The 288,358-nt window shown below is 44.6% G+C and overlaps 3 protein-coding genes and 1 long non-coding RNA gene across 4 annotated transcripts; 3 read left to right on the top strand and 1 right to left on the bottom strand.

The window, feature by feature from the left end:
• The first annotated feature begins 39,407 nt into the window (after positions 1 to 39,407).
• LOC144722633 (uncharacterized) lies at positions 39,408 to 139,430 on the top strand. Its single transcript, XM_078600889.1, has 8 exons — positions 39,408 to 39,577; positions 40,022 to 40,336; positions 40,686 to 40,759; positions 42,329 to 42,401; positions 94,601 to 94,741; positions 95,053 to 95,166; positions 98,507 to 98,577; positions 133,588 to 139,430. The coding sequence occupies exons 1-7, from the start codon at positions 39,547 to 39,549 to the stop codon at positions 98,539 to 98,541; spliced, it is 783 nt and encodes a 260-aa protein (XP_078457015.1). The 5' UTR covers positions 39,408 to 39,546; the 3' UTR covers positions 98,542 to 98,577; positions 133,588 to 139,430.
• A 1,394-nt stretch (positions 139,431 to 140,824) lies between these two features.
• On the top strand, positions 140,825 to 145,296 carry LOC144722634 (uncharacterized). The gene is made up of 2 exons (XR_013586074.1): positions 140,825 to 141,958; positions 142,378 to 145,296. It is a non-coding gene; the product is annotated as an uncharacterized LOC144722634 (long non-coding RNA).
• Positions 145,297 to 158,420: 13,124 nt separating this feature from the next.
• LOC144722635 (FRAS1-related extracellular matrix protein 2-like) lies at positions 158,421 to 222,605 on the top strand. Its single transcript, XM_078600891.1, has 24 exons — positions 158,421 to 163,612; positions 171,324 to 171,413; positions 183,487 to 183,633; positions 184,559 to 184,789; positions 185,609 to 185,734; positions 189,676 to 189,927; positions 196,369 to 196,518; positions 196,892 to 197,101; positions 198,195 to 198,392; positions 199,451 to 199,615; positions 200,084 to 200,266; positions 201,167 to 201,297; positions 202,656 to 202,814; positions 203,858 to 204,161; positions 204,951 to 205,082; positions 205,979 to 206,310; positions 208,625 to 208,817; positions 209,692 to 209,796; positions 210,765 to 210,892; positions 211,959 to 212,093; positions 213,810 to 213,936; positions 214,691 to 214,878; positions 215,743 to 215,889; positions 216,486 to 222,605. Exons 1-24 carry the CDS (start codon positions 158,533 to 158,535, stop codon positions 217,173 to 217,175), a joined length of 9,603 nt encoding a protein of 3,200 aa, XP_078457017.1. The 5' UTR covers positions 158,421 to 158,532; the 3' UTR covers positions 217,176 to 222,605.
• A 63,470-nt stretch (positions 222,606 to 286,075) lies between these two features.
• Positions 286,076 to 288,234, bottom strand: LOC144722841 (uncharacterized). Its single transcript, XM_078601288.1, has one exon. It carries the CDS (start codon positions 288,142 to 288,144, stop codon positions 286,942 to 286,944), a length of 1,203 nt encoding a protein of 400 aa, XP_078457414.1. The 5' UTR covers positions 288,145 to 288,234; the 3' UTR covers positions 286,076 to 286,941.
• Positions 288,235 to 288,358: the final 124 nt, after the last annotated feature.

Consider the following 288,358-nt stretch of genomic DNA (forward strand, 5'->3'; position numbering starts at 1 on the left):
TTTTTATTTTTACGTTTTTGATCGTGGTCAACTTTACACAATTGCCCCAGATATAGCTATGCTCTTGTGTTTTCCAAAATAAGCAAGCGTGTTTTTGCGAACTTGACTAAATGCAAAAGTCAGCGATTACATAGAATATTCACCACATTTAATGATTAATTTATCGGGCTGTAAATCAAATACATATTAATTCCGGTGAATATATGCAGCGGCAGGCGTTAATAAGGACATTAATTTGGGCACTGCAATTACATTCGAGACTCCGCACCCTTACAGTCATAAATACCAGGATTTATTTGTGCATTTACAATTACATTGTCAACAAACAGCAGCTAACTTATTGAGCGTGACCGGGAGACGAAGCCTCTTATTGACAAACGGCGTGGCAGTGGCATCCCGCAGTGAGTGCTGAACAATATTTTATACCGACGAGCAAGGAGGAGGCGTGGGGAGCGAGGGATGGGTGTTTGTTTACGGACAGCGCTCTCTCCCGACACGCCATCCAACTGTGGCGGCAACGTCCATGACAAGTCAGACTCCAAGGGAAGCAAGCAAAGCACCTCCTCCTCTCCCAGCCCCGAGGACACGAAGAGCACAACCCACGCACACGCACACATCGCCGTGCACACCAACTAACTAAATAAAAATGCTCTCCCTTCCCCAGTGGTGACAGGTGGCAGGTGGACATTGCTGGTGGGTGTGGCGGGTAAAGAGAGAAGGGGGGGGAGAGACATTCGCTTGGCATGAGAGGCCAGGATTGTGAACGGCTCCAATCGAGTCCCAACCAGCTTTGTTATCCCCGCCTCTCCCTCCCACCGCACCCTGGAATGTGATTTGGGAAGCTCCTCTGCATCCCCGTGGGCAGCTGCCGCAGGGGAGTTCCACACCTGTAACCTGCGTTAACCCCTCGCCCCAGAACGCGTGACCCCCAAACAGCATTAATGTCCATTTCCACACCAGCGGGGAGAAAGCTGCCTGGGGGGAGGGTTGGGGGGGGATAGAAGAGAGGAGGGGGGTGAGCGAGCGAACAGTGGGTGGAGTGCCACGATTGGGTGACTACGCTGGGCAGCAGTGGGCAGAGTGTGTTGCTATCCACACATTGCTAGGTGGGCTACGTGGTGCTTGAGGGCAACGCTCTCCTGACGATGATTAACAGAGATCTCCTTAAATTTCGATTTAAAGCTTTCGTGACTGCAGGGATCTTTCGGTAAAGTCACGTAGAAGGGAAATAATAAAAGAATAAAAATAAAACATAATAAAATAATTCTCACGACGTTTCGGCCACAACGCAAGCAGCCGTCCTCAGGTGAAGCACGAATGCACAAACAGGCACACAAATATATTTCCGACAGACCTGTTCTTCACCTGAGGACGGCTGCTTTCGTTGTGGCCGAGACGTCGTGAAAATTATTTTATTATGTTTTATTGTTATTATTTTATTATTTCCCTTCTACGTGACTTTACCGAAAGAACCAAGAAGAGAGATTTCTTCTTGGTTCTTTCGGTATGCAAATTCTTTTGTCAAGGCGCTCTTCCTCCTCCCTTCCAGCTTAAATAGACGCTCCAAGCCTGGGGTGTGTCATTCAGACTCTGTCTTCTCGACAGACCTGTTCTTCACCTGAGGACGGCTGCTTGCGTTGTGGCCGAAACGTCGTGAGAACTATTTTATTATGTTTATTTTTATTATTTTACTATTTCCATTCTACGTGACTTTACCGAAAGAACCAAGAAGATGAATCCCTGCAGTCACGAAAGCTTTAAATCGAAAGAATTAACCCGTAAAAACAAAGTTTTTCACTTTAAATCCTTTATATGGGTGGCATCGGGGCGGCTAGAGTCCTTTCGTCCTCTGGCTTGAGATGGCTGCCACCTATGGGTCAGATGATTGTCTGGCAGCATTAAACAATTGGTAATTAAATATTTATTTATTTTTCCCTAACCAGTGTAAAATTTTGGAAAAAATTTTTTCACGAAAATGCATTGTCACGCACAACGAGTCTGTGTGCAAAATGTCAGCTCGATTGGATCACGGGAAGTGGGTTAAAAAACGACCGAAAGATTTGCACGGTCGTAAGCGCGCAACGAACTTAATATAAAGGATTTAAAAAGAGAGATCTCTCCTTCTTCCACCCCCACCGCGCCCGCACCACAATGCCCCGCACGTGTTGTGCCGAACCCTTAAAACTCGCCCTGCGCACTGAACGGCTTCCTTGCCGCTCTTGATCAACGCCTCCGCGTCGCCAAGCCTCGCTCCGTCACTGCTTTGGCGCGACACGCAACGAACGCCACGTTCGTCGATCCTGTCGCTGGATGAACGCATCCCGTTCGCCGCGCGGGTCGTGGGTGTTTGCTGAACAATACTTCGCTATATTCTTAGGTTTTTACGGTAAAGTCACGTAGGTAAAAAAATAAAATTAATAAAAGTAATTTATTTTTTTATTTAACTTTTATTATTTTTAATTTTTTACCTTCGTGACTTTACCGAAAAAAACTAAGAATATGAATCTTTGCAGTCACGAAAGCTTCAAATCTAATACTTCGCTAGCAGTGGGCAAGAATCGAACCATGGTGTGGTCACCACTCTGGGCAGCCTCCCCGTGTCACCCAACGTTGCGCAATGTCGGCAATTTTAAGCCGCGTTTGGTTGTTTGCAAACAATGGGAAATAAACACACAGTTATTGCAGGGCCTCTATCTGCGCAAGTTAAATCGCGCGTGCAATTTCGCATTTTACGTGGTCTAATGCAAGGCATGTCTGTGTTTGCTTGTTTGTGCATTAGTGTTTCGACGCATGCATTTTCATGGGCGCATTAGCGTTGGTTTGTTTGGGTGCAGAATTGATGTAATTAGTTCTCGTAACTGCGATTTTAGTGGCTCTGCATCAATTGCATGCAACTGAAAAAAAGGAACACAAATTATTGGATTTCATCTTCACGCAGCTGATTGTTTCGCGCAATCAACTCGCGCTTCCGTCGATTTCCACGCGATGAAGCAGACAGAAAGTGACGGGCAATGGGCATCACCTGTGTGTTTCGCTGCGGTGAGCAGACACCGCCAATGTTTAATAAATATATATTTTAACATTTATGATCATACTTTCTCAGAAAGTGAAAATTCTATTTATACCCCATATGGGATTTGAACTCGTAGCTTCCAGCTGAGTTGAACATTTTTTCCATAGGACTACCTGGCTTGCGTTATTACCTTTGATACTCATGAATAAGGGGCCGTCCATAAATGACGTGACGCACCTGGGGGGGGGGGGCGGTCAGACAATTGTGACGATGTGTGACGAGGGGGGGGGGGTTTGAGAAATGTGACGTCACATCAAAATGCGCAACTTTAAATAAATATAGACAACACGTTCTACTTAATTAAATAGACTTTTTAATAAATGTTTTCTCCTACAACATCAAAGAGCAGCGCCACATTAAATACGCACTACAATGACAATAGTTTAAAGCGATTTGAAGCATGTCTTATTTTGGGAGGGGGGGGGCAGAGCTTTGTGACGTCATTTTTTTAGGGGGATCTGACGTTTCGTGACGACGTGTGACGATGGGGGGTCAAAAATCGTCCAAAATCGCGTGACGTCATTTATGGACGCCCCCTAACCTACAGCCCTTTTGTCATTCCTCTGTTGGATTAAGAACTTCCCTTGGCCATGTCGGTCATGGGAGTTGTTCGGCCATCGACATTCTGGTCAACGTGGAATGGTGAAGTTGGGACCGTTTGAGATTTTGCTCACCACTGATGGTAGCCGTGGCCATAAATCAGAGGTCGCAACCGGGTACCCGATACCCGTACCCTACCCGATACCCGGCTACCCGTACCCGGCCGGGTACCCGTTTGCGACCCTGGTGCGGCCGGGTACGGGTAGACCGTGAGTCACTGGTGAGTAACTGTTTGTCACTCATTTCCCAACGTCTTGTCTCTTCTCACAAATCAAGTTCCTAGAATCAACCCACCCGCGCCTGCAACATGGCTTCATCCCAGAGGTCGCAACCGGGTACCCGATACCCGTACCCTACCCGATACCCGGCTACCCGTACCCGGCCGGGTACCCGTTTGCGACCCTGGTGCGGCCGGGTACGGGTAGACCGTGAGTCACTGGTGAGTAACTGTTTGTCACTCATTTCCCAACGTCTTGTCTCTTCTCACAAATCAAGTTCCTAGAATCAACCCACCCGCGCCTGCAACATGGCTTCATCCCAGAGGTCGCAATCAGGTACCCGATACCCGTACCCTACCCGTACCCGGCCGGGTACCCGGCCGGGTACGGGTAGGGTACGGGTACGGCCGGGTACGGGTACCCGTTTGCGACCCTGGTGCGGCCGGGTACGGGTACGGGTAAGGAATCAAAACCCGTTTGCGACCTCTGCCATAAATCGAAAGCAGGTTACTGGCCTCATAGCGCAGTGCACTTTCTACCACTGCGCCACCCAATCCACGCCAATGCCCTTGATGTCACTTAATGCATATATTTTGCCCAATGAAAATCTCGTAAAATATGTACAACTTGTGAAATACATTTAAACATAATAAATAGCCATGCGATAATGCATATTAAAGTATCATTAATAATGCATTCAATCTTATTATTATTATATTTGATAATGCGGTATATATGATGGGCTATTTGCTTAAACATAACGTTACATTAATGGCTGTTCCTCCTATCTCTTAATTATAAATAAAACAATATACTTAAATATTTATCGGGGGTTGTTTGTTCATACTTCACTGCACTCGCCGATGTGGGTTGGTGCAGGGGGTAAGATCGACAACCGATTTATTTATCAGTCCATTGATGATATCACTCCAAATTATGGTAACCACTATTAAATTAATCGGATGAAATGACTCAAATTGTAAATGTTGTGGATTTACTCTCCAACACACCGGTGGGCTGAAGTGGTAACTAATTGGCGTTTTGTTTACGTGACAAATCCCTTACTAATTGGCTGTGTCGGGTGGTGGAGGGTTACGACACATTCCTACGTACGCGATCTCACCCAAAACCCTTTATTATGAATAATATTGGTCGCGAAAGCCTACGTGTTAAACTGAAATTAAAACGTTGATGATCTGTACTTAGCCAAAGCATTTATAACATTATATTTTAGAGGCCGCATCAAACCTACACGCGAACGGTGTTCTGCAGTTGAGGAACAGCTAATGCACACGTCCAAAACGAAATAATGTCAACACTAAAGGCTACATCAGAGACGTACAATTTAATGCCCCATGAAGAGGCAATGTATAGACACCGCGTTTCATTTACAGACTAAACAAGCCACAGGTTTAACATGTTATGTGTAGTTAGTGCTATTAACCATATACACTCTGTCATATTCTTCCGGTGAAAACAGTAAACATTGGTAATGTGAGCATGCAGCAACACTTGCATCTCAAGCCCATGGACACTTGCTTACATATTTCACCAATGACTTGTGCTTGGTGTCATTGTAAGCGTACCAACTGCTCAGCACACTGGGGAGAGAGAGAGAGACAGATCAAGAACAAGAGAACGGTGGAGAGCAGCGTGGAATATTTTCCCCACTTGCTCTTGGGCTCTTCGATGCGTCGTTTTATAGTTTGGTTGCTGGAGACTTCGCACTGAATTGTACGATCCACCGTTCTTAAATGCAATGGTTCTGCAGGAACACAAGTGTCAATGTTCGTGTGTGTGGGTCGTGGCGTGGCATGTGCATGTGCCCGTTCTCTGTTCGAATCGCTTTCCTTGGCGTGTCGATGTCACCGAGCAGATTCATCCATTTTGTTTTATTAATGATATTTGTAGATAACATGTCGATTAACAAGATCAGGGTACATGTACATGCGCTAGTTATTTTGTTTATCCAGATAGCCTCATATGCAAGAGCGGCATGGGGGCATTTGTCTGCCCGTAGGGGTCAATAATAGTGTCCCAATTCGGTAACTTTCAAAGTTGTAATTACCGAAAGCAAATTTGAACCCTGACCACCGGGACGCAATGGCCTACTCTTGCAATCGACGTCAGGGGGAATCCTTAACATCCACCTTGAAGTATACGGTGCGTATCATTATGCATTATTACAGTAATTAGCACCTCCGATTTGCACGATTGGCTACGTAAGATGAGAAACGAGTTCCACATACGTAACAGACAATACCCGGATTTACGTCTCCCCCTTTTCACGTCGTTTCGCAAGTACGTCCTCACTTTATTATGACCACCGCCACCTGATTTGCGTCGCCTCCACCCCACACTTACGTCGCTGACAGCATCATCCATCCTCCCTCGTATCCGTCGCCACGACCTCCACCTACCCTGTACAGGAACTATTTTGCATCCCGCATACAGAAATGTGCTGCGCTATTGAGTACAACATACTATTATGGACAGTATATTTGGGTGATTTGGAAAAAAATGCTTTCATTGACGTCATTTCGATATTCGTTGCGCATTTCTGGAACGCTTTTCCCGACGTAAATCGGCGTATCACTGTATTATGGTTATTACATCGGCAGTAATAATCAGGGCGGACGCCCGATTCGAACCGTGAATCTCTGCAGCAAGCGGCGAATTGCGCTAATGCTGGGCCATGAGATCCCTGACTGAGTGCTGTAAATAGTGTCCCCTTGCAGGAGAAACTAAAAATATGTCCGTATATTTGTTTACTCGGAAGTTAGTAGATGCGAGTGTGTGATTGAGATAATCTGTGATTGCTCTCCATATTTTGAGGTACTTCCACATTTGGGCAAATTCCACCGACTTCACAAACGCAGAGAGAGAGAGAGGGAGAGCTCTTTTTTCTATGCGCTTTCAAAATCCAGTTCTGTACGTACGTTGGCCAAATGTTTACTGCGATGTGCTTCGCAATTAAGTCAGGAGGGACAGGAATAAACAGAAGCTGACCACAACGTTGCCAGGCCCAACATAGCTTGCACAAACAAACACAGCCACTAGGCATGCTCCGTTAACCATCCTTTACTTTAAGCCACGTGACTCCAGAGTCGTACGTCACTTTACTAGGGATACCTTTGGAAATGATGATGCGCATAGATGATGTGACCTTTGCCCATGACACATGCAAGGGGTTATTGAGGTCAGACGTCTTCCTTTTAGCTGCGGGAAAATGTCACGTTTGGAATTAGGCCTGGGATGTTCGCACATGAAGGCGGACTCTTGCGAATTATGTCACTGGATCTTTGACGTCCACTTCAGAGCGGATGGTGTGTGCTTTGCAGAGAGATCTACTGCAAAGAGGTGTAAAATAACTTCGACTGAAGACTACAACAAGCTCGATCACCGCATCTTGGGTGATATGTGAAACGCGTCACATTTGATCATCCTTGAGCTCATTGGCTTTCTAAATGAATCTAAAAGCCCCCCCCCCACCCCGCCAAATCAATAAGTGGCAATGGTTCTCCATTACGGAGTGTTTCATTGGGTTTCTTAAATGTCCGCGTGATCGCGATTGCCATTGTACGGTTCACTACTCTGACCAGATACGTTAGCAGTTCAGGCTTCATTGAAACTGACAAGAGTGAAGTCAGGGTGAACAAGGCCAGAGAAGATGTTGTGAGCGCCACCTTGTGCACACAATGTGACATCGATTTAAAGCTTTCGTGACTGCAGGGATTCATCTTCTTGGTTCTTTCGGTAAAGTCACGTAGAATGGAAATAAAAAAATAATAAAAATAAAACATAATAAAATAATTATCAGACCTGTTCTTCACCTTAGGACGGCTGCTTGCGTTGTGGCCGAAACGTCGTGAGAATTATTTTATTATGTTTTATTTTTATTATTTTATTATTTCCATTCTACGTGACTTTACCGAAAGAACCAAGAAAATGTGACATCGCTTGAGGTTGCTCACGGCAGCTCCATGCCATTTCGAGTGCGTTTGTGGAGAGATTTTGAGAGGGCTTTAAGGCATTGGTTTTGTTGCTGCAATTGCTCGAGTGGACACCAACAGGGGGAGTAATTGTATAAATTATAGCGCACGATCGATGAGTGTAGATTAGGTGAACCAATAGTGGGGTAAAGTGTTGGGTTAAGGGAGCCCGGGTCTAGAGGGTAGTTTGAGCTGCTCTTTCGCTCTGTCCAGACGTGCAGAACTATCTGGGTGCAATTTTTCGATTCAAAGCTTTCGTGACTGCAGGGATTCATATTCTTGGTTCTTTCGGTAAAGTCACGTAGAAGAGATGTAATAAAATTATAATAATAAAAATGATATCTGGGTGCACCCACAATTGACGAGCGCTCCTTCTCGTGTAGGCCCTTCTGCCAGCACGTGCTGTAAGCGAGGCATTGCAGGGGCTGCACCTTAACCTTTAGTCGAACCGTAATGCGCAGCACTTTTCTCGGCAACTTCAACGATTTAAAAATGCACAGTGGTAGTGCTAATGTGAACACCTAATAGGTGCCATTGTTTTTTAATATTACGTTACACACCCATATGATTAATTAGTGACATCTCTAATGATTTATAATAATGTAGAGAACTTTGTCCGGCTGCTGCTTTACGATGGCCCCGCTAATGCTTCGCTGGTAATGGGAGTTGTTTTAGTCATACCTCGCCATGCCTGCTAGAGAGTGCAGGTGAAGGTGGTGGATGCAGATGGGTTCAGATATCACGCACCACTAACAGCAGCAGTGACCAATAATCAAACGCAGGTCTCTAGATCCGTAGTGTGCCACCACCGTAGCTAATTAATACTACAATAGGTGAGGGTCAAAATATTTCATTGTTTTTCTGTCGCTGGAAGAAAAATAAGAGCTCAGTATTTTGTCTGAGTGGAGTTTTTCTTTTTTTTTCGTTTCATAATGAGAAAGAAGAGTTATATATTGTTTAAATAGTTAAGATATTATTCATTCTACAATATTACTGAACAAGCAGCAAGTTCATTCACTGGCAAATGAGGATCCAATGGTGTAAATGCTTACCCCGAGCTCTCATACTCTGATGGTGCATTGTCTTTGAGTTGTGCGCCTTTTGGCGTCATCTGGTCCAACCCATGTGAGACTAGGCTCTAAGGAAAGCTGTCTCGGGTGTGGACCAATCAACTTCAAGGACAGTGCACATACATGATCAGAGTTATGTTTTTTGTTTGCATTATGACTGCAGGTATTGTGGTCTATGCAAACATGACTCCTTGTAAAAAAAGGTGTCAGTTTGTTGCCAGATAGAAGGGTAAAAAAACAATTATCAAGTTCATTCATGTACAATAACACACACACATATCACATGTGAAATTGCATTCTTGACTCAAGTAACGTAAAAAAATTTGAAGAATGAGGATTTGTATTTATGGGGTCTTGCATAAAAGCCTCAAACTCAAAGCACCTCAACCAATCCAATGCCCTGCTGCAGTTTAGCCAAGGGGTACCCCCAGCGGCAGCAATCCCATTGCAGCACAAGTTGCACGCAGCACCCGCCTGCAAATAGGTGTCAATCTGCCAGTAAACTCTGATTACAATTCCATAATTTTTTAATGTGCAGGTAATTCTACGGAGAATTTTTAAAATGTGCATAAACATAGCTAAAGGTCACATCCCAGCAGTTGTTAACCTTTATTTAATCAATGACCGTACATAAGCAGCTGCACGTGCTCTGGGGTGCGGGAATTTGTGCGAGGTACGATAACAGGAGCGCGGTTCTGCGGTTACTTGCGAGAAAATTGACCCACGTGTGCACGGTGCACCTTCACGGCTCCACCACAAAGACAAAGGCATAAGAGGTGAACAAAAGTCGTGAATGGAAAAGATCAGTGGTCACAGATGCTCGGAACACGCTCGCCAACGTACCGCACTCCAATGCCGTTGTTGAAAACGACAAAATTGCGTTTCCCGACGTGTTCATATTTTCACGCACTATTAGGCATTTCACACTTTGTCCACCCCACCGCCACATCCAGTGATATTATGAATTGTCTCGCATTTTTATGTGTGTGGTGTTGTTGTGTTTTTGAGCCAGGCTGGGCCAGGATTAGGCAAGGATATAGCGCACTTGTCACCCAGGCAACCAGAGAGCCCAGACTTAGATATGTATTGACTTATCCATATAGCAACAAATAATTACTGTACTAATTTTTTAGAATGGACAATGTAATAAATATATAAACTGTTAAGAAGAATATTCTAATTAAAATTATATTATTTGAAAACTTTAAATCTTACCAATGATTTGCAAACTGTCTGGGACACTAATTATATTTATTTAATCTTGATTTAAAAGCTTTCGTGACTGCAGGAATCCATACTCTTTAGTTCTTTCGGTAAAGTCACGTAGGCATAAAATAAAATAAGAAATATGATGATGGACGCTTGTGTTGCGCCAGAAACGTGATTTATTTTATTTTATACCTACGTGACTTTACCGAAAGAACCAAAGAGTATGATAATTGGTTCTTTACCCTTCTATCTGGCAACAAAACTGACACCTTTTTACAAGGAGTCATGTTTGCATAGACCGCAATACCTGCAGTCATAATACAAACAAAAGAACATAACTCTGATAATGTGCACTGTCCTTAAAGTTGATTGATCCACACCCGAGACAGCTTTCCTTAGAGCCTAGTCTCACATGGGTTGGACCAGATGACGCCAAAAGGCGTGTCGATCAATCAACTTTAAGGACAGTGCACATTATCAGAGTTATGTTCTTTTGTTTGTATTATGACTGCAGGTATTGCGGTCTATGCAAACATGACTCCTTGTAAAAAGGTGTCAGTTTTGTTGCCAGATAGAAGGGTAAAGAACCAATTATCATATTTTTTACTGGCAAATGAGGTTCCCATAGTGTAGAAACCAAAGAGTATATATCTATTTATTTCACCAGGTAAGGCCCACTGAGCTATGTAGCTCTTTTTCAGAATCGATCTGGCCGCAAATGACGGAAAAACGAAGTGGCTTATCACGTGGAAATGCATAGCAGCCAAATACTCTGAACCAGTGGTTCTTAACATGGGGTGCACGCACGCCTTGGGGGTGCGAGACATGGCAAGATTTATTTAGAAGGTAAATAATCGAAAACACAAATTAAGCACGGGCACATAAGTACAAACTGCTTTGCTTCATCAAACCTATGTTTCTATTAACACACATTTTTTTGCAAGCTGCAGTGAAGCTTAAGAACCACTGCTCTGAACGCACGTGGAGAGAGAAACCGGAGGGGTCAGAAACAAATCCACGTGACCGCGGGGAGAGAGACATTCAAACTCCAAATATACAGGCGTCAGGGTCGGGATCGAACCCGTGACCTCCTTTATACCAAGCCAGTAAAACCGCCCGATATCACACCAGGCTATTTTAAACACCAGTAGGACCAACCCATCTCTGAGAGAGAAAACGTTGCAATTTAAGTGCAGAGCTTCTGAACATGATGATTTATTATAATCGATGAATGCCTGCTACATGTATACACTCGGCCTGTAACTATTTGCCCCCTCCCCCCCCCCTTGTAATTTAATGAATAGTTACGTTTCAAGGTTGTGGGAAGGTGGCCAGACTTCTCAGGGGTCAGATTGCTGAACTGGCACCACGGAGACGCTGGAGTTTGAATCTTGGCAGCCACCCGTGACGAAATGGGCTTCTCAAATCTCGTGAGTTGATCGTCTCAGGCTGACGCAATAACTTTATTGTTTCATCTAATGACGGGAAGTCAATTTCAACAATTGTGATAAAATTGTGGAGAAAGGCAAAAGTATATCCATACAAAAAAATTGTAAATGTAGGATTGCTATTTGATCCAAGAATCGATTCATTATTCTCTCGCGATGGATGTACTGGCCTCTTGTGACTGCAGGAGTTGTGTGCCCCCATTACGTACAGGGTATACGAATCACGAATAATTCATTCTCAAACGCACAATGTGGGGTGTGGGTGGGAGTTGTGCGCAAGTATTACACGCAATTGATGATTACAGCCCTCGTCCGTTCCTTAATTATGACGGTGAAATTGTCACGCGTTGTGTGTTCCCGCTGTATTCTTAGCTCTTGAAAAACAATAAAACAAATTCTAGATTTGAAGCTTTCGTGACTGCAAGGATTCATATTCTTAGGTTTTTTCGGTAAAGTCACATAGGTAAAAAAAATAAAAATAAAAATCACGACGTTGCCTCCGAAACGTCGTGATTTTTATTTTATTTTACTTTTATTAATTTTAATGTTTTACCTACGTGACTTTACCGATAAAACCTAAGAATACAAAAAATGCTTATGCATTAAAAAATATATGTGATGCACAGTTACATCCCTACTATACGGCGTGTAGTGTAGTGCTATCCTGCCGCATCCTATACCCCCCTCCCTCTTCCCTCTGAATATAACAACAAGTATAACCCGTAAAAACTAAGTTTTTCACTATAAATCCTTTATATGCGTGGCGGCTAGAGTCCTCTCGTTCTCTGGCTTGAGATGGCTGCCACCTATGGGTCAGACGATTGCATGGCACCATTAAGCAATTGGTAATTAAATATAATATTTTTGTCCTAAAAAGTGTAAAATTTTGGAAAAAAATTTCACGAATATTAATTGTCACGCACAACGAGTCTGTGTGGAAATTGTCAGCTCGATTGGATCACGGGAAGTGGGTTAAAAAACGACCGAAAGATTTGCACGGTCGTAAGCAAGCAAGCAAACAAGCACGCAAGTGAACTTAATATGAAGGATTTAAAAATCAGCCCTCATCCTTCCTTTGCTCCCAATACAAGCGTGTGCCCTTCCTCTATGTGCAGTGTTTTGAGATGGCATCGCACTTAGATACCGTAATGTACAAATCCAAATTAAAATGTACTGCACATTTGTTGGCAACGCATTGAAATTGTTTGGCATAGCGTGATGTAGAAGTTGTTCACACGCGCACACATATAACATGCAGAATGCATGCACGCACTAGCTACAAGAATTTACCTGTTATTTTTCAAAGCGATACCAAAGCAACGTCTTTTAACGCAATCGAACGTGCACTGGGTGGTATTGTAAATGCAACACAATCTATACAGAGATGAGTAACCGGTAGCAGACTTTGTTCACTTTCTAATACCTTTACCATCACATTTTTAAAATGTTTTGACAATATAGTTATATTCTTGCATATCGCATTTTGTTCAGGAGCCACATGCCAATTTTGAGGTCTGCTAGCCGCGAGAAGGCTTCATCAAAGAGTTTGTGTTGTGATAATTCGATGACAAAGGTATTAGAAACATTGAAAATATAAAGTTATATTAGGATTCAGAACCATTTAAAACCTCCACGGGCTAACTTTTGCGGACCTACTTTCAAAAAAGAAAATCTTGTGTTTGTCCACAAATGTTTGAGGGCCCAAAGTCTACATTTTGGTCTTTGGAATTAAAAATGATGGCATGTTCGTATTGAGCACCCTACAAAGCCTTGTGATGCAAACATTCAGAGGCCTAATTGTTGAAAATATTATTTAACAAAAAATATAATTCCACTTTTAAGCATGTATTTATACCAAAGATAATCTTTATATGCATTATAAAACAACATTACAGTATAGCTTACATTAGTCCCCAACTCATGACTGGCTTTAGAGTAGATACTGAATATGTATTCATGCCCAAGACCGGTCAGTTAAAATCTCAAAGCTCTATTAATTTGTCATTGTGAAAAAATATTCTATTGACTATTTGTTCTGCTTAATAATTGTTGTGTGTTCACAGTGACAGAAACAAGTTTGGTTACTGTGTTGTCTCTGTGGACCAGATTCACATCTTGACTAAACGGTCACAGTGCATTGCTTTGGTGATTTGCATCATCGTTTCTAGTGGAAACGCTGGCAAGTGTTTTGCCAATAATTAGACCCAAAAAAGCGTTGATAATTGACCTGAATCATACTTTGTATGCTTTTATTCACATATTTCATAAACCATATATACACAATCAGGTCACAAACGGACTGTGATCGGACCTACACCAGCCCATAATAACGGCTCAGTCGTCCGTGATTTTATTTGCAGTGATGTTTGTGATTCGGAGACAATGGCAGCTTTAAAAACCCTCCTCGAGACCCATTGATTCTCTCTTGCTTTCGCTTCTCTGAATGAGCTTCAATTGTCTTCTTGGGTTTTTCTCCCATTTCTCTATGCTATTATTTGTGATGTACAGCACATTGAGCACCTACAACAAAGTTGCTTAATAAAAACAAATTAGAAATTATAAATAGCATTTTATGTAACACTCTTACGGAAGAATTTGTAATAAATGAAAATGTAATTTTAGATTTGAAGCTTTCGTGACTGCAAGGATTCATACTCTTAGGTTTTTTCGGTAAAGTCACGTAGGTAAAATAAAATAATAAAAATAAAAGAAATAATAATAGAAATAAAATTAGAAATCACGACGTTTCGGAGGCAAGTACCTGTTTGTATGCAAAATATATTGACAAAATAATATTGTTAAAATGTGCATTGTTACATGCGTCCCATCAATATCAACATGACCTAACCTTAATTGTGATTAACGTACTGCTGTGCCAACATTTTTAAATTAATAATTACATCGGTTGTAGTGGGATTGCAAGCTTCGCTGCATTAACTTGGTGATCAGTAATTCATCGTCATCACATTTACAATTTTTCAAAATAAAACGTTGAACGATTGAGTCTTTATATATTCGAGGATGCTGAGAAAATGCACAAGTAAAAATTAACTTTTTTTTTACAATGTTCTTTGATGAAGATTTTTTTTAATGTAATTGTTTTTAATTAACGTGCATATACTGATTATAGATCATGTTAATCACCAAATCATCTCTTAAAATATAATGCATCTATAACCCTGAAGTTGTGTTTTTCCTTAATTTAAGTACGTGAATGAGATAAACAATTCCCAGCCACACATTATACCATGAATGACAATGTACTTTTACCATTAAATTATGTTCTAAAATTAAAAATAAAATGTAATCATTAAAACATTATTTTAAACGTTGCCGTTTACAATTTATTTCACAAATGAAAACATAATACTGAAGAATGTGCCAATAAATTAAATAATACAATTATAAGACAGTGTTTGTTATATTTCAACAGTAAAAACATTTACCGATCCCAATTATTATACATTTTTATAGAATTTATGTTTTCATGAAATGTGTACTCATGTAACTTTTACGTAAAATACTCAAATCAGTTCCTGTTAGGAATATGTTCAGTTTACAAAGTCAATACATTGTATGTGAAACAATACTTACGATGAACTATAGAACTAATATTTAACATAATTTGTATGCAAATATTTAGTACATGCGATGATAGATCCTCGTATATATTTTAGTGAATTATGAAAATATGCTAAAGATGATATACCAATATTTAATGCTTATTTATTATTTCAATTACAAAACTCATATTTTAGTTTGATTCCAATATTAATTGTAATTTGAAATAGATACATTACCTACATGTATTCATTCTCTCCACATTCTTTGGCACGTAATGTTTTAGAAGTTCTCACTGACACATACGTTAAGATGTGTGAATGATAAAAAAATAAGGAAAAATAAGTTGCGTTTATAATTGCACTGACTGTATAAAAATGTCATTTTAAAATATATAAAGCAAGTAGAAATAAATGTTCTGGTCTTAATCAGAAACGTATTTGTAAAATGAGGCAAGTGTTTTGTTGTTGTTACTCAATCTTATTGAATTTACAAGCCATTTTAATATACCAATTACAAAATATACCACTTATTCGATGAACAAATATATCTGTAACCACGATGAATGACGTTGTCCCACATTGAGCTGTGCTCTCGGGGGCTCTGTTAGCCCGTGGTTCTATATTGCCCACAAGTGAATGGTGGCACGTGGTTACACAGCATCACAGATGACAGTCTGGAACATCCATGTCCCCAAATGTCCCATTACGCGCAACGATGTGGCAGCGAGTACAACCGGTGGCGAGGTTTGGCCGCTGTTGCATCTCTGATTTTCCCGATTTGGAGAATTGCATCATATTTTTGGGCAGCGTTTAAATAGCTTCTCGCCATTGACGCAGAAATGCAAAATCTACCGATGTCCACGTGGGGAAAATGAACAATGGCCCTACGTGATGATTAAGAGTTGCAATCAAATAGGCTTTGTTTTAGCTGGTAGCGTAAATATAGACTCCTGGATTCTATTTAAATTCCAACTTCCTTCCACCACACACGTACATGGAAAAATAAAGTAGACACTGATCACATGCACCTTCCTGTGCATTTATAAAAGGACTTATCGGATCTGAGTGACGACAGGAAGCATTGGAACCTCTTAATTTCCATTGCACGCTGACTTTCTCCGTGCTAATAAAAGCTCTGGCTTGCTAACTTTTCGAAGACTTCTTTTTTTCTGGCTTCTCGGGCCAATAGATGGAAAAGGAGATTCAAACACAGGGACCTTGGTAGTAGTGTGTGTGTGTGGCAGAGTTTGGGAAGGGATGCCAAAAATATGCTGCACCCTGCAAACCGCCTGCTATTCTCTGTAACTATTTTAAGGATGCTAAAAGGCAACCGGGTGTGGTTTTGGCTACACCACATCCTCCTGTGCCTTAATAGGTGCTCGCTGGCTAATAGCACTTGTCCCTACCGCATATATGATGTCTAATTAGGGCTGTTTGCATGTGTCTGTATGTGGGAAGCGGTGGCGTCGGGCTTAGAGTGCTACGCTACGAACCCGGTGACCCGAGTTCGGTTCCCGCTCACGGCCAACACCAGTGACGATTTTCTGTACCGGCCCTGGGCCTCCCCTTGGTCGACTCGTCCTCAAATGAGTACCTGGTGCGGTGTGTAATCATCGCCACAGGGGAGACAAAGGCAGCCGGGCGTGGTGCTGGCCACCCACCCCCACGTAGGTGCTCGCTAGTGGAACTTGCCCCAACAGTCTGTTAAGGCTATATGAGGAACCTTTGTCTTGTTTGTATGTATGAGAGGAGCAGTGGCACAGGAGTTTGCACGCAGAGCTATGAACCTGGCGACGCGAGTTTGATTTATAACCATAGCTTGTATCAGGAGCAAGCGATATGTTGAATCAGTCCTGAGCCACTCTTCGCTAACCCGCATGGTTAAGTATGGTCAAATAACTCCAGTGGATTCACATCGTGTGTGGCGGCCTTCGTAGCGCGATGTGTACGTATTGCCAGTAGGGAGACAAAGACGGTCAGGCGTGGTGTTGGCCACCCCACCCCCTCGTGTGCCGTGCCAGCCTTCATAAGTGCTCACTAACAGCACTGTTCCCAAAAGCTTGTTAAGGCTATACGGACGATCTTTGTCTTTGTTTTGCGATCGATATACATACAATATCTTCTTGGTTCTTTCGGTAAAGTCACGTAGAAGGGAAGTAATAAAATAATAAAAATAAAGCATATTTTTATTATTTTATTATAAATAAAGCATATTTTTATTATTTTATTATTTCCCTTCTACGTGACTTTACCGAAAGAACCAAGAAGATGAATTCCTGCAGTCATGAAAGCTTTAAATCGAAATTTAGACATACAATAGTTATAGCTGGAAATGAAGCTTATTGCAGGAGTGACATCACTTCAAAATGTTACCTTACAACTATTCTGCATTTTGTTTTTCACGCGTGTATTTTTCATCAGCAGATCATATCAAGATAAAGGCTGCAAATCTACCTCCTCAGCAGATTGTCGTGCCGATTATAATCGCTTTTCCCCCCTCGTGCTTGGTAAAATTAGCCCGAGGGTACACTTGTCTGACCGCACCGCTGCATTTGGGCGATCAATGTTACTTGGAAATGTCAGAGGACGTCGTAGCTACTGGCCTGGCTTGATAATGGTCGCAGGGAGTGAATAGGGGTGGTGTAAGGAAACAGACGAGATCTGGGAGAAGGTGTGGTAGACTTGAAATTGGGAGTGGTAGCTTTTATGGCTGTGACAAAAAGCAATGTGCTAACAACAACAAAAAACCAACAGGACGCAACATATTCTTAGGTTTTTTCGGTAAAGTCACGTAGGTAAAAAAATTAAAATTAAAATTAATAAAAGTAAAATTAAATAAAAATTAAATAAAAATCACCGATGTCCAGGTTGGAACTTTGGACATCGGTGATTTCTATTTTATTTTTATTTTATTTTACTTTTATTAATTTTAATTTTTTACCTACGTGACTTTACCGAAAAAACCCAAAAATATGAATCCTTGCAGTCACGAAAGCTTCAAATCTAGGACACAATATGTAATTTAAACTCTTTGGTTTTTTCGGTAAAGTCACGTAGGTAAGAAATTAAAATAAATTAAATCACGACGTTTCGGGCGCAACACAAGCTTCCTTCTTCAGGTGGGGACAACTTAGCGAAAGCACAACCGCTTAAGTGGGTCTCAGGGGTGACTGTGACGAGTAATTATCTAGTCGTGGGGGGATGGGGGGGAGGGGGCATGGTGAGTGTGGGGGGGCGGGGTGTGGGCTGCGTACCCTGAGCAACGATTGGAGTTCAAACTGAGGCTTTGTAATGTAGATGGTGGAAAATACAACTGCATCTCAAGACACTGGAGAGAAAGAGTTTGGCGTGCGCATGAAGCAAGAAGGTAAAATGCGTAGGGTAGAGTTTAAAACGTAGGCTTTCGCGGCCAATGCTATTCATAATAAAGGTTTGTAGGGTTGCGAATCGTGTAAATATAAATGTGTCATTAACCCACCACCACCCGACACAGCCAATTAGTAAGGTTTGCCACGTAAACAAAACGTGTAAATTAATGGCTGGCAAATCGCCTGATGAAAATGGTTGTAATCACCAGCGAAACGTGGTAATCAAATTGTAAATGTTGTGGCTATACTCTCCAACACTCAGGTGTGCTGAAGTAGTAACGAATTGGCACGTTCTATTTCGGTGACAAACCTTACTAATTGGCTGTGCCCAGTGGTGGTAGGTTAATGACACATTTATATTTACGCGATCTAACCCGAAAAACCTTTATTATGGACATAGGTGAAACTATGTACATTCTAGAGAAGAGCGAGTCAGTCACAGGGCACCGAGACGAGAGAGATCTTGAACCAGCACTTGAACATGGGCAGGGAATTTTAGGTTTGACCCGGACAGATGGGGAATTGGAATAAAGTTTTTTGGTGGCAGGACTTGTTTTGTACTGGGATTTAGTGGTACTGTGTTTAACTTTATCACAGTATACAGAACAGTTCTGGTAGGCTTAGGCTGGGAGACGTGTCCTGGTTTGTTCTGTGGAAAAGGTAGCAATCCTCGTTGAGAGGGAGTTTAGACTTACAACTTTCGTGACTCCAGGAAATCATATTCTTGGTTATTTCGGTAAAGTCACGTAAATAGAAAACAAAAAATCTAAATTTTTAAATACATTTCAAATAATAAGATGAAATTAAAATAGATAAATTAAATTAAAGTAATAAATTAAAAATAATGAAAGCAATAAATGTTTAAATTTCATATTTTTATTTTATCTTATTATTTTTATTTTTTATTTTTGTTATGTTTTCTATTTACGTGACTTTACCGAAAAAACCACGAATTTGAGAGATAGTCTCATTGTCAGGGAAGCAGAAGAGGAGTGACCCCCCCCCCAAACTGTTTTTAAAATAATCCATCCTAAATTTATTACAATGATAGTTTTACACAAATCAGCATAGTGTTGATTTTTTAATAATACATTTTTTTTCTATCTCTCAACTGCAGTGTATAGTAGAATATTAAAATAGACAGTTTTTAGCCCTTTGTCAATCCACTGCTCTATAGCGACCCCCCCCCCCCCCATACCTTTTGCTCATGGGAATTGTTGACTATACTTCACCACATTGGTCAGTGCATCGTGGTGAAGAGGGTGGATCCAGTACTCGTTCACATATCACTGTTAGCTGCGGCTGGGAATGTAACTCTGGTTTACCGGGTTCATGGCGTCGTACGCTATTCATTGCTGGTGTATCTCATGTTCATGGTAGGAGAGGTGCGTAATGAACTCAGCGACCTGCGTTCCAATGTCTGAGCTTGTCGTAAATCCCTCTTCACCAAACAATACTGACCAAGGTGGTGAAGTATGGTCAAGCAGCATCCGTGATCAACACAGAGTCAGAAGGCCTTTATTCAGTAGTGTATTGTGAAAGGGCTCTACATTAATATTATTATTATTTAATACCGACAATCGAAATCCATTGTGGCCATGCATTTTGTAGACAATTTGACTTGCAATATCATTCTAATTTTGTATTTTACAAAAATTGTAATACTGTACTCGTAAGAACTGTTGAAGGTCTCATCACGTGGAGAGAAACGTCGGACATCATGCTGAACAACGTGCGGTACATCCTAAATAAGCATCGTAGAACTGAACAGCACTGCCGTGAAAATCTACGCAGCAGTAAGGCAATTTAATGATCAGATTTGAAATGAACAAAACACATTAGGACAAATATAGTACTGTATACTATTAATTAGTATTATTGTACTGATGAGCAAAAAAGATTTTAAATAAAGTTAATTGATTATGTATTTTTACATTTAGCAATCTGTGGTCGCTTTTAAAGTACACATTCATCTATACAGCAAAGTGGAGCTTTAATCAGAATTCTTTATTTGCATGTATATGACACAGGGCTCATTATTCACAATTCCTTGTGGAAATTATCATAAAAAATACATATTTCACTGAGATATACTGTCACAAGAAATTGGCTGATGAATTAAAATTCTCCACTCACCAAAATACAATTTGAAAAAAACCAGGCGTGTATAATTTATCGGCACATTACGTTGCAAGAATCATCAGCAATGATCTGTGCACTGCTGGATGAGGGACTCTCGAAGCCATCACCATCTCTCACGGAATCGCGATACAACAATCCATCTGGCTCCTGCGCAGGAGCGTATTTCATCGCTCCATGTCTGCAGTGTACGGGAGCATGCATTGAATACATGTGATCTGATTCGTTCGCATTTTGGCATTCAATATTGCATTACACCAATTCACCTACACAGGAGGTGAGTGCATCTCTTAATATTACGTTATTAAGCTAGGGAGGTTATTCAGTAATGTGGGTTATTAGGTGATGGAGGTTAGGTGCTTGTACAATTATAGTCGTATTACATATGCGTTTAACTATTGTGAATAAAAAAAATCGTGCTCAAATGTTAATTACAATTTGAGACACACCAAATTTTGTGAAAGCAGTTTTTTTTCTTGCTGTGCGTGTCCCACCTGATGACGATTGCTGAAGTAGTTTTTCCTTGCTGTGGTTGTCCCACCTGATGACGATTGCTTGTGTTGCGATCGAAACGTCGTGATCTATTATTTTTCTACCTACGTGACTTTACCGAAAGAACCAAAGAGTATACATTCGGCTGCTTTCAAACATTTACATTTTTTACTTTCAGTTAAAATGTTTATTTTACGGATATGTAATTTATACATATCAAAAAAACAATGCTATAATTCATATTATAAACACTGGAGCCATACCTTTTGTGTCTTGACTAATGTGAAGATGACATTTTGTAGTGTATCTTTCTCTAAATGTGCCACATTCTTTCTCAAATTGGTCGGTGATCATGGCCTTCAATTTAGCTCTACCCATGATGCTGCGCAATAACTTTGCTTCAGATACTCCAAGTTGAATCCAATTTCTGAAATTGCTTACGTACTCTAATTCACTGCCTTCCCTGGTTTCTTGTGGTACCTTCTCATTTTCCCAGTCAACTCACTTTTAAATCTCGATCGAAAACTCATTTCTTTAGAAGTGATTTTTTTGTTTGTTTTTTCGTCCATTCTTCCGCACCTCCGATTAGCACGGTTGGTTCTGTATGGTGCGAAATAAGTTCAGAGCACACACATTACTTTCGGTCTATTGTTTTCTCAATACATGTGCAAGAAAAATCTAAATTGCTTTTTCTCAAATTATTTATACTTAATTGTAGTAGTGTGCACCTTCAAATAATGCAAAACCGAAGAGGCTTGTTTGCTAGCGATGTACAAGTAAACACCAATATGTCATCACTATCATCATTAATGATGCCTCATGAAGATAAATCCAGGTGGTATTACCCAAACCATTCTTCGGTGATTGCATGTTCTGTTATATAACAGGATTCAATTATGAAAGTTTTGACATGCTTATACTTTAGAGTTATTAAAATATATCAAGTATTGCAAAGATGTAAATACTGAAATATTTAACTTAAATAAATATTTAGGTTTTCTGCTTTTTCCCCAATTGTAATTATAATAAATGCATGAGGTATTGTATTTATTAAAATATGTATTCACAGCTTAAAGGCGTTATTGGCGGGTAGTGTTTAAATTGTACTTGATGCACATTCATGTTTAATGAAACCTGTATTTTATTTGTAAAAAATGAACACAAATATGTCCCAAGCATCGCGTGAATAATCGTTATTTTTCACCATACATTTGGGTCATTATGCTATGGGTTCTGTCAATGAAATGTTGTATTTAATGTAATAAAACGTTATCAATACAATATTTTGAATATTATTATTACAAATCTAAATTATGGCGGATCGTTCGATTTATTGGTTTTCCCAATTATTTAACATTCAAGACAAAATATCATCACTGTGACTATAACCATTACGATACCAGTATTATTTCACAAATGACAGTTATTACCCTGACAATATTTTTTTCTGCTATTCTCTACAATGTTAGTTTAATGCACATTTTTTTAAGGAGTGCAAAAATATTATTGTGATTACAATCAACGTCTTTATTTGTCATTTATCCAGATCGTGTTTGTAAAATAGATATTTTGTATCAATTCAGCTCTGCTTACGCTATAAATGATTGACTCGATTTAAGTATTCATTGGTAAAAAAAAATACCTTGAAGACGTTAATGATGTTACATTTTAATTCAAACAGATCAATATTGTAATATTTACATTGGTTAAATTGATGTAATTAATATATGTTTATAGTATTTCTTTGAATGGAAATAAATAATTGTATCATGTCTTCTGTTACGAGAATCAACCAATAGCGTAGCTTCCCATTTATTTATTTATTTATCCCCACTGTGGTCCTCACCTCAATGTTTTTCTTATTACATGAACATTTGAGGAATAAATAATGGTATAATTATCGTATTGCTGGTCTCGGTGGAGCCACAAAGCCACAGTGCCAATAATCTCCAGCCTCACCATCTCTAAACAACACGCTGGTCTCTGCGGGTGGTTCTTGGATTATCAGCAATTTGGTCAATTTCCCACACGGAACAAACACCGGCAAATTAGTTAATGAGGACTTTCAATTCTTTTTGAATGGCTCTGAATGCACAGACGGAGGTGGTGGTGGGGTGGGGGGGGGCAGGCAGACATTGATGAAGAATGCAGACCTCTTGTTGGGCTGGAAATCATACGTAAATGATTCTGTGAATGTGCCATCGCTCACTGCTGGAATTTTCCTGCTATTATTAATGTCTGGTGATACAGCCCTGCCTCTCTTGCCCTTGAACTAAAAAAAAGAGTGTTGCGCCGAAATACAGGGACCTCATTATTCCCATTCCTTTAATTTTCCTGCTTCCTGTTATACCACACGCGGCCCTAACAGTTTAGCCAGGCGTTTTTCCATTCCGTCACGTCCACTCGGGTGAGATTTTATCGCATCCCTCCGCATTTTTTTGAGAGATTTATCCCACCCGCCCTTCTTGCGCTGAATTCCCGAATTACACGACTCATGCACGCCTCAGCTTCACCTTTCAGCCGTGCGCGTCACCGGCAGGTCCACTTGCCAGTCACAGTCCGTGAAATACGACTGAAATGGTGTTCGGCAAATATCCTGATATCCTTGCAATCCATAGTAATAAAACAAGTGATGATTTACGGCGCTTTATCAAGCCACTTCTCGATGAATGTCTCTCCCCCCCACACCATGCCCATCATGAGGGTTGTTTGACCATACTTCACCACCTTGGTCAGTGTAGGTCGATGAAGAGGGGTGACTCGAACTAATTAACATTGAGCTTGCCACTCATGTTAGACCTTTGCCGGGAATCGAACTTAGGTTGCCGGGTTCATAGCACAGTGCGCTAACCATGGTACCACTCCTCCCGCACCCTCCACCCCCCCATAGACGTCGCCCTTTTGGAATATCAATAGCATGCACCTCAACTTGTACGTGTGTCCCTGAACACACTGTGAATGCCGGAGTGGTAGTTCACAGACTTTACTACTGCAGGTTCCATTCCAGGTCTACCCAAGTGGAACTTTTTATTTGTATTTTACCAGGTAAGGCCCATTGAGCTATATAGCTCTTTTTCAGAAGCGACCTGGCCACAAATGATGGCTTATCACGAATGTATCGCAGCCAAATACAGTACTCTAAACGCACGTGGATTTCAAATGTGAAGGGAAAAAACGGAAAACCTGGAGACAAATCCACTGCGACTACGGGGAGAGAGACATGTACACTTCAAATATACAGCAGCAGGCGTCAGGGTCGGGATCGAACCCACGACCCTCCTGTATACCAGGCGAGGTAGTTAACATCTCCTAGCCATCGTGATGATGATGATGAGAGAGACACGCAAACTCCAAATATACAGCAGCAGGCGTCAGGGTCGGGATCGAACCCACGACCTCCTGTAGACCAGGCGAGGTAGTTAACATCTCCTAGTCACCGTGGCACCGTTGGTATTCGGTTTCTGAACCTGATTGGGTCCTCTCCTAGGTCGACTCAGTCTTAAATGAGTCGCGATGCAGTGTGTCAGTATGAAGAATAGCATACGATGTGCTACCAACTTGAGTGTGATGCTGGCCTCTTTGTCCAGCCTAAGGCGGTGGTTCTTAACCTTGACTGCAGCCTTGCACCCCTTTGGTTCTCAATCGGGAAAACGATCTATAATGTTAATCAATACATAGAGGGTTTAATGAAACAAAGTAGTTGTATTTTTCGATTTAAAGCTTTCGTGACTGCAGGGATTCATCTTCTTGGTTCGTTCGGTAAAGTCACGTAGAAGGGAAATAATAAAGTAGTTGTACTTACATGCCAGTGCTTAGTTTGTGTTTCGATGATTTACCTTCTAAAAAATTCTGGCCACGTCTCGAACCCCTAGAAAGGGCATCTCGCACCTCCAGGGGATGCGTGCACCCCAGGTTAAGAATCACTCACCTAAGAGATACAATCTTGATTTGATGCTTTCGTGTAACTGCACGAATCCATCCTCTTATTTTATACCTACGTGACTTTACCGAAAGCACCAAAGACTAAGAGATACATTTGAGACGGTTTGTGTTTGTGTGTGAGCAGTGGTGCAGTGGTTAGCGCAACTGCGCTACGAACCCGGCAACGTGAGTTTGATTCCTGGCCACAGCTACCATCAGTGGCGAGTGATACGGGCTTCAGCTTGGTTGACTGAGCCTTGACTGAAGCTCAAACGAGCACCCGGTGCAGCATGTCAGGACGCAGCATCGGGGAACTAACGACATCTGGGCGTGGTTCTGGACACGTGACTCCCTCGGGACCATGCAGGCCTCGATAGGTGCTCACTAACAGCACACGCAGTGACTATTTATATCGAGTATGTGTATGCATTTGCAGAGTAATGTGTAATAACAGCTTGATGTGCATTGGTTTCACCAGGTTAAAAAAAACATTCGGTTGTTAACATGGTGTGTCGAGCGCGTGTTTATGATTACTATATAACACGATTTTTGTTGCTGGGTAGTAAGTGTTATTTTCTAATTGCTTATGCCGCAGAAGTATAGAAAATGTCTATTATTCCCTACAAACGTTGCTTCTGTCACCATGGCTTTATGTGAAGGAATGGCACAAATGCACACGTTTTCTCATTGAAAATAGGCAAATTTCAAAAAATCCCTTTCCTGGTCACAAATGCAAAGATTGTGGTGCATAATAGCCACTTCTATACTTTTGAGGCGTAAGCAATTAGGAAATAACATTTACTACCCAGGAACAAACATAAATTGTTACACAGTGTTATTAATGGTGTTTATTATTAACTTTGCTTTTGTGTCCTGCTCACAAAAGCAAAGTTTGTGGGGAATAATAGCCACTTTCTATACTTTTGAGGCATACGCAATTGGAAAATAACACTTACTACCCAGGAACAAAATATTATTTTGTTACAACAGTGAATTATTGTTTCACGTTTTTAGCAAAACATTTTGTAAAAATATAAAATTCACCTTGATTTTTTTGTTGTTACAAATATGATCTTTATCAGATACATATAATAAACGACTCGTGGATGTGTGTTTGACCCCAGTTTGGGTAGATAAAATCAAACAGTCATTCTCCCCCTGGGTTATTTCATATTTCAATCCTTTAAAAAAATCCAACGGGAATTGAGACGAATCATCTTTTTGATCCTCAACTTTAAGTGAAGCAATGTTTATAGTTTTAAAACCTGTTACTCATCGACAGAAAATTATTTTGTCTGCGTATGCTCATGCGGCATATTTGTACTCTCAATTACGATGTAAAGGGCATTGTGGATGGACGAGAAAGGAGTGTTGTGCAGCCTGTATGTTCGGCGTTGTGAGAATTATACTTCTCCCTGTTCAGTGTATAGAATGGCAACGATTCTCTTTCTGCAAATATCAGATAATCCTATCAGCGGTGTGCACATATTTCAAGCATGGTCGTGACTGTATAAATGTTTGTTTTTTGAAGAGTGTGGTGTGAATTTCGAATCATGTTGGGTAAGCTATAACTGAAATAAATACATAATGTGCAGTCACTTTGTCAATCCACTGCTGAATGAAGGTCACGGAGGTTACTAAGCCATACTTCACCACGCTGGTGTGTGTGGATTGGTGACGGTGGGGGGGGGGGGGGGTCCAGGACTAGTTCAGAAATCGTTCTCCCCTCATGTTTGCCAGAGCCGGGAATCAAATTCAGAAAACCCGGGATCGTAGCGCATCGCACAAACCACTGCTCCACTGTTCCACCTACGCAAACAGAATGCAACTGAATTCATAATAAACTGTCGGTTTTAATTCATGCCGATATAAAACGCTAGATTTGAAGCTTTCGTGACTGCAAGGATTCATATTCTTAGGTTTTTTCGGTAAAGTCACGTAGGTAAAAAAAATAAAATTAATAAAAGTAAAATAAAAATAAAATAAAAATCACGACGTTTCGGGGGCAACACAAGCTTCCGTCTTCAGGTGGAACCGTCACAGCACGATAGCTGTATCAAAGTCACCTACGTGACTTTACCGAAAAAACCCAAGGATATAAAACGCCTTAAAACAAATGCCCTATATTGACTCTTACACGAGTGTGTACACGCATTACCTCACAATACATATATTCGGCCCCATGCTGGATTTTGAAAGCATCTGTCTATATTTAAACAGTCGTAAGACCTAAGGCACTATTGTTCAAAGTCTAGGTGCTTGCAAAGGTCCGAGCGGCAATTATCTCCTTTGCTTAATGATGCCGTGCATAACAATGACACGCACTCAATCAGGCCCTTGGTTTGCGGGAAAGCATTGCCTGCTATTTGAGTTTCACGGAAGAAAAAAAACATCTCTGCAGTTTAACTTTCGATTTAAAGCTTTCGTGACTGCAGGGATTCATCTTCTTGGTTCTTTCGGTAAAGTCACGTAGAAGGGAAGTAATAAAATAATACAAATAAAACATAATAAAATAATTCTCACGACGTTTCGGCCACAACGCAAGCAGCCGTCCTCAGGACGGCTGCTTACGTGACTTTAACGAAAGAACCAAGAAGATCTCTGCAGTTTCTTACGAAAATTCAAAATCCGGCTCTCAGAGAACTCCTGGCCCGTGCGGGAGTTATCCGGGCCCGAATCCAGAACTCCCACGCTGTCGTGAAAGAAAAAAAAACGGTGGTCTAACCGTAGCGAGACAGCTGCCAAATGCCAAGCTACAAATAAATCGGCATTGTTTTGGCAGCTAAAGGTGGCACGGTGCCGTCGGGCCGGCGGGCGGGCAGGCGCGCGGGCGGGCTGCCCTTTCACACCCCTCGATCCTGGCCGGTTTGTGTGTGTGTGTTTTTCACGGGTTCGGTTTAACGGACGAAGAAGCACTCTCCGCACCGACCACACGCGCGCTGCTTGCTGGCTACAAATGGGCTCGGAAAAAAAACGGCGCACCACATGTGGCGACTAATTGTTTTAGTGACAAATCTATGTGAAGTGTGCGCCTGCGTGTGACAGTACACACGTGTGCGCGCGTGTGTATATATCAAGGTGCACGCTAACAGCACTTGCCCCAGCTGTTTGTTAAGGCTATATGGGGTATCTTTGTCTTTGTTGTCATAACTATAGATGATTTTTGGGTGGACTAAACAAATGAGATATTCAAAGTGTGTAAAAACCAGAGATATATTTCATTACCAACCCTACTGTCCATGGATAAATGGACAGTAGGTGTGTTGTAGAAGTGTATTCTTTTTTATTCTGGTTATTATATATTATGGTTGATAAAAAAATATATAAGAAAAAATTCATTGGTCAGATTTGAGAGTTTTTTTTTGTATTTGCTCTTACAACAGTTAGACCCCTTCTTAGTAATGTTTAAAATAACATAGTGAAAGTTAGTATTCATTAGCGATAATATACTCTACATATTGCGATGCGCTAAGTATTTGTGCAGTATAAGATTGTAACAAAATGTTAAGATTTGAAAATTAGATACATGAATGCATTTTGCTGTTGGCTTTCTCGTGCAATTTTCACCAAACAACGATCTGAAATAAGTATAACATTCAAGCCTATATTTGCTTTTGAAAAAAAATCAGGCATTCTTTTTTATAGCCAAAGTTGTTTTAGTCTCTGAAATATTTGCATCAAAGCGTATTTTGTTATTCTTTTGGATGATTAATACATTTACGTAGCCGAGGCTTCAATACTCAATGATCTTTGAGTAGTATTTTTTTCTATCTAATATTCTCAAATATATTTTTCGTCGTATCTGCGTAAATTTAAAACTTCATATATTCAATTAAGAGCTTACAATCTACGTAAGATATGTTAATGATTGATAATTGAAATTATATAATTGGATTTTCAATTCTCCGTTATGCTTGAATACTGTGTGTGTGATTTATTGAAATCAAAAGAGTTTGAAAATTCCATAGAAAAAAAAATTAAATGATACCCCCATCGAAAGTGCATTCTACTGGACACCATGACAAATATTTACATTTTATTACTTTCATATAAATACCTTTATAGCCTAGTGAATAAGAAGTTTTTTTTTGTAATCTGCATAAGTGGAGAAGTAATTTATTCATACTCTTTGTTTTTTTCGGTAATTTATTCATCTTCTAATTCGAAATTGCTAAACGATGCATACGAGCACATGAAATGTCCTTATGTTGATTTAACATCATCAGCCATATAATCATTCCACTGCTGAACGAAGGCCTGCCAAAGCCGTAACCATCTGTCACATTTCTGCGATGTAACGATGGACTAAGCACCTGCACACGGGCTCATTGCATTGCTCCATTTTCGTGTTGGACGTCCTCTCTGTCGATATGTTAACTACCTCGCCTGGTATACAGGAGGTCGTGGGTTCGATCCCGATCCTGATGCCTGCTGCTGTATATTTGGAGTTTGAATGTTCTCCCTGTGGTCACGTGGATTCCTCGCCCCCCCCCCCCCCTCATTTAGAAACATGCGTTTAGAGTTCTTGGCTGCTATACATTTACACATGATAAGCCACTTCGTTGAGTTATCATTTGTGGCCAGGCCGCTTCTGAAAAATAGCTGTATAATTCTAGATTGGAAGCTTTCGTGACTGCAAGGATTCATATTCTTAGGTTTTTTCGGTAAAGTCACGTAGGTAAAAAAATGTAATTAAAAAGTAAAATAAAGACGGAAGCTGGTGTTGCCTCCGAAAGGTCGTGATTTTTCTTTTCTTTTTATTTTTCTTTTATTAATTTTTATTTAAATGTTTTACCTACGTGACTTTACCGATAAAACCTAAGAGCTGTATAACTCAGTGGGCCTTACATGCTAAAATAAAAAATAGTTTATCCATAGTAGTTGTAGCTGCCACTCCATCATTGCCCTTGTTCATTATCCTTTGTAGTGACATGTCCTGCTCAAGCCCCACTAACTTGGATAAACAGTAAACAATATGTATTTTACCTGGGTATATTCTCTCATCCATGTGTTCACTTTTCTGTCTTCCAATGTTGTTCCTTCATGCTTCTTTGCTCACTTGTCAGGTTTTTTTTGTTCGATTTTCTTCATCAGCGTCCATGTTTATCATCCATTTGTCACGGCGGATTTGTTATGTTGCCTTTCATGATCAGGTTCAGTTTTCATACTCTTAGGTTTTTTCGGTAAAGTCACGTAGGTAAAAAAATTCAAATTAATAAAAGTAAAATAAAAATACAATTAAAATCACGACGTTTCGGAGGCAACACAAGCCTCCGTCTTACCTACGTGACTTTACCGAAAAAACCTAAGAGTGTGAATCCTTGCAGTCACGAAAGCTTCAAATCTAGAAAGGTTCAGTTTTCCTTGGAGTACTCCAACCCACTCATGTCCGAATCATTATTTCATCAATTTGATTCCAGTTCGCCTTCAATAACAGTCCTAGGTATGCATATTCTGCTCTGTTTTTCAATTGTGTCCCTCTGACAGATATTTCCAATCACTATGCCAACTTCTTGTACATTATCCCGAGCCCAACTTTGCATCCTTCTTGATGAACAACTTAGAGAATTTTTGTTGCAGTTCATTCAAATGACCGTGTCGTCAGAAAATCCGAGGTGGTGCATGTTTTCTCCATGAACATTCATGGCTTTGTTTTTCCATTCCCAGTTTTCAGAAAGTGTCCTGGATTGTCGCTGTGAATAGCTTTGGTGAAAGCGTGTCACCTTGTCTGACTGCGCGATTAATCTGTACATTGGAACCTTTTCAATGTGACTTGGTGTGGCTGTTCCATTGTTGAAAATTGCTATTTTATTATTATTTCTAAATATTGTCTTTGTTTGGGTCTTGGTTTATGAGAGTTTGAATGACTGTATCCATCTCGACACAAAAAGTTAATGGCACGTGCTATTTATATTACGTGTAATTAATGCTGCATGCGGAAAACATGATTTTCCGCTCACAATCATCAGCAGTGCATACAAAAATAAACCTTCGCAGTTTGTTTCAGCAAAGTTAATTTTCACCATGGAAATATCTCCCTTCGCATTCTTGAATTATCTTGTACAGGCAAATGCTGAACCCGTCACGCGGTCGGGCATGACCATACAGACGGAGGTGCAGACAGGGATTGCGGAAACATTTATCGATGTAAAAAGATTTCACTTTCAAATGTTGAAGAAACTACGATGACCGCATCTCCACCCAGGTGGCACATTTACAACATGCCAGTTAACATTATGGAACGTCTTGACGACCAGAAGCATTGTCTTGAAGGTCACGAGTGCGCACACTTCTGCCGATAATTAAAATGTGCTAAATCCATTCTAGATTTGAAGTTTTTGTGACTGCAAGGATCCATAATCTTTGTTTTTTTCGGTAAAGTCACGTGGGTGAAAATAAAATAAAAATGAAAACAACTAAATTGAATCACGACGTTTCGGAGGCAACACAAGCTTCTGTCTTCAGGTGGAACTGCTACAGCAAAATTAGTGTAGTGAGTAGATAGAGCTATTAGAGACACACGATTATATAGGGTTAGAGGCTAGATCCATGAAGCGCATTCAATAATTTACAAAAAATAACATTTCAATTTTTATTTTGTATCATATTCATGTCATAATATGCCAAAAATTTCCATCTCTTCTATTGAATGTAAATGCATGAAAAAATAGCATAGAATGATGTTCCCAGAAGCTACAAACACACTCCAAATGTGCCTCATCTCTACTCATTGTCATTCATATTGGGAGAGCCATATTCTGGGTGATCAGGGCTGACATGGACACCGTAGATGGATGATGTATATTAATCCCAGTCGCCTACACATAGGTAGATCTTAACCAGAGTGGATGAGCAGTGGTGGTATGATCACTGCCCTACGTACTGATCCAGTGTTCTCAGTTGAATTCTTGGCCATGACGAGCATCAGTGGCGATAAAAATCAGGAACCAGTTTCAGTCCTTCTCAAGGTTGACTCAGCGTTATGTAAGTACCTGCTGCAGTGTGTAAAGCAATCAGCACCAGGGAGACAAAGGCGGTCGAGCGTGGTGCTAGCCACACCGTCCCTCTTGCACCGTCCAACCTTACTAGGTGCTCGCTGACAGCCCCAACATCTTATGCAAGGCAATACGCGGGATCTTTGTCATCATCATTATTATTATACTCACTTTAGCTCACGTAGTTTATGGCAGCTTCGCATTGCAAGCATTAACCCCTTTGTTTAGCATCTGCACATACGCACAAAAAAAACTAATAAGCTGAGCATGCCGAGTGCGATACACAAACATGCACATCGTTGGCAATTTTTCTTAACATCTGGACTGTCAAAAAAAGAATTGTGAAAAGTGCATGCATGGCCAATGGTGCATACCTGCCAACAGCAGCAATGGGGAGACACATGCGGCGTGCCACTGTCACTCACAAAATGACATCTTCCCCCGACAGTTGGAGAGTTGGTTGCCGATGCCACATGACAGTTGACGCTCGCATAGACGCATGACCTTATGAGAATGTGGGTTCACTTTGGTTTTTGTAATCTGCCAATTGTGTTTTTTTGTTCTCGAGTTATTAAAAGCGCTCTGTGGTGGTTTCAAAAACGGCAGCGGCAATTTGGCACGCACTCAAGTTTCCACGAACGGCACCCAGTGTTCACAGTTGTAGAGCCTCAATATTCGACAGCATAATGCACGTGCAAATACGGAGTCAGTTTTACTTTTAAGGGGGGGAGAAGGTGGAGGATGGAGGCATTATTGATTAGTTCTTTGAGGCTTCACGGATGCGCGTCTGCTGGATTGGCGTGCACAGTTTGTTTCTGTTGTTGTGCTTGAACCGAAGGTACGACTCTACGTCAGTAAACTGAATGTCAGATGCTTGTGAAGTAACTGAAGTGCCTATCTGTACGGCTACTTATCTTCTCGTGCTATGGGGCGTAAATATTTCCGTTGTGGACAATAGTCTATTTGTATAATTGCGCAAAATGGTAATATTATTTATAAATCAAGCATCGATATAGCTTATATGTGGTCCAAGTTATAATGTTGCCTTACTTTCCAAACGGAAGTGTACATGTTAACGCGCAGGCTTACGCGAGCAACGTTACGATTCATAATAGATTTTTGGAATCAAATCGCCGCGAGGGTAAAATGCCCATATGTGTCATACACCCCTCCACCACCCGACATAGCCGAATAATCGCCTGATTAGACAATGGGTAAATCTGTGTGTGTATTGCTCTCCATCACACCTGTGTGCTGAAGCAATACTAAATCGCCACGTTTGTTCACGTGGCAACTCTATTTGTTAGCCTGTGTCGGGCAGAGGGCAGTGTATGACACACATTGGCATTTTTACGCGTTCCGACCCAAAAATATATGATGAAAGTGTCCGTGTAATTTCGCTACAAGTGTCATGTTACTGCGGGATTGATTCAAACTTGATTAGAAGATTTCGTGACTGCGGGAATTACTCTTTGGTTCTTTCGGTAAAGTCACGTAGAAATAAAATAAAATAAATCATATAATACGACGTTTCGATTGCAACACAAGCAACCGTCATCAGGTATGAATGAAAGATAAAAACAAACCTTGTAAACTTAGAAATGTAATGCAATGCAACACAGAGAGTCGGCTAACACAACAGTCAACACCCTACCTGGTTGATTACGTTCTTCCAAAGAATGCTAAATTTGAGAGAGACAAACACAGACACGGAGATACATAGAGAGACACACAAGCAGAGAGAGAAACACACACAGAGACACACAGAGACTCAACGATTCTGTCTCGTGGCATTATATAGAAAGAGAGGGGTGGGGCAAAGAAATTAGCATGTCAATGAGAGCGGCCGAAGGAGAGAAATTTGACCTATTGATGAACCTGATCAAATTTAGCGGCCAGAGGAGAGAAATTGGACCTATTGATGAACCTGGTCAAATTTAGCGGCCAGAGGAGAGAAATTGGACCTATTGATGAACCTGGTCAAATTTAGCGGCCAGAGGAGAGAAATTGGACCTATTGATGAACCTGGTCAAATTTAGCGGCCGGAGGAGAGAAATTGGACCTATTGATGAACCTGGTCAAATTTAGAGAGAGAAATAGGAAGTTTGAGAAAACAAACCAGGTGAAATCTTGATTTGAAGCTTTCGTGACTGCAGGAATCCATACTCTATGGTTCTTTCGGTAAAGTCACGTAGGTAGAACAAAATATCACGACGTTTTGATCGCAACACAAGCGGCCGTCCTCAGGCGGAAAAAAATATATATGTAATGCAATTCAACACAGAGAGTCGGTTAACACAACAGTTAACACTTTACCTGGTTGATTACGTTCTTTCAAACATTGCTCAATTAAAAGTTAAGTGTGAGTTTTGTGGAAATCCTCCCCGTACAGGATTGGTGTTCATTAAGAGTACAGTCATATATTACAGCCCTTCATAAAGTCGCCAAAAGCAATCCTAATTGACACCATGACAATGTTTCCAGATTTGACATTTTCCCACATCTAACATTCAATTAATCCGGAAGAAGGACTGCCGCAACATGCGAGCATGCGGCCATGTGTAAATAGTCTGGTGGTTGAAGGCTCCCCCACTCCATTCTGCTTGAAATGGTTAAACATTTATTGTGCTTCATCTTTTTGGTTCTTTCGGTAAAGTCACGTAGAAGGGAAATAATAAAATTATAAAAAATAAAACATAATAAAATACAATTCTCACGACGTCTCGGCCACAACGCAAGCAATCATCAGATACGTCCTCTGAGGACGGTTGCTTCGCCGAAACGTCGTGAGAATTGTATTTGATTATGTTTTATTTTTTTATTTTATTATTTCCCTTCTACGTGACTTTACCGAAAGAACCAAGAAGATGAATCCCTGCAGTCACGAAAGCAGCTTTAAATCGAACAGATTAATATTTTATTTACATTTGTATTTTTTTATGTTTTATTTTTATTATTTTATTATTTCCCTTCTACGTGACTTTACCGAAAGAACCAAGAAGATGAATCCCTGCAGTCACGAAAGCTTTAAATCGAAATTTATTGTGCTGTTGCGGGGTATTCCGGGTCATAAATCGTTATAAAACATCGTCTAGTTGTTTTTGTGCTGACAGGGCCTCGTCATTTGTTGAGGGAGCGCGTCCGACAATGCGTGTAGCACAAAGCCAGCAAGCAGCACGTGGCTAGCGAGCGTGACGCTTCTGATCAGCCCCAGAAAGGCTGAGACCTTCAAAATAAACACACGGCTGGTTGACATAATCTTCTTGGTTCTTTCGGTAAAGTCACGTAGAAGGGAAATAATAACAATACAACATAATAAAAGAATAATATAATATAATAATATAATAAAATATTATTTTAATAAATATATTATTTCATTATATTATAATAAGCTATTATATTATATTATTGTATCATGTTTTATTTCTATTATTTTATTATTTCCCTTCTACGTGACTTTACCGAAAGAACCAAGAAGAAGAATCCCTGCAGTCACGAAAGCTTTAAATCGAAATGGTTGACATAAGTTTCGGAATGGCCGATAGCCTGCCAGACTAAAATTATACTCGATTCATATTTCCCCCATGATTGACATTGCAGGTTTGTGAAGGTGGGAGCCCAAGGCCAGGTCAGATATCCCTCGCCACTGATGCTAGCTGTGGCCTGGATTCGAACTCGGGCCGCGAGGTTCATCGCGAAGTGCCGCAAACCGACTGCTCCTTAGTCGTGATTTATTGTAAGGCGTAGTTGTGCATCATCTGATCAGCGTGTAATATATTGGACAATGCAATCGGTGTAAATGCATTTCTGATATTGATAACACTATGTAGAATGAGTGTCTATACAAGCATTTAAAAGTCAATCAATATCAATCAAACATTTGCAAACTGTCATTTGGTACTTTATTGAGGACGGCTGCTTGCGTTGTGGCCGAAACGTCGTGAGAATTGTTTCATTTTATTATGTTTTATTTTTATTATTTTATTACTTCCCTTCTACGTGACTTTACCGAAAAACCCAAGAGGGTGAATTTGTAAACGTTCAAAAAATTTACGTATTTATGCATTATTTGCAATAGTTACCACCCCTTGCATGGTTTATGCAAAATGTGCATTTGTATGCAATTATCAATATTAACTGCGCAATGCAGGATATACTACATAATCCAGTGAGGTAATGCACATTATATACATAAACAATTATATATAAGTAGAAGACATTATTTCCAACATTCTGGATATTCTTTACGTGCAATCATGTACAATGTGTCCCGTAATGATGCACCGATTCAATAAGCACACATCTGCATTAGAAAATGCGTTGTGTGCGTAACATTACCGGTGAATCATCAACACAAGCAAGTTACGCGTGAATTTGGAAAACTCAGACATTACATGAAATAAACGTGTCTCCTGACGTGTACCCCTCCTTTGAATTGATGGCTACCCTGGGGAGGCAGAGTAATGCAGGATGGATTCGTAATTGTCGGACGCATTATGTTCTAATTGTTGTATTTTAAGTTAAAACGATCGAAATTGATTGAATAAACACCGGGGTTGGAACTGAACGAAAGCAGGAGTACTGAATACAGAACTAGAAACATAGCGGAAGTGTGTTCAGCCCCATCGTCGCCACTCACGAGCTGATGGAAGGGACACAGGGTGATGATACTTGAGTTGAATGTCCACGGAATGTTTGTATTCTGAGCCCAAGAACTCTGAATTCAAGTTGCTTTCGCAAAACACTGCGCAGCTCCTGCATCAGCAGTCAAACAACGCGGCCGATACGGAGTGTGGACCGACAAACAACAGACTTTTTGGATTTGTGGAAGGTGGCGTTGTACGTTTTCATTGTTGCCGCTGGAAAATGTTCGGTGAAACACGATACAAGGAGAGAAATGAGTGGACGGGGTCGGGATTTATGGGGTCGAAGGAACATTGGGCTCTGGCTGTGAGGTTTTCAGGCAAACCATGGAGCTTGTGAATCTGCACATCGCATTGCTGGGAAATGATCAATTACTTCACTTTGCTCATACGTGCCTGTACAATGGTTTTGTTATATTTAGGTGTATTGATCTTATTTTGTTTCAAGTGACAAGTTTGTTTATTCCACTGTCGTAATAAAAGTAATATTGCTATGCATGTTTATTTTTAGTCTATACGCGTTGCGCGAGTTGGTTTAAGTGATGTCAACTTTACAGATGATTTGTATGTGTTACTTTTGATTTGTGAACCATATTAGCTGTCATTTCATAGAAAGATATGAATACCGTTTGTTTGCACAGAGATCACAAAACTTCCACCATTAATATCATTATAATTATTTACAATCATCATACATGTACTAATATGGTACATACTATTTTTCACAGATTGCCTTTGATCTAAGAAAAACGTATATAAAAATGTGTACTAAATAAAATGTTGTAACAAAGCAATATATGGCTGTTGACAGCTGCTGTGTTTGCATGCTTATGTTTCAAGGCATGAATAAAATACTGCAAACAATAGTTTGTGTGTGTACAAGTGGAGCATTCATCAGGTTAGACCATAATATCTATCTCAAGCACATTCCATGGTTTCTTGACATCAATGTAATTTATTTACGTGGCATATATTAACGCCGTTGTACTCTCATTCATTTTGCGTCCAACAGCCCAACTTGACCAGATAAACGATGACCGCTTGTGGGTACATGCCCGCGCCTGGTTGCTGTTGTACATAAAACATTTATTTTGCAGACCAATTTGACATTAAAGTACAGAATCTCAGAGTCACGGTCATTTATATCTGTGAAATATTGTGCTTGTTATAAATTGCATTATTATTACTTAATTGGCACAATTATAAAAAAATATATATTCCAAAATGTGTTTTTAATAGTCCCACAAAAGCATGTATTTTATAAAGCTTCGATTTAAAGCTTTCGTGACTGCAGGGATTCATCTTCTTGGTTCTTTCGGTAAAGGCGCTCTTCTTCCACCTCCAACCCAGCTTATATATAAGCTCCTAGCTTGGCAGTGTCTCATTCTTCACCTGAAGACGGCTGCTTGCGTTGTAGCCGAAACGTCGTGAGAATTATTTTATTTTATTATGTTTTATTTTATTATTTTATTACTTCCCTTCTACGTGACTTTACCGAAAGAACCAAGAAGAAGGTTTAATAAAGCTCTTTGTGAATCCACTGCTGGATGAAGGCCCCCTCCATGGCCTGACCCACGGGGGTTGTTTGACCATATTTCGGTTGTTACGGACCAGTTCAGATATCCCTCGTGACTGACGGTAGCAGTGGCCAGGGATATAATTTGTCTCGCTCGGTTCCTAACGTACGCAGTACGCTAAGCACTGCACCAACACCCCCCACCTGATGCACATTTACTATTTATTAAATTATTTCTGTCAAACGAACAAAATCTACCTCGGCGTTTAGTTCCACGGATTTTGTTTAAATTTGAACAAATTATTTTGGCGATACTCCAGCGACAGTGGTGCCCAAGCACAAATAACAACACATTAGTCAACAACACTGCCTGAAAAATATATATAATATATATACAATGGCCCTTCCTCTCGATGTACTGTCAAAAAGGGACATTGTCTGAAACGTCAGCTATTATGATAGACGAATGTGTTCAATTTGGAGACGTAACTTCAGATGACACAAATAACTATTGAACATTTTTTGGCAGAAAATTGCTTCATTTGAATTATTTTTCAACAAACCACAGTAAAGCGACCTATAACATGAGTACTTTGTGAATACCCTGCGATATGATGCAAAATAATATAAAATAAACAATATTACAATAAAGTACAGGTCAGAGGAGTTAAAAAAAACTTCGCAATTTCGTTTTTTTTTTTATGTCAAACTGATTCACAATAAATGTTTACAATATGGCTGCTTTATACAATCGAATACATACATCTGCAATGTATCTAACAGGTGGTTCGCAATGCCTCGACAATAAATTAAAAATACCGTTCACAACGATACCCTCGACAGCTCAATGAATGGGAATATCAGTGCCGATTTTTTACATTTCACGAAAGCACATACGAACTTTCACGCGATCCTTGTGACCATATAAAAAAAAAATTACCGCTCCATGCACGTACAAAAAAATGACCACTCCATGCACGTTCCCAAATGTAACTTTCTAAGCTTAATTTTTTTTTCTCCCAACATTAAAATTTCGTCATGCGTTCATTTCTGGCACCACAATCATTTTATAAGGGGCCGAGGGCGGGGGCAGTGTGGTGTGGGCAGCGATTGGCCGTTTTTGAAAGTTTAAAGGAAAACCTGCACAGTGAGATAAGGAGAGCTTGGGGCCCAGTTCGACTGCCTTCTTCGGATATAGTCAGTGGGAGCCAAGTTACTCCCCGTGGCTGCGTCTCTATCACTGTTCCTCAAGCGTTCGGAAACACACCGAATCAACGTTGTCAACACTTTCCACTCAGTATGGCTTGGACGCACCTTCTCTTCATCTGCAGTAAGTGCTGTACCGTTCTCCGTGTTGCGTTCAAACATAAAATTCGCCGCTGGAAATCGTCGCGTGCGAAAGGAAATGCTCAAAATGTAATGGTTTGCTTGAGTGCAGCTCACCGGTAAATAGAAAAAAAACACTTTGGTGGGCATCTCGGTGCATCTTCCACAAGTTAACTTAAAGCAAGCAACAAAGAATAACGATGCTGGGCTGTTTTGTTAAGAATTGCTCTCTGAGGCTGTAGGAAGTGCTAAATGTTTCTGTCACACTCTCGCGTGAGAATGACATGTTAAAGGGCAATCCTGCACCACATTTGTTCGAATGCCAAAGAGCCAGCTCTATCGGCGAGATTGTTTCTAAGTTAAAGCCCAGTGCGCGAAGCTAATACGAGACGAAAACAAGTTTTAAGGCTTGCCTCTCATTCTGCTTTTTGTTTCGTTGTCATTGCAGTTGTGCAGTTCGCCGCTGTCTCAGCCTCAGCCGCCAAGGCGAATGACACCGCGGGCATCAGCGTCGAGCTCAATGAGACGACAACACAAACGTCGTCTTCGAAAGCTGCGCCGAGTTCGATCCCGACAGCGATCCGCACTCTGAGCGCGACGCAAAACGCGACGAATTTAAGTGGCAACGCGTCCGCCATCGCCACCACCACCACGTCCACCACCGCCGCGTCTTCGATCTCAACGTCAACGATCAATTGTCCAACGACTATCGCGATCATCAGAACGGCGACGATCGCAGCGTCGTCTCTGCCGAAAACGCACGGTGAGCAATGTCTGTCGCCTAAAAAAACACAAGCACTGTGAAGTGTCGTGGTACCGTTTCGAAACGTCGTTTAAAGGGAGGCCTTGATTGTGGGATGATAATCACTGTTCGAATGTCCAAAGCGGGTTAATGGTGTTTGGAAATAGGAGCATGATTTAATTTTCAAAAATAAGCTTACATTTTTTCGCAGGTGTTTTTTTTTGTTCATTTTATTTCGCGAGCTCATTTCACATCCGTTCAAAATTATAATAAATCGGCGATGTGCTCTTATAATAATAATAATACTCAAGCGTTACATTTTGCTTTGTGTTTGGTCACCTGTTGCGATCGTGCGAATGGAAAAACAAAGTTATTGCTGGGTCCGCGGCCGCGGTCGTTGTGCTGGTGCTCGTGACCGGGATGTACGTGTGCTACAGGAGCAGGGTAAGTAAGGGGCGTCTTCTCGGCGAAGCACACGATTAACACATAGACCAGGACAATTGTGCAGTATTAATGGCAATTTTATGTTTAAATTTTTCGTACATTTTCACTATTGAGATGGGGTTTTTTTGCGAGTCGAGGGTGGTGTATAATGCGCATTTGTGATACGAACATGATATGTAATATTGTGTAAGGTATACTGCATGAATCTATAAATGACACTGCATATAAAATTATTTGATGGTTGGTGATATGTCAATTTCTATTTTGCTCACATTAGACACATCATTACAAATAGCACTTACGATTTTAAGAAGAGGCTATGATAATTAGTATGTCTTTATCGTGTGTTGCAAACACATCATTTGTGTAGGCCTTCGTGACAAATTGACCCACTTTCCCATCAGTTAAATGCAAATTAATATGAACGGCGGTGTTTATTGAGACGACAAGCAATTTAATATCCGAAACTAAATATTATTTAATTGGTTTCAATGTTCAATGCTAAACAGCATGACGATTACTGCTCAGTCACTTTGGATTCAAATATATCTATAAAGTTAGTTGTTCAAGCCCAATAACTAAAAGCATTTAAACATTCTTACATTATACACGTTGTAAAGCATGCAACACGGTGTCATACGCATAACTGAAAATAATTTATATTTTCTATATGTAACATTTCAACTTGGCTTCGGAGATTGGGTTAGGTTTTCAAACCCACTTACATTCACACATGTGGAGGGTGTGACGCTTAACCCATCCGTGTGTTTGAAGTGTAAATAGTCTGCTGTTTGCCGATTGGTAAAAATTGATGGGTGAAGCAAGCTGGAGAATCCTGTTGCCAAAAAAACGCGCCACTCAGCCAATGCTCCCGTTGGGGAATAACGCAGAGGCATACGATCTGTGTCGGCTCAGCGAGAGGTCTCGTGGCTGCATCGCGTAAGGATGTCGTTCATGGGAACATTTGTAATATACTCGTACATTTAGATTTAAAGCTTTCGTGACTGCAGGGATTCATCTTCTTGGTTCTTTCGGTAAAGTCACGTGTTCTTCACCTGAGGACGGCTGCTTGCGTTGTGGCCGAAACGTCGTGAGAATTATTTTATTATGTTTTATTTTTTATTATTATTTCCCTTCTACGTGACTTTACCGAATGAACCAAGAAGATACTCGTACATGTATATACGCATTCACATACACTGGATTTACACGGAGATAGCGATGCAGTGTTTATAATTTATGTAGATATACTCTTGTTCACGTCGAGTTATCCTAATTTAGTGAGTTATCCAACACCTCCGATTAACACGGTTGGCTACGTACGGTGCCAAAGAAGTTCAACATACATACATTTGACCGAAATGTCCGTTGACTCTCCTGGATGCAAAGACGACATTCGCATTCAGAAAGGAATTGGATAACACTCTGCAACCACGAAGCATTTTCATGTACTTTATCGTAATGGAGCTTTCAAATTGAAAAACATATTGCGCGTTACTTCACGATAGCATAGTATATTTTTATAACGTGTTTGTGTCTGTGTGTGTTGATTGTCTACGTAAATTACAGAGGTACAACTCCTTTTGGTTTCCCCGTGGAATGGATTCAGAACTGGGCATGAATGAAATGAATAGAAAAAACGGTAAGTCGCTTGAAGCGCGGATGTGTCCCTGATAAATGAATAATTTGTGTCGACGAAAGTTTATTTATGTTGATGATTAAAATACCCCTCCCCCCACTCACCTTATGAATTCGCACGTTTCAAACTTGGCAACACGTGGTCCCCCTCTCTCGGTTCTTGAAGGGAGGAAAAAAGTCAGCGCATAAATTGCGGCGATGTCTGTAGGAACAACAAGACCCCGATTTCCTTCGAGCCATAAACCAGGAACTTTCAAACTAACAACTCGCCCTTTTTTTTGTTGTCAAAATCACCAGTTAACTGTTGCGTCCACCAGACTGGCAGCAGAGTGAGCATTCTCTTACAAGGAGATGCTGTCTATTTCGGATACCACCAGTCCAATTATAATCGTTATACACACATATTAACACAAAATATTCCATTTATAAAGCACATTTAAACATCGAGCTCAAAGCAGGCTGTACAAGACACAGCAGCAGACACTGAACATTGAAGTAATTCATGAAAACCCCCCAAAATAAACTCAAAATAATTAATGAATGCTGGAAGCCATTTGCTGAATCCCATAGCAGTCGAATTAATGGAGGTGTATATGTATAATGTGATCATGTACAGCCTCTACATCAAGCAACTGCTGAACGAGGGTCGCAGAGTTCCATTGACCCTATCTGACCATGCTCTTGCGTGCCAGATGGTGAGGGCGAGGACCATAGAAGCACATTACAACACTGAATTTAGCAGCAATGCCCCACTACCCGCCACCACATAACCCCACAACCTACAGCAAACTTCTCGGCTATCCACGTCTTTCCATGGTCAAGCCTGCAGGCTCAAGTCTGCTTACCGCCTAAGATCTAATGAGATTGGGAATATTTCCAGCTTTTATTTGATCATAGGCATTAACACATATATATACTCAAACATCACCTGATAAGCAACAATATTTTTATATACCACATATTATATTCTTGGTTCTTTCGGTAAAGTCACGTAGAAGGTAAATAATAAAAATATAAAACAATAAACAATTATCACGACGTTTCGACTGCAACACAAGCAATCATCATCAGGTGTGAAATCCACAGCAAGAAAATTTGTTAGATATTTTTTATTATTTTATTATTTCCCTTCTACATGACTTTACCAAAAGAACCAAGAATACGAATCCCTGCAGTCACGAAAGCTTTAAATAAAAAAATATAACACATATTATAAATACTACGTATTTCCATCAATGTTTTGACTTTAAACAAAAACTTCATAGAATTGTTTTATTATGTTTTGTGATTACAGCTGTTAGTGTTCCTTTTTTAAAGTCAGAGTTCATTTTTATCTCACGACTGAACAGTGAAATATAACATTCCCACATTCAACAATTACCTTCGTTTCACAGCTTTCCTGCCACACAGTTGATTGAGCATAGTTATGTTTAATTTGATATATCGATTTTAAACAACGAAACGAATATACGAATGATGAGAAAAATACTATACCGCCAATCATTCAGGACAATTATGTGCGTATTACATTATCGTAAATGTCTTGGCATTTGCACTTTCCAGTATTTACATAAGTAATAATTTCTACGTATGGATTTTTTTTATTGTCTCCCTGAAATATTGAGCTAGCCTCTTTACCTCCATGAATATTTGATGGTGTTTAATCGTTGGGAGGCCTACGTTTGGGAAGCACGCTTGGGTTTTCATCGGAAATGCAATCGGCTCTCCTTACCACTTGCTTTTTTTGCAGACAACAGACCACACAGATGTGTCCATCCGCGAAAGAGGCTTACGTACAATGTTCTTACAATAACAGATCGAGTATGAACGCACGTAATTACAAATTACATCTGTATTACTTATTTGTAATTAGACTGCTTTTGCTTGAAATGTGTTCAAACACTGCCCCCACCCCCCAGAGCATCGGGGAGGCTGGGTGAGGATGTTCAAGATACAGCCCCTTTCTAAATGGGTATAGCCAAGCCAATAATTCCATTTGTTTAACAATAACCGTGTCTTGTTATTGCATGACCCCCCCCAACACATTTACAAAAGATCATACTGCAGGGTTGAGTCCAAATACAAAATGCTGCTTTCCCAATCTAGCTTCCACACGTAATCAAATGTATCCGCTCAGAGCGAGGAGCGTGGCATGGCAAAGCAGATAGTTGTATTCCGGAGTAAACCTATTGACAGCTGTAAAAAAAAAAAGCTTAAAATATCCGACACAAAGCGAGATGTTTCGCCTGCAATCGAAAATAATTTATTTTTCTTAACTGCGGGAGCCAAAAAAGATCGAGGGAGTCGCCATCTTGCCCAAGTGGTTTACAAAGTTTCCATGTTCTGCAGCGCTAGCACGGGGCTTTGGCGGCCCCGATTAGTTTCCGCTGCTAAAACATCGCACGAGTTAGCGGGGTTCCATTGCAGTGACTGCCTTGTTTTGCACCTGAGTTTTACAATGCATCGCTGCGGAGTACAAATGTATTGTGATGGGTTTGGAATTGTTGTTGTAATTGTGACTTCATGTGCATCCTTGTTCGGCTTGCTCCACGGGCAAAGGGAGGAGTTTGTTCATTGCATTCACTTATTTGCTATGGCTGATGTTGATGTAGAGCGGCGACTATAGTTTTACATTGAGGTGGTTCATGAGCCAGGTAATTGTGTCAGGAGTAAGCGGAGTGCTGTATCGATGTTTATATGATGCCTCCTTCGTATTTGGGAATCGGGCATTTAATTGCTATGTGTTCCATGCTTCTGTTTTGGGTGATCACAGTCTTCTATAGAGTAAATATGCATCTGCGCCTAAGACCAAATCACCGAAAATATGCTCGATCTAGTCACATGTTAGAATACAATAAGGGTTGATTCTGCTTAGTACTTGGATGGGTGACCGTCATGCCCAAACAGGTTGTTATAGGTTGCGCATGCAACCTACAACAACATAATACATATTGATGAGTATGCATATGATTAAGCAACGTATGCATGCGTTAAAATATATATTGAGCCCCCAAACTCATACAAGCATATGGTGCCATTCATCTGAATTCAAAGCCCTGAGTTAGTGGTGGAAATTCCACATTTCTGTGACAAACTCGTCAGTAAGTTGCATTACCACTTAATGTGCATACTGCCCACATATACAATGCATCACAGCATCACGCAGACTCTATCATTCGTTACATGATGGAGCATTTAAGAAAATCTAATTTCTTTGTGCCAGAAATGTTCATAGAATTACAACTACAACTGAGAAGGAGCAATACGTCTACACGCTCAAGCGAGCATTGAGTCGTGCTCGTCGCCATTGTCATTCGTGAGCTCTTTGTGGATATTCCACATTCCTATTACGAGGACCAGGTTGTCAATTGGACAACTGCATTCGAATCCTATTAAGATGGTACTAATTTTATTGGCCCTATAGTGATTATGGGATTAGAGACAGCATGTGATATAATGATTAAGCCCTGTGGAAAAGGCTTAGTATTGAAGTTTCTGCAGCCATTTTCCTCATGCGTAGCTTCTGCAAACAACATTCAATTCAATTTGAATGTCATTGTCCAGTTCTGTTTATACGTGGGAGTATTATGTGGGTTGTGGATTAACCGTGCTTGAAAAAAAATTAACCCGTAAAAACAAAGTTTTTCACTATAAATCTTTTATATGCGTGTTCGATGGGCCACAACCCAGCCCACATTGGTCTTTGAAACGGGCGGCTAGAGTCCTCTCGTCCACTGGCTTGAGATGGCTGCCACCTATGGGTCAGATGATTGCCTGCCACCATTAAGCAATTGGTAATTAAATATAAAAAAAAAATTACCTAAAAAGTGTTAAATTTTGGGAAATTTTTTTTCACGAAAATAAATTGTCACGCACAACGAGTCTGTGTGCAAAATGTCAGCTCGATTGGATCACCGGAAGTGGGTTAAAAAACGACCGAAAGATTTGCACGGTCGTAAGCGCGTAAGCAAGCAAGTGAACTTAATATAAAGGTTCATACTCTTAGTTCTTTCGGTAAAGTCACGTAGGTAAAAAATGAAATTAAAATTAATAAAAATAAAACGATAAAAATCACGACGTTTCGAGGGCAACACAAGCTTCCGTCTTCGGGTGAAACCGTCACAGCAAAATATCTGTACCTTCACCTGAAGACGGAAGCTTGTGTTGCCTCCGAAACGTCGTGATTTTTATTGTTTTATTTTTATTAATTTTTATTAAATTTTTTCCTTACGTGACTTTACCGAAAGAACTAAGAGTATGAATCCTTGCAGTCACGAAAGCTTCAAATCTAGAATTAATATAAAGGATTTAAAGATATCACCACTTTATTCGCACGACGGTTTCATTATTAGCTGATCCTCGACCTTCGCCAGTGACTCCAGTGTCCACGTGACCACAAACGAGCAGGCGCGTAAACATTTTGCATGAAGAGCCAATAAACACAGACAACGCATTCTCCGACCTCACGTCCCATTAAACAATCAATACGTTGTGGCGTAACACAATTCACTTTTGTTTTACATTGCCGAAGACTCGTTTGCGGTCACGTGGGCACGTACTCACCGGCCCTCGACAAAGAGCAGCTTTTAATGAAACCGCCGCTACGCGCATACAGATATTTTATTTACTTATTTATTTTTCAAGCACGGTTAATCTGCAACCCATGCCACCCCCCCCCATTATCCTGGATAATCAAGAAATAGATTTACGTATATATCTTCAAAGAACCTAAGTTCATCGTCGATACCTCTAGACAAATCTATCAATGTGAATTTTTCATTTAAATAAATAAGAAACTGTTTTATTTTTAAGTAACGTCATGGTCGAAACGAGGCTAGTGTTTCACTGCCACTGCTCGTAGTTGCACCCCTCTGTATTAGCAATACGACTGCCTTGAGCCGATTGCTATTTTCATATCGTTGGGAATTCTTTACGAGCCGTGCCCATCTGCTGTTAAGAGAATCCTCTGGTTCTTTAGGATTCTCAGCTGCAACGATTTATGGTTTATCAGGCACCGTATACTTTATTTATGTATTGGGAGGGTGAGTTATTAAGTAATTCTGGAAATGACTAAAGCTTGACTGTGGATACATGTGTTATTGATTGGTCACTAACAGTGGTATGTCCGGTGATATTTTACTTGACATTTTGTCCGGTGATATTTTACTTGATTTTTTTGGGGGGATCATATGATGCAGCACTATCGGTGAACACTTTTCGAGTCTCGCAACAAGTATCGTTATGAGACGAGGGTTGTGGATCGCATGTGTCACTACAAGAGCGCATGTAGCATGGCTGGCCGTTTTCAGCGCCATTTCCACTGTTAAATATTTTCTTGACTGCATCATTCCAAGAGTGTTATATTTTCGTTATTAATTTTCACGTGGCTGAATAATGAATAGCTATGCAAAATTATTATTTAAAAATTGATTACGTGGTGTCTATGAAACGCAAGAATGCCATTAACCCCCCCGTGCATGACACGAGGCCACTGGGATAATTGAATCCGCTGTTTTTAATAAACTAATGAGACCTCCCGCTAGTTTTATTTACAATCATACGGTTCGCCTGTCTGTTGTTTGGGAATACTGCTACTTTGCAGACGTTGTTTTTTACGCAAACAGATGTTTGGAGGGAGGGCATGCCCCTCTAGAAATTCTCGATGCAGTATTAACATTCAATGACCACCTCCTAATGAGTGGGTCCCTTGATATAAGCCTAATTAATAAGACCCAAATCGTCATAATAATTTACGGGCTTTTATCAATCCACTAGTTTGATGAAGGCCAAATGCCTTCTCTTGCCATGTCAACCGTGGGGGCCAGGTGTTTGACCATACTTCTCCACGATGATGGGTGTGTGAATAAGGAGTGGGGGGGGCATGAGCTGTTCAGATATTATCACCCGTCAATTGTGTTAGCGGCGGTCGCCAATCGAAGCCAAATAGCCTCCTTCAGAGCGCAGTGTGCGCTAACCACTACCCGACCACCACGCCGTGCATTTTAATAGACAAATCACGAAGCTATGAATACATTGTTATTCTCGTGTACTTTCACTGGGGGTCGAGAAGCACGTTCGTGCGTGTCGTGCGTGTCGTGCCTAGCGACGTTACGACGACGGAAGGATTTGTGTGTGCGCGTGCGAGGAAGCCAAATAGTTAGGAGCAATAACCCAGGGTGCACGAGCAGCTACCGCGCGGACCGTGCACAAATTGGCCAACGACCGACGTGCCTTACCGCCTCGTGTGGGGACATTGTTACCCGTTCAGTAACAGCGGCATCGTGTAAAGCTGCATCTTTGCACGATCCACCAAGCCCACCAAACGAGTGGATAAATTTGAAGCGCGCATTGGCCCCGCTTTGGGCAATGGCATTTGCCGATGGCCGTGAGCTCCCAATCTCACTGGGCCCTTACGTAGCGGTGACTTGCCCTTCCAGCCCTTATTGTTCCTATTTATAGACAAAATACAGTAGGGCAGCGTGTGTCTGTGTCCCGTCTCATCCTCTCTGTGCATGTGGGGTGTCTCTTGCCCTCAACCGAGGCTGGTTGAGGACACCTGCTGGCCAGAATAGATCGCTTTGAGTGCCGTTGCGTTGGCATTGTCTCATAACGGTTGCAATTCCTCTAAGGCATTTGTTTCCCATAGACTGCATTTTGAAGGTAAGTGTACTTTGTAAATGTTCATATTTATTTTAAATGAATGCGCGTTGTAATAGTGTTTTATTCGCAAAACACATAAAATCCACAAGTGCTGTGTGTAAATTCAATATTGATTTCAAAAGTAATTTTGATTCTCATACCTGTTCATCGGTGACTTTTGTGGTATCTCTTTCGACGTGGAAGTGTAACGCAGTAATAATGATCGCAAACAGAATGACAAATGGAATGTTTGAGAATTCCATGTCACTTCTTAATTTCCAGTCCATAAATAATTTGGTGGGTGGAGCGGCGATGGAGCAGCGTTCTGCGCCACTGCGCAGCGAATCGTGGCAAGTTCAATCCCTGGCTATGGCTAACGGCAGTCGTGAGTCTCTCGCCCCTATTCTCACAAACCCATCATCGTGAAGTATGGTCAAACAACCCCCATGGCTGACACTGCATGTGGGAGGCCTTCATTCCGTAAGCACTGTAGGTTATTATAATTACTCATTCAGATCAGGGTTTACATTTCTCAAAAATATTAATAATTATTTTTTCAGTGTCCGTTTTTTGGCTTACGTATTACCTAAGTTGTTGTTAAAATTTAACATCAATAAATAATAAAAGGAAATATATTCAGAAAACCAGCCCATCTTACGTAACCCTTTTGCTGTGTTATTATGTAACTCCATACAACGTGCATATTATTGAACTATTTAAGTATTAAAACAAAACAAATATTCATCATGCACAAATCATGCTATCATTTGCAGCAAATATTTACGTATATTAATACAATTATATAAAATTATTTCTCATTATTGACCCGGCACAAATCATAATGCATAACCAACAGGTATTTTGGTTTTTAATAGTTCATTATTATTTGTGTATTTTCTACAATAATGCAGGAATAAGACTTTGATTTTTCGATTTAAAGCTTTCGTGACTGCAGGGATTCATCTTATTGGTTCTTTCGGTAAAGTCACGTAGAATGGAAATAATAAAATAATAAAAATAAAACATAATAAAATAATTCTCACGACGTTTCGGCCACAACGCAAGCAGTCGTCCTCAGGTGGAGAGCAGGTCTGTCGAGTAGACAGACCTGCTGCTTGCGTTGTGGCCGAAACGTCGTGAGAATTATTTTATTATGTTTTAATTTTATTATTTTATTATTTCCATTCTACGTGACTTTACCGAAAGAACCAAGAAGAAGACTTTGATTTTCACATTGAGGGTTTCACAAGTGGATGCTCGATGTTATTCGAGATTGCGGCATGAAACCCCAGTGTCATTTGTCGCTTATTAACTCCGCGAAATGGCGGCGATGAGGAACACCTATCGAGCGCTGGTATTGGTTGCTTGACATCGCTGCCCTCACATGTAGGGTCCACACTTCAGCTCTCGGGGTAATGAGGGGAAGGCATGGCTCGGATCAAATAAAACGCGCATTTTAGGCTACCGTGAAGGCATAGAGTGGGGGTGAAGACGCAACATGTGTCGTCTGTGTTTTTTAGTTTAAGTGTTCGGTTTCGTTCAGAATCAGACACTTCATTTATCCTGGAGGAGAAATCCGTTGAGCCATGAAGCTCTTTTTCACAGATGTCCATGTTTGTGGTCACATGGGCACCGAGTTTACTGAACGTCGAAGATTGAGGAGCGGTTCATCATTAAAATATCGCGCGTGAAAAGATATATATATATATTTTGCAAGCACAGTTAATCTACGACGTGAAAAAATCTACCTCCGGATAATTCAACGGCGAAGCACATTTTGTAAACGGGGGGGGGGGGGGGGGGGGGCTGTTTCGTGAAATGGCCGCGCTACTGCCCGGCTCAAATCCATGGAAACTGCGTCGAGCATGATGTTCCGACAAATTTCCCACAGCATACAAATTCCCACAGGCGCGGCATCTTCCCATCTCACGGCAATTTGTTTAGCACGTGAGATCTTTTATTTGTTGTTGAGTTTTATTGATTTCGTTATGGCATTCAGACTCGCGGCGGCAGAGGCAGTAGCGGTGATTCCGATGGACTTTTCCAGCGCAATTATGGAAATCTCATCGTTGGGAATTAATAAGTCGTGTCTCGTACCGCTGGTCTGGGTGAGGTTCGTATTCTGTCAGGTTTTCCACTCCCACCCAACACATGCAGGTGGTACAGTCAATTCATTTATGTGATGCCAATGTAAATTGTCACGCGTGTCTATAGTATGGGCATGCACACTAACCGTGGCTATATGAGCATGCGCTTGGTATAACACAATTCTGCACTCCCAACACATTTCTTCAAGTTGAACGAGCACAAGGCAATGGTATTGCAATGCTACTGCCTGGTGCTGGTGCACGTGTAATACTATTTAATTACAATTGACAGCTCTTTGTCAATCCAATTCTGGTTGACGGCTTCCCCAATAGTCAGTCAAGGTGAGTACGCGTTGGTGAAAGTTGGTGAATTGGGGCTAGGGAAGGTGCGAGAACCGGTTAATATCTCATTCACCACTGATCTTAGCCACTGATAGGCACCCAACTCAGCTGCTAAGTGTTCATAGCGCAGTTCACTATCCACATCACTTATTTTATGCTTTTTTCTCAATATCCATGAGCATTATAGAATACGTACTGTGGCAAGTGTTGTTAATCTGTATGCGTTCATGCGTGTTCATAATACAAATACACAGATGACCAGTTTAGCCATGAGAGACTGTTGAGCAAGTGTTTTTAGTGAACATGGCATATAAGGGCGTAGTTTGGCCAATGCCACACCTGGCCACCTTTGTCTCCCCAGTCCTGATGGTTTCGTTAATCAAGGGAGGCCAAAGCTGGTTCAGATATTACTAACTCCTGATGTTCGGCATAGCCGGCAATCATACTCAGGTCACCGGGTTCGTAGTGCGGTGTGCTAACCACTACAACACCGCTTCCCACGTACACGCACGATAGTTGATCATCAAAACAACATCTTTGATCGCAACATTCTAAAAGTTTTATTTTCCTTTAATAATAGTAATTAAAAAAACTTACGATAATTTTTGAATAGGTTATAGATTTGACTGCCATTACTGTTTTAATATCTTCTTTGCAAGTTTTAAAAATTGTTTCACCCAGCTTTGCGCATGTAGATACAAACATATGTTTAGCGTGCAGTGGCTAAGAGTTTAGCTCACTGCGTAATGATCCTGGCCATCCAGGTTCAATTCCTGGTCCCTGTATACCAAGTAACAATTCTCATCCTCGTGTGGGCCTCCATTAGGTCGACTCAGCCCAATGTAGTGCATCAACATTAGGGATGTAACGATGCATAAATTATTATTGATTCTTAAGATCACGGTATGTGCGTGTAAGAATAGATGTTTTTTTCTTCCTATTTGCATATGTAATCGGGTTCATATGACCCCCACTACCAATCGTGGCAGCTACATTGGCCACAACGTTAAAGTAGTTTGTTTCTAGATACAAAATAACGATTCGTGGCATTGCCGGCGATGAGGATTGGGCTGTAAAATGATTACACCACGATGCAAATGCAACACAAGTAATAGGGGAGACAAATGTGGCTGTGCATGTGCGCTCTTAGCAGAGGTCGCAATCGGGTACCTGATACCCGTACCCTACCCGATACCCGGCTACCCGTACCTGGCCGGGTACGGGTACCCGTTTGCGACCCTGGTGCGGCCGGGTACGGGTACGGGTAAGGAATCAAAACCCGTTTGCGACCTCTGGCTCTTAGCCACACCACCCGATTGCGAGTCTTACTAGTCTTCGTAGGTTCTCGCTAACAGCGCGAGCCTTCAAAGTACCTGTAGGAATTCTCAAGGGAGATCGCTATCTTTTATGTTTAAAAAAAAAAATGCAAAATTTTTTGCATCACACGCAGTGCTCGCGCTACTGCGAAATAAGGGCCTCCCCGTTTCACTGGGCTTTTTTTTTGTTTAAATATAAATATACATACGAGACTTACATCCTCGTTCGCGCGCTCCTGCCTTAAAAAAATATATATAAAGTTCACTGCCAATCACGCGTTCGCGCGCGCGTTTCTCTGGCCTTCAACGCCCGTGCGTGTTCGACTCTGATATGGCCCTTGCTGTCACTCGATTGCCAGCCTGTGCGCCCACTCCGCCGCACTCTGGCAAGGCGCTGGTCAAGTAGCCCGCAGCACTTTCCATCCACATTAAAGGCTCTGGGGGCGTTGTGTATTGGACCAGCTGCGCGGCTTTGGATATTAATCTTCGTTAAACTGCGAGCGTTGCCGTACCCGGGCTCCATACAGCACTGCGGTATCTGCGGTCTTGAAGATCGCTTGTAATGCCACAGTTGTATGCACGTTTTTCTTTCCATAAACAATCGACCCTGCTTATCACTGAGATATGCTTAATGGAAAATTTAGGGGTTTTTTTATGGGTGAGATGGAGCGGCCACTCAGTGGTTTAGCTCACTGCGATATGAGCCCTTGCGACCTGAGTTTGATTCCTGGCCATGGCTAACATCATCGCCGAGTTATATCTGAACTTGTCCTGGGCAAGAGGGCAGTCACACTGTGGCGATTAAGGGTGTTCTGCTAGGGAATGGTTCCCGGTGATGCTATCCAATAATAACTGTTGCCACATTAATTCTAGATTTGAAGCTTTCGTGACTGCAATGATTCATATTCTTAGGTTTTTTTCGGTAAAGTCACGTAGGTAAAAACATTAAATGTAGACCTAACAAATGTTATTGAGCATGCGTGTGACTTTGTACTTGTGAAAATACTGCAGTGTAAGCTTGTGAAAATGTCACATTTAAAGAAATGTAATGAGAACAAAAGCAGCAGAAGTTGCTCGATAAATTAAATTCCCCAAATCTCCCCTTTTCATTTCCATTCACGAAAGTCGCTAATGGTCTGAGAGATATATAAACGAGCTCCCCTTCCTACATGAGGGTTGGACTTTCCTGATCCAATTATCCATGTGCTATGAATAAGGACCATTGGCCAAAACATTGCCGATTATATATGTGTTTCATTTAAGGCAGCGATATCAACGAGTGTGTTGAGTTTTCTGTTACCCGCATTTTTCACTCCACTGAAAAAAAATTGCGGTAAAATAGGATGAATTTCTTGTTGTGTGCCTCTTAGCCATGAGAAATGTGCGCGTGATAGGAAAAAGCTGAGATGTTGTCTTGCCTCATATAGTAATGCATTCATTCATCAATGCATTTTTTTCAGAAAAAAACTCGCCCCCACTAAAGAGGCCATCGCAATAATTTACAGCGTACATTTAAACGAAGATAGTCCTACCTACAAAATCAAATAACATATCAAGATGATATCCAATTGAGGGGACGGGCGAGAGGGATTAGTGCAGGGCTGGCCAAGTGCGCAGGGCAGCGGATGACCTGCAGGTCTACGAGGTTTGTGGGTGCCTCTCAGACAAATGTCCACCTCTGGGTGGTGTCCAAACACCCACAGCACCCCCCTGATCCCGAGCTCCCGCTTCACCAAGCCGCAATTGACCAGCGTAGTGACGTACGGTCAAACAACTTTAATTTATATATAAGAATAGGTTGTACCCTTTCTGGCAATAAAACTGGTGTTAAGATGTTAAAACACCAAACTGAAACATTTTGCAAGGAATCATGTCTGCATTAACCACATATACTTGTCGTGAACATGCAATAAAAAACACATGCTCTGGTAGAATATGATGATGCATTGTCTTTGAAACCGATTGGTCCACACCAGAGACAGCTTTCTTGAGAGCCTAGTCTCAAACAGTGTTAGACCAGAGGACACCAAAAGGCGAACAGCACAAATACTTTAATTCAACAGCAGATTGATGTTCCTACACTCGCAGGGATTAACAAAGCGCCGTACGTTACAGGAGATTTAATTTAAATCTGATATTTTAATTATATGTTGCGTATGCACACGTGCACTGTTAGACCTTGCTGGATGCATTACTTTTGTGATTGACGTGTTTCACACATTTGATTAAAGCTTATTAATTAGTTCATGGCTGCCCTTTGTCAATCCAATTCTGTGCCATGGGGGTTGTTTATCCATACTTCACCATGCTGGTCAGTAAAGATTGATGAAGTGGGGAGTTTTAGGATCGGTTCACATATAACTCAAGACAAATGTCAGCCGTGGCCATGAACCAAACTCAGGTTGCCAGGATCATAGTGCAATACATTAATCACTGCGCCACCACTCACCCTTCTAATTCGTGACACAATTTAGCAGGTATTCATTATTATGCAGGCAATTACACGTAATATGTTGCGTGGCTTCAGGTATCAATTAGCGAGGATTTCACTTATCTGAAAAAGCACTTGCTAAGAACCCCGATGATCAGTCTGGCTTGTGTTGCATGCAGATTAGAAAAAACAGCGGCATTTTGATAAACAGCCTCGATGGGTGAATGTAAGCGGAACTCAGTGTGATGCAATTTTAATAAGCCAATAGACTGATATAAGGGTGCATCCTTGATGTAATACATTTCGGCTCCCGTGATTAATTTCCCTGCCCTTTTGGCGCAAGCGTAATTAGCGTGAAACATGCTGTGCGCCGGGGGTATAAATAAAACTCCACTCTTGAACAAAAACCCATTTAATTTATCTTTAACCTTTACTGCATAAAGGTTTCTACTGAAGAATAAGAAGAAAATATCACCGTTTTTCATGTTTACCCACAAAATATATTGAGACAGATTTTGTCGGCTTTTGGCTGAAACACGTGGCCTCGGCGATTTACCCCCATCACCAGTAATGGTTCAAATAACGTTGACAAAAGCCTTTGCAAATGTGACAAAAGGGATTTTTGGCATTGTGTGAATTGGGTGCCATGTGATTTGGAACCTAATGAATTAAGTCAGTAATTAAAAAGTAACAATCTTTTTAGAACGACTTCCAATTGTTGTGGTACCGGTAGAAGGGTATTGCAAATTATTAATTCAATGTGATATTTTAAATTAAGGACGGAGATTGCAAATTCATACAAGCAACATCTTATGGAAACCTTAAAATCATACGAGGAATAAAAAAAGGGTTCAATGTAAATATGTATTGAGATAATTGTGCATACAATAATCCGTATCTTTACCATGAACTCCAGTTTATTTGAATCTCGTGTGCAATTAAAGTTGTGCTTTGCATGATAACTTCACAATCCAAGGCTCACTTAGTCACACAAATGTACTATTTCAGTCAGTGCTGGCTGGTGAAAATGACAGGGTGATGGAATATCAAATCCTATTTTTTCCCCCAGCTCAGTAAACATTTCTTCCAATATCCTTTTTCCCCTGATTCAAACGAGTAACATGAATTTCACGTACAGAAGGGTGACAATGAGTTTCTGTCTGCAGGGTCAAAAATAGCAAGGAAAATACTAAAAATAGCTGAAATGACGCTGGCAGATCGCCATCATCCAGAATTTCTCACTGGTGCGTACATTTGTTCCACTTTTCAACATCACTGTCATTGTATTGTAAACGTGTCAACTATTATGACAAGGACAGTCTTGAATTCACTTTCCCATTGGCGGTTGTTTCTGTTTGCGCATAAAAACGCCTAGGATTCATCTTCTTGGTTCTTTCGGTAAAGTCACGTAGAATGTTAATAATTAAATAATAAAACATTATAAAATAATTCTCACGACGTTTCGGCCACAACACAAGCAGCCGTCCTCTGCGTTGTGGCCGAAACGTCGTGAAAATTATTTTATTATGTTTCATTTTTATTATTTTATTATTTCCCTTCTACGTTACTTTACCGAAAGAACCAAGAAGATGAATCCCTGCAGTCACGAAAGCTTTAAATCGAAATTTAAACGCCTATGATATTCAGCACAGGTGCAATAAATACATAAATGTGTACAGTTTTAATTATTTTATCTTTTTGTTCAAAAGATATGAAACTACTATAAACTGCACCATTCATATAATGTACATTATAATGTTTATCAAAAACATATTGTAAACAAAGAATGTGAATGTGCGTGTGTATAGCAATATAAAGGGGAGAGGCAGTGTAGCAGTCAGCGTGCTGCGCTATGAACCCGGCAATCTGAATAAAATTCCTCGCTCATGGCCACCATCGGTGACGATTATCTGAACCGGTCCTAGACCACCCCTAGGTCGACTCAGCCGTAAATGAGTACCTGGTGCAGCGTGTAAACATCGCCACTGGCGCTGTGCTGGCCTTCATTGGTGCTCGCTCATGGCACATGCCCCAAAAGTTTTCTATGTCGAAACAGGAGCTCTTTCGAGCAATATGCAGTGACCAGTAGCGGATTTTGCCTTCGTTTGTCAGCTTTCAGTCCGCACTCTATGAAAAGTGAAGTTTTTGCTTCACTGAATATGGGGTTTGTATATTTTTTAATGTTCATCACAGGACGTATAAGCAACTTAGAGTTTTAGGCTGACCTATCCCTATGACTGAAATCGATCAACTTCTGAGCTGTAATTTATGAAGACCTAAACTCTAAAATGCTCTGTTTTACATTTTCAATTAGTCTCTTAACCATAAATAATCCAAACAGTTTACATCAATCAGTGTCATGATCGTATGTGTGTTAAATTTGTGTCATCAGTGTCTTAACGGTCAATGCAATAATTGTGATGCCAAACCATAGAAATCCGAATACGTGTATGCCCATCATAAATTATTTACTCATGAAATATTTTTTAAAACTGCAATACATTTTTAAAAATCTAGAAATGCAGTTTTAACAGTTTTCTATAAAATAGCATGATGAACATTTGAATCTTATGGCGGGACCCCGGGGTCCCATAAGTCCCCGTCTCTCACATAAACTGCGTTGCAACGTCATGTTATGTCTGGTACGGCAATCTATCCCTCTCGACGAGCTCTGCACGTTGCGCTAATCAAAGTTTCAAAGTTTCGTTTCTTCTGCGCATTCGTCCTCGCCGCTCCGCTTGGACGACACGACAGCAGAATGATCCGCGCCAGGTGGGTCACGGCGTTTATGTGCGCGGTGGGACGGAGTCGGCAAAAGTAAATTATTGAATTACGATTTTGAATTCCGTTTTTTCGGGACCCTGGGATCCCGCCATAAGGTTCAATTTTGCTTGTTGCAGAATTTATGTTACATGTATAGATTAGTTTTTCCATCAGAGACAGAAACATCTCGTTTATCGTAAAGCACCTGGGTATAGATATTTGACAATACGCGTGGTATAAATGTGCATTTTCCTGCGATGTGTGTTCGAGTTGTACCACGTGTTGATCAGCATGATGTGCGGCGGCGTTTCGCTCCCAGATGTACAGCGTGATCGCAAAGAGCTATACAGCGCAACAGCGAAAATCTATGCAATAGCACACACACACGTATCGTTATTCCATATGATGCGTAAATAATTTCCCAAATTAATTTCCACAAGACAACAATTGGCCATCGGCAACATGGAAATAACTAGAATACGATGGAAAACAATTGGACTTTGCAGTCCCACGTTCCTTTCGCTGCATCGATCTCATCGCTCGTCACTGATGAGTGTTACTTCAATTCTAAATTGGATTCTTGTGTGAGAAACTATACGAACGTGGCATTAATTATTAATTTGGTACATGTCCAATCGTGTAATTTTATTGATTATGCCGTGTTTGTCATGTATTTTCATAAAAGGTGTAATTCACTATTTTTGATTATGTAATATTGATATCAGAATTTTTTCGAACTGTGAAAAAAATCCACTGGTATGAAAGAATACACAATATGTTTCTCTTTTGATTTAAAGCTTTCGTGACTGCAGGGATTCATATTCTTGGTTCTTTCGGTAAAGTCACGTAGAAGGGAAATAATAAAATAATAAAAATATGAAACAATAAAATTCTCACGACGTTTCGATTGCAACACAAGCAATCATCATCAGATGTGAAAACGTCGTGAGAATTTTATAATTTTATTGTTATTATTTTATTATTTCCCTTCTACGTGACTTTACCGAAAGAACCAAGAATGTAATATGTGTCTCCTTAATGTGTAAAAAAATATTATTTAGTGCAAAATTTATTCGGATTCTTCATCAAACACTTGGTAAACCATACGAATACATTATGTTAATTGCTAAATCTATTTAAAAGTGCTTCACTTCGCAGGTCTTGAAAATAAGATGCTAAATTAGTGAAGTATATAACTTGTATTTCAAATGCTTTTTTTATTTTCTCATCTTATGCACGGTTGGTTACGTACGGTGCAAAAGAAGTTCAATATGTATGTATGTTGAACTTATTTCACACCGTATGTAGCCAACCATGCTAATTGGAGGTGCGGGGCGAATAAAAACAAACTAAACACAACAACTAAACACGTACAAAAGGTAAATACATACATTGTTTGGGGTTGCGTGTTGCAAAATCTGAACGAGCTCTGCCCCCCTTTCCCATCATCAGCCACCCGCACTGACCAGCACGGTGACGTATGGTGGCAGCCTTCATGCAGTATTACATTGGCAAAAGGATGTAAAATTAAACCTGTGAAATGTACGTGTTTTGTATATCAAATACATAGACATGATCCTGACTGAGTGATCGACGTAGCTTCTAATCGTGTTTCTACAAGGAATAGAAAGCTTACATTTGGCTAAAATAATGCTCAGGTCTACTCTTTTTCGTATTTTGGGCCACGAAAAGTGATGCCCTACAAGTCGATTGGTTAGACTTATTGGGCAGGATCAGCATAAAGACGGAAATTGTATCAAGGCTCGTGCTCAGCACAACGGCGTTAATGCTGATAGAAAGAGGGCAAAGCCCATTTCCAGTACAATTTGTTTACATATATGCACACAATTAACAAAAAAACTGTTGAAGATACAATGTTTTCTTTCACTAACATGAAAATGAAATCATAACGCGTTTTGCTGGTTTTCCTGAAAAAACCAAGCGGCCATTCTCAGCATTGATTTTTCTTTTCCTGTCAGCGACATTATGAAACTTCTGTTTCATTTGACCTAAATCAATACGGCTCCTACTTATTGTATGAGTTCTACTTATTGTATGAAGTGCATTCATATACTCCTTGTTTTGTTTTATATGGCACTCTATCCATTATCTATACGCACACACACCCACACCGCTAGTTTAAAACTAAATGGAAATCATATCACTATTTGTAGCCTAATGCACTTGGTAATATTGCTACTTTTAACGTTATAAAAGTGATTTGGTGTACGTGACAGAGCAAGCGGGTCGAGCGGTGACAACGTGGTTAGCGCGCTATGAATCCAGAAGCCTCAATTCGATTCCCGGCCACGATTAACATCAGTGGTGAATTATATCGAATTATATCGAATGATATCCAAATAGGTCCAGTCCCCTCACCCCCCGTAACCAACCCGCACTGACCCTCTTAGTGGTGAAGTATGATTCTTGATTTGAAGCTTTCGTGACTGCAAGGATTCATATTCTTAGGTTTTTTCGGTAAAGTCACGTAGGTAAAAAATGTAAATTTAAATTAATAAAAGTAAAATAAAAATATTTTTTTATTTTTTACCTACGTGACTTTACCGAGAAAACCTAAGAATATGGTGAAGTATGGTCAAACAGCCCCGAGAAGTCTCCATCCAGTAGTTCATCGACAATAGGCCGTAACAAGTATATCATTTAACACGTAGTAGGCTTTCGCGAACAATATCATCCATAAAAGAGTTTTTTTGGGTTAGATCGAGTAAATATATAAATGTGTCAGATTGTAAATGTTGTGGCTTGGCTCTCCAACACACCGGTTAGTGCTGTACTCGTGACGAATTGGCCACGTTCTGTTTACGTGACAACCCTTACTAGTTGGCCGTGTCGGGTGGTGGCGGGTTTCAACGACACATTTATATATTTACGCGATCTAACCCCTCCAAAAAAACTCCCCCCTCTATTATGGAAAATATATCGTCGATATATAAAGCAGAAAAAAACAACAAGCTCTTATTTCTTGTCCACGTCGCTGCAATTCATTTCACTGTGGTGCAATGAGCGCCGTGAGTCACGTGATGCAAGAGGTCACGTCGTACTGCGAGGCAGTGACCGTGAGGCTCGGTGAGTCACGTGACCTCGGCGGCTTCTGTTGTGATGACGCCACAGGGGTGACGAATCAGACATTCGTCGTGAGTGGTGCGCGGGACACGTCACCGTTGATGTGAAACGCAACTCGGGAATTTTTTTTTTTCGTTTGTTCCCGGGAATACTGCCTCGTCGAGGAAGGGGGGCGTGTGTCTGGTGTCGTGAGTCAATTTGAAACCACAATCACTGACATGTGTAATGGGTTTTTCGAAGAAACATTAAAGGTTGCAGCCCTGAGTGAAAAATATGACTTGTATATACTGTACTTGATTGTATATTTGAATATTTTACTTGAAATATATATATATTTTTTAAAACGTGTGTGTGTATATAGCTGCTACACATTGGAATGTTCTGTTAATCTGCAGGTGTCCTTTAATACGGACAGACCTCTGGTCTCTTAGTGGTTAAACATAAAGGGAACCTTTATACTTATGACTAAATCAACAAACGTGCCCTATCTCATTTGATTTTTAAAGCTAAGCAGGTTTGAGCCTGGACCATTCTTGGATGGGTGACTACTGTGCGTATAACAGGAGTTGTAGACTTTAGGGCTTTTTTGGTGCGCAACAGATGGTAGTGCAGCAAAATAAGTTGGATTGTACTTCTATGCTCTTACATCTATGCTCCCGATATTCATAAACGTACACTGACCAGCGTAGTCAAGTACCGTCAAATAATTCCCCAAAACCCACACAGTGTGGCGAGACCCTCGCTCAGCAGTGAATTGACAAAAGGCTGTACATGTACATCCATCTATTGTGTGTGTATATATACACAGTACAGCAAAAATATTCATCCTTTAGGAATGTTATAAATTAATTAGCGCAGGGAAACTTTCTTTTCGGATGTATGCAATCGCTAACTTCAAGTCATTACGCTTGTTGTCTTTGTAGAAATGTAAATAAGAACGACTAATTGATGTTGTTTATGTTCATTTATGCGATTCCCATGTGCACACAACTGCCACGTGCATTTTGTCTCGCTCTAAGATTTCTCTAAGTGCGCACTGCTAATGCTCGCTCGCAAATCCCCAAGTACGGACTCGTTGATGCAAATGTTGCTCATCTTTGCCTTCCTCTTCAAAGCCCCCGTTTGACAGTTTGATGAATTCCGATGCAGATCTCTTGATGGCACCGGTTCTCCCTGCATCAACGCACATTACGACGGCGATGTTTACATATCCCTTTGAACGATTCACCTCCGGGGAGAGGACGTTCGGAGGAAATCTATTATCTAAGCAGTTTGGCTTTACATATGTGTCATCTAAATATGCCTGCCTTGAGATTCGATAGTCAAGGCAGGGTGAAGTTATTTAAGGAAAGGCAACGCAAGTGAAGGTGGTATGAGATAAAGCGGTCAGAGTGGCGTAAGGCAATGCATATTTTCTGGAAAAAATATGCAGAGATGTATACACCTATACACTGTATGTACTGATAATGCTATACATGAAGGGAAAATAAATATTCACCCCCCTTGCAATTCAATTATTGGTCACGTTTCACAGTTGTGATTCGATTCAATCAGATGAAAGTAGCTGCCTTTAGTGTCACACAAACCCATTTCATACTGCATGTATCAATCTAAAACACCCTTGATTGTTACGTGATTCAATGCACACATTGATTGATTAATAGGAATGAGCATTCATTGATTGCATTGATGCGTGGTTGCATGCCTCCTGTACACGATAAAATGCAAAGTTTGGTACCAACGCGTGATATATTCCAATTAAGTATCACGGAGCTAAATAAATGCATGCATTTCAATATTTAATGCCAGCAGAGGCTCGCACCCACCCAACCATTCACTTGTTTGTTGCTTCCTGACACGGACAACGAATGCACATTATTTATGAAATCGACACAAATGTTGAATTTGCTGCTCTGTGTCAAACCATTGCTTGATGAAGGCATCTCCATGCTATCTGTCACGTGAGTTGTTCGACCATACTTCACCACGATGGTCAATGCGGGTTGATGATGGGCGGGTGGGGTGGGATCATTCCCAGCTCAGAAAACACTCGCTCACTCATATTTGCAGAAGCAACATCTTTATTTATGCTGGAGGGAGGAATCCGATGAGCTATGAAGCTATTTTTCACAGATGTCAAGTTGGGGCGGGTCAGACGGTTACAACAATAAAAAAAAATATCAAAAACACGATAGGAGTGCCAAGTACAGGAAAGGTAATCAAATAACCAGTAAAGCCCACTGAGCTATTATCTTATTTTTCGGAAGAGGCCTGGCGGCAAATGACATCTCGACGAAGTGGCTTATCGTATTAGCCGTGGCTGGGGCTCAAACTCGGGTCAGCGGGCTCGTAGCGCATTACGCCGACTCAAACTCGGTCCGCTTGAAGCGACATCAGCGGCGGCAGCAGCAGCAGCAGTCGTTAGAGGTGGAGCTGAATGGACGAATTCTCGGCTGTTGGCGATGCTGATGATGATGATAGGGTGTGTGCAGACCGGGAGGGGAGAGAGTCGCTATCTCGGCTGACAGATCTTGCAACGCGGGCACTTTATCTGTGCCGGCACGCGGAGAGAATCGCATATCGCGTGGCGCGCTTATCGTCCTCGCACGAGGAAAGGAGGGGGCGGGTTACACACTTCTGTGAGTATCATGTATCATGATCCCGGTCAGATATGTCAGCATCCCGACACAATTTACAGGATGTACACGACTCTACTGTATGCGTAATGGCAATGCTTGTGCGTGTGTGTGTAGAGCGGTAGTGGGGAGCGGTGGTGTAACGGTTAGCGCGCTGCGCTATGAACCCGGCGACACGAGTTCGATTCCCGCTCACGGCCAACACCAGTGACGATTATCTGAACCGGTCCCGGGCCTCCCCTAGGTCGACTCAGCCTCAAATGAGTACCTGGTGCGGTGTGTAAAAACTATCGCCACTGGGGAGACAAAGGCGGCCGGGCGTGGTGCTTGCACCCACCCCTTCGTGTACCACAGTGCCGGCCTTCATAGGTGCTCGCTAATAGCACTTGCCCCGATAGTTTGTTAAAGCTATACGGGGTATTATTTATCTTTGTAGAAGGCGCGCGTAATGTATACAGCCCCACATGTGTAATGTGCTGTATAAGTGTGTAGACCAACATGTATACCACTTGTAATATTGTATTTATAAATGATATGTGGGGTAGAGTGGTGGCACAGTGGTTAGCGTACTGCACTGTTAAGCCAGCACCGTGAGTTCGACTCCCGGCCATGGCTAGCTTGCAATCAGTGGCGAGCGATATCTGAACGAGTGCAAGGCTCTGCTTCCACCAACTGGCTCTGACCAGCATGGTGAAGTATGGTCAAACAACCCCCATTAATTATCACCACGTTATGGGGAAGCCTACATCCAGCCGCTGATTGACAAAGAGATGTAAACTCGTATTATGTTATCTATTGCCACGTTCACTAATGCAACTAAGAATGCTGTGGATTTTTAAACACGATAACGATTCTTTTTTTCCTACCGCCTGCTGTGTTGTTTCACCTGACGACGATGGCTTGTGTTGCTATCGAAACGTCGTGATCTATTAGTTATTTTTCTAACTACGTGACTTTACCGAAAGAACCAAAGAGTATGAATTCCTGCAGTCACGAAAGCTTCAAATCAAGAATACCGGTATTCTAATAATGTTTAACATGTAGGCTTTCGCGACCAATATTATACATAATAGAGGTATTTTTTTGCGTTAGATCGCGTAAATATAAATGTCGGCATGCTGTACTAGTAACGAATTACCACGTTCTGTTTACGTAACAAACCTAACTAATTGGCTGTGTCGGTTGGTGGCGGGTTTAACGACACACAAAAAACCCTCTATTATATTCTAGGAATGAATCAGTAGTTTAAACACGTTTTCTAAGATATATCTTTATTTTTAATCGCAAATCACCATATTCCCCCTCTTTTTTCTTCCTGATGACAAACGCTTGTATTGCGATCGAAACGTCGTAGTTTTTATTATTATTTTATTATTTTCTTTGAACCTATCTACGTGACTTTACCGAAAGACCCAAAGAAGATGAATTCCTGCAGTCACGAAAGCTTTAAGTCCAGAAATAAATCACCCGTTCTTGCAAAAGTTAATGATTCGAGAGCAATAAATTGACATCAACCTGTTGGCCCATGGGCCTCCGTCAGTATCGATACGGATGAAATGAGATGCCAGCCAGCAACGACGAGTGCCGATGTGGTGGTGGTGGTGCGCCGAGACTGAGCGCGCCACAGGCTGCCCGACACGAGTCTGAAGTGACTTTAATGGGAACACTCAATTGACAAAATGTACACGGAGTATCGCAGTGATGTCCGTCGCTTCTTTGGCTCGAATCACCGCGTGGATTGCCGCGTTTTGTCCATGGGGTTCAGCAACTAAGGCAACAAGAGGGGCTATTTTTGCGAATTCGGTCAAACAAACAAACAACAACAACGACAAAAAAACAACCTCGAGATTTCAAGAGCCGCAATGAATACGAGACGGTGATGTCCTTGATCAATAACGTCACGACACAGTCCTGAACGAGCCGCACGCGAACCCGGCTCGGGACATCACGCGGAACGACAGCAGCACGCGGCGCAAACCAAAAACGCATCGGAGGAGAGCTTTTGCATCGACTTGTTAAGAGATGATCGGAGTGATGCCGCTGTAAAGTAACCAGAGCGCTCCTGGCCGTTACTTGAAATGTTTAATAAATATATCAAATAGATTATTGTAACTACAAACAGAGTTATGCTCTTAGGCTCTTTCGGTAAAATCACGTAGGTAAAAAATGATAATAATAATAATAAAATAACGCTGGTCAACAAAAAAAACGTTTTTTTCTGGCCTGGACTTTTGCAGCTGTTTTAGACTAATTTCAGGGTGCTGATTCCAAATCTGATCTCAGATTTGCTCTATCACATAATTTTTATGCTATCGGCATACCCCATTTTCATTGATTTTACCCGAAATTAACTCTGACACTTATGATTGCAAGTTGTTGCGAGTCAGTGACTGCTTTAGTGTTAAAATGTGGTGCTGCATTTTTAGGATAGTGTGTTTATAATATCATTGTATGTAGATATCCACATTTATTTAATATTTTTCTTCTGCAGTTTTTATTGAAAATGCAATATTTGATTTCTCAAAAAGCTGATGTGATAGACAAAAACTAATGCCGTTGGAATACCTTATGCCAGAAAAAGTGTGTTGACCAGTGTAATAATAAATGAAACTAACTAAATTAAATCACGACGTTTCGGAAGCAACACAAGCCTCCGTCATCAGGTGTAACTGCTCCAGTAAAATTACTGTAGCGTGTGTAGCTTAAAATCTAGAATACAAACAGAGTTTTTGTTTACGCTGCTTCTTCCTTCGACGAAAGGAACTGTTTGCGTGTAAACAAAATTAGAACATCTATACTGGAGGAATCCGATGAGCTATGAAGCTCTTTTTCACAGATGTCCAGTTGGGGCGGTTCAGAATGTTACAAAAAACTAAAAAGCACATAGGAGTGCAACGTATAGGAATGGTAACCTATTTTTCAGAAGCGACCTGGCCACAAATGTCGTCCGCATGCCTCCGATTTGTGTTGACAACCCGCGCCTCATGATTCATGCGCGCGTTATAATTCGGACTTACTTATTTAACTGGTTTTCCGTACTTCTCTCAATGTTATTCCGATTTAGTTTTGTTTTATGTTATGAGACAAGAATATTCAAATTCCTTTGTCAAGGCGCCCTTCCTCCCCTAACCCAGCTTAAATATACGCCGCCAAGCTTGGTGGTGTTCATTCAGACGCTGTCTTTCCGACAGACCTGTTCTTCACCTGAGGACGGCTGCTTGCGTTGTGGCCGAAACGTCGTGAGAATTGTATTTTATTATGTTTAATTTTTATTATTTTATTATTTCCCTTCTACGTGACTTTACCGAAAGAACCAAGAAGAAGAATGTTCACCTTGCACTCTCGCAGAGCGGTGCCCCCCCCCTTCTCCCACCCACGTGTTAAAAGAATAACCCCCAGAGGGAGACATCACGCAACTCCTGGACTACACTTCCGTGACACTAGAGGGCGCGCATTCTACACGTGGCAGTCAAACCACCGAAAGTCAAGATACGTTAAAAACATCCTCGTGATGGGAGTTTTCTTTTGCAGTCATTAGTGACCGATATGAGAGCATTACTCCACTACGTTTGAGAACGCAGTTTATCGTAAGTGGATGCATCCTGGATATGGAATCAAGGTTCACAGAAGTACCAACTATCCTCTTGCAACATCTTCTTGTCTCGAGTTAGTCCCTAAAACGATTGTAATTATAAGTACAGTACCAGGAATCACATTTTGTCAATATATTTGACACTTTTTTAGTGTCCATAAGGACAGCTCATGATTTTCCCCAAATATTCTGTGACGTTTGTGATGCTTGCATGGATTGTGGAGAGGTGGCAATTGTTCCTGTGCACAGTTGTGCCCACATTGGAAACAACCGGCAAAGGACTGAGTGTAAACAGTTGCTGGGTCCTCTGCAGGTTACTACAGCCACTCGTTTTCCAGTTGGATTGAAGCACTTTAATAAAAAGTAAAATCTTGTGTTTATAAATGGGTTGTGGGATGACACGTGTTATTTTTCCCCCATTTATATTTCACCACATTTTTTTCCAATTGTGTTGTGGACGTCATGTGATGAGGTCAATAATCCATGTATAACTCACACAGAGCAGCGAATCACCCCGTATGTTATAGCACGACCTGCAGATTACAATATCAGACTTTCCCGAGATCCCTTCCAGTGGCTTAAATATGAGCGGAAATTACAAATAAATTAGACTCACCACATCCATCAATAATTATCCTACCTTAAATAGACAACGTATAAAATGGGTGACGTTTTAGGCAATGGTCCTCTTCACAGTAGATTAGGCAGCACACTTTCCATAAAGATATTTTCATCACATGCCAGTCAAACTAAGATATTTTTTACCAGCACTATAGTTTAGCTAAGTTAAGCGAAAGCCCACATTTAATAAGATGAGCAGTCTGAGATCTTCAACTCACTACAAAGTTTAGAAATTGGCTTAATCAAATGTGGTTGAAACCTGGATTCTAAACCCAGGTTCTCAGCAGCACAGGTTCAGTGGCCTGATAGCTGAGCCAGCCAGCCACCAAGAGTAATGTGCAAACTCTGGGGAAAAACACACGTCAATGCTTTCAAAATATATATATATATTTTCATAGTTTCACCATAAGAAAAATAAATAAATGGTAAAATATCAAAAACATTGTGGAATATTAACTGAAGTACGGTTATTTAATTATTATCATGGTATTTGATCTGTGAGCATTACACCAACTGCGTGTCCAGTTATTTCTGTTGAAAAAGTTTGCATGAAATACCAATATGTGTGTCGGGTTATGGATAGAGTATATGTATGCAATTCAAATATTTCAATTAAATCCCATCACACACATGGGTTTCCAGTACCAGAAACAACTCTTAGTTGAATAAAAATTTGTTGTGCATAAGTGGAGTAACTTGCCGGTCTCAAATGCTGAATTGTTTTTACGTAGCCGCCACGACTGGCATCGTGTCGTTGCCTTTATAGTGGCTTCCTTATTATAAACGTCTCTGATTGGATATTATATTATCGACGTGCGATTTCAAATGCGCTTCTGTGGCCGTCTGGAATTCTCTTCCTATGTTAGGAAGCCACTGGAGCTATGCACTTTTAAATCCTCTAAATTGAAAACTCATTTGTTTAAAACTGCTTGTTGTGTTTAGTTTCTTGTCCTTCCCCCGCACCCCCATTTTTTAAAATCTACGTAACTTTACCAAAAGACACAAAGAATATGAATTCCTCTAGGCACGAAAGCTTTACATCTGGTGATAGATGTTATCGGTTAAGATTGTATTGAATCAACAAGTCTCTTTAAAACGCGGGGTAGGTATGATCTCAATTTTTACAAAGCATATTCGTCAATAAATGTTAGTTTCATTTTCATGCGCAGATAATTTAACAACTACAGTATATGCAAATGTTGGCACACTTCCAAAATATGCGTACCGGTTCACCTCGCTGGCATTTCGATGCAGGTTTGTGGTTTCATTTGACGTTGGGTTTTTTGTTTGTTGACATTGTGGTAAATATAGCGGCCTCTAGTGTCTGCAACGGTCACGTGAATTCCTTACATATATCAAATCAATCACACAACATTCTCACGTGAGTTCAATGCATCGATCGTGTGTGTCAGAGTACATGCGGAATGAATAAATGCGCCGATGCATACATAGGTACAATGCGATACAGACATTAGCTTTCCAATGAATGCAATGGCATTGCATCAGCTGTAGGTGTCACTTCTTGATAAGCCCATAGTCACAGTCACACCAGACACATTTACCAAACGGCTACTTTTTTATTCTGAGACAAAACTTGCGTCTTGCACTCTGCTGATGGACTGGAGACTGTGAACTCCTATGAATCCACCTCAGCAGAGTTGTATCCACACAAGTGACAATCGTATATTCCAATGGATTATTCCTTTATTGGCGATGTATTGACCTTTATAGAACAAATTATGCATTGTGTGAGGATATTGTAAAATACATTACTCACATATTCCTATAACCAAAGAGCATTTTGAAATTATTGCCTTGAAAATGTTACTTTGCATAATTCTAATGCATACAAATGTTACAGTATTATATATTGTATCAAGGCTACGATTATTTGATATTCTGACGAAAACTTTGCCACTATTTAAAAAAAAATATCTACAACTTAAAATGTTTCCATGAACCATAAATCACAAAGTGCATTCTTTCTGTTTCAGTAACTATACTGACAGTATTGTACGCATGTTGGATCTTTGCTTGCTTTTTAAGGACGTTTTTAAACTTAACATTTCCGTTGGAAGACACATGCGTCAACTATCGAGACCCCATTGCTCTGCACTGCAAAGCACTTTATTTTTCAAAGCGATATTAATTGTTCCATAGCATACACTACTATATCTCCATGAATTTGTCAAATAATATCAGATTTATTTATTCTTTCAAATGTAGAGATCTTAATTGTTATTGTAGCGATAAGAAATACCTAAGTCTTTGCCCTCCGGTTGAGGGGGTGAATAGTGGTGGAGAGATGTCTTTGCTCAATCCTGGCCAGCGTGGCTCAACATCTCAATAAACAAAGCGAGATGTCGGAAGATAAGTACATTTGAGCCTGGTTAGTATTTGCACCAAAAGACTTCCCAGGTGTTCTAGGCTTAGGCTACGAGACAGCCAGAAGATGGAACTACAGGAATAGATTTCTCGAACCTGTATGTATACTCTTAGTTTTTTCGGTAAAGTCACGTAGGTAAAAAAAAATGAAATTAAAATTAATAAAAATAAAATAATAAAAATCACGACGTTTCGGAGGCAACACAAGTCTCCGTCATCAGGTGGGACCGTCACAGCCAGATTTGCTGTATCAAGTGATTTTTATTATTTTATTTTTAATAATTTTTATTTCATTTTTTTTTACCTACGTGACTTTACCGAAAAAAACTAAGAGTATGAATCCTTGCAGTCACGAAAGCTTCAAATCTCGAACCTGTATGTGTTGTGCTTTGAGTGAGTACCCGCCTCGTATTTGTGGGATTTCTCTGAGTACTCCACGCTTCCCCCACATGCTACACACTCGTTGGAATTGTGTTGAACATCCCAATGCAGGACCCACCTGATACAACAAGAGTCTTGAGATGCAGACTGCTTTTCCTGGATTAGAAAACGGTATTTCATTTTTTTTTTATAATAATTATTGGAACACATTGTGCTCAAGTGGTGGGCTTGCATGATCATTCATCGTCAGATCTGTTTACGAATGCAGCTGGACGCATCACAAGGGGGGTGCTTAGACAAAGCCGACAAGTTCAATCCACGCAGCCTCATACATTGTGTGAAGCTCACCTCCCCCCCCCCCGTGCCATCTGCAGCCTCTACAGCACAGTGGGTGATCCGCACCGCTGTGCAAAGGTCTGCAGTCGCTAAAGCTGGACAAGTGACACTTTCTTGTGCTGGGTGGTTGCGTGCGATAAGGCTGAGGTTGGGCTTGAGGTGGGGTTATGGGGGTGCGGCAAGAGCAGTGTTTTTTTTTTATCGGGAAGGGGTTGTGAGGTCAGGGGAGCAGTGGGACAGGGTGGGGGGAGGTAGGTTATAGTTTCCCTCCCACCATCACCATCAAAGTAAACCGATAGAATCAGATGCTGAAATTCATTTACCTCTCTCGTTGTCGATAAATGCTGCTTTGAAGCCTAAAATACGAATACCACGTGTTGCCCCGTATAATCAGCTAGCGTTATTATATAATTATGATTGCATTATTTATTATATTGTTTGGGGCGACGATTCTTGTTAGGAGCAGAAAAAAATTGGCGCTGCAGTTTTTATTTTATTTGATCAAATGAAAGACTGGCTCATTGGGTCGCATGCCACCTTATTAAAAAGCCCACCAGTTTCAAACCGATAAAGTGTTATTACTTAAATTTCGATTTAAAGATTTCGTGACTGCAGGGATTCATCTTCTTGGTTCTTTCGCTAAAGTCACGTAGAAGGGAAATAATAAAATAATAAAAATAAAACATAATAAATTATTTTATTATGTTATTATTTCTGTATCATTATGATTCTGTTGTGTTGCTGTTTTTTGAGGATTGCTATTTGAAATACTTGATACTTTTTGTCGTTAAGAGTACGACAAAATAGTTTTCCTTTTCCCGTATTGTTATATTTAGATTTAAGTAACCGCCGCATTGCATTGTTATGGGAATATTGCTATTAAAGGCAATATCATCATCTTCTCCAACACCATCACAGCAATTTTTATTAAAAAACGTATTTTAGTGCCAGTATTACCTGTTTTAAAGATGAACTGTTCTCTGTTTAGATGAAGGCCTCAGTTACAAACGTCAGCTCCCACATACGTACCGTGTTGTAAATGTGCTGTGCTTGCAGGTGTAATTCATGGCATGTGTTTTGGCAGCGATAGCATTTATTCCATTGGAGTTTCCGACCATGAGTGGTTTTCTAAGGACTTCCCCTGCCAAAGGGAGCATATTATTGTTTGACAAATAATCTTACTCTACAAGGACACGATGACCGTTATTTTGCCAAACGGGTTCACGTTTGTCAGACAGCGTCCGCGTGTTTGGCGACGCGAGACAGCAAGCGAAAGCAACATCGTAGAAATCATTGTTTGTAATCCACTTCGGATTAACGACGTTCCATTTTTCGCCCAAATGGTGACGGCGTCGGTTGCGTTTAAGGTAACGCGAAGACGCGTTGCAGGTGGAGCCACCACGAGAAGCGGGAGACGAACGCCTCCCGCCCGACCATCCGTCTGAAGCTCACCCGTGGCTGGCAGACCTCGACATCGGCAATTGGATTCTTGAACATATTTGCCACGCGCAGGAATAGAGTAGAATTCGTCCAATAGCATTGCTCAAATAATTACGTGAAGTGAAGAGAAACATTGCCTCCGACATTAACGTAAATGCTAAATAATGCAAGTCACGCGTAAAGTATTTAATGTATGACTGTTCAAAATAGGCCCCAGTACAGATACAGAGCAATGTTTAATGATTATTTAGGAATGGTAAAAAAAATAACTCAATGTCCTGTGAAACGTTGAAGATTTTTGCAAAAAAGATATCTGTTGAAACAATAAAACAATCCCCAGGTTAATGCATCTGGGACTTCAAGTATCCAGCTGGTGGATTCTAAAACGCAGCTCCCGTTTCCAGAGTTTCCCAAGAAGATTAAAAATGCAAAATCCCCTTCTCGTTGTCTGAGCCTAAATGCCTCTTAGAGACGAGAGGTCTCCCTGCAAACAGAGGAGGCTTTGATCAGCAGCAGCTTTTTAACTTTCTCATCTGTCTTTGCTTCCTTCCCTTTTTTGGAGGAAATTCTGTCCCTCTCTGTGTCTTATTGTTTAAACTCAGTGAACCCACAATGGACTAAAGTGCCCCATTGTGAAAGCTGAAAATTCACAGTATCCCTGGCTTACTTATTGATATTAATTACCATATTACACATGAGGAATTTTACATCGTTTTAAGGCTATGTACCTACCAGCCAACTGAAGGTGTAACGGTGCATCAATTGAGCGATTCATATTGATTATTAAGCTCACCGAAGCGCATGTGCAAGAACAAGGGTTCTAAACTTACATATTGAAATGGGTCCACGTGACTCCCGCAGCTACTGGAGGCATTGCCATTAATCGCGCTGTGAAGCAATTCAATTCTTGAATAAAATGTTGATCTGAATCGCCTCCCCCCACCCCCCCAACTCCTCCGGGGCTGAATCATTGCACCCCGACCTAGTTACCTGTCATGATTAATGTGCCTTTGGTCAGTTACTCATATCAAGAAACACTCTTTTCCTGTTGGGAAATTACGGCATCTGTTTATAAGAGAACAACATCGCTGAGAGAACGCTATGCAACCAAAGTTCAGCAATTTTTCAATGCTCATGCGGTTTTTTGTGTCCTCTGGAACAACACAAATTAATTATGTCCCACTTCTGTCGGTTCCTTGTTTTGTTTGTAAAAGGCCCACGTTCCCTTTGGACGACTTTGCTTTACAGTTGTGGAAAAAATGCACTGACAGATGAGATTTAAAAGCTGTATGATCATTAGCATCATGAGCCATGATATATCCATTGTTGGATCATTGTCTCCCCATGCTGCCTACATCTCTCAAAGCCTTGCGAATGGCATCCTGTATTCATAACCAGTGAGAGCCCCTTGAGACATGAGGCATGTTATTCAAGGGAGACCTGTTAAGTCATTCGAGGACTCTTCTGTGCATAAACTGCTCTGGGAGGACAAAACATTGTGTCTTGTGGCATCTTCTCAAAGAATGCATGAAACAATGAATACATTCCACCCGTAAGTTGCAGGAGAAAAGCATCTGCATGGCTCGGTACACAGACCGTCGTCAAGGTGTCCACTGCTGCATCTCGGTGTGCTCGCTCACACCTGGGTAAAAATAGGGACGTCAAATTTTCCGACCGAATGATTCCGTGAATCCAGCCTGACCGAGGAAGCAGGTGATGGACTGTGAGCGTGCATATCCTCCTGCGCCGTTTGTGTGCGCGCGCGCGCCCCTCTGCGTGCCCGCATTGTGCTCAAGTCAAAGTTCGAAAGTCCTCGAGGACAATGCCGCACACGGCCGCTGCTCAATCGTGGGAGAAAGGGGGACGGCGAATTCCAGTCGGACGTGACACCTGGCGTACCACGGTCGTGCAGAGGTCAACCAAGGGTGAAGGTGTTCCTTAGACGAGGAGGCTAAATTCTCGGGCACCTAATACCCCGAAAGGAGTCTGCAGACCAATCGCGTAGCGTGAAACGCACCTCTCTCTTATCTCGTACGGCAATTTAATGACGTTTTGACAGGCTAAGTGCCCCTATGTTACAGCCAGGTGCCCGAATCAAAACACAAGGCTGGGGCGATTTCAACTCGGTGAATGTGTACCGAAGCAGAGGTTCGTTGCTAACGTTAGGTGAAGGGGGTCGGATCGAGAGGGAATGGGACGGCGCATGGAAGTGTACAACAATGCGTTTCATGTAGAGCACGGCATCGCACAACTGTGTGCGTAAACGACTGGCACGACGGTCGTGCTTGTAAATATACTAGTTTCCGATTTATTTGGCCAGACTATAAGAATTTAGAAGCAAACATTCTCTCTCTAGCGCACCCCCATCCCGTGTAGATCCATGATAGATCACTGACCACGACCACTATCCCGCTCACACAAATAATAATCGAATGTGGATTTCATAGAACGCTTATGTATTTACAAGATTGAACACATGTCGATCCAGTAGATATGTAGCTAGAGCAATTTCGTAAGTATTGTACGGTTTGTCCTGTGTAGACACGTGTAGAGGGTCTTGGTCAATCCACTGCTGGATGAAGGCCTCCCCCACCCCTCATTGACTGTGGGGGTTATTCAGCCAGACCTCATCACGCTGGCGAGCACATCCGTGGGAGCATAGGGCTACAGTACAACAGTGGAGTTTGCTTCGATGCCATCTGCTGCTGACCACCACGTGGCACGACCCAACGTCGCTTAGTTTGTGAGATCTGATGAGAGACAGGGCCCATTGCGGGTGGCGATTCGGTCATTAGGCGCAGATAGACGACCCTACGTTATTCTACGAAGCCATTTCAATTGCTGGCAAACGTGTTTGAAATTCTAAGCTCCGTTTTTTTTTAATTAACACTTACTTTTTGTCGGAAGCGATCGATTGTTTCAAAGGGGACGTTGAAATGCGACGGGAGTGGCGGTGGCTATGGCTCCAGTGGCATAACCACCCAACTCACCCACCCTCCTCCAGGCCTCCTGCGAGAGAGAAAAGAAAGCGGAGGTTCGTAGCGAACTCACCGTGGCCTTCACGCCTGCTGGGTGGAGGGGGGGCTACACTGGGCGCGGGTGTTTTGCCCAGTGCTAGGGCTGAACGATTTGGGGAAAATATCACATTGCGATTTTTCTGACAGATATGGCGATTGCGATTAGATTTTTAAAGTCAAGCTTCAGTTCAATATTCACTGTGTAATAGATTTAAAACGTGTGATGGTGCATTTACCACATGATGCCATCAAAATGTGAACTGCTCTTTATATTATGATGCAAGGATGATAACTTAAAAGATATGAATTTGCTTCCAACATGTATTTATTAAAATGCTCTAATTGAAATAGAACAAAACATAGATCAATTGTTAAGTTAAATAAATAAAGTTATAATAATAAAAAAATAAAAAAATTCCAATACGAAAGCAATAGGACTTTTCAAAGCGCAAAAAATCGCAGCCTTTGCGATTTGCTAATCGCATTGTTTCAAATTGCGATTTCGATTTAAAATCGATTAACCGTTCAGCCCTACCCAGTGCCAGGGCCCACGTGTGGTTCCCGTGAGCTGTCAAGACCGCCCAGGGATTGGGGAATTTCTCTCTCTCTCTCAAAGCAGAGCGAAGGATATAAGGGGGGCATCGTGGACACGGCTGGCGGACACACCGAGGTGTGTGCGCGAAAAGTGTGACCGGAACCAGATACGATTGGTGTGTTGAACGGTATTTGTAGCCATCGCGAGCCCACTGAGACGTAGGGAGGGCCTGGCCGACAAAGCAATCCATCGCATATGTAAACCAACAGTCAAAACGACTTCGCAAAACTCATCATTGAAAGTCAACAATTACCGATGAATACGCAATGAATAGTGCCGCAATGAATATTGTAAAAATTTACTTATAAGATCAATACAAGTAGATAGGTTCAAAGAAAATAAAGAATAACAAAAACTACGACGTTTCGATCGCAACACAAGCAATCGTCATCAGGTTAAAAAATACAGATACATTTTAACACTTACATTTAACACGAGAAGCCCCGTTTCACCTGTATAGCGTATAGTAAGAAAAATAACAATATATTTTACCCTTTGTGGCAATGAAACAGGTGTTAAGATGTTCAAACACCAAATAGAAACCTTTCGCAAGGAATCATGTACTGCATTAAGCACGCATGGTACTGATGGTGAACATGCAAACAAACATGCTCTAATAATTATTTACTCACTGTCTTTGAAACTGATTGGCCTACACCAGAGAAAGCCTTTTCATGGCCTAGTCTCATACTTTGATACTGGCAAAAAAGGTCCCATGATAGGGTATAATAAGTAAGCGCATTTACATACATTGAAATACATTATATCTTTATCGCCTTTACTGCACCTAGCTGTAATGAGACATTTTCAACATTAATTTAGACAGTAACATTAATTTGAGCCATATGAGGTATGTTATGTACAATAGGATACCGATAGGCTGTGGTATGGACTATTGCGAGCATTCAAAGTGGCCATATAACAAATCGGACTGCACATAAAACAAAACAACTCACCATATAGGAATAGTTTTTTCAAGTGTAATAAAGTTGCAGTGTCACGCCATGTGTGAGGAGGATTCATGACGACCATAAAACAAGTACGTTAATGAAAAAGTACCATTGGATTCATATGAATTTTTCATTCCATTCTTTGTGAAATTCGTGAATAATGCAATCAACCGTTATTATTAAACTGGCCTTGGTGTGAACTATTTTATAAGCATTGGTCTATGAATGAGTTGACTTTCAATTATATATAATTACCCTTGTTTTTTTACGATTAAATATTTAAATACAATACATGGCAGTGAATGCTCAGCAGGTGAGAATGATGACTGTCACAAGGTGCTAAAATCGTATGTTTTTGCCATAAACACACTGTATTATTGTCGTCACACAATCAATAATATATTTGCGGTGTAAATACAATGCGCGAGAAACGATCAAACACACGTCGTTGAAAACGGATAATGGAACGATTCAGCACCGAGGCTTTACACGAAAGCCTAAAGTTCAAATGTTTAATTCCCGACCGCGTGCTCGCGTAATCAGCACACATTAATCGTCGGGGTCACGTGAAAGGGCACAGATGGGGGGGGGGGTCCTACTTGACCCTGGGTGCGCACACGGCCCTCTGCGGAGCTTGGAGACAGACGACAGCTCGTGTCGTCTCGGGCTCAAATCCGCCCATCGAGAATGAAGATGTACAGGGGGAGATAAGGATAATGACAGAGAGGTTCCAGAGAACGCGAGTCTCAGCCACACGCATGATTGCTGTTGGGCCAAATAGAGGCTCTCAGGAATTCGGCCATCGCTCAGCTCGAATGTGTTTATTTATTTATCTTAATTTAACGGAATTGACGGCCACGTCCGATTGTTATAAGAAGAAGGCTTTTGGTTGAATTTGTAGAAATACAACTTTATTTCGTAAAAAAAATGTACTCAGGGGCATTGGCACGGAGAGGCCTGCTCTTGCAAATTTAATTTACGTTTTTGTTTTTAAACTGGTGTTTTAAAACTGGTGTTTCTGTCCGTCACTCTATTCCGGTGAGGTCACGGTGAGGTCACCGGAATAGAAAATACAACTTGGTTATAGCACCTCCTTTCACTGCATTAGGTTGTCGAGGAACAAGCAAGGTTACAAACATCTCTCAACAATTGAATATCAGCGTCATGATTTTTCATAATGAAAAAGACGCCTATGACAAAATCACATGGAATGCAATCTATCTCGTCAGATCTTGCAATCTCGGCAGAATTGAGACTGGTGAGTGCTTTGATGGGCAATCACTGGGCACTAAACAAGTACCTGATGATGATTGCTTGTGTTGCAATCAAAACGTCGTATTCTATTATTTAATTTATTTTATTTCTACGTGACTTTACCGAAAGAACTAAAGAGTAATTCCTGCAGTAACGAAAGCTCCAAATCAAGTTTAAGTATCGTAAGCTGTTTGGGAACTGCATTATGGGCAGCAGAGGTCTCCCTCCCTTCACCAAGCCACACTGACCAGCGTGGTGAAGTATGGTCTAATAACCCTCGTGACTCGCACAATGTGGGGAGGTCCTGATCCTAGCGGTGGATGGACACAGTCGCTGAACGCATACAATAATACAGACGATGTATTTTGGGGGGGGGAGCAATAGTGAACGTATGAGTTGACAAAGGATGCGGCAGGATAATTGGGTGGTGGCGGGTTTAACGACACATTCATTTTTCGATTTAAAGCTTTCGTGACTGCAGGGATTCATCTTCTTGGTTCTTTCGGTAAAGTCACGTAGAAGGGAAGTAATACAATAATAAAAATAAAACATAATGAAATAATTCTCACAATTATTTTAATTCTCACAATTATTTTATTATGTTTTACTTGTATTATTTTATTACTTCCCTTCTACGTGACTTTACCGAAAGAACCAAGAAGACACATTCATATTTACGTGATCTAACCCCCCCCCCCCCCCAAAAAAAACCTATATTATGGATGATATTGGTCGCGAAAGCCTCTGCGTTAAACTGAAAACATTCTGTTTGCTTAAGGAAGAAACCTCCGTTTCACGTGACATCACAGGCTCCCTCCCCCCCCCACAACCTCCCAAATGGTCAGCGCACCTCTCAGCCCAGCAAAGCGTCTCGTGACGTTGGCGCTGCGGATAGGGCCTTCTTGAAAAGTGAAGCAGTTATGGCAGCGAATCAGTTCGTTCGGTCTCTATGAGAAGTGCACCGAGGGCCACAATTCAAGCGATCGTGGCAAGCTATACATAGCAAAGTTGTTTGAAGACCGGAGGATTGCTCTTGAAATTTTTCGAATGGCCTGTAAATCAAGGACAGGGCCTCCATTTTTTTGGCATATCGTCCCAGACTAGTGTGGAGTTTACAAACCCAGAGCTTTGTTCTTTTACGAAAACAACCTCTCTCGCGCGTCTATCTTTCCCGCCGCTTCTTAAATCCGTTTTTTTTTCTCCTTTGTTATCACCCGCAAGGGTCGGGACACGCCCCCGTTCCCATCAGGTTGAGAAGGCAGCCGAAGGAGCAACTTGTCTTTTTAGTCGGCTCGAGACCACCTCAAGAGCAACTTTGTCTTTGAGGGGACATATCACGTGACAGTGTAATGAGGCGTAATTAGTGTTTGATATCCGCGGTTGTGTAATTTAACTCTCACGGACTTGTGAAAATGGGTTTCTTTGAGGCAATTTTCACGTTACGAAATGTAACTTATCATCAGAATTGGTTAGACGTACAAAATGTATAATTGTAACGTTTGTATAAATACTTTATGTACCAGGACGAGTATTAAACGATGTTGAGAAAAGGCGGTAAAATCAGGTCACATTGGCCCTACTTTGAGTCATATATATTTATATATATAATAATAACAAAGTATGTGACTTTACCAGCGAAGAGCACATTGAGAAATATAAGAGAAAATGCAGCAATACATTATAATTAGGAATACAGGTTGTCAAAGTACTGGAAACATACCACTCACTTAGCAATCATATACTAGTGCGAATGTGTTAATGGCAGTGGGCTAAGGTATTTATCATAAATAACACAATATGTGCATACTTTATCCGATTCACAAATTCACATCCGATTTTTTTTTTTCAAAATTTGTGGAAAGCCCCATCGAAACGAGTGTGTCAACATACAACATGTTGGACTCCTGTTTGCAGTTCTGTGACTCATTGCCTACAGAATTGCCCCGGTTGAAAGGCTCATTTGAAATGCCAAAGGAACGATATCATTTTAATGGGCAACGAAAATAAATTTGCCGCCATCGCAAAGGGTGACAATGAAAGTGTTTAATGTTTGGAATAATTCCACTCCGAGCATAGCATAAGTGCGGCACAAAGAGCCAAATACCAGGATCCGCGTATCAATGCCTTTTTAATGAACGTATTCATTCATCAAGAACACGAATTGGCACTAACGCAGAGGGTAACACTTCACATTTCTATTCTCCGACTCAAGGAAAAGGGGTGAGAGATATCAAGTTCATCTTTGCAGCACAGCACATCACAGACAGACAGACGGCAGGATCGTTGTTCACCCCGACCCAGTCGAACACGCAATAAATGACTCGCGGATGACCGGCACCGTGGGGTCCCTGTGAGCTGCTGACGTTCCCCGCACCCCCACGCCACCCCCTCCGAAACAACTTGACCCACGGCCGCTTTGACCCGAGCACCGCAGCAGGAGTCGAGAAAAACTCGGCTAATATCCGCGCGCGTGTAACGCAAACAACATCGAATTCGGTAGTTATTTTGTTACTGTAAATCTGCTTGGGGTATCCAGTTGGTTCCTTGACAAGATAATGCGGGGTTAAGTGCCTATTTTGATTCACTCGCGCTCCCATTCTTTAAAGCTCTATTGCCATTCCTAAAGCGAAGCCAAGCTGCAAATCAGCCGACTTCAATAACACAACCCCGTCGCAACGATTCAAATACATATTTGTACGAGCCATATTTTGCGGGTGTAATTAATTACCGCGAGTTCACCGCGTATTCCTTGTGAGCGTCAACACTATACGTTGTTTAGTATTCACCGATGAAACAGGCACATGCAGAATATTAAACCTTATGGTATAAGGTGTGTAGCTATTTAATTAATGTTGGCACATTGGACGGGCACCAACCCTTCAAGAATAATAATAGTGTTACAGTTCTTACGACATTTTATAGGATATCCTTGAAATACTGTGTTTATTGGAAATGTTCATTTCCTATACGTGTAAATACAGTGTGCTTCAAAAAAATGTTAACACTTTAGAGAATTTGCAACAATACCACGAGAAATCTGCCTCCGGGCTCTGGAGACCACCTGGAGAAGATTCCAGGCACGTGTTGACAACGTTTGCGAATTGGTGGAGAATCATTGACTTTATGAAACTATTAACATACATTTGTTATCATGTCACAGAGTATTATCCGTTCTTTTTCCATTAAAAGATATTCCCATATAAGTGTAAAAACAATTTCGAAGCACCCTATATAATTTGTGAATTGCATGGTGGGAGCAATGTGTTTTCAACATGTTTACATCTGATACGCCATTCAGTAGCACATGCACAACCTTGAGCTCTTCAACGAATGTTAATGGTGCATGCGCTCATTCGCACAGTTACTGCTAGTGTGTGTTTGCGCGTGTGTTTTTGGTGCACCTGGCCTGACACTATCGCCGTGGTGAAGCCACCGTCACTAAGTGGCAAACGACAGTCGTCGTTGTTGTTGTCTGTGAGTATTTCGGGCGTAGTTCTGGCCACACCAACCCCCGTCGTTCGCTGTGGCGGCCTTCGTAGTTCTAGCTAACAGTACTCTCGCCCGAACAGTCGATGTGTCCTTTCTGTGGAGATGAAGAATCTTTTGTTCGGACCCCCCCGCCCTCCCTCGTTTCAGGTTTGGTTTCTCTTTTCTAGAAAGGCGACCGAGTAGTGAGTGTCTGAAACCAGATAAGTTGGGTCAAATACCTCTCTGCCCATACTTGGATACAGAGCTACACTTTTTTTTAGTTTTACCTCTGGACAGGAGTATAACAAACAGCTCTCCCAGAAGAAAGGCAAATATGCACCTCATCTTGTCAGAGTTGAGATCCCAAAAGCAGTGATGATTGCTCGCATTTACCTGCCTCTACAAAAACACGGGTTCCGAACTTTAAAGCGCACCATGGGAGCATGTAGGAATGTAAAATTCCAATGTTGTCCTTGAGAGTTTCTTTCAAGGCTGAAGTTTATTTTGGAATAGCAAAAAAATTGCTCCATCGGTTATTTTAAGCTGTTGCTCAAGCTCCATGACCAATAGAGGGCAGTGCAAGGTACGCGGGCTTTCTCCTGCTTAATAATCATCGCCGTTTTGTAAAATAAAAATATGCGGTCATTTTAATTTATTTTAAAGAAGCATAATATTCAACATGCGACTACTGTCAATAAGAAAGGGTGATGTAATGTTGTATTCCTGGGTTTAATTAATTTAACTTCCACCTGATATTAGCTATACTTTTCTTGCATGTGCACATAGCAATTGGTATGAGGTGACAACTTAATACATGAACCCAACGAATAACAAAAGTATAATTTATTGCGGTGCATGATCGAGCAACACCATGACTGACAAAGTGTGGGAAGGGTTTCATCTAACAGTAGGTTAAGAAGGGCTAATATTTATTAAATAAAATCGTAATATTTTGCCGCACAAGCATATGTTTATGTTTTTTTAACATTAATTGGAGTGCTCTTTGAAAAAGGCGAACTTTTTTTCTGCTACCACTCACGATGACAGAGAGATAACAAAAAAGTATGTAAAATTTTGTTACAAAAATAACATTCTTAGTTTTTTTAAGCCAGCATATGCGAGTTGTAGTTTTGTAATTCAAGAATGTAATAGAACCCATAATTGCGACTGGCTGGATGCATCATAACACCGCAAGTGTTGTCCTAAAGGCAGACTGCAAGCTCATGGGCAGTCTCTCCCATGTTAATAACAAACGCTGACTTAGGACCGGGTTTGTTGGCCGTTTTGTTGACTTCAGGGCGTCAGAATGATGGCCAAACATCAGTGTTTCGCCATGGTGGCAATAGATCAGTCCGCCTGCATGCCTTCAGTAGGAAGCGTACCTGAAACCGGCCTCACACGGAACACTGATCCCCTATGCTTATTGCTATTCCTGTCCTCCATCCGTCCGTCTGTGCATCTGTGCGTATGTCTCTTTTTAACCCCGTCTGTCTCTCCATTCATCCTTCTGTCCGCCTCATCACCTATTTTTTTTACCGATATTAATTATTGGTTTCATCTACCCACCCACCTCTCCACATACCCATCCACCCATTCACCTACCTATTCAAGTAGCTATCGACCTACTTACCTACCCGAATATGTACCTACTTACCCATCCATCCGCCCAACCACCTACCTATCTATCCATGCACACACTCAATTACCTACTTACCGACCGACCTAACCACTCTTACCCTTATGTATGTATGCATGCTGAACGTCTTTCGCACCGTACGTAGCCAACCGTGCAAATTGGAGGTGCGTGGGAAGGACAACAAACTAAACACAAACATCAGTTCTTAACCACCTACCCACCTGGCCACTCACCTAACTACCTGCCCATCCACCTGGTCACCTCCCCGTGTATTCCCTACGAATGTCCTTGGCGCTTGTCAGAGGTCACAACCGGGTACCCGATACCCGTACCCTACCCGATACCCAGCTACCCGTACCCAGCCGGGTACGGGTACCCGTTTGCGACCCTGGTGTGGCCGGTTACGGGTACGGGTAGGCCGTGAGTCACCGGTGAGTCACCGTTTGTCACTCATTTCCCAACGTCTTGTCTCTTCTCACAATTCAAGTTCCTAGAATCAACCCACCTGCGCCTGTAACAACATGGCTTCATCCCAGAGGTCGCAATCAGGTACCCGATACCCGTACCCTACACGATACCCGGCCGGGTACGGGTAGGGTACGGGTACGGCCGGGTACGGGTACCCGTTTGCGACCCTGGTGCGGCCGGGTACGGGTACGGGTAAGGAATCAAAACCCGTGTGCAACCTCTGGCGCTTGTTGGGGAATCGCCTGCCACTCGGCGGCAGTCACCCCGATGCCCCTATGCTTCCGTAGGCAGACGTTACCCCCATGTTTTCCTTGTTTGGGTTTTATTTTTCCCAGGGGGAGCAAAGCCACCGATGGCTGCCTCAGGAATGCCCATAAATGTTGCGGGCGTCGTGCTGCCACTGTTTTGAGTTTCCGTCGACGTTGCCGGGCTAGAGGTGAGGCACGGCGTAGGCTTAGGGGAGGGGGATGCCACAGGTGAGCAGGCTGGCAGCCTGGGGAAGGGGACGCCTATTATATACTACTATTATATACAACTATTATATACAAGTATATACAACCTATAGTGATAGGTTTTTACCCTTTAAACTGGTATAAAAACTGACACCTTTATACAAGGCATCATGTTTGCTATAACCACAACACAAGCAGTCAAAATGCAAACAAAAAGAAACAACTCTGATGATGATAATGATATGTACTGTCCTTGAAGTTGATTGGTCCACACCCGAGACAGCTTTTCTTAGAGCCTAGTCTCCATTGGTGTTGGACCAGATGACGCAAAAAGGCGTACAACTCAGCATTTTGACTGCTTGTGTTGTGGTTATTGCAAACATGATGCCTTGAATAGAGGTGTCAGTTTTTGTACCAGTTGAAAAGGTAAAAGCCTATCACTATATTTTGCCACTGGTAAAGGAGGTCTCATAGTGTATATACAACCTATTATATACAACTCGGTGTGTGACGACTCAGTAAACCCCTGCCCACCCACCGACCCACCCAGGGGGTTTGATGAATTGTCACAATTCAGGAGTGGCCATTCGATTCGAGCGACGATTCATTTCAGTCTTAAATATGCTTTCGTTCTTTCGATGAAGTCACGTAGATAGAAAATAATATAATGAAAAAAAAATGTATTTCTTATTTTTTATAGAATTGATTCTTTTATTTTAGTTAATTATTTTTATTTTATTATTTCCTATCTACGTGACTCTACCGAAAGAAAATCATTTCAGTCTTGTTTCCGCCATCTCGTTCGTATTGTTTCTTGATCTTCATGTATATCGCTTGTGGCCTTTTGTGTTGTTCGTACATGCATATGTACTACGCACAGCACTTTAGCGTGCACGGTACAATTATTGCGACAGCTCATAGCAAACGGCACATTTAAAAATGCCCACACACATTGCATGTATAATGCACACACAACTTACACTTACACTATGAGATCTCTTTTACCAGTGGCAAAATATAGTAGTAGGTTTATATCATTTTAAACTGGTACAAAACTGACACCTTTATTCAAGGCATCATGTTTGCAATAACCACAACACAAGTAGTCAAAAAAGCAAAAAAAAAAGAAGCAACTCTGATAATGATAATAATATGCACTGTCCGTGGACCAATCAACTTCAAGGACAGTGCATATTATTACCATTATCAGAGTTGCTGTTTTTTTTTGTTTGCTTTTTTGACTACTTGTGTTGTGGTTATTGCAAACATGATGCCTTGAATAAAGGTGTCAGTTTTGTACCAGTTTAAAAGGGTAAAAACCTACTACTATAACTTACACTTACTTTAGATACTCATGGAACAAAGTGGAGGCCCACATCCGTGCCTGCTGTACACGTGTCACTGCCTTAGCAATTACTCAAGTCGCGCTCTCGCGTTGTACGCATGTCCAAACAAAATCTTATTACTTTCAATCATCGCCGTTGTTTGATTCCACGGCAGCGTAATTGTGACATTGACAAATCATCTGCTTCGACGTGGAGTTTCGCGGTTTGGAGTAAGTGACGGTAGAATTTGTTTACGTGTCTTGAAAGTAAACAAAATGTGTATTCGTGTTCATGTGTTTGGCATTATCTGCCGTGTGTTATGTCCGATGGAGGCTCACATCTTCACATCACCCACTCAAGTTGCTCCCTGATTGAAAACTCATTACGCTTTTGGATACATCATTTTCAGACACTGCTGGGATGAAGCCCTCCGTATGCTGCGTTGGTCATGGGAGCGGGTTGTCCGTACCTCGCTTTGTTAAAAAATAATCATCGCAGTCATTGTAGAGAATGCAGTGAACAAAATATGTAAGCAGGCAATGTCTCCTTCCATAATCAGCCTACGCGTCAACACGAAAGCCTATGTGTTCAACAGAATGTCGCCTTCATATAATACCTCGTTACAGAGGCGTTGTTTCTCTGTGTGTCTCTCTGTGTGTCTCTCTCTGTGTCTTTCTGTGTGTTTGTCTCTCTCTCTGTCTGTCTCTCTCTGTGTCTCTCTATGTGTGTGTCTCTCTCTCTGTATATGTGTCTCTCTCTCTCTGTGTCTCTCTCTGTGTCTCTCTCTCTGTGTTTGCCTCTCTCTCTCTGTGTCTCTCTCTGTCTCTCTCCGTGTCTGTGTTTGTCTTTCTCTCTCTCTGTATATGTGTCTCTCTCTCTGTATATGTATCTCTCTCTGTGTCTCTCTCTGTGTCTCTCTCTCTGTGTGTCTCTCTCTCTCTGTGTCTCTCTCCGTGTCTGTGTTTGTCTCTCTCTCTCTCTATGGGTGTCTCTCTCCGAGCTTGCATTCACACCTGATGACGGTTGCTTGTGTTGCAATCGAAAAGTCGTGTTATATTATTTATCTTATTTTCTTTCTACGTGACCTTACCGAAATAACCAAAGAGTAAGAGCATTTCCTTCACAACCCATCGGCCGCGTGGTCTTGATGGGTGTGTATTATTTCAGTAGCGTTGTCTCGGTGCAAGTAAACTCCGGACGGCTTTCGATATCTGGTGTCACCATGCTGGGTGAGTGCGGGTTGGTGATGTGGGGAGTGGAGAGGAACCCTCACCTCCGATTAGCACGGTTGGCTACGTACGGTGCGAAAGAAGTTCATTGTGTGTACAAATGTACGAGCCGTTGTGGCAATGCTAGCTTCTCCCGAAACATCTGATCATTGAGTGGCCTATTGGACTACAGGGACGCTTCCACACTGAGCATTGCTCGTCAAATATGGCTCACTTGCCAGAATACCGTGGTCTATTCTTACAAAGAGTGCTACAGACTCCTTAATATGTGCCAACAGACCAGGATTTCTACGTATTATACATTCCAAAAGCACAAAAGAACAAAAACTCAACACATATCAATAACTCTGCTACCTCAAAGAGAAACACACATATAATAAGCAACATATCAAGAAATAGTCTTTACTATGGAGAAGGAAGGCCCATAGGAAGGCCCATATCCCTAAATGTGACTTTTTTCCTTTCATGGCAATTGACAAATGTGACGAGTCTTCGTTCTTTGTCCTTGTGCACCACTTTCAGCGGACAATTAAAATATTTCAGTTGTATCTCATCAAAATTAGATTACCTTTGCTCGCTTAACGTCTCACGTGACACATTCACAAGCACCGAGGCGTTTGTTCCTTGAGAAGCTGTCCATTCGAATGGCACTGCATTGCAGTGTCCAGGCTTAACGGTTGCATCACCGCGAACAGGTGTGCCCTCCGCGTTCTTTTTGACGGAAAAATCAAGAGTCGGACGAAACGCGCAAGGCGCGAGCCCCGAGGAACGCGGGCGGGCTCAGTCGAGCGTTGCCGAAAAAAATGCCGTGGCTCATTCATCACCGCCGTGAGCGGTGGCTCCTCGCGGGGCCTGTCTAAGCTGCCCCTCGTGCTGAGAAAGGGAGGCAGAGTGGAAGCCACCTGTCATGACCCAGCGACCAGGCGCAGGTAGGCACATCGTCGTACGCTATGTTGAACGAGATGTATGTCAATAGTTTTTTTCGACGTGGGATCCGCTCCAAAGCAGGCATGACATGGGTGCTTTGTCAGCTGATGACGAGTGTGAAAATGAACAAATTTCTGACTATATTCTAGATTATGAAGCTTCCTATACTATGAGACACCTCCTTTACCAGTGGCAAAATATAGTAGTAGGTTTTTACCCTTTCAACTGGTACAAAACTGACACCTTTATACAAGGCATCATGTTTGCAATAACCACAACACAAGTAGTCAAAATGCAAACAAAAAGAAACAACTCTGATAATGATAATGATATGCACTGTCCTTGAAGGTGATTGGTCCACACCCGAGACAGCTTTCCTTAGAGCCTAGTCTCCATTTGTGTTGGACCAGATGACACCAAAAGGCGTACAACCAGTTTAAAGGGTAAAAACCTACTACTAAGCTTCCTATAGTTGAGGCAAATGCAGCGATATACTGACTTTTAATGGTTATTTGGACAAAGAGCCACTGTTAAAAGCACATGTAGTTAACATACATTATGCACGTACTGGATATACCAATATCACTGAAGCAGCATGAACATGCAAATAAGCGGTAGTCTGTTCTACTCGTAATGTTTTGTGCACATAACATTTATAATAACATAAATGCAGCATAACTGTCGTTGAGGGGTCCATATTGTGGCTGGTTGATGCTTTGTATATTGGGGAGCAGTGACACAGTGGTTTGCACACTGAACTACAAACGCATTGACAAGAGATGCATTCTCATCCATGGCAAATGTCAGTGGCACATGGTATCAGAACGTGTCCTGGGCTTCCCCTATTTTGACTCAGCCTTAAATGGGTACTCAGTGTCAAGTGTAGACATCAGCACTGGGATTTAAATGCCTAAATAAGTTCTGCTAACAGCACTTGCCTCAACAGTCTGCATTATCATATACCCGTGACCAACATGGCACAGGGAGGCATTCATCCAGCAGTGTATTGAATATGGCTGAAATATATTAATATTATTTAATATTTCATTCTCAGCCATGGTCAATTCACTGCTGGATGAAGGCACACCAAAGTCACCACCATCAAATAAAATCCTGCGGTGCAATAATCCACCTAGCGCTGGCACACAAGCTGATTTTATCATTCCACCTCCCCAGTGGATGCCCTCTTGGATGCGTTACATTCCTTGGCTGACACTGTCATTATCTTTGACCATCAGCCATCATCCCTTTTACCAGCGTGTCTTGGCCAAGCCCACTGACTTTTTTGAACTTGCATATGTTCTCTCATCCACGTGTCCCTCTTTCTGTCGCTCAACATGATTATAAACGTGAATATCCCCTTGCTTACGAGCACACCTTTGAGTTTTTGTTCCATTTTCATCTTTCACGACCGTGAGTGCGCAAATTCTGTGCATTCATTCTGCACCAGAGGAAGATTGCTTAATGCACCAGCCAGCTCGTGCCCCTTGCTTCTGTCACCTACGATCTCCACTCTCCCCTGAACTTCACTCTCCCCTGAACCCCATTCACCTCGGAGTGGCAAGTGGTTGGCTAAACCCCTGGCTGACCTTGTTAGGCCAAGGAAGATAGTATCTCCACGAGACAAATTCCTGTCCCGTCTGTCTACAATAATATGTTAACAATCCTTCCAGCTGCCCCTATTACCTTGTGTCACGCCTCTGACACCTGCTATGACCATCTCACCTTTTGCCTCACCGTCACACACACACGCTGCTTTTGAGACTTTAGGTGTTTGACATTCTGTGGATACTTTATTAAACACTGCGAGACAAACACAAAAAATGCTGACCTAAACACTTTTGGCGGGAGTGAGTGATAGAGTGTGTGTTGCTTAAATTTCGATTTAAAGCTTTCGTGACTGTAGGGATCCATCTTCTTGGTTCTTTCGGTAAAGTCACGTAGAAGGGAAGTAATAAAATAATAAAAATAAAGCAAAATAAAATAATTCTCACGACGTTTCGGCCACAACGGCTGCTTGCGTTGTGGCCGAAACGTCGTGAGAATTATTTTATTATGTTTTATTTTTATTATTTTATTACTTCCCTTCTACGTGACTTTACCGAAAGAACCAAGAAGATGTGTGTTGCTTGTTCAACAAGTCCTGTTCAAATTTGAGGTATGTCTTTCGAGTAGTCTGTAAATATCTTGTATGATAATAGTTTTAAAATCTACAGGTTGTTTATGTCAGATATCTCTATTTGGGTATACATAATCCATCTGTATACTCTCTTACACAGCACCGACAGTCACTTGTGAGATTTGGCCGTGCAAATATCAAAACTGGGTGGCGAAAGCTCAGTGAGAATGCGTTTTCTTTTTTACACGGAAGAATTGGAATGCATTCTTCGGTTAAAATACTAGAACACAGTACGCAAGGGTCAAGGATGGATATAAATGTGCAGAGGAATACACCAAAAATATTGAGAAAAATATGTTGTAATCACGAAAAACAACAAGATAATTAACAGTTAAGAAACTTATGAAAGGTGCATTCTTTGGGTCTTTCGGTAAAGTCACGTAGATAAAGTCACGTAGGTAAAAATATAAAATTAATAAAAGTAAAATTACTTTTATTAATTTAGTAAAATTACTTTTATTAATTTTAATGTTTTACCTACGTGACTTTACCGAAAAAACCCAAGAATATGAATCCTTGCAGTCACGAAAGCTTCAAATCTAGAATCACGTAGATAGGTTCAAATAAAATAACCTATCCACGTGACTTTACCGAAAGACCCAAAGAATATGAATTCCTGCAGTCACGAAAGCTTTAAGTCAAAGTTTATATGAAAGGTGGTCTGTGGCTTAGTGAAATGCACCATGAATCCGACTACTCGAGTTTAATTCCCAGCAATGGCCAACATTGGTGGTAGGTGATATCCGAACTGGTCTTGGGAATCCCCATTTAGCGCCCCACACGAACTCGTGTGGTGAAGTAAGGGCAAACAATCTCCATTGCTACTGACATGGCATGGACTGACTTTCATCCAACAGTAAAATACAAATCTACATGCCATTTTACCTCAGCATTTTCACACGGGTTGTTTATTTATGTTTCCATTCCGCAGACTTTTAGCAAGGAGAGTGAAATTAGGGTGCTCCGCATCATATTTTGGAAATGTTACCTGCCCGGTTATTGTTCTTGTGCCCGAACGACTATTACAGAGATAAGGGCAGCACAAGGGCTTTGTCGAACAAATTAACCAACTTTTGCGAATGCTGCGAATGAATGAGCGCATTCATGGATGTGGTTTAATAAACGGTGTCCCGAGCGATATGGCAGAACCCCGAGACACGGTGTCTCCAAGCCAACACTTTAATTACATTTTTTTTTTTAAACAAGGGCGGCAAACTGAACCTCAAATCACAAATGACTAGTGTTCGAATCGCTGACATCTTATCCAGATAAATCACCCAAATGGGTCTTTTAAAACCGTTTTGAACTTTTAAAGCTTTTTAATGTAGGTGAGCGTAAGGATAAGGGTTTTTGCATTTATTGGGTCCTTAAATGCCGTGGCATCTCAAAGTGCCTCACAACACACAAAGCCACAAAAATTCAAAACATGACCGTGGTAAAAAATAATATAAGAGTGGAACGAACGAAGCATGAAAGATAATTCAACGATGAACGAGAGACTATCACAGACATGAGCGGCAATCAACATCCCAAGCACACACAGAGGGTCAACGTTAAATAATTACGATGCTCAATATATTTGAACATAATTACGTACCGATATAAAATCATCAAGTCGGCAAAGTTTACAAAGGCTGGGGTGACAAGTGCTGGCGCAGTGGCTTGTTTCCTGCACGGTGAACTTGCCCTCCTGGGTTCGATTCCTACTCGTGGCCGGTCATCATTGGCTAGTGATGTCTTCATTGATTTCTGGTCCACCTCTTCACCAACCCCCCCCTGACCACTATGGTTAAACAACTCCCCCATGTCTTCTTGGTTCTTTTGGTAAAGTCACGTAGAATGGAAATAATAAAATAATAAAAATAAAACATAATAAAATAATTCTCACGACGTTTCGGCCACAACGCAAGCAGCCGCCCTCAGGTGAAGAACAGACCTGTTCTTCACCTGAGGACGGCTGCTTGCGTTGTAGAACAGACCTGTTCTTCACCTGAGGACGGCTGCTTGCGTTGTGGCCGAAACGTCGTGAGAATTATTTTATTATGTTTTATTTTTATTATTTTATTATTTCCATTCTACGTGACTTTACCGAAAAAAACAAGAAGATGAATCTCTGCAGTCACGAAAGCTTTAAATCGAAACTCCCCCATGGTTGACGCGGGGCATGGGGAGGCCTTCATCCGGCAGTGGATTGTCAAAGAGCTGTCCACATTGCAGAGGCGACCCATCACGTGTCCTAGGAGAAGGCGCTGTAAATATCATTGTTGTGTACACGTGGCAATTTCCCGGTGAGGTTCAAAATGCAGCATGACCTTCGAAACTGGGACGGAACGCATGAAAGTGACATCCATTTCCTGCTCTACGACTGTTCACCCCTTCTTAAGTCACAGTCTCCCACATCAGCATAGCCAGCCGCTGAAAAAGCCATCCTTGGTGGCTGCGTGTGGGCCTGCTAGTGTGACACATTGAACTTGTGTGAAGCAATTCGGAGGTTGCCGGGTTTCCCATTAAGCGATTCCCACTACGGGACCCGCAAGCAACTCTCTTTGCTGCCCCCCCTGCTCTCTTACAACATAACGCTTGACCTCCGGTATCCCATATGTCCTATCGTTTAATTAACAATCCCATGACGCCACAGACTGGATTGACCCCCCTCCCCGAGCCGGGTCGAGCGCGTTGACAATTTGTTTAACCTGCGGCCCACAACGAGGTGCCCTCGACGGAGGGTACCCAACCGCCACGCTCGTCAAACCTGGATCCGGTGGCACCGCGAGACGGTGTCTCGTGTCGTGTACCCCCCCACCACCACCACCACCCACCACTAGCGACGTGTCTTTGTCGCCGAGGTCATTAATCACATTAGAGTAGAGCGGGCAGCCTCGCCGGAGAACCCCCCTGTTGGCATTCGCCGCACAATCGCCGAGTGCCCCCACCCACCCACCACACCTCACCACCCACCCACCACACCACCCCACCCACCACACCTCCCCACCCACCACACCACCCCACCCACCACACCAGCCACCACACCTCCCCACCCACCTACCACACCTCTCCACCCACCAACCCACCACACCCCCCCCACCCACCACACCTCCCCACCCACCTACCACACCACCCCACCCACCACACCACCCCACCACCCCACCCACCACACCACTCACCACACCACCCACCACACCACCCCACCCACCCACCCACCACACCTCCCCACCCACCCACCTACCACACCACCCCACCCACCACACCCACCACACCACCCACCACACCTCCCCACCCCATCCCACCCACCACCCCTCTCCACCCACCACACCACCCCACCCACCTACCACACCTCCCCACCCACCTACCACACCCCCCCCCCACCTACCACACCACCCCATCCCACCCACCACACCTCCCCACCCACCCACCACACCTCTCCACCCACCACACCTCCCCACCCACCCACCACACCTCTCCACCCACGGCAAGGCACGCGCGGTATGAGCCGTAATGGGGTCGGCCGGCACGGCGGACCGTGAGGGGTTCTGTCCGTCTGTCAGCGAGGCCATTGGCTGGGCGCGTGGGACAGGGAGACGGACTTAGTGGATGGGGAGGGGGGGGGACAGGGACACGGACTTAGTGGATGGGGGGGGGGACACGGACTTAGTGGATGGGGAGGGGGGGCAGCGTGGAGGCTGAATTAATGCCGCGCGATAAGAAGCAGACGACGGAAATGCCCCTATTGGCGGTCTTCGATAAACACACGAAAATAACAAAAACACCGCCCATCACACCTGCTCTGCTCGGCAGCACGTCTCCCTGCTGCTGCTGGGGGCAGGTGTGAGAGTCTGGGGGGGGTGGGTGTTTACGTTGTGTGTGGCCACTCTCACTGCCTGCATAGCACCCATCTCTCCCCGAGTACCTCCACTCTGCGTGGGTGCCGCTCTCTAAATGCCGACCCTGTTTGTACATTTCGTTTCTGCGCCACCATTAGGGACTAATTTGGCTATCAGTAGACCTTCATGTGGGGTGTGTTTAAAACTCTTATCTGACTGTGATGACTGTGAATGCAAGACATAGGGGTTGTGTGTTATCATGGAGGCTGTCGGTTACACAATTGCACGTGCTTGGGCCAATAGGTTCGAGCAAGCAACAGATGAGAGTAAATGGGTCTTACTCACAAGGGCGCAGATGGAGAAGATTGTGTCAAAGCATTGGAAAGCCATCTACAGTGTTAAACAACTTAGATAACTAGTGTTAACTCACCGAGTTATAGCAGGTTATTGAAAGTACACATTTGTAATTAATACATCGAATGGAACTTTAAGTATGAACCGCTGTCACCGCCCAATACTAAAAGGCACCTCAATCCCACTGTTTCCCCTAAGTGTAGAGCCCGCATTGCCTAATCAACGTAATCATCGTCACGCGTATCACTGCGGCAACAAACTAACAAACGGACACCCGCCTGCCCGTGCACAACACGTTGTTTGTGTTCGTACGCCGAACTTTTTTCGCACCGTACGTAGCCAACCGCGCCGATCGGAGTGTGCGACGTCGCACGGAGAAACGGACACCGCGTTTTGTCGTTTTCGCGTGAACCCTGTCGCTCACGCTTGCATTTTGCCGACCCCCCCCCTGCCGCCGCCGCTGACCTCTGCCCAGCCGACGCGGTGTCGTCGACGTCGTCGGAGAGCTCCGTCTACTCCCCCGCCGAGATCGCCGAGATTGCCGCGCGGGCCAATGAGCTGGACCTCTCCCGCAAGGCCCTGCACACGGAGACGGACTCCAACAAGGATGACCGCGGTATGGTTGCCACCCGTCCCGGTTTTCCCAGGACGTCGTCTTTTGGAAATGTAAAAGTGCCGATTGCTGTCAGTTGCATAGTAATAATAATAATATGCCACTTTTTTTTTTTTGCCACGTTCTAACCTGCCCCTATTGGATATCTGTGAAAAAGGTCTTCATAGCTCATCGGATTCCACGAGTAGAACGAAATATTCTGATTCTGAAATAAATTCTGGTGACAATCCACTTAGATGTAGTTTTCCCGTCCCGTGTTTTTTTGTGGGATACCCTTCTTCCCGTGGTACGTTTCGGGGCTTTTTGTTCCTCAGATATGACGACTGAAAATGACGGGGAAGATATCCACCCAAGCGGCGGCAATGACATCGTCGAGAATGGAACTGACAACGGCAGCAGTGATGCCACCACTCACCTCATCGAGCAAGGTCCGTAACCCCCCCCCCCAACTGACTTTGTCCAACCCATGTGCTGCTCATTAAAGGGCCAGGTTAGCCTTAGGATGCAGCTCAATTCAAAATGCATTTGGATCAGCCAAATGAACAACACGAAATGGGACGTAAATCGGCCCTAAGTGGCCCTTTGGCATCGTGCATTGAATTGTGTCCCCTGATCACAGTGCCATTTGCGTGGTTGGCACGGGTCCTGGTGCGAAATATGAAATGGGGCCTCTTCTTGTCTAATGTTTTACCTCTTCATAACCTGGCATCTCGGCCCCTCTGGCCTGTGAGTTCCTGGCAAGTTGCACCACCTGCACACTCGCTAGCTACACTACATCCTGCTTAGTGTCAGGCTGTGGTGCAGCTACCGACTATGACTGCGAACTCCGATCATTCTCGCAGCGGCTGTTGGATAGCCACCAAACAAAGACTGCATCACGCACTTTCAGATGTCTGGAACGCTCTTCCTTCCGATATTAGGAAGCCACTGGAGCTATGCCCTTTGAAATAATCTAGATTGAACACTCAAATCTTTAGAAGTGCTTTTTGTGTTTAGTTTGTTGTCCTTCCCCCGCACCTCCGATTAACATGGTTGGCTGCATACGGTGTGAAAGAAGTTCAACACACATGTCTTAATGCACGTCCTTATTTACTGTACCGTGTCTTGCGATGCAATTGCATTTGGATGCTACGCGAGTCCAAGCTACACTGTGTCTTGTATTGACCATTCTGCTGTCTTGAGAAGGTGCAGTCTGAGTGCACAAAAGCACACTTTGGACACCACCCGGTCTATTCCAATAAAAATGCAGAGTACTGCGCATTCACGGACCATGGAGTGCAGTCCAATTGCCTCATCCAAATTAATTTAGACTGCCCCGGGCCTTGTTACTGTAATCAATCGAAAAGCGATATACATAGTATACCTTCCCTCTGCCCCAGGCCTTGCTGACTTATCTACTAACATTGCTTTCAGCAAGTCCAAACGAAAGCGCAAAACATCATCCCCCTCGGCCCCACCCTGGTTAGTACTTAGATTGATAACCCTTTGGGAATACCAGGTGAGTTAGGTTGTGCAAGCTGGCCAGAAGATGGCAGTGTAGCAGTGGATTCTTGAATGTAGCTACGCATAGTTTTTGAGTATTACCCCACTGTAGGCATGGGTATTCTCCAGATACCTCAGTTTCCTGCCACATGCCAAACCTATTCACGGAATTTGCCACACATCCCAATCTATGTAGGCATGTTGAACTTCTCACGCTCCGCACGTAGCCAACCGTGCGAAGGCGGGAACCCTCCTGGTGAAAAAAAAGAGACTTGGAGGTTCACTGAGGCTTTCCTGGGTAAATAAAGGACATGAAGATTCATACTTCACTGGCATACACAGCAGAGGTGACGCATTCAAATCTAAGTTTTTTTAAAAAGCCAGTTCCTTTGCACTGCGAATTCCCCAGCGAATCGGCCATTATGCTTTCTCACTCACCGGCACGACTACTGTGCTCGCCGTGACATCTCTTTACGTGTTTATTTTTTATTTTTCTTGTACTGCCGTCCCCGTAAATGTTGGCGCATTGCACGGCTTCTCTATGGGTCATGCGAGCCACGGCGGAGCTTAATGGGCTTTGAGCACAAAGACGCTCCCGGTTCGTTGAGCATGGGCAATTTCGAGCAAAACTCCCCGCCGCAGGTTTGCCGGGAGCCATTGGCAGTGAGATGTTTGTAAGAGAGGCATTAATTGACTGGTGGGTTGTATAAAACGCCTTCTTAACAAGAGTGAGAACTTCGGATTTTTTGCCGACGGATGCCCCACCGAGGTTTTTGAGGCCCTTTCACAGGAGTGTTGCCATTGCATTGTAAAAGTTCGATAGATTCTTTGGAGGTATTCTTGTGCATGTGGCAGGAAACTGGAATGCCTGGAGAAACCCCCCCCCCCATGCAAATGATAGAAGAACACTCAAATTCCATATGCATAGTCTATCAGGACTCTGTTGCTGGTGAATGTCACCATAGATTGTAGACCGAGACTAACCACTTACCCTCTCACTGTTGAGCTGCTAGGCCGAAGCTGGAGGGCATTTACTTGAACACGGTTGCTGTTTGCTCCACAGTGTGCAACCATTTTCGAAAATCAGAACAATTTTTGAACCAATGTTTCAATGCTGAATTTATGAGGGGCATTTGGAGGCCACAATCTGTGGAGCAGCTGTGACGGCGCACACGAGAGGGCATATTTGCCGCGCCACGCTTGTGGGAATTCACCGAGCCCCCGAAAGAACGCGTCGTGACAGCTCCTTCGTGTACGCACCCCTTTAACGGCCGCTGAAAGATGGCCGGTCGCAACTGGCTGCCTGGAACCCGGTCGCCCCAGCCGTCCTCGCAAAACTGCAAGAAAACCGACTGCCGGAGAAATGGGGGGGGGGGGTGGTAGGTCAAGCGGCGTGAATTTCATTCCCCCCTCCCCAACTCGCCATGCCGCAGGTCCTTCCGTGGTTCCACCTGCTTTGGGGAGCTGCGGAAACCCATGGGAGAGCTCCTCCCTGGCTGAGTGACGAATAGGCAAAGTCGGTCATTACTGTAGCAATGGCCTTCCCTCCCCGAGCCCGCGATTGATGCTGCGAAGTCGCTCCGCCAACAGATGGGTTTTTGATGACGGAGCTCTCTGTCAAATGAGCCATTTTGGATGCGGCTTCGCTCAGTGTCCCCGTCTCCTCCAGGCGGTGGCGACCCCACTCGTAACGAGAAGATCCTAATGGCGGAGAGCTGACGGAGATAAAGTGATCCATTATGTCCTGAGCATGGAGGATCAGCAACACTCAACGCACTCATCGTTAACGCAGCCACATACCAGAAAGATATACAGGGTATTGGCGCTACTGCAGAGCAGAGAGATGGTCCATTGCTCTGAAGAAAGGCCAATGCTTCAACATTAGCCTACGATATATATTTTATGTTACAAGGCAGTGTTTATGATTAATGCAGTGAGTATTTACGGTTTGCGCACCATTCCCATTGTAAACCATTATTCGCAGGCAGTCTCCCATCCAAGTACTAACCAGGATTAACCCTAATTAGCTTCCGAGAATTGGTGAGTTTGGATACAGTCAAGGTCATTTGGTCACAGACAAATGCACTCTATGGTCCATTTTTGTACTTTCAGGTTTTAATGCATTTCATATCCACTATGACAGAAGGGGATACTTTGACAAATGCACCATAATGTTACTGAGATCTAAATAGTGAAACTGCTAACATGCCCATTGGGAAGCGCGGTGACCTCTCAGCTGCCTGGATCTGCTCAAAATACTGCAAATGCTTTTCTTCTTGTCTGCAGATTCTGAAGTTGATGGAGCGGTCGTTCATCCATAAGTCTTCCCACAGATGTACAGGGAACACATCATGCAGGTAACCAACTGAGCACAGCCACCACAATCCCTGCTCGAGCGCGCACACACACACACAGAGAGCTGTCCCACCGCGTGGCTGGCCCATTAGGAGTCACAATGAAATGTTTGCAGGGAAACTACACCTGTTCTGGGCTGGTGGGAATGTTTAGTAATGACATGCAGCTCTTTCATGACTCATTTACAAAGGTGGGGCCATTCTTTCCCAAAGGCTACTATATTTCAGACCCTACTGGACTGAACAAACGTGCGTCATGTTTGGAAAATGCAGAGCCCAAACTCAAAATATTTAACAACCGACCATTGCTGACATTTTTTGTTGTTGCCAGTTCATGAGTCGTTTACAGTGCACGGTTCAATGGCAGAGGTCATGGCCCGAGCTTAGAGAAAGGTTTACAGTGAACCCTGATAAACTTCGGTTTGACACTCGCCTGTGAGTGGTGTTTAAAAAAGAACGGTTAAAAAAAAGAGCATGCTTATTGTGCACTCTGTGGGGCGTTCTGAGCATGTCAAAAGCAACTACGACGTCTCCGAGTAGAGAGACGCAGAGTGGTGGAGGATGCGTCCGGAGGTGGGGCACACACTGGACGAGGGTCCATCAGGCCATTTCGCCGATGCGTACAAAAAACACTTTCCAAATTCCCGCAATGAGTCCAGTCTCTCCGCATCAGTCCAGCCTCCCTGCATCTTTAGCGTTCCCCAGTCCCGTGCACGTTAAACAGTGGCAAGGGCTTACATCTGCTCACAGCTAGACTTGTGAATTAGAGGGTTCCTGTTTAGAAATGTGCTGCAAATCCTTACACGAGAACATACTGTGAGCAAAGTGACAGCGATTATATTAAGCAGTAGGGCTATTTCTTGTTCAAAAAGTATCTTGACCAAGTCTCCTTTTAAACATAAACCTATGTGAGTGAATTACATGGTTGTAAACTAAACTAAAAACGAAACCATTTTTAACTAAACAAAATTTATGTTACCAGGTAAGTCCCAACTCTATTTAAGAAGACACCTGCCCACAAATGATAGCTCAACGAAGTGGCTTATCATTTGGCAATTTATAGCAGCCAACTACTCTAAGACGCATGTTTCTAAATGTGGAGTAAAAAACCGGAGCACCCGGAGAAAAATCGACGTGACCATGGGGAGAGAGAGAGAGAAAGACACGCAAACTCCAAATACACAGCAGCAGGCGTCAGGGTCGGGATCGAACCCACGGCCTCCTGCACACCAGGCGAGGTAGTTAACATCTCCTAGCCACCGTGATGATAATGATGAGAGAGAGAGACACGCAAACTCCAAATACACAGCAGCAGGCGTCAGGGTCGGGATCGAACCCACGGCCTCCTGCACAGCAGGCGAGGGAGGTAACATCTCCTAGCCACCGCGGCGAGATGTTAACCTTCTAGATAATAATAAATGGTGTTTCCAAAGTAGCTCCTGACCTTTGAATTTTGACAACCAATTTGAGTGTTTACCCACGCTGAGGCTTAGAGGCCAAACGCCTCTCATGGCTTCCGGCCCTCGCCTCAAATAATCAATTTCCTCCGGCGATCTTTAAAGTTGTGTTTTTAGGGATTATGAGACAAGGGCTCACAACACTCACAAGATTACAACAACAAAAAACCCACAAAACCTTTCGTTTTTCAAGTTTGAAGGTAGATGTAATTATTAAGATATGTGCTGCTTTAAAAAAAATCTACTTTTTTATGTCTTACATTAATATTTATATGAATCTAAAAAATGAAAAGCAATTTATGAATGATTTATCAGGGGAAAATGCACGTTTATACAGGGTACGGCAAAAGTCACGGATCACTCTCTCTTACAGTAAATTACGACACATGCTCTCTTGCAGTAAATGATAGCGTATATTTAAGCCTCTGTATGACTTGCTTGGACACACGTCTCAATCCGCGTCATGCGGGCTGCTTTAAGCATTGCTCATTCAACAGGTCCACGTTGATCTTCGCGCACTCAGCTCATCTTTTCAATAACAGCAGCAATATGTGGAGAGCGCCGTTCTGAAATCGCTATGAATCCTGACTTTTGCCACACCCTGTGGATACGCGTATCTTGCGTGCATACCAGCAGGACATTTGTGTAGGAATCTGTTTTGATTAGACCCGGCTTCTAAAATAACTATGCCCACCCATCAAAATTAAGGAGGGTGTGCTCCTGTTGGGAAAAGCCTGCGCTGTAAAGCGTGTGGGAGTCACCCGCTCCAGCCCCCAGTGGAATTCCTTTCCTGGTGAGTACACCTGTGATCGATGACACCGCCATGTCTGGCTTGTTCATTAAAGGTACGCATTTGGTCAGGGCGAGCTCTGAAAAGCTGCAATGATGAGCACTTCTGTCTGTTGTTTTAACGTCCCGTCCTCCCCTTTCATCGTTAAAATAACCAGTCGCTGCGCTAAAACAAATGGGCGCTGCTCTGTGATGGTAACGGGCATGCTATTTCACGAGCTAGAAATGCCAAAGACATGACCGGTGCCTCGATTGGCTTATTTGTACCGTGATATCGGCGAAAATTAGGGTTGGCAAGCCTTTCTTTCTCTTTGCTTTCTCTCTTTCTATTATCCATGTACGTATTCGAAATTGGTCTGGGCTTCTGCTATGTTGACTCAGCTTAATATGAGTAGCTGCTGCGGTGTGTCTACACTCTACACAATCAGGCGCACGTGCTTCTTGTCACGTGACACGCCAACAGAACTCATACTGGCAGTGTGTGCAGATAGAAAGCATGTAACTTTGTTCCTTTTTTATGTACAAATGTTGTTTTATGTAGAACATGTAGGCAGTGTAATATATGGATTCTTTTTGGGGCTCACGATGAATGCGTACAATTGTGTAATTAGGAATAGCTGATTTACACTTCGTGAGAATTATAGGAGAAAATATTAGCACATGGACCTTTAGGCTAATCGAAGAAAAAATACAGAATAAGCAAAACAGACTAAACAAGACCGACGATCCAAAACAGTGGACAAATCAGACAAAAAGTTTGCACAAAAGCACGACTCCGGATCGTGACAGTCCATCGCATAACCAGAGTTGGGGGAGTGGGGACAAGGATCGTCACATGTCTAACAGCATGTGCACTGTGACCGCAAAATCCTGAGCCTGTAGGCTAACAAACTGACCAAAATCCCACCAGTAAATCATGTTTTAGCGGCCACAGGTGCTGCGTGCAATGTGTCGTACTCTCCTTATGTAGCAGGATCAGTCTGTGGCCCTCTCAGGCATGGGCCAAGCACAGCCTGCTCATCACCTGGACAAACCCTGCTGCTCCATGCCAAATTAGGGGCTTGTTACCGCCTGATTGATGGTGTCATAACATGCACGAAAAAAGCACGCATACTTGTGTGTATGTGTCGCCAGTTAATTTTAGACCGCTATGAAATTCATGAATGCCTGTGTATAGAGATGTGTGTTTCATAGCCAGGGAGGCTGTCTCTTTGAAGTTACGAATGAGAGTGAAAGTGCACGCGATGACTTCATGATGAAATGTGTCCCCGTGTATTGGTGCAGTGGTGAGCGCACCGTGCTGTGAGTCCCAACTAGCCGAGTTCAATTCCTGACCGTCGCTAACATCAGTGGTGAGCGATATCTGAACCGGTCCTATGCCCCCCTCCTTCACCAATCCATACGCACCAGCGTGGTGAAGTATAGTCAAGCAACTTCATCACAAAGGGCTGTTTATAATTATTGTTATATTTCGATTTAAAGCTTTCGTGACTGCAGGGATTCATCTTCTTGGTTCTTTCGGTAAAGTCACGTAGAAGGGAAGTAATAAAATAATAAAAATAAAACATAATAAAACAATTCTCACGACGTTTCGGCTACAACGCAAGCAGCCGTTGTAGCCGAAACGTCGTGAGAATTATTTTATTATGTTTTATTTTTATTATTTTATTACTTCCCTTCTACGTGACTTTACCGAAAGAACCAAGAAGATGAATTATTGTTATATTTTATCACATGCACGTATAACGATCGCCGAAATTATATTACGCTTAATGGATGATAGGTTGGTGGCAGGAACAAATGTACGTCACATTTTCTCCAGGTGAATAATGGCAGCTAAGCATTGCGTGGTATGTGTACCTTCAGCCCTTTGGAAATGCTTTGATAGAAGAAGCCCTCCCCACACTGTCGGCCATGGGGGTGGTTTGGCCATACTTCACCACGCTGGTCAGTGTGGTATGCAGGACAATTTCGGATATCACTCGTCACCGATGGAGCCAAGGTTGGGAATCGAACGCAGGTCGCCAAGTCCATAACACAGTGCGCTAACCACTCTGTAAACATGCTATATATACACTCTACAAATACTATAACATGAACTTAAATTGATGTAGGTGTTATCGATCGGTAATATCCATGAGAGAATCGAGATGTGTATATTGTGGAAATTTAAACACTAGAAGGGACTTGAAAATGCTGACAACTCACGGAAAGCTGATCCAAAAGCTGATCGCAGCAGACCAGGGAGTGACCCATGTCCATCAGGTGAACCTTGAGAAGAGGTTTAGAGGGAAGCCAGTGTTTCCTGTGGCATATGTGCCCAGTGAGAGAATAGGAGAAGATTCAATCAAACAGGTTAGTACTAAAAACTAGGCCGAGCCTGTTAATGGTATTCATATTTTATCAAGTTGGGGTGAATAGTGTCAACATTCAGAGGTGCCTCCAATTCAACCAAGAGTAATGGGGCATCCGAATATATCCCAGTAGCTCAGGAAGACAGGGAGTGAGAGAGAGAGAGAGAGATTAAGTATTTTCCTTACACAGGCCGGACTTCCCTTTTGAAGTAGCAGCTGCGTCATAAAGTGTGGGCTCAGTGAAAGCTTCGACAGGGCGAGGCATGGCCGTGAGACATAAGTTGTCTACTCACAATTCATCCACTGCTGTATTTAGATGTGGGGAGAGGGTAGGTTTGGAGGGATGGGGGGGGGGGCAGATCTTGTAAATCACGGGTGGTCAGCTCCTAAACATGGTTTTGTGCTTCAGGCGATCCATATAATGCCGTGGGACAGTGGCCTCGTAATAAACTCTGAGATCACCGCAAGCCAGAAGGTATGGTAGGGTTTCAAGCGGGCATGCTGCAGGTGCTAAATGAACTCGATGTAACAGTAATGGCAACATGCTGTGTGCTTCATAATCAACGTTTTTGGGTTTAGATCGCGTTATTTATAAATGTGTCGTAACCCTCCACCACCCGACACGGCCAATCAGTAAAAAAGTGTCACGTTGACAAAAGACAAATAGTTCGCTGCTTTAGCCCACCGGTGTGTTGAAGCGTGAAACCACAACATTTACAATTTGGAGGGTTACGACACATTTATAAATAACGCGATCTAAACCCAAAAAACGTTGATTATGAATAATATTGGTCGCGAAAGCCTACGTGTTAAACTGATGCTGTGCGCTGCTACTCTCCGTGATACCGCAATTATGATAAATGTCAGTTCAAGCATGAATGTGTTGGAGCCACACCTAATCTCTCGCATGCACACGTCTGCTGGTGTGGTTGACTAAAATTCGAATTAAAAACGGAGGTGGTTGATGATTCTCAAACATGCGGACTTGCCGTACCTTGTCAGCTCTCGAAAGTTAAGCGGGATGAAGCCTGGCTAGTACTTGGGAGACCGCCTGGGAATACTAGGTGTTGTAGGTTGGGGCTCTGAGTTGGCCAGGAGATGATAATACAGGAATAGATTTTGGAATCGATGTGTGTTGAGATTTGAGTGTTGTCGCTTTGTACACTTGGGTTTTCTCCTCGTGCTTCGGTTTCCCCCACGTGCCAAACACTCCGTAATGGATTTGGTCAAACATTCCAATGCAGAACCCTCTTGGAAAAAATGGCATTATTACTGCATGAGGCTTTCCTGTATAAAGGGCATTTATTAGTATGTTCATTCATGCTTAGTTCACCCATCATCATATTATCATCACGAGCATCGTCATTGACCATTCTCTAGACACTGCTGGATGAATGCGTTCACATGCCATTAAATAAAAGCCAACAGGAATGCGCGATGCTTTATTTAGTGACGGCTGGGGATGTTTTCCCAGTGCAATATTTTTTACATTTCGGGGGGCAGGCCGTTTGTCGAAATTCACAAGCTTTAATCCTGGGGCGTGCCGTGAAAAAGAATACCCCATTATTGTCGTTTCGCAGTGCACCTGGGCCAGCAAAACCCTTCTTTTCTCATGCGACGCGGGCGCCGATTGGCAACGTTCACACGTCGATGTTGGCGAGCGTGCCGGTGGGCGGCTTCAGGAGCAAGCCGGTGAATATCTGAAACACGCTGCCTGGCGAACGATCGAAAGCGTCAGGCGGCGGGGTCACTGTGTGGTCCACGGTTTGAGATTAGTGACCGCATTGGCACCCGTGGGCTTTTCGGCAGCGCCCATTTGGTCTGAGAGATGACCGCATCAAGCCGCGCAACTCTCTAACAATGGCGGTTCAATGCACGCCACGTCGTTTGTTGGGGGAAGCATCAGGCCCGAGAGGGGTCAACGATTTCTTCACCTGTCACAGCCAAAACGCACGCGGCCAACCTCCCAGACGCTCAGTGCGATGCACGACTCAGCGTGGGCTGAAGACACGTGCTCACCACAGGTGCTGTTGCCTCTCGTGTGTGATCCTTACACGGCCAGTAGCTCCTTGACCCCCCCTCCCCCCGCCCCGGGCTGCTTGCGTAAAATGTGCAGCTGTCGCTGTGCTCGGGAGTCTGACCTTTACGTGCAAGTGCTGCTGTGTGTGCGCTTGAGTGTGGTGTGCGTGTGTGTTTGGCTATGATGAAGTTGTGTGTGAGTGTACTCTGTAGGGGTTTTTTTTTTCAACGGGAAAGTTCATTGAGACGCTCGGGTGTCCAGGGTTTCAATTTACACACACACACATATATTGGTATCATATAGCAATGTTATCTAACTTGACGCGTATCTAATTGCTACATTTTGTTGTGAGAGTCCTTCTTCGAAGTCGAAACAATACGAATTGGTGCATTGTTAAACGTTTGTACACTACGCAACGATTTGATTAATTTCGCCATGTCGGGTGGTGGAGGGTCTTTCAACATAAATTTTGCCAGGTCATTCCGTGTCCGAGCGCAAACATCTATTGTGAATTATTTTTTCTAATAAATATTAATATCCAGTTTTATATGAATCTTGACTTAAAGCTTTCGTGACTGCAGGAATTCATATTCTTTGGGTCTTTCGGTAAAGTCACGTAGATAGGTTCAAATCACAACACAAGCGATCGTCATCCTCCTGATGACGATCGCTTGTATTGTGATCGAAACGTCGTAGTTTTTTTGTTTATTTTATTTGTATTAATTTGAACCTATCTACGTGACTTTACTGAAAGACCCAAATAATGTGTATGTATGTGCTTGTTTGTATCTCTGTTTAATTCAAACAGTCTAGTGTAGGCATATAAACATGATATATAAAGCGATATTGCTTTTGAATCAACAATATTTCACAGATTGATTGATTGCTTTTTTTGTCGTAATAGCAAAGCAATGCATTTATTATATGTTGGATGTTTTGGCCTGCTAACCGCCAAGCTACATATAAAAATACATTATAAGCGTGCACAAGAATATAAACATGATCATCAGTGTGTATACGTGGGTGACAATAGTGTGTGTCTGAGTTGTGTATCATTGTATCATGAGCATTACATCATTGCGTTCATTACTCCTGTGCGTGCCTTTAAATAGCTATGACTCAATACGCACTAGCTGGCTGATAAAAAGTAAACAGTGTAATCCCACTCTGCTTTCAAGGTGAATTTTACATGCAGGACTACAATGTGTGTATCTTAGATTTTTTTACCTTCTTTCCGTAAATATTATAGTTGACGGTCTCGTCGTCGTCGTCGTCGATGTTGTAAAATGCGTCTTTACGCAAAGCTTTGTTAAGTGCGGGGCGCGGGGACCATTTCCTCAATTGGCCCCTTTATCTGCAGATAGGCCACTGATTGCAAGTGTGGTTTTTGTTTTGCCGTTTCGGGTCTCGAGGCCTGACCAAGTTTCTGGGACTCCGACCCACTCGGGTTTCCTTTGCCCAGAGCTCGGGTCCCAATTAAAAGGGGGAGGTGGTGGGGGAAACTGGTGTCACGCCCCACCTCAAGCTTTTGGGCAGCTGTTGATGCTATGCCGTGTGTCAGCCTGCAACTTGAACGTACATATATTGAACTTATTTCGTAGCCCACCATGCTAATCGGAGGCAACCCAACCTCCCACTGCCCCCTTTAACTTGAATTCCGGTCTTTCTTTGGTTGACCTTGTCCAGTTAGCGGCCTCCAATCGATTTGCTTTTATCTCGCCATTTCTTCCGCTGTCTTCCTGCCGATTTGCACAGAGGAGGAGCAAGCCGCTACTCGAGCGGGCTTCCTTCGGCTGGTGAGAAAACCCATCGGCCGTTGTCAATATCATAGGTGTGGTTTACGTTGTGCTGATGAGTTCTAACGAGGGTGAAACTGATATACGGTTGAGTTATCGTATGCGCTTGCCTTAAAATGAAAAAGGCCATGTATATTTCGCTATGTGTGTGCGAAATAGACGCAGCAACTTTGCCGTCATAGTCACATGCACTGCATGTTCTGACTTCACGTTCTGCGTCTGTTGTCTAAAAGACACGTTTGACTGTCATATTATTATTCGATCGAAGCATTCCTCAGTACAATCTCCCACACTCTCATGTTATTCTAAAGATCTCACAAGAAGTAAATGATGTTGTTGATTGCAACACATTTTAAGTTTATCTCAAGGACTCAATTATTTATGAATTAATTTATAAAACTAATTATTTATGTATTTTATGTCTCCATTGACTCAGCATTTTGATCACGTGACAATTAAGCTACACCTAATTAAGCTACACTTAATTGTAAATAATGATCACTGGCAAATCTAGCGTGGGGGGTTATGGGGGCTATCGCCTCTTTGTTTGAAAATGTGTATTTTATCGATATTCACCAGAGAAGATACATTCAGTATCTTCATTATTATCAATGTAGGGCTCTATTTAAAGAGTTTGACATATGGGACCGCCATCTCCCCCCCCCACCACTCACCCCTTGAAAAGTGTCTATATCTATATATACATGTATAGGATATCACCTTTGATTTGAACGAAAAGAACGTGATAGAAAAACGAACTACGTCCAAGCCATGTGGCACATTATTAATGAACTCTCCTTGCATTGTTCTTTGCTCATGGCGTCCCCCGTCCGCCCCCCTACTGGAACGCACAGCGGACGCCGGGCGCGATCTGCGGAATGCTCCCCCTTTGTTTGTGTTTGAAGCGCAGCGGGGAATTTGTTTCATGAATATCGTTGGGCACGCCCTGGAGGCTCGGGCGTGTGCGCTCCACGCTGCCTGCCGCTTAATATTCGCCTGGCGCGTTATTGACGCGTCTTAACCCACCCCGTGTGGGTTTGCAGCCTTGCTCACCTGTGGTCTCATTCCAGGGCGGGCGAGATAACATGGCCCAGATATGCCATCGGGACCTTCGTGAGGTGAGGGCAGGAATGCTGCCCGCTTAATGCCAGTATTTGCCCATTTGTCAATTTGGCCGAGGTATGCACTCGCGCTAGCTGTTATGCATGAAGCCCGGCTTGGCAGGGTATCACCAAGGTGTAGCAAGTGGGATTATCGGTTTATCTGTGATTAGTGTTACTATGAGAAACGGCTCTCCACTTTATCTCGCCAGGGAGATCTTAAAAGCCCATGTATGCAAGCAGCAACGCATACCACACAGCGTACGGCTTACACGTTTTGGTCAAATATGTACCCTCTTTTTGACCTGAACGCGTTCCATGGTCCAATTCTGGATTCGAACGTACCGTGCACGTGTCATTGACGTTAATCGCCTAATGTGCTGACGTGCCATGTCATTCATTAATTAATACGCAGGGGTTTACATCTCATTTCACGTGGGTCTTTTCTAAACGTATCTCCTTCCCTTTTGGGATCACTAATTGATGGAATAATTTGCCTTGCGCCCCCAGTCTCGATACCCCTTTGCGTTAGGTCTGTGGTTCTATAAATACCGCACTGCTCTAATCTAACTGGCAGCCGCGTCTGGCTTTGTTAATGAGCTTCTTATTAGTTGATCCCTGATGCTTCTTTAGACATCTACAGGAAAAGTAAAAATTTTTTATCCATCTGAGCAAGCAAGCATCCTCACAAAAACTTCTTTAGGCATCTCTCTGTTCAAGCTCCTTATGACTCCTGGGGGAAGTGTGGACGGATTGTATAGCCATTGTAGAGGCACGTAGGATTTAACATATTTTTTAACCAAATATTCCAGAGCAGAACCTTCTTTTAAATGAGTCTTGAGACTCGGTGAGACATACCTGGTAAAAGTAAATTATGCATACAGAATTATTGCTAGAGTGAGCCTTGAGATATTTTTTTGAAGTTTCATAACAGTGAACAATGATTAACTTTAATTTCTAACTTTACTGTAATGACTAATTATGAAGATTACAAATTTAATAACCGTAATTTTTTAGGTATAGTGTTCAATAATTAATATCTATAGATAGGCAAAGTGACCAACATTTACTGGTGAAACCACAGTTTGGGACTGTGGGTTTTAATGTGTGTATATTTTTATAAGTATTCAAAAAATAGTTATCCATGCAGGCTCTCGACCATTCTATGCTAGTTACATATTGAACAAACATTATTTAGAAAAAATAATGATCTTTTAGCGAGAGCCTTGCTTGAAAAATATATTTTGTTGACTCAATTGACTCTCCGACAGCAAATCGTCAATCCACTGCTGAATGGGATAGAAGCCTCTGGCACACTCTATCAGCCATGGGGGTTGCTTGACCATACTTCACCATACTGGTCATTGTGGGTTGAAGGGGGAGGGGTGCCAGGACCCATGCGGACAGCACTCGCCACTCTCACCCGGATACAACGGTGCGGTTGAGTTTAGATGCCACGTGAATCCGAGCTGCACCGCACCGCTGCAAGGATTACAACCCATTGGCCGTTTATTGTGCCGGTAGCAAGGGCAGAGTGCGCGTGAACAGCACTTTAGACACTTCACAATGCACGGGGAGGCTTTTTGGCTACATTTTGCTTCGTGCTGTCGATTGAAGAGCCCCCAATGCATTGTTTGTGTGTCCTAACCACAACGCCGCCCCCACCGGCGTGTTAGAGGCACGCTGACTCTCTCTCTCTCGTTGGCTTTATTGTTGTATCTATTTTCATTGCCCTAAAGTCCATTCCAGCCAAGTCGCAAATCTGTCAATATGAAAAGGCGATTTGCAGTCAGTGTTGAACCCATTTCCCATGAGGAAAGAAAAAAGAACTCAAAGGAGGAAGACTGGTTCCTGCTTTGCTCTCAGCTACTGGTGCTGTTCGCTCTATGCCCTGAGAAGGCATGTTGTGTGTGTATGTTGAACTTCTTTCGCACCTTACGTAGCCAACCGTGCTAATCGGAGGTGCGATACTGTATCTATTAAGCATTCAAATATGACCCGCATCTCTCTATACCACGTCAAATTGGAGCAAGATGGGGATGGGATATTGGGCATCGATATAAATAAAAGAAGAATTCATCTTCTTGGTTCTTTCGGTAAAGTCACGTAGAAGGGAAGTAATAAAATAATAAAAATAAAACATAATAAAATAATTCTCACGACGTTTCGGCCACAACGCAAGCAGCCGAAACGTCGTGAGAATTATTTTATTACGTCTTATTTTTATTATTTTATTACTTCCCTTCTACGTGACTTTACCGAAAGAACCAAGAAGATGAATCCCTGCAGTCACGAAAGCTTTAAATCGACAAAACGAATTCCTATATGGGTTGTCGAGCATGAGCTTTGATGATATTAAGAGTCGAGGAAACGCCACAATACACTGTGCGAGGCATTTAATGGGTCGGAGGACAAATGTGAGCGCCAATACTGCAGTTGGAAAAAAGTTAAATGGGCAAAGCGACCCTTTCGTCCTGCAGTGGTGTCAGTTTTCTGGAGCGAGAAATATGTCAGAAAGCAGAAGCTGCCGTGCACAGAGGCTTCTATAGAGGGAGATGGTTAGCTTCCGAAGCTGTCTTCACAAGTGTGCGCAGGCACAGCTGGCTGTAACAGCAGCAGCAGCAGCAGAAGCTGCCGTGCACAGAGACTTCAATAGAGGGAGATGGTTAGCTTCCGAAGCTGTCTTCACAAGTGTGCGCAGGCACAGCTGGCTGTAGCAGCAGCAGCAGCAGAAGCTGCCGTGCACAGAGGCTTCTATAGAGGGAGATGGTTAGCTTCCGAAGCTGTCTTCACAAGTGTGCGCAGACACAGCTGGCTGTAACAGCAGCAGCAGCAGAAGCTGCCGTGCACAGAGACTTCTATAGAGGGAGATGGTTAGCTTCCGAAGCTGTCTTCACAAGTGTGCGCAGGCACAGCTGGCTGTAACAGCAGCAGCAGAAGCTGAAGCCTCATCGGCAGCCCCAGGGTTCACACACAGGCTTCCGCCAATCTCCGCCGACGGAGACACTCTCGTCACATCTTGTTCGTGTTTTGTCTAAATATAAAAGCCCCTCCTGCCGTAGCTCACGGCCACTAAAATATCAGCCTGCACGCAGAATCCATTCATCATTTTGAGCGACGATTTTGATTTTTTTTTGGTCTCGCATTCCAGAGGGCGTACATACAGCGTTCAACAGTTTACATTTAAAATGTCAGGTTCGTTCAGAATCCGAATATTTATTTGTTACTGGATGAATCCGATGAGCTATTAAGCTTTTTTTCACAGATGTCCAGTAAGGGATGGGTCAGAACGTTGCAACAACAAACACTACAAAAACACGATAGAAGTGCAATGTTTAGGAAAAGTAAACAAATAACATTTTTACAAATAAAACTAAACTATTTTTTTTCTTACCAGGTAAAGCCCACTGAGCTATTCACTTATTTTTCAGAATCGACTTGACCACAAAACGATAGCTCAACGAAGTGGCTTATCACGTGGAAATGAATAGCAGCATAAACTATCGAAATAATACAAATGCATTTCTTGTACCCGTAATTTGATTAGATCAATAGTTGTGTGTACTCTTAGGTTTTTTTCGGTAAAGTCACGTAGGTAAAAATAAATAATAAAATAACAATAATAGAAATAATAATAGAAATACAATTATAAATCACGACGTTTCGGAGGCAACACAAGTCTCCATCATCAGGTGGGACCGTCACAGCTAGATTTACTGTATCAAATCTAGAATCAATAGTAGTGTGCTCAGGTTCCTCACCACCCTATGTGTATTTGTTTTTAATAGGGTTATTTTGTCTGCTACTTAACAAACATAAACATGAGAATAGGTTTTTTTACCCTTTAATCTGGTTAATGCAGACATGATTCCTTGTAAAAGGTGTTTTTTGATGCCAGATAAAAGGGTAAAAAAACCTATTCTCATATTTTGCTACTGGCAAAGGAGGTCCCATGATGTAACATGAACATGTTAATCTGAGTGATGATTGCATGAGTATAGGGGTTTCGGCAGTGGCAGAGTGGTTAATGCAAGAAGCTATGAGCCTGGCTAACACGGTGGTAAATGATATCTGAACTGGTTCTGGGAATCCCTCCTTTCACCAAGCCATATTAACCAGCATGGTGAAGGATAGTCAAACAACCCCTATGACTGCGATGGCGTGAGCAGGCCTTAATCCTGGAGTGGATTGACAGAGGGATGTCAATTATTGTATTATTTTATCATTATTACCATTACTGTTATATTGCTATAAGTAGTTCTGTAGAACCCGCATGGATTTTTTTTATATGCCGTTACGTCTATATTTGGAGAACGTTCTTTATATAATTACCATTGGAACCCATTACTACAAAGCCACCACTAAAATGGCAATACAACTTCACAAAAAACTCCCACTTGAATATACTTTAGTGTGTACTAAACTCCGCTTTACATCACAAAGAACGTAAGGGACTTCACTGGCAAACACTTGCCAACACATTTCGCCACAATTATCGTAACAAACAATACCATACCTTGAAAATGTTGAAGTTCGCTGATATTTTGAGCAAAGGCCGCTCTTCAAAACAGTGCATCTGTGCAGCTTCTTTCAGAGCCAAACATCAACTGGAAATCCGGACATATTTTAAAGTAACAAATGACTTCTAGGAGCTGTTGACCTTTTCCTTCAGGCACCCCCGTTATTGCAGTTGCTTGGTGGGTGCCTCTTTAATTTATCAACAGGGATATCTAGCACCGTGAAATAACCTGGTGGGTTTTGTTGTGTGAAATAACACAAGAAGCATTGCCATTTTTATTATTCTCCAAGCAGTTACTCAACAATAACAAAACTAATGATTAAAATCTGGCTGTTAGAAAATGGCTCAGTTGGTAGTGTTCGCCAGTGAAGTCCCTTAACTATAAGTTTAAATCCAGACCAGAGTTAAATTAGAGCCATTATCATCATCATTAATTTACTACTGGCTTGCCACCACGAATTTTTATTATCAACACACAATGTTTGTCTAAGTAAGGGAGTGCTCTTTAAGATACAAATACGGTTGCAGGATACGTTTTTCTTAGATATCAGTTAGTAAACATACTCCGTTAACTGCATTACTATATACATAATTTTCCAACAATGTAATCATATTGTAAAAAAGGAACTTTTGTCTATTTCTAGAGAAATACCTTTAAAAAGTAAGACAATTAAGAAAACAACAACCTTTGTCTTTATCTGTTCCAAAAGAGAAGGTGTATCCCATTTCAATGGGTCAGCAAATCTCTCTTTTCAGTCTTATCACTCTGCCATTGACCTCATCGGCCAGCCTGTTCATCCTCTCACTCAGCCGCACGTGGGAAACAGGCCAATCATTCATCCGTGTTTATTAGGAAATTTCATCGCTTCAATTCATCTTTGATCCAGAGGTGCTCGTGACCACAGAGAGCGATAAAGGGACATGCCACCGGCATGGACCAATTTGCCGTAAAACAACACTTGGCCATTACCGTGTTCTAAAAGCCAGACGGAAAACTACTCGGAATTTCCGCCCAAGTTTCAGATCATTTATTGGGTCTTCTTTGTTTTTTTTTAGTTGCTTCTGTCGATCCAGAGGTCACCTGCTTGGTTCGATCTCGTGGCGTGGCAGTTGAAACAATGGGCACGTTTCTTAAAATCCCCCCACCACCACCACTCTGTTCACTCTGCAGTATAAAACATGGCACCGCAGTTAGTCGATCGATGGTTCGCGTGTGGTGGGGTAAAATGTGGTGGGTGCTTCCACCTCTTCCAAGACATCCAGCCATTGTGGAGGATAAGGCCAGGGTTGTGAAATTATAATTGTAGGGCTACACCGTTGCCTATTTACCTTTGATGGCAGAATTGTCTGTTGTACAATCTGTAGATCTTTTGCAGAGATAATTTCTACCGTGTTTTTAGCTGTCTTTTTGTTGTTCTGAGTTGTGCAGTACTTAAACTCAGGTCTCCCTTGTAAAAAGTCGTTAAATGTTAATGTCCTGTTACCTGGTTGTAAAGAAAGAGCACATGATTCACATTCAAGAATGCGAGTAGCTTAAATTGTATTTATGGCATATGTCTCAAATTGTAGGGTTAATATCTTGCAAGTCATATATAAATCATAGTCACAGTCATAATGATGTCAATTCTATCGTAATATGTTTTGTTTATTTTTCACTTAAAATATGGACAATGTATATCCCGACTTAAAGCTTTCGTGACTGCAGGAATTCATATTCTTTGGGTCTTTCGGTAAAGTCACGTAGATAGGTTCAAAGAAAATAGCAAAAAACGACGACGTTTCGATCGCAACACAAGCGGTCGTCATCATGTTGCGATCGAAACGTCGTAGTTTTTTGTTATTTTGTTATTTTCTTTGAACCTATCTACGTGACTTTACCGAAAGACACAAAGAAAATGTATATCCCTTTGTAAATGCACTGCTGGATGAAGGACTCACCACACCATGTCAGTTACAGTGATTATTTTACCATACTTCACCATTGCTGGTCAATGTAGTTGGTTGCAGGGGTAGACTGCACTGATTAAGGTATCACTCACCACTGACACGAACCATGGAATCGAACTTGGGTTGCTGGGTTCACAGCACAGTTTGCTAACCACTCTGTCATTCTGCCACAATTCTTAAGGTACTCAAAACATCAATGTATTACTTCCAAAGCCAACTTGTCAATATTTACAAAATATAAAATGTACCTTCATAAGAGAATTCTAGATTTGAAGTTTTCGTGACTGCAAGGATTCATACTCTTTGGTTTTTTCGGTAAAGTCACGTAGGTAAAAAATAAAAATAAAATTTTAAATTAATAAAAGCCTACTACAGTGCAAGGGCATAGATACTTATATAAATGTGTAATGTGTGCGTGTAACGCGTGTGTGTTGCTAATGAATTTAAAACAACACTTTGTGCAGTTAACGTTTTAAATGCCCGCACGAGGCCAGGAGTTTTACTTCAACATTCTTAAACATGACTTGGGCAGATGTCCAATAATGGCAAAACAAACCACGCGAGCCGATGAATTACTCTGCCGCGATTTCCTCCCAGACGGTGGCAGTGCTCGAAGGTTTGGCACGGCGCACGGAGCTGGCGGCCTCCACACCGTTGGCTTAGCCTCCGGGGCGAACGCTGGAGCTCGTGCGAGCCGTTATTTATCACCTTAGCACTTTTAAGCGTATAAGGCATTCGGTAAGAATTATACACTGGTCAACACACTTTTTCTGGCATAAGGGATTCCAACGGTTTTAAGGAAATTTTGTGGTGCTGATTCCAAATCTGGCATCACATCAGGTTTTTGAGATATCAAATATTGCATTTTCGATAAAAATTGCAGAAGAAAAATATTAAATAAATGTGGATATCTACATAAAATGATATTCTAAACACACTATCCTAAAAATACAGCACCATATTTTAACACTAAAGCAGTCACTGACTCGCAACAACTTGCAATCATAAGTGACAGAGTTAATTTCGGGTAAAATCAATGAAAATGGGGTATGCCGATAGCATAAAAATGAGATGTGATAGAGCAAATCTGAGATCAGATTTGGAATCAGCACCCTGAAATTAGTCTAAAAACAGTTGCAAAAGTTCAGGCCAGAAAAAAATGTTTTTTTTGTTGACCAGTGTTATGAAATGCAAGGGGGGCAGGAGAGGTGGCACTCAAGCGGGCTAAGAACGTGAGCCTTCCCACTTTATTTGAGCAAGGCACCATCAATTTTTCTGGCAGCGTTCTAATCGGATTTCTACGGCAGCCAATCGCGTTTGTTAGAAGTCACCAAAGGTGGGATGGGGGTTACGGTTGTGTCTGAGTAGATGTCGCTTGGTGAGTCGAGGCATCTCTGGACTTGTGCAGTGTGTGTTGACATTGTAAAATGTCACGATACCATATTGCAGAACCGCACATGGAGGCCAACATTCAGCAGTCAATAGGTAATGGATGATGTTAATGATAATGGTAATAATAGTATTGATTAGGTATCATGTAATTTCCTATTTTGGCATGTTCTATAACATGATATTACATGCTAATTTGCATTCATACATTTAACGATTTATGTATGCACAACTTTCACATTATAATCACCACACTCTGGAATGCATTGGCTACACGTTACCATTTAATACGTGAAAATAAAACCCTCTATTTTAAATGTTTCGTTTGACAAATCATGATTCACTTGCGTAGTTGTGCACTGAATTCATAAATACAATAAAAACGTTGGCATTAAATAACTAGGATTATAATGTTTGTTCGAAACGATCATTCATTGTTATTAGCCAATAAAACGTCAATGTTACACTCCGCTATATTTAGAGTCAGGGTAGATGAGTAGATCTGGGAGAGTTGGGGGGGGGGTTAGCTTACTGCACTCTCAACCCGGTGACATGAGTGGCGAGTGATATCCAAATCAGTCTTGGGCCCCCTTCACCAACCTGCACTAACCAGTGTGGTGAAGTATGGTCAAACGATCCACTTGACCTTTATCCAGAACTGATTATATATATAAAACTTGATCATTTGTCAAACATGTTGTATTGATAACACGTATTCGTACATCTAAGAAAAAAATGTTAAACATTGCCAAAAATTGTGTTTTCATTAAAATTAAACTCTTGAAAGACTATGAACAGAATGTAAAAGCTTTCACAAGACCATGCATGCTTTTTAAACGCTTTGAGAAATCAATTTTTTTTCTCACAGAAAACAGAAAATAATAATATATTTTAATTGAAACAATCTGTAATAATAGGGTTTTTACCTTTTTTCTGGCAACAAAACTAAAACCTCTTTACAAGGATTCATGTCTGCATGAACCACAATACTTGCAGTCAAAATGCAAACAAAAAACATACTATGATAATATATGCATTGTCCTTGAAACTGATTGGTCCACACTGGTGTGGACTGTTACTGGCAAAGGAGGTCTAATGATGAAACAATCTGGCTATATGTATATGTGAAAAGGTTATGTTGAACTTTGTCACTAAGGATTACACAAGTATAGCAATCGTTTCGTAATTTAAATTATTGAATGACTGAATGAGTCAGTGAGCAGGGTCATTGAAAGCCAAATATGAAGGTCTGAACAAGGTCAAAGACTTTTCGATTTAAAGCTTTCGTGACTGCAGGGATTAATATTCTTGATTCTTTCGGTAAAGTCACATAGAAGGGAAATCATAAAATAATAAAAATTAAACATTGTATAATAAAATACAATTCTGACAAGGGAAATTATAAAATCATAAAATTTTACATTATATAATCCAATTCTCACAAGGGAAATAATAAAATAATAAAAACAAAATATTATATAATAAGAATTTTATTATATAAGAATTTTATTATATTATGTTTTATTATTTCCCTTCTACGTGACTTTACCGAAAGAACCAAGAATATAAGGTCAAAGACTCCCATTGATTATCCACTGTAAATGTGGATACATTTGGCTCGGCATCCACTAAGAATTAAAAACTGTGCAGGGTCTTAAAGGAGATCAATGTCACAATTGTTTTTCAAATGCCAGCTAAACTACTTTGATTTTCTGAGCTGAATACGCAGTTGGATTAAGCAAATGCAAAGTACACATGATTCAGCATTCATTTACCATTGGTTACATCATTATTCGATATTTTTACATAAAATCCTTAAATCTCACGGATGAAGCTATTGTATCTATATTTTTCAACACAGTAATTAAGTAAAATACGTTTAAATGTTTAACATACGGCATGTAATCCCCTATTTTAATCGTACACAATGGAAACTAAGGTTACATACTTTTTCAAAGATGAAATACACGTTTTTTTTTTATTTCATAATGCGACATTTTGCTTGTACACTATTACAGGTGATATTTGCCAAACAGTGAACAGCCCATATAACAAAAACAACACCTGCTGTTTGAACCACTACAGAAAGGAGCAGTGGAAATTGTGATGTGTGCATTTGCAACACAATCCTTTCATAATTTAAGAATACTGCGAGTGGTTGGCCTCTGAAATCTGACGAGACTGAAACTTCACAGAATGACCTTTGCTCCCTAAATCAAAACAACCATTCCTCATTGCAGGAATATAACTTTCCACAGAGGAGCACGGCTACTAAAAAAAACCCAATCTCACAAGGAGTGTTGTAATAACAGCACGTTTTTGTTTTAGACTCCTCGCCGCTACAATTGATGTTACTGTTACGGAATCTCCCCGCGAGATTCCAACAAGCAAGACGCGGGGCCCACACCGAGCCCACGTTGATCGAACGACGTTCACACCGCATCCATCCCCTTTTACACTTTGGTGGTCTGCACCATCTCACCGGTGGATTGGGAGGGAACAGCGGGTGACTGACACAACTGGCCTTGCCCTGCCTCGCCAGTCGCGGCGCTGCGCTACAGAAACGTAATCCTCGCGTGGCCTGCTGCGAACACAGTCAGGATAACGGAGAGCGGGTCTCGTGCGCTCGCGGGCCCGTAAAATTATACTTTCAATCATCAATTCGGTTTCACACGCATGCGGTGGAAACGGCAGGTGGTTCGGTGGTTAACACGCGGTGCTCCGAACCCCGGAGAGCTGAGTTCGGTTTCCAAACACGGCTCAGCTCGGTGGAACGCGATGTCTGAATTAGTTCTGGATCACACCCTTGACCAAACTACACTGACAAGTGTGGCTGTGTATAGTCAAACAACTCCCGGCAGGCGATGGACAGAGAGCTGTAGATTAATAAATATAGAACGAATTCACCACTAAGGGATTTGTGGTTTAGGGGTGGTGTATCCAACTGGTGCCTCATAAATCGAGGTTCAGTTTCAAGAGTATTCAAAGTTTGTTCATATACTCAGGGTAGAACAACGTATTCATGGTTTTATATGCTTCCATAAGTTCGTCACACATGTATGGAATTGCACGGTGAAGACTGGTGTTTTTACTCTTAGTTTTTTTCGGTAAAGTCACGAAGGTAAAAAATAAAATGAAAAGTAATTCAAAGTAATAATGAAAATAAAATAAAATAATAAATCACGACGTTTCGGAGGCAACAGAACTCTCCGTCATCAGGTGGGACCGTCACAGCTAAAATTACTGCATCAAGCTGTGACGGTCCCACCTGATGACGGAGACTTGTGTTGCCTCCGAAACGTCGTGATTTATTATTTTATTTTATTTCCATTATTACTTTTATTAACTTTAAATTTTATTTTTTACCTACGTGACTTTACCGAAAAAACCTAAGAGTATGAATCCTTGCAGTAACGAAAGCTTCAAATCTAGAACTGGTGTTTTTTTAAATTCGTATATATGTTTATGCCAGCTCTGCAACTACGAGAGGCACTACCATTCATAACACACGCGAAAAAAGATGTATGCATTCAATTGCAGTGCTGAATTATGTCAATGCAGCAAATTGCCGCGGGGGTGAATCCTCCTCGCCCTGTAATATACCGGGCATACCTGTACATATAACACAACGGTCGCCTTCATACACGAACCCCCCTCTAACCCAGCTTAAATATACGCTCCAAGCTTGGGGTGTTTCATTCTTCGCCTGAGGATGGCTGCTTGCGTTGTGGCCGAAACGTCGTGAGAATTGTTTTATTATGTTTTATTTTTATTATTTTATTACTTCCCTTCTACGTGACTTTACCGAAAGAACCAAGAAGATGAATCCCTGCAGTCACGAAAGCTTTAAATCGAAATTTAACCGCCTCTACGGGGAGGGTTTCCACATAACTTTGAGATCCTTCAACAAGCTCCGGGACAAGAAGGCTCAGCTAATCGAGTCTCTCACCTTTCTGAAGAGATGCCGCGACTCTAAGGTAATACCGAACGCATTTACACTAACATCTGCTGCTGTAACTTCTTCTAATGCGAAACGAATTCTGTCTAGAACTAGCTTAGCTCTTATCTCAGAGAAAATCAGACTTACGCGCACCGAACTAGATCAGTTAGACAAGACACTCTACAAATCACACTTATCCTTGAGTGCAACAATGTCCACATCGGATTGGGAACATGTGGAAAAAATGACTGCCTCTTCAGCTGCCGCTATGTCGACTAAATGTAAGGACAACTTGATTTCCAAATTCAACCGCCTCTCAAACAAGAAACCGGACCCACACATTGAAAAGCTAGATGTTAACAAAGTCGTAATTAATCGCAGTAACAGTCCTATTTCTGAAGGTTTGAAATCCGTTTTAGCTAAAGGACTAAACTTTGCAGTCACACCTAGACACATACCAGTTAATGATATAATTGCTCGAGTAGATGTAGCTCTCAAGGGCTTGAGTCACATCGCTGCAGACGTAGCAAGATCGGAAATCTCTGTAACCCTCAAAAACGCTAAGATGCCAGCTAGCAACATCAGCAAAGATGAGCGTTTTGAATTAGCTCAATTAAAAAAGAGGGATGACATTGTCATCCTCTCAGCCGACAAAGGCAATGCCACTGTCATCATGGACAAAATAGAATACAACAACAAAATTCAAGAACTACTCACCGATGGCAGCTATACAAAAATAAAAAGAGACCCCACCAACAGCCTCGTCTCCAAAACCAACAACATCATTTCTGCTTCAACCGCATTAATTGATCAGACCAAACAGTTCTCGTTGAAACCTTCTGCAGCCAGGCCACCAAGATTGTACGGCTTGCCAAAGATACATAAAGAAGATACACCTCTTCGTCCCATTGTCTCTACTATCAACTCCCCGACTTACAAACTGGCTCGTTTTTTGTCCGAAATCCTACGGCCTTTCACTGGAAAAACCACCTCTGCAGTACTAAACTCTACTGACCTGGTATCAACAATCAAGGGGATTGCCCTGTCCCCAGACGACCTGCTTGTCAGTTTTGATGTGGTTTCCTTGTTCACCAAGGTGCCTGTGCCTGACACCATCGCAATCATTGAAGACTTGGTTCATCAAGGACTGAATGCTGGGGTACCCCCCCTGGTGAGACACTGCTTAACCAATACATACTTCACCTGGAATGGAACCTTCTACAAGCAAATTGAGGGCACCCCAATGGGCTCCCCCTTATCTCCGGTTGTAGCCAACATCTTCATGGAGAAATTTGAGACGGACGCCATCCAGACTGCGACTCTACGCCCGACCTTATGGAAGAGGTACGTAGACGACACTTTTGTCATCTGGCCACATGGCCGGCCTGCTCTAGACCAATTTCTCGACCATATCAATTCCATACACCCAGCCATCAGATTCACCATGGAAGTCGAAAATGATGGCAAGCTACCCTTTTTGGATGTCCTAATCAAAAGGAGACCTGATGGTTCAATGAGCCACTCTGTCTACAGGAAAGCCACCCACACGGATGCTTATCTAAAACCGGATTCCCACCACCATCCATCCCAGAAGAATTCTCTCATCAAGACTCTATATCATAGAGCCCAATGCATCTCCGACCATGAACACATTTCCAGTGAACTCAAACACGTACGCCAAGCTCTTAAGGCTAATGGTTACTCCGACTACACAATCCGCAAAGCCATCACTCCAACCACCAAGAAAGATCCTGTTGAGGAGCCTTTCAAGACCATCACCTTACCCTACATTGCTGGGGTCACAAAAAAGATCTCCAAAATCCTGATTAAACACAAGATCCAGGTCCGATTCAACACAGTACATAAAATCCGTGATCTGGTACCGTCTGTAAAAGATGTGGTTCCAGACATACAGTACCCTGGTGTCTACAAACTAAGTTGCCTCTGTGGTAGCAGTTACATTGGGGAAACCAAACGACATGTCTCGGACCGCATCCGTGAACATAAAGCTGACCTGAAACACTGTAGGACAAACACCTCAGCCGTGGCAGATCACTGTTACAACTCAGTGGGCTCACATGACATTGACTTCTCCAAGACAGAGGTTCTCTGCAAGCCATCTGGCTATCATGAGAGATTCGTACATGAGGCGATCCACATTTACAAACACAGAGACAATTTTAACCGAGAAGATGGATTCTGGCTTAGCAATCACTGGAAGGACGTAATAAACCATTTTGATACACATTAGGGTGGGTAGAATAATACATAGTGTTATATTAAAAATGTATAAGGTATAGGGTGGTTTATAGCAATACAGTATGTAATTTAATGTTGGTTTTGCCTATGGAAGTATATAGTACGGTATAGACGCGTGTGATGTAAGAGAATAAAGTTTAGATGGAAGCATATTATATAATTTTTTACAACGTAGAATATTTCATGTATTACTTACTGTTAGTAACTCAGCTTATTGTAGAGTATAGTAAGTTTACTGATGATGCTATGTAGTTTATACTTTAGTTTGTCATGCAGTTTATACTGTAGTTTTTTACGTGGTTGTTTAGTAACTACAGCTACATACTATTAACATTCCTTTCCTTTGTTAATGCTCCCCCCCTTCCCCCCCCCCCTTTGATGCTGCTAATCCTGCATAATGCACGGGCATAGTATTGATTTGGAACCCCCCCCCGCCCACCTCCTACGCATTTTCCATATGCTGAATTCCTCTTGATATGCAAATTATTTTGTTTAGGCGCTCTTCTTCCCACCTCCCCCCCTCTAACCCAGCTTAAATATACGCTCCAAGCTTGGGGTGTTTCATTCTTCGCCTGAGGATGGCTGCTTGCGTTGTGGCCGAAACGTCGTGAGAATTGTTTTATTATGTTTTATTTTTATTATTTTATTACTTCCCTTCTACGTGACTTTACCGAAAGAACCAAGAAGATGAGTCCTTTGTATTCACACAGAGGGACGGTGCGTTGTCATTCACACCAACATGACGGTTTACATTTGTGGTCCAGCTGACTCATTGTGCAAGCATGCTCCAAATTTACCAAGATGCATTATTACTGTCACACTTAAGTTGTTTTACAGCGCACGAGACATCCTCCGATGAAAGCCATTAATGTAGCCGTCCGTGTAATGTTGGGTTCTGAACGACACCAGCCAGCTAAAGTTTCACGACGCCAAGCGGTAGTTTGAAATTTCTCTCCGGACGTTCAGACATTTTTTTGCTCCCTTATCGGCGAACAGGATCAGATAAAGCTTTGGGATCCATCCGTACCTCCGTCAGCTGACCGTCTTTCAACCCCAGATTAGAGAACAGCACCTGATACGTCTGGAGCAGGGCTAAAGACCACCATCCTATCATCAGCGCTCGGAATTTTCGTCATTGCTCTCCAAGACGTCTCGCTCGTGATACATGACTTCATAGGCCGTGACCTTGGTTGACCTCACAAAAACACCATAGGTGTGTATAATGCTGTGAGTGCGTTTTTGCGTGCGTGTATGTGTGTGTGTGTGTTTGCGCACTGTGCTATGATCCTAGCGACCCGGGTTTGATTCCCGCTCATGACCAATAACAGTGGGGAATATTTGAACTGGTCTTGGGCCCTTCTCTGAGCTCGACTCATCTTCAAATGACTACCTGGAGACAAAGGTGCTCTCTAACAGCACTTGCCCCAACAGTCTGTTAAGGCTATATGGGGGATATTTGTCTTCATCGTTGGTCTGTAAATATCAGCACCGGGGAGACAAAAGCGGCTGGGTGTGGTGATGGCCACACGACCCTCTCGTGGGCTGTTTATCACCAGCAGCATCTATCTCAACAGCCTGTGCTGGCCACACAGAGGATCTTTGTCTCTGTGTGTCTCTGTTTTGTAGCGGTGAGCACGCTGCAATGTGAGCGGCATCTCAAGTTCACTATCTAGCCGCGCAAAACATCGGTGGCAATTGGTATCTGGAACTTAACCCCACAGCCTCCACCTAGCTTCACGTAGCACAATAGGTCTTTTTTCATAATGTCTGTGGAAATAGTCCGAGATTTAAAGAAAAGACAAAGTTGAAGGGGTTAACGTAAATAGGCCGTTATCCCCCTCTATCTCATAAATAGTTTGCTTTGTAATTGCCACCAGCTGATGTCGCAATAACATACCTGAGGTGTTTAAGGGATATTAAAACAAAATCAACATATTTCGGTGAAGAGCATTCATTGTTTGACTGTTTTATCTTAGGACGTATGCTTGCCTCATGAGCTTAGAGAGAACTCTGTGGAAAGAAATTGATTGATTGATACATGCACAAATTGCGGCATTTAACTTTCCTATTGCTCTGTTTGTTTTTACTCCTTGAACCCTTCATTTTTGATAGATGATTTCACTCGATTCTTTTGTATTGAATACATGGAGAGATTTTTAGGGTATACAAAAAGTACAGTATGTGCATGAAGCACACTTGTTGATACCACATGTACTTATATTATATTTGAATGTACTTTAGTGACTTGTTGAGTAAACATTTTACATTAATTACCTCCCTTAATGCATTCTGCTTTGACTGAAAAACTATGGCAAATTCAACTATGCAGGTGGCTACGGACTTCAGTTTGATCAGATGGTTTTGATTAGCATGAATATACGCGTACTAAAATAGGAGGGAGCGGAGGCACGGGGTTTGGCGCACTGCGCTATAAATTCGACAGGCCTGAGCACAATTCTCAGCCACGGCTAGCATCGCTGGCAAGTGACACTTGAACTGGTCCTTGGCAGCCATCACCAACCCGCACTGACCAGCGTGGTGAACAGGGGCGGTTTCTTCATTAGGGCGATTGGGCGACGCACCACCAATGTCATTCAACCACAGAGTCATGCTAGCCGTCACTGTGCCTCTGGATATAGTCCAATCAGCGTCATGTCACGTTCTGTGGAGTACCGCCTCTTATTGGGCGATTTCAGTCCGGCTGAGAATCGCCCCGAGTGGCCCCATAGACTTACATTCAAAGATGTTTTTTTTCGAACGGGGGGCGCTGCAATGCATTCTCTATGGCTTCCGGGAGGGCTCGCACTAACGTGCTTACGTCATCATACGTAAGCACGTTTCATCCAACAATATAATTTGTCGCCACCTAGTGGAATCTTTAATAAAAGAAACTTGAGTGGATTGTATTAATAGTGAGTATAGAAACAAACAAGATGTATTGTAAGAGTCACTTTATTTTTCATTAATATTAAAGAAGTGAAGTTGCCTTTACATGCTTAAGCTGTTAATTTATCCATTGTGTAGTGGTGATACGCGCTGGGTGTATATGTCGTGTGCCAGCGCGTATGTACGGGTGTGTGTGTGGTGACGCGCGCTGACGGGGAGGAGCAGGCGTCAGTGCGCGGGTGGGGGTAGTGCTGCTGATTGGCTGTGTGCCGGTGACGCGCCCAGAGGGAGTGATCGGGTAGCAGCGCGGTGTGATTGGTCGGAGAGTGGAAACACGCGCTGAGCGGAACCGGATCGTGGGGATAGCGCGTGGGGATTGGGTAACGGAGGAGCGGTGCCGACGTTGAGGTCCGCATCCGCTCCGTCTCCCGGGAAGAAGGGGTATATAAGGTGATGCACAGAGGAGCAGGGGCAGAAGTGGAACCATCTAAGAATGAAGACGAAGGTGCAGAGATAGAGCCCGGAGAGGAGAGTAATGGAGAGTAATGGAGAGTAATGGAGAGTAATGGAGAGTAGAGGAGAGTAAGGTATAAGTGTGTAGCCAGCGAGATAGAACGGTCTACACGAGCTGAGTAATGTATAGTGTGTAGCCAGCGAGATAGAACGGTCTACACGAGCTGAGTAATGTGTAGTGTGTAGCCAGCGAGAGAGAGAGCGGTCTACACGAGCTGAGTGATGTATAGTGTGTAGCCAGCGAGAGAGAACGGTCTGCACGAGCCGAGTATGCATACGGTGTAGCCAGCGAGAGAGAAAGGTCTACACGAGCCGAGTATGCATACGGTGTAGCCAGCGAGAGAGATGCAAAGTCTACACGAGGCGAGTGGAGAGTGTAGCAGAGGCGCAGAGTCTACACGAGGCGAGAGAGGAGTGTAGCCGAGGCGCGGAGTCTACACGAGGCACAGAGAGCCGGCAGCACAGAATCCAGAGTCAAGAGAAGCGCATTGTGAAGAAGAGAGGCCACGCGTTGTATTGTTACGAGTCAAGATTTAATAAAAGAAGTGTGTTCCCGTCAAGGAGTTTCCTGCCGTCATTTTCCAATACTTCAATTGCATGGGTGAACCTTATCCTTATCAATCATCCAGACATTTGCCCCCCCTGAGAGATTTTGCAGGAGCCGCCACTGGTGGTGAAGTATGGTCAAGCAACTGCCATGACTGACGCGACATGGCAAGGCCTTGATCCGGCAGTGGATTGACATAATGGTTGGAACTCATATGCCTTAATACTAACATATACATGATAATTATTATGTGGTTCCTGATAAAAACATAAGCGCTGATAAATTAATACATTTTGCTAAAGTAAGTTATATTTATTACCATACCATTTAAGTTATAACTACCTCCCATGTTTCGCCGTTCACATTTAGACGTTTCACTGGGTTATTACTTTCAGTTTTGCCGTACATCAGCATATTCTTTTTCAGCTCCTCACACACTCGGTCACACTTTGTCACTCTTTCTTTACTTTAGCCCCAAACACAGCCTTCGCGTCGTCACTGAGCAAGCAAGAGGGATGCGTTCACTCCCCATTTAGTGCGAGCAATTGCCGAGTGGGAGGTTTTTTTTTCCCGTGTGATTTACGTTGCCACAGTCTGCCACCGAACTGCTCACCTGAGCCGGAGAACAGGAAGCGCGGGAGACATTCTTGGGGCTCCAAGCGATTGTCTCGTGCCACGAGAAATGTCGCCGGTCCCACACTCCTGAAGTGATGAATGCTCGCACTTTCACCGACTCCCGTTTGTCTTGCAGCAATCCGTTGTGCCTGTGTGCATGTGTAAATATATAGATTCAAACACATACAGGGTGGTGTAGTACTGAGCACACTGCATTACGAATCAACTGACCTGAGTTTTGATTCACGGCGACGGATAACATCGGTGCATGGGTGTTAGCTGAATGGGTCTTGGACCTCCCCTAGGTCAACGCGGCCTTAAATGAGCAAACATCAGAAGTGGGGAGACAAAGGCAGGCGGACATGGTTATGGCCACACCAATTCCTCTCATGGGCTGTCATGACCTTAATAGGTACTCACTGGCAAGCATCTGCCACAACGGTCTGCTGAAGGCTATCAGGGATCTTCGACGCTGCCGTGGCCCAATTGCTCGCACACTGTGGCCTCGCAATCCAGAGGTGGCCTCCGGTTCACTCTCCGGGCGTGGCAGTTGAAATAGAGGGCACGTTTCTTCGCCCTCCTCTGTTCACCCCAGCAGTATAACTCGGACCAACCACAGTCGATTGGCAGGTCGTGTGTGTGTGTGTGGGGGGGTAAAGTGTGGCTACTCCAATCTCGTCCAAGACATCTGCCCAACTTGACAGAGGAGGCTAAATGCCAACTGGTGGGGCTGTCTAGAGCTGCATGGGGCCCAGGCCCCCGTATCGCGAGCGCAGGAATCGCTTTTCATCTATGAGCAGCCAAACTTCTAGTCTGCGCAAAGTGGCAGGTCAAACGTAGCGAGGGTCCATGACACTTTGTTTGATATCGGCTGTACGCTCGCCTCTGCCTCCAAAAACGAGGGTGGAGGAGCGCCGGTGTGGGTGACGAGCGGGGGGGCCGTGGGAAAAAGGCGGTAATGGAGGCCGCGTTGACGACGCGCCTGGGATCCCAGCTCGCTGGGCACGAGGGTCAGCGTGAGCCAGGCCCGGTCAGGCTTCCCGTCGCTCACGGCAGGTGACGGGGCTTAGCTTCACCGCACGGGGCCACCGGCTTCCACGGGGTCACGGGGGTCGAGTGGGCTGGGTAGGGGAGGGGTGGCAGTGGCGGGTGGTGGCAGGAACAGGTGGAGAAGGCCAATGCCACGACTCCCAGAGCGCATGAAAGTTGAAGGCGCAGGAGGAGTAGCAGAGGGAGGGAGGAGAAGGGTGAGGACATGGGGAGGGCAGCATTATCGGGCTGCAGGGATGACGCACAGCAGATGAGCGATGCAGGGAGCTGGGGAACGTCGCAGGTTGAAGCACAATACGATGGCTGTGGAGTTTGTATGTATGTATGTTGAACTTCTTTAGCACCGTGCCTAGTTTAGACTGTGCTAGTCGAAGGTGCGGAGGAAGGAAAACAAACTAAACACAAAACGCAGTTGCGCTGCAGCATGAAAAATGTATGGAATCCTTGTGTTTTTTGGGGTATACGTAACATATGCTTACATGATTTAAGTAACACTAATTTTTCAGAGGTAGCAGTGATGTCCTGTGCTATAAGCCCGCCGACAAAATTACGTCTGAGCTAGTGCATGGCATGGGAGACTTTCATCTAGCAGTGGATAGACATTGGGCTGTACATTCATCATGATATGTATTCTATCAGACGGTGGCTTGGCCCCCTTAAGTGTGACCAACACCACAGAGTGCTTTGCTTGGTGTTATTAGTCTATCGGTCAAAATGCCACGACTGTGTGTCACGGCAGTCTCCTGTGGAGCTTGCCGTGTGCATGTTTATTGTGCACGCACGCTTATTATTATTATTGTGGCAACCCCGCATTGACGAGGAAAGTCGGGTAGAAAAAAAGTGACTGACATACGGATATTTGGGAACGGTCTTAGATTGTTGAGCTGTGAAACAACCTAGCCAAAATCCTGGATTCACATTTTGGGCATGCAAATATTTTAAACAGCTGTGTTAAGATGTCAAAATACCAAATTGAAACCTTTTACAAGGAATCATGTCTGCATTAACCACAATACTTGTGGTCAAAATGCAAACAAAAAACATACTCTGATAATATATGCATTGTTTCTGAAACTAATTGGTCCACACCAGAGACAGCTTTCTTTCGTACGCCTTTTGACGTCCACTGGTCTAACACCGTTTGAGACTAGGCTCGAAAGAAAACTGTCTCTGGTGTGGACCAATCAGTTTAAAAGACAATGCATATATTATCAGAGTATGTTTTTTTTTGCATTCTTGAGTGCAGCAAGTAAGTGCATTGGCTGAATTAGTACTCTCAGCATGGTCACCAATGGCTACACACACACACATGTGCACGTCAAATTGTAATGTTATTGGTGATCTCCCATCTCCAGCCAGTGCAGGGCTGGCATGGTGTGAGTGTAGAATCGACGTAACCCTGATATTTGTAGGGCACCACGATGAGAGCGTAGCACAAATTGAAATTTCATCAGTATCAGACTCCGGAGAATTCTTGACGGCAAGTGTAACCAATTCTGCTCTCTCACTTGAACCCTCTTTCATCCTGGCATTTACGATGAAGCCCCCCCGCGCCTTTGTAGATTTCTCAGACGAGATCATATTCTCCTGCAGAACAGCCTTAATTATCAAAATAGAGAGTCACAGGATCTCCCGACCGCCCCTCCTCAAGTCTCGGAGCCCTCCTACTTTCCCACACCCGATATAGCTGAGGATGTGTGCCTTGTTTACACTTTACCAGTAAAAGCATAACACTGCCCTGCCACTCCGCTAGACAAAACAGCCGGTCGGCCTTGTAAAAGTGCGTGCATCACGGTCTGAAAGCCTCTCGTCATAACCTCGCTTGGCTAGAGCCCGCCTCGCGCAGTCCTGACAAATTATTTGTCCATGCCCCGCACACGCACACACACAGAAGATAACCCATCGCATAGTCTCTTTTGACTGCCAGGTTAGTTGGTTGTATTGATCAATCGGTCCGAGGTGGGCAGCACACTGCCGCAACTGGTGGGCAAGTGTTTGGTGGGATAAGCACACACAGGTGGGCATCGTGACTTTAAAGTTGCTCCATCTGAGAAGCTGCTTCAATAACCGGTGGCTGCCCATGCACACAACGGGGATTTTAGCGGTGCCAGCATCTACCAATCATAATCTCGTATTTTTACAAGTGCAGGCTGACAAGTTTGCTCAAGCCTATCCTTTGTTACAGACGATAGGGGCCTTTCATTTCCACCAGCTACAATTTTATCCACCTGCCGAACACTTAGACACAGGACATATTTAATACAAATCTCAAACTGACAGATTATGGCAACTCAGAAGTTCAATATATCTACACACATGACATCATGCTATACGTGGGAAAAGTGTGGATTGTATCTGATTACGCACTGGAGGCATTCCGCCCCTACTAAACATCTGTGAAAGAGAGCTTCTTACGTAGCTCATCGGATTCCTCCAGTCGGAATAAATATTCCAATTATGATTTGGGAGCCTTAGTTCCGAAGTTGGGTGAAAACTGTTAGTTGTGATGTCTGGACTATAATCGGGTTAAATATAAATTTTGTAATTATTACAAAAATGCGTAAAATGTAATGGTGGGCAACAGTGAAACCGTGGGGTTAATGTACTGCATCACGAACCCGGTGATCTAAGTTCACTTCTGGACCACGGCTAACATCAGTGGCGAGTGATATCTGGACCGGTCCTGGGCCCTCGTTCAACAAGCTGCATTGATCAGCATGGTGAAGTATGGTCCACCAATCCCAGTGACTGACACAAGGTGCAGGGAGGCCTTCATCCAGCAGTGGATTCGTCAGACCGTATCACATTTTCGTTGTGGTAATGAACACACCTGTAAGAGATGCTCATTGAAAATGTGGTTTCATTTAATTCTGCGCCGTAGACAATTTATGGATTATTTCAGTTTGTTAAAACGAGAAATCATTTTATTCCAGAGGTTTGTTTTAATCCATTGACGGTTACTTTTACAGCAACATCTTAACAGTACTCACAACATTTAGGAAAAAGTTGTATTTCCCATCCTTCGAAATGCTTTTATTTGTCATTCATAGAAGTGGTCATGGATACATTATTAAACGACAGATTTACTCTCAGGATATCCAATGCCCTGATTTGCCACGGATAAGGAGCAATCAAATGTGCCCCTAATTATATCCTTTAGTGTATTAAAACAGGGAAAAGCTGTGAGATATATTGTGTTGTTGTTACCAGTGCTGGTGGAATGAATGGCTGCATTTGTAGGGCGATTGAACAGATTCCTCAAGTGGCTCTTTCCCCAGGGTAGCTATAAAAAAGACCCGTGCCGCAAATATTCCGTGTGTTTAATGCGTGCAAGAGTTACGTCTCTTGGCAGGCGGTGTACTTAGAACATTACTGGTAAGCACGGACGTGCGGACATTCGAGAGCCAAACTTTTTTTTATCGTGCACATTTAATATTTTAATTTTTTACGAGAAAGTTCACGTTTGCAATGAAACATTCACTACGGGGTGTGTTGTGTGTTATTTTACTCACGCTCCAGAGTGAAGTACTATAAATAAAACACGAGTAAGGGAAGCCGGGCAGTAATACAGAGCCAATTTGACATACAGGAGCATTGACATTCATTGCACTGTGGATATAACTACTTTACGCTTATGCTATGCCAAATTGTTATATTTATAAATGCCTTCAGGATTTCGAAATGCTTAATGAGATATTGAGTTCACTTCAGCAGGAACATATCTATGTAATTGTTTTATTTAAAGTCTTTCTCAATCCCCTGCTGGATGAAGGCCCTTCCCATACCATGTCTGTCACGGAGGTGACGTGACCATACATCACCACGCTCATCTTCTTGGTTCTTTCGGTAAAGTCACGTAGAAGGGAAGTAATAAAATAATAAAAATAAAACATAATAAAACAATTCTCACGACGTTTCGGCCACAACGCAAGCAGCCGTGCGTTGTGGCCGAAACGTCGTGAGAATTGTTTTATTATGTTTTATTTTTATTATTTTATTACTTCCCTTCTACGTGACTTTACCGAAAGAACCAAGAAGATGAATCCCTGCAGTCACGAAAGCTTTAAATCGAACTTCACCTCGCTCGTCAGTACGGTTTGATAGAGAGAGTTGGCTCGACCACGGCTCAGATGCCACTCACCAGAGGTGTGGACTCGAGTCATGTGACTTGCGACTCGACTTGGACTTGCATAACAATGACTTTGTCCCACCTCTGCCACTCACCACTGATGTTGGCCATGGCCAGGAGTGAAACTCGGGTTGCTGGGTTCATCTTGCGGCATGCTAACCGTCGCACCACCGCTCCATGCACTTACTGTTGTGTATGTTTCTCTTGAGAGACGAGGAACAGCTGAGGGGGGGGGGCATGTGGCCCAGGAGTCAGAGGGTTCGAATTCTTATTCTTGGGTCTTTCGGTAAAGTCACGTGGGATAGGTTCAAAGAAAATAACAAAAAATAACAAAAAACTACGACGTTTCGATCGCAACACAAGCGGTCGTCTTCAGGAAAAGGGGGGTTAGCATCCAAGGCAAACTGTTTGTAAGGGTTCGAATTCTGTTGCATGAAATAAAACCAGTTGATCGCCTCGGTCTGCCCCACCAATGGCGCTATAAAATGTTGACTCTTAGCTTTAATTCCCGCAACAATGGGCAATCTCTGTGAGCCACACCTGAGAGAAAGTTCGCCCCCTAGTGTACGGATAGAATTAAGTCTCTTGAAGCATGTATCGAGTTGCTTTTTGTGTCTAGTTTGTTGTCCTTCCCCCGCACCTCCGATGGACACGGTTGGCTACGTACGGTGCGAAAGAAGTTCAACGTACATACACACATAAAGAAGATTGCAGTTCTATGAAACCTTTCCGACAGCTCTGTTCTTCACCTGAGGACGGCTGCTTGTGTTGTGGCCGAAACGTCGTGAGAATTTTATTATGTTTTATTTTTATTATTTTATCATTTCCCTTCTACGTGACTTTACCGAAATATCCAAGAATACTTCTGTGGGCAGTTCTGGAACATACAGGACATTATTCTGCTAAGCCAAAGTTCCACATGATTTCATCACTCCACGTCGTCAAATTGAAAGCACAGTCTGAATGGTGGAGTTGGTTTGGTGGAGTTGGTATAGGTGTGGTTAGTGGAGTGTGAAGAGATTCAAGTGTTGTGAGCGCATTGTTCTATAAATGTAATGGGTGGCCATTGCATGAGGGTCAAGCAAGTAGCTTCTTGTATATCTATTTTCTCAGGTGGCCAGTTGCACAAATGCACCCTAAGCGAAGTTTTACTGGTAGGAACCTCCTGGTTACACCAGCCCACAGGGGATTATTGTGTCCGTCGTGCAGGGAGGGGCTGGGTGGGGAGGGGAGGGTGGGGAGGGGCTGGGTGGGGAGGGTGGGGCTGGGTGGGGGGGGGGCTGGTCACCCCGTGGTGCCCTTATAAAACTCAACGTTTAACCTACTCGCGCCGGCTTGTGCCCGCCCTCACAGTCGGCCATTGACCGAGCAACTCAACGTTCCTACCAGCTCCCTCCACAGGAATGTGTTTTATATTTTTTCCTTAAAGCTGATTTCTTTAGGAAATTCAGGGACATTTTCTCTCGAGCTGGTGTTGTGTTAACCAACCACAGGGGCCTAAAATCCCAGGGCCCTGTGGAAAAAGTCTCGAGCCTCAGTGAGGTTATCGCCGATATATAATTCGACGTTTGTCTATACGAGTATATAAGGCAGGGTGTGGGATCGCTGGTATCATCTCTCAGCACTGCAGGGATCTGTTCCTTCTGTCAACGCTAGATTTGCCACGCGTTCACACCTGACCCTCCTCTCGATTCTCCCCACAGGACGCCCCCATCTACGATGAACCCTTAACCCCAGGTTAACAGGAGACGGTCAGCGAGCATCTGGATAGCTGTTCAACGCCTCGCAGAGAGAGAAAGAGAGAGACATCGAGCCACCACAGCGATCGGAAAGCTGATGATGGTACCAAGGTGCCCTCATTCTTCAACTCTGATCGCCTCCTCCCTTGTGTGTCGTGTGACTGTGTGGTCGTACGATGGGCCCCCCAGTGCGCGCATTTTGACATTGGCGTTGACTGCCGTGTGTTACAATGAACACAAAAAAAATATGGCTTTCAGAACAATAGATTTTTTTTATTTCATTGTTGGAGGGTGTCTCGTCTAGATAACAGTTTATAAGGTAGAATTAATATGAATTTACATACCAAGTGCTGATATAGGAACCAGTAAAATATTTTTTCTCGGGTCAAGAGGTAATTTACACGCATAAAATATTTTCCTAAAAAAAATTGTAATCCTATGCACATGTATATTTAAGGCTGAACATCACTAACATAGACGCGTGCTCACAATAACAGTCTTTGCGGCACAGGTGTTTTCCCATGTTAAACTGTGCAGTGTTTATTTTTCAATTAATACCCTCTTATAAAAAATGTAAATCATCAAACTCGCAGATGAATGGCATCTTTGCCCACTGTGTATTATTGAGCAGCCACATTTTAAAACACTAAATGGCATCTATATGAGTATATATCTCATTGTCAGAATATAGTGTGCAGATCTATATACAATAATACACAATTGAAATCAACTTAATGTCAATATAATTATAGATAAATGACCCAAAGTTTGTTTTTAAATAATACAGCCATAGCAGGTGTAAATTACTTAAAGAGGCCAGAAGCAACTCGTATAACCACTTCGTACGTGATGGTCCCGTGTATACCAACGCACATCCTACATGCGAACATTGATATTCGATCAAATTATTCAATCAAGCCGTCACAAATAACCCATCACAACACATCGGGACACGGCGGCCTCTTCGTTCGATCACCAAAACGAGAAAGTTTTGACCGCGGCCGAGGAGATGCTATCCATCGTAAAAACTAAAACTCTCACCCCACCGTTGCGAGAGGGTTGGAAACGGAGCTGTGTCCGTGACCTCTTTACCTCATTCAACTCGCTCCCCCTGCTCCCTTCAATGGGTGTTGTGCCCACTTGAGCCGGCCGATGGCTACGATGGGGGAACGTGATACTGGCGATGGATTTGCTCAGAGTCAGAATGTTTCTCTGGTTAAATTAAAGGCCGCATGAGTATTCACCTTTCAAGCCGTAACGTGTTGCTCCTGATTAGGTTTTTTTTATGTGGCGAAATAACAAAGTGAGGTTCAGTTAAAAGGTAAAATATGTACGAGTGTATGTGTGTGTGTAAATATACTGTATATGACACAGTATTCATATACTGTATATATTTTTTTACATGCTTATTGGAAAAGTGCAGTTTTATTTTGTTCAGGGTAAAGCAAACGAGACAGTTAGTCAATCAACAGATCGCATGTGGTCGGGTCAAGTTTGGGTGCTCCCACAACTTCCAAGATGCCTGGCTAGCAGGGAAGAGTAGGCCAAATTACCCTCCTTAAGCAATAAATTACAGGGCTGCACGTTATATATCTTAGAATGTGAAAAGAACATCATTATACATCTCAGGAATGATTATGGTCATGATCAAGTGAGACATGAGTGGATCAAATATATGTGGTCTTGAAACTGTGCATATAGCAGTCAATTATGTCTCCTTGGTTCTTTCGGTAAAGTCACGTAGAATTATTATTAAAATAAAACATAATAAAATTATTATGTTTAATTTTTATTATTTTATTACTTCCCTTCTACGTGACTTTACCGAAAGAACCAAGAAGATGAATCCCTGCAGTCACGAAAGCTTTAAATCGAAATTCAGTCAATTATGGTTAACATATGCAAATAGTGTATATGATTGCTGCTAAATAAATTTAATAAAATACGAGTACATACATAACACCCAATACATTCAACATTGTTTTGAAATCTCCACTGGTCACGTGCTCAAATAAAGTTTTTTGTGAACTTAACTTTCACGAATAATCACGATGAAAAACGTATCATTTGTTATCAGCAACGGCAACTGGGGAAAATTAATACATCTGAAATATATGTTAAAATAAACTGTAAGAATTACGTATGTTAATAAAAAGACAGCTATGTTGGATGAAATTCAACTAACTCTGTTACGTGTGCCCCTGGTGTTTATAATGATACCAAAATATGAACCCAATACAAACCTCAGTGTTAAGACTCTTGAGGAGGGAACCGCATTGGGATGCTTGGCCAATTCTGTTTTGGAGACTTTCTGATATATGGGAGGAGACTGGAATACCCGGAGAACATTCATACGTAAGAGTGCTAACACACCCAAACTCTGCACAGATTGATTCAACAATTTATTGGTGGAGTGCGATCTCCTGACCTCCCCACAGGCCGTGCCTACGACATCTGGCAAGCCCCCGTGGTCACCCATTCAAGCAGTAACCATGCGCAATTTGCTTAGCTTCTGAAACTCTGATTTGTTTGGGCACGTTGAGGGTCATTGTGATCACGGGAATGTCTATGGCAGTGCATCAGAGGCCCCGTCTGGGTGGCTATAACACTAGTCAACAACAACATTTTTTTTTTTATGGCCTGGACTTTTGCAGCTGTTTTAGACTAATTTCAGGGTGCCGATTCCAAATGTGATCTCAGATTTGCTCCAGCACATCTCATTTCTCTGCTAACGGCATACCCCATTTTCATTGATTTTACCCGAAATTAACTCTGTCACTTATGATTGCAAGTTGTTGCGAGTCAGTGACTGCTTTAGTGTTAAAATATGGTGTTGTATTTTTAGGATAGTGTGTTTATAATATGATTTTATGTAGATATCCACATTTATTTAATATTTTTCTTCTGCAGTTTTCATTGAAAATGCAATATTTGATATCTCAAAAACCTGATGTGATAGACAAAACTGATGCCAGATTTCGAATCAGCACCCCAAAATTACCTTAAAACCGTTGGAATACCTTATGCCAGAAAAAGTGTGTTGACCAGTGTAATAAGACCCCTGCTATGTGACGGTGGGACATTGGTGGACCATTAAATCAGTCGGCTCTCTTTCCAGTCAACTTGATTATTTCCAGCTCCAAAAGCAGGATTGTCCAATACTTTACCTCGATACATAGATAGAGTCCTTTCTAAATACGGACCAACGTAGCGTGAACACGTGGTTCTCCTTTGAGAACCACGTGAAGTGCTTAATTCTACGGTTCGTTATGACGATCAGTTTGAAGCTCTTATATTTTCCGGGTAAAGTTCAGACCGATGCAATGTAAGTTAAACATACATAAGTTAAACATGGCTATTTTTATTTTCCAAATGTGTTTTGTTTAATATAGTCATGTGTATATATGTGGCAAAGTCAAGGGTCGTGATCGGGCCAAAAGGGCTTTGTATATTCTTGGAAGAACAATTTACGATGAAAAGAATGTTTATAGTAAATGTCTACTGAAGTGTTTGCTTAAAGAGGGTCTATAAGTATGCTTGAGGACAGGTTAACTTTAAATTGTCTTGACTTCCCCAACCTCTCTTGAGTACAGACTGGCTCCACTTTCATTTCCATCAGTGGGTATTTGAGCTACATTATCATTGGCTGGTTGTGGCAGGGGGTGTGTTGCGCAGTGGTTAGTGAACCCAGAAATCTGAGTTCAATTCCCAGTTACAGCTAAAAATTAGTGGCAAGTGACATCTGAATCAACTCGACCATCACCAACCCACGATGACCAGCGTGTTAAAGTATGGTCAAATATCCCCTCTTGATGGATATGGCATGGCGAGGCCTTCACCCAGCAGCTGATTGATAATGGGCTGTAAATTTTTGACGCTACATTTTGGTCGTGTTTTTCACCGTGTTAACCAGTCTTCAAACAAGGCCCCAAAAATGCTGTAACTTGCTTAATGTTGACGGGAATATTCCATGGATTTAGTTACTTTGTAGTCACGTGAAAAAAACCTGATGTAACACAACTTGCTTTATGATAATTCAAAGAGTGTTAGTCGGGGTGTAACGATTCATCGATTGATTTAAATTCTTAAGCACAAGATAAGTGGATTCGTCCATTCGCTTGTGGTCAGATTCAGTGTTTTGCCATGAGCAAGTTATTCACGTGACCCCGCTAGACGCTAGAGGTCCTTACATTCACCACGCCGGTAAACTAAATAATTGAGTCTTGAATTGAACCGTGGGTGGATCGTTACACGCCCCAGGCCTCACATTCAAAAAAGTTGATTTATTTCATTTTACAAATTGGATTTTTTTTTGTTTACTGGAAATGTGTAAAAGTGCTTAAGTACGCCGCTGAATCGTGGGGCAAATATTGTCGGCTAGAGTTTTGTGTATTGTTTAATGTCAGAGTAATGTTTCAATCTATGACCGTGAAAAGGCTTCGATATAAATGTATTCGTTTTCTTTTCATAAATGTCAACATGTATAATAGACCGTTGCCTTCATGTATTAACTGTCTAAAACGGAAAACTGTGGTCCCTAAGTGTCTCCTTTCATTCTTTACCCAATGCCCCAAAACCCCGTGAGATTTTTGTTTTTTATCACGGCATTCATAGTCATTAGCAACAAAGACGCATTTGTAATTTTAATTATGGTTCAGTACTTTATAATAATTTACATTTAGTTGTAAGGCGCCTTCCACTAATGTCTCAAGGCGGCTTGTAAGAATAAGGAAAGGTCAATAGAGAGAAAGAGAAGACAAGTAGAATAAATGAACGTAAGTAGATGTGTTTTAGACGAGACTTAAAATAATCCACATTAACGGATACATTAATTATCAGCGGGAGGGAATTCCACAACCGAGGCGCAGACAGAGCAAATGCCCGCTCACCCCAGGAACAGCTGACCCTTCCTTTTGTATTTTGCAAAGTACTATAAGTGGAACGTTATTTTACAACATATTGAGAGATGTTTTGACAAAACTTTCTTTTTTTCCCATCACAATGAATGGCCTAGTGACTGCTTCATAGTTCCTCAACGCGTTGCATTTTTAAATCCTTTATATTAAGTTCGCTTGCTTGCTTAGGACCGTGCAAATCTTTCGGTCGTTTTTAACCCACTTCCCGTGATTCAATCGAGCTGACATTTTGCACACAGACTCGTTGTGCGTGACAATGCATTTTCGTGAGAAAAAAATTCCAAAATTTTACACTGTTTAGGGAATTTTTTTTAAATATTTAATTACCAATTGCTTAATGCTGCCAGACAATCATCTGACCCATAGGTGGCAGCCATCTCAAGCCAGAGGACGAGAGGACTCTAGCCGCCCCGATGCCACGCATATAAAGGATTTATAGTGAAAAACTTTGTTTTTACGGGTTAATTTTTTACGAGTCATTAACAGCAGTATCGACCACTTTTATTTGACGCCCAGATTTATGCAATGTCCATTAAAAACGTGACAAACGTGTTAACAGCCTACTGTTGTTAATGCAGTATATTCACAATTGACAGTTTTCAATAGCAAAGTCACTCCCCCTTCGTCTTGTTAGGAAAGTAATATTGTGTATGTTTTCCTCCCCACAATTTGCCATTTAAGATTTATAAAAGCCACCAATGGTTTTGTTTGTTTTAAGATATATTTTCATAGAAATGTTGCCATTTGTTCAAATCATACATATTTGGTGTATTAATCGGTTAAAACAACATGGTAAATTTTCATCATGGGACCTTTTTGCCAGGATCAAAGTATGAAAATAAGAAGAGGTTTTACCCTTTCTGGAAATAAAACAGATGTCAAGATGTTCAACCACCATCTAGATACCCTTTTCAAGGAATCAAGTCTGCACTAATCACATACAGTACTTGGGGTGAACATGTAAACAAACATGCTCTGATATCAAATCTGGCTGTGACCTGATGATGCCAGTTGTAATTACTGGCGAAACGTCGTACTCGAATTGTAAATGTTGTGGGTTTACTCTCCAACACACCGATGTGCTGTGCTAGTAATGATTTGGTATGTTTTATTTGCGTGACAAACCTTACTAGTTGGCTGTGCCGAGTGGTGGCGGGTTTAACGACGGATTTTTTTTCACGCGATCTAACCCAAAAAAAACCTGTATTAAGGATGCTCTCATAATATATGCATTATATTTGACACTGATTTGTCTACACCAGACAGCATTTTACTTTAAAAAAACTTTCACCCGTGCAACGAATTGTTTTGTCACATTATCAAAGTGTCAGTCTTTGAAGCACAAGTCATGTTCATAGCGAAATCAGTTTGTGATCTGGCTGCGTGGATCTCAGCTGCCATCACGACACTTTACACGTACAGCCCAGGGCAAGCCACCGTCTTTTTAAAAAAGCAATTCTTATATCACGTATCCATGCATTAGGCTTGCATACGTGTGTGTGTGTGTGCGTTTGGCGCAATAGGCTTATAATTTAATTGTGGCAACAACCTGCGATTAATTTCTAGACATTATATACACAGTGGCAATTGGTGTGTGAATATATTTTTTATCCATTACGCACAACGCCAGTGTTCGTTTGTATTTTGAATATGACCCGAGCCTTTATGTGGGTCGGATCAGCATAAAACAAATGCCTGGCGTGATGTGTTTGCCATTGGCGAGACAAAGGTGGCTGCGTGGAGCTAATCACATTGCTCACGTGTGTGCTGTGCCAGACTTAATAGGTGCTCGCTATGAGCATTTGTCTCACCATCATATGCAGGCCAAGCGGTGATTTTTGTCTCTGGCCATAACGCTTCTACACCAGACTCATGACACATAACCGTAATACTCTGAGCTAAGATTGGTTTATCTATTTTTGTGTGTGTGTGCATGTTTGCGTGCATGCATGTGCACGAACACACACGCAACATATTTCAGTAACGACACGTGTCTTTGGCTGACAGGAATCTAGCAACGTGCAATTTATTTAGTCGCCTCCTCCGCCACTTTGCCAACGACGGACAATTTGCCGATGTTGCCACGTTCACTCTTTCGTTGACGTGTAATTCACAGACTGGTCACATTTTTGCTGCAACCTGGAGAGCAACACAGATGACTATGATTACGTGAATTCCACATCAGATCATGATTGCGACATCAAATCCAACATTGTTTGTATTTTGTTGACATGGAGAAGGCAAATATTGTGGAAGTAGAGAGTTGGGGGGAGGGCACGGGGGGGGGGGGCAACGCCATCCAAAACTGGGCACCTTAATACATTTATTTTCAATAGTTTACAATGAATATTAACAATACATGAATTATATGAACCCGCAATTCCTAATGTGAGGGGACAAGCGCGCACTTTGATATCGATCAAGAGTAAAATGTTCAAGCATTGTCTTTTTTCAAAATTTCCATAAAACAACATCTAAGGTGAGCCAATATGTCACAGAGTCATCGTATATTGACCGTTACCAACATTAAGCGGGCTTGGGCGGGACACGTGTCGAGAAGGGTTTGATGGCCGGTGGTCGAGACTGACGGCTGAGTGGACACACATGAGATGACCCCCCCCCCTCCCGCGGAGATAGAAACGATGAAGTCATCTCGTGTGCAGGATGATGGGACGTTGCATCGCAGGACCGTAAGAGGTTGCAAGGGCTATGGAGAGGCCTTCATCCAGCGGTTAATATATCAAGGCGGATGACGTTAACGATGAATCTGTGAAAATATTAGAAGTAACAAAAACACATGTATACGAATCTAGGAAGTTGTACTTTGATTTAGTACTACTGCGTGGATACGGGGGTCCCTTGCATTCACGTGCACAAGCGAAAGAAGTTCCAACGTCCATAACCACAAGCCGTGGCTCTGCCAAACCTCCCAACTCTTCCAAAGACGCGCGGTCCGAGGTGCTTAACTGGGCCGGCGACGGGAGCTGGTGACGTGAACCGCGTCGCTGCAAGCATGGACGCGTCGAATCGACCGTGCCCGCTACGAATAAAGATCGATCACGTTACGAGAAAAGCTTCAATTTCCCTAACCGAAGTCACCAAGCATCTGGGGGCATCATCGAGCGAGCGGAGGTGTTTATTTTATTCCTCCGTATGTCGTCATCCGAGGCAAGGGTCGTCGTTGTTGCTCGACTCGTCGAGCAGGTTTCGGGTGGTTACTTGCCATCATTAATCATGGAAACCGTCCGAAACTTGCTCGACGTCAAGTAACCACACCGACGCGCGGCGGCCAATCGCAAGCTCGGGCAGGGCTCTCCGCATGGCATCTGAACAACCACCACCACCACCACCACCCCCCCTGAACCACCGCCGCTCCTTGTCTCCAACAAAGCCAACTCGCCACCACCACCACCACCAAGGTAAAAAAAAATTACCCGTAAAAACAAAGTTTTTCACTATAATTTTTTTATATGCGTGGCATCGGTTTTATTTTATTATTCATTTCTGTTTTTCTTGAGTAAGAGTTTCATTTTTATCACATTGGTATTTTAAATTAAATATGAATTTTTTTATTTTCCTAAAAAGTGGAAAATTTTGGGAAAAATTTTTTCACGAAAATAAATTGTCACGCACAACGAGTCTGTGTGCAAAATGTCAGCTCCATTGGATCACGGGAAGTGGGTTAAAAAACGACCGAAAGATTTGCACGGTCGTAAGCGCGCAAGCAAGCAAGCAAGTGAACTTAATATAAAGGATTTCAAAACCACCGCTCCCCCGAACCACCGCCGCTCATCGTCTTCAACAAAGCCAATTGTCGCCACCACCACCACCAACCAAGGTAAACAGCCACCACCACCACCCCCCCAACACACAACAGCTCACGTTTGGGCTCAATGTGCCGCACGCTCGCTCATTTTAAACTGCCGCTTTGGGCATCTGTCTCTTTTAATGTTTCGTTGAATGTTCCTCACCAAACTCTGCGGCTGTTTGTGGTAGGGGCATCGGGAGGCCCAGTCGAGGATGCTTTCGTTTTTTACAAATGACCCGTTTGCTAGATTTGAAGTTGAAAAGAAAGTGTTTTTAATTTGTTTGAAAAATTGAGGGCTTTTTTGGAATGTTGAACTTCTTTCGCACCGTACGTCGCCAACCGTGCTAATCGGAGGTGCGGGGGAAGGACAACAAACTAAACACAACATAAGACATTTGCAATGTACGAGTCACAGCTGTTGACTTTTAAGGAGTTTGCCTTTTGCTCGGGGTCATTAAATGTGTAACCGCCATTTTACAACCCGTACGCTTTGTTCATTCCATGCTGAGCTGTTTATTTTAGTTTTGGCTCATTGCAGCCGGCATCTTTCACGAATACAGATTAAGGGAAATTACTTACGAGAAAGAATGTAATAAAATGACACAATAAACACGGCTGTCCTCAGTTTGAAGTACCAGACGAAATACTTTTAATTGAAATTGAGTGGTAATGCATGCGAATGTCCCTCTTTATTGTCCCAGGTGTTAATCATTTCAAAATACGCTTAGGTTTTTGCGGTAAAGTCACGTGACTTTACCGACAAAACCTAAGAGTATGAATCATTGCAGTCACGAAAGCTTCAAACCTAGAATCATTTCAAAATAACCAGACTACACACACGTGGAGTGAGATTATTAAAAAAAAAACAGGGCAAAGGGTGCGTGTAATATTTTAAAGGCACGTCAGGAATATTTTCATACAAAGTAGGGAACGTCTAAAGCGGAGCAAGTAGAGCAAAAATGTAAATAACAATTAGGGTCGGACTCGGGGAAAGCCGCGCCTATTTTTGGTTGCGGTCCGAGAGTGGCTGTCAAATGTAAATTGAGGAGCTCTCCGTCAACACCACGAGCAATGAAAAAAAACTATTTGACGATCAGTTCTGCGTTGTGTGCAACAGAATTCGTGACAGCTGTCTCCGCAGTGCTTTCAACGTCTCTGCAAACATGAGCGCGATCACTCTCCCATGCCGTCCTCCAACCTGTAACGTCAGCATCTCGGGATTATCCTTGCACGCTTTTCCCTCCCCCTGCCCTTTTTGCGGGGTGCCTCAGTCTTGGCATTTAAGGGCCCATTACATTAAATGGCAACGTTCCTGCCCTAAGCTCAGGCTGCTGTAAATATGCTTCGGATCTTGCACACGATTTTTTTTTAGTTTTACTTGACTCGTGAAAATAAATAATGTAACATTGATTGAATCAGGCGATAAATGCGGGTATAAAGTTGTCAGATGTCAAATTACCCTGGGGTGTTTGCAGCGGCATGTTTTTTTGGGAGTGTTCACGGAAGGGCAGACAGACGCAGTCGCAGAATTTGCCAGAGGCGGACAACTTTCTTGTCAGTATTGCTCATCCCAGACAGGGTCCGGGAAAGGAATGCCTTAAGCTTTGGCACCCAATAATTTAATTGTCAATCTGTTTTTCTTCTTCCCATCAGCCCAGGCATCAGTGCCGCCTAGGACTTTGTTTAAAAATGAAGTTACCACAATGACAGCACGGAATTTTGTACGGAAGGCCAATGTGTTTTCGCTGGTTTCAAGTTTCCGCTTTTTTCTGCCTGTAGGTATCTGATGTTTTACAGGCAGACTCGTGCTTTTCAAGAGGTGGTGAAACGAGTGTGTGGATGGCAGATGATTTAAACGCTATCCACAACCCTTGTCTGTATCCACAATATGTCTGCGTTTTGCCTTTTGACATGGGCAAACATCTGCTCAAGTTGTTAAATCTGCGTCTACTTTTTTATATTTTAAATAATTTTGGCATTGTACATGTATAGATCATCTTGAAAGCTTCATGGGTGTGAGATACATTTTCTAAGTTTATAAAATGTTCTCTGCAGCATATCTGAAAGAACTTTGTAATATATATTGCATAGTCTCTCTTATATAAAAGCAGGTAATTTCAGTAACAAACAGACACAATACTCGTCAAAAGTGAATTACGTGTCTCTAAGAAAATGCCACTGTATAATTACTATGAAGTATGAACACAGATTAAGTAACGCTTTTTCCATGACGACTCACAACAAAGCATAACATGAACGTTTGTGCTCGTGTAAACATCCAGCGTGAACATGGTGTGCCTGCTTTCGATGGCTTAAAAGTACCTGAACCATTGTGTCATCTGATGCCACACTTGGATTCGGCACCTTTTATCTGATATGTTACAGATGCAAAGATTGCTACACCAAGGTTGGAAATTAACACGTTCAACGTCTGTGAGATTGAACGGTATCGCTGTGGGCCTCCTTGGCATCATTCCCGATTCACAGTGCATCCAGCGGGGTGAAGTATGACCAAATAACCGACACTACCTGTCGGTTATTTGGTCATACTTCACTGCAGGTATTGCGGTCTATGCAAACATGACTCCTTGTAAAAAGGTGTCAGTTTTGTTGCCAGATAGAAGGGTAAAAAACCAATTATCATATTTTTACTGGCAAATGAGGTTCCCATAGTGCGTAGGGAGGCAAGGCGTGGATTGACAGGCAGAGATGGCTGTCAAAGATTCTCCATCTTGGCCACGAGGTGGCGCTGTGATGTTACCAATTGTAATTTCAGGACCCTGGTCAGTAACAAAACTCTGGTGATGAGGCGCTTCCTCGCTGCTCATGCAGATCAGCGAGGAAGTTATGATGCTGTTTGCCCCTTGCGAGCTGTGACCTGTTACTCGGAGACCCTCCAGATGTAATAACTAAATGTTAGTTCGCAATAAACTATCAATCCATAAGGCATTGTTTGTTTGTTTGTCTCTTGTTTCCCAGTGTGATTATGATTGTTGTGTTGATGGACTTATTAATTACATAATGGAGGGTGACGATGAAATTACGTGATAATGATGATGTTGGTGATGAAGATGAATTAATTACATGCTATATGAAACCATTAATTGCATGATGCATTACGTGACGAGAGGGGCGTTAGAATGAAGATGATACATATGAAATCAGAGGATGAGAGAATAGATTGCATTTGCATTACAACTTCCACGATGTCAGTCTTGAGGCGACGATGTGATGATGATGATAATGAAATAATAACTACATCACAAATATTAGAAACTATATTAGAAATAATCTAGATTTGAAGTTTTCGTGACTGCAGGGATCCATACTCTTTGGTTATTTCGGTAAAGTCACGTAGGTATAAAATAAAATCAATTAAATCACGACGTTTCGGGCGCAACACAAGCGTCCGTCATCATGTGGGATAACCACAGCAATAAACAATTGTTTCAGGTGCGACAATCACAGCAAGAAACACTTAGAATATTATAAACTACTCCGTGCATCTATACACATCGTGCAACCTACAGCCACTGCACCAAACTCCGGCTTACCGGGCCGACCCAACATGTCGATTACGCACCAAAAAAAGAATACAACTGCCTGCCAAATCTCTCGACACCGTCTCGGGGGACAGTAATTTGGTGTCTCCCTCATTCGTCGCTCGCCTTTCGGCTCCCGCAGCCCCGTGGCCCACTCGGGGGGGGGGGTGGAGGAGGGGATTAAAGAGAGCTCCGTCTCGCTATCCCAGCCAGCCCCTGTGCGCGGCTCTGTCAGTGTGTCGGGGGCCAGCGTGCGGCTGACAAGCGCCGGATGTCAACGGCTCGTTCCGTGGCATGTGGGGTGCCCGAAAGCCGCGCGCAGTTAAATTTAACTGCATAGCTGCCGCGAGCGAGAGAGCGAGCGAGAGACAGAGAGAGCCAGGCGAGAAGGCGCGCGTGGAGGGGAGGGTGTACGTGGGGCAGGGGAGGAGGGTGATGGTTGGGGCAGATGATGATTGGAACGCCGCTTAATTTGGGAGAGAGTTCGAGTAGCTCCGATTAGCATTGTTGGTTACGTACGATGTGAAAGAAGTTCAACATTGATGCAGTGGAAAATGAATTATTATTGCAGGATGGTTCATTATTGGTTTCTTTTTGAGCTAGGTGGTTTAAAAAAGTGTGTTCCGTAAACCCTCCTCCACGCGACACAGTCAAGTTATAAAAGTGTCACGTGAATGAAATGTGCCAAATACATATATCACTCGAGATCTGAGCTCTTGAGAACAACCTGCTGATGCTGGATGTAATCTCAAGCGAAACGTCGAACCCATTTAAATATTGCGAGATAACTCGCGAATTTTCTTCACGTGGCTTTCATTAATTGACCGTTGCGGGTTGAGGAGGGTTTGTGACACATTGTTTTTACACACGCTGAGCAAAAATAAGGAAACTGTGAATCATATTGGTCGTGAAAGCCTACGTATAAAAAAAAAATAGTCCACAGGTTATAGGTATAAGCAACGTCTTCCTCCTATATCTGTCTCTCCGTGTTAACAATAACAGTAAACAATAACAGTATTCATCTTCTTGGTTCTTTCGGTAAAGTCACGTAGAAGGGAAATAATAAAACATACAAAATAATGTTTATTATGTTTTATTTTTATTATTTCCCTTCTACATGACTTTACCGAAAGAACCAAGAAAATTAATCCCTGCAGTCACGAAAGCTTTAAATCGAAATAACAGTATTGTTTAAACAACACGCATCCAACCACGCTGATTTCTGAGTGAATAACATCAGCGGACATTGATTCAGCACAAGCAAACTCTGGGCCGGTTTCGTCACAGCGCCTCATGAGCAGTGAGGCCCTCTTAAATAATTAGGGCGAACGTTCAGATGTTAAAGACAAGGACCCTGTCTTTAGGATGTGGCAGAGGTGTGGACTCGAGTCATGTGACTTGGACTCGAGTCAGACTCGAGTCATGAATTTGATGACTTGCGACTCGACTTGGACTTGCATAACAATGACTTTGTCCCACCTATGAGATGTGGACTCGAGTCATGTGACTTGGACTCGAGTCAGACTCGAGTCATGAATTTGATGACTTGCGACTCGACTTGGACTTGCATAACAATGACTTTGTCCCACCTATGAGATGTGGACTCGAGTCATGTGACTTGGACTCGAGTCGACTCGAGTCATGAATTTGATGACTTGCGACTCGACTTGGACTTGCATAACAATGACTTTGTCCCACCTCTGGGATGTGGGCCCTCATCGTATGCAGGTGTGACGTACCCAGCGTCTGAAAATGCATCGATTAAAATTCATCCATGCGCCACGCCTTCGTCTGAATTATATGCCGAATAGATTTACGTTAACGGAGCAAACAAAACTGTAGGAACGACTCAGACCGATATTTAATCGATAAACACGAGACTGGTAACATAGCGATCAAATAAATCGTTTGCATCACCTTCATTCGAACACGTGACCATGAAACGTGACATTAATCGAATCGCTGGGAGGGCTGGTTGATACTTGCTTCTAGGCATGTACGATATTGTTGAATAATCATTCTACTGCAATCTAATTGCTTGGTATGTTGGACAATGTTTTTCAGAGAATTTATGCGCTCGGTTGTAAATTGGAACACCCAGAGAAAATGTCACACGTGGAAGAGGTTAACGTTCAAAAGATATACAGCAATGTATCGTTCAAGGGACCCTGCTTGGGATTGTTGTTGTTGGGGGCCGTCCATAAATGACGTCACGCGATTTTGGACTATGTTTTCACCCCCCCCCCCTTCGTCACACGGCGTCATAACAAATCAGACGTCCCCCTCAAATATGACGTCACAAAGCTCTGCCCCCCCCCCCCAAAATATAAAACATGCTTCAAATCGCTTTAAACTATTGCCATTGTAGTGCGTATTTAATGTGGCGCTGCACTCTGATGTTGTAGGAGAAAACATTTATTAAAGCGTCTATTTAATTAAGTAGAACGTGTTGTCTATATTTATTTAAAGTTGCGCATTTTGATATGACGTCACATTTCTCATCCCCGCCCCCTCGTCACACATCGTTACAAATGTCTGACCTCCCCCTCTAGGTGCATGACGTCATTTATGGACGGCCCCTTGGGCTATTTATTCACTTCGTTTAATATTACATTAGAAGTGCTATATTTGAAACGCTGTATTTAAATAAATACGTTTTCTGGCTGGATTCCTGCTCGGATTCCTGCCTGGATTCCTCGCTGGCTCTCCCGCGAAGTGCGCGCGTGCGGCGGTGACGTCACCGCGCACACCTGCGTGATGACGTCGCCCGTCACGCCGAATCGTTGAGCCGGGTCGGTGCGTGCTGACGTCACGGCTCCCAGCCCCTCCTCCCCGGCCGTGCGTTCAGCGGCACGTGCGCTGGAGGAGAGAGATCGAGAGGGAGGGCGAGGAGGAGGAGATGGAGGAGAGAGATCGAGAGAGGGAGAGCGAGGAGGAGGAGGAGATGGAGGAGAGAGGAAGAGAGAGGGAGGGCGAGGAGGAGGAGGAGATGGAGGAGAGAGGAAGAGAGAGGGAGGGCGAGGAGGAGGAGGAGATGGAGGAGAGAGGAAGAGAGAGGGAGGGCGAGGAGGAGGAGATGGAGGAGAGAGGAAGAGAGAGGGAGAGCGAGGAGGAGGAGGAGATGGAGGAGAGAGGAAGAGAGAGGGAGGGCGAGGAGGAGGAGGAGATGGAGGTGAGAGGAAGAGAGAGGGAGGGCGAGGAGGAGGAGGAGATGGAGGAGAGAGGAAGAGAGAGTGAGGGCGAGGAGGAGATGGAGGAGAGAGGAAGCGAGAGGGAGAGCGAGGAGGAGGAGGAGGAGGAGATGGAGGAGAGAGGAAGAAAGAGGGAGGGCGAGGAGGAGGAGGAGATGGAGGAGAGAGGAAGAGAGAGGGAGAGCGAGGAGGAGGAGATGGAGGAGAGAGGAAGAGAGAGGGAGGGCGAGGAGGAGGAGATGGAGGAGAGAGGAAGAGAGAGGGAGGGCGAGGAGGAGGAGGAGATGGAGGAGAGATGAAGAGAGAGGGAGGGCGAGGAGATGGAGGAGAGAGATCGAGAGAGGGAGAGCGAGGAGGAGGAGATGGAGGAGAGAGGAAGAGAGAGGGAGGGCGAGGAGGAGGAGGAGAGAGGAAGAGATGGAGGAGAGAGGAAGAGAGAGGGAGGGCGAGGAGGAGGAGGAGATGGAGGAGAGAGGAAGAGAGAGGGAGGGCGAGGAGGAGGAGGAGGAGATGGAGGAGAGAGGAAGAGAGAGGGAGGGCGAGGAGGAGGAGGAGATGGAGGAGAGAGGAAGAGAGAGGGAGGGCGAGGAGGAGGAGGAGGAGGAGATGGAGGAGAGAGGAAGAGAGAGGGAGGGCGAGGAGGAGGAGATGGAGGAGAGAGGAAGAGAGAGGGAGGGCGAGGAGGAGGAGGAGATGGAGGAGAGAGGAAGAGAGAGGGCGAGGAGGAGGAGGAGATGGAGGAGAGAGGAAGAGAAGGGAGGGGAATGGAGAGCAGAGGGGCGGCGAGGGAGTAAAAGGGCAATGGCACGGGGACGAGATGTAGAGAGCACAACGAAAGGAACAGAGCGAGGGATAGCGACAAGCAGGTGGCAGGGAGGATGAAGGAGAGAACCGAGAGAGATTGAGACGGGAAATGTAGAGGTGGGAATACGGAGAGTGAGGGCGAGAGGTTAGAGAGAGAGAGACTTTTTACTTTTTAAACAATTTTTATTGCCGCCAGCAGCAACAGCACTGGGGCGATTCCGATACGAAATGCACAAAGCCACCAGCAACACAAATAACAAACACTATCAATCCACGCGCTGTGGCGCTAAACGCGCCGCGCACAACACAAAATAAAAGCCACGTGGTGGTGGTCATTGTGCACGTCACGGTGACGAGCGAGCGCTTCAGAAGGTGAACACCACGAGGTTGCCGTCCAAGATGGTACAGAGAGGGGCTTGTCCGGCCCCCCAGCGTTCGAAGAAGACGCGCTGCACATCACCGGCATGTGTGTGGTACATGACGTGCTCCAGCCCCTGAACACTGGAAGCGCAGAGCAGCGAGGGAGAAACAGGGATAGAGATGGAGGGCATGGTAGTGGGTGGGGTACAGGAGGGGGAGAGGTGAAGAGGAGAGGGAGAAGAGTGGACATAGCCACGGACACGGCGAGACATCGGGATACAAAGTGAAGAGAAGGCAAGAGAAAGGCGCAGATGGACACATCTCTTCTACAAAGTTAACAGTTTTGCTGGCTGGCTGAGAGCGATGGACGGTCAACTCCCACAGGACGTGTGGGTGGCGAGTTTATTGCTCAAATAGCTATGCAACCTATTTGCTCTACTGCCTCATACAAGCACCGCCGTTGCCCTCCAAACATTTGCCCGATTCCTGATTGCTCGGCACCACGTCAGCAAAACCAACTGTGAAGGAAGTGGTGGGTGGGTGGGTGGGTTAGCGAAAGGCGAGTGCCAAAACAAAAAAAAAGCACGGAGCGTGTGGAGCGATAGGAATTGATAGGGGAGGGTGGGGGGGGGTGACAGGAGAAAGGAGAGACGAGGAGAGGGGAGAGAGAGAGAGAGACAGGTTACGGTGGGGTTCAGGGGAAAAGAGGTGGCGAAACCTTTCAATCGCTCCCGGCTCCGTTTACATCGCGGTCCTGTAAACCAGGTGACGATGAGCGAATATGATGACACGAGAAGTAAACAAATGTCGCGCACAGAGAAACGCGCGCAAAGCTGCCCGGACCTACGATCAACAACAGCACCGCCACCGCGAAGTGTGTGCGGCTGACCCACGCCGTGCCGGCCTTCAAGGAGCAGTGGGCGATGGAGGAGGCCGTGTGCTCGGTGGCAGATGACGGGGAGCTCTGCATGCTGATATGAGCTACCCGTCGGAGGCCGTCGGACTGCGAGAAGGGCTGCGTGCAGAACGAGAGAGTGAGCGAGAGAGCGAGCGAGAGAGAGTGAGCGAGAGGTGGGGGTTTACATAAAGCAAAGTTAAAACATTTAAATAAATAAAAATACGAAATGATGAACGAAGCAAAGTGCCGAATACACCGAGCATCTTCTTGTTTCCACTGATCGTAAAAAAAGAGAAGAAGTGTGTAGATGAAATACAACGTACTCTGCACGCGCGGCGCGTGTGGATTGTAATTCGTCGCTGGACGATGGGCTTCTCCGCGGTCTGCGGGTCCCGCGGGGATTTTTTTCGAGGCAACGCCTTCACCACGCTCGCTCCAAGCGCGAGTTGGTGAAGGCGGGGAGCGCATGGCTGTGGGAGCATAGAAGTGTAGCGTAACACCGAAACGGATTGTTTCTGCACTGTCCCGCAGGGGACACTTCGGACTGAAGGAGAATGAAATTCGGCCACGGATATTTGCGCAAAAGGAACGTTTTCCTATCGCGCTTTTACATACTTTACTCTTTGGTTCTTTCGGTAAAGTCACGTAGGTATAAAATAAAATAAATTAATCAATAGATTAAATCGTGATTTTTTTAATTTTCATTTTATACCTACATGACTTTAGCGAAACAACCAGTCACGAAAACTTCAAATCTAGACGTTACATACTTTGGTAACTGCGACTCGCACAGCCCCAGGAATTCCCCAAAGGAGAGATAAAAAACAGGCGCAGGAATGTCAATTTCAGGTGGGTGGGTGGGTGTGCTCTCCGAGCGGCTGTTAAAGCTACAGCAAGAGCATCAATGAGGGCTGTAGTGAGAGCTCCGATCAGCAAAACCCAGGCCACTCCGTGGCCACGCTGACAGCTCAACAATGCACCTGCACGCAGCACTCGCTACCGCCCGGTGTATCGCGCACGCAACGGATTAATCGGCCGGCCCCGCGAAATTCTATCGGGTATTAAGAAACAACGGGGCCTTTGGGTGGCTCAGGGTGCTCAATGCACCGTGTCGGGGTGTTTGGGCTGACACCTTGACGGCTGTGCACGGGACGTAAAGAAACGCTTCGCTCGTTCCCTGCACTTGAACTTGGAGATAATTCCTTGTGGGTGCACTTATTTGGCAGTTGTTGCGCGGGCAAGTTTGATGGCCTTAACTTGGTCACCGCTCGCTGCTCCCCAAAGAAAGGGCTTCTCAAAAAACAAAAAAAATACAATGCCCGCTGCTTCATCTTGATTTTGTTTTGTCCGGTGGCGCTCAGCTATGCGGGAGTCCGAATGCGGCGGCAAGGTGCAACGTCCCCCCACACCAGACGGAGGAAGAAGCAGCAGCCGCGCCCGTGGCGAGAGATGCAGCCTGAGAATGCCGTCGTCGTATATCGGCGTGAGGCCCACGAACCAGAAGTTTTACGATCATTTAGCCGCCCCCCAGGTGCTGCGTCTGAATGCGAGATCCACGCGTCTCTCGGTTTATCGGCACTTGTAGAAACACGTGTGTGGATGTGTGGGAGGTATGTAGTTGGCCGGCTGTGCAGCTTTGTTCCCGGTGACCTAGGTTCAATTCCTAACCACGGCTAGCATCAGTGGCGAGTGATATTTGAACAAATTTTGGGCCAGCAACCCCCTCCTTTTTCCACGTATGAGTGGGCGATATTATGTATAACGATGTTCTAAAAGGGCTAGAGAGCTTACATTTTGTATAACTGTAATCGAGACTTCAGCTCTATAAACGGACATCCAAATTATTGGATTATGGGCCCCCCCACAATTGTCAGCCGGAAGTTGATTCGTTTCACCAATACGCCAGCGGAGCCTACAAAACGCATTGCTTTAGTTTAATGCGTAGTGCTTGAAAGTTGACGATCCCAGCACTGAGCGAGTTATTGATATCCTAGGGAGAGTGATGCGAGCACTGATAGAAAGCGGGCAAAGTTACCAGGTCACACACACGGGCACTACGCAATGAGGCCAAGTTTGATGCCAATCAACGGCTCATCTCAGTGGCGAGTGACATCTGAACTAGTCCTTGCAGAAACCTCTTTTTTCTACATCCCCTCCTGGTGGTCATCCATCAAATTACGAACCGAGCTCCAGTCTGCTTAGCTTTTGAGATTTGATGAGATCGTGCGCATTGAGGGTGATTTGGTCGCAATGTTTTATCTGACCATGAGACCCAAAGTCTCGCACACATACACGCGCACGCAAATGCAAGCACTTGCGGAGTTCAACAATAAATCTCTGTCCAATACGGATCGTCCTTGCTGGACCGATTACGAACATCCCTTCGGTAGGAGACTCGCAGACGTTGGCAGGAGGAGGAGGAGGATGCTTTGCTGGGGCGAGCGAGTAGACATTGATGCATTCAAAAGCCCCATCTTTGGCCGCAGAAGTTGATGTCTCCAACCGTTCACAATTCATCACCTAAATATAATAAATAAATAAATATCGCCTCGTGTAAAGCCACTAAAGCCAACTAGCATATCGCTTTAGCTGGGACTAACCGCCCCACACCGCCCCCCACCCCCACGTACACTAAACAGAGGCTACAGGTTGCGCGCAGGCCTCCGCCAGCCACAAAGCGTTTTTGCAACGCCTTATCTAGCGTGTAGTTAAAGCGTGTCTGTCACGCAATGCAACGAGAGGGGAGAGAGGGGGGGGTTCATGCGTGATGGACACTGATAACCCCGTGCAAGTACAGATCCCAATCGCACCGATTCATGCCCTTGTGATTTTGTCTCGTATTGAGAGGTTATCGGAGAGTGTCATTGTGAAGGACCGCGTGAGCTGCACAGGTTTGTGGACACCATGAAAGCGTGATTGTGCTTGTTGCTGGATTGTGGTTACGAATAATATGAACTGGGAAAAGCGTTGCCACGGTGGTTTAGAAGTCTTGCGCCAACAATCCCGCCAGCATTCATTCACAGCTTCAATAGAGCAGATTGTTGTCAACTAAATGCTGCGTGGTGGCGCATTTACTCAATCGTAAGTACACATTTAAACTACACTCAGAACTGCACTCAGTAGCTAATCAAGAGAAGCAACACCATTAATGTATATGTAACCCGACGATTCAATTGTTAAAATAACATGGTTCAATAATCGTACTAAGCAATACCGTCATATAAAAAAAACAATACAAACCGAACCATTTTATAGGTAAGTACCTTTAACCTATTTGAAATGTTTTAAATACTGTTAAAATAGTTACCACTTTAAGACGTTTAAAAAAGTCAGGTGAAGTCCGTTTAAATGAATCTCTATGAAAATATTTGCCAATAATTAACATATTCAAAATATCCAGCCCCAAATTACAAATACCGTTAGCGCAAATGAGCCGTGTGGATGAGGTGGCGATCATTTGGCAGCTGATGATGTCATGGCGGGTATCGAAAGAGCAGAGACAGCTGGGGGAGCCCACTCGATGTATACAAGCAGGGTCACCTGAAGAAACCGATGAAGCTTTTTCAGCGAAACGTCGCGCGTATGTTGAATTAAAATTCAGTCAATAGAAGTTTTTGGCCACACCGTGAGGAGGAGCTGTATTGGTCGCACCTTTACGAACGCTGTGTATTTGCCACGTGTGCATTGCATCTTTGTAAGCGTGACAATGTCGCGTGGTGGAGAGTAAATGACAATAATTCTGGTATAAACCTAAAAACAATTATGAATCTTCTTGGTTCTTTCGGTAAAGTCACGTAGTAGGGAAATAATAAAATAATAAAAATAAAACATAATGTAAACAATGTTCACGACGTTTCGGCCACAACGCAAGCAGCCGTCCTCAGGTGAAGACTCTGTCTTATCGACAGACATGTTCTTCACCTGAGGACGGCTGCTTGCGTTGTGGCCGAAACGTCGTGAACATTGTTTTATTATGTTTTATTTTTATTATTTTATTACTTCCCTTCTACGTGACTTTACCGAAAGAACCAAGAAGATGAATCCCTGCAGTCACGAAAGCTTTAAATCGAAACAATTATGAATGTTTATAGAATGTTACCAAATGTGTTTTTATTTGCATTGCGTGAGTCTGAAGAATAAAAAAACACTAACAAAATATTTTGGTCGTGGGTTCATGTCAGTTTTATATATACATAGTGCGATTAGTCATGATGTGTTCTGCCGATGGGATTTTGTACATTCCAAGACCCTCATATAGTAACTAGGTCAGTGAATGTGATGTTTGACGGCGCCAGACTAAGTTCACGCTCTCAGATTCGTTTGCCGCATAAGGCACGTTCGGCTACATACGGTGCGAAAGAAGTCTAACATACATCATACGACGATGATGATGATGACAGTGTCCGTAGTGATGAACATTAGAATAATGTTTTTGTAGAGTTTATAGTGACGACGAAGATGACGTTGAAGATTCTCGGCAATGATAAAGATAATAATTGGGAGTGATAGGCACAAATACGGTTGAGATGACGACAATTATTGGCATAATGATGTTGAATAGGAACATTCTTTTCGAGTGGTGGTGACCGTCAACAAAAACGAGTTGCGAAAAAATGTTCGAGATGGCATGTTATTGAGCTTAGGATGATGATGATGATGATCTTGACTTGAAGCTTTCGTGACTGCAGGAATTCATACTCTTTGGGTCTTTCTGTAAAGTCACGGAGGTAGAAGAAAAAAAGTCACGACGTTTCGATCTTCAGGTGAAAAAATACAGCAGGCGAACTACTGAGGCAGGAGAAATATTTCGTGTTATTTTTCTATCTACGTGACTTTACCGAAAAACCCAAAGAGTACTATTATGATTATTATTAATATTATTTAGACATATTGCATGTTGGACAGCACTGCTGTATCGCTGCTAACATATACAAACTTTGCAAACACGAAGCCAGAGAGAGAGAGAGAGAGTTACGTGTCTGGCTCGAACTAATCTTCCTGGCTGACATTTAGTGCAGAAAATAATCGTGCGCTACCCCTTTCAGAAGAAAACAATTAACCCGTAAAAACAAAGTTTTCACTATAAATCCTTTATATGCGTGGTGGCTAGAGTCCTCTCGTCCTCTGGCTTGAGATGGCTGCCACCTATGGGTCAGATGATTGTCTGCCAGCATTAAGCAATTGGTAATTAAATATAAAAAAAAAATCCCTAAACAGTGTAAAATTTTGGAAAAAAAATTTCACTAAAATTAATTATCACGCACAACGAGTCTGTGTGCAAAATGTCAGCTCGATTGGATCACGGGAAGTGGGTTAAAAAACGACCGAAAGATTTGCACGGTCGTAAGCAAGCAAGCAAGCACGCAAGCAAGCAAGTGAACTTAATATAAAGGATTTAAAAAAAGAAGTCCCACGGGCTTCCCTATTTATAAAATCATATGAGCTCCTCAAATACGACGTTGACACAAATTGCACAAGCGTAGTCGCAGCGCAGGCTTATAAACGCGATATATTACTGCGATTCCACATTCCAGTGCAATATTATACATGTTATGTTTGAAATCTAATATGGGGTGTTTTATAAGCGATGTGTGTGTGTGTGTGCGTTACGTGGATGCCGTGGTGCAGCTGATAGCGCGCTCTGCTACGAAACCGGCGACCCGAGTTCGATTCCCTGCTTACACCCAAAACCAGTGACGATTATCTGAACCGGTCTTGGGTCTCCCGTAGCGCGACTCAGCCTCAAATGAGTACCGGGTGTGGTGCGTAAACATCGCCACTCGGGAGACAAAGGCGTTTGGGCGAGGTGCTGGCCACCCGATCCCTCGTAGGTGCTAGCTAACAGCACTTGCCTGAACAATCTGTCGAGGCTATACGGGGGATCTTTGCCTTTGCGGATGCACGGCAGTTACTTGCGTAGGCTTCATTGCAATTTCAAAGGGTGTCAACAAATGCTTCTCATTACAATAACTTTGTGCTGCAGAAGGGTGCGTTGTGTTGCTTTTGCGTGTCCAGGTAATGGTCGACTGCGGCTCATTTAAAAACTCCGCTTACATATGCCGAGCATTTCTTTTTAATTACCCACGGGTCCCAGCTGAACTTCATTGGCACGGCCGTGTGGGCACGTGTGCGCTAACGACATTGAAGGCCGCACAAATGAAATTGAAAACTTTCCACGTGCGTCCGTTGCATTGACTTGTGTGCGTGTTAACACGAACGGCCCTTTATTGGAGCAACTTACTCCTCCTGGAAGAGGGTCCGCATACGCCGTACTGGCCGTGGGGGTTGTTTGACGACACTTCACCCCGCGATGGTGTTTGTGAAGGCGGCGATCATAGACGTACAGGACAACGGTTTCGGTTTGTATGCACTGCCCTCTGCATGCACGGAGGCACGCAAGAGTCGACAGCAGTGGTTCGTGCGTGACCTTTTCTGCAGCCTTGCACCCCCCAATCGTTGCAAAATATCGCGATATTAATAAGTACAGAGGGTTTGATGAAGCAAAGTAGTTGTACTTATGTGTCCGTGCTAAATTTGTCTTTCGATGATTTACCTTCTAACAAGATCTGGCCATGTCTCGCACCCCCAGAGAGAGCATCTCGCACCCCCCAGATATAGAACCACTGCTCAAGAGCATCCCGTTGTGCATATCGACGAATCTATGACCGATGCAAACGAGCATAATGGGCCCGAAACTCGTCAGATCTCAGAAGCTCAAGCATGTTCGAGCCTGGATATTGTTTGCACGGCAAGTTGATATTTAATCATGAACCCGTTATAAAACGAATGTGTGGCAATTTCCTGCAGCTAAATGTAACAACAGAAGGGATCGTTGTCTCTAGCTCCATCCACAAGCGCACTGCGAGGTATACGGGCTGTGCGCTGACGTTATGCTCGTGCAGCAGGCACAGGTAACGCAACGCCAATGCTCTCGATATTTCCCCACGACAAGTCTGCCTCGCTCCACAAGGATGGAGGCAGCGCAGGTGAGTCAACTACTCCACTCCTTGCGCGAAATGTGGCTCCGCGCACTTCCACCGTGCAGTGAGGGTCGGGGTAGGAGGAGGTCGGAGAGGGGTTTGGGGAGGGGGAGGAGGGTGGGGGGTGGGGGGTAGGGGGACCGAACTGGGTTTCTGGTGGGGTGGATGGGAGCTGCCCCAAGGGAGCAGCCCTCGCTCGTGGAGCCAATAGGGGAGATGCGACCGCTTATGCATAGGGATCGCTCCAGTAGCCGGGGTGGAGTATTTTAGGAGCGGGGTTAACAGACGGCATTCACAGCGGCGGCGCTGCCTAGGCTCTTGGCGCTCGCGAGGGGCAGCTCTGCGCGCTGCGCGGCTCTGTGTTGCGTGCGTGCGCTCCGCGTCCAAGCCGGTGCGCGTCTCCTCCGCCAATGCGTAAATCTCGGGTGTCATCCGCTCTGAACTCGGCAGTGCAGAGCGCATTTGCGCGCCAGCCTGCGAGCATGGCAAACCGCAGTGAGCGCGGCTCGCTGCTGCTGCTGCTGCTCTCCCTGTCCGCGCTCGCCTGTGCGGGCACGGTGGCGGCGCAGAACGAGGACGCTGACCTCTTCTTCGAGCCCAGGTCGGGCCCGACGAGCGATTCCATTCTGGTGGCCAACAACGGCGTCCGCGTGCCCTTCGGCCGCTCCGTCCACATCGACCCCATCAACGACCTGGTGGTGCAGCTGCAGCCGGGTGACCGGTGCGCCATCACGGTGCTGGAGAACGACCCCCTGTCGCAGCGGCCCGGCATGCTGACGCCCAAAAAGTTCCCGTGCGACTTCGGCCCCACGGACGTGAAGTACTCCCACTTCGGCTCGCGGAGCCCGACCAAGGACCGCGTGAAGCTGCAGCTGCGGTACGACACGGAGACGGGCACGGTGGTCATCCCGTTCATGATCGAGGTGGAGGTGGTGTTCCTGCAGCAGGAGATCATCACGCGCAACCTGCCGCTCAACGTCGAGAAGCTCATGGGCACCAGCGGTCCCATCGACAAGAAGATACTGGAGTTCACGTACAACCAGGCGGACGAGGTGTGCAGAATCACGGCTCTCGTCGGCGCGGGCAACCTGCCGCGCTACGGCAAGCTCGTCAACTTCAACGCGAACCACCAGATGACGAGCTGCGCCGAGTTCGTCGGCGCCGACATCCGCTACGAGCACACGGCGCTCACGAGCACCCCGAACCGCGACTACGTCCCCATGCTGGTAGAGCTCACGGACAAGGAGGGCGAGGTGCTCAAGCAGGAGTATTTCCAGATCATGGTGCGCATCAGAGAGGGAGCCGAGAACACGCCGCCGAAGCCCAGCTTCGTGGCTATGATGATGATGGAGGTGGACCAGTTCGTGATGACGGCCATCACGCCGGACATGCTGGCCGCAGAGGACATCGAGTCCGATCCGGACAACCTGGTGTTCAACATCACGTCCCCGCTGGGTCATCAGCAAGGCTACATCGTGAGCACGGACGATCGCAACCTGCCCATCACCTCCTTCTACCAGCGCGACGTTAAGGACCTGAAGATCGCCTACAAGCCGCCGTCGGTCGACTCAGACGCGGAACGCATTTTTCAGATCGAGATGGAAGTGGTGGACACGGAGGGCTCCGCGTCGGACCCCTTCGCGTTCATGATCGTCGTGAAGCCCATGAACACGCTCGCACCCGTGGCGACGCGCAACACGGGGCAGCTGCTCTTCGAGGGGCAGTCGCGGCCGCTGTCGAGCGCGCAGAACCTGGAGATCAGCGACGAGGACAACCTGGGGGACGTGCGCATCAGCGTCATCGACGGGCTCAAGCGCGGCGAGCTCACGGTGCTGGGCGCTCGCAAGAAATTCTTCACCCCGGCCGACCTCGACGCCGGCATCGTGGTGTACCAGCACGACGGCAGCGACACGTACAGCGACAACATCATATTTCGCATGAGCGACGGCAAACACGAGGTGGAGTTTCTCTTTCCCGTCACCATCGTGCCCACCGATGACGAGCCGCCCATCGTGAACGCCAACACGGGCCTGGTGCTCTCCAAGAACGAAATCGTGCAGCTGTCGCCCTTCGTGCTGAGCGCCACGGACATCGACTCCGAGGACTCGACCATCAGGTTCACGGTCGAGGAGCCGTACTCGAGCGTGGGCGAGCTCGTGCTGCGTCACAACGAGCCCGTGGAGGACTCGACGTCGTGGACCCTCGTCGAGTCGGAGGGCGTCTACGAGAAGGTGGTGACCGAGTGGCTGCAGCAGGACATCCTGGACGGGAGGCTGCACTACCGCCACGTGGGGCCGCACAGCACCACGACCGTCATGGACCAGTTCGTGTTCCGCGTTCAGGACGACAACGAGCCGCCCAACCAGTCGGGCGAGCACTCGTTCGTGATCAAGATCCAGCCCGTGGACGATCTGCCCCCGGAGCTGGTGCCGGGCACCACCCTGCAGATGACGGTGAAGGAGTACGAGCTGACGCACCTGCGCAAGAAGTTCCTGCGCTACACGGACCTCGACTCGGACGACCGCGACCTCAGGTACACGGTGATCAAACCTCCCACGGACACGGACGAGAATAACCCCGTCGCCTTTGGGCAGCTGGTCCTCACGGACAAGCCGGACACCGCGGTGAGCGAGTTCACGCAGGCGCAGGTGAACCACCACAAGGTGGCATACAAGCCGCCCGAACAGGAGCTCGGCATCACGCCGCACGTCGTTCAGTTCGCCTTCACGGTGGAGGACACGGCCGGCAACGGCGTGGAGGGTACCTTCATCATCTTCCTGCAGCCCGTGGACAACAAGCCCCCGCAGATCGTCAACACGGGCTTCACGGTGCCCGAGAGGGGCACGTTCGTGATCACGAGCCGAGAGCTGGACGCCACCGACACGGACACGGACGGCAACCAGATCACGTTCACGCTCACGCAGGCGCCCAAGCACGGACAGGTGCTGTACGTGAACGTGGCGATGGCCGCGGGCGAGGTGTTTGCGCTCGACGACATCGCGAACGGACGCGTCGCCTACTCCCACAGCGGCGCCGAGACGCTCGTCGACTCGTTCACGTTGGACGTGAGCGACGGCGTCCACGCGTTGCCCATCACCGTCAAGGTGTCTGTGAAGCCGGTGGACGACGAGACGCCCACCATCATGCTGCCAGAGGGCACGCTCGGCTCGTACATGGACGTGCTGGAGAACGGCGCCAGCGAGATCACGACGAACGTGATCCGAGGCACGGACGCGGACACGGACGACACGATGCTCACGTTCATCGTCGAGGACGTGCCCAAGTCGGGCGAGATCCTGGTGAACGGCGCGCCCGCGGAGCGCTTCACGCAGCAGGACATCATCAACGGCGCGGTCCTCTACGCGCACACGGGCGGCGAGATCGGCGCGCAGAAGCAGGAGGACGGCTTCAACCTCACCATCTCCGACCTGTCCGACGAGTGGGTGGTGGGCGGCAACAACGTGCAGGGGGTGCGCGTCAGGGTGACCATCCTGCCCGTGGACAGCGTCGCCCCCGTGGTGACGATGGGCGAGCAGTTCACGGTGAACGAGGGCGACAAGAACGTCATCGCGCTGCACAACCTCAGGGCCGAGGACGTGGACACTCCCGACGATGACATCCTCTGCACGGTCATCGTTCAGCCGACCTCGGGCTACCTGGAGAACATCTCTCCGGCTCCAGGCTCGGAGAAGTCGCGCGCGGGGACGCCCATCAGCGCCTTCACCGTCAAGGACGTGCGACTGAGGCACGTCAACTACGTGCAGAGCATCCACAAGGGCGTGGAGCCCGTGGAGGACAGGTTCACCTTCCGATGTTCCGACGGCGTCAACTTCTCGCCCAGGCACTTCTTCCAGATCGTCATCCATCCGGCCAACGACGAGAAGCCCGAGATCTTTAGCCGAGAGTTCATCGTGATGGAGGGCATGAGCCTCGTCATTGACACCCCGATCCTGAACGGCAAAGATTCGGACGTGCCCCCCGATCCGCTCGAGTTCACGATCACGAAGAGGCCCAAGCACGGGCAGATCGTGCAGCAGAGGACTACGGGCACCGTGCCGGTCGTGAGGTTCACCATGGAGGACATCACGGGCGGCTCCAATATCGTGTACGAGCACGACGACTCGGAGACCAAGGAGGACGGCTTCGAGATCAGCCTCTCGGACGGGAAGAACAGCGTGGACAAGAAGATCCTCATCATGGTGCTCACGGCGGACGACGAAACGCCGCGCATGGCCATCAACGACGGACTCGAGGTCGAGATCGGCGAAGTCAAAACCATCACCAACAAGGTCCTGAAGGCCACGGACCACGACTCGGACGACAAGACGCTCACGTACATCATTCGCTTTGGACCCGGCCAGGGCTTCTTGCAGCGAGTAAACAAGGAAGATGACGACTTTGACAACGTGACCGTCGGCATGAACTTCACGCAAGACGAAATCGACAAGGGCCTCATCCAGTACGTGCACACAGGTCAAGAGGGCGTCCGAGACCTCATCAAGTTTGACGTCACCGACGGGAAGAACCCTCTCATCGATCGCTACTTTTACGTCAGCGTAGGCAGCATCGATATGGTCTTCCCAGACGTCATCAACAAGGGGGTGACGCTCAAGGAAGGCGGCCGGGTCACGCTGACCACCGACCTGCTCAGCACGAGCGACATCAACAGCCCCGACGAAAACCTCGAGTTCAGCATCACGCGAGCGCCAATCCGCGGCCACCTCGAGTGCACCGACACGCCGGGCGTCCCCATCGCAACCTTCACGCAGCTCCAGCTGGCGGGCAACAAGGTCTACTACATCCACAACTCGGACGACGAGGTGAAGATGGACAGCTTCGAGTTCGAGGTGACGGACGGCTACAACCCGGTGTTCCGCACGTTCCGCATCTCCATCAGCGACGTGGATAACAAGAAGCCCGTGGTGACCATTCACGAACTGCGGCTCAACGAGGGCGAGACGAAGCTGATCACGCCGTTTGAGCTGACCGCGGAGGACCGCGACACGCCCGATCGCCGCCTGCGTTTCACCGTCACGCAGGTGCCGGTGCACGGGCAGCTGCTCTACAACGGCTCCCGGTCCGTGATGACTTTCACCAAGCAGGACCTGAACGAGAACCTCGTCAGCTACCGGCACGACGGCACCGAGACGAGCGAGGACAGTTTCTCGTTCACGGTGACCGACGGCACCCACACGGACTTCTACGTGTTCCCCGACACGGTGTTCGAGACGCGCAAGCCGCAGACGATGCGTATCCGCATTGTCGAGGTGGACAACGGCGTGCCCCAGATCCTGGTGAACAAGGGAGCGCCCACGCTGCGCCTCCTGCCCACGGGCCATCTGGGCTTCATGATCAGCGGCAAGTCGCTCAAGGCGGAGGATCGAGACAGCGCCAACCGGGTGCTCACGTTCACCATCACGCAGGGACCCGAGCACGGCTTCGTCATGAACGCCGGGCTGGGCAACGACAGCGTGTCCACGTTCACGCAAGGTGAGCGAGCGAGCGGGCGAGCGAGAAGCATTTCACGTGTTTTGTTTTGTGTTGTTTTTCGTCGTGATGTGATTCCAACTGTGCTGATGAGAGTCGTGTTTGCGTTACAAAGTGGAGGGGGAGGGTGGGGGGGAGGCGAAAACCATTAGGAACCCTCTCTGAAAGGAGTGCAAAACACCGAGCTCGTATACAGACAACAACTTTTGGAAGTTGACGTTACAGAAGTACTTTTGAAATGCCTACAATTGCCACTTTTTTCCACGTCAAGTTGGCGCTGCATTTCCCATGCGCCCTGCCAGAGCGCCGCTCGTCGCGGGACGAATCGAAAACGTTATTAATCATTATCCCTTCAAATATTGAATCATGAACACAATTCGGCTAAAGTCTAATTGAACACCGTGTACAGTATATGTGTTCTGTTGGTGGCCTGTGATGAGACCACCAACTCACTCCTCTTGAGAATCCGGTTTAATCATGGGCGGCTTTAACCCGCATCCCAACACAGGTGTCTCAGCTGTTGCAAGCTTCGTCGCTTATGTATTGTTGTGGCGTTGAGAGGGAGGAGGGAGGAGAGAGGAGGCCTTAGTTGCGTAAAAAACAAATGAAAGTTCAGCCCTTTGCCCCCCCCCCACCCCCCACTGCATTTCACGTTCGGCGTCCCTTCTGTCGAGCTCTGAAGAGGTGCGCCCGATGATTGGCAGTGGGCGCGAGACGCGCTCGCCACACCTGCACGGAATGGGACAGGTGCTTTCAAATAAACAAATACAAATCTACGTCGGCGGAGCGGGGGGTCATCATCACGGGGGGGGGGGGTCATCATCACGGGGGGGGGTCATCAGCACGGGGGGGGGGTCATCAGCACGGGGGGGGGGGGGTCATCAGCACGGGGGGGGGGGGTCATCATCACGGGGGGGGGGGTCATCATCACGGGGGGGGGGTCATCATCACGGGGGGGGGGGTCATCCACACGAGCGTTAAACAGTCTCGAGCGCTCCATGCGGGGTGAGCGCGCAGCGGCGTGAACCGCGGGTGTTCAATTGAGCGCGTTCGTCGTCGGCCCCAAAGAAGGTGATGAGGCATTGCATCTGGCGAGCGTCTGCGTAACAATTACAGGCGTTTGGGGGGAATGGGTGTAAGGCGTTGTGATTGAGGAATTCGTGAGACGTACATAGAATGAATGGGGGGGGGGCGGGGGGGGGGGACGGTTGGAGCGGTGGCACAATGATCTATGACTGTTTAGAATCTAAGTTCCCGCAAATTGAGAACGTTGTGCGGGGCAGGATACGTACGATTAAATAATGAAATCACATTCAAAATAACCTAATAGCGCCATCTATAGGAATTACCGAGGCAACGTGAACTCGAGACATCGAATACAACTTCGTCTAACCCCAAGGGTCGACAACCAAAATAATAAGGTAGAGCCGGTTTTTTAATTCTTGAATTCGGTATAAAAAACCGATCTCAAGAGCCGCAATGGCATGTGGCTACGAGACGGTGGTGCTGGATAAATAACGGTCACGATGCAGCCCCTTGAAGAGCCGCAGGACGCCGACTCGTCACCCTCCCCTCTTCATCCCCTTGGTCAGCCCCGTAGCTTTGGGGGGGGTCAGGGGGCGAGGGTGGCTGGGCGCCCCCTTTCCAACCTGCTGAAGGCTCACCCCCCCCACCCCCTCATTCTAAATTCATCAAGTTTAACAACAAAAAACATTTTGGAACAATGTTTAACTGTGGTTTATTATTTTCAAAGTTCGTCAGTTCGGTGGACAACACCCACAACCATAACAAATATATGCGGTGCGTGCCTGCTTCAGTGAATCAGCAGACACTTACGGGCTTGCCTGTAAGAACTGTTTATACAGCACTGTATTTAACATATCGTGCGCACCCCCCCCCTCACTATGCCACCTCCGTCGAAACAAGATCACGCAACAGGGTTTCCCTTGTGGCGAGTTCCCGTATCATGTAGGGTGGTGAGGGCTGCCCCCCGGCGCCCCTCCCGAGGGGGGCACCACCCGAGCGGGCAGCCGATCTGTTGGCAACGAAGCAAAGCAGCAGAAGGACGGTGGCTCGGATTGTTTGACGGGCTGGTGGTGACGGCACCTTAGCAGCAGCGACGGCTCTCTCTGCCCCTTGGTGCTGTCAGCACAAGGATGTGGTTGACCAACGCCTAACCCTAGCTTGACTCTGATGAGCAGGTCCCACGAATAAATATGTATAGGGCAAGTTGTACGCCTTTTGGCGTCATCTGGTCCAACACCAATGGAGACTAGGCTCCAAGGAAAGCTGTCTCGGGTGTGGACCAATCAACTTCAAGGACAGTGCATATCATTACCATTATCAGAGTTGTTTCTTTTTGTTTGCATTTTCACTGCTTGTGTTGCGGTTATTGTAAACATGATGCCTTGTATAAAGGTGTCAGTTTTGTACCAGTTTAAAGGGTAAAAACCTACTACTATGTATAGGGCAATTTTAGCCCCTGGGAGATCCTGTGTGTGACACCACTTGCCTTTGCTCTTGGCGATGTGGCGGCTTCTTAGGAAGCCAGGGACTGAAGCCTGCCAAGATGGGTCTGAGTGATGTTGAAGGGCCGTGAACATTTTAAGTGGCGCATTTCATGGGATTAAATATATCCGCGTCTGTTATTGATTGCAACGGCGCCGTTCAGTTCTGCAGAGCGAGCCGGCTTCTAATTTACGCCGTGTTACGTTCGGAACGATGATAGCCAGCCATTAATATTTTTTTTATCTCCAGACAGCGCTTGATGATGTTACACGACTCGGTTGGCTGGTGTGCCAAGCTTTGATTTGCACAGAAGCGCGTTGGCAAGGGAGAAGTGCCCGAGTGAAACTGAAATACCATGTGGCCAGTTCACACGACGGCCCCTGTGCATCAAGTGCACGCTTAGCCTTTTAAGGGCCAATCGATCAAAATAAACGTGGTTATATTGGCACATGTCAGACACGGATTGCAGTGACTCATCTGGTAATAAACACAGGACCTTGGGTGCTTGCTCACTGAATTTGTTTGATCATAACTGCAGAAAGCAAACGTGATTTAATTTTCACTTGGCTTAAATGCAATACAATTTGGATTATGTAGTCTCTCAACAATTAACCCAGAGTGCATCCGATCTCAATCTCATCAGGTTTTGGAAGCTAAGGAGGCTTCAACCTGAATGAGAGTGTTTCAACCTGAATGAGAGTGTTTCATGAGTGACCAGCATGCCACCAAATCATAGGGTGCGGGGCTACGTGGTGGGCAGCAGATGGTAGTGCAGCAAATTATTGTGCTGCACTTCTGTGCTCCCACCCACTTCCATGCTCCCACACCTTGAACAACCCACACTGACTAGAGTGGTTAAGTATGGCCCGATAACCCCCACAAGATGCGCTGTGTGTGGAGGCCCTCTTCGGGAAATGTATTGGTAAAAGGGCAGTGCATGTAATATCTACATTTTGCGGGTGACTTGTGTTGCATTTTAAATTTGTCGCATGACCTTTTGAAATTATACCACTGCCAACTGTCTAAAAGCACATTTTCCAGACCATCAAGCAATGTTTATTTTTTGTCCTCACTCTGACATATATAGAAAGTTACATTTGTAAGGCAATAGATTTTTTTTTTTACAAAAATATCTTTAAAAGTTATTTCCTACAAATATTTGTGTTGGTTAATATATTTCTTTACAAGCGTTTAAGACGCCGTATCAGATTACAATACATATTTTGACAAATCCTTTTGCTGTTGTCTGATATCAAACTATGTTTTATGATAGATGATAGATGCATCCAAGCAGCTTCATCACAGAAGCTTAATAGTTGAACGTTTGACCTTCAAGACTATTCGAGTATTGTAGGAAATTTGTTTAAAAATGCCAAGGCTAAATTACGTTACAGCAAAGGATTATTGACTCTATCTGTGTGGGACTTGAATCTTACTCTATCATATATGTGGGCTTTCACTGACTTACTCCAGTTTCCTTCCACATGGCAAATGCCCCTCAATGGAATTGGCCACGCTTCCCAATGAGACACCCTGGGACCCTCTTGGTTAATATATTCTCAGCATTGTTGTTGTTGTTATGATTCACCTCCATGCCATAATTTCGGTTGGCGCTCCTGTGAAGCTGCTTGTGCTTTCCGGTTCATACGGGTGGCATTATTCACTTGCAAGGAGCGTCCGTGGATTTTATTGCAGCGTGGAACCTACGGTGCAATCTCGCCCCCAATGGTTCCTGAAAAGACAACTTAGCAATGTGAACCAACCTGTCCCAGCCACATCCCTCTCCCCCGGATGACTCTGCGCCACTTGCAATAAACACAGCTGCTTTGCCAAGATTGCATGATAAGACATCTGTTTCTGGGTCAGGCAGATGCAGATTCACGGCATGCCACACACATAACGCACACGCGCGAACACGTATACAAATTGAGCTCCTGTTTTAGGAAACAACTAGAAGGCACGAGCCGGCAACGCACGGTCGCGATGTGGGCCCGACAATTGAACGTCTTTTGTTTTTACTTGGCCATGCCGCCACAAGCGGTGTGACGGTGAGCACACTGGCCCTGCAATCCAGAGATCGCCAGTGCCAATGGTGTGCACGTTTCTTAAACACATCCTGCCTCTGTCCACCCAGCAGTACAAATATGGCACACCACAGTCTATCGGCGGGAAGCCTGCGGTGGGGTTAAAGTATGGCTGCACCCACCTCTTCCAAGACGTCTGGCCAGCATGAAAGAATGACCAAAGTTTCTTCTGGAGGGGCCGTCTTGAACTCCCTCCAGTGGGAGGCCCTTCCGCCGGCAATAGTGCGAGCACGACGTTTCAGGCTTGCACCTTTATTATGTTTTTGGTCGGTGCAAACCAGAACGCACGGGGCAGCACGCGGCCAAGATGTGCGACTTACAATTTGACGTCTTTTCTCTTTTACTCGGCGGAGCGAAGCGGTAAACTGCTGGGCTATGAGCAGGAAATCCTGGGCAAATACATCCCATCGTCGTAGTAGCACACCACACCAGAGATGTAATTGCTGTAGCTCAACTCTCTTTTTAATAAAATAATACAATCGCGGAGGAAATTGGTGGAGGCTAGGAATACGAACCACGTGCGGAAATGCTTCCTGTTGAAAAGAGTCTGCGGACGTCAGAATGTGGACGTAGGATTTTAGATTTCAGACCTTTTTTTTTGATCGAGTGATGATTCCACGAATTTAGGCTTCGGACGTTGAACCCTGCCTCCGTGTTGACGATGAGCATTGCACTTGAGATGCCTCGCCGCGTTCCCAGTTCATACGCTCGTTTATTGAACTTCTTTCGAAGCGTACAAATCCAACCGCGCTAATCGGAGGTTACGAAATTGGCATCCGCAATGCAACGCAACGCAACGCACCTTTTCTCTTTGTGCAATCCCATCAACCCGCTTGGTTTACGTGCAGTTGCCAAAAAAAATGTAGGAATTGTATTTGATGAGCGTGACACGATGAGCCAGTCGCTGGGGGGGGGGGGGTGAGCGCTGTAAATTGCCGCTGGTAAAGGAGACAAAGGGTGGGTGAGCGCGGTTGTGAGAGGAAAGGTGGCGGTCCCTTCGAGCCGCACAGGTTCACCATGGAGCCATAGCTCTGGGCACAGAGGGTTAATTAGTGGGAGGAGGTCGTAAATAAATAAACAAATAAACAAATAAATACTCTCACACATAGAAGCCCCCTCCGGCTTATATTTTATGTCCAAGCGGTATTCCCTTCACACCTGGCAGTCCACACATTGAATGTGAGATCTGGATCTTTGTGCTGTGGTTCATGGGAGAATATATTTTATGCATATTAACGATCAACGTTAACTTTACTTTTCACTGATGACATGTTTCGGATCCTGTGAGATTTGAGTGTTTTTTTGTAGAGGTGTTTTTTAATAGTCCTCGTTTTTAATTTGATTGCGTTCCGTATCTTGTCTACACAATACGTGTGCCTGCGTGCACGCAGTTATCTCTATTAAACGGCACGTAATGCGCTTGATTGTATTGTAGATGTAAGTGAAAATGCATACTTTTAATATCCCTTGTCTCGCCCGATGTCAGTGCCGGATTATCCTTGTAGCAAAAGTAGCTCCATATGCTACGGGCCCCACACTTTCAAGGGCCCCGCGCTAAATGCTTTCAAGCTATCAATTCCGGTTCAGTGATTCTGCACTTGCTCTATTACTATAGTACTATACCGCTTTCAACTTTTATGAACGACTGTATGTTTAAGGTTAGCGATTTGCCGTATTATCTGGCTTTACAGCAAATGAAAAAACCACAATTACTTTACGATGCAAATTAAAAATTTGTGTTTTAATATTTATGTATTTTATTTATTTACGGCCCCTTTTTAATATATGCTACAGGCCCCGCACTAGCTTAATCCGGCACTGCCCGATGTATGCACGTATCACGTCCTCATTCGCCCACAATGCACCATCGCGTTCAGCCGAGGTTATGTGCCAGCTACTGGGGTGGAGCAATGCCACTGCAGTGATTCGCTACGAGCCCCGTGACCTGAGTTCAATTCCCTGCCATAGCTCACATCAGTGCCAAGCGATAACTGGACCGCCACTAACCAGCATGGACAAGTATGGTTTATATAAACCCCCATGGATTGCTACGGCATGAGGAGGCCTTAATCCAGCAGTGAATTTGCCAAAGGGCTGTAAATTGTTATATTATAATTATTACGTGGCTAAACCCATGGCAGATTTTCCTCATGCTTCTATCTAAAAGAACGACCACATATGATGCACATGGGTGTAGTTTTCATCGTGCAGACAAACGGCATAAAATAAAATTAGCGGAGTTCGAATTTGTGTAATCATCATACGTGGTCGCACTGAAGGCCGCATCGTAATTAATTCATGGGTTGACTTGCGAGGTCAAAGGTTTAACACTTCGAACATCGATATCTTCTACTATTTCCAGCACAGCTTGGAGTATGATGTTGTGGCCGGAACCTCAAAGGTTAAGGCTAAAGATTGGGAGCAGAAATCTGCATTGATTTATTGATTAATTGTCAATTGTTAAGCTCACGATACATGCATCAAATTGTTTCCTGCTCGTTTACGTTCTGTTACTAGTGTTCACGTGACCCCTGCAGCCATAAGTGCCGCTACCATTCGCCGTCAAGTTACACAAAACATAGATTCTTGAATAAAATCACACCAATTCAGGCTAATCGTATCTTACTAAAAATATGCACTCCTATTTCAGACTACTGCTGCTGCTGTAAGAGGGTAAATCGATGGAGCACAGTGGATTAAGTCCGGTCACGTGGCGCTGTGCTTACAGCGCTCCACTTACAATTACAAGGTCACAAGTTCAAATCCTGATTGGGGGGGGTTGATTTGGTCCCACATTTTTTGGAGGATCAATAAAATAAATGCCACTTTGTGGGAAGTCAGTAGAGTTTGTGCTATGGGATAAACTCATCCCTGCTATGGGAATGTGGGGTTTTAACCGCTTGCTCAGCGCTGCAAACAGACGCAGCAGTGTTCTGAAATAGTTTGAGCGGGAAGCCACATTGGCATTGTTCTGAAGATAAGCCAAGAAATCCACACGTGCTATCACTTTATCTCAAGATGTAAACTTCTCAGAATGCTTCAACGAGCTGCCCTGCTCCTCGTTAAAATTGCTCAGGTGTTTTGTATTTCTAACTTGAGCTTTCTAAACATCCTTGTTGCAGGTGACATCGATGAAATGAAGGTTTTCTACGTGCTCAATGAGGGGGACAACGCCACCAGCGACATTTTCCAGTTCTCCGTTGAAGATCTGGGTAAGTTAATAACTGTTATTATGCACGTGCATAAAATGTACATATATAATGCCATTATCCAAAAATGTATGTATTTGTGTGCATGTGACGATTACCTGAACTGGTCCCGGGCCTCGCCTAGGTCGACTCAGCCTCAAATGAGTACCTGGTGCAGTGTGTGAACATCAGCGAAGAAGCGACAAATGTGGCCGTGCGTAGTACTGGCCACACCCTCCACTATGCCCAGTGCTAGCCTTTAGTCGCTGTTCACGAAGAGCACTTTCCCCAGCATTCTATGATGATGTATTGTGTGTTTGTGTACATATATACTGGCTACAATTCCCCTTCATGTGCTGTACTGGTTGTCATAGGCGCTCGCCAAACAGCATCTTGTCGGTGTAAATAGATTTCCATCCTTTGCTTTGACATGTGAATTTAGATTTTAATTCACACAAATGGGACTCAACCGCTTGTTAGATAATAAGCTGACCGACTGATAAAACCTATAAAGATCTAGTCAGGCGTGGAGACTTATCCAGGAACGTCAAGTCACACACACACACAGATTACGGTTTAAATAAGCTCATCAAAACCTTGCTCCTGAGAGCACAATGAATCAGCCACTCCTTGAATCGTGGGTGTCATTCAAAAATTACCTAATTGGCACATTCCATACTCTGCCAAAAGCTGGCGAGAGCTCTGACCACTGCGCCATGCAGACGCCCAACCAAATCACCCTCTCCAATCGCTTCGGATCGGAAGAGCTAAGCAGGTTTGATCCTGGCTAGTACTTGGATGGGAGACTGCCTGAGGTTGCTGGGTATTGTCGGCTTGGGCTGGGGGGGTGGCCCAGAGATTGCGGTACAGCAGCACAATATTGAAGCGTAATTGTGCATAGTTTTGAGAGTCGCCTCGTATTCGTGGGTTTTCTCCAGGCACTCCGGTTAATTCTCACGCAGAGTCAAACACTCATTAGCCTCCTGAAAAAAAAAGATTTGGTGCTCACCGGGGCTTTCCCAGAAAAATAAAGAGCGTTGCTTTTTTTTTCCCCAAAATAAAATTCATTCCATCCATCTCCGCAGTTATCGCTGCCCGGGACGCGGTGCGACACGCGGAGCTTTGGCCAATTCCTCCACTCAATCCGCTGTTTACTTGTTGCCACGTCCTTTCAGAGCAGCGCAACGCATGGCTAGGCAGGGGAGCCCCGGGGGCCACGTGATGGTAATCGGACCACTGACCCTCGATCACTGAGGGCTGACCGGGGGGACGTGGACAAGACAGGATGGGGATGGTCCAGAGAGAGAGAGATTTATTTTTTTCTTCTTGGTGGTGGGGTTGTGAGATCGGGATCAATGTGGAAGGCCGGGAAAGCACAAGGGGCACTGTTTCTGTGTTTGCTTTAGCGGTGTTCCGGCTGAATGTCCAAAGGAGAAGGGGCGGGAGGGAAACAAAGCCCTTGTTTGCACATTCATTCACCCACTCGTTCGTTCATTCATCATCTCTCTGCCCAGCTATTTATTTGCCTTGCAGCAATTTTGGCCGAGATGAAACCCTTCCGCGGTAGCTCTGCGGAAAGGCCCTTTACCCCTGGCAAGCGTGTAACGAATGGCCCGTCGTTAATATTGTTTGGCCAGATTTGAATTTAATGATGAATTGTACAATTACAGCACCAGCGGTGGCTTTTTTTTCTTTTCAAGAATTCCAGTCAAAGTAGTTCACTGCTCTGACGGCGTCATTCATTCTCATGGAGGAGTTAGCCCCATCCTTTCATTTGTCGCACAAGTACCTGTTTGCTGTTAACGCTGTAATTATTCTTACCCACGTTTCCCTTGAAACAGAGACCTCTGGTCTTAACACGCATTTACACGCTCCTAATATTAATCATCTACAGCACTTTCTCAATCCGCTGACAGATGAAGGCCTCCCTCACGGAAGTTACCTGACCATACCTCACCATGCTGGTCAGTGCATGCTGAAGAGCGGGGGGGTCCCAGAACCAGTTCCGATATTGCTCACACCATGGGCAAGAGCCAAGCTCAGGGCTCAGGATTCATAGCGCAGTGCGCGAGCAAGTGCGCGCACTGCCCCCAACTCTTACGCGGTGTCAATGGAAATTTAATTGAAAATTTAGTGCTGCGGTACCTCCCTAACCACTTTGCTTTTTGGAATGACCCCACTTACAGCAGCAGTAGTAGAGCCAGGTGGCCCGCAATAGGAGAGAGTGTGTGGAGGGTGGGTGGGTGGGGGGTGGGGGGGCTGCGATAGAAGCAACCGTCAACGGTGCTCAGGCTGACACTTGACCACTGGGTGGTCAGTTGCTGGGTGCAAACGAGGCTGCTCGGGTTCCTCTTCCCATCATTAGGATGTTTACCTGAGCCTGAAAGCTACCCGCTCTCGCAAACCGAGCCCATCGGCTTGCCTTCCACCAGCAACCGACTGTGGTAGATTTCCGAGTTGATGTGTCACTGTTTGGAATGCGACTGTGAAGATGGTAGTGGATAGACAGACGGGTGCAACGTCCTTTGTGGGCATCCTCAACCGCGTAAGATGCCGACTTCGCCACCGTGTTATTCAATTTCCTCTAGGTGTCAATTCACAAAGGTATTTTGGCTGAAAAATTTTCCAATTTTTTTTGTTTAGTGCCATTTATTCATGACGCCATTCAAACAATCGACGCACGTTGTACATGTGTGATCCAGAAGAAACTCTCTTCTACCACTTCGCCATTGCCAATTCGTAGAGGGCCTCAAATAATCCTGCGTTGCGTACATTGTTGGCTTCAATTTGTGAGAGATGGCGTCTCTCAATGTAACATCAGCTGAATATGAAGTCCATGGGTTGCAGTGGTTTCCATACTCCAGGTTTCGCACTCCACAATGGCCCAGGTTTCCACGTTTGCTCGCCGGTGTGTCCTTTACGTGAATGCTGCACTCGTGCCCGGTAAGAAGTATCACCTATTCTCTATCGGCTTCAGTGGCACACACCACAGGAGGGCACATTGCTTGGTTCACTCATTATGGGGATCATACATTTGTTAAGTATTTTTCGCAACACTTAAAAAAATGTACCACTTTTTGCCGGCCCTGTCCTGAGGTCCCAAATTCAAGTTTTCTGATTTTGTTTTTGTTGCAAACGTAAACTAAATAATATTGTGCTAAATTTCAGGTGTATAGTCCTACTTGGACATCAGTAGTATCATTGGGTCAGAACACTCCGTATGACTTAACTGATGTGAACCAATGGAGTGTGTGCTGCAGTACAACAAAACCCTATTGTTTGAGATTAATTGAAAGAGCCATAGAGAGTGCGGGGGGGGGGCAGGTGGTGCAGTTTTCTCTTATATCCTCGGATCTGAGGGGGCCTCAGAAAGAACTGAGGGGTGCCGCAGTGAAGACCGCATCTGGCATTTTGCCCCCATGCCTCCATAAAATGTTCGGCGGCCATGCCCACTGATTAGCGAAACAGCAAGAGGCATCTACTGGAAAAGTTATGGTCGGCAGGTGGTTAAAAGTGCATATGCGACCATCTGCAACGGCCATATGTGCATTTCGGGAATTACAGTCGTTTTGGGAAGGGCTAACTCCGCTTGATGTAAATGTGGGCAGCCAGTTTGGAGGTGCCGCATTGCTCCTCCGGGTTCTTGAACTCAGGCGGCCCGGGGCAGTTCATCAATCGAGAGCACTCCGAGATGAATCGCCCGGTATTTATTCAGTGCGAGACAGGCCCATTACTTATGAGTCGTTGCCCCATTCCGTGAGCAGCAGCAGCAGCAGCAGCGGTGTCGGTGATTGGCGACCTCTTGCCGTTGTATCCTGGCTCAGATGTTGAAGGGATATGGGATGGCGGTTCAGGGCATGCGATTATACACGCGGCTTTAACCGGTCAGGAGGCTAATTCCTGTGTGGCCGCACGTATGACTTTGAATTGTATTACACAAAAACACATTAAACAGGCAACTTTCTATTACAATATTCACTTACTGTAGCTGTATTTTTTTTACTCTTTTGATATATTTAATACTTTATTCATCAATGTTTATGAATAAGAATATAGAGCTCTTTGCTTATCTACTGCTTGATGAAGCTGGGCGACAATATGGCAGAACGCCCGATGCACAATCCCAAGGTAGCGAGTTCAAGTTACAGTTGGAGGCCAGCTCAGCCCATCATGCCTTTTAGGGGGTCAATCGAGCACTTTGTGAAAGATATCAGTAGTGGGTTTTTTTCTTGAGGATTCTGGTTCCTTCCACGTGAATGAGGAATTTCCACCGCCGACTCAACGCAAGATGAGCACCGTTCACATCGTCTCTGTGTATGATGACGCTGGTCAGTATTTTTAGGATAATTATATTAATTTTGCATTCTCTTTTTTACTCCACTGCTGGATGAAGGCATCCCCACACTGTCTCAGCCATGGCGGTTATTTGTCGTACGTCGCCATGCTGGTCTGTGCGGGTAGGAGAAGGGGAGCACGAGTTCACAAAAGAAGCCACTTTATATATACATGCGAAATACATGCGTACGTACATATAACGTGCATGCATTACATAACGTATGCCATTTTACGAATGCTGAATAAATGGAGTAAATGTGAAAATAGCAATCCTCTTACCAGAATAGAGATACTATCATAATCGGTTAGTCTCCTTTTAAACGTAATGAATAAAAGATGCATTGGGCAAACGCAGATATGTCCAACGCCTTTCCACAGAGCTCCTATGCGTGCGAGATTCACAGTGTTTGACAAGTAACACGGAAGTCTGCTTTTCTAGCGCTAATCTCGCAATCCTCGCTTGACTCAACAGTCATTCCCCCAAGGGTGGGACATTTCCACTTTGCCTTTAACCATTAATGCTGAGCCGGCACGGAAGAGAGGAAGGATTACAGACGATTTTGGACTTTGAAACATCATTTCGTTGCAAGCACATCCCCGGCATTCAATGCCGCTGTGTGTGTGTGCCATTTCAAGAGGCATTCGGAAGTGATGGTCTGAGAATGTCGGAATGGAAAGCCATCAGAAATCATCGCGAAGAATGTCGATGCTAACTAATAAAATGAGAGTATCGTTCAGACAATGCTAAGAGGCGAGCATTTCGAGTAACAGAAGTTTCACTCTATACGGCGCACAATAAACAACAACACGACAAACATATTTTGCAAATCTACATAAATTGCAGTAAAATAACCTTCACCTTTTAAAGTAAACTCTCCGAGATATATTTTTTTTCCCTTCTTTCCAACTTTTTTCCCCCTCTCACACTGCCGCCAGTGAATATCGGCCCAAAGTGCGCAAGCGAAGATAATATACCACGGTGCAAAAGGATAATGGACTTATCCCCATAACAACCTTTAACCCCGTGCGATGTCGGCGCTGTGGGTCAAAGGGCAGGCCCACGGGTCAAGTCACATATCCAGTCGTGCAAGGTTTTTTTTTTACCTCTCGATGGCTTTTCAAAAGATTTGCTGGCGCCTACGGAGACCCGTAGGTGGCCCGTGCAGTGGCGGGCGGCATCCGTGGGGCTCTTAGTGTGAACACTAAAACCCTGCGCCCGGTCACAAAGCCACTGGCGCAAGGGGTTGCTGCCGTTTTTTTGTGGTTTGCGTGAAGATTCGCCGTTTTTAACTCGTTAAGTTCATTGAGATGGGTGACGAGCGGCGAGGACAATACCCAGCTTGCGTTGTGTTTGACGCAACGACAATGCGACTGAAATATGGCATAATCCAAATGTTTATTTTAAAAAGTGTGTGTCATGTTCATGTTGAGTGCTGAAATATGAACAAATCACACCGATTTCTTCAAATTCCAGAATCGAAGCAACTTTGAGCCTGGTTAGTATCTTGGAAACAATTGGGGAGACTGATTGGGAATACCAGGTAATATAGGCTTGAATGGCAAGGTGGCCAGTAGATGGCAATATAATGATTGAACTTATCTGTGCCCGCATCTATGGGCTGACAACCGAGAGCATCTGCGTTTGGCTATGCGCGTGTCTGTGCGTCTGTCAATGGGTGGTGTAGCGGTTAGCGCGCTGCGCTACGAACCTGGCGACCCGGGTTCGATTCCCGCTGACGGCCAACACCATTGACAATTATCTGAACCGGTCCTGGGCCTCCCCTAGGTCGACTCAGCCTCAAATGAGTACCTGGTGCGATATGTAAAGAACACCACCAGGGAGACAAAGGCGGCCGAGCGTGGTGTTGGCCACCTACCCGCTCATGTGCCGTACCGGCCTTCATAGGTGCTCGCTAACAGCACTTGCCCCTACAGTCTGTTACAGGCTATACGGGGGATCTTTGTCTTTGTTAATGGGGTGATGGCGATGCGTGCTTTTCAGCAGCAACCTCGTTGCTCACTGCACCAGTGCCCCGGGGGGCATGGACAGCTTGGGAATGCCGCCACCACCGCACTTCTGCGCGTGAGGAACCTGCAAGGTGCTAATATGCTTACGCAGGCACTTGGCATGTCCGGGGCGCTTAGCAAAGTGGTCCAGTGTCATCGTAGGTGTCGAGTAGAAGTCTTGAAAATATAAACAAAGACAACTACGTCTTCGTGGGTGTTTGTGTGGCACCGCAGGTCTGGGTAGCAAAAGGCTTGAAATCTACTAATGGTTGTGTGTTTGATGATTACGACCCTGTCTGTGCTCGTTCTCTGCAATGTTGACGGGATTTTTGTTTTGTTGTTACTGTGCTCACGCACCACGGAAACTTCCTCGTCAAATCGCGGGGCAGCTGCATGAACGGAATCAGCCGTGTAACAAATCTAAGTTGACGTAAACAAGAAACACTTTTTTCTTACCCCCCCCCCTCTCTCTCTAATCATAATAAACATGCTTTTGTTTTCATCGACGATTTGGGAGCATAAGGTAAAGCAATGCAATGGCAAATGCGATGCACATTTGCTTTCGTAGACGAGGTTTTTGTTGATGTTTTCAAAGTCAAAATTTGGCGTGCTCATTATTGGTTACAGGGGTCAGATTTTTCAGCATTCACAATACATCGTGAACAAAAAAAAAGGTTAGAATGCAAAGTGGCTTATTGAAAACCATGATAGAAATGTATTTATATTATGTAAAAAAGACGCGCTGTAAACCCAGTAAGCTAGGTTCGATTTCTTGCCAAGTCTGATGTCAGTGGCGAGTGAACTCGGAACCAGTCTCGGGCACCCCTTCACCAAACCACACTGACCACCATGGTGAAGTATGTTCGAATAACCCCCCCCCCCCACCCGAATGACCAACATGGTGCCGGGACGCCTTCATCCAACAGCGGATTGATAAATATCTGTAAGTGGTTCGATGGATTTCAGAGAGGCACTGGGGCACAAGCCACGTGGGAATTGTGGCACAGAGCAAAGTTTCCTCGTGTGCCCTTGCTCTGTTTGCTTGGCAGCTACGTGTGTCCAACTACGTTAGCCGGTTTGCAGATTACCTGTTTTGGTTGAAGAGTGGCACAAACCCCACATCTTCAAATCTCTTTGGCGAACAAAATAAAACAATGGTTGAGTTCCATCTGGAAGAAAACGGGCCAATGCCTGCATAGTTAAAGCACATTGCGCAAGACACACCTTCAATCAATGTAATACCCATTAGATGGTGATTTAAAATTGGTCTTTCTGTTCAACATATATACAGGGCGTTTCAAAAAGATGGACCCGATTTCAGAGACATAGCGATTTCAAATCGGGTCCATCTTTTTCAAACACCCTGTACATATAGCTGGTGACCACTGTGACGTATCAAAGATCCCCACATATAGCCTTAACAGACTGTAGGGGCAAGTGCTGTTAGCGAGCACCTATGAAGGCCGAAACGGTACACGAGGGGGTGGGTGGGCCAGCACCACGCCCGACCGCCTTTGTCTCCCCAGTGGCGATGTTTACACACCGCACCAGGTACTCATTTAAGGCTGAGTCGACCTAGGGGAGGCCCAGGACCGGTTCAGATAATCGTCACTGGTGTTAGCCGTGAGCGGGAATCGAACCCGGGTCGCCAGGTTCATAGCGCAGCGCGCTAACCGCTACACTACCGCTCCCCACTGTGACGTATACACGCATACGCACTCGCACCGGTTGACTTGCCCGTCTTTCGGCAAGAATAGAAAACAAGAATCTCTTCAGAGCAAATTCCAAAAAGCGCGTGCGGATGTCCGAGACGGCACCTGCGCTTGCGGCCGGGACGCGTTGGAGAAGTTGTCGGAGACTTTTAACCCCCCGCGGGTTCTCGGCGCAGCTGCTACCGGAGGAAGGGGGTGGGAGAGAGAGAGGGCCGAGTGTGCAATTGAACTTTTTTTATTTTGACTGTGGAGCTGTTTGAGCAGAAGCTCTCGGAGGCAGGCGAAGACGTGGACAAGTGAGGCCACACATAGCTGGAGTGACGGCTCATGGCGAATTGTGCAGGTGGTTGAGCACGAAAGGCGGCGGAGGCGGTGGTGGTGGTGGTGGGGGGTCACATTTTTTTTTTTCTAACGTTCAGTTTTGCCTCTTTGGCGGCGTGTGACGCGAAATTCGCAGCACGGCCATTCCCCACCGATGCTATTTGCTTTGTTGAAAGAGAAGTTGAAGTTGTGTGAGGTATTTGTACATGTCCTTTGATTAATGGGCGAAGCATTTTTTAAGTATTCAAAGGGATTTTTTCTTCTTCTTTACGGTTGGCTTCATGTTTTTGGTTTCGGCTTTTTTGTCCACACAAGTACCAAACTTTTGAAAATAATAATGCCCCCTTTGCAAGTCAGTTATTCATGTTCACCTTGTTAAAATAAAGCAAATTGCAATTTAAATCAAACACGTGCTCTCAAACACAGTGAAGATGATATCGAAACATTTATTTTAAATAAATAATACCACGAATGGTAACTTACATGAGATATATTTTAAAATAATAATTATGTTTAATGTACATTGGTTATTAAATACCATTTTGTGTGAAAATTTATGCACGTGTTATATTTGACTGTATGCTCAACATTTGTAACACCCTACTTAAATGTACATTTATTAACATGAATTTTGATCTGAGCTAAAGTTCACGGTCAGTCTCATCATCATCATAACCATCAGCATAATCATCAGCATCTTCTCTACCTAACCCGCAATGATCATCGAGGTGGCTTTCATCTCTCCCAACGCCTCTCTCTCTCGTCTCTCAAACCCGTAATTAGCACCTCGATTCATTGTTTAAAAGACATGGCAATACGTGCACGCTGTATATAGCATATATAGTGATTAGTTCATTAATGACATGCATCACTCAGTTTTACTGATGACGACCCTTTCAGATCAGGACATCAGATCATCAGGTTTATGGGGGGGGTGGAGGAAGGGAGGGGACAAAGATGCCCCCACGTGGGCTGGTACCCAATCGTGTTGCCAGACAAGAGAGTGAAAGCCAGACTCATTAAGGCAACAATGGGACCTGTGGGATGAATCCCTGGGTCCTTTGCGTTCTGCGGTGTGGGGGGGGGGGGAAAGAAGGCTTAAGCCAGGGCAACGTGACACTAAAAGGGGGCTCTTAAAGGTGTGTAACGTGAGCGTGTGGATCAAGGGACAAAATCGGGCACCAGGTGGTCTTCATCTAAACTTACCGCTGGGGAGATTAAAGATGGTGATGTAGGCTCCATGTAAATAGACAAGTCACAGCCATCGCTGGGCTTTGTCCAGAATCAGGCAGCGAGGCCCGCATCTGAGCTTGGAATATAACTCGGACGAGAAGGACGGGTGGGTCGCCCAGGGGTCAGAACACCGAGATGGCGTCGCTGCGATCCAGGGCTCTGATGCAGTCAGCCACTCGTGATTTGAACTTGGTTTCTGGGGTGTAAGCGAGCTGATGGTCTCAACCCGGTCAACCAATAAGTGCACGCAACCTATACGGTTATTCCCACCTTCAGAGTGATATTTCAGTGTGTATTGACGTGCAGAAATGTCTTTGCGTGCAAATGCGAAAATCGTGCCTTGGGTTTGGATGAAGAAATCCGTTTAAGTGACTTCAGAAAGTAGTTCTGTGAAATCATCTTCTCTGACACGGGGCATAGGTACTGCAAGCAGCAATAGCTCCGAATGTAAAAGTATTGATCTCAAGACATGCATGCAATATCGGAATTGGCACATAATTGGGGAAAATATGAAACGAATAGAACTCAGATGTGAGCCCCAGAGGTCTCGAGGTAGCAGCACCCTTGTGTGAACCCAGGCTACCCCTGAACACCTTGAAATAAACTCATAAGCACTGAGACAGCTGTTCAGGTAGCATACCCTATGAACCACCCACCCTTGTTAGTTCTAAGTATCACACGCTCAAATGATTCCTGGTAGTACAATGCACATTTGCCGAGTGGCACCGTTGAATGTCGGCAAAACATAGATTTACGAAGTCTGTAATCTTTGCTCGGCTATCGACAGCAGTATATTGCCTTCTTAGAAACGAATATAGAACAAGAAGTGGAATGCCGGACTTCAAAGCTCATTGCCAACACGTGTGCTCTCTCATAAAGGCGGCCGCTGTTCACAGGTGTGTGTTAGTAGCAGCGGGACACTGATTTTTCGTAATTTATTACCGCTCTCTCTCCGTTTCTCAAGCTACACACTCACAATGTCTAAGTTAACCACAGTACAGTCTTAGTCGAGAATTAGTGCTGCGGGTAGACACGTGGTGCCACGTAGGAGTGACTCTGAAGATCAGGGCTAAGGTAGGGTTGGAGGGGGGGGGGTCTTTTGAGTAGCCAATGTGGCCAATGAAGCGTATTAATTTAGGTGGTACAATACTAATCAATAATAATACGGATAATAACGTACTTCTTTTGTCCCAATGTTGGAGGAGCATCTGTCCCACCTGTCCCTGTACGATCCAACGCCCATGTTCGTTCGAGGTCTCTTTGCTAATGCGTCCTCTCTTGGTGACCTTCAGCTGATCGGCTCACTCAAGCGGCACTTTGCAATCATGATTTCAACTTGTTGCAAGTGGAGTATTCGCTCGCTCTCGTAGAGAGTGAGTGGATTTTTTTGTATGAATCCGGAATGTTGTAATGCAGCACAGCGTTCGGGAGATTGGCGTATTCAATAAAGAAAGCAATGACCGCATAGACGATTGCCATTCACGCTTAATGTGTGTACGTGCATTGCTTCAGCGATCCCAAAAAAAATCGCATCAAAGACGGGGGGCGTGGGGCCTGTTTTTGTTTTTGTAAAATAATTGAACACGCACAACATTTGGCCATCTTCAACGAGTTACATTCTCGACAAAAAAAAGTGAACTTCTAAAAAGAGTGGCACTCCATAAACCATCGCCTCTGCTACCACTCCAGCTCACGGACCTCCTGTCCGAGGACACAAATGTTGGGCATTACCTGCGGAATGCTCCACTTGCTCTTTATTTTAAGAGGAGGGGGGATTTGTTAGAGCAGCGTTACTGGGCATTCAAAAGTGTATAACCCACGGCCACAAATGTATGCGGTGTTACATTTATGTGCGGGAATAATATTGAAAGTAATTTGTATTTGATAGTAAAATGTTGTTTGATTCGTGCGTGCGTGTGTGTGCGCACACATCCGTTTGAATGCATTGCATCAATCACCATATCACCTAGTGGAATAATGATGTGTTTGGTGTGTGTATTTTTCATATAAGTGGCGGGGAGTAGTTTCAAAGTGGTCCGCGCACTCTCCTATGAAGCCGGCGGCGATATGAATTTGATTATCGGTCAACGGCCAACTTGAATCATTTACGGCCAACTGTTCATCCACTGCTGGGTGAAAGCCTCCTCGTGCCTTTCCATCACGAGGGTTGTGTGATCATGTTTGACTACGTTTGTCATTCTGGTTTGGTGATACGGAGACCCCCTAACGAGTTCAGATATCACTCGCTCCTGATGTTAGCCATGGCTGGGAATCTCACTCTGATCGCCAGGTCCATAATGCACTGCATCAGCACTCCAACGCAGCATCGCTGTTGTGCAATATTATTTATTTAAGTGTCAATTGGCATGTTGGTGAATGGTTGCCCTCGGTGTAACAACATATGCACATCAGCTGTCGACCCAGACACGAACTGGCATACTTACACATAACTGTGTTACTATACCTGTCTGTCTGTCTGTCTCTCGTAGGAACAAACCAGCTGAAGAACCAGGTGTTCCGTCTGAACTGGGCATGGATCTCGCTGGAGAGGGAGTACTACCTGGTGGACGAAGACGCCAAGTTCCTGGAGGTCACCCTGCGTCGTCGTGGGTACCTCGGCGAAACATCGTTCGTCAGTGAGTGGCCGGCATCCCACAGTGTGAACTTGTTGTCTGAATGGAACGTACTTCTCCCCTTAATCAGCGTCTAATACACAAGTAATGGTATCGTTTACCAAGGAAAGCTTGAATAAGTAGCAGACTCATTTGCAGATTCATTGGGTTGTGCTCAAGATTTATGGTACATTTTCTTTACGTTAATTTATTTTCTCTTTTCCTAATTTCTTTATAATTGCACTTCCGGCATCACGTCATGAAACGATGTCACTGTCCAAATTTGACAAATTAGAACATTACCCCCAAACTACTTAATTGGGAATATAAATACCTATCATCGACTCCTACTGGCAGACGAATGCCCCAGGTCACCCTTGCAAATGAGACTCATCCTGGTCTCTTGACTTCTCAACTAGTTAAACAAAATAAACTCGACCTTGATGAAATATTCATCATCCTGCGAAACTGTTGCAGAGCAGTGCATCACCTTGTGTTAAAGAATGGGACGCAAATGTTGGTATCATAGAACTACTTCTCAGATTATCTTATCAAGTGACATCTTATCCACACAATGGAAACCGAATGTTCCTACCTACCCTGCTGTAGAAATTGTTTTACAGTCGGCAAATTTAATGTTTTAAGTCTCCAAACTGGAACCTTGACGAATTTAATGAAAACCAAACTTGACGTGATGTATTTTATCATAATTTCACCACCAACTCGCCACACTTGAGAACCCAATTTAATCACAGGTCAGAATCTCAACTATGCTGCCTCAGTGCCCTGACCTGTCAGAAAACCGGCCCCCTCTTTTAGAGTAGAACACATCCTTCACAGACAGGTCAACAACCTACTTTCTGCACCAACTCCTACAGGCTCCTCGACCCCTTTGTACGATCTGCCACCCCCCCGCCCCCGCGCGCCCATCCTCCCTGTCCGCCGGCAGGCATCAGCACGAAGGACGGCACAGCCGAGAAGGACAAAGACTTCAAGGGGAAGGCCCAGAAGCAGGTGCAGTTCAACCCGGGCCAGAACAGCGCCTCGTGGAAGGTGCGCATCTTTGCCGACGCCGAGTACGAGACGACGGAGACGTTCGAGATTGTGCTGTCCGACCCCGTCATGGGAGCCCTCGAGTATCCCGACGTGGCCACCGTGGAGATCGTGGACCCGGGCGATGGTGAGACACTCGCGCGCCAGGCCAGAGTGAGACGGAGACAGGGAGACGACGAGAGAGCATGAGAGGCCGAGAGGCTGAGAGGCTGAGAGGCTGAGAAGAGAGACGGTGAGATGATGATGAGAGAGGCAGAGAGATGGAGTTGGTCCTGTTCTCTCGTATGGACGATGCAGATGCCGGGCAACGACCACAATTTCACATTCAGGTGGTGAAGCACGACAGCCACGTCAGGAGTTTGATCATCGCTGTGATGTCTCCTTCGTATTTGTGGATCGGGCATTGCATCGTTATATGTTGTATGGTCTGTGGATGACCAGTCGCTTGATGTGTCTAATGTGAAGCTGAAGGCAACACAGAGTTATCTTCTTTTTGTTCCACAGGGAACTCTAATCAGCAAGATCCATAATGGCTTGGACAGTAGTCCGTGCCTGATTGAAACAGCTCGATACCTTAATTCTAGATTTGAAGTTTTTCGTGACTGCAAGGATCCATACTCTTTGGTTCTTTTAGTAAAGTCACGTAGGTGGAAAAAAAAACGTAATAAAAAATAAAATAACTAAATAAAATCACGTTTCGGAAGCAACACAAGCCTCCGTCATCACGTAGATCCTGTGTCCTCTTCCACCCTCCAGAGTCGACTCGATACCTTTTCATTGATTTCAATATTGCAACATCGGAGACCCTTCCACAATGGTAGAGGCCAGACTTCAACATCGGGAAGTCGCGCCCAGGAATGTGTCCGGCCTCGTTAGACACGGAGGCTATAACGGACGGTGCCCCCCTGTCTCTCCCTCGATCCTGTGTCCTCTTCCCCACCTCCAGAGTCGACGGTGTTCATCCCGCAGGACGTTTACCGCGTGGAAGAGGACATCGGGGAGCTTATAGTGCCGGTGCGTCGCTCGGGAGACACCAGCCAGGAGCTGATGGTCATTTGCTTCACGCAGCAGGGTGAGCAGGCGCGGGACACACTTGGCGACACAGCAGCCCTGTCCGTCACACGCCAGTCCCACCACCCCCATCCTCCTCCGTCATACCCAAAGGAAAAGAAAAATATGAGAATATAGGCTTTAAACTTGATTTGAAGCTTTCGTGACTGCAGGAATTACTCTTTGGTTCTTTCGGTAAAGTCACGTAGAAAGAAATATAGTCTCACTCTGGCCGGCAATACAACGGGGGAGGTGTTAAGATGTTCAAACATCAAATAGAGACCTATTGCAAGGCATCAAATCTGCATTAACCACACATACTGAGTGGCAAAATATTCAAACAAACATGCTCTGCTAGTACATGCATTGTCTTTAAAAGTGATTGGCCTAAACCAGAGATTGTTCTCTGGCCTAACATTGGTCAAAGACATAAAGAAGGATGTGTCTTTGGTGTTGGCTAATCGGTTTGTGTGTATGTTGAACTTCTTTCACACCGCACACAGCCAACCGAAAATGCATCAGAGCATGTTCATTTTCATGTTTTGCCACAAGTATGTGTGGTTAATGTCATCATGATCATCGTTGTCACAAGGCAAATTATATCCTGTGTAAGTTTGGCTTGAACACAACTCCTTCTCCTCGTCCCCCACTTCATCATCACAGCGACATTCATTTCCAGCGAGCTTTTAAATTAGGGGCAGCCTGGCGATTTGAATGATTGAAATGCCTGTTCCTACATCGACGCCCTAAAACTGTTCCGAAAGAGTTTATGACGACGACGACGACGATAATGCTGATTCTAGATTTGAAGCTTTCGTGACTGCAAGGATTCATATTCTTAGGTTTTTTTCGGTAAAGTCACGTAGGTGAAAAATTCGAATTAATAAAAGTAAAATAAAAAATAAGATAAAAATCACGACGTTTCGGAGGCAACACAAGCTTCCGTCTTCAGGTGGAACCGTCACAGCACGATAGCTGTATCATCGTGCTGTGACGGTTCCACCTGAAGACGGAAGCTTGTGTTGCCTCCGAAACGTCGTGATTTTTATTTTATTTTACTTTTATTAATTTAAAATTTTTACCTACGTGACTTTACCGAAAAAACCTAAGAATATGATAATGCTGATGATGCCTGCACGATTGACGACACTGCCCATCATAATAGAACTCGACTGCAAGCATGGATGCCTGTTAAGAGTGAACAATTCACGCCTGCCACCTAGTTTGCCTGCGAACAGGCCATCCGTGCACCCCTCGTCACGAAAGAAACCCCGCGAGTGCCATTCTCCGCTTTCACGTGAAGCCGCCGTGTTCTGTGCACCTCGGGGTGTCGAGCAAATCGTTGTGGGTGTGTGTACAGTAGAACAGTGGGTGTGGAACAGTGGAACAGTGGGTGTGGAACAGTGGAACAGTGGGTGTGGAACAGTGGAACAGTGCGTGTGTATACAGTTGAACAGTGGGTGTGGAACAGTGGAACAGTGGGTGTGTGTACAGTGGAACAGTGGGTGTGGAACAGTGGAACAGTGGGTGTGTGTACAGTGGAACAGTGGGTGTGTGTACAGTAGAACAGTGGGTGTGGAACAGTGGAACAGTGGGTGTGGAACAGTGGAACAGTGGGTGTGTGTACAGTGGAACAGTGGGTGTGTGTACAGTGGAACAGTGGGTGTGTGTACAGTGGAACAGTGGGTGTGGAACAGTGGGTGTGGAACAGTGGAACAGTGGGTGTGTGTACAGTGGAACAGTGGGTGTGGAACAGTGTGTGTGTACAGTGGAACCGTGGGAATGTGCATACAGTGGAACAGTGGGTGTGTGTACAGTGGAACAGTGGGTGTGTGTACAGTGGAACAGTGGGGGTGGAACAGTGTGTGTGTGTACAGTGGAACCGTGGGTGTGTATACAGTGGAACAGTGGGTGTGTGTACAGTGGAACAGTGGGTGTGGAACAGTGGGTGTGTACGGTGGAACAATGGGTGTGTGTACAGTGGAACAGTGGGTGTGTGTACAGTGGAACGGTGTGTGTGTGTACAGTGGGACAGTTGGTGTGTACAGTGGAACAGTGGGTGTGTGTACAGTGGAACAGTGGGGGTGTGTACAGTTGAACAGCTGATGGGAAGCAAAACCCCCATTCCCTTTGCAGCTCCCACGTCCCCCACTCCTTCACCACCCATCACTGCTCCCATCCCCGTCCCTAAAAAAAACCCCATCGCAGACTTCTCGCTGCCTGCAATGCCCAAGCGCTTTGCCCATTGAGCAAAGCGCTGCCACTTAAGGGCAACTTTTAAAAGCCGTCGAGAATTCAAAAGAGGAACGTCGCAAACTCGCAGGGCGCCCACGCTGTTGGGTGGCTGGGGGTTTTAAAACAAAAATTGAAAACATAAATAAATAAAAATCGGCTGCCGGCGTTGATTTAATGCCGACGACTGCGAGCGCCGCTATCGTCGCTTTCCACGTGTCGAGCGATGTCGCTCCGTCGCTGCGACATCCACCCACCCACCCATCATCTCCGTCCTCTCACGGTGAGAGGATGGAGATGATGGGTGGGTGAGAGGACGGAGATGATGGGTGGGTGAGTGGGAGGACGGAGATGGTGGGTGGGTGGGTAAGGGTCTCACCCACCCACCCACCATCTCCGTCCTCCCCCCCACCCATCATCTCCGTCCTCTCACGGTGAGAGGATGGAGATGGTGGGTGGGTGAATGGGAGGACGGAGATGATGGGTGGGTGAGTGGGAGGACGGAGATGGTGGGTGGGTGGGTAAGGGTCTCACCCACCCACCCACCATCTCCGTCCTCTCACGGTGAGAGGACGGAGATGGTGGGTGGGTGGGTGGGTGAGAGTCTCACCCCCCTTCCAGCCGTCTCGCTCGACTCTCACACATCGCCTACACAGTCGGGGGCCCCAGATTGAATGACCCTCCGTCCTCCCGCCCCCTGCAGTCTCACACCAGTTTGCCACGCCGCCCCGGGCTTGAGATGTTGCTCTTCACAAAGGCTTGCACGCGTCCACGGAGTTCTAAAAATAATGGCAATATGCGGTTTGCCGCGTAAATCAGACGCGGAATGTTTGGATCGGCTGTATAGGATACGGTGTTGCTTATGTTGCCAATTCCACCCGTTCCATCTCGTGTTTACGCAGAAACGTACCGATGATTGACATTTTTAGCATCGCTTATATTTGTAAGCCTAAATGCGGATGCCCGTATCCGATTCGTTGCCAAGAAATGAAAGTTGTATGAAAGCTTTTCGTGGCAGAAGCAATGTCGGGTAACGGGCCATATCAATGCGCTTCACGGGATAACTTGCATATGCGACGGATACTTTCACGCACTAACCGCTCTGACAATACGCAACATACCTTAAACCCTGACGTAAGAATTGTGAAGGTACCAGAATGCTACGAACTGACTACTGCTCCTGTCAAACACCGAAACTGCGGCTTCTCAACCAACGTCCAATTCCCACCCCCATTCGTCCCTCGTCTAAACCAATCCCTCGTGTTGCCATTGCAAAGGCTGCAGCAGAGTTACCAACCGAAGCATGTCACAACGATTAATAGTTGACGAGCATAAATGCTTGATGATGAACACGTTAAATTTCGATTTAAAGCGTTCGTGACTGCAGAGATTCATCTTCTTGGTTCTTTCGGTAAAGTCACGTAGAAGGGAAGTAATAAAATAATAAAAATAAAACATAAAATAATTCTCACGACGTTTCGGCCACAACGCTGCTTGGAAGAGTAGGCTTGCGTTGTGGCCGAAACGTCGTGAGAATTATTTAATTTTATGTTTTATTTTTATTCTTTTATTATCTCCCTTCTACGTGACTTTACCGAAAGAACCAAGAAGATGAATCCCTGCAGTCACGAAAGCTTTCAATCGAAACCCAAAAACCTTTATTATGAATAATATCGGTTCGCGAAAGTCGACGTGTTTAACTGATGGTTCTTGTCGTTATCATCGCCGCAGACACAGCCACGGGCACCATCCCCAGCTCGGTGCTCTCCTACTCGGACTACATCAGCCGCGCGGACGACCTCACGAGCGTGCTGCGCTTCGACAAGGGCGAGACGGAGAAGCCGTGCCGCGTGGTCATCATCGACGACTCGCTCTACGAGGACGAGGAGGCCTTCAACGTCACGCTGGGCTCGCCCATGGGCGGCCGCATCGGCGCGGAGTTCCCCTCGGCTCGCATCGTCGTCCTCGCCGACACGGACGACGGTAAGCCGGCGAGCGGGCGGGCGGGCGGGCGATCGAGCGATCGATCGAACGACTGAGCAATCGAGCAAGTGGTAACCGCACTGCCGCAGTGGCAGACGGCAGCAGCAGCTGCGAGGTGAGAATCTGCGACGCCGCTCAAGTGCGATGTCACTTCCCGGCCCCCATTCTGTAAATAGGGGTATAGGAGGAGAGATAGGGTGCTTGCCTTAAGCACAATTGTTAGCAGAATGGAATTGCACTCCAGAGGTTTTGGCATTTGAAATAGAAGGGAAAGTTCATTTATTCGACCACAACCCTGCAACGTAAATCTGTGCAGCACAGCTTTTTGGCACGTGACACTTGGATGGCGTAGAGTGTGCGTACTTTCACCTCTTCCAAGATGTATTTGCAGCGTGGAAGAGTAGGCCAAATACCATCTATAAGGGCTCTTTAGAGCTCCTTCTGGTGGGGGCCCTTCTGCCAGCGGTGACGTGAGCAAGAATTCGCAGGGCTGCACGTTTACCTCTTTACGTGAATTAATTAATTTAACTGATGAGCAGGCAAAGATTTACACCGTTCAATTGCTGCAATTACTCTAAAAACGAATCAAACTTCTTGAAAAGAAACCTGGGACCCTGCCGGTTTTATTTGTCGCTGTTAATAACGAACTTCAAGACCAGAGCGTGCAAACAAATAGCCCAGTCGCGATGACGTTAATCGTTTAAATACATTTCATGAAACAAAATGGTTAAAATAGCATTAAAAACAACGGTCTTAATACCGAACTTGTCAAAGTAGGCCCGGTCGCTTGCTTCTCAGTTTGAGTTTAACGCTCCAGTGGCTCTTAAAAACAGACTCTCTCGCCCTTGCCAAACTGTTCGGAGCATGTGCTGAGGTCCTGATGGATTGGGGCTGCTGTTCCATTTTCCTTCCAATCGAGCGTTTTAATTGACTTTAACAATCCGCCGCGGCTGTGCGTGTGTCAACAGTTAAACGGCGCGCGGCTTAGAAGGCAATCTGCTGAAAGAGCGTCCCGTTCCTAATTGTTACAGCCCACGTCCATTCCCGTTAGACTAAAGAACACAAAATATCAATTTAATTGAAGTTTTGCGTCGGGGCTGAATGTGATTTGCCAAAATAGCAGTAGGGGGCTACGCATTTAAGGTCACGTAGCGTAACCTGCTTTTGCAATGTGCAAGGTTTACAGGAAATCGCGTATCAAGTATTTTTCTTTCTTGTTTCGTTTTTTTTCGAATATGTCCAAAGTTCAAGCCACTAATCCTCATTCCTTTAAGTTCACAACCTTAAATCTATGCCGAAACGCTTCGTAGGAACTTTCAAACATGTGCAGATTCTCAAATCGTATGCATGGATAGGATTATGTTTAATGCTCATGGTTTCTTTGTATTTTCCTTCTCCATGGATTGTCCCTGTTGAACCCCAAAATATAGATGATAAATACAACCTTCATTCAGCACGTGTTTACACACGGTGACTCGATGAGGAATATAAATTAGCATGGGGTCGTGCTAATGGCCTTTTTGCAGCCCTGTGCCAGGCATTCAAATTATAGTTATAATAGCTAAATTATTTTAAAATGGGACATTTTTTTGCCAATATCAAAGTATGAAAAAATAAGACTAGGTTTTACCATTTTTAGCAATAAGCAGGCGTTAAGATGTTCAAATAGAAACCTTTTGCAAGCAACACCTATTCTTATTCTTTCAGAAAAAAATGAAATAAAAGATTCTCACTCTACTTTTCACAGGACATTTTGATTAGCATGACTAAAGCGATGTAAGTTTTAGAATTTAACACGATTTGGCAACATAAATTCGCTGATCAATACAAATTTTGAACTGGCAGACAAAATAATCTTGATAGAGGTCCTCTCCGCCGCACCCGATGGCAGATTCTGGCTTCATGTGCCTCAGCAAAATCTCCGCTGATGATGTTCTCCGGAGAAATATCAACGTCGTCGTACAATACAATTTTAACTTTCCACATCCAGCCAAGAGCTTTGCGCGAGAGGCGTGTAAATTAAAGCATGAGAAAATTAAGTCGTGAGAATCTTAGGTGAAAGACTTAAGCCCTGCGATAACATACCGCAAGTACTCCATGAATTACGTGCGATGTTTTTTTTCCGCTGGCACAAAAAAAAAAACCCCCCGGGGGGCAAACGTGAGTGATGCCCCGTGTAACGCTAGCTGCCATCCTGGGTGCCAAAAACTCCTGGTGCTGCCACGGCCCCTGACGAGTAAACACTGACGCGGAGCCAGGTACCACAGTGGTCAGGCTGCCATGAAATGCCGCAACTGGGTCACCCTCGCCAGCCGCTCTGGGAGCACGTAGCGGTCAGTAGCGTCATGCCCGCCATGCTCTCGCAATAACGCTCTCTAGGTTTCTGTTCGCGGCTGCCGACTACTGCGTCGCCGTCGTCGCTATCAACATCATACTGAACCTCTCACGTTGTCTCGCCTCTGTATTAAGCCAAAACAAAGATGGGGCATGCCAAATTTCATCCTGCTCTGGTTTGGTATTTGTGTCCTTTCAATTCGTCACACAACTCATGTCTGTAAATGGAGGCCGCCTCGTTGCATCGCCTCTGTGATCCTCGTTTCAAGCCCTTAGGCACCACAAGGGCCAAGATATATATTGCATGACAAATGGCTGACGTGCATTGTATGGCCTCATCCCAACCACAGATAATTGATAAAATAACACGTGGCATCCTTGTTTGGAGTGCTGCATTTGTCGACTTTGTTCTGCTCTCTTGTCATTTTATCGACCCGCGGGAGCACTCGAGCGAGACAGGAAAGAAGCATTGTGAGCAATAAAGTGTTCTGGAGTCACGTGACCGAGCCCTGAGCCTCCACACGAGGGAGGCTTTCGCAGCTTTGGCTCGCGCCCTTCGGAGAAAGTTACTTCGCCGAACATTCCCAGCGCACTTTCACATGGGACCCATAATCATTACTTTGTTTCATTTGTGTAAGACACGTAAAGGGAGCTGATAAATTGAGTTTGCAGGCTTCCTTCCAGTAAGTTTCCATTTGCCCGTGGCCTAATTAATCGCAATGAATGGATGGCAGGGTGTCACTTTTCTGCTCTATTCATTTCTCCTTGGCAGGCTATAATTAACTTATTTGAGTCAGCTGTAACACAAGCCCACTTTAAAGCGTCCTTGCCTCATTGCCCCATCCCGCTGTCGTCAATAAGCCCTCGACTGCAAAGAGCAAAAAAACGTTTTCTTTTATCAATCTGTTCTCCTTCGCATCAAACGCTAAGCCGTGCGGATACCACCAAACCACATTATGGAACTGTGATTTTTTTATTTCAGCAAAAAAATACGCGAAAGAGGGCTTGCTTCAGGGAAAAAATGTTGTAACCACAAACCCACGGTGACAAGTCCTGAAACTGTCGTAGGTCAGGCATTGGAAATACTTCTCTTCATTCCAGAGTTTTACTTTGAGCCATTGAGACGTGGGGTGTGTAATTAACGAAAAAGAGTTGGAGTATAACGGTGGAAATTACTTTTTGTGTAGCCCCAGGGTACCAAGTTCATCCCGAAAAAAATGTCCCAGGCGGTCCTTCATCTGGCTAATCCTGATTGGAGTTTGTGGCTGTGCACGAGAGTTGACTCTTAAATAAATTGTTGGGTTTCTCTGGAAGCTTCTGTCACGGCAAGCGTTCATGAATAGAATCAAGTGAGATATATGGATGTCATAGGATTCACATTTGAAGGCGCATTATTTTTAGTTCTGATTATGATTATTTTTTTAAATCAAAATGTAAGATGTAACAATAATATTAGCCTAAAACATGCTTCTTGCGAAATAAGAGTGCATGTACATTCTAAAATGAAGCCAGTATTAAAAGTACCACGAGTGGAAAGGATTGGTGACATTCTATTTTTAAAGGTATATAATGAATCTGGAGGCCATGTATTTGTTTAACCCTCAGCATACAGTCGACTTAAGCTAATACAGGCACATGTGACATTGTTTTCCTATTATGCTGGTTGATTTTACAAGAGTGTGTCACACATTCGATTTTTATCAAAGGCAGAACTACTCTACCCCTTTAAAGATGGTATACCCTACAATTAATAAAGCACAGCTGTGCACCTTCGCCTGGACCGGTGGCGTGTAACGTGCACAGGTGTAAAGCATAAAGCGAGGAATGCACTCTGGGCACGTGCCTTAGTTGGCTGCCCTAATTACGAACCCAAAGTTTGTATTGTGCACGCAGTCAGAGACATAGCGCAACTTAGTCTAATCACAATTGGCTCATTTTCAGTTGTATTCCTATGAGTCACTTGCCATGTTCAGAACAAAGATGTTTCTTCTCAGTGAACTTATTCAGGTATTTGTTGTATGCCATGCCCTCCTGATTCGAGTTGTAATTGGATGAAATTTTACGTGTGTAGCCAAATGTCTCTCGTATTTCTTGTTCACTACAATTTACTCGATTGGGATTGTACATGGTTGTCATTTCCCCCTACTGGCTTACTAATGCCCTATGTCACTCTTGCAAATGAGACGGATGCAGGTCTCTTGATTTCTCACCCGGTCTAAACTGATATAAAATGCGCGAAACAAAACGTAAAGCTTAAATGATCATGAGTAGAATATTTAGTTTTTAGAAGGACGTAAAAATGTATGTCACAGTGGTTCAGCGGTTAGCAAATGATGCTGTGAACTTAGCCATCTGAGTTTGATTCCGTACTGTGCATAACGTCTGTACGGTCGCAGGGTTCCCACGAAACAGGGCCTAGGAGCTGATTGGGCCCCTTCCCGTTGAAATAGATACAATCTATTTAATTCATAACATCTATCTTATCTATCTATTCCTGGCCACCGCTATCATCGCTGGCTATCGGTGATCTATGAACGAGCCCTTGAACTCGCTCCCCCCTCCCCCTACTACGTCTCCCCCTACCCCGACTTCACCAACACACATTCACCAGTGTGGTGAAGTATGGTGAAACAGCCCCCGTAACTGGCATGGTGATGGGGGAGCTCCATGTTGCAGTGGGTCGAAACAGAGCCGTATGCTATTACATTATAACATGTAGTTTTTCTCATTAAATTTACAAACATTATTTTTCAAACTTATTTAAATTAAAACAGTAGATTGAAGAGTAATTTTGGAAAACAATTAAAAGTAAAAGCTGACCCGACCACTAAGTTTAACAACCCACAATTCAGATTTTAAAGAAAAATTGCTCCGAGTTAAGTGAAATGTCCAATAAAGAACGGTCTCTAATTAAGTCCTAATTACAGACAATTGCCAATACAACTCCCTCCAGCTGATTCCTGCAACAATGCGGAATGTCCTCCGTGGCTCGTTGCTGACAGCAGTAGATGAGTGGACACCCGGGGTGTGTAAGTGCCATCAAACTGACGTGGCAACACTCTCCACGATTCTACTGATCGATTGCACAATCGGCAATAACTGTCGTCAACATCCGTTGCACAATCATCAATAACTGTCAACAGGGAGAATGATCAATATAGTTGTGCTTGTGAATTAATAAGAAACAAACAAAAAACCCATATATAAAGCAAACGATAATTCGCTTTTACGTTTTTTTTTCATTTGTAAATATATTTACACGTTAGCAGCAAGATCGTGCTTATAGTGATAATTAATCAAATTGCCACGAAGAGATATCAACACATCTTGATCTATTTTTCGAAGACATGATTTGACCAAGCGGAGTAATGGAAGGAAAGTGTAACATTTTCAATGTTCCTTTTTCAACAATGCTTGCACTCGATAGTTAGCAATCGGTTCATTAAAAAAAAGTGAAAGTTAAGATGCAGCCCTAGCAATTACTTGCCTTGCCGTACCCGCGCGTGAAGTTTGTGCGATACGGCCGGCGCAGTATCCCCGGGACCTCGGGCCCGAAGACCTGGAACCAGTCACCGGCAGATGTTCACAATCCATCCTTGGGTCTGAGCCAGTTTCGCAAGACTTTGAAAACAGTGTCATCCCAAAGGGCTTACACTCTGTGTGACCAGCAGGCATTCGTGATGGACTGGACTCGTTAAGGGTGCACCATACCAAACGGTCACACTTTACTTGCACGCCACTGCTGGTGGAAAGGCCACCACTCGATGGAGCTCTAGAGAACCCCTCTGGAGGGCGTTTGGCCTACTTTTTCACACTGGCGACAGACATCTTGAAGCAGGTGTTGGTGCCCACACTTTACCCCACCACACGCAACCTGTCAATCAACTACCTCTGTGCAGCACCAATGTAACCTGCTGGGTGGATGGACAGAAGTGGGAGAGGGGGTGGCGAGATTTAAGAAACTTGGCCCACCGTTCCATCCACCGTCGCGGAATATTAAGTCCGGTGTGTTAACGATTACAGCACAGCAACTATCCTAACCCTCGATCTATGAGCATGTACGTCATTGATTCGCTTGCCTCTTGCTTGCTACTCTTGCGCGACCAGAGCCGTCGTTTTATTTTGGCGACACCGAATACCACGTGGACGAGAGCGCGGGCTTCGTGGAGGTGCGCGTCTGGCGGACGGGAACGGACCTCTCCAAGACGGCGACGGTGACCGTGCGATCCCGCAAGACGGAGCCCGTCTCGGCTGAAGGTAGCGGGGCGCCGCGCTTCGTGGCGATCGGTTGTCGGCGGGGAAAGTTAAAAGATGGCCAAGGGAATTGACGTCACGATGGTTGGTTGAGTTGCATAACAAAGCGAAGAGTATTTGCGTAAGGGAATAATATAATGCAGGGCCTTCGATTGAAACCTACTCATGACCCAATTTGGACAGTGCAAAATGTGTATATCATTCTTGTACGAATCGATGATGATGATGGTAATTTTGAGAAGAGTGTGGTTGTGGTCATGATGATGATGATGACAGTGTTGCAATGATAACGTTGATCATCAGAATGATGATGACTCTGAAATATAATTTTACTTCTGTGCACCACCCACTTCCCTGGGGGGGAAAAAAAAAACAGCTGGAGTGGACTATGTAGGAATCAGCCGGAACCTGGACTTTGCGCCCGGCGTGACGATGCAAAACTTCCGCGTGACGATCCTGGACGACCTGGGCAAGCCGGTGCTGGAGGGCGCCGAGAGCTTCGAGCTGGTGCTGCGCATGCCGCTCAACGCCGTGCTGGGGGAGCCCAGCCGCACCGTCGTTGTCATCAACGACTCCATCTCCGACTGTGAGCGTCACTCCACGACAGATTTCCACATCAACACCACCCCCCTGACCCCGACCTCACGTCAGAGTGAATGAATCGATGAATGTATTTTTAAATCCTTTATATTAAGTTCACTTGCGTGCTTGCTTGCTTGCGCGCTTACGACCGTGCAAATCTTTCGGTCGTTTTTTAACCCACTTCCCGTGATCCAATCGAGCACACAGACTCGTTGTGCGTGACAATTTATTTTGGTGAAAAACTTTTTCCAAAATTTTACACTTTTTAGGAAAAAATAAATAATATTTCATTACCAATTGCTTAATGGTGGCAGGCAATCATCTGACCCATAGGTGGCAGCCATCTCAAGCCAGAGGACGAGAGGACTCTAGCCGCCACGCATATAAAGGATTTATAGTGAAAAACTTTGTTTTTACGGGTTAATTTTTTTGCATTGTGTTTGTATTTTATTACTTGGAATGAAAGGCCGCGGTCAGTTAGAATTATTTGACAATCGATCACTTTCATGGGGAAGCAATTAATTAAGTACAATTAATTAGATAGAATTTAATTAACAATTTCCCAGTGTGACATGGTCAACCACTGGCGTGTTTATCTCGAATCGTAGAGGTTCCTGGTTTGAGCCCTGCGGCGACTCTTACTAATGCTGCGGGTGTATGAGACACAAAAACATATTCTTGCCGTTTACTTTACAATTCGACGTTAAAGATCCAATGACGCCATAAAAAAAAGGCCATGGGCAAAAATTTGCCAAATCACCTGAAAATTATTTCCTTGGTAAAAAGAAAGCCCACGTGGCAACATCGCACCGAACTGGCAGACCTTTCTCGTCTGTGAAGCAAAGCGCCTCTGTGACAGCCTGGCGCTACGAGAATCACGTGATACCAAACGCACTCAATTATTATGATATATTCTTAGGTTTTTTCGGTAAAGTCACGTAGGTAATTTTTTACCTACGTGACTTTGCCGAAAAAACCAAAGAGTATGAATCCTTGCAGTCACGAAAGCTTCACATCTAGAATTATTATGATCATTTACACGAGTGTGGCTCTGCGTTATTCGTCGCCCTCCCGCGTCGCCGCCGGCCCCCCGACAGTGCCGAAGGTGCAGTTCAAGGAGGCGTCGTACTCGGCGCAGGAGAACGACGGCACGGTGTCGGCGGTGGTGTACCGCAGCGGCGACGTGAGCCACCGCTCGTCCGTGCGCTGCTACACGCGGCAGGGCAGCGCCGAGGTGATGGCCGACTACGAGGAGCGGCCCAACACCGACGACTCGATCGTCTCCTTCCTGCCAGGTGCGGCCGTGGGACCGCCGAGGCCAGTGTGTGTGTGCATTATGGTTCTACGGGGGATCTTTGTCTTTGTTAGTGGGGAGGGGTAGTGTCGCTACAAACCCGGCGGACCGAGTTCGATTCCCGCTTACGGCCACCGACAGTGACGATTATCTGAACCGGTCCTGGGCCTCCTGTAATGAGTACCCGGTACGGTGCGTAAAGATCACCACGAGGGAGACAAAGGCAGCCGTGAGTGGTGCTGGCCACCCACCCCCTCGTGTGCCGTGCCGGCCTTCAAAGGTACTCGCTAACAGCACTTGGCCCAACCGTCTGTTAACGCTATATAGGGGATCTCTGTCTTTGTTGGGTGGAGATGGAGGTACATTAGCAAGTGGACTACTTTTTAAAGCAGAGAGCCGCTTCTTGCTTTTCCAAGTATGCACCAAATGTAATATCGATGTCATGCCATGAGATGAAACAGATTATTGCAGATAGGTATGGCCTTGGAAGTTGACATCACAGAAGAATTTCTGAAATAGTTATCTCTTCAATAATTAATTCGAGGCATGCCAGGGTCACACCTTTTGCGTGTCGTGCAGAAAATGTTTGTCTGATGTGTCACCAAAACCAAAAAGATCATTCTCAGAAAATGTAATTAAGTTCAATAAAGTGAAGAACTTTAATATCATGGGGTTTTATGAAGCCGTAGATATCCTGACTGAGACCATAAACTCAATCAACATCAGAAGCTGATTTAATCGTGGGCAGCCAAAACCCATATCCATATTTAGAAACATGCATTTCGAGCATTTGGCTGCTATACATTTCCACATTTTAAGCCACTGCATTGGGCAATCATTTGTGGTCACGTCGTTTCTGCAAAAAGAGCTATATAGCTCAGTGGACCTTACCTGGCAAGACAAAAAAAAGTGCAGTTTTTGTTTAGATTCAAACCGCCAGGGTCTGAGCGAGCGGCGCCGACTCGTTGCTGTGAGCCCCGAGCCACGCGGCCACACTGAGCTCCGCTCCTTCGACGCGGCTGCGTGATCGCCGCCATCGCCGCCGCCGTCTCCCCGCAGGCGAGATAGAGAAGCCGTGCACCGTGGTGCTGGAGGACGATCAGCTGCACGAGGAGGAGGAGGAGCTGCGTCTGGTCCTCGGCTCGCCCAAGAGCGAGTCGCCCTTCGGGGCGTCAATCGGCGAGCAGAATGAGACGGTGATCAAGATCAAGGATGACACCGACAGTAAGTGGCGCCTGCTGTGATGTCGGATTATTAAAACAACTAAAATATCATTGGACAGAGCTTGGGGTTGCAATTGTTGGAGAACAAAAATCACGCATTTTATGAAGTTCATTTAAAATCTCTGAAGCTGAGAAATAATTGGGTGAAATGTGATGACGCTCATTAAACTGTAATTCCTGCAGGTAGACATTCACGATGAATGTTTTCGCAGAAGTGTCTGTTCGTCAAAAAAAAGTCAGTGGTTGGCAGCTCCACTAGGCACTGCGTAGTGATCATCTCCTTTTTTAGAATCCTGAGTGAGTGGTGGAATTGTACATTGAGCGAAGCAAGAAAAATATCGTACAATGCTTTGCTGTAACTCTGAGGATTCCACATCTTAGCCGATGCGTTTGCAGAGATTTTCTGTAAACCCATCGTCACCGAGTTGTCTCCGCGCGTCCTCCCCCCCTTCCCCACCGCTCGTCGCAGAACCCATCATCAGGTTCAACGAGACCAAGTTCAGCGTGAAGGAGCCCACGGAGGCGGGCGGCGTGGCGGTGGTGCGGGTGCCCGTGGTGCGGGTGGGCGACGCTTCCAAGCTGTCGGTGGTGCGCGTGCACACCAAGGACGGCTCAGCCACCTCTGGGGAGGATTACCACCCCATCTCCGAGGGTGAGTCCCCCAACCACGCCTTTAACACAGCGTGTGTGTGTGTGTCCCCTACCCTCATCCACGTGTTCCTCTCTTGCTCTATGAACTCTCGATGTAAGTCCTAGCGTTCGGTGGGAAATGTTAGACGGGACTGTTTTCATGGAGCTTACAACGTATGAATATTGCAAACTCGTGATAAAATAGGTTTTAAGCGTTGCGCATTTATAAATGTACGAACTCACGTACTCTGTGCTTTTCTGTGTACTTTCATGTTTTTGTTCCATCTACTTTCTTTGGCTGTGATTGTGAACAATACCAATGCTGATTGTGGTAGAGAATTGGCAATGTGAGCTGCCTGTTGTAAAGTGGATGTTGGGCATTATGTGACGTATTTGGACCACCACCACTACTCAAATTTTTTTTTACAATTACCTAAAAATGTCCTCCATAAATATGATTGTCGTGATCTGTATTGCATAAATACCAATGACTATTAAATAGCTTTAATGTATTCTTGGTTCTTTCGGTAAAGTCATGTAGAAGGAAAATAATAAAATAATATTTATATAAAACAATAAAAATTCTCACGATGTTTCGACTGCAACACAAGCAATCATCATCAGGTGTGAAATCCACAGAAAAAAAATGTCTTTCTTGTTTTATATTAATATTATTTTATTATTTCCCTTCTACGTGACTTTACCGAAAGAACCAAGAATATGAATCCCTGCAGTCACGAAAGCTTTAAATCAAGATTTAGCTTTAATGTGTTGAAATTCATTAAATGCATTCCATTGAAGGTAAGTGATTTTGATTAGGTATGGGACTGAACTTGTAAATCATCGTCATTAGCATTGATATAATTGTCAAGTGGTACTGTCTGTTGCTGATGATGCTGCTGATGTAATTCGCTGCTGCTAGAGCTGGAGTTTAAGGAAGGAGAGACGCAGCACTTTGTGGAGGTGGAGATCCTGTACGATGGTGAGCGGGAGATGAGAGAGGCCTTCACCATCCACCTCAAACCGGACGAGAACATGATCGCTGAGACACAGGTAGCACCTCATCCACCAACACTCCACCACCACAACCGCCAACACTCCACCACCACAACCGCCAACACTCCACCACCACAACCACCTACACTCCACCACAACCACCTACACTCCACCACAACCACCCACTGCTTTACCCTGACCACCAACATTCCACCACAAGCACCAACACTCCACCACCACAACCACCAACACTCCACCAACACAACCAACACTCCACCACCACAACCACCTACACTCCACCACCACAACCACCTACACTCCACCACCACAACCACCCAATGCTTTACCCTGACCACCAACATTCCACCACAAGCACCAACACTCCACCACCACAACCACCTACACTCCACCACCACAACCACCAACACTCCACCAACACAACCACCTACACTCCACTACCACAACCACCAACACTCCACCACCACAACCACCTACACTCCACCACCACAACCACCTACACTCCACCACCACAACCACCAACACTCCACCACCACAACCACCTACACTCCACCACCACAACCACCAACACTCCACTACCACAACCACCAACACTCCACCACCACAACCACCAACACTCCACCACCACAACCACCTACACTCCACTACCACAACCACCAACACTCCACCACCACAACCACCAACACTCCACCACCACAACCACCTACACTCCACCACCACAACCACCAACACTCCACCAACACAACCACCTACACTCCACTACCACAACCACCAACACTCCACCAACACAACCACCTACACTCCACTACCACAACCACCAACACTCCACCACCACAACCACCAACACTCCACCACCACAACCACCTACACTCCACCACCACAACAACCAACACTCCACCACCACAACCACCTACACTCCACCACAACCACCCACTGCTTTACCCTGACCACCAACATTCCACCACAAGCACCAACACTCCACCACCACAACCGCCAACACTCCATCACCACAACCACCAACACTCCACCACCACGAACACTCCACCACCACAACCGCCAACACTCCACCACAACCACTAATGCTTTACCACAACCACGATGTGAAACCACCAACCACCAATACTTCACTATAGCCACAAATGTTCCACTCCGACTGCAAACACAACCACAACCACCATTGTTCTGGGAAGTCTAGCCACATGTTTATTGCGAGTTGCAACCATCGACTACCATTTAATAAACAAATGCCCTGTGTTACGTTAACAGGGCATGGGAAATCCAACGTATGCGCCAATGATTTACTCTCCTACGTGAAGCCACGAGCCAGTGGAGCTCACGGCGTTGCGCGGTTTGGTGCCTTTGGTGTCCCCTCTCCTCCCGGCGGTGCTCGCGCGCAGATGAGCCGAGCGATCGTCTACATCGAGGAGATGGACAGCATGGCGGACGTGACGTTCCCGTCGGTGCCGCAGGTCGTGTCGCTGCTCATCTACGACGACACGTCGCGTAGCAAGGAGAACGCCCACCCGCACGCCGGCTACCCCGTCGTCTGCGTCACGGTCCGTGTGTTGTTGCGCCCTTCGCGCGTTCACCCGATGGTTGCAGGGAAGGTTGAAGGAATTAATCGAAGGCTCTTTATTCCGAATGAACAGGCGCTTTGCTGAAACGCACGACTCGGGGATACAGTCTCCATGCCCGCCATATGCCGCACTACCGCGACCCGGAGGCAAACGCACATAGCCGATGCCGCCCCCCGCCTTGATTCCGAACTGTCCTGAATGATGACTGATTTTAAATCGGGTGCCTGATTTGTCAGCGCGCCGTTCCACAGCGCACGTTCGTTTAGTCGCCACTTTTTATTCCAGTCACAGTCTTGTGGCTCCCCATCTTCCCGGACCCAGGGGCCACGCGATTTCTCAAATTAAATTTAATTGACCACCGTGTTTTATGGATAATTTTTTTAATATATATATTTGTATCTGCAACGGTTCCACGGTGGGGGCACTTCCCACGGCATTGTGGACGCCCGGTGGTCCGTCGAGCAGAGCATTAAGCGCTACGGCTCTAGCCGACGACAACCTCTGGATTTTTAGTCGAAGGTTTTCTCTTAGTCTGGTCGACTAAAGCACTCAAACGTTTCGTCGACTCTGAGTTTATAAATGTTGGTGTGAGGGGCGCGTTATTTTTCCTACCCCAATATTATCAGCCAACCAGTGAACTTGGTAAAAAAAAAAGTTACTAAATTATCTTAGTCCACATCTTCATTTAGACTCGTTAATTTTGTCTCGTCAAAGTCCGTATTACTTTAATCCCTGGTGGGCAGCCATAGGCACCGTCACGCTTGATGATTTTCGCCCACTCGTGGTCATCGGTGACCAAAATAACGCACACTTTGTGGTTGAATATTTCCATCACTAATGTGAACAAAATAAGCATTGCTGCAGCCTTGTTGCACCGCGAACGCTGTTTCGCAGGTCTCAGCCAAGTATTCTGCATTTCCTGAGACCTGAGAAGGTTGGTGCAGTGCAACCGTTGCTATCTGTCGGTCGTGATCGGCGATTCCATTTGCTCCCCGTTTGCACGCCCCGCTCCCCCACCCCAGGCGTGCAACCCCAAGTTCTCGGAGTACGACAAGACGGGTTCCATCTGCTCGGTGGAGAACATCAACGACACGCTGACGCGCTACCGCTGGCTCGTGAGCGCCCCGACGGGGCCCGACGGTGTCACGAGCCCCATGCGGGAGGTGGACACGGACACGTTCTTCACCAACACCAAGAGCATCACGCTCGACGCCATCTACTTCGCCCCGGGGTCGCGCGTGCAGTGCGCCGCCCGCGCCGTCGGCTCCACGGGACAGGAGGGCCTCGAGCTGCTCAGTCCCATCATGATCATCAGCAAGGAGGAAGGTGAGGATGGATGGATGGATGGATGGATGGATGGATGGATGGATGGATGGATGGATGGATGGATGGATGGATGGATGGATGGATGGATGGACAATCACATAGCCAGATGGTCATCCAGACAAATTTGACAGCCAGACAGACGGCGAGGTACCCAATGAGACAGCCAGCCAACCGGCCGTCCATTTAGTTGAGGCCTATTTATCAGTTAGTGACGTTCAAAATGCTCAATGTTGAGCCTACTTTGGTCAATGAAACATCTATGAATGGTCCATCAAAATATAGGAATGGTAACTATAGCAGCTCTGTATCCAACAATGTAACTGTTGTAACTGTTGCTCTGTACCCTGTAACCCTATGCCGTGTACTTAAATGAATACATGACAGAGCCCTGTGGTCAGTGTTAACATTTACTTAAAATAGGCCCTGCGATTCAAGCCAGTCAATGAGACAGACAGACAGACAGCCAGCCAGATTGACAGACAACCATCCAGATTGCCATCTAGAAAGCCTTACAGCCAAATGGATACATAGCCAATCAGCTATCTAGGCACCCCAGCCAGACTGACAACCAGTCACATCGCCAGCCAACCACTCGGTGAGCCAGATTGTCGGTGTGACAGCCAATAAGTCAGTCAATCAATCTTTCGGCCACCCACACAGCTAGCGAGCGTTTATTCTCGTCGTCTGAAAGTTATATCCAGCTTCTACTATTAACTGAGAGATGGCTGTGTGTTGCTTGGTAATGTGAAAATATTCCTCCGTGGCTCTGCGGCATCTCGATTCCGACAGGGCTTTGCCAACCGCGAATTCCGGGCACAGTGGGGGCCGAGCCCTTCTCGGCAAAACTGCGCTACACGGGACCAGACGACCCCGACCACCCAAACCTTATCAAGCTCACCGTAACCATGCCCCACATTGACGGTGAGCACTCGCCTCGTAGCAGCAAGCACCTGGGTTCGATCGCCCGACCCAGGCGCCTTTCTGCGTGGAGTTTTTTTGTGTTCTGCAACCTGTTCTGTGTGGGGTTTCCTCCACATTCTCTGGCTTCCTCCCATAGCTAAAAAATAAACCAATGCTGAAATGTTACCTGTTATTTACCTAGTTAGGTGTACACACGGCCGCAACATCGCCCCATTTCCTCCTCCAAAAACTTGGCAAGACCCTGCGAAAAAAAGGGTTCCGATTTAAACATGTGTAATAAAATATAATAAAATGCGAATAAAAATGTACATTCAGGCTTCACTGTTTCATTCTGCCCCGCTCCCCACAACAACTCTATTTGTGTCCAGAATGTTGACAAGATTTATCTTAAATTTTCAAAACAATAAATCATATAAAGCTTATAATTTATGCCATAGGTCTCTATGTTGTCCTGATTGGCGTGCTAATCAGTGGTCTAAGCAGGACATTTGGACAATTCCTTGTCGAGTGTGTTTGTGCATTGGAGAAAATCGGAGTGGCTGGAGAAAACTCACGCATACGAGGAGATAACAGTCAAAACTGCCCGTACGTCGGTCAGCAACCTGTTGCTGTTCTTCCATCTCCTGATCACCTCACAGACCCTGCAGACTGGGTGTCTCCCGGACAAGACAATCTCTATATTCTTGGTTCTTTCGGTAAAGTCACGTAGAAGGGAAACAATAAAACTCTGCCTCCAAAATACTGAACGGCGCCGCACTCAATGTCCAATTGAATCGAGGCTCTCCAACCTACCCGTCTCTCTCGCACGCAGACGCCACAAATCGGGCCCCCATCCACGCAACCGAAGCTGCAAAGTTTTAAGTAGCCCGCACCCCAATCAATGATCCTCTCCGCAGGAATGCTGCCCGTCATCTCCACGCGTCATCTCTCCAACTTCGAGCTGACCCTGAGCCCCGACGGCACCCGCTCGGGCAACCACAAGTGCTCCAACCTGCTGGACTACAACGAGGTGCCGACCCGTTACGGCTTCCTCACCGAGTCCACCAAAGACCCGTCGGTCATCGGCGAGACGCTGCCCTACCAGTACAGCAGCTCCCTGCGGGGCGCTCGCACGCTGCGATTCTACCGCGGCCTCGACGTCGAGTCGTGCCTCTGGGAGTTCAACAGCTACTACGACATGTCGGAGCTGCTGGCTGACTGCGGCGGAACCATTGGCACCGACGGGCAGGTTCGTCCGTTAGTTTGTCCGTTAGTTTGTTCGTTAGTCTGTCCTTTTTGTTCGTGCAGCGGCTTCAGATTGTGAAGAGGTTAGGATTGGGCTGGAGGACAGAAGGCTCCATTTAAGTCTTTGCCCCAAATCCATGCCAGCCACACGAAGCATAAGTCAATGGCATGAACAAAATGCATTTTTTTTAAACATATTTCTGCCTATCCCTGAATCTGAAAACGAAAAATACTGGTCCGATTGTTTCGTGATTAACATTCCACAAAGTAGAATGGCACTTCACAAGGTGCTAGTGTTGGGTGCATGCAAAGAGGCCTGTGTAAGTCAAGAAGTTATGCTCTGTGAATGCTGTTACACCACTAGACGGTGCAACGTGATAGAATAATGATGCCGACGTGTAACATTGTGTTTGATGTTCAAGCATTCATAACAAAATGCAATTGTGGAATTCATAAAAAAAAATTGCTAAAATGCCACATTGAAGGTTGCGCATTCACGAGTGCAACTATATACAGGGCTAATTAATATAGTGCTGTCCATATCTACCAAACTTAATGCATCCATGTCTACCGAACTTAACACATGAGTCTCACTGGAAGTGCTGAACAAGACTTTATACAATGCACATAAGCACACGACTCATTACATTTTTACTCTAATAAACACTCTTATATCGAGCATTCAACAGATTTTCTTCCATTTATAAACCTTAGCCCGTCTTTAAAATCTATCCATGGCTCTGTTTCAGTCTGTGTGCATGTGTTTAGTCTAGGTTGGAAGTATTGGGGGCTTTATGTGATTATTTCTTTGAAGGTGAAAGGAGCACCTGGTTTGTGTGTACGACGCTTAATAGCAACCTCAAAACAGCACGCGAAAAGAGATAAAAAAACTTGAAGGGCAGCTAACTAAGATCACAAATGTCAAAGGCAACACGAGATCATAAAAGGAGACTTCCAATCAATTGTAGGAACTTAAAAAGAGACCATGTGTTATTTAGGTCCACTTAAACATTTGTTTTCACTTAACTCTATGTGTTAATGCTATCAAAAGGAATCTTTGCCCATTGTACACTTGTTTTCCCTGGGAATTTTCAAACTCTTGGACAAAAAAAAGTAAAAAGGGTGGAGGATTTACCCATAACACCTCCACATCTGTAGCGGGCATAGACATTGTGGAATGTCGGGGACTATTTTGCCCGAGGCGACAATTGTGTATAGAGACCTGGGCTGAGCCTGTTTACAGGCCTCAGCCAACACAAAAGCGAATTCTTAAAGTGTGCCTTCCTAAATGAAAAGACATCTCGAGGAAAAAAAGCCACAACAGAAACAGAAAAAAAAATGAACCCAGACGACGCAAACACGGGGCAGAATTCCAGCTCGCAGCCGGTTTGTTTTAGGTTTCCAAGACCACTTTTTATTTGTTGGGCCCGGTCCTAATCCCATCAAACAGACGTGGAGCTCCTACCGGGTAAACGTTACTGAAAGAGGAGTCATTGTCACTGGCAAGGGGGGGGGGGGGAGTCGGTGGGAGGGAGGTGGGGGGAGGGGGACGGAGCTTGTCCAGAACTTTGTTTGGCTTTATGAGCGAGTCAATTGACACACGTGTGGGCATCTCCAAGCACTTCCTCGATTGGGGGTCAAGAGGCGAGTGACAAAATATTTACAGGGCACGTTTGTTTGTGATTGTCCATCCCAGGTTTGTGTGCAAATTCCAACACTGCCTTCTCTCTGCTTGTCCTGGAGAAGTGAAGTGCATTAATTGTACTTTTTATATATTCAACCAATATTTATAACAGATTATTCGGTGAATACATATGTATATGCAATTTGCTAAAACATGAGGATTGACTCTTTAGGAAAAAAATGCAGTTGTATAGGCAGACATAAATATTCAATTTGCAATCTACATGGCAATTGTCTGAATGTTACATGGCTTAACTTGCTGACCCGCCCCTCCCGGACATCTGTGAAAAAGAGCTTTGTAGATCATCGGATTCCTCCAGTGTAAATAAAGATTATGAGTCTACCTTTTTCAGATAGTCATGATTCATTTTAATGCGGTTTGCCTGGCTTTTGAGTTGTCCTGAATTCGAGCCAAACTCATGGAAATCAATAGATTTGCCCCAGTTCTATTATAATCCAGTATATAAGTACTCATATTATATTAATTAGTTTCAAGTATAACATACTAATGTTGTGTGTACAAGAGCAAATGCTTGTGGTGCTTCCGATTTAAGTGTAGCATTTAAAAAAAAAATGCAGACATTGCGCCCGTGTGCTGCACATGTACCTAACGCATCCACCCTCTCTCACTGCAGGTGCTGAACCTGGTGCAGTCGTACGTGACGCTGCGTGTGCCGCTGCACGTCTCCTACGTGTTCCATTCGCCCGTGGCCGTGGGCGGCTGGCAGCACTTCGACCTACAGTCCGAGTTGCGCCTCACCTTCGTGTACGACACGGCCATCCTGTGGAACGAAGGCATCGGCAGCCCTCCCGAGGCTGAGCTGCAAGGTGAGCTCAGATATAGATACCCCTTTTTCCACTGGCGTAACCGAGCCGAGCCGAGCCCAGTGCGAGGCCCCCCTCACACATGATCGGTGGTATTCCATTGGCTATTTTCTGTGCCGATCCGGAACCAAATTGTGCTACGCTGGCCTTACAAGACATATGAATTCGGCTCGAGGCCAAGCAGTGCAAGGGATGTGCGCTTTGCCACCTTTGCAATCGCTTGTAATTTCCTCCACTGCCAACCGTCTTGGGCGGTGGCGGTCGTCGTTTAAAGAGAGCTGCTTAGCTCAACGGGGCCTCACCGGCTGAAAGTAAAACAAAAAGCCACGGTCTGCGTCTGGGTTGGGCTGACGAGGCTTTTGTTGCGCGTCACGTCAGTCGGTACAGCTCAGCCACGGCGTCACCATGTCACCTGCACGTGCCTCAACTTGTTCATCGCACGCGATGTCAGTGGCATGGCTCAGCTTCTGCGGCGTAAAAGAAAAATCAGTGCGGCTGTGCGGCGCCTGCGAACGCAGAACAACGGTGCCAGCCAGCATTGTCCGTCGGTCCAAATGTAATGGAGAGAAGACACGTTGCGACAGGAGTGATATTTTCTTGGTTCTTTCGGTAAAGTCACGTAGAAGGGAAATAATAAAATAATAAAAATAAAACATTATAAAATAATTCTCAGTGAGAATTATTTTATTATGTTTTATTTTTATTAATTTTATTATTATTTTTTTATTTCCCTTCTACGTGACTTTACCGAAAGAACCAAGAAGATGAATCCCTGCAGTCACGAAAGCTTTACATCGAAAGGAGTGATATTGCTTGCTTATTGGACGTTTCCATTGCCTGGATCTGTAATGTTCCTGCTTGATGTGCTCTTCCGCAGGCTCGCTGTATCCCACCAGCATGCGCATCAATGGCGAGGGACGCCTGGTTGTCAACTTCCGATCGGAGGCTCGATTCCGCGGGCAGTTTGTCATGTCCCACGCAGGTTTGTGGCGTCGCTCCAAGCCAGAGAGTCTCTTCTATACCACCCTGTTAGCTGCGACTTCTATTATCCGCTATGAAGATTATCCACCAATACTTTTATATTTCTATTGTCCGAATCAATCCACGGAAACTCCCGTTATCCAAGGATGGATTCTTCCTATTGTCTGCATTAATCCGTGTAATTCATCCCATCGTCCGTGTTTAGCCAAAGACGAATTGCCCAGAAGTGGTCTCCCAGGAGCGTGAGGCTCGTCCGATCACCCGGGTTATTTACTTCGCATGAAAGTGGTGCAAATATATGTTGGTGTTCATCTGTGGGTGAACCGCATGGATATTTTTGAAGATAGGCACAGAAAACGAACATGTACTGCTCCCATTTTTGTTTTTGTTTTACAATCGACACTATGTGGGTGGTGGGGGTTATTTGACCATACTTCTCCATGCTGGTCCGTGCGGGTTGGTGTACAAAGGGTTACAAGTCGTGGGACCCTAGAAACACGCAACAGTAGATGTTGTGGAACTTCCTCTGCTGGTCACCATGTAGTACCGCAGCGCCGTGGTCATCCTTCCAAGATGCACAGATAATGAAATCCCCTAACAGCGCACCTTGATAAGTGTCGAAGTATGGTGATGGCATCACCGGCAAGACAAAGGCAGGCTCGGTGTGGGTGGTGTGTCCATGTCACGCCCCTCATCTTCCGCGTAGACCTTACCTTATTCTTATTCAGTTTTACATTCATAGACATAATTTCATCAAGGTGTTTAACATTAAGAAAATATATAAATGAAGAAATTATTTATATGGCGGGGGCATGGAAGAGATGAGGGATGGGTGACCATGATGAAGGGGCGGGGGGAGGGAAGAGGGAGAGAATTGGAAATGGAAAATAGGTGAGATTCATAGGTGCTCGCCAAACAGAAGTTTGCCCGTACCCTCTGTAAGGCTCCGTCTTCTTACGTCACCCGCAGGCACGTCACTGTCGGCCATGGTGATGTCGACGGACCACCCGGGCCTCACGTTCACGCTGTCGCTTGTACGCAGCGAGGCCACGTACAACCGCCCCGAGCAGCAGTGGAGCTTCACGTCCGACTACGCGGTGAGGGCCTGCAGGAGACCTGCACTGCACACACACAGGCAGATAGTGGCTGGCACGGTGGTGGCAGTGGTGATGGTGGCTGTGGTGGTGATAGACGTGGTGGTGGTGATGGTGGCTGTCGTGGTGATGGACGTGGTGGTGGTGGTGATTGTGAAAGTGATGATGATATCAGTGGATGTGGCGGTGGTGATGGTCCCAGTGGTTGAGGTGTTGGTGATGGTGGTGGTTAGAATGGTTGTGCTCGTGGTTGTGGTGCTGATAACATTGGTGGTGGTGATGACAGTGGCGTTTGTGGTGTTGGTGGTGGTTATAGTGGTAACACTAGTCGTGGTGGCAGTGATATTGGCCGCATCAGTCCCCATGGAGATCAGTCGTATTAATAATTGTAGATCTGTGTGATGCCACGGCAGTGTATTGTTGCTTTGACCGCATTTACTTTTAAAATAACTGTGCGATGAAAAATCCAGCGCAGCTCATTGGGAGCAATGGCTCTTACTTAAAGCGGGGGGGGGGGGGAGGGCCAGCGCCAAAGCTCAGCTTATGTCAAGCTTATTAGATTCCAGTTATAAGACACCATTTATATCCATGATAAACTCGGTAATGTGAACGGTACAAGTGACCCAACAGACATTTATTTATAAACGTTAGACATATCGAGGGGTAAATAGATACATTACACCGAGTGAGCCAGACAGACGAAGAATGCCAGCGAGCAAGTCAATAACTCGCAAGCTGAAGCAGTGAACAATTGCAGGCGATTGTGCATCATGCAGCGTGCACACAGAGGCGTCGCTATAGGCTGTGCACAGCCGTGTAACTGCACCGGAGTCAATGGGCCAGAGGTGCCCCAAGCACTGTTTTCAGTTTCAGTTTTCATTGATTAGGTATAGCCCTGTGAGCCATTCGGCTCTTGAATCGGGTGCAACCGCAACTGGGCTGTGAAGAGAGGGACAATTGGAAAGGGGGTGAGGGGGGGGTCCCCCTTTAATTCCTTGCACCGCGGACCACGTTGCACCACCGCGTGTCTGCCCGTGTGCGTGTACGTGCTGTGCGTGTCTGTGTACAGGTGCGCGACTACTCAGGCACCTACACGGTGAAGCTCATCCCGTGCACGGCGTCGCCCAACCAGGAGTACAGCATCCCTGCCGTGTGCAACCCTCGCGAGCCGATCACCTTCCACCTCGACATCCGCTTCCAGCAGGTGTGTGGCTGGCTGGTATCATCAGCATCGCTATCATCACCCCAGTGTCATCATCATAGCAGTGTCATTGCCATCATCGCTATCATCACCCCAGTGTCATCATCACAGCAGTGTCATTGTCATCATCGCTATCATCACCCCAGTGTCATCATCACAGCAGTGTTATTGTCATCATTGCTATCATCACCCCAGTGTCATCATCACAGCAGTGTTATTGCCATCATCGCTATCATCACCCTAACGTCATCATCACAGCAGTGTTATTGTCATCATCGCTATCATCACCCCAACGTCATCATCGCCATCATCACAGCAGTGTCATCATTGCCATCACACAAATGTCATCTTGACCATCCTCATCGTCGTTGTTTGCCATGCGTAATTCACAACACCGGTCGCAACATTCAACCTCCGGACACACGTTTGCTGTTTCACCGGATAGCCAGTGTAGTTTCATGTCCTTGGGAAAAGAATGATTCAATACAAAACAACGACAAGTAAAGATTGTAAAATCAAATGTTGAAAATCCCCCAGTATAAATGCAATATATATCAAATGATAATCGACAAGATCCGTAAAATGTTTTATATCGGATTAAGGACAGAATCAACAATGGTTAATGCTTACAGGATGTGGTCATACACATGGATAAACAAACACGTGTTAGCTGAGCTTTAGAGGCAACCAGGGAGTTGTTTTTTCGCCCCAAGTTTTGGAGGCAGAGCGTACCGCATGCGCAGAGCTGCACAAGAGAAGCATTTGATGCACATTCCCACGGAGTGCAGAGGAGCTCAGCAGCTCCTGAGTCTGCTGGCCCAACGGGTGAACAGCCAGAGGACAAAAAACGTGGAGCCCTACCATGCAAGATCCGGGCAGTCGGCAGATGTCCACGCAAAACTCCTGCAAGAAAGGGCAGCGTGCAGGGCAGCAAGTAGGCTGCCCGATGATCCTGTGAAGAGTATTTTTGAGCGTTATCCCCGTGTATGTATTACGTTGAGAGATGGGATGAGGAGCACATCGATGAGGGAACAGATTGAAATTAAGGACCTTGTATGGACTGTTATGAAATGCGGGTGGGATTGCGTAGGACTCGTTGCTAGGAGGGATGGATGGACGTCGATGGAATGGCAGGCAAACTTTATAACACACCAGACAGGACAACACACCATGAATATGTAGCAATGAGATCAGTTCATACAGAGGAGAGAGATGGAATTCGGCTTTGCCGGGCCATCATCATGGATGGTGAAAGCTTGGAAAGGCATTCATCCGGAAGTGGATAAAGCATGCGCGTTATGGTGAGGGTGATTTGCGAGCTTTCTCTGGCCACTGAAGTTAAAACTGAACTTTGAGGTTCAGGACAATGGAGTTGTTCTCACCGCACCTCCGTTGAGCGTGGTTGGCTACGTACGGCGCGAAAGAAGTCCCAACATAACGTACATAGTTTAACACGTAGGCTTTAAAAAATTGTAAATGTTGTGGTTTCACTCTTCAACACACTGCACCGGTGGGCTAAAGTAGTGAACTATTTGTCTTTTGTCAACATGACACTTTTTTGCCGATTGTCCGCCGTGTCGGGTGGTGGAGGGTTACGACACATTTATAAATAACGCGATCTGACCCAAAAACGTTTATTATGAATAACGTACATACACAGGCGTCGTTGCGAATACGATAGCCAAGGGCCGTGACATGCCGTGCTGTGTCGTCTTGTAGGTGAGCGACCCTGTGGCCACAGAGTTCAGTCTCAACACCCAGATGCACCTGCTTTCCAAGAAGGCGCTGTGGCTGTCGGACGGCTCCATGGGCTTCGGCGAAGGCACAGACACGGCCTTCACGGAGGGTAAGTGTCTACCGCGGCCGAGATCCCACACACATTGGCGGTACGCGGCTTAGTGTTTTTGTTGTTGCGCACGCTTACTCGTGTCTATGAAATATAACCACATTGTGAGCGGTGGGAAAATTATTTTTTTTTAAAATCTACATAAAATCTTGACTTTTAAAGCTTTCGTGACTGCAGGAATTCATATTCTTTGGGTCTTTTGGTAAAATCACGTAGATAGGTTCAATTTTTTTTTTTAACTACGACATCGATCACAACACAAGCGGTCGTCATCAGGTGGAGAATAAAATACTATTTTTGTAAGAAAGAATTTTTTACCTATCTACGTGACTTTACCAAAAGACCCAAAGAATACGACATTCTACATTGTTGAAGGTCTAAAAGCTGACGTTTGTAGACAAGGCAGATCGTAACATTATATGACGCTAAGCTCCCCACCGCTCCCCATGCATGTGTGTATCTGTGCTACGAACCCAGCGACACGAGTTCAATTCCAGCTCACAGCCAACGCTAGTGATGATGATGATCCGAACCAGTCCTGTGCCTCTCCTAGGTCGACTAAGCCTCAAATTAGAACCTGGTGCGATGTGTAAACATCACTACTAGGGAGACAAAGGTGGCCAGGCATTGGTGCCGGCCACCCACTTGCTAGTATGCCATGCAGGCTGCTACTCGCTAACAGCACTTGCCCCAACAGTCCGTTCAGGCTACAAGGGGGAATCTTCGTCTTTGTCGTTGTCTGTGCCGCTTACAGGCAGCACGATATACGGCCGAGTGATGGTGGACCCGGTGCAAAACCTGGGCGACTCGTTCATCTGCACCATCGAGAAGGTGTTCCTGTGCACGGGGGCCGACGGCTACGTGCCCAAGTACAGTCCAACGCGCGCAGAGTACGGGTGCCTGGCGGACGCGCCCTCGCTGCTCTATCGCTTCAAGATATTGGTGAGCGCTGGGTCCCGGCTGACCTCGGCATTAGCAGGACTCGCCGACTTTCCCACCGAGTCAGGCCGTAGGCACCAGATTTTGAAACACTGTTTTACCGCGCACCGCGATTTTTGTTGCGTTGTGGAATGAGATTGTGTTCCTCTTGCGTGCGAGAGGAAATTGTTATCCGAACCGCGCTTAGATAAACTTAGCCTACAAAGAGTTCATGATTTGATAGGGCGAGCAACATTGTGTGGGGAGACAAAGGTCAGCGAGATGTTCGTGGTGATAGCTGCACCACCTTCTCTTACTGCATATCGAGGCAGCATTACTGTATGATCACGTGCCATTGTACACAAACACGTGTTCCTCCCTATATATTTCCCCCAAGAAAGAAACATACATTCCTGCTCGCAACCAATGTTTGAGAATAATGGTTCCTCTTAGGAATATTTGTACCCACTTATATTTTTGTAACAAAGCACTCTCTCTCTCTCTCTATTTGCATATTACCCTATATCCATGCATTTTGAAATGGACCCTTTTTCAAACAGTTGCTTGGTACATTTTCAGTATAGATTTAACTCTTCATGCAATCGCTTTGGTAAAACTTTCCCTAACCTTAACCCACGGGTCCAAATAAGTAATGTGGGTGCGGACAAACATTATTTCCACGAGAGAACAAACGTTTGTGGGGAACCAATATTCATTTTCATCACCCTATTTTTGTTTAGTATATTGTCCGCCACCCCCGTACCTCCGATGAGCGCGGTTGGCTACGTACGGTGCGACACAAGCTCAACTTACCGTGCACTCAGAATCAGCACTGGCCTCAGTGTGTAAAGCGGCGGTCTCTGGCTGGCTGCGCTTGGACGCGTGCAGGACAAAGCTCAGCCTGAGACGCAGGCCACGGTGTTTGGGAACGTCCCGTTCAACTCCCGCTTGGCTATCGACGACCCGGAGGCCCTGCCACTCGTGAAGCAGCCGGGCTCGGACGGGTTCCGCATCGACTCCACGCCACTCTTCCAGGTAGGGCCGATTCTGCCCGCCCAGGCCTCGTGCTGGAGCCCTGCGATGGATGAGCCACACAATGTCCATTTTGAACTGGATGTAATCAAGGACTACTGAGTTGTTTTAAATCAGAATATTTATTTATGCTGGAAGGAATCCGATGAGCTATGAAGCTGTTTTTCACAAATGTCCAGTAGGGGCGGGTAATAACGTTATAACAACAAACAAAACAAAAACACTATAGTAGTACGTGATAGTAGTACATGATAGTAGTTATGAGGTTCTTGGCCTGATCTATAGAAAGTTGGTGCAAAGGTAATGCTGATATGCAATGCTTGGTCCTATGCAATGATGTGTAAATTCATTAATGGAGGTGTTCTGGAAAATAATTTGCAATCCACTGAATATAATCGTCAAGAAACGATGCTTTTGTGGCAGATTAAGTGGATGAAAATCGTTAATTATTACGTTCATTACATGGCCATCTGCGAATCAATGATACGATAAAAAAAACCCAGAGTGGATCGCGAGTGTTCCCGTGAAGCTGCCAATACACGTGGGCTATCAAAGCATTTCCAGGGCACCCCCTCAGATGCTACGCGTTTCACCCTCAGGTGTCCTCGGGCCGCGAGTGGTACATCCACACCATCTACACGGTGCGCTCCAAGAGCTCCGCCAACCGCGGCATCGGCAAGCGCAGCGCCGAGCGCACGCTCTTCCGCTTCCACTCGGTGTCGTCGGCGACGAGCGGCGGCGCGGCCGCGGGCGATGTCGCCCCGCTCGCCCGCCCGCTGCGCCACCGCAGGGCCGCGGGCGACTCCGGCGAGCCCGCCCTGGCGCAGGACATCGGCGAGGAGAACAGCCGCGGCACCAACATCCAGCACATCTCGCTGGAGCTCGGCGCGGCGGCCCGCCTCTCCGCCGGCCTCGACCAGTCGCGCTCGGCGGACGACCGCGGGCGACCGGGCGACCGCCGGGGCGGGGGCTCCCGGGATCGCGGCGGCGGCGACGACGGGGACGCCGGGGATGACGGGGGGGCGGCGCCGTCCGTGCCGGCGATCGTGGGCGGCGCGGCGGCCGTGCTGCTGGCGGTGAGCGTGGCGCTGTTCGTCGTCCTGGCCGCGTCCCGGCGGCGGTGGCGCCGCGGAGACGGCGGTGGGGGCGGCCGCCCAGCGGGAGGGAAGGCGGGAGGCGCGGGTCACCGGCCGCACGGCGGCGGGAGCAGCGAACCCATGATGCCGCCGCAGCCGCAGCGGCTCTACGGAGGCAGCAACAGCAGCAGCAGCAACAGCTCAGAAGTGTAACTCTCGCGCCGCTCTGCGGGTGATCTTGCGCGAGTTCGCGTCGGGAGGGCTCGTGCTCTCCACCCAGCGCATCGGTGCTAAACGTCACGACAGCCGAAGCACTCACCCTGTGGTTTCTCCCTTCCATTTTTTTTTCATTTTATTGGTTTTGAGTTATCTTTAATTTTTTTAACATTAATCAGAACTTGCAGTAATTCATTATTGGTGCTTTATATAAAAGTGAAATAATTACTGTGATAGTATTGCCTTTCTATTGAAATACATTTTTGTATGTGCTTGTTTAGAAATGTAGCCTATAGGTTTTTGGGTGTGTTTGATGGCAACTTTAAAAATGTAAAAAAAATAGCATGTAATATTGCAAGGAGTGCCGCCTGAAGATAAGGCACTTCAACGTGACATTTTTTTTTTAAACCACTCCAGAGTTTCTTGACTTTATTTCATTGCTTTGTTCTCTTTTGCTTTTCTTCTTTAAAAATAAATCTATCACAGTTGGCTTTCAGTATCCCACTAATGCTCTCAGGGTGACATAGATGTCACCGTGGTCTCTTCAGCGTCGGGAGAAGTTGCAGCGAGTTTTCACGTTCGCCTCTCGTGCCGTGCTTCTTGCCAAAGTGAGACCTTGACTTCGTGCCTCTCACGTCATGTCATCCTCCAGTGGTGCTACTCAAATGGCTCAACGGTTTTCATGGGGCCCCATGATGGAAATATGAAGAAGAAAAAAAACGTTTATGGTTCCCAAATCACGATTTTCTACTGCTTTCCACGCTTACCACTAAACGCGACAATTGATCATTGGCCGTGGATATTCACGTTGAAATAGGCCGGATTTGTTTCGTAATTTGCAGATTGGTTGCTAGACATGATAAGCTTGGCCACAAGGAATGAAGTTGGGAGATCATTGCTTTAAGAATCATTTAAAGTTGCATGCTGCATGGTAATGGCCATCGGTCATTCCAGGCAGAGTTAAATGCACTTCACGATATCTCTTCACGGAGTGATTGTGCAATCGTCCAATTGTTCTCTCCTCAGTGCCTCTTAGTAGCTCAATGCCAAAGCTGTGTGCCAAAATATTCTCACAATTTGTAAGATAGGACACATAGAGACTGCTTTTAGATTTATATTGAATAACATACGTAAATACGCATTGTATTATTTTATTATTATTATTTTCCAGTGTAGTTTAAATATCAGTGCTTTGGCTTGATTTTTTTGAGTAACATTTGTTTTCTCTTTGGGTGACAGTGGGTTAATTTAGTGTAAATTCAGTTTTGGACTGTTTTTCTTTGCCGCTTTAAACATTTTTTTACTTCACATTGTGCTATGGTTTCTTTAAAATTACCCCAATCATTAAAAATGTTGTTAAACAATCTTATTAATCTGATGACATCAATTTCATCAACAAAAATATCCGAATAATGATGTACAGTTGCCCCCACGTATGTTGTAGAATAAAGTGTTGTGAAATGAGAAGTATGGTTGTGGGAATAAAAACTAATAAAAGCGTGACAAAAATAAACAAATAGCATTACTGAAATTAAAAAGCAACGTGCCGATAATTATCCAACACACACACAGCATAATCAACTAATGTTCCACATTGAGGAGATCTGCCACCCATCTAACAAGCATGGCCGCCATGTCAGATGGCGGCCTCTGTATTGTGTAAACACCACGTTCAGCAATTGCTAGTACACCGTCACAAACAGTGACTTGTGCTTTGTTGCTAGTCTGGCAAACATGCGTCTCTAACACTGTGGCAGTGTGAAACAAGTTCTAGAGTATTTTATGGGTCTTTCGGTAAAGCCACGTAAATATCACGACGTTTCGATCGCAACACAAGCAAATCGTCTTCTATCGCTTGTGTTGCGATCGAAACGTGCTAGTTTTTATAATTTTCTATCTACGTGGCTTTACCGAAAGACCCATAGAATATGTATTCCTGCAGTCACGAAAGCTTTAACGTCGCAAATGTATTAACACCGCGACCTGGTTTGCGTCGCCTTGACCGCACACTTGCGTCGTTGACAGCATCTTCCTGTCTCATTATCCGTCCCTCCTGAGCCTTCGCCTCCACCTGCCACCCTATAGAACGCTTTGATTCACGTCGTGGCGATATTCGTCGCCGCACCTTTCAGGAACGCATCCCGCCGGCGTAAACCAGAGTATCACTGTACGTGTAAACGCGTTGGGCCCCACACGGATAATGTAATTGGACTGCTCGTATGTTTCGTGGGCGAGCGGACGCGGTTTTGTGTGCGTGTGTGCACTCGGGGTCCCGTGATCACTGCTTCGTAGCCGGCTAACCGACCCGTTGCCACTTGCTGATGCCTTTCCGTTCCTCTTGAGCAGTGGGTTCGTAAGCTGTACTGCAGCCTTGCAAGCCCTTTGGTTCTCGATCGTTACAACTTGTAAAGGGTTTCAGTTTGGTGTTTTAACATCTTAACACCTATTCTTGGTTCTTTCGATAAAGTCACGTAGAAGGGAAATAATAACATTTTCTTGCTGTGGGTTTCACACCTGATGGTGATTGCTTGTGTTGCAATCGAAACGTCGTGAGAATTTTATTGTTTTATTTTTTTATTATTTCCCTTCTTCGTGACTTTACCGAAAGAACCAATAATATGAATCCCTGCAGTCACGAAAGCTTTAAATCGAAATCTTAACACCAATTTTGTTGCTAGAAAAAAGGGGAAAACCTATTCTCATATTTTGGTACTGGCAAAAGAGGTCCCATGATGTAGCTTCTAACCCCGAGCTCTCATTACTCTGATAGTGCGTTGTCTTTGAGCTGTGTACGCCTTTTGGCGTCCTCTGGTCTAACACCGTTTTGAGACGAGGCTCAAAAGAAAGCTGTCTGGTGTGGACCAATCAGTTTCAAAGACAATGCATATATTATCAGAGTATGTTTCTTGTTTGCATTCTGACCACAAGTATTGTGGTTAATGCAGACATGATTCCTTGTAAAAGGTTTCAGTTTGGTGTTTTAACATATTAACACCTGTTTTGTTGCCAGATAAAAGGGGAAAACCTATTCTCACAACATGTATGATGTTAATAAGTACATAGGTTTGATGAAACAAAGTAGTTGTACTTACGTGCCCATGCTAAATTTTTATTTCCATTATTTATCTTTAAAAAAAATCTGGCTATGCCTCGCACCCCCAGAAAGGGCATCTCGCACCCCCCCAGTGGGTGCGTGCACCCCAGGTTAAGAATCGCTGGTCTAGAGGCTTCCACTCTACCTGCTTGACAAATCTATTTTCTAAACCTCTACAACACATGCGTGCAAACAGCATGAAAGCAGTAAAAAAAAAAATATTTTAGAGCAGAACAGAACACAAATCGTATGACTCGAGTTTTTTCAATGTTGTGGGTGATGATACCAGATGACTGGAATGATGCGTTCCAGTTCATGCTGACTTTTAACGTCATTTAATGCCATCAACCTTTACCAAATGTCATGCATCTGAACAAAAAAATGTCTACAACTCTACCGAGTTCTGTCAAGAAAAGCAGTCTAAACTTTTTCATTGCCTTAGGCATGAAGATTTTCAATGTGTCTTTTTTACGTCTAAGAGCTTGAAGAATGTGCCTTAACGTCGATGTGAAGGTTATAACGTGGTGCTGTTAATGTTTAGAATTACATGATAAGCTAAATAAGATCTTGCACTTGCACAAGGTAAACCAACGCGCGTTTTAGACATCACAGATGGCAATGTTAACGTAACTTGAAAGCGTCATCAATAAATGCTGCCCAGTGCCGCTGTTCCTAACAATGCAGAACAATACACCTATTAGTCAAACCAAATTGTGTTAAAACACCCATTGTACTCCTCTCACAATTAGCGTGTTCTCTTAATAAGCTAACATTGATCAATGTGTTGTCAGCCGTGCCTCGGCTCTAAGTGGGCTCAGGATATGTCTGCAAGAGCATGCGAATCGGATGTTCTCACCAAGTCGCACTCTTTGCTGTGTTTACACGCATGCCAGACTCGACTGGTCAAGAGTCAAATGCAGGGTGACCCGCTACCATAGTTTGTGGCAAACACTGCCGTTTAAATGTGCTCTCAGACCAAATGTCTGCAATATTTTACTTCTTTTTTTTTACAAATATGTTTTTAATTGAGACGTATTGCTTATCTGTTTTAAGGCCATTAAACATACATAGCGACAAACTATTTCTGGAAAAGCAATTCCCGTTCGGAATATCAACAAACAACAGATTATGGTAAAACACTTAAAGGTTACATAAAGGTTATGTTTTAATACCGAACTCTTTGGCCCTATACGTGAACATGTATCAACCATATAAACAATAAGATCATCCCTTAAGCCTGATTAGACTGAGTAAACCTCCTGTTAGCAAGTGCCTATTCCGAACAACAACACAGCAAAATTACAAAGACAAAGATCCCCCGTATAGCCTTAAGAGACTGTTGGAGCATGTGCTGTTAGCGAGCACTTATGAAGGTGTTCACACGTGCCTCTTAAATGTGTTTAGTACCAAACTACACTTGCACACATTTTTACATTTGGAATTATATAAGGCCAACTATTTAAACATCCTGAAATACTGAAGATCACAGTGAGACATTGGCAGCCAGCATTGAGTATCATTGTGTCCATGTCTAATAATTATCTTTGTACGAGCATTTCTTAAAAGAAGCCAAAGTTTTATGAATTGTACGTTCTCTCGTTCCGTGGTCACGTGGTGAAACCCTGATGTTTGAGACGTTTTCCACAGTGTCAATGGTTTTATTCATTTGCTGCGTTGACAACTTGTTGCATGAGTTTGTGGGCTGAACGCGCTGTCGTATGGCGGTCATAATAATGAAAATCGCCTGCTAACCAACGCTTGTTTCTAGAACCTAGGCCAGTTAACAGTCGTGCTACTTTTTTAACTCGAGGTTGTTGTTTTTTATGGGGGAACAGCATAACAAAAACACAATGGAGCTCAGTAACCCTAACTGTGTTGACTTTATACTATTGTCTGGAGTGTAATTTTCCAACAATTAAGTTTGTCAATTTGTTTTTTCATTCACAACGCTCAAATCTCAATGTCTGCCCGTGTGAAATGGGCAGTGTTCCTTTTTTTGACACACGCGCGTGGGTGTGTAATTTATAGCCTCCCTCAACACGTACATATATAGCGGCTGACGACGCTTTTTCTCAACCGGCGACGATGCAAAAGTATATCTGCTTAAAAGCGGCGTGCGTGAGCCTCGCTTATAGACAACGTTCCGCAGACTGCATTTTTTTTGTACTTTGATCCTTAAGTTAAATCGTGGGCAGAATGACTCTTTGCAGTGACTGGTTAGGTGCATATTTGAAGAGAGTGAGAGAGAGAAATGTAGAAGCTCGTTCGAGTGTTTTGTTTTGGCCTTGTGAGCGTCGAGCACTCCACAGTAAACACGTTACATTTTACCCAAACCACTTCGCCGTCCCCCCGTGTTTCATTGCCTCGTTGTGTGCACAAACACTGCAGGTGCAATCACGTGCGCAAAGTCATAGGCTCGGAATGACTGCAGTTAATGAGAGTGGCAGAGCTGTCGGTGTTGAGGCTGTGAGTTCGGTAAGTTGAATCAAAAAGAAATCTTTTTTTTTAAGTGACGTTCGAGAATTGTGTGCGGGTGGCTTATATGAGTGAATGCAAACATAGCGAATGCACAAGAGAACACATACAAACGTGGAACAGTGGTATCTGAACTTGGCCTCCTCTAGATCGACTCGGCCTGAAATAAACATCTGCTTTGGTGTGTAAATATCGGCATTAGGCAGACAAACGCAGCCAGGAGTGGTGCTCGCCAAACCACTGCCTCCATCTGCTGTGCCGTGCTCGCGAACAGCACCTGACCCATCAGTCTCAATGGTTATATTGGGGTCATCTTTGTTATCAGTGAGTGGAAATCTGCAAGACAATCAATAAACACGTGTTGGCAGTGGCTCAGCCACTGCGCAGGTGTCGCGTGACGACGCTGATGATGACTTTGCATTACGACTGGTGACGAGGATGCAATAACACGGGCGCACGACCGCCTCGCAAACAAGGACCGAGCACCACCAACATCTCACCGCGTAAATCTGAGACCAGTTACACCCCCTACGACCTCGCCCATCTCTGCCCCAGGCCAGACCTCCGGGCCCATTTTACTTGTGACCCCAACAAGCTGTGATTATAGGATTAAACTGGGTGACCCCGAGGCATGGGATTCACAGAGCTGGGTTAATTACAGGGCACGTGACGTGCGTCACATGCCCTGGCTCGGAGGAGGGGAAGACTGCTGCCATAGCTGGAGAGGAGAGATGGTGGTGGTGGTGGCAGTGGTTTTCTGGGCCAGGCCTCTGTGTCTCGTCTGTGCTGCAATGCGTTCTCGGCATTTAGCGGCCCATTTTACACCCACAATTGTGATGTCCGCTCGTAGAGTGTGAGAGATGCTAGGCTGATATGCGTCTGCATAAACTGTGGCTGGTGAAGTGGGTCCATTCCTGAGCAGTGCGGTGAAGTATTAGCAAATAACTCCAGAAAACGGTACGACGTTGGGATACCTTCACCCAACAGTATTCCTAAACAGCTGTGGTTGCTCTTCAGCTATTACTGGAATTAGCAATCATGCCTCTGCTTTGCACCAAGCCTGTCAATGCTGCTGCTATATCCATCATGACGTTATTTCGCCATTCGTCATGCAGCGGTTTGGAAATGTTTTATCCGACACATCCCGGGATGCCACGCTGGTAATTACCATTTCCATGCCTCCGTGCTTGTTGCACTGATTGACAGATAAACAGCCTGTAGAGCGGACACAGTGAGACCAGGCAATTGTTTGCAGGCGCCTTTACAATGTTAGGGCACAGCGAGCGCTGCGCTTTAGTCTGATTTTGAGCTCCAGGTTCCAGTTGATGGTGAAGCTTTGCTACGACTGCAAGATGCAGGAATTAAACCACAAGATGGAGAGTGGCATGAGATGCGGACTGCAGTTGCCCCTTCAACAGAGAATAAAACATTTATATCCAAGAATTCTTGTAAATTTAAGAGAAATCTCATCGATAAGATGCAGGAATTAAACCACAAGGTGGAGAGTGGCATGAGATGTGGACTGCAGTTGCCCCTTCAACAGAGAATTAATTTGCACCCAAGAATTTTTGTAAATTTAAGAGAAATCTCATCGCAACAGGGAAATGCGTGCACGATGGAATAAAATATATTTCACAAAGGGAGCTGTGCCTTGCTCTTGCTTGTGAGAACTTCTTTGTGAGTTGTTAAATCGAAGACAATCAAAAAGCTCAAGTGTACGTGAAATTAAAGGAAAGTGTAAATGTGGAAAGTCTAAAGATTAAATGAGAAGCAAGACGCGTGCAATTGTCCAGAAGACATATCCAGACTTCCCACATCATGTCAATTGCTCATTCACGTAAAAATAACAACTGTAAAAACAAATGTTTAATCTGCGAGAAAGACAAATAAAAGTATTTGTTTCAAATACAAATGTACCTTAGTAATAATACAAATTAATGAAATGTTTTTGTTACTAATGTAAAAGTTTATGCATGACATTGATAAAAAAAAATGCAACAAATATATAGATTGTTTACTTTCATATCATGTGCATAGGAGATATTTCAAAAAATGTATTCAACAATACAGTAGTTGCATATAAACAACAGTCAACCCACTATGTTTTACACTGTTGGGGTAAGTGCTCTTAGAAAACACCTATGAAGGACGGCACGGTATACGAGGGGGTGGGTGGCCATTACCACGCCCGGCCGCCTTTGTCTCCCCAGTGGCGACAGCACCAGGTACTCATGTGAGGCTAAATCAACAGAGGGGAGGCCCAGGACCGGTTCAGACAAACTCAGGTCACCCGGTTCGTAGTGCGGCACCCTAACTGCTACACTACCACTCCCCATATTGTATACAATACGCACACACACATATATATTCCATAGATATTTTTAGCAGAGATATTATTAGAAAGACATCCTGACCTCTCGGTGACAACAAAAACGCGATACACGTTTGTGGATGGTGATGGGAGATATGTGTCCATCTGTTCGTGTATCTCCTCTCCGAGAAAAAAATGTGCAGACACAAAGAGACACATCACACACACACAGGAGCATTCCAATCAACCTTCCCATTGCCGCCAGATGAGGTGGGAACTGGTGGTGTTTCCTGTTGGCGTTCCACAAATCGGTGCGCTTTGTTTCATAACACCTGCTTTGTCGTGTAGAGGATACGTTTTATAATCTGGTGTCTTAGGTTTACAAAAAAAAATACAATGGTAAATTTATATATATAGCATTGTATGGGCAATGGGGTTGACTGCAATTTTCTTTGACAGACGTTTGTTAATGTCGCCCTCCCTACGCCACGTCGCTCATGGGCGTTGCTTGATCATACTTCGCCACGCTCGTCAATGCGGGTTGGTGAAGGTGAGGAGGAGCAGGAACCGGTTCAGACATCACTCACCACTGATGTCAGCAATGGTAGAAAACAAAAACTCAGGTGGCCAGATTCACAGCGCAAACCACAGTACCAATGCTCTCCCGATTTTTTTTTAAGAGATGCCATTTGACAATTGCTTCCTGGAAGGAAACAAAGACATGATCTCTATCCAATAATAATGCCCCTTTATTTACACAGAAAAAAACATCATTGAGTCTCAAGACTTTTTGTTGTCAGGAGGACCCTGGATTGCCAATGCCATTGCTTCGATGTGGTAAGGAAACCAGAGGCCCCTGGTGAAAGCCCACACATAGGCAGGGGTAACACTGAAAGCCTCACACAGACAGATGCAATCCGTCGATAGTCTACGCTGCTGTTATCTCCTGGCATCCTCACAGTTGTGACACTCAGGATTGGAAATAAGTAAATAAAACGCAGAGTGTACGTATGCATGTTGAACTTTTTTCGCATCGCACGTTGCCAGCAATGCCAATCGGAGGTGCGGGGGAAGGATAACAAACTAAGCACAAAAAGCACTTCTAAAGAAATGAGTTTTAGATCTCGATGTAAAATTGCATAGCTCCAGTGGCTTCCTTCCTCGCGTGGAGTGGACGACATCGTCCCCTTTGAACTGAACTGCCGCGGAGTGATCACCGTGAGACGTGGCCAGTGGCCAGCAGCACGAACGGACACGCGGTCGCGGGGTTCTGATGAGACAACTCAAGGGGGAAGCAAAGTGGGAGGAGTGTCGCCACGTCGGACACAACGAGACGCGAGGGCACCCACAGGGAGAAAAGTGGCTTTGATGTATCACCCCTTTACGATAGCCCATTAATTTACCTGCCGAACGACAAAATAAAAACTGCAAAAAGTTGTTCTTTGGAGGGCCTCTCCAACGAACAGAAGCCCTCTGGGGTAACCGCTTTGAAGGCAAGCTGAGCGAGAGAGACGTTGGTCCGTGTGAGATCACAGGCACGCCGGCAGAAATCGTGTTTGAAGGCACCAAGTTTATTTTTTTGTTACAATTCCCTGCTATGTTGGTTGGTTGGTTGGAAGAAAATAAAATCGGCATTTTTTGCATACTCAACGCAAATAAACGGTGAACAAAAATGAAAGAGCACTTCGAGGGGAATTTAAAATAAAAAAGTGATTCTTGTGCGAATTCACGCAGGGAGGTTGGCTTATTCTCGTCGCATTCGTTTGTGTTTGCGACTGGCAAAGTTGCGAGGCTTGTTTAGACTGCATGTGAAATCTACACATGAACTGCTTTAAGATTCTACTGCAACCAAAGTGGATCGAGCCATTTTAACAGCGTAAACTTGTAACCCGAGTTCAATTCATTTCCACGGCTAACGTCATTGATAACTGAACTGGTTCTGGGTTATTCATCCAACCAGCAGTGACTAGCAAGGGGAAGTAAAGTGAAACTATTCTCACAACTGACTTTGCATTACATAGCAGTGGGTTCACAAAGGGCTGTACATTATACCGAAAAGCCCTGTCTATTTATTTTATTGTATTATTGCATTTTGTACATTTAAGTTTAGAATGTACAAGTAACAATGGGAGGTTGAGAATTGACTGAGCCTATCATTCCACTTGGGCTGATTAAAAACAAGTGCCGCTTTTGTTGGAAGTCGACAGTCGTCGTCATTCCGTCGACAAACTGACTTCTTCATAATATAGGTTTTTGGGTCAGATCACGTTATTTATAAATTTAGAAATAAATAACGCGATCTGACCCAAAAACCTATATTATGAATAATATTGGTCGCGAAAGCCTACGTGTTAAATTAAACTGACTTCTTGCCATGAAATGCGGAAATTCCACCACCGGCTCAGCACCACCATTGGAATTGTGGACCTTCCGTTGTTCATTCGATGTACTGTTCATTCGACGACAACTTTGCTAAAAAATGCAATGCTTTTCTTCACACAATGCGTATTTATGAATGCAATAAAATGTCAGCTCCCGCGTGTTTATTGCACGCCACTCATAGCCTCGCACACAGGAAGGTAGGACATCTGCTTCTGTTATGACCAACCACCCCCCCCCCCCCCCAGAACCACCAGGGCATCTCCAATTAGGCTGTGTCAACCAGACGGAGGTTTTAATGGGTACATTGTGCTGGAATGAAACCGACTGCACTCGACAGCCGATGCCTTCTAAATTGCCCGTCAAGTGTTCACTTTAAAAAATAATCATTTTCGGACATTGCGCCGTTTTGGCTGATTGCAGGTTGTCAGTGTGTCACGTGAGCAATTGGAAGTGTTTTAAGGACGGGCTATATTTTACAGGATCATTATACCAGGAGGCAAGTAGCACTTTTCTTTCTGCATTTGCTAAGCGTGCCAACTATTTTACAAGGTACTGTGACAGATTGATGTGTCTTTGCTGCCGTTCATTGAGCGTGGTGGTGCCACAATTTTACAAAATCCGCAACACGACTGAACGTTACCGTATAACATTTTGAGCATGTGAAAAATACAAAACTAAACTTTGTTTATTTTACCTGGAAGGCCCCACTCAGCTTTTTATAGCTTTTTTCAGAAGTGACCTGGCCACAAATCATTACTCAACGTAGTGGCTTATCATGTGGGAATTTGTAGCAGCCAAATTCTTTAAACGCACGTTTCTAAATGTGGAGGGATAAACCGGAGGACCCGGAGAAAAATCCACACAACCAGGGAGAGAACATGCTAACTAAAAATATACAGGCGTCAGGGTCGGGATCGAACCCACGAACCTCCTGCAAACCAAGTAACATCTCGCCACCGTGGCACCCCAATACAATGCGAATATTAGAATATAATCAGCGACATTGATCTAAAACATTCGGAAAATATACACGAATAATACCAATTCACGCAAACTATGATTGCATTGTAACACTGTCATCGTAATTTTCAGGCAGCCATGATTTATCCACAGCTGGATCAAGGCCTCCCCCGATTCGTCACCATCCCTCACGGTCTAGTTCCTGCAACATGCGCCGATCTCATCGCTCCATGTCCACAGGAGTCTCCGTCGCAGGTGTGCACACGCCTTTGGCTGCCACTCCGTCGGCAGTATTGGAGCGGCACCTCCAATGGGCACGGTTGGCTACGTGCGGTGCGAACGAAGCACAACACAGAGTATCGGCCGTCTTGTCCATCGTACCATCCGAGCGACGCGCCTTGTCAAGACAACACATTTCTAAACAGACAATACGATGTCTCTAACTTGGGATTGTTGTATGAACCATGCGTTCCTCTTTCTGCCTCTCAGCGTGATATCAGGAATGCACCTCCCTGTGCTGCTTTGTGTACAATATTGTTGAATCTTGACTTAAAGCTTTCGTGACTGCAGGAATACGTATTCTATGGGTCTTTCGGTAAAGCCACCTGAAGACGATTGCTCGTGTTGCGATCGAAACGTCGTGATATATTTTTTTTTTTACCGACGTGGCTTTACCGAAAGACCCATAGAATATGAATACATATTATGGTTGAATAAATACATAGGTGAAGGAGAGTGCTTTCAAAGTATATCCCATGGTACAATAAATGTCTATTTTGTTGAAATAGATTTCATTGACATATATATTTTAAACCAGACAGATATGTTACGTACAATGGTATACAGTATTTGTTTATTTTGTTAAAAAAACCAGAAATGTGGAAGAAAACAAACTGACAATTAACAAACAGAATACAAACCTGTCAACCCCTTGTCAGTGCCTACCTTATTACAGACCAATTCAGACTTTATTGGTCACCCTGTGCCCTTATAAATTTAAACGTTCATCCTAGAAAATTCAATCACAAGGGAGAAACACAAAAAATAGACGAAAAAATGTTGCCGGAATTGACACGGCTATACGCCGTATGGACCTGAAAACTCAATTTCCTTATACAAGAATACGGGATAGACCGTATGGGTTGACAGCTATGAGAATATCTAAATTCACATGAAATGAAACACCATGCATAATAGTATAAGCACCACTACTCGGACTGGAGTACACTTTCGCAGTCTTGTGGTTTACACATTACACATGGCCATTCATTGCATGGATAGGAAATCACAAAAATGTTGAAAAATGCACGGACCGCGCAAACAACAAACGGAGCGGCTGAATGATGTCACCGCTGGACGGGGCATCTAAGGATGCGGCTGCATGTGTTTGTTCTGGCATCTGAGTGCTTTATCCCTTTTTGTGTGTTTGTACAAATTAATGCCCTTTTATTTTCCCCGTGACACCCTCTTTTCCCCAGCGAGCACGGCAGCTTCAAAGCATGCTTCGCTAATTGTTTAAAAATGTATTCTCGAACTCGTGGAAAGTTGCGATATTTCAGCTTCGGAATGTATCTTTAGTTTTTTTTTGTAAAACAATAAAGCTGAAAGTTTATTCGTCTTGTCTTTTCCCAGACTCAGTGAAGTATGAATTTCGATTTAAAGCTTTCGTGACTGCAGGGATTCATCTTCTTGGTTATTTCGGTAAAGTCACGTAGAAGGGAAATAATACAATAATAAAAATAAAACATAATAAAATAAAATTATCACGACGTTGCGGCCACACCGCAAGCAGCCGTCCTTGCGTTGTGGCCAAAACGTCGTGAGAATGTTATTATGTTTTATTTTTATTATTTTATTATTTCCCTTCTACGTGACTTTACCGAAAGAACCAAGAAGATTAGTGAAGTATGGTCAAACAATCCTTGCAGCCAACATGGTGCGCGGAGGCCTTCATTCAGCAGTGGAATTTTCAAAAGGCAGTAAATTAAAACAATGTTTTTACAAATATATTAATTTAGGACGATACTTCTATTGACCGTGGATCTAATTTTAAATGAGTATGGGACTATTCATGTAAAAACGTATATTACATTGTCACATTTCTGCAGTAATTATTTCATTAAATGTGATTGATTGGTCCGTGCTACTTTGATTAATTGATTTATGGTAGATTATGTGGTAGTGGGAGAAAGTGGTGATCAAATTTTGTCGGGCTTTAACTAGTTTTCATTATTTGCCACAATATATCACACTCACACATTTTCTGCAGTGATGATTTTTCATCAAATGGGATTTATTGAACGACAGATGATGGATATTTCGAACCGCGTGAGAGCCCACTGAGATAACACGCGGTCGTGTAAAATGCATATCTGGGACAAACACAAAGAAAACAATTCGGGTGAAAGTTCATCATCAGCCGTTATCTATCCACTGCTGGATGATCGCCATCCCTCGTGCTCTATAGCAATGGAACAATCCATCTGTCTCTTGAACACGAGCTGATCTTACCACTCGATCTCTATGGCCGATGTGTTCTTGAGGCAAGCTCCGACCTTTGGCTGGCACTCCATCGCTAGTCTTTATCGGGCGTCACTCCTTCCACGTCTCTAATTTGGTGCACAAGAGTTGTGACCACGGTGGCTGGGTGGCTCAGAGTTCAGGGCACTGAACAGGCAACACTGAGACCTTGGGCGTGAATCCAAGCACACAGGCTTAGTGTTGCTTGGAAGCGAATCATAAAATAATACATTGTTTAAATGCATGCCTATACAGGCCACCATACATCAATGGGGATCACCTGTTCGCAGACAATAACAGGCGCTGCTATGTTATTGCACGCAAACGACAGGAGGTACAAGAACAACGTGCGTGCATGATGTGCGTTGATTACCACATGAATACGCCAAAGACAATTGATACCTATTGTCTATTTTATGCATTCATTTATCTCCCCCCCCCCCTTTGCACAAGAAGGGCTCTCAAGTAACGTCGTCACATCTACCCTTTTATTTAAGGAACGAAACAGGAGGCTTTCTCCACGAATCTGGCTGTCGCCTGATGAAGCTAGTTGTAATTACTGGCGAAACGTCGTACTCAGATCGTAATTGTTGTGGCTTTGCTCTCCAACACACTGGTATTAGTAGCACGTTCTGTTTACGTGACAAGCCTTACGAATTGGCTGTGTCCGGTGGGGGCGGGTTTAATGACACATTTATATATTTGCACAATATATGATGAAATTTGCTTCTCAAGTGGAGCAAGTTGATGGCGTCATCATGGTAGCCAAAAACTATTACATTCAATTTGGCTGTGCACTTAATTTGACTAAATTACAGTTCTGAGAATTAAAAATATTGGTCCCACTGTCATGTGACTAACATTCTCAGCACATTTTATGGGCAAAATACTGCCCATACTGTGTAAAAATATTTTTTAAATGTCATTTGATGCATATTTCGGGGAGAAACCCTATTTTCCTCCATGGCCATTTTCTGACAAACAGGGTGCACTGCTCTGTAAGATTGTCAAATTGATTAATAAATGACCAAAATACTGAAAGCACAGAATAAATATCTGGGGAAAGTCCCCCCCAAAAATAAAAAATAACAAACGCAGATGTCCACCTGAGGCTTCATTGACTCACTCGATTGCCACAGCCTCATCTAAAACAAACATTCATACCAGCCAGTGGGTGTGATTTTTTTAATCAACTTTTTTGTTTTATCAACTACTTTGTATAACTTGCCTCAACATTCATCGTGTGCTTTCAGGCGACAATCAAATCAGGCTTTTAGCCGTGTCAGTTGTTCAATGGAGATTTTGAAAGCAATGGTTTTCCCATTAGCTAATCTAAGTAGTTGATTTTATAATGATTGGTCAATGGTCTGTTTCATTGATTGCTACAACAGGCAGCCAATAAATGCTTTCTTCCCATTCTAATTGGCCCAGGTGAGCTTCAGTCGTGTCGTAATACTGTAATTGGACCAGTCGCAATGTGTTAACCCAGTGCTTGGTTAAATCGTCTAACACATATATAACCAGTGCAGGCAGTCATTCCTTGTGCAGGATTTCAATGAGTAATTACTGCAGTCAAAGTCATTTGTTTATTAAAACTCAAAATGTAGTATTTATGTATAAAGTAATACGGTCGACTAGATTTATTATAATCAACGCGTAGCATTGATTTGTGGCATTCTATTGCGAGGAGAATATTAAAACTCGAATATAAAATCCAGCTAGGGTTGGACTTTATGCTAACAAAGGCCCAGAGGGAGGCGGATCGATAGGGTAGTTGCGGTGAGTGGAATTTCACGAGGCTTTACCGATTGAAGAGACCCAGGGCATCCTCCCTCACACAGGCCTAAGCTGACTTCAGCCCAACGGATCAAACAAGTCCGTGCTTTCTCTTTCCTCTGTTTTTTTGTGTGTCTGTGAATGTTAAGAGCTCCCAAACAATGCCCGTGCTTTCTCACTGCGAGTCTCGTGGAGAAGGGATTGGTACTGGAGTTCAGGGACGTGGAGGGAGGGGGGGAGTGCGGGATGAGGCTGGGGCTCAGACTGCTGTGTGTGAGGGTTACGAAAGGTGACGGTTCAAGCGTGGTGCTGGGACAAAGAAAGCCCCCTCTGATCTGCGCAGCTGTGCCAGTTTCCGGGGCCACAATCTGTGATCTTTGCACTATTTCAAGAGGCCAAGGTCATGTTTTAAACGCGTCGAATGCCTCTCTGCCCACTCTTGTGCCAATCTTTCCTCGCTGCAGCTTGCAATACCAGTGGCCTTGTGTTACAGATGAGTGACCGATGGTCGTTATGCCACTTGTATAATCATTATTCGTGTAATCATTGTGAGTTTCTTAGGCACCAATGAATGCATACTATACAGAAACTATTGCATGCGGTCACTGCTAATCCTGTCTGATGTACTTTCAAGACGATGAAATAATTTGGTTTGGAATTTTTGCACATACACAAACGTTTTACACCATTAACAAAAAGTATGTTTTAAAATCCTAGTATTTATTGTTATTTAAACACATTCCAATGCCCAAAGTGGCAACACTGATCACATACATCTTCTTGGTTCTTTCGGTAAAGTCACGTAGAAGGGAAATAATAAAATAATAAAAATAGAACATAATAAAATAATTCTCACGACGTTTCGGCCACAACGCAAGCAGCCGTCCTCAGGTGAAGACCAGGTCAGACGCCGTCTCCCCGACAGACCTGGTCTTCACCTGAGGACGTCTGCTTGCGTTGTGGCCGAAACGTCGTGAGAATTATTTTATTATGTTTTATTTTTATTATTTTATTATTTCCCTTCTACGTGACTTTACCGAAAGAACCAAGAAGATGAATCCCTGCAGTCACGAAAGCTTTAAATCGAAATTTGTTCAAATTAACATTGGCAGATTTTGTTTTATATAATTGCGTTGCCATTTTAATTTTTTCTATCATTTTATTGCAGTCACAGTAGTTTTTCCATTTATATAAGATGAAAATATTCACACAAGCACCACATGTGATCAAATCGACTGCATAGCGTACACATTATTGGCCTTGTTTCTCACTAAAATACCTCGACACAAGGAAGCTTCTGTTTTACTGAAAACGTGGCAGTTCTAAAGAGGCGCTGTTCATCGAGCGTAGCAAGCCTTGTTAAAGGTGGAGGTTAATTTGGACTTATGACCCCGGTGACCCACTCTTAACAAAAGCGTTCCATCAAAGGCGTACGGAGATAAGTGGCTGAGACAACCAGACTAATGTCATCTCCGAACAACGATTCGTTTTGATGCTGCTGTGCATATAGTTTTAATTCCTCCCCCCCCCCAACACATCAATATGAATGATTGTGTTCATGTTGTTCACCTTTCCCAACGCCGTTTGATTAAGTCAATAAATACATGTTTTAATAGGTACATTCTTGAGTTTGAAATGCTGACTGCACACAAAACTCTTGCATGGTTGACCCATTAACGTATCACATCTCCTGGCTTATAAGTACATTCCTTATTTCACTCATAAATGAACTCTACTGCACGCACATAGCTAGCTCTTGTTCAGTCTGTTTAAATTTCATGTGAAATTACATTGGTGAACCTTGTAAACAAGTTTCGGCTTAAATTGGGTTCCCTCCCGAAATAACTGCGTTTGCGGTGTGCTTTCATTTTATTCTTGACATTAGCACATCGCGATGTTGGAGAAATCCTTTTCAGCTACAACAGTGCAGTTCCTGCAGGCGCGAGCGATTGCAGCTTTGGAGAGAATCTGCGCTCCGATAAAGGAGCCTGCACAGGTATCTGCCTTTTCAATGTCATAATCCTGTAATCCACGGCCGTGCATCAGAGGACATTCATTTGATAAGCCCTCGGCTTTGGCACCTGTGCCTATTCGTCTCCTGTCCCACGACTCCAGTCGTGATCCGGAGGCATGAGAATGTGTGTTCCCAAGAGGATAGAGTCATTTTATAATTGACGAGAATTAAAATGCTGCCTCTAAGCTCCCGGTTAATTTTACTTGCCACCAACCAGGTGGCACTGCTGAAAGACGTTAAATCAAAGCGCACCAGCATCGGATAGGCACTCGTGTAGGCCTGCTATTTTTCACACAGGTCAAATGTTACAATTGTACAATTGTAGATGTAAATTGTCAATCCGCTGCTAGATTAGGGCCTTCCCATAGCGTGCGGGACATGGAGGTTGTTAGTTCATCTTCAGCTTGCTGGTCCGTGTGGGTTGGTGAAGGTGAGGAACATAGGGGGGGGGATAGTACAGCACAACAATGAATGTTGTTGCACTGCCATCTGCTGCCAACCACGTAGCCCCATCGTCTATAAAACCCGTGCAGTGCATGGTGGTCGCCCATCCCAGCGCGATCTCTGAGATCCAGCAAGATCATTGGGCATTTTGGATGACTTGGTCATTGACACATTTAATGAGACGCTGCGCTTTCATTTTGGCGGCCCCGTCTTGATTGAACATATTCCAAACAAATAAACCAATTGCAACGATGCTTTGTCGAATTTTTGGATGTGGATATTTCTGCAACGTAGTGTTGGCTCTCAATGTCATGCGATGACAACCGAGTTGGCAGTGCTTGGCGGGACACCTGCTTGACTCTCACACCGCAGCCCGTAATCCCAGGGCGCGCACTTACGTACACACAATCAAACGCACATAGGCACGCACGCGCGCGCGCGCAAACGTACCGGGTTTTGGCCACACCACGTTTGCAGCTGCTTTCTCTGCAACGCATTCCTCTCAGTGGCAACGGGATTACACATTCCGGCAAATCGCGAGATGCGACTGCGGCAGGACAAAATGAACTCAGCGGGAAATGCAGCAGATGGTTACTACATTCAAAACTACGCATGGCAATGCATTGTGGGTCTCTCCCATAGGCCATTATAGGGATTCTGGGGCTTACATGGGGAACCAATGAAGTGCCCCAATCCACCGTGTGTGTGTGTATATATATAGTGTTCCTTCATACCATTCGCTGCTCTATAAAGATTTCACGCCGACACCAACCTCGGCGACCCCCTGCGGCGCAAGTCCGTGACACAGCAGCCACCGTCTTTGGTGGCGTCAAAAGAGTGACTGAAAGCTGGCAGCTGCACTAACGCCCGGCCCATTCTGCTGACTGGAGGCCCTCTCCCGTCTCGTTGTGCCCTCCCCGTGCCGGTCATGTCCCAACCACACCATCTCACACATCTTGCCGCCGTGAAACTATAAACTATGTGTATAAATAAAACTATTTTATAACGTAAGGCCCACTGAGCTACATAGCTCTTTTTTCAAAAGACACATGGCCAAATATTATAGCGCAACAGTGGCCTTACGTGGAAATGTATAGCAGGCAATTATATTCCAAACGCATAATTCAAAATGTGGAGGGAAAAAACCGAAGGACCCGGATAAGAATCCACGCGACCACGGGGAGAGACGTGCAAACTCAAAATCTACAGTCGGCGTCGGGGGTCGTGATTGCAGCCACGACCTCCTTGTGTCCCGGGCGAGGTAGTTAACATCTCCGAGCCACCGCGTAACCGCCACTGTCGTCGGCCAGGACCCCGTGCCAGTCGCAGCAGCCTCGCACCCCACACTCCCTGAGAGCCGCGCATCCCAACGCCGGTGACAAGGAGTCTAACGCACGGCGAGGGCATAGGCGGGAGGCGGGCGGGGGGGCAGACGACGGTAAAAATTAGCACGGCGTCACCCAGCGTGAGATTGATGGGGAAGTTCGCTGTAACGGATCAGGTGCTAAGCCACGGGAAGCTCCTTTTATTTTTCGGCAAGATAAATCTGGCAGCACTCGATATCGCTCGCTTGCAGGCCTGTCTGCCTTGCCTGCCGCGCTTACATTGGCCGAGAATTCACATGGCCTTTTGATCCAGCTCCTCCTGGGTACATACGCAAAAGTGTGGGGGGGGGGGGGCGGGGAGGCGCGTAGCAACCAAAACCTTGTGTCCCGTTGCACGGCAGAATTATTGCATTGAAAAAAAAACCGGGGCGCATCGTATCGTATCGTGCGGCGCTGAATGGAGATGGATCACGTGGGAACGCCGGCCATGGGAACGTTTGGCGGGCGTTGGCGCTCAGCTTGGGGGTGCTGCCCTTTCCTCGTTTCTATTTCTGTTGCGTGGCCCTCGAACGGCCTCAACCGATATATCCTGGCACGTGACTATGGCCAATGATGGTAGCAGGGGGCCCCAAACATAATTTTACAACAACAACAACAAAATCAACTCGTTAGTCAAGACACGTGGGCTTGCATTCGAGCGTTGGCCGCAGGGTCTCTGTTGAGCCTGCAGTGCCACAATAAGTGGCTCAATTAATATTCAATGAGTATTACTTTTTTCAACGGCTTTAGCTCAAGAGTTTTTAAACCATGCTGTGGTCATCTCACGCGTGTTATGGTGCTACAATTGATTCAACAGATGTATTTTAAATGGTCGAGATGTATTGCTATACATTTGTTTAACATGGTTTTCATTGGGTGGTTTTTTTGTTACGTTTTATTTTAATGTTTTCCATTTTATTGAGTGTCGCACATGGTGAGCGTCTGAGATCTTCTACGCATTTTTGCCACAATTCTTCTTAAAGTGCAGTTTCTCTACTGTAAATATTCCTGCTTGACTACATTTAATTGAGTCATTGATTGACTGAGAACTCGCCAATTTCAATTCAAACAAATGGCCGGAGCGTTAACGTATGGCGTAGTAACATGAACTCACATTGCCGTTTGACTATCATGATCTATTAGCTTGTTGTGGCCTTGTCTCCTTGTTTCCACTCTCATGTGTTAATCTAAACATTATATGATATTGATCGGCACGAGAACCATTGTTCAGCCATACTTCTCCCAGTCACGTGAGGTTGTTCACATCACTGCCTCCAATGATTTCATGGTCATTTTAATTTGGGTTAACATTGAGCCCCTGGTTATAGCGTTCAAACTAATGGTAGAGAGAAATTCGCGTTTGGCCTAACATCGGTGTCAGGATGATCAGCGTTAGTGCTAGCCTTAAGTGTAAAGAGTAGCAGCAGTTAAATTTCGATTTAAAGCTTTCGTGACTGCAGGGATTCATCTTCTTGGTTCTTTCGGTAAAGTCACGTAGAAGGAAAATAATAAAATAATAAAAATAAAACATAATACAATAATTCTCACGACGTTTCGGCCACAACGCAAGCAGCCGTCTTCAGGTGGAGAACAGGTCTGTCGAGAAGGCAGAGTCTGAATGGACATTCTACGTGACCTTACCGAAAGAACCAAGAAGAAAACAAGTAACAGCAGTGTTAGTATTATTGTTGGCATTAGAGTTGGGTTAAGGATAGCTTAAGCGTTGTTATCAATGCCGTGAGAGGGAAGGTCACGGTTCGAGCTTGCGTCTTGTGTTTAGTACATCGCTCGCATCACAATATGATTGCGTAACGAGATGAATTTGCAACCCAATGCTTGTGAGAGAGGGTGCTACAAACATTGACGGGGTAATCGCGACGGGGATGAAGCCCTTCGCTTCCGACGGCGAGAGGCATGGACCCAAGAACACACGCGTCTCTCGTACCGCACGGGCTACAGTTTCTAACAATGAGCCCAATTAACACATTCCCTTTGTCAGCGTGCCTGAGTGATGTTTGCATCGCTCCCAGTAACGCTCGCATCACTCACGGACACAGCCCTGTAATTTTTGTAAAATAAAAAAATATATCTTGTGCTTTGTCAAGTTTGTGGCAACGTGGAACGTGATGCAGTTTTTCAAATGGTACGATAAATCACGAATGGTATTTTGCCAACTGAAATAATACAAACGCTTAACTCCTAGAAAATGTACATGATGACTGTCAGTATTTGGTATGCGTGTTTATATGTGTGTATGTATGCTACGTTATTTTTAGGTGTTTTTACGTCCTAAATTTTTTAGAACTAATGCTACGAGAAAATGTGTCAAATCAATAAATATGTTACGACCATTACCATGAACAAATACAGTCTTATGCAACAGAGAACTCCTCTCATTCTAGATTTGAAGCTTTCGTAACTGCAAGGATTCATACTCTTTTTTCGGTAAAGTCACGTAGGTAAAATAATAATAATAAAATAATAATAAATGAAAATAACTCAATTAAATCCCACCTGAAGACGGAGACTTGTGTTGCCTCCGAAACGTCGTGATTTAATTTAGTTATTTTCATTTATTATTTTATTCTTTTTTTTACCGACGTGACTTTACCGAAAAAACCTAAGAGCAGGAACAATTTTCCTGATTTTGACGTTTAATTCTTAATCACGGAATCTCAAGTTTTCCTTTTCGTGCAAGTCTATCCTGCCCACGATTTCAAATGATCGCACTCGCACGGACTTAACAGTTGCTTTTGCTGCAACAGTCACGGCTAAGCCATTCGATCTGTGGGGAGAAACTAACCCTGTGACGCACGAATGACTGCCCTTGGTGTTGCTTTGTCATTAGTGAAGAAAGAACCTGAGAGTCTGTCTCGTGAAGTGCAAGGAATTGCTGACTGACGGACGTCGACGATGATGACGATCGCACAGGATTCAACATCGTCGCTCTGTTTGCGTAAACGCTGATGGGCAGCGGGGCCACTGACCTCGAGCTCCTATAGATTCATCTTCTTGGTTCTTTCGGTAAAGTCACGTAGAAGGGAAATAATAAAATAATAAAAAATATAACGCAATAAAATAAAAATAAAATAACAAATAAATTAAATTAAAATTTAAAAAACTCCTATAGATTATTGCGAGCCCGAGGCTTGCGCGTGCCGTCAAGACGCCCTTGTCCGTGTGTTGAACTTCTTTCGCAACTTCGATCGCACCGTACGTAACCAACCGTGCTAATCGGAGGTGCGGGGAAAGCACAACAAACTAAACACAAAAAAGCAGTTCTGAAGAAATGAGTGTTCAATCTAGAATTAAAAGTGCGTAACGCCAGTGGTTTCCTAATATCGGAAGGAAGAGCGTTCCAGGCGGCTGCAGAAGCGCATCAGAAAGTGCGTGATGCGGTGACCGCCGTCTTTGTCCGATGGCTTGACTACAATGTAGTCGTTCTGCAAACGTAAGCCAATGCAGCCCTGCGAGAACTGAACCTCACATTATGTACGTGTTCATGGGCGGGGGGGGGGTTGCATAAAATGAAGAATTGTGTGACTTTGTGTTGCAAACACTTCTCCAACAGATTAACATAATAACAATGATAACGATGTCTGTTCATTGCCCAGGAAGGTCTCGCGGAGTCTAAATACTCGTTTTCATGAGGGTCCTGCACTTGGGCGCTACTTTCGGGTGGTATGCAGCAGCGTTATGCCAACGAAAGCATTTCTTTAAAGAAAAAAGATTGCATTTTTTTTCAGAACAATAATACATATATACAATATAGTTACCGCCAACATATTATTGTAATACGGGTTAAAACCGTCCTTAGCTATTTAAGTAAAAGAGAGTCGAGAGAAAGGTGGGGGGCACACAAAGTCGTATCTTGCACACCCCCCCCCCTCCCAGCGTTGAAATAGGTCGATGCGACCCTGGTCCTGCATATTGGGACTTTTGATCGACCCCAGAGTTCCCAGAGGTGTCTCGTAGATTGTAAACATTCCATTACTGTGCTGCCATCTCCTGGCCACTGTGCGGCTCGTATATGTGAGCGCTTGATGGTTTCATTGATTCATATTGTTATTGATATAAAGAATAATTATTTAAAGTTGTTCTTAAATGTAAAAACAAGTAAAATAAATCAATATACTCTGATCTTCTTCGATTTGTGTTATTGCTTTGTTGTAAACCATCCAAATGAAATCATGCTAATTAAATGGACCAAACTCCCCAAGACACTAATTCTAGATTTGAAGCTTTCGTGACTGCAAGGATTCATACTCTTAGGTTTTTTCGGTAAAGTCACGTAGGTAAAAAATAAAATAAAAATCACTTGATACAGTAAATCTATCTGTGACGGTCCCACCTGATGACGGAGACTTGTGTTGCCTCCGAAGCGTCGTGATTTATTATTTTATTTCTATTATTTTTATTTTTTATTTTATTATTTCTTTATTTTCCCCCCAAGACACTGCTTAAGTGTCTACGTTAAGGCTTTCACGTGCATATATACATGACCTACATACATTTTAAATGTAAGTATTAGCTACAGATTTACCTTATTTTGATATGGAATCATTAAAATAAAAGGAAATATATGTACGCTGTGTACTGTAAATTTGGATCCAGTAAAGTTGCAAACGACCAGCAATTTGTAAACATTTTATTTGCAAGGACAACCCTGTTTCACCTCTTGCGAAAGTCGCTTCATCGTTTTGCGATGACAATGCACACAATGGCTTTCGCTTGTTGACAAAGTCACGTGGCCTTCGGTGTTTGAGAACCCAAGTTGACAAGTGAATTAAGCTTCCTTCTGAAGGATGGGGGTGGGGGGGGTGCATTTGCGTCGCATGGATTTTTTTTTCCCACAGCCCCCAATGTAATTAAGGGCTTTTTGTTCTCTGGGTAGTTGGAGCCCGCAACGTGTGGAATAAAGAACGTTTAAAACAGCGTTCAGGCGTTGCACTGTTTCGTGAGAGAAGCGAAGAGCGGCATCCGAGATGTTTCATAGTTCCAAAGTCGTTGTGTTCTAAAATTCTGATCTATCGTACTCGTACACTCTTAGACACGCTCTTAAATTTTGATAATCAAAATGTCTTTGAAGATTTGATTTGGCGCTTTCGTGACAGCAGGAATTACTCTTTGGTTCTGTCGATAAAGTCACGTAAAAAGAGAAAACTTAGTAATAGGTACTAGGTTTTGTTTTCTCTTTCATTTGTACCTGATGATGATTGATTGTGTTGCAATCGAAACGTCGTATGGTATTATTTAATTTATTATTTTCTCTTTCTACGTGACTTTACCGAAAAAACCAAAGAGTGTCTTTGAAGAGTTATTTTTTTTTGCCGATTTGTGTGCATGCATCGGTGGAACAGTGGTGCAACTGTGCACTGCACTATAAACCCAGTGACCTGGGTTAAATTGCTGCCCATGGCTTCCAAAAGTAACGAGTGATATCCGAGCTTTCCCCGGGCCTCCACTAGGTTGGTTCAGACTTGAAATGAGTACCCGGTGCAGTGTGTAAGCATCGTCACTGGGGAAACAAAGGCGACACCACCCCTCATGCACAGTCCCAGTCTCCATTGGCGCTCGGTAATGGCACTTGCCCCTACAGTCTGTATGGCTATAGTGGAATCATTGTTTCTGTCATATTCGCAATATCATTTGAACATATTTTCATTGCAGATTTTTTTTTTTACGATGAACATCCTCTACGGGAGAGTTAAACAACATGTCCCACAGCTATGCATGCGTGTTCACCCTGGACATGCTCGTCTTGGCATATTCCCATACCGGTTTGGGCACTTGTTTGTTTTGGGCTCCAAAAGAATTGGTGTAAACTACTCCCCTGTCTAAATAAACCATGGCCAAAGCAAAGCGAAGGTTGATTTTGGTGACAGCTTTGTCCCACTTTGTTTCCAAACAAACAGACGCTGAGCTAGCATTGCTGACCCAGACACATCCATTCACACTCAAGCATTTCGCATTTCAACTCAAGAAAATGGTGGTTGGTGAAACTCTGCCCTGTGTATCAGTGAGCCCTCTGGTATTTATTGTGGTGAGACATCCACGTTTGCTTTTTTTGTCGCAGCAGGAGCAGCGATATGTATTTGTTCAGGTTTCCAAATTGGGAGACAATCCGTGTAACGTTTGTTCGCTGGCGGGTGTAAAACGGCAAACAAATAGACGGCATGTTGTGAAAATACAGAGCGCTGTTAGTGGTCGAATGGGCTCAATTGTTGGGGTGGCACGTTGATGATTGCAAGGATGGGAGTTCAAATCCCGGTCAGAGTTGTTTAAAGCCACCATTCCTCATGGGTGAGTTTAATATGCATGACCTGATTAAACTAAGCCACAGACATGACATTTTATAATGCCTCTCATATCACTTCGCTGTGTATTAGTCCCAAAAAAATTAACCTGCCTCGTGAGTTGATCGATTGTGATATTTCAGGATCGAAATTCAATTCAAGAGGAAATTATTATGTATTTCATTTTTCGTGAATGTACCTGGTGCAGTGTAATGAGTCCTGTGAACCCATTATATGCAAGGTATATGAATGTGTACATAATGGGTTATCGACACACACAATATGGATCGTTTCAATGAGTAATCGATATCAATCCATGAATTGATGCATCGCCTCGCACCTAATCAATAACGCATTTTTCATCAAACAAAAAATGTCGGTACTTTAAACAGGTAATACTGGAGAGGTAGATTCGGTGTGTTATGCAGAATATATTATACACATTGATACGAGACTCTGCACTATGCTGCATACAAAACCGAAGCACCATCGTCGGTACAACATTCGATTTCTAATCGGGGTTAAACGATAACCGGTGCACCGCTGATCGTCTTCAGAATCTATCACCGCTTCCCAAAGACAGGAGTTGGAAATTGTTCCCAGCGGAACGTTAGTAAGGAACTTTTAATAAGGAACTTTAATAAGGAATTCATTCGTTGGCACGCGCGGACGATTAAACGGCACCCGTTGCCCTAAGTCACCACGTGGTACAAGTCCTGTTTTCTCAGTTAAAAGTTAAAGGTGCAGCACTGCACTTGCCCGCTTGTTAACTGCTGACAGAAGGGCCCTCCGCAAGGGCGGCATGCGTAGCGACGTGGTATGACGTGTGCCTCGCAAGCAGGAAGCACCTCGGTTCGTATTCACCAACTGGGACGCCTATGTGTGGAATTTGTATGCTTTACCTCTGATCTGCGTAGGTTTTTACTCCGGGTTCCCCGTTTTCCTTCCATACCAAACAAAACCACATTTTAACTGATCATGGCCAAACTTTCCAGTGTCAAAAAAATGACACTGCGATTTACTCCGTAGGCATTACGCGTGGCAACATTGTCCCCGACTGCCAAAACTTGGCAGGACCCTCCTGAAAGAGTCTTGAGACCCGGTAAGGCGCTCCTGCATGTAAAAATAATTTACTACTTTAATGAGCCAAGAATGTCTGTGTGTCCCGTGCGTGACGTCACTCCACGTCGGCCAGCCCCCCCTCATAAATAATGATGAACAGGTGACATCCTCCACATGGACCCCCCCCCCCCCTCATTAATAATCATGAAGAAGTGACGTCCTCCAAATGAACTCCATTAATTAAAATTAGCGGACGGGGGGGGGGCGAGGTGCCTCCTCCCCCCTCCTCGGCGTCAACTCACAACCCTCACTACAAAGGCAGAACCCTCACGTCATCACGTGATTTCCGTAACGCTGTTGAGACATCGAAGTAAAAAGGACGTCTTGATGAACAAGGGATTATAACCTTTAAATTAAATAAGTCTGTGTCATCGCGCCCTTACAAATTGCAATGAATATCACCTCGCGGTCTGCTTTTCGCTTGCAAGTTTCAGATTAACCACAATACACCCATCGGATGGGAAAAAGGCTAGTAATAAATAATACAACAATTAAAGGGAGTTGTCTACGGCATTTTCCCGCCTCCTTCCACGCTGACGAGACGCGTTGTAAGAGGTGGACGTACCCACATTTTACCCCACCACACGTGCCCTACCCATTGACTGCAGGTGAACTCGTTCACACTGCTGGGTGGACAGAGGCGGGGAGGATCGAGACACTTTGGCCTCTTTTCTTTTGTAAATAAAAATCCGGCTTCCCATTTGGGGACAGAGCACCCAGCCGTGTGAAGGCACTGGCGAAAGTTACCGACGGAAAGTGTCAACCCCCATACAGAATCACAATATTTATTATGCAGGAGGAGGAATCCGATGAGCTATAAAGCTTTTTTTCACAGATGTCCAGGAGGCGGGACGGTCAGAACGTTACAACAACAAACAATACAAAAACACGATAGGGGTGCACAGTATATGAAAGGTGAACAAATCACTTAAACATATGTAAACATATTATTAATTTTAATTTAATTTTTTACCTACGTGACTTTACCGAAAGAACTAAGAGTATGAATCCTTGCAGTCACGAAAGCTTCAAATCTAGAATATGTAAATAAAACAACACATTTAGTTTTTATCTTAACAGGTGAAGCCCACTGAGACATAGAAGTAAAAATGAAGTCATGATGAACAAGGGATTAATCAAATCAAGATTCCCACTGAGGTATTAACGAATTCATCAGAAGCGACCTGGCCACAAATGACAGCTCAACAAAGTGGCTTATCACGTGGCAAATTTAGAGCAGCCGAATAATCGACACAATCTCAATGCACGAGCCCTAAATGTGGAGTTGGGAACCACCGGAGGACCCAGAGGGAAAAACAATCCACGCGACCACGGGGAGCGCACGAATCCTGCATGCATCTTCCCTCCCCTATCGCGGCCGCTGTGGAGGAGGAGATGGGAAGGGAGGGGGGGGGGCGGCGTCGTCGTTCTCTTGAGACCCCCTCGCTTTAACCACTGACGTGGGCCCCTCTTCCAGCCGAGCTTGGAGACACAGTGAGGCCCCCCCGTGAAGAGTTGCACCCCCCCTCCCCGTGTGTCCATTAGCGTGGTGTGCGCAGAGGTGGCTGAGCGGGCGGGCGGGCGGGCGAGCGGGTGGATGGACATCTGAGCTGGAGCGGACGAGCGAGAGAGCCGCGTCTCCCGCGGCATGCGGAGGAGAGGCTCCCCGCGAATTGACAACGACGACGGAGTGGGAGGCTGAGCGGAACCGCGTAATACAATCTCGCCGCTCGGCGGCTTTAATGAAGCAGCAGGCGTTTGGCTGTCGATGTACACGCCGCGCTGATGGCTGCGGAGTGCGTGTGTCCACGTGTGTGTGTGTGTGTTGGTGGGGGGAACGGTAGTGTAGCGGTTAGCGCTACGCTGCGCTATGAACCCGGCGATCCAGATCCTGGGCCCTCTCCTAGGTCGACTCGGCCTCAAATGAGTAGCTGGTGTGGTGTGTAAACATCGCCACTGGGGAGACAAAGGCGGTCGGGCGTGGTGCTGGCCACCCACCCCCTCGTGTACCGTTCCGGCCTTCATAGGTGCTCGCTAACAGCACTTGCCCCTACAGTCTGTTAAGGCTATACGGGGGATCTTTGTGTGTGTGATGGTGGGGAGCGGTAGTGTAGCGGTTAGCGCTACGCTGCGCTATGAACCCGGCGATCCAGGTTCGATTCTCGGTCACGGCCAACACCAGTGACGATTATTTGAACCGGTCCTGGGCCCTCTCCTAGGTCGACTCGGCCTCAAATGAGTACCTGGTGCGGTGTGTAAACATCGCCACAGGGGAGACAAAGGCGGTCCGGCGTGGTGCTGGCCACCCACCTCCTCGTGTACCGTTCCGGCCTTCATAGGTGCTCGCTAACAGCACTTGCCCCTACAGTCTGTTAGGGCTAGACGGGGGATCTTTGTCGTTGTGTGTGTGCGCGCGCGCGTCCGTGGAAGCGGTGGTCTAGCGGCCCACTCGCTGCAGTTCGATTCTCGGCCACGGTCAACATTCACGGTGAAAATCTGTGCCGGTTCTGAGGGGGGCGTGTTAGACACGTCCCCCTCAGTGAGGCAGATGTGATAGCTGCCTCCCCTGGTGCTTTATCATTGCAGTTTCATGACGAGACCAGCGAGCCTAAATATCTTTATACACACACGTGAAATAAGTTACCTGGAGTGTGGAAGGCGAGGACATGAAATGAAGGGGTCTACAAACATTACATTGGTGACATACTGAGATAGTAACAGGCTTATTGCCCGCTCTCCAGCTCTCCATTCAGTTACTGAGGGGTTGCGCAATCAGAGGGGAGGCTGAGCTCGTCGCTGCCTCACCTCTCGTCTCTTCCTGTATTTGCAGTGGAGCTCCGCAAATTTGGCGATATTGACTATTAAAATGATTGTAATCGTACAGAAATTACATTTATAACACAGTTCAGTGGAAAAATCTTAATATTTATTTTATTTTATTATTCTTTGTTTTTTACTTTTCGTAACAGCTATTTTCATTGGAGTATGGCAGGTGAGGCTCTGCCTCCCCTGCCTCCCCTGACCGCACGTCCCTAGCGCTTTTTAACCATTGTCCTTGCACACTGAAACTTTCCACCAGTAAATCTGTGCACACACTAAACATGCCGTGCTTAATCTGAGCAAGCATACATTACAAGTGCAAAGTGTCACATACATTACGAAAATAAGCAGGGTTTTACTACTGTAAAATATATTGCCTATATGACTGTGTGTTTTTTTTTGTGTATATATTTTAGAACAGTCTCTCTAACAGTGTCTCGTTGAATGGACCGCTGTGCGTGCCTGAGACTTGCTGACGTATTGAAGGCAGTGGTTGAGTTATATGGCTCTTTGATGACTGCTCCTCACAAGGAAAGTCTTGAAGGATTTGTAAACACTGCACGTGTGTGCTTGTATTCAAGTCAGTATAACGATTCTCTAAAATAAACACGATGTATAGCATTGACCCTTTTTTTTTTCTCCGTAGTAAACTATTGAATGCGCCTCACGCGGTTACCTGAGGGGCATGTTTTAGGAACCTATAGATTTGAAGGGTTTATTTTGGGTAGTTTTACGGAACATTTTAAACAGTAGCCCATCTGCGCATGAGAGTAATGTAAACCTGAGTTATGGGTTGTGTTTAAAGGTTGCACGAGCGGACCACACGCGCACGCACGTGTGCAAGAGTCAAGCGTGAGCGCACGTTGTTTGACAAGTTTAATATGTTGGCCTCTTAAATGTACCGTATTGATGGATTTCGACTGCAAGTATAGTCGCGCTCTCTCTTGCGTTGAACAAGAGAATCGCGTTTTTTCACGCTCGTCCGACAATTCAATGCGCCGCTGTCTGCACTGCGCGTGGGTGAATGTAGGCATCTCAGAACCTTCGAGTGAGGAAAACGATTTAATTATTATTTAGCGAATTTTTTCTTTTTACCCAGATAAGGCCCACTGAACTATATAGCTCTTTTTTTTCAGAAGCGACCTAGCCACAAATGATAGCTCAACGAAGAGTGGCTTTATCATCGTGTGGACATTTCATAGTAGCAGTCAAATACTCTACACGCATGTTTCTGAAATGTGCAGGGGAGACGTGAAAACTCCCAATATACAGCAGCAGGCGTCAGGGTCGGGATAGAACCCACGACCTCCTGTATACCGGGCGAGGTAGTTAACATCTCGCCACGGTGGCGTCGCCTCAAAGAGACCCATATGTCACGCACATTTGAAGGTCACGTATGAGGTGTGTATATGCACACAAACACGAAAACCCAAGTGGCCTTCTCCTAATATATTACCATGCTGATAAGCAACAATAAATACGGCACATATATTTAAGCATATGTATATTGTATGTGATATGTGCTCTTTTTACGACCGTTAAATGCCTCGTTTTGTTGTGCATTGTTCCTCAAGGACCCATGTGCTCGTTCTCTGCAATATTGAAGTGTTTTGTTGTTGCTGAGTTGCCGGGCAAATGGCTAAACGGGACCATCAGTTTACCAAATAAAATAAACGTAAACTTGAATATGTAATTTAGTCATTGTTTACATGCTGGGATTTCATTTCACATGTTATTTTGAATACATGTCATTTATCTGATTAACAATGGCTTGGAATCTCGATATAGAGGTAAGGAATGTATACTTTGTTTTGCTGACAAGGGCAAATTTCACTTGTTTTAAAGTTTAATGATAACAGACAACTTTGCATTACTAATAACTCCTGTTTAAAATGTTCATGAGGCAAAGATATTTAACTCATGGAAATGTAAGGTATTCTATACAGTTTGTTCAATGTTATCTGACTGAATGAAAGGCAGAATTGTGTTTTTAGAGTTGTTCGCGTCTGCCTGAGTGGCTTATATTTGGTTACATTGTCATTTTAAAAATAATGGTAATTGTGACAATGAAAATTGTTTTATAACAGTGTGTATTTTCATGTAACTTTTGTGGTTAAAAAAATGTCAGAAGGAACTATTGGCCCCCGGGCATCTTCACTCTATCAAATTTGGCCCTCTTTGCAAAAAGTTTGGACACCCCTGCAATACGTCATTCAAATTACACATAACATTTTAATTCCAGTAAAACTTGGAAAATGAGTGATTGCTTAAAGTTCTAATTATTATTACCACTAAAGTATACGTGTTTATTTTGATAGAAGCAGGACTGACCATAAAAGCATTTTACCATTTTGTTTGTTTTGACAGATAATCTTTGTAACTTTGCCAGTTGCATCTCATCACACAACAGATTCCAACCTTTAAATCTGCTTGTTCCATCACCTATTTACCTTTATACAGAACTAAATTCCACTGACACGAGCCCAGCTTTTTTCGCCCTCGCACACTACAGATGCACATAACCACATTCCTACGAAACATTATGGAGCCAGAAAAACGCACCTCCAGAAAGGTGCTCTGAAATTTCACACTCCTGAATTTCAGGTTTTGTTGTAATATTACCACTGAACTTTGTATTCATGTATGTTGCAAACATGCATGTGCGATATATGCACTTGCTAACAGCAATGTTTATTAGTGTAAACCACATGTTAGTGTTGTTCCACGCATTAAAGTTAAAAGTCTTAATATGACGTAAACAGCCTGGCGGAAATTTTAGTTGCACACACACACACAGTCTGCGCATTGGGGCTTGATGTACTAGTTTGATAGTGGTATTATTCTGAATTCCATGTGAATACTGTATACCAACGAGTTCCTATAATACTAAAGTTAGTTACTATTTTGCTTCATGTCATTTAAATACATTTCATTCCTTTTGTCAATCCGCTGGTGATTGAACGGCTCCCCATGCCATATTGGTCACACGATGATTTTTACTTACTATACTTCACCACACTGGTCAGTGCACGTTGGTGAAGGGGGGGGGGAGGCAGGACCAGTGTAGATATCACTCGCCAATGATATTAGCCATGGACAGGATTTGAACTTAGATCGCCAGGTTCATGGCACATTTCGATGACCACTGCCCCACTGATTCCCCAAGACGTGTTGTTAGAAATCACTAGTCATTGTTCCATGTTCTTTATCAGTATTCATGTTTCCAATTCATATTTAATAGATGGAAAAATGCACTGGATCGCGTTATTTATAAATGTGTCGTAACCCTCCACCACCCGACACGGCCAATCAGTAAAAAAGTGTCACGTTGACAAAAGACAATTAGTTCACTGTTTTAGCAGTGGATGCAATTACCAGCGAAACGTCGTACTCAAATTGTAAATGTTGTGGTTTCACGCTTCAACACACCGGTGGGCTAAAGCAGTGAACTATTTGTCTTTTGTCAACGTGACACTTTTTTACTGATTGGCCGTGTCGGGTGGTGGAGGGTTACGACACATTTATAAATAACGCGATCTAAACCCAAAAACGTTGATTATGAATAATATCGGTCGCGAAAGCCTGCTACGTGTTAAACCCACTATTGGTGTTACACGCACTCAACATGTCTCACGGGCCAATGGCTGGAACTCTGAAGGACCTCTGATATTCCAGCGATCCCAGTGGTTTCTGCTCGGCGAAAGGGGCTGGTGAGTGAACGAACGGTCAAGCGGCCACCCGAATGCTTTATGGAGCAGAGTGTGGATTTTTTTTTTTTGCTGGATCTGGTGTCAACGAGGATTAATCCGGGCCGTTCCGTTGGGGCGCCGCGTCAGCTGCTGCTCTCTCCCCGCCACCCAGAATGCAATGGGTGGGAAGCATTGATTGATTAATTAAGCACATTTCCAAGCGCCCCTCCGCTTGAAGAGAGATCGCGTTTTGCGTTTGAGCCGCGCTGCCAGGCCTGGAAGGAGCGCGAGGAGGGTTGCGCGTTTCCACCGTTGTCTGTGTGCGCGGCCAGGCCGTGTCACGCTGTGCAGAGAAATGTTATTAATGGTCCATTCTCCGGCTGCCTTTTCCATAACCTCTGCTACTCTACTTTATGCCCCCCCCCCTCCCCTACCATTCTCAATAAAACGAGTCGTATTAAATGCGTTTTAAACCTTACACTATAAGAAACCTCGGTGTATCATTATTATTATTGCTGTCTAAGTGAGAATAATTCACGAAAGCATAATTCACCTTGAGATCTGTGGAAAATCCCACGTGATATATTGTACCCGATGAAACATGAACACTTTTCTGAGTAATTTTATACAAATTACTTAATTCCTAGCTTTAAAATGTGGTTTAATTTGTTGTTATTAAATTAGGGTTACATCGCTAAAGTGTTTTTGCATACAGATTGATTCTCCTCTATAGGCTTTTATGAATAGTTGGTGTTACATGTATCTATGTGCGTGGCTAATTTGTAAAGCCCTCTTAACAAAATGTTAATTTAGAAGACAAAATTTTGAGCAATTAATTTCGTTCAGCTGCCACATAGCGCCCTCTGTGAGAGTTGCTGTGACGCAAGGGGTCGTTCTGCGGTGTAATCCCCCAGTTATTAGATTTGCCACGATTCTAGATCGTTACTTGATTCAAGAATCGATACTCTGTAATCTCATTTTCACGATCTAATTTGTATTGCGACAGCATTTTTTTCCGTCTCGGTTGTACCACGTTTAACACGTAGGCTTTCGCGACCCTATTATTCATAATAAACGTTTTTGGATTAGATCGCGTTATTTATAAATGTGTCGTCACCCTCCACCACCCGACACGGCCAATCAGCAAAAAAGTGTCACGTTGACAAAAGACAAATAGTTCACTACTTTAGCCCACCGGTGTGTTGAAGAGTGAATCCACAACATTTACAGTTTTTGAGTACGACGTTTCACTGGTAATTACATCCAGCATCATCGGGCAATTCTGTGGATGCACTCTTCAACACATCGGTGGGCTAAAGTAGTGAACTATTTGTCTTTTGTCAACGTGACACCCTTTTGCTGATTGGCCGTGTCGGGTGGTGGAGGGTTACGACACATTTATAAATTAACGCGATCTAACCCAAAAAACGTTTATTATGAATTGTACCACGTTGTTTGGCCCATTATCATGAACATAATAGCGTATGATGAGTTGTAAATTAACACTCCTTACACGGACAATTTAATGCATTTATATCATGGGCATAACAATCGCTATTAATCAAATAATTGTACATAAATGGTAAGTCAAATTAGAATAACCTAGGCTGTGGATCTCAAGCTTTCTGAAGCAAGTTTTATTCTCCAGATCAAGTCTTTCAAATCACGGTCCGATGCTCCTTCATAGCAGTCACAACATTGCCATTCATGTGCCTTGATGCAGTGTTTTTTTCTTCCTACTACGGTAAAACCCCTATATTCTCTATGCTTATAAAATTGATAAACGTGTATAGCACGTTATTTTAAAGATGCATAATGATAACGTCGTAATGATATAATTCCCACTATGTAGTCACGTTATCTAGTGCATGCAAGAGCTGGAATCATTCTGTGACCTTGAGGCTGATGACCCATGACCCTGCGAGTTAGGGAGGTCTCAAAACAACGTGGTTCCGATGGCTGGGTTCCTCTGCATTTGTCCAGCCCTGGTGGTCAGTGTGGCCTTGACAATGGCAGATGACCGCTTGCCTCAGCCTGAGATTATCTCTTGGCTATGGCTACTTTCCCCCAGAGGTCGCAATCGGGTACCCGATACCCGTTCCCTACCCGATACCCGGCCGGATACGGGTAGCCGGGTATCGGGTAGGGTACGGGTACCCGTTTGCGACCCTGGTGCGGCCGGGTACGGGTACGGGTAAGGAATCAAAACCCGTTTGCGACCTCTGCTTTCCCCTGGTGTGGACAATGCGATTGGACTCACATTGATATCATGAGGTCACCGAATGCACGTTATAGGTTACAACGCTTGGGATGAAGGGTATGGGCGATATTTGGGTTATTTCACACTGTAGATTTCTGTTGTAATATTTTTTGTCAAATATAATGATCAATATCATCCAAAATGTGCTATCGACATCGTGTCGTGAGACGAAGTATTCATTTGGGTCTCTCCCAGGGCAGTCCAACCCTTAATGTTAGAGAGTGGCCCACACAAGTGGATATCATAGCGCTACCTCTGATCTAACAAGAGACCTCTGGTCCACACATTAGAGGGGCAGCACTTTCCCATCTGCTCTGCAATATGGAGTAATCTTGGTCACATGACACTCAGAGCAAAATTTGTATTTTCACAGCTGTAATTTAGCAAAATTCAGTGCGGAACCAAATTTTACGTGATTTTTGTCGTGCCCTCTTTGGAGACAAGGCTGAGACCATCGACTCTATGTCCGTGGGGGCCCGGTTTCTTCACAGGCGACTGTCTGAATTCGAACCCAGGATCTCAGCAAAGCCGGCTCAGCGCTCTGACCTCTGAGCCAACCTGGACCACCTCTGATGATTTTTTTTATTTTTATAAATTCACATTTTGAGAGTCTCGTATAAGCTTTCCCTTCCAGCTCTACGGCCCAACGAGCAAGGGGGGCAGCCTTCCCCAGCCCAAGACACCACTTGCAGTCACCAGGTGTTGGTATTAAAACAGGAATATAAAAACCTTCACGTGTATTTTTTCCCCATGGCCCGCTTGTCACGGGTCCAGGAGGAGATGTAAATAACAGCGGGAGATCAAAGCCGTGCCTCTCAAATGAATGGACGATTGTGTGATCAAACAAATGGAATGCGTTGTGTGCCCATGTATGCCTGTGACAACTTGTACACCCATGCAGATATCAGTGGTGTTTTTGGCCAGAGTACACTTACGACGCCGAGCTGTTGAGACCTGGCAGGTTTCAACCAAAGCTGTAGATTTTGTTCTTGGACAAATACATTGTGTGTGTGAATGTTTATACAAGGGGGTGTAACAATTAAGTCCTCCGAATCACGATGCTTTGAGTAATGGTCGCGATTCGGGGTTGTGATTTCATTCGAAAACTATTCTAGCTTTTATTTTTTGACAATGCTCGAGAGAGGTAGGCAAGTGCCAATCCATGGAGGTTCTTGAAGTTTGCGAGGGCAATGATAAAATTGGTCCGGGAGTGAATTAGGAGCCAGTGGTGATGCGGTCTCATCTCAGGGTGGCAATACAGAAGGACAGCATTGAAACGTGAAACGCGCGGGGATTCATTTGTTAAGACTGGAGCTATCCAATGCATTTTAGAAACGGCGTTTTGGTGAACACATCTCTCTTACCCGTGCTTGCATTTTAACGAAAATCTACAGAAAATTCGCTCAATTCGCTACTAGTTCTCACGTTCCCCTCGGTGACAGATGATTCACGGCGTTGTCTCTGACCTCTGATTGTCGGGGCTTTGCCGACGGTTGAAGACTTCTTTCATGGGACAATTTTTCCTCAAGGCCTCTTTCTGCAATAGCTTTAAGTGCATGCCGCCCGATGCAGCTCGAATTTGTTTTTTGTTTTTTAAACCCATCCAACGTGGCCACATTTAACCGCTTAAAGGCCCTTTAAATTATCTAAAAGATAACCGTTGCGTCTTTGCAGTCTCTCGCAGTGAATACGCATTGGCCTTAGCACTTGTCTTCCATGAAGTCGTTTCCACGTGAACATTGCCACATAGACTGACCCTGTACATTTGTGAACGCTTTAGTCGTTGTGTCATGTGCATTGTCTTTTTTAATGTCAAGTCCTCACTGGAAGAATTACGTTGACGTCAGCATTCAGATATCATTACATTCAGTCCACATAAATTAATACATTAATGAATTCATTAACAAGCAACCCATGATAATTGAAATTCTAAACCATTCATAACACATGATTGACAACGTAAAGAACACATCACACATCTAAATAAATGTAATATCAAAAGGTGAAAGCCTGCTTTTCGAATACGAAAGCTAAATGTTGAGGTGGCCGGGTCGACTCAGAAGTCAGAGCGCTCAACTTGCATGACTGAGATCTTGGATTCAGGTCCAGACTGCCGTCTTTGATTAAAAACCCATCTTCCAAGCTTTCGTGAGTTGATGGTCTCAGCCCAGTAACCGGTGACGGCAGAGAAACACCCGTCCGCATAAAAAATTCGGTGAGTACCTCAACTTGGCTACATTCCAGCTCGGAGAATGAAACATGCTTTTTGACCATCATGCAGAAATCTCATAGTCGAGTATGGGAACATGTAACCCTTATGCTAGCTGGATTATATTTTTAAAAATTAACCCGTAAAAACAAAGTTTTCACTATAAATCCTTTATATGCGTGGCGGTTAGAGTCCTCTCGTCCTCTGGCTTGAGATGGCTGCCACCTATGGGTCAGATGATTGCCTGCCACCATTAAGCAATTGGTAATTAAATATAATATTTTTTTTCCTAAAAAGTGTAAAATTTTGGAAAAAAAAATTCACGAAAATAAATTGTCACGCACAACGAGTCTGTGTGCAAAATGTCAGCTCGATTGGATCACGGGAAGTGGGTTAAAAAACGACCGAAAGATTTGCACGGTCGTAAGCGCGCAAGCAAGCAAGCAAGTGAACTTAATATAAAGGATTTAAAAATAAACCCCACTTGAAGTGTTTTTTTATATTTATTCCTGCGAAAAATATCTTTCACAGCCATTCTCTGACACTTCTCTGTGAGACTTCTAAAATGAATTAATCATCTCAAGATGCCAATCACATCGTGTCGTGTGGTGCCCGCTCAATTGAGACTGAATGTTGACAAACACACATCGTTGGTTTGGTGCCAAACTCTGCCCATAAGTCTTGACGAGCATCTGCGCGACAGCAAATACGCGTTTCAACAATACCCCGTCAACTCTTCACAAACAAGTACTCGTATTTACACCATTGGTACCTCATTTGCCAGTAAAAAATATGATAATTGTTTTTTTACCCTTTTATCTGGCAACAAAACTGACACCTTTTTTTACAAGGAGTCATGTTATCATATTTTTTACTGGCAAATGAGGTACCAATGGTATAAATGCTTACCCCGAGCTCTCATACTCTGATAGTGCATTGTCTTTGAGTTGTGCACCTTTTGGCGTCATCTGGTCCAACCCATGTGAGACTAGGCTCTAAGGAAAGCTGTCTCGGGTGTGGACCAATCAACTTCAAGGACAGTGCATACATTATCAGAGTTATGTTTTTTGTTTGCATTATGACTGCAGGTATTGTGGTCAATGCAAACATGACTCCTTGTAAAAAAGGTGTCAGTTTTGTTGCCAGATAAAAGGGTAAAAAAACAATTATCAAGTACTCGTATCCCTATCCTTCTTCGCAACAAGCGGCTACCAACATTTTCATGCGGATGAATTGCTTCCCACGTCTGGGGTGGTCTCGCGCCATCAGACAGAGGCCCTCTTTTTTTCTCAACGGTAATTGAATTAGCCTGGCAAAGTGGCTGCTCTTGTAGCCTTTCCACTGAGATCCCACGGGATGCTATTCGCGAAGCCTTTCGTCAAACCACCCAACCTGCCTCCGCATCTCCTCCACTTCCATTCAAGCCGGCTAACCAAGTTCGATGATTTGATTGCAGAATAAAAGGCCCTTATGGAACACACACACCGCAGAATGTGTACTGGTTGGTGCTAACGTTTCTTTCTTTGTATTATACAACATTCAGATTAATGCGCATGGGATATCCCGAACAAGCTTAACCGTTGGCAAACTCTGCAGCGGCATACACACATTCACATGTGAGCGTGTTTAATCAAGAGTGAGTTTATTTAATCTCGCCCGATGTTATATTACCATGGCTAAAACAGGCATGCCGAATTCTAAAGCGCAGCTTTAGACCGTGTACAAAAAAAACTTAAACAGATGCAGACATACAGACGTGAACCACCGACAAAGAGGGGCAGCTGTTAAGATTGTTTGAATGGATGAATAGAAATATTTGTTTTAATCTTAAAAGGCCCACTGAAGTTCACCTTCCCATACAGCGCACGTGGCCATGAATGGGCCAAGGATAGGTCACATACCCTTAAGCCAGTCTGCACGCACAACCTCATCTGTCTGGCACACATCAAAGTTGGTTTAAGCCATAATTAGTTGAAAAGGGGGAACGTCACCACAATAACTCGTGCGGTTTCCTCCAATCCCCTGCATACACCGTCTCCTTTCGCTCACCAACCTTTGCCCTTTGGCCCCACAAATAGCTCCCTCATCCCAAGCCTGTCCCCTTTCCCCATCTCCTGGAGCTATCGTACAGGGTGCAACGTCAACCACTGACAAAGATGTCTGAATTTACTGCCAGATATTTTACGAAATAGCAGCTCTCTTGAAATGCCTGCTCATGATTTATAAACGGAGCTTTGTTTTCCACATTTTTTTTGGTGAAATATGCTGACGCTGCAGTCTGTTGACCGGTGGAGATTGTTATTCAATCCTTCAAACGTTTGCTAATAAGCAAGCGAGAGCCCACTGACACTAAAGGGCGTTTTTTCAAGGGACAACTTGACTAGAAACCACAACCGATTATTAAAGCAAAACTTTAAAATACAACAATTAACAAGACCGGCACGACGTAGTGCATGCAACGGAAAAGGTGAAGAATAACATTTTCTAAACACAGGATTCTGGAAATAGCACGCACGTTGTATTGTATGTGTGCACATCAACATTAGCGCAAAGCGAGAAGGACGTACAGCCTTGGGTTAAGCCTGACGTTGCTGAATTTAATTATGTCAAAAGTTCAATGTAAAGTTGAAAATGTCACCGTGTCACCATATGCTGCGATCTAAGAGTCCATGCGAAGAAAATGAAAAGAAACGGCGAGTATCTGTGGCTCTGCCATGATCCAGCGCCTGATTATTCAGTGATCACTTTGCAGCTCAGCCTCTGGCTTGTGGGCCACGCATGAGGGCCGAATTATTCCCCGCACTGACACATCTGCCGCACGCTTCCCGAAGCCACGCACGCACCCTGGAAGTGCGATTAATGCCTCGCTGTTTGCTTGACCGGGTTAATCTCCAGCTGTTCAGGGGGGGCACTGATGACTCTACCGAAGGATTTCCTCAATTTATGTTTTTCTGCCCCACTCGGGCTTACAGGTGATCGTGTCGGGTATAGCGGGGCATGGATCACTACAGATGCGGTGGTAGTTCGGGGGAGATGCGTGAAGGATATCGTAGTCGAGGGGGGCACCGTATTCGCTAAGCCATTGCCTTAAGAGCCTTAATCAGGGTCAAGTCCCTTGATTTAATTTGGAAATGCCATCCGTGGTTGAGGACGCTGCAGCGGTGTGACGAGTAGCACGCTCTCCTGCTGGGGCAGTTGGGTGAGCTCTTAAATCCACCCGCCTCTGTCCAAACAGGAATATAAATGGTAGACTGCCACCGTTCATCGATCGCCAGATCCCATATGGTGGGGTAAAGTGTGTGTACTCCCACCCAGTCGCGTAACGAGCCTGGGGGCAGGGGGTGCTTGTCCCCCCCCCTCCACCAGCGGTGGCCAACGACAGTGTAAAATAACAACATTTTCATCTTCTTGGTTCTTTCGGTAAAGTCACGTAGAATGGAAATAATAAAATAAATAAAAACATAATAAAATAATTCTCACGACGTTTCGGCCACAACGCAAGCAGCCGTCCTCAGGTGAAGCAGCCGTCCTCAGGTGAAGAACAGGTCTTTCGGAAAGACAACGTCTGAGAATTATTTTATTATGTTTTATTTTTATTATTTTATTATTTTCCTTTTACGTGAATTTACCGAAAGAACCAAGAAGATGAATCCCTGCAGTCACGAAAGCTTTAAATCGAAACAACATTTTCATTTAAAACGCGGTTTATAATTTTTTTCATGAAACTGCTTTAATTTACGTTCCACCTTTAATTTGGATTTAATTAGAGCAGTCGCGTTTGGCTTCGGCCGATTGCGCATCGCTTGTTTGTTTCTATGTCGTTGTCAGAGTGTTACCGGCGCGAGCGCAATGATGCGATTAGCCGAGAGGAGCCTCGCTATCCAATGGCCTAGGTGCGACCGTGGAGAGACAGCTCGTAGATTGACACCCCCCCTTCACCTGACCCATTCACTGCACACCCCCTGAGCTGATAACGTAGTTACACCGCTGCTCCCAGCTCCGCCTAAACGTCTGGGGTCAGCGTGGAAGTGAAGCTAAGTGACATCGTGAGGAGCTCTCTTAATCTCCCTCCAGTGAAGCCCCTTCTGCCCACAGTGGCGTGAGCGAGAAATTCGGGGGCTACACTTTTACCTTTAGCCCCTGTACTACTTGTACCGTGGGAGCCATGAAGTTGTGCGTGTTCCACCACTGGCCAACGTGCCGGACAGCTGTCACGCAGTGGAGGTAAAACTGAAACCCTTCACTGCCCTACCCTAGTCTTGATCCTATTTCACAAACGTAGTTTGAATTCGTTCCAATTTTTTCCGCATTCGGTCCTGAAAACCGTGACCTTGTCACCGACCCCTTTTTTTTTGCTTCGAAAATAACCTTTTTTTTCGTGTGAATGCCAAGAAACGCGTGCACACGTTGACATGCGCACTTAAATTAAAATGTTTCGTATCCCACGAAAATTGCTGACGTGCTACTTTATCCCAGTGGGTAACAGTAGTGTCCCTAATGTACAGCTGTCGGTGATAAAAAATAGAAACGAAAGCCGGCTATTTTTGAGGGTGGTAACACAAGGATAGCCGCCGTGTGGTTGCGATCAACGTGTCTGAGTGAAGTGTTGCGTGAAACCATCGAGGGGCTTGGGACTTGTGTTGGGGCCCGTGTGTGTGCCCTTTTACAGGCAACAGCTGACCCCCGGATCTCCAGGTAGTGGCATGTACAAAAACGCGCTCTCTGCAGTGTCAGCGGGAAGCCAGTCACTCTTGACTGCCGCTCGTTCGTTTGCCCCAAAGTCTGTGACGAGGGATTCAAGGGGAGTGCCGAGAAAATGACAGGCAGCGAGTGGCATATTCTTGGTTCTTTCAGTAAAGTCACGTAGAAGGAAAATAATAAAAATAAAACATAATAAAATTATTCTCACGACGTTTCGGCCACAAGGCAAGCAGCCGTCCTCAGGTGAAGGGCAGAGCTGTCGGAAAGACAGCGTCCTAAGCTCTGTTCTTTACCTGAGGACGGCTGATTGCATTGTGGCCGAAACGTCGTGAGAATTTTATTATGTTTTATTTTTATTATTTTATTATTTCCCTTCTACGTTACTTTACCGAAAGAACCAAGAATATGAATCCCTGCAGTCACGAAAGCTTTAAAGCGAGTGGCATTTTTAACATTCGTTAGTGGATTGCATTGTACTTGAGAAATATTACAGGGTCCAATGTTTTAAATAATGCGTGCATTCTGCACACGCATACTTTGGGGACAGTGGTGCCGTGGTTAGCACACTGCGCTATGAACCCAGCCACATGAGTTCTATTCCCAGTTACAGCTACGCATTGGGGGATAGTGATATTTGAACTGGTCCTGTACCCCCCCCCCCCTTGCTTTCAGCAGTCGGCATTGGCCAGCATGGTGAAGTACGGTCTAACGACCTCCACAACCAATACAGCTTAGAGTGGTCTTCATTCGGCAGTGAATTGACAAAGGCCTGTATATATAATCATCATCAGCAGCAGCAGCAACCATTATCAACCCACTGCTGAATTAGGATCTCCCCAAGCTGTCGACATCTCTCACGATAACGCATACGCATGCAATGTGCTTTCAGAGATGGGTGTACCCACACTCCACCTCACCCCCTGTGATCCGACAGTTATTTCCCCTACCCAGTGGAGATGGGTAATGGAAGGGCAGAGCACAAAGACAAATAGACACACACACAGACACACACCGTCTGGGTATGCAAAACACTCCCGGGCAATGTGATTCACGAGCATTAGAGCAGCTCCTGGGATTGTAACATCTATCCATTGAGCTTCATATAGCACAGTGCCACCGCACCAGCCAGTCTCCGATTTACACTGTGAGACACGTGGCACGCATCCACTGGGCAAAAAAGCCCATATGATAACACGGTGGTATCTAATTGTGTGGGAGACGCGCCAAGGTCATTTCAGTTGCCATAAATACTGCTCGCTGGACGCATCGCGGATACTTTCATGGGTTACACAGGGATCGCTCCAATGTGGCAAAGCAACCTTGTCACGCCTGTAATGCTGCACGATATTAATAATGCAAAGTTTCACGTTTCATATTGCACAACATAAAATGAGATTTAGTAGTGCGGTGCATTAACTGCTGTGCCAACGCTCGCTCGCTCTCTCTCTCTCTCCTTGTATGTGTGGCATCATTATCAACCGTGATCGCGTCACTGCGAGGTGAACGCTTCCCCAAGCCACCGTCACTTCTCACGAGCATGTGATGGAACAAGTCAACCAGAAACGCGAACAGATTTCGTCGCTCCGTCTCCTCGGTGGACGTCCTCTGGGATGCGTTCCGTCCCGTCAGCTGCAACTCCCTTCCAGCTATGATGCAGCATGTGTGTTAACACCTATTACATATTGATGAATCAATATTTGTCTATGACATGCATACGATTACAAACCGGTCCTTTGAACAAAATAACGCTTTTAATTAAGTGTGTTCCTATGCATCCGGGTATAGGCTGAAAATTAGGTCATTACTTTTTGGACATTCCACCGATTGATATAAATGAGTCGAAACTCTTTGGCAACCCACCAACCCCACACATCCTGTGAAGGTTTCCTGGCTTGGCTGGGAAGTTGGAACTGTGGCCTGTGATGTGTAGTCGACCTCACGAACACACGTCTTGGTTGTGATAACTTTGTTGATGTTTGTGCTTTTTGTTTGGCTGCTTTCTTAATTTGTTTATGCATTTTTTTTTATTTTTCTTGTACGTCGGGGTTTAATTTGCTCGATGGTGGCCGTATATTGGATTTGGTCCTTAAATATAATTAATGTACAGGGTTATGGGATGCTATTAGCATGAATTACGCTCACCAAAATTAAAGTATTATTATATACATCTGTAGGTATTGAAAACATCTGTATATTATAATTCACTATACACATGCACTATGTGGGATCAAATGTATTGACAATGGGATTCTTTAAAAAGTCTCATTACCTGTTCGGAATATGTGTATTCACGCGCTCACTTTGCGCAGTATGATATAAGTTGTGCTTCCATGTGAGGTATCATCGTAACATTTTGGGACAATTTGCTTTTAACATTATTTTGAAATGTTTTGGAAAACCTCATAAGTATGCATGTTATGTGTGTGTGTGTGTTTAATAATGCAATAATAACATTTACAACTTTTTGGCCATTGTATTACTGGACGAAGGCCACTGACACATCAGTCAGTCATGGTTTGTTTGACCATACTTCACTATACTGGTCAATGCTGAAGAGGTCGTGGTGGTGGCCCAGGAAGAGCCAGAAATCAAACTCAGGTCACCAAGTTCATAGCGCAGCGCACTAACCACTACACCACTACTATTATCTACTATGGATGCATGCATCAGTTCACAAAACCACATGTCTATTAAATGCATTATTGATGTTACTTCTGCGATGTATGAACAGAGGTGGGACAAAGTCATTGTTATGCAAGTCCAAGTCGAGTCGCAAGTCATCAAATTCATGACTCGAGTCTGACTCGAGTCCAAGTCACATGACTCGAGTCCACACCTCTGTGTATGAAGCACCCATACTTGCATGTAACCATGCAAAAGATGAAAATAACTCTCCATAGCTTTATAAAACACCATTATCGGGTGCGTCTCTGTTTAGCTTTGCATAGAATCCGGGTTACACAAAGGTTCAGCTACTTTCGTGAGAATAGTAATTATAGCCGGCGCTTAAATTCGCCCTGACTCAAGCTCCATTGGCGTAACGTTGCAATGTGTCATGGGACTTTTCAGTAGCCACTGGCAGATGGGATGTGAGAGATGGCGTGCCATGCCATGCCAGGCTGCTTGGATCGGGTTTCAGACTGGCGAGGGCTTGCGTGGTGAGAGTGCCACAGCCCCAGAGCCCGGCATGTAAGCTCCATGTAAATCCATTTGCGAATGATGTGCGTCATCCCGGAGACCTAGACTTTCTGCTGCAGGGATTGTATTCTTTGTCAGTCCAAGAAAGACAATATTTTTATTTGTAATTGCTCGATGTGTTTTAACGTGAATATGCGTCATACCCACAGGCGTATGCTGTTCTTAAATAGTGTCGGAGTATCCTATGCATGCAATCCGTTCGCGCTGCAGATAATTGCATCGTTGGAAATGTTACCGCCTGAAATTGTGAAACAAAAGATCAATTCCAGCCAATTTTGACCACAAGCGGTGTCAGATGTAAGTAATTGAGTGCTCAAAGGAATGATTTTGAGCTGATACTGTGAGCTCTCATATAGGTCATTAGAGTATGCAAGTGCCTCGCCTAGGTCAAATTAGCCTGAGTGTGTGCCCAGAAATATATTAATAGGACCGGTTTGGAGAAATGGAACTCATGGTTGGTGCAGACTGCCCATACCTTTACTCTACTAACATTCTCTCATCAATAATCCATTAAGGATGTAAATGCAGTGTGGTGGCATTTGTATACCACGACTTACGCTGAACAAAATGTATGCTTTTGTTTTGTAAACATCTTGACACTAATTCAATATTCCGCACACTGAATGACAACCTCCACCTCCGTCTGTGCATGCATACGACTTTAAAGGGAACAGCTGCGTGGCAAAACGTAAATCTTGTGGGATTAGGCGCTCCTGTGTTTATTGCCAGGTGTGCATTCACTTTGCTTCGGCTGGCCTCAGAATCCGAGGGACTCACATCCTGCCTGGGTGGTCTGTTGTCTTGCTCTTTGTTTTCGTCTCCCACGCACACAATAGATGCACTTTCACCAATGGATGTTTTTAATTTTCCTCATTGACCTTGCGAAAATAATCGGCGCACCACAGACGTGCAGACTTTGACCCGGCCAGCAAGCGAAGGCTGGAATGCCACCTTTTATCCCATTAAGGCCTCGTTAGTTGCCCCAGCGGCTCAGTTGATTTAGGGCCGTTTTTGAGCTCCTTAGGATCGCCTTTAGAGAAGGGTCTGTGCCATCCACTCAGCGACTGAGCAACGACTGTTTGCCAAACGACCGAAAGCGACATCAAAGACTTGATGCGTGGATTTTGTTTTCTTTTACCATGACGCCTCCCAGTGCGACGTCGCAACCGATCCAATTTCTCACTTTGTGGGATGAAAGTTTGAGTGTCCACAATAAGACTGACTATTGGCTTGCAGGCTTTTTGGACACCATGTACTTTTGTCAACAAACGCATGATGGCGTGTGATATGATATCGATGTCGATGGTCTTGAATGGCTGAATGAGTGGAGTAATTTCTAATTATTATCTAGAAAGGTAATCGAGCTCAAATTTGTCACAATTATGATGGAATCTTTCCGTTTAACAAAGAGATTCCAAAATAATATATTTTTTATTTTGGGGCTCAAAGTTTCAGAATAAAAATGTTGACCTTTTAATTTTAAACCTATGCCTATAGAATGTTGTACCCTGAGGAGTTTAAAATGGAGTTGAATTCAAATCTAAAATAAAATAAATTCCAAAAACCTCGATTTCTAATTTAGATCCCCCACCCAACCTCTGCCAATATTTGAGATACACATTTTTAACCTGTTGTTCTTTTTTTACTTATTTTAGGCCTACATGATGTTTTGAAAGCTACTGAATTCAAAATATGAAATCATATTTTCAATGTCTGAATTCTGTTGGTACCTTTTTCCGAGTGTGACGCGAATGCTGATATAAGGCAAGCAGTCACAGCCCCCTTCCCAGAGGAGTCTCCTTGCACCTGAACTTCCTTTAAACATTACAGCAGAGGTCGCAACCGGGTACCCGATACCCGTACCCTACCCGATACCCAGCTACCCGTACCCGGCCGGGTACGGGTACGGGTAGCCGTTTGCGACCCTGGTGCGGCCGGGTACGGGTACAGGTAGGCCGTGAGTCACTGGTGAGTAACCGTTTGTCACTCATTTCGGGTAGGGTACGGGTAGGGAACGGGTACCCGTACCCAGCCGGGTACGGGTACGGGAACCCATTTGCGACCCTGGTGCGGCCGAGTACGGGTACGGGTAAGGAATCAATACCCGTTTGCGACCTCTGCATCACACTAATAGTAAGAGGGGATTGGGTAAAAGCTGTCACTTGAGAAAATAAAGTGGTACGGGTCTTAAAAGTGCACCTTGGCAGGAAGAGGTAGCTGGGTGCAGGGTGGCTCAGAGGTCAGAGTGCAGAGCTGGCACCGCTGAGATCCTGCGTTCAAACCTTGAAAGCCACCGTGATGAAACCGTGCATCACCCTGATTGCACCTGAGGATCAGGTGATTGAGCCAGAATCTCAGATGAAGTAAGCTGGTGGCAGCCTTATGGCATGACCTTGCTTTGGGGGGCTTACAGAAACTCAACAGGGTGGGGGGGGGCACGACAAAATCTTAAACAAATTTAAACCAACGTTACACGCGAATAAGAATGAGTAGCGATACCATCTGCATTTGCCGAGCATGCATTCTGCTTCATCCCCCTCACCCCATATCAGACCCCCCCCCCCCCGTACTACGACTGCAGACAGTTCGTATGTGGAAAAGCAATACATTCAATAATACATCGCTGTGGGAAATCAGAGTATGTGGCCGTATAGCCAACGACTCAGTGCCACCAACAGAATGGGAACTGCCCCACGTTGGTTGAGCAAGGGGACGCAGAGCCGTTGAGTTTGTTGCATGTTTATTTATTCGTGTATGTTTTTTTTTATTGTTTTCAGACTTGGTTGGCAGAGGTCGCAACCGGGTACCCGATACCCGTACCCTACCCGATACCCGGCTACCCGTACCCGGCCGCGTACGGGTACGGGTAGCCGTTTGCGGCCCTGGTGCGGCTGGGTACGGGTACGGGTAGGCCGTGAGTCACTGGTGAATAACCGTTTGTCACTCATCTTCTTGGTTCTTTCGGTAAAGTCACGTAGAATGGAAATAATAAAATAATAAAAATAAAACATAATAAAATAATTCTCACGACGTTTCGGCCACAACGCAAGCAGCCGTCCTCAGGTGAAGAACAGGTCTGTCAGAAAGACAGCGTCTGAATCCCTGCAGTCACGAAAGCTTTAAATCGTTTGTCACTCATTTCGGGTAGGGTACCCATTTGCGACCCTGTTGCGGCCGGGTACGGGTAAGGAATCAAACCCCGTTTGCGACCTCTGTTGGTTGGTGGTCACCCTGGGTTGATTCATCACACAGCCGGCAGGGAACTTCACTGCTACTGCAGTGCTGTTGAGGCATTCTGCTGCCCTCTGCTGGTGATTTTATATATAGTATTGTCGCAATTGAATCCACTCGCGTACGTGTACTCTGCTTCGGAAACAAATAATGAAACTGATTTATTTTAAAGCAAGTGACCTACATACCTGTCAATCCATACGGTCTACTCGGTATTCTTGTACAGGGAAATTTAGTTTGCAGGTCCATACGGCGTGTACAGCCGTTTCAATACGGGCAAAAAATGTGTGTGTATTTGTTTGTGTTTCTCCCTTGTGATGGGACTTTGTAGGATGAACTTTGAAACTTATAAGGGTACGGGGTGACCAATAAGGTCTGAATTGGTCTGTAATAAGGTAGGCACTGATAACGGGTTGACAGGTTTATACTTAAAACTGAAAGCACGGACTATAACACTCTAATTATTTATATTACAATCCCATGTGCTGTGAGGAAAGGCCATCGCCCAAACAGTTGCCGATTATGTGCATTATATTTTATTTCAAAGTGGTGCAGTTGAGGTTGTTTGTTACTACAATCTGTGTTGAATGTCCCCGCTATACCATGAAATGGGGCCATTGCCAGAAACGTTGCCCGTTATATTTTGTGCTTGTGTACCACTGCCAATGCAGTAGCACAGTATACTTTTGAGTTTAAACAGGTTAAAAAAGTGTACATATTGTAAGATACTAATAGCGTTTGAGTATGTGATCTATTTCGTTTTCGCGTTGACTGTTTGGTGAAACCCACGTGCTTTTGCTTGAGTTTATTCGATTGAACATACACGCATATGTGCTGAACATCTTTAGCGCGGTACCGTAGCCAAGCGTGCGAATCGGTGGTGCCAGGGATGGTGAACACAAACAGCGGGTCCCACGCGGATGATTTCGGTCCCAAAGAAAACCGCAGCGGTCCTCCTCCGCTGCAGAAAAAGTCGCGGCTGAAGCTTTTGCACCACAGCCGCGGACGCGTGCCTGTGGGACGCGCGTTAAACTCGAGCCGCAGCTTTGTATGGCAAACCCCGCCGTGATCACTCCGACCCGCGGAAAACCTCGGGGTCCGCTTTTCAAATTGGAGGTGCAATAAATAAATATCGCGACAATAAAAGAGCGTGTAATGGTAAATCCACCGCATACTTTCCACCGATCATCACAAATACCTCGGATGATTTATTGGTCGAGAGTGAACCCGATATGGACATGCAATTTCTAGCCAGGTTGTTTTTTTTTCTTTTTTACCCCGTACTGCTCAGAAATGCCCGTCTCTTTCCCACAGGGTTCAATGTTCAGCGATTACCGGGGCTTAGACTAAACAATTCTGCAGTTGTGACACATGTCATCGAACGTATCTGTGTTAAAATGCAAGTGTAACTTGGTCAAGAGAACAGTTAATTGCATTTATTTGCAACCTGCGAATTAGCGCTCTGTTTGTTCGGCTTTCAATGCTCCCACAGCCTGTGCTGGGTGTTTTTAATAACTTCTGTCTCGTGTTCTCCGATTTCTATTCTCATTTTATATCGAATTCGTTTAAAAGGTTCCGTGTATGCATTGTTTTTTGCTTAGAATCTTCATATGCCTTTTTATATGTGTCCTCTTTCCCAGCACGTCATTTGTGATTTTAAAAGAAGGTAAAGAAGTCGACAAAGTTGGCCTCTAGATAGATATCAGCAAACGTGGAACACGCATGCGAGTATTAGTGTGCAGCTAAATGTTTGTTAAGGTGGACCTGGATCAAAATTACGAAGCAATGAGGTGGACGGGAGCAGAATGCAGAGCTTTTGTAACATTGAACTTAACAGTGACAAGCAGCACACCTATGTGTACAAAAAATGTAGTTTCAATATATATTACATGCTGTGACGTGTCCATCAGAAACATGGGCATTTAAAAGATGAAATGGAACAAAAGCTGAAAATTGTGCAAGAAACTTCGAGAGGTGGATGCCTGAGAAGGAGGAAATCATCGCTCAGAGAAGACAGGCAAGAGACACCATATTGACTTCTCTGAATGTTAACGAGACTTTGGCAAGCCATGTCACTCGAAGGAAAGCCGGCTGGCGGTTGAGGCTAACAATGGAGTGGCATCTTCTTGGTTCTTTCGGTCAAGTCACGTAGAAGGGAAATAATAAAAAAAAACATAATAAAATACAATTCTCACGACGTATCGGCCACAGCGCAAGCAGCCGTCCTCAGGTGAAGAACAGTTTCCGACAGCCATGTGGCTGGGTTCATAGCGCAGTGTGCTAACCACGGCAGCACTGTCCCCAAAGTATGCGTGTGCAGAATGCACGCATTATTTAAAACATTGGTCCCTGTAATATTTCTCAAGTACAATGCAATCCACTAACGAATGTCAAAAATGCCACTCGATTTAAAGCTTTCGTGACTGCAGGGATTCATATTCTTGGTTCTTTCTCGGTAAAGTCACGTAGAAGGGAAATAATAAAATAATAAAAATAAAATATAATACAATTATCACGACGTTTCGGCCACAGCGCAAGCAGCCGTCCTCAGGTGAAGAACAGTTTCTGACAGCCCTGTTCTTCACCTGAGGACGGCTGCTTGCGTTGTGGCCGAAACGTCGTGAGAATTGTGTTTTATCATATTTAATTTTTATTATCTCATTATTTCCCTTCTACGTGACTTTACCGAAAGAACCAAGAAGATGAATCCCTGCAGTCACGAAAGCTTTAAATTGAAATTTAATGGAGTGGCAGCCAAAGGAGGAAACCCCCGAGAGGATATCCACTGCAGAGACAGAGAAATGACATTAGCTGGTGTACCGGAGTTCTAAGAATTGTTGGCATCATGATGCCATGAGAGATCGCGATAGCTTGGGACGGAATTTCGTACTGCAGAGGATAGATCATGGCTGATGACAATGACGATGTATGTATATTGAACTTCTTTCACATCGTACGTAGCCAACCGTGTTAAACGGAGGTGCGGGGTCAGGACAACGGACTAAACACGAAACGCAGTTCTAAAGAACTGTTGATGATTTTACAACCTCAAATAGACCCATCCAACTATTATTCCAAGGGTCAATTGCGCTCTTTTACTGAACAAACCACAAATGTTAAGCACTGACTTTGTGTGCAGTGTGTGCAGACATGACAAATGCAGTGGTGTCAAAACATTTTGGGTGCGGGGAAAGTATGTAAAATCAAAAGTTAATAACATATTCTCCCGATTATAAATGTGCTTCGGAGAGTAAGTCCTACCCAAACATTCATTTCCGGTTAAAGTTTCAGGTGTATTTGTTTAACCGGGTGAGATCTCAAGAGTCAAAGATAGCCTCAGTTGCAAGAATGATCTGTAATAATAAAGTTATATAAATCTAATCACACACACCTAATGGATTATAAGACGCAATCCAAACGTGTGTTGAATTACAGGGAAATAGAAGTGGGTATCGTGATCTATAGAAATATAGTAATACGTAACAAGAGTTAACTTATTCTATGACTTCACAAGATGTTTTATCTGACAAGCGGCAAAAGTAAATGAAGGCAATTAAGTGGGAACACATTTCAAACGGCGTGCTTGTTAAAGCTGCCGCAGGGTGGAGGAGTGGCGCAGTGGTTAGTGCAGTGGTTAGTGCAATGTAGTGGTTAGTGCACTGCAGTGGTTAGTGCAGTGGTTAGTGCAGTGGTTAGTGCAGTGGTTAGTGCAGTGGTTAGTGTAGTGGTTTGTGCAGTGTAGTGGTTAGTGCAGTGGTTAGTGCACTGCAGTGATTAGTGCAGTGGTTAGTGCAGTGGTTAGTGCAGTGGTTAGTGCAGTGTAGTGGTTAGTGCAGTGGTAAGTGCAGTGGTTAGTGCACTGTAGTGGTTAGTGTAGTGGTTAGTGTAGTGGTTAGTTCAGTGGTTAGTGCAGTGTAGTGGTTAGTGCAGTGGTTAGTGCAGTGTAGTGGTTAGTGCAGTGGTTAGTGCAGTGGTTAGTGCAGTGGTTAGTGTAGTGGTTAGTGTAGTGGTTAGTGCACCGCAGTGGTTAGTGTATCACAGTGGTTAGTGCAGTGGTTAGTGCACTGCAGTGGTTAGTGCAGTGGTTAGTGCACCGCAGTGGTTAGTGCACCGCAGTGGTTAGTGCACCGCAGTGGTTAGTGTATCACAGTGGTTAGTGCAGTGGTTAGTGCACTGCAGTGGTTAGTGCAGTGGTTAGTGCAGTGTAGTGGTTAGTGCAGTGGTTAGTGCAGTGGTTAGTGCAGTGGTTAGTGTAGTGGTTAGTGTAGTGGTTAGTGCACCGCAGTGGTTAGTGTATCACAGTGGTTAGTGCAGTGGTTAGTGCACTGCAGTGGTTAGTGCAGTGGTTAGTGCACTGCAGTGGTTAGTGCACCACAGTGGTTAGTGTATCACAGTGGTTAGTGTATCACAGTGGTTAGTGCAGTGGTTAGTGCACTGCAGTGGTTAGTGTATCACAGTGGTTAGTGCAGTGGTTAGTGCACCGCAGTGGTTAGTGTATCACAGTGGTTAGTGTATCACAGTGGTTAGTGCAGTGGTTAGTGTATCACAGTGGTTAGTGTATCACAGTGGTTAGTGCAGTGGTTAGTGCACCGCAGTGGTTAGTGTATCACAGTGGTTAGTGTATCACAGTGGTTAGTCGCTGCGCCACAAACCCGGTGGTCCGAGTTCGATTCTCGCTCGCAGGCAACATCGGGGGCGAATATCTGAACAATTCCTGGGCCTCCCCTCGGTCGGCTCAGCCTCAAATTAATACCTGGTGCGATATGTAAATATCGCCACTAGGGAGACAAAGGCGGCCGGGAGTGGTGCTGGCCATCCACCCCCTCGTGTGCCGTGCCAGCCTTCATAGTTGCTCGCTAACAGCACTTGTCCCTAACAGTATATCAAGGCTACACAGGGGATCTTTGTCTTTATGACCCAAAACCGACTTGCGGTTAGACCGCTTGCCAACAATGTAATGCCTGTAGTTGTTCAAACGCGAATATAATTTTTTTTTAGAGCGTGCAACATTACAACGTTAAATGTGAGATTTGCAACCCAGCTGTGAAAGCAGAAAAACAATCATCTCTTCACAGGCGTTCAGATGTTTAAAACTTTAACAAGACAATATAGTTTACTGGATATCAATTTTCAACGGTTTAAAATAATTCAGCGTAATGGCTGCGCGAGAAAAAAAATCTATTCTTAATGTAGCCCTGGATTGTCAAAGTGAATGGTTTATGTGTGTACCTTGCCACTAAAATCCAACATAATGTAATGGAACACTGCCAGCCACTGTTGCTATTATTTTTAACCTTAGAGTGCTGACGGAGTTTTTATTAGAAATACCAGCCCAGCAGGAGTCCGATATATTATTATTGGTCTATATGACATGCATTGCATTTCAACCTTGGCGAGCAGAGCACAGCACAAACCACACTCTGTTTGGAAGGAGAAAAAAAATAAAAAGTTGAGGAGCCAGTCAGCCTCCTTATATATTTGGAACATGTAGGAAGGGTGGCGGCTGTTTAACTTATTTTTTGCCGTCGTGCTAAGAATGACTGCTAACATTTTTAATTATAGACAAAGGAGAAATGTTCGTGCACTTTTATGACTGCCGCACTCCACTTATGAATATCTATGAATAGGGCGATGTCATTTTAAATGCTACTACTTAGCGATTAACAAAGCTTCGTCGAGCATTTCTGCTGTTTCGGCAGATTTCTTCTACTCGTTTTGCAAGAAATGCCCCGGAGTAATCCCTGTAATGGTGTGCACCCCGCGTCGCTTTCAAATCTATTTTCTTAAGAGTCTTCTTTTTAACTTCATTTTTCAACAGTTTCCCCCCCCCTTCCCCCGCCCTTCCCCCACCTTGTTCTAGACACACTCTCTCTCTCTTTCTCTCTCTCTCACTGTGCGTTGGTGGGTTTCATCCTGATAATGCTACAGCCAGTCAGTTGTATCCTCGGCAAAATTCCGACCGTCACTGGAGCTGACGAGAAGGTGACATGAGGGAATGTGTACGGAATTCAACGCGCCAAAAAAAAAAGAGTGAGCAGCAAGCCTTGGCGTCAAAAGCCACATGATCTCTGCTAGACAAAACAGCGATGGATTGCTTTGCCATCGAGGTATTACTCTTGTCCAGCGATTTGGAGAGTTGGTCGGGGGGGGGGCAATTGAACAAAACTCTCTCTTTTAGACACCGAAGAATGTTGTTTGTGGTATTCGTAGGCTCATTGTCCTAATTATCGACACCCTGCCGAATCCAATTACCCTCCTATTTTATGTTTCGTGCTTTAAGCGTGCCACGTCCTTTTTTGTAATTTCTAAACAAGCTTTGAAATAAAGCGAGACAACGATTGCAAGCGAATTACATCAGCTGACCCCGTCGCAGTAAGATATCTCCGTTTAAGTCGTGCGCTTTCAATCGGGCTATGGGTGTCACGTCTCCAAACACGGCACGTTCGTTCCAAAAATACGGTGCACTCACTCCCGTGATAAAATAAAATAATATTGACACGCTCATTGTTTGAAGAAGCAAACAAAATGTTGCAGTACACATGTCTGTCATGTTATTCTCAAAATGAAAAAATATTTTAGTCACTAAAATGTAAGACAGTGTGTTTTGTCCTTTTTTTGTTGCCAAATAGATTTATTTTGACTGATCGGTCTCGTAATTATGTATGAGGAATACCGTATTAATGTGACATGTGCTGTATTTTTTTTTTATGGAACAATGATGCTTTGCATGCATTGGCATCCCCTGGCTGGACTTAATTTAAAAATGTATACGTAGTTAACACGGCTCGTACAGCAGGCTAAATTATTAAAGTTGTTTAAAAATTTAAACCTATAGAAGTTAAGTACATTATACAGTGTTAACGATTTCTACGTATAATATAACTTCATGCATTATCTTTCTGTTTTGTTTGCGAGTTTCCATGGCAACTGGCCAGTGATGAAATGTTTTAAAGTGTTCTGCTTATCTTTTCAGCATCTCGTCGGCTCACTGGCAAGTGCTGACTCAACATTGTATAAACGTTCGCCCCATGGCTGCATTGTGCGTGGAAGTCGTCTTAATCCCGAAACTTCATCGCGACATAACTGCTAGTCCTCTGTCTGTATATATACATCAATATGCCACAATTGTGAGTAGCAAATGTGGATAATGCATTAATGGGGATTATTCACACTCAACTGTTGTTGATCATTTCATATAATAACGTGTTATTCCTTGAGAGTTGTACCGTGACAAAGAATTTAAGTGGATTTCTGTCGTCGAGTATATGATTTTAAAAGAATAGTCTGTTAAATTGCAATTTAATTATATCAAACAAAGCAAACATAACTGTATCCTAGACCAGTCTGTGTTTTTATAATGTACGTATTAAAGTTGCTAGAAATGTATACCACTACTTTATGGAAATGTTTATGAAACAGTAAATATCCGAGTATAAATCCACCGCTTTCAAATATTATTTTACTAGCTTTACTACCCGGCTTCGCCCGGGACTTGGATTCACCACGCCCGGCCGCCTTTGTCTCCCCAGTGGCGATGTTCACACACCACACCAGTTACTCGTTGGAGGCTGAGTCGACCTAGGGGAGGCCCAGGACCGGTTCAAATAACAGTCGCCAGGTTCGTAACGCAGCGCGCTAACCACTACACTACAATGCGTTACGCTTCCACATGCGCGGGTCACATGACAGATTTGACGTCACAGCTCACTTGCCGTGCAATAAATGTATGCATTATTGAGCTCCCCCCCCCCCCCAAAAAAAGTGTGTTTTTTTTTCATTTCTGCATGGTGTACAGTCTGGAAAGTACCCACGTGGCAAATCTCAAGTTTGTTGCATGTCGGGAAGTACGCTAAACATTTTGAACAGACACATAATCACAACTTTGCCTTTTACATATATATGGAGATGTACCGCACTTTGTCACAACACCACTGCTGGATGAAGGCCCCGCGCATGCTGTGTTGGTTGTGGAGGTTGTTTGACCCCCCCCCCCACCCCTCTTACTTCACTAAGATGGTCAGAGTGCGAGTTGGTGCAAGCGGGGAGGAGTGGTGGGGAAGACACAGGGACCAGTTCCAAAATAATTCGCCGCTCATGTGGTTCAAGTTTCAAGTTTCATTTATTTGGTATAGCCCTGTGAGCCATGCGGCTCTTATGTCGGGTGCAACCGCAACAAACAAAATATGAACATGAACATCTTAAAGCGACGACGCGTAACAGAAACATCCTGGAATAAACCAGCAAACATTCCAAAAAAAAAACGTATGAAAACGCTGTGTGCAAAAATCCCAATGTGGTGCAAGTCAACAATAACAACCATAAGACAATTTAGATTAACCATGTTTTCGAATCACCAAAATAAAGCTATAAAAACAATGTAACAACAGCAATCATAGGAAGTGTGATTCAAAATTAACAATTAACGATATACATAACATGTACGACCAAACTTGCTGTGGCTGTGGTGGATAATCAAACTGATGCAGCTGTGCACGGAGTGCGAACCTCTGCGCCACTGCTGCCTCCAGGAGATCCTACAGGAGCCCCCAATTCTGTCAGAAACGATGTTATTGAGACATTGCCCTGTCCAGGTCGAAAGGAATCGCTGAAGCTGTGTCTACACGTGTTACGGTTTGTGTACACAGCTTAAACATTGATGCGGCACACTTTAAGCCCAACCGCTCGGAAATGTTTTAAATTGATCGTTCACTCATCAGCACTGCTCTGTTTGTGGCCTCTCGTCAAGGGACGGGACACACCGCTAAGTGCGTTACGTGTTATGGAAACGGACAGCTGACAATCAGCGGTTGCTAACCGGGATTACGTGACAAAAGGATGCTCTGTACGATGCAGGCTCGAGGGATGTAAAAGTCTGTTTCTCTTCCAGACAAAATCCTGATATTCCTGCCAAATATTGTCAGGTATCTGTCGCGTATCTGTGTCAAATCTGGTCTCGCACCCACGAGCAGCCGGCACGATAAGCCACCCTGAAGACGGAGGCTTACACACACGCCTGACTCCAACAGCCGGAGGAGCATAGAGGGCGGATGTCGTCAAAAAAAATGTTGCCAGGGTACTGAGCAAATGAAGCTTCGCTTTATTATGTCGATCGAGCGGGGCACTTGTGGCATCGCCTGGATGGCTGACTTTGAATGCAGGCAAAATTTGAGTTGATAATTGATTTTTTACCCTTCTATCTGGCAACAAAACTGACACCTTTTTTTTTACAAAGAGTCATGTTTACATAGACCACAATACCTGCAGTCATAATGCAAACAAAAAAACATAACTCTGATAATGTGCACTGTCCCTGAAGTTGATTGGTCCACACCCGAGACAGCTTTCCTTAGAGCCTAGTCTCACATGGGTTGGACCAGATGACGCCAAAAGGCGCAAGAAAAAAGGTGTCAGTTTTGTTGCCAGATAGAAGGGTAAAAAATCAATTATCATATTTTTTACTGGCAAATGAGTTTCCAATGGTGGTAACTTTGAGTTGTTGAGATGTGAGCCTGGGGAGGTCTTGATATGAATGAAGGAGTCACCGCATGATTATATTTCACTATTACTGATATTTTCATTCTACCAGGTAATGCCCACCTGGCCACAAATGGTAGCTCAAAGAAGTGGCTTCTCATGTGGAAATGATTGTAATGCATTGAAAAAAACATTAAAGGTATCGATGCACCGATATGTATAGCAGCAAAGTATACACTTTTTATTATTTAATTCTAGCTCATTGAGTTAGCGAGTACATTGAAATGGCTTTGGCACAATAGAGCTGATTTTTTGTGTCTGCCTCAACGGATCTTGACAAATTTCCTCAGCACCTTCCTAAATAATCCCCTTTGCAAATCGACGGATTGTTAAAGAAGCAAATGAGGATTACATTTAATAGATAATTTAATCCAGAAGGACACTGTCATTTTTTTACATCATTTTAAAGTTGTATAAGAAAGTCCTGTATGACTTACACCATTTTAGTCACCATTAAATAGCTTTTTGTCAATTTTAGCTGCTATATTGTGCTAAAGCCCTCTCAATATACACACTTGAGACAACTCTGCAGTACATCCAGACTTGCTTTTTAAATTAATTATTTGCTAAATAATAGTGAATAAATGTAAGGCAGTGCTACTGATGAATATGAGTTGTTTCTTTATAGCACCATTAATAATAATCGGAGGTGGGGGTATCATAATTTTATTTAGAGAAACAGAAGAATCTGTGATATAATTTTACTCTTCAAATAATGTATTTTGGGAAATACGCTTGAATTTGGTAAGATTAATATTTTTACTTTTATCAAACTCTTGACTACATTCTATTGCAGTTACTTTACATTTCCCTACCTCAAAAACTTGGGAATTGTTTCATAACTCGGTACAGGTGCCAGATTTTCCCCAACCCCCGAGGTAGACTCTCGAGAAACGGAGTGTTCATAATTCATCTGTTGCAAAGCACTAAAATCACAGCTCCTGCCGTGGTAGATATTTCAGGATTAATTCTAGATTTGAAGCTTTCGTGACTGCAAGGATTCATATTCTTAGGTTTTTTCGGTAAAGTCAGGTAGGTACATTTTTTTATTATTAAATTAATAAAAGGTGGAACTTGTGTTGCCTCCGAAACGTCGTAATTTTTTTTATTTTTTTTTATTTTACTTTTATTAATTAACATTTTTTTTTTACCTACGTGACTTTACCGAAAAAACCTAAGAATATTTCAGGATTACATTTGGCACGTCTTGACCAGGACGACCGAACCCCCGACGGGACAGGCAGCCCCGGGACATGAACGACTCTCGTGGAAAGTGCTCAGCTCAAAACGTGACGAGACGAGTCATTGGGCAGGAGCAGTCGGAGGATCGTAGAAATGCCCCCATCTTGACGCACCTGACTTAACAAGTGAGCCTTGTTACGCTGGTGGACGTATCGGTGGCATATCCAATGCGCTCTGCCCCCTTGACAAATTGCCATGTAAGGATCCCGCAGTGACATATCCAGTGACGGTACAATTTTGGGCAAATGGGCTTTAAAAGCCGAATCTCAGGGGAGATGGAGTACAAGCAGCTTAACAAATTGACCCCAAAGTTTGAACCATAGCTAACATGTAGAATTAAAATACCAATGTGGGTATATCGCTTTCAGAGAATTGTGCATGTTTAAGTTTTATGGAGCGTGGGTTTTTTTAAATTGTGGCTTTACGTAACTAAACATTTCAGTGTCGAGTGAACGGTTGTGATGTTTATTTCACCAAAATACATAAACGCATGTTTACCTGGAAGTCGTAAAGGGCAGCACATTTATGTAAAATTAATGTGTCGGGCAGGAATGTTGACTTAAGTGGCAAGTGCACTGCGCTTATGCACCCAGTGGCCGACGTTTAATTCCCAGCCACGGCTGATATGAGTGGTGAGTGATGTCAGAACCAGTCCTGTAATTCAACCCCCCCCTCCACCCCCCTGACCAACGCACGCTGACCAGCATGGTGAAGTATGGTCAAATCATCGCCATTCCAAACGTGGTGTAGAGCGGCCTTCATTCAGCGGTGAATCGACAACCGGCTGCACATATAGACCATAATAATAATCAATCAGTCACATTAATCTGAAATACTGTTTAGATTGTATCAATAAACCATTTTGTACGGACACTATTTTTTCAGATTGTGTCGGTTAGAAAGCTGTACCAAGATGACCTTAACAGGTGTCCACTAATAGCATTTCACCCACCAGCACATATCCTAAACGGGGAATGTATGCGCACATGCGTGTGTATATCAGGCAGTGCATGCCTACTTGATGCACCCAATATAATACAACCTTTGCCTTCAGTCTGCCTGTGACCAAATCACCCAGAATGCACCCTGATCTCATCTCAGTAACTCGGCAGCGTTGAGCATGGATATTGCTTTGATGGACGACCAACGTGCATAAGACGGGCGTCGAAGGTTGCTTCATGGCTACGTTCTTAGCAGAGGGCAGTGCATGCAAATGGATGTTGTTGTACATCGGCATGTGCTCCTTGCCTTCACCAACCCGCAGTGACCAGCGTGGTGAAGTATGGTCAAATAACCCCCTCCCCTTGACCCGCGCGGTGTGGATATTCCCTCATTCGGACCTTTGATTATCACGGTTGGCTACCTACGGTGAAAAAGAAGTTCAACATACATACAGCAGTGGATTGACAAAAGGGTTTTGCATACGTCTCTTGAGTCCCGATTTTAACAGAGCTAGTTTTTTTTTTTTTAACGCACAAAAAATGTATAATTGACACGCTGAATTGCTGCATTGTTTATCCCAATGCAAGTAGTATACTTAAACACCATGTATTTCCAGCTGTCATAACAGCGTGAACAGTGGTGAGATGGGCCCACTTCTTGAAAGCCACAATTTAAACATGCGGCGCACGTGACAGCCAAGAGTAGCCAGGGGGCACATGGGTAATCCTCGGCACTCTGAATATTTTTCGTTGTTGTTTATGCTATCGCGAAGCACGTGCCGGCCAATAAAACACGCATTGCGTGGAATGTATAACAACATCCTGTCGCATCATGGGACCTGCCTTGCCAGTACCAAAAGGCTGTTCGCCTTTTGGCGTCCTCTGGTCTAACACTGTTTGAGACTAGGCTCGAAAAAAAGCTGTCTCTGGTGTGGACCAATCAGTTTCAAAGACAATGCATCGCATCCTACCAGAGTATGTTTTTGTTTTGCATGTTCTCCAACAAGTATGTGTGGTTAATGCAGACGTGACTCCCTGAAAAATGTTTCTGTTTGGTGTTTTAATATTTTAACATATGTTGTATCGCCAGAAAGGGTAAAACCCTGTCCGTATAACGTCGTGCCGATTATCTTTCTGCTCATTCACAAGTTTGTGTCGGTTAGAAAGCTGAGATGGGCGCTTTTAACACTTTACGCAATCACAATGTTCCACCAAACACCCTTGGCCCTCTATTCCGTTCTGCAACCTTGCACCATTCCAAAAACCCACGCAGCACTTTGGCGTCAACGAGTGGGTGGTGGTGGGGGGCGAGGGGGTTCGACAGGGAGGTCAAAGCTATATGCCATTACCAGTCATCATGCCCTCGTCCGTTTCACTGTGTGCGTGCATGTGGCGATGGAAATGAGACGCGTTTGAGAAGTCACGTGGCCTCTTTAGCTGAAAGCATTCTGGGGCCCCAGGGCTCTGCACGCGCCAGGGCGGACATGGGGCCCGGCTAAATGTGGCCACGCGTTGACTCCCTTGAACTCTTTTGATTGTTTAGTAAAAATGCTGCAATTGCGTGATTGTGAATTAATTAACTCGCGCATGGAGATCAGATGGACGGTTGTCTGTGTTTGTCGCGTGTCTATGAATTGCGCAGAGGATGGTCACATCTGCCGTACTGGATTGATACCCTGCACGATACGAATAGGGAGACATTTAAGCGAAAACCACATTTTATTTGAGAACATCTGCACGTCTCTCACCACCAATCTCAACACACTTACCGTATTCTCCGGATAAATGGAAGCCCCAGAGAGTAAAACGCGTCCTCAAACTCTGGTCATGCCTGCAGACCATATCGGTTTATAAGACGGACCCCAACCTCTACGTTAAAATGCAGGAGGGGAAATGCATCCTGTCATCCGGAGAGTGCTGCATTTACGTCTTTTAACGCTTGACACTGTAAGATACAGTGCCATCGCTTACACAATATTCCATCAGCCATTGGGAAGAAAGTAAGAGGGGCATTAGAAAGCAGTGGATTATCTCTACAAATAGATCACAGTGTGTCTGTTTGAAGGCGGTGAGGAGTGTGTGTCTGTGTGTTGCATCAGCCAGTCATCTCGGTCATCTCGGTCTGTCGACCCGTGGTACCTGGGTCTGCCCCGTGACCTCCTGCCAGCGGGCGTTCGACACTTCACGTGGCCTCAAGGTGCACTTGGCCTGGCACAAGCGTCGTGGTGACGTCACCGCCACTTAGTGGCGAATGGCGGTTGTTGTTGTTGTTCAATGAAATTAAGTAAATTAGGAAAACATGTCTTGGTAGCATCTGACCCCAGTGAGTTAATTTCGAAACCACGGCTAACGTCATTGGCGGGTGATATATGAGAACCCGTAAAACAGACGGGAATGGCCGATTGTCTACGTGCGTACATTTAACTTAGGCCTTGCCCAATAACAGTAATGAGAGCTTGATTAATTAAATGCATGTCATGTAAATAGTCAAATGCCCCCCCCTCCCCTCCACATTCGGGTTGTGGTAGTGTGTATTCTAAATTTGAATTTTGTTTTCTTTTTTAACCTACGTGACTTTACCGAAAAAACCCCAAAGAGTATGGTAGTATGTATGTTGAACTTCATTTGCACCGTACGTAGCCAACCGCTGACCGTACTTCACTGGTCAGCGCGGGTTGATGAGGGCAGGAAGCTTAGACCCGGGAGCATAGAGGGACATTAAATTTGCAATTAAATACTTAGACACCTTAACAGTATTTTACAGTACTTTAAATAAAATACGTTTTGATTCTGATTCAGTGCTTGTTTGCAGTTGAAAGCGTTGCTACTGAATCCTATATCCATCCTTTTGTAGCAATAAAGTAAAAATAGTATAATCCTACTGTAAATAAAATCACAAAATATGAAGCACGCATGACGCTCACGAGCTGAGAGTTTTGGTCTTTAGTTCCATCGAACCGCAGAGCCATTCTTCAGTCGAGGATTGTTGAGTCCTGCCCCGTGTTTGGTCGCCACCTTGTGGCCGCGAGACAACGTCGCTTGTCCGTGGACGAAGCCTCACTTACTCTTTGGTTTTTTTCGGTAAAGTAACGTAGGTGAAAAATAAATAAATAAATGCTAACAACTAAATTAAATGACGACGTTTCGGAAGCAACACAAACCTCCGTCATCAGGTGTGACTGCTCCAGCAAAATTACTGTAGCGTATAAATTACTGTAGCCTCACTAGCCTCACTTGCTCCTGTCAGATGACTGGCAATTATAACGCTGCAATGCCCCGGCGGCGCGATGGCGAGATGTTAACTACCTCGCCTGGTGTACAGGAGGTCGTGGGTTCGATCCCGAGCTTGGCGCTTGCTGTATATTTTGAGTTTGCGTGTCTCTCTCTCTCATCATCATCACAGTGGTTAGGAGATGTTAACTACCTCGCCTGGTGTACAGAAGGTCGTGGGTTCGATCCCGAGCCTGGCGCCTGCTGTATATTTGTAGTTTACGTGTCTCTCTCTCTCTCTCATCATCATTATCACGGTGGTTAGGAGATGTTATTTCCCTCGCCTGATGCACAGAAGGTCGTGGGTTCGATCCCGAGCCTGGCGCCTGCTGTATATTTGTAGTTTACGTGTCTCTCTCGCTCATCATCATCATCACGGTGGCGAGGAAATGTTAACTACCTCGCAAGGTATACAGGAAATTGTGGGTTTGATCCCGATCCTGACGCCTGCTGTATATTTGGAGTTTGCGTGTCTCTCCCCGTGATGGCGTGGATTTTTTTCCGGGTTCTCCGGGTTTTCCCTCCAACACGCGTTTAGAGTATTTGGCTGCAATAAATGTCCACGTGATCAGCCACTTCGTTGAGCTTTCATTTGTGGCCAGGTCGCTTCTGAAAAAGAGCTATATAGCTCATTGGGCCTGGTTAAATAAAAAATAGCTATATTAAATGTCGTATTTCGCAGTTGGGCAGTGTAAATCAAGCCGAGTGGAGGTCTACAGCACAGTTACGTCATCTATGGTAATCATGAGGCACATAGAAATCCAATCCCCCCACTATAATGGTTGTATGGTTTGGCGTCAGAATTTCCGATAAATGTTGTACTGTGTCGTTAGTATCTCTACTCTCTCTCTGTAGCGTCATGTGTTAGCCGACACGCAACATGTTTATATATTCTACACGTGTGGAAAAACATAGCTCCTTACACGTGTGACTCATTGCACGTATCGCGAGTATACGATCAGATTATAAGCGATGAATCAATTAGTTGCTATAGGGTTTCTAATTACTTGTTCCTGTTAATTAATGGTGTGACCGTGCTGTTAATTACACGATTGAGATGCCAATTAACCCCAACGTCAAACGGAAAACGCAACGCACTCAATCGTACCCAACTCAGCCTCCAGACTGTTCCAGAATGGCCCTGATTAGGGCGTCAAATAATAATAATAATAATAAATCAATACAAATCTATTTTAGCGTTTTGCTTGTGGGTCGAATTCAGGTCACCCAGAACAACCGTGCTTAGCACACAATAGGATCATTTTTCTACACTATGGGAACCTCATTTGCCAGTAAAAATATGATCATTGTTTTTTTACCCTTTTGACGTCATCTGGTCCAACACCATGTGAGACTAGGCACTAAGGAAAGCTGTCTCGGGTGTGGACCAATAAACTTCAAGGACAGTGCACATTATCAGAGTTGTGTCTTTTGTTTGTATTATGACTGCAGGTATTGCGGTCTATGCAAACATGACTCCTTGTAAAAAGGTGTCAGTTTTGTTGCCAGATAGAAGGGTAAAAAAAAAACAATGAGGATCATTTTTATGGACAGGTGATCAAATCGATGTTTCTGTTCTGCCCCCTACTGGCAGCTCGATGCTGCTGCACGTGAAATTGTCGCGCACGTGATCTCCGCGCGAGCCACCAACCCTGTCAAGAACCGCTGCGTGGCGGGCGTGCGTCGCGAAATTTAAAATGAGCAGCGTCTATTAATGGAAGCAGTAGAAATTAAAAATTCCTCAATGAAAACTGTCAACTCATTACGCGGGTATATGAATGAGTAAATGCATCTTCTTGGTTCTTTCGGTAAAGTCACGTAGAAGGAAAATAATAAAATAATAATAATAAAACATAATAAAATAATTCTCACGACGTTTCGGCCATAACGCAAGCAGCCGTCTTCAGACTCTGCCTTCTCGACAGACCTGTTCTCCACCTGAAGACGGCTGCAGAGTCTGCCTTCTCGACAGACCTGTTCTCCACCTGAAGACGGCTGCTTGCGTTGTGGCCGAAACGTCGTGAGAATTATTTTATTATGTTTTATTTTTATTATTTTATTATTTTCCTTCTACGTGACTTTACCGAAAGAACCAAGAAGATGAATCCCTGCAGTCACGAAAGCTTTAAATCGAGATTGAATGCATGTCAAGGTGAGTGCAATGATTTTCGCCCAGGTCGCTCTCCGTGGTGCTGAAATGCTAATGCTAGGTGAACATCGACAATTGTAACGTAACGCACATGTACAGGTACACGGCTCAATACGAGCATTTTTCCAATGTATTTATTTACAGCAAAAACCAAACCACACCGTCCGCGTGATGCACGCAATCCAAATTGCGAGCTCCCGGTCCACTCGCTAATTTTCAAGATATTACTCCTCGCGTACATACTGTGTACATTGTAGTGTGCTCTTATGTATTTACTTGTCTCTTGTATGAAGACGTGTATTGCAAAACGAGAGAACGCATTCACAACAAAGCGTATAATTGTGCTAGACGGTCAAGCATACAGGAAAACAAAAGCTTTGCAGTGTTACGAATGGCGTATCCTCAAATTAATTTAAAACAGCACCGCTGCAAACTTTAAAAAAAAACATACAAAGTGCAAGAAAATTTACCTTGTAAAAATGTAACAAAATAGTCCGCGCTAAAAGAATGTAAAGGTTAACGATGAACAAAGTTTGATTGAGAAACACAAGGCATTGTTTTAAGTCCATGCATTTATCTACTTGGCTTGTAATATAACACCGAAAGTCACACGTATAAACCCTCTCCCAAGACAATGCAAGCATCAGGTGAAACGTGATGCTCTGCGTGTACTAACGGCCGGTTATTAATTTTGTTTTACACAGAGGTGTATAGTTACAACACGATGTAATTGGCGGCCTCTGTTATTGACTCGTGACTAGGAGCTCCCCGCTCTCTCTCTCTCTCTCTTTTATGATGCAGTCAATTTTGACTATGTCGATTAAGTAGACAAACACACATAAGCTCAATCATTACTCCCTCACGTGCAGCGATTGCCTCGTACGTCTAGGCCACGTGTCCGGGGCCCCGGAAAAGAATCTTGTGATATTGGTGGTGCTCCCTCTCGTTGATTATCAACACTGTAGTGAGCCGTCACGCATAATATCTACACACGGTAGACTTACAGAACAAAGATCGGCGTTTGTGATTCTTCATTTCACGTGATGAAAACACGCAAGGATTAATCATGGCCATCATAAGTCTTCTCAGCACAGCCCCGTAGGGGTTGGTTTGAGTGTCGTAACAGCACGGCTGGAGTCCGTTTGTCAGCTCCACAATATGGAGTGTGCACAAACTCCATTGGAACCTCCTTTGCCGGTAGCAAAAAATGCTAATTGGTTTTTTACCCTTTCATCTGGCAACAAAACTGACACCTAAAAAACAACTATCATATTTTGCTACTGGCAAAGGAGGTTCCAATTGTGTAAATGCTTACCCCGAGCTCTTATACTCTGGTGGTGCATTGTCTTTGAGTTGTGCGCCTTTTGGCGTCATCTGGTCCAACACCATGTGAGACTAGGCTCTAAGGAAAGCTGTCTCGGGTGTGGACCAATCAATTTCAAGGACAGTGCATACATTATCAGAGTTGTGTTTTTTTTGCATTCCGACCGCAGGTATTGTGGTCAATGCAAACATGACTCCTTGTAAAAAAAGGTGTCAGTTTTGTTGCCAGATAAAAGGGTAAAAAACAATTATCATGTGCCCATACTTTCAACACGAAACTTCTGCCATAGCTTTCGATGTACTGTTGGCGCAACCATTGGAGAGTGCAACGCTATGAGTGGGCAAGAGAAAACACGTGCAATGAACAGTGCATACTTATGCTGAGTTCCTGTATTAGTATGCGCATTATCATACACGGTTATATTAAGTTGATTCAGCTACACTGTTCGTATAATACACCTGTATCAGTTACCAGCCTATATTTCTATTCACAGTGTGTTTTTAAGTTTGTGAGAATGTAAATTTTAATTGATCAGTATCATACCCAAATCATTTAACTTTCGATGTCATCAGGATTACAAGCGAATAATAACCCGCAAATTACTCAATTGGAATAGACACAAGCAATCATAGCCTGCTACTGCGAAAGCTTGGCAAGACTTCATCTTCTTGGTTCTTTCGGTAAAGTCACGTAGAATGAAAATAATAAAATAATAAAAATAAAACATATAAAATAATTCTCACGACGTTTCGGCCACAACGCAAGTATCCGTCCTCAGGTGGAGAACAGGTCTGTCGAGGAGACAGAGTCTAACTCTGTCTCATCGAGAGTCAGACGCTGTCTCCTCGACAGACCTGTTCTCCATCTGAGGACGGCTACTTGCGTTGTGGCCGAAACGTCGTGAAAATTATTTTATTATGTGTTATTTTTATTTTGTTATTATTTCCATTCTACGTGACTTTACCGAAAGAACCAAGAAGATGAATCCCTGCAGTCACGAAAGCTTTACATCGAAACTTGGCAGGACTCTCCTGAAAGTGAGTCACACGGGGACTCTGTGAGCCTTGCCCGGGTAAACAAGCGTAGCGATGATGTTATGGGAACTCCCTCCACAACTGTAACGATTGGATCTTTCTGTGACAGTCATAGATCCAGGTGGGAGAGATTATATTCCACGACAGTCTTCACAATACACAGAAAATATATGAATGTGCGCTCTCTAAGAATATAACATTTTGTCATTAAATATCAATTTTAGTTTTCTTATGCCAGTGGCTAAGACAAAAAAAGTGATGACAATTGGCTGATTTGTTTGCCCTGTCAAAGCAAAACGTCTTCCTGCGGCCTGGACTCTGAACATCAGCGTGAGTCTGTATTGGATGTAAGATAAGATGCCGATGATACATCGTTTAACTGGGCATAGTCCATAGCTGCCACGATATTAATATCAGAAAAACACGTAATTGCACATTGATAACGGAATTGCAAACACAACGCATCGGTTGAAAAACACTTTGACAATGGTGGCAAACGTATTGTTGGGTAACGGAGGGATAGTTACTCGTAACAAGTTACGACATTTGCCTTTATTTTACGTTTTTAGCGTTCTACTCACGAAAAAGTGTCCAAATATTGAATCAACGTTAATTTTTTATTGATATTTTAACTCTGCATTTCTTGAAATAATCGAGACACCTTTCGTAGGCCGGGTCTCAAAACTAAAGTGGTTACATTTCTACCCCCGACCCCTTGCAAGTGCGGAGACCAACATTCCCACATTGTTTTCGGATTATTCTGTGTACACTTAGAATACTCAAAAGTCGTGCCAAACTTCAGAGCTTCATAGCCCAGCTAGATCAGTATTACAATGTTCACCGGTCAGTCTAGATCGGCTTCGTGTCGGGGAAACTGACGTTTGTCAACGTCCCTCCTTCAGAGCAGATGCATACAACCTTTGGCAATGCAGTTCCATGAAGTTCACGTATCGTCAGGTCATACCTGTGGTTGAAGATGTTGATGTAAATTGTTCGCCGATGACATTACAATGCACTGCAAGTTGGATTTCATTGCACCGAAACGAGCTCTTGAATAACTCTGCACTGTGCGCTTTGTGTTGCAATTTCGTTACCATATAATTGGTCGCAACGTTGTGCTTATGTTACAGTTCACGTACAATAATGTATCTGTGCGTGTCTATGCGGGGCCGTGTTATAACGGCCCCCTAATGAACACGCGCAAAAATGTACTTTCAATTAAACATTCCCCTCCCAAAAATGTGCTTGCCGCTGGAACGCCGCCGATTGATCGCTATAAGCTGTCCTGTACACACACATCACCACCATCACCACCACCGGCTTTGCCACGCCGATATGACAGTGCTACGACGCACCAAGGCGTGCTGCCCTTCACGTGGGCAGAACGGCGCGCGGCGCGGGTCTCAAACCGCTTGATGGATGCAGAACTCTGGAGACTCGTGACATTGGGAGCAGCAGAAAGGCGGGTACGCGCCTGCCCTGCTCCAGCTCAGCAGGGCCGCGGTCGGGGTCGCCTCTGCCAGTGGCGCCTCCGTCCACAGGGCGCTCTCGACCAGCTCCGAGTGTCCGTCCATTCTGTACATCCCGTGCGCGCTGGGCATTGAGGCCAACGTGAGCTCCCAAGTCCTCATCTCGTGCAGCGAGCCGTGCGGCTCCTGGCAAGGCGGTCCCAAGTTCATGGGCTGCATCGAGGCGGCTGTGGCGACTTCGGCGTTCAGCTTGCTTTGCTGTTCCGCGAAGAAATCTGGTGTGTGCATGCCTTGCTCGGCATGCTGCTGCTGCTGATGATCGTGCTGTTGGTGTTGATTGTGTGCGAATTCGCCCGCGTCCCAAACGCCACCGTCCTCGGCCTCCCACGCTGACCGTACGTCGGCCTGCTGCTGCTGCTGCTGTTGATGGTGGTGGAGGTGATGCTCAAGTTGGTCGAGGTGGGTCACGAGCGCCGCCGGCTCGGTGAAGAACGACGCGGGCAGATTGCGGTCCCTCAGGGGCAGCTGCCTGCCCCGCGCCACGGAGCGAGACGGCCTGGGCCTCTTGTCGTTCGGGGACTTGGCGGAGATTTTTCGGAACTGAGCCGCGTGTCCCTGCAGGGCATTGCCGTCCCTCGCCGCCTCCGCGAGCGACGCCAGTCCAGCCCCTTCGCTGGCCACATACACCCGATCCAGGTGATCGTCATCGTCGTCTTCCAGGCAGAGGAGTCCCCTGCTTCGTTGCTGCTCGGTGCTGGCTTGAAGAGGAGATGGAGGAACGGCCGGTGGTGGTGGTGGTAGCAGAGGAGGAGGATGATGATTATGATGATGATGAGGTGGGGGTGGCACGGGCACCGCAGTGAGTTGGGAGCAGCGCTTGATTTGCTTCTGCAGGTACTTCCTGTGGTTGACTTTTCGCTTGGACTTGGCCGGCTTGTCGAGCGCAAGTTTGATGTTGCTGGAGGCCGTGTTGACGAAGCTCAGCAGGTCGGTCGTGTCGGCCAGCTCCGAGTACTCGGCGTAAATCTCGGGCGAGCCCTCCGGCCACGACCCTCCCACGGCCCCGCGGCTCGCGTCTTGGTGCGCAAACTCGGGGTAGAAGAAAAATGGGTTTATAAAAGTCGTCTCCACAGGCATGATCCACAGCCGACCAGGAGATGATGATGAATGACGGCGACGGCGGCGGTGGTGGTGATGGTGGTGGTAGTAATGATGGTGGTGGTGGGACCCTCCCCACCCAATCACCCGCGCACAGACGCACGCCTGCGCCGCCAATATCCCACCACCACCACCTCCTCCTCCCCACCCCGGCAGCCGAGTTTGCGCCTTAAGTAACTTGGACCGCGCGTCG

This window comes from Lampetra planeri, chromosome 15 (genome assembly GCF_965212315.1).
Source record: "Lampetra planeri chromosome 15, kcLamPlan1.2.h2, whole genome shotgun sequence".
Lineage (NCBI taxonomy): Eukaryota > Metazoa > Chordata > Hyperoartia > Petromyzontiformes > Petromyzontidae > Lampetra > Lampetra planeri.

Excerpts from the sequence above, each read along its gene's own strand:
- LOC144722841 (XM_078601288.1), bottom strand. The coding sequence starts at position 288,144 with ATGCCTGTGGAGACGACTTTTATAAACCCATTTTTCTTCTACCCCGAG.
- LOC144722633 (XM_078600889.1), top strand. The coding sequence starts at position 39,547 with ATGGCTTGGACGCACCTTCTCTTCATCTGCA. Across the intron at positions 40,337-40,685 it reads GTCTCTGCCGAAAACGCACG|TTATTGCTGGGTCCGCGGCC; the intron begins GTGAGCAATGTC and ends GGAAAAACAAAG. Across the intron at positions 40,760-42,328 it reads ACGTGTGCTACAGGAGCAGG|AGGTACAACTCCTTTTGGTT; the intron begins GTAAGTAAGGGG and ends CGTAAATTACAG.
- LOC144722635 (XM_078600891.1), top strand. The coding sequence starts at position 158,533 with ATGCGTAAATCTCGGGTGTCATCCGCTCTGAACTCGGCAGTGCAGAGC. Across the intron at positions 201,298-202,655 it reads ACATGATCGCTGAGACACAG|ATGAGCCGAGCGATCGTCTA; the intron begins GTAGCACCTCAT and ends GCTCGCGCGCAG. Across the intron at positions 204,162-204,950 it reads GATCATCAGCAAGGAGGAAG|GGCTTTGCCAACCGCGAATT; the intron begins GTGAGGATGGAT and ends CGATTCCGACAG.